Raw genomic sequence first — 288,358 nt, forward strand, 5'->3', positions numbered from 1 at the left:
CGACCTTAATCCTGACCTAGGTCAAGGATGAAATCAACCCTAACCTAGGTTAGGGTCGACCTCCTTTCCAACCCCAGGTTCAAATTTCAAGGTTCAATGATTTTCAAATGTCAGGTTTCAGAAAGATTTGTTTTCCCACTTTTGGGTTGACTATTTCGGGTTTTGAAATGGTACACTCTTAAATTACATTTAATCTAGTCCATTTCTAGGGGTTAGGGTTAATTTGGATTTAATGCTCCCATGTCGACCTTCTCTAGAAGTTTGTGCCTTAGATCTCTATATAAGGAAGCCTTGCTCCCTCACTTTATCTAACCATTATCTTGCACATCCGCTCACTATGAAGCTTTGAGGAGATATTATATTAGATGATCTATTATCAAGAATTCAAGTATTCAAGAATTCAAGCATTGAATTCATCAAGGAGATCCATTAGTATCCATTGAAGGATTCAAACTGAATGGAGCCCTCTTGTTGAAGATTCATCCATTTCTATTCAAGCTTCTTCCTAATTCGAGATCCATTCAAGATTGGTGTTGAAGATCTAAGACAATTGATTTGAGACATCCTACATCCTATTCTAAATTCATTTGGAGCATACCTACTTGTGGATTCAAGATTTTGAATCCTCCACAAGGATTTCAATATAAGCAAGGTGAATAGTTCTAGTTCCATTTACTTTGTTTATACATATTGGAATTTCAATTCAATTTCAAGGTTAATTCCAAATTGGGGTTTGACTAAGGAAAACCCCCCATCCAAAAAAAAAAAAAACCATTTTTCATGTAGGTATAGGTGTGGAACAATGAATATCAGTGCATATTTGAGTATCCTTTTCAGTGAACTTTCAAAATTTGCAAATAAAATTTTTGTTAGAGCAGTGCAGGTCAAGGTTGACTTTTTGGGGTAAGGTCAACTTTTTCATCCTGGATAAAGGTTGATCTACCCTCAAAAAAGAAAAACATTTCTAGGTTTTAAAGATCTCATAGTTTCAGTTTAGTAGTACAAAAATCAATAGTTTTTGAAATCATTTGACAGGGTTTTCAATAGGTTCTTTTCGAGATATAAGTACATTTATTTCTTCATTTCAATATTAGTCATCCAACTTTATTTTCCATCCTCTTACAATTCAAATGTATGTGTAAAATGTGGGTTTAGGGTAACGTTCATGTGCATTATTATAAACCCTATTCATCAACCATATTTTATCCTATTCAATACTATAACTTACCAATCATAGATCTATATTTTGTCTTATTCACCTCTCTGTTAGTGTAGTGTTTTTATTTTTCCTATTTTGCTAGGTTTTTCCTACACTTTTAATAATCTCGCCTAGGTTAATAAAGCATGTATTATTAGGTGAATGGTTGTGAGGTGTCACCTTCCTACATGTGAGCATCCATTAGCTATCTTGGGAAGATACTTTGCTATCTTTAGTCCGATAGATGGTTGCTCCTCATTGGTTGGTGTTGCCACCTCCTTGCTCTTCCTAGCCTACTTAAGCATGCTACCTGGCTTGTATTTGTATCTCTTGTTTTTGCATCCTCTTAATGCTATTTTGCTTCCAGCATTTGCATTACTCTCTTGGAGACTAACTCTATGATGCTATTTTGATTTTGTATCATTTGCATTCATAGTTTAGATATTTACTCTTTGCACTAGTTTTTTGGGTTATTAATCTTTTCAGATTCTAACACTCTCTAGTAGTGTCTTCTTTTGATAATTTTACTCTAGTCACAATAGGTGTCCTGACTGGCTTAGAGTCATCCATCTCAAATGTCTTCAAAATTTATTTCATATACTTATATTGAATCACTTATATACCTTTCCTTGTTTGATGAACTTGTAATCCAATAAAATATTTTATTTCACCAAACGTTAATCTGTCAAGTTATGTACACATTTGATCAATAAATGCCTTACATAACATGTCATTTCCTCCAAAAATAATGTCATCAACAAACATTCCAACAATCAAAACCATACTTTTACATTCACATTTCAAATATAAATTATTTTTCTCACTTGTTCTAGAAAATACAATCTTAATCAAATCTGAATGTAGCCTTTCATACCATGCTCTTGTTACTTGTTTTAGTCCATACAATGCCTTGTTTAGTTTACAAACCATATTTTTCTGATCAAACCTTACATTTTCACTTTCAATAATCTTTTCAGTAGCTTTGTTCAAAAATTTATAAGTTCTTCTCTTAGAAAAATAACCAAGGAATATACCTTCATCTCCTTTAAAATCAAATTTACCATTTCTTTCATCCTTGTGAATATAACACCCACTTCCAAAGATTTTGAAATAACTTACATTTGGCACATGACCATACCAAAGTTTGTAGGGTGTTTTATTTATTCCTTTCCTGAATTGAACTCAGTACAGAATATCTAAGAAACACATGTTTCAATCATCATTGTCCTTGCACAATCCATAATTTATGTATTCCTCCTTTCAACAATCTCATTTCATTGTGGTGTCCTTGGTGTAGATAATAGTCTTTTAATACCATTCTCAACACAAAATTTGTTGGAAATATAAGAGGAGTAACTTAGAGGGGAGGGGTGAATCCAAGATCCCTTAGATGTCAATACAAATCAAAACCAAACTTTGTTGAAACTAAAAATACTATTGTAACTCGGTTAGCACTAAGTCACTTGACAAACACTAAGAATTACTATCAATCGACAAATACTAAAATAAATGCTTCTTAATATGTTTAATTTTATTAACCACAATTAACTTACTTGCAGAATCATAAAGAAAATAATATGAACACATATGACACTAAGATTTAATGTGGAAACACAATTTGGGAAAAACCACCAATTGCAACTAGTTACTATCTTTCACTCTTATGAAGTGAGCCCTGTTAAGAGCTAACCTTGTTAAAGATTACAAAACATGTTATTAGGTGTGACTCTATTAAAGGATTTAATCACCCTAATAGGGGTGGCCTTGTTAGAGGTCTTGAGACACTTTAATCTAGAAATGCCACCTTGTTAGAGGATTTGGCAAATAGCTGTTAAGCTAACTCTATTAAGAGATTTGATACACTACTAAAATTATTATAGAGTGACAATGATACGACCTAATTGCTGATGCAACTATATTGCTAATTTTAGATCTCTATTATGGCTTGAATGCTTGATCCTCCTTGATTGGATAAAACTTTGTAGCTTAGCCAACTCAAGATACACTGTTATCCTTCCAATTCACTTCCTTTGCTTATCTTTTACAATTCCATGCTTCTCTCTTTCAATATCACAACTTGACCTTATACTTGTATGTTTTAACTTATCAAGTTGGCTTGAATACACTTACAACTATTCAATATCCATCCCTTAAGTCAGCTATACTTAACAAATAAATTCATCAAACTGATTCAAGAAAATCCTTTGTTAGCTGACCTAGCTCAGTCAACACTAACTCAAAAAAGACATTCTTTAGACTTCCTTTGTTAACCACATGAACTCGGTTAATATTAAATCCTAAACTCAATTCCCTTTAGTAACTAAATGAGCTCAGTTAACACTAGTTCTATGCCAATTTCTCTTTGGTGCTTGAGTGAACTTGAGAGACACTATCTTTCTGCAAACTTCCTTTGATGGCCGAGTAAACTCGACATAAATTGAATTTGAACTTGATTATCTTTGGAATGATCGACAAACATTAGAAACTATCTTCATTTACCAAGTGAGCTCGATAGACACTAACTGGTAAAGACTTGACATTTTGTGTAACATCAAAGACAATATAAAATTAAACAATTGTTTTCAACAATCTCCCTCTTTGGCATTGATGGCAACACAACATGTCATAATACAATGCAATTCTAGAGAAAAATAAAAGTAGGGATAATATCCTTAGTTTTATTCTGATTCTCATCTATGAGAATTCCCTCTATCTGTGTGAACTCCCTTTGTCATCAATCTTTGACTGCAATGACTACAATATTAGAATCTCCCTCAAGTTCATTCTTCCTCTTTGACATTTCTAACATATATAAAGAATATATCTGATATATGATAGCAAATAAACATAAAATTTCTCTAATGTATGACAAAAATCTCCCTTTTTGACATCTCATGTCAAACATAGCATAATTAACAGACTTCCCATGTACCTAATGTACCAATTCATATGCAATCTACCCTTTACAATACTTCATCAACTTGACTGATCTTCAACATGCTTGGTTGATGCATAACTAAAATATGATTAGTGAGCTTCATATAGGGGAATGACCCCTAGCTTACCTCTTAGATACAAAAATGAATCCTCAGTTAATGGTTTGATGAATATGTTTGTAATATTTTCTTTTGCATTCACATATTTCAATATTACCTCCTATCTTGCTCCAATTCTCTTAAGAAATGACACTTAATTGTAACGTGCTTGGTTTTGGTATGCATCACAGGATTCTTGGAAATGTTAATTGCACTAGGGTTATCACATAAAACAACGTGATCCTTGATTTATTCCTTCATACCTACCAATAGTTTTTTGAACCAAACAATATTTGAACAATTGACTACTACAACAACATATTATGCTTTTGCTATTGACTGAGAGATACAATTCTGCTTCTTACTTGTCTAAGATAGTAGCCTCTTTCCAAGAAAGAATGCTCCACCACTTGTGCTCTTTCTATCATCAATGCTTCCTACCCAATCAACATCAGTGAATTCTTTCAATTCAAAGTTACCTCATTTCTTATACCGCAAACCATAATCTTCAGTACCCCTTCGATACCTCATGATTCTTTTGATCTCCTCCATATGATTTTCTTTTGGATTAGAAGAGAATCTTGCCACCATTCCAATTGCTAATGTTATACCAAGTCTTGTATGTACCACATACTAAAGTTTTTGAATCATTGATATGTATGTAGTCTAATCTACCTCTTTTGAATCATCATCTTTGGAAAGATTATGTCTAGTAGACATAGTTGTTCCAATTGGTCTAGAATCCTCTATTCCAAACTTCTTCAGTATCTCCTTGATGTATTTTGATTGAGTAATATAGATACCATCCTTCTTATATTGAATATTCAAGACAATAAAGAATTTGATCTCTCCAAACATTGACATCTCAAATTCCTTACTCATTTCCTTTAAAAAAGATTTGTACAACTCATGATTTCCAATAAACAATGTATCATCCACAAAGATTTCTACCAACACAATCTTCTTACCTGGTCCTTCTTTAATGTATAGGTTGTTGTATCATTAGTTCTTTGAAAACCAACCTTAATGAGATAAATGTGTAATATTTCATACCATGCTCTGGGAGCTTTTTTGAGACCATACAATGCTTTGTGTAATTTGCAAACCATGTCCCTTTTGCTAGGATCAATGAAACCTTCTAGTTGCTCAATGTAGACATCCTCTACTAAGATTCCATTCAGGAATGCTGATTTCACATCCATCTAATACACTTTGAATCCTTTATGAGCTATATATGCAAGGATTGTTCTAACACCTTCAAGTCTAGCAACATGAGGAAATTTTTCTCTATAGTCAATACCTTCCTCTTGAGCATAGCCCTTGTAAACTAGCCTTGCCTTATTTCTTGAAACCTCTCCATTCTCATTCAACTTATTTCTAGATACTCATTTTGTGCCAATTACATACTTATCGTTGGGTCTAGGAACAAAAGTCTGGCTGTTAGTCCTTTCAATCTAATCAATTTATTCATTCATAGCTTCAATCCAACTTTCATTTCTAATGCATATTTTATAGATCTAGGTTAAAATTTAGTAAGGAAACATATTCCAACTAATTGATCCCCAATGATTTGTTTGGGTGCATGATGCCTTCTGACATATACAACAAGTTTGGGCTTCTTCTTTCTAAAATCACAAAGTTCACCATGATCTTCTGAATCATGCTCCGGTCCTACTATCTGTGACTTGGGTCCATCAAATTGTGACTTAGTTTCCACTTGTTGAAACTTGGGTCCTTGTGACTATGACTTGGATCCTTCTGATGACTTGGGTTGCACTTGCCGCAACTCCGGTTGAACTAGATATTTTGGGGACTTAGGTGGTGAAGGCTAAAAATTACCACTTGCTTGAATATTAGGAATAATATCAGGATCATAGTAACAAAGTTTTTGTAGTCTTCATGTTCCTTACTTCTTTGTTCTTTACTATTTTTAGAAAACTCATCAACCTTCACATGTGCACTTTTTATAACTTTATGAGTAGATAGATTTAGATATTTATATGCTTTATTGTTATTGAAATTTCCCAGAAATATGCCTTCATCACTTTTCACATAAAATTTTCCTTTTCTAGACTCCTTTAGAATATAACATTTACTACCAAATACTTTGAGGTAACACACATTAGGTTTATAGTCATACCATAATTCAAAAGGTGTTTGATTTGAATTTTTCATCAACTGAACTCAATTTAAGGTATGAACTGCAATGTTGATTGCTTCCTTCTAGTATTTGATAGAAACATTCTTCTCTATCATTAGGGTCCTTGCACAATCCATGATTGATCTATTCCTTCTTTCAGCAGCACCATTCTACTAAGGTGTACCAGGTTTAGACACTTGCCTTTTGATTCCTCTTTTATTGCAAAGTTTATTAAATTCATTAGAAATGAATTCTCCTCCTCTGTTTGATCTAAAACATTTCAGTTTCTTTCTTATTTATTTTTCCACTCTAGCTAGATATCATTTGAAATTTTGAAAAGATTCTTATTTATCTTTCAAATACATAATAGTCATCATTCTTGAATAATCATCAACAAATAAAATAAAGTACTTATCTCCTATATAGCTTTTTGTGCCAATAGGTCCACAAAGGTCTGTGTGAACCAGCTCTAACACTTCTTCAAAATGATAGTTTTTTCTTTTAAAACTTGTCTTTCCCATCTTACCAATTTTACAATTCTTGCACATGCCCATGTCAAGTTTCTTCAGGCTTGGAATGCCTCTTACCCTTTTTTTCTTTCCTATTTTTACCAGGTTATCAAAATTCACATGACATAACCTCTTACGCCATAACCAACTTTTTTCTACTTGAACAATGAAACATGAGCTTCCATTAAGATCTAGGTAGAATAGATTACCTTTTGTTTGCTTGCTAGTCCCAACCAACTTTCCTTTCCCATCTAGTAGACAAACATTTCCATTCATGAATTCTACCTTGAATCCGATGTTATTCAATTGAGCCACACTAAGTAGATTATGCTTAAGTCCTTGGTGCAGATAACAATCTTTTCATACCATTCTTAGCACAAAGGTTAGTGAATTCAATATACATAAACTCACCACCTCTATCAAATCTTAATCATTTCAAAGATTTACCAGTTTCTTTTTCAACTCTAGGTTTATACCATTTGAACATATCAAAAACATGTGGTTCACCTTCATAAAAATAACAATCATCACTCTAGAATAGTTATCCACAAATAATATGAAATATCTATCACCCTAGTATTGGTCAATACCTATTGGTCCACATAGATTAGTATGCACCAATTCTAGGATATCATTTCAAGTGTGTATTTTTCTTTTAAAAGCTAGATTTTGTCATCTTACCAATTTGACATTCTTCACACATAACATTTTGTATTTTTTAAAGATTTGGTAAGCCTCTTACTCTTGTATTTCTACTATCTTTCACCATGTTCTCAATGTTATATGACATAACCTCTAATTCCATAACCATACATCTTCAACTTTAGCAAATAAGCATGTCTCAATAGTAGGATCAAGATAAAATAAGTTACCTTTTGTTTTCATTCTATTCCAATTGGATTACCTTCATCATCAAATATCTTGACTTTTCTATTCTAAAACTCCAACTTATGACATGAATTATTCAACTGAATAACACTCAAGAGATTATACTTTAGTCCTTGTACCCAATATGCATAATCATATATTATCTTATCATTCAACATTAGTGATCCTTTACCTTTCACTGGACATGGAACATTGTTACCTAGCTCAATAGTTCCACCATTACCAATTTCTTCAAATTTATGAAACTTACTTAGTCACCATTCATGTGATGTGAGTATCCACTATCTATAATCCATTAAACATTTTTTCTAACATATAAAATAACGGCAACTTCACTTTCATACCTTTCTCCATTGGCATCTTCCTTGATATAAACATATACCATCTGAATTATTTCCTTTTATTCATCAATAATTGACTCATTGTGCTCTTCTTTAGAAATGTAGCATGATTTTTTTCCTTTGTCTTAATCCCTATTCTTTCTAAACTTGAAATATTTCTTGTCATTTCTATCACTCTTACTCCTATTAGAACATTTAGCAACAAATTGATTGACTTCATTACACTTGAAACAAATCAAGAGCAATTTAACTTTTCCTCTGGACAACCTTCTTGCAAGAATTGCTTCAGGTTCATCCTGATCATCCTCAGGTTTAGATTCACTTTCTTCCATACTTTTCTTTTTTTTCTTGGAACTTCCAATGGTTAGTGAAGATTTAAAAGAATTTCCAATTGTAACCATACTATTGTCATAATTTCTCAATTCAAATGTAGTGAACTAACCAACTAAACTATCAAGTGCCAATACATTACTAGACACAACTCTCACTTCTTAAATTATAGAGAGTTTGATAGCATAAAAAAAAAAAAGATTTTTGAGAACTTTACTTACAAATTTAGAACCACTAATAGCTCCTCCAGTAGCTTTGAATGTACTCACAACTTCTTTGATTCAATTTACATATTGTGCATCATTCTCACCTTCTTTCATTCTTATGCCATCATAATTTCCTCTAAGATTTTCAACTTTATCTCTTCTTACATGATCATCTCCTCCATGTACAAGTGTCAATTTATCCTACATCTTTTTGGCACTGATACAATCCTTGATATCATCTAACTCAACATCATTGAGTGCATAAGCAATCTAAATCATCAGGCTATTGTGATTCCTCTTCTCATTCATTTTCTCCATAGTTAGAGGACTAACATGGGTAGCATATTCATGTTCCAACCAATGTGTGGTATTATCTCTAATTCTAGATAGATGCAACTTCATTCTATCTTTTCATGATTAGTATTGGTACCTCTCTCTTATACATCTTTGATCTTTAACTCAAGTTTCTTAAAATGTCTTTCTCCAAGCACCGTTGCTCCAATACTAATTATTAGATAACTAAGAGGGGAAGGGGTGTATAAATTATGTTCAATTATCCTAAAGTCCCTTAAAATTTTTTTCATATCAAACAATATTCATAAACATCATAAGTAATCACCTAGTGTACTCATTCAACTTATCACTTTACTCCAAACTATTCATTCACTATTCTATAGTGATTGACTAACAGTAATATAACTTAGGTATTACTGACCATTAAATTAGTTGTTATGGAGTTGTCGTAAAATGAAAATAAAATGTAAATCAACTTACAATATAAAAATATTCACACTTTGGCACCAATATTTTTAATATGGAAACCTTGTAAAGGAAGAAAAACCCCTGGGACTAACAACCCAAATTTCTCACTCTTCTAAAGTGAGATTGGCTAAGAGAAAACCTTTTTAAAAGTTACATATACATTGTTAATGTCACCTTGTTGGAGGATTTTAACCAAAAGATCATCTAGACCTTATCACTTCTTAATCTTGTCTAAAAAGTGGCCTTCTCCAAAGGACATACAAACATCACTAATCGATGTTACCATATAAGATTTTACAAAATGTTTAGGTCCACTTGATTTACAAGATTTTTTTCTACAATTATTAGAAAGTAACAGTATAATAATGATCTATTAGGTATATCACTACCTTGCTTGTTTAGATCTCCTTTCTTCTTATTATATTTCTAATCTTTATCTTCCAATCTCTTTCTCTATTCTCTTGATTGGTTGATTCACTTCTTCAACTCTTTCACCTTCCTTCAACTCTGCTCGATTCACCTACATCAACTATCTTCTTTCAAATTCAACAAATTTTCATAATCACCACCTTAACAATCAACATCAACCAATGACCTCATCAACAACCAAAATTTGTCTTGAACATCTCCTTAAATAGTCATCTTTGTGCTTCCAAATTACTCCTTTTATTACTGCTTAATCACAATCATCGATCTCAAATTCAATGAATTCACCCACATAGAAAATATAACTTTAATAGAACTTTGTGCACATCCTTATCCTTGTTCAATATCCATCATCATACCCTCATTGAATTTTCTTAGTTGTTGATCCTGTTGACTTGCACCTTTGAACATATTGAACACTCCATTTGTGAACATAACATTTCACTCGAGTAATATAGTACTTGGTCAATACTATAATTTCTCAAGAAATACTAAACTTCTTCTTTAACCTTTCCAACCACTTGGTGAACACTATAGTCACTTGGTGAATATTGTCTTCCTTATTTAACCTTGTCACTTAGTTTAGCTTGTTGGAAACTACAATTGGAATAATTGTTATGTTGTCATTGGTATCAAACCTACTGGTAAGACATTATCTAACTTAATAGAGAGATATTTACCAATAGCTTAGAGTGTCATATATGTTGATTGATGAAGAGGATTTGAAAAGAAGTGATAGCAAGATGAGCTAGTGATGTTGTCGAGAAGAGAGAAGCTAAGTATCATGGAAATACAACGGGAACTTGGAGAGTTAGTCATTGACAAGATAATGTGTTGTGTAATCATTGCATTAGGTAAAGAAGACACATAAAATTTATGAATAAGTGAAATGACAAGAGTTGATTTAAATTCTAAAGTTGACTAAGTATCAGTGTTGGTTGGTCAATGAAGGAGCTGAAATCAAAGATTAAGGAACTTAAGAAGAAGTTGATCAAATAGTTTAACCCGAGAAAGATAATGAAGAAAATATTAGTATTGGCCAAGCGTAGTGATTGCTGATGAATGAGCAGAAGGATATAGTGATTGTTGAGTGACAACAAATGTTACACTTGGTAAAAGAATCAAATTTGAGGCCAACACAATTTATTTTTTGGATAAGTCAAATAATGTGGATGATAAGGACTAATGAGCTAGAGTATATAATGCATGAAGAGAGTTTGTTGTATGATAAAAGGCAAGGATTTGATTAGAAGTTTTTAGAAGTGTCAAGAAAGGAGAAGGAAAACAAAATGATGGAAGGATTTGATGAATTTGATGTTTAAGTGGCAAAATATTGAAATTACCTATTTAAGGAGGTATGAGAAATGTTTTCTAAGGTTTCTTCATTGTTGATTGGCAATCATAAGATGAACCTATGAAGAATAGAGTAGCAAAGGAGAAGTGTGAAGAGATTAATGAAGTGTGATTTCTTGAAGGGATGCCAAGAAGATCAGTGATGAAGATGATAATGGAGGCTAGTCAATGAACCAACAGATGAGTGAATGGAGATTTGAAATTGTAAAGTGAGTTGTATTTTACATATCAAAATTGTTGTTACATTCTAACCATTATGACAGTCAAAATCCTTTAATCAAGGTTCATCTAATATTCATTTTGTAAATCCTTTAACCAAGGTGACATTTTAATGGAATGATCCAAAGTCCTCTAACATGGCCACTTCTAATAGCGTGATTAAATCCTTTAATAGGGTCATATTTAATAGTGTGTTACAAAACCTTTAACATGGTTGAAGCTTAACTGAGCTCATGTTAGAAGAGTGAAAAATTGGTAGCATGTTACTTAGTGGGTTTTCCTGTAACACCTCGTCAAAGGATCCAAAAGAACTAACCTAAAGTTTTACTAAGTTTGCCAAACATTTTTTTATAGATATTAACATGTACAACAATCATAAAGTAGAAAAAACAATAACATACAATCATGTACAAGCAAACATAATAGATTACATTCCTTAAGGATCCCACAATGTTGAGTCACATTTAAATTTAAATAATACCAAGTCCAATAAATAACACATCCACATAAAAGAATAACTACAAGTCCAAATCCATTTAAATAATATACATTTTTTTTTCGAATGCCACTTGACAATAAATTTGGAAAGCACAATCATCCATTGTACATGTCACATGGTATGAAAGGCTAAAAGAATATACATTTATAAAATAGATTACATCATCCCTTTCAAATCCATGAAACAAGATACAATACAATAAGTAAAATCATCCATCAAATAAATATAAACATCCATCATAATACACAAAGATAGTAAGGAAATGCAGAACAAGCAACTCTGGCTATGACATCAACGAACAGATCTCAATGGTAAAAGTAAAAAGCACTACCACCCAACCTCATGGTAACCCAAAAAGGTCCACTCCCACCACACTAAGGAGATAGTCTCAAGTCCCACATAGGATAAAAATCGCAAATATCAAAAGCAATATCTAGGTCAAGGAATACCCTAAAAGTAATCTAACTTAAAGGTTCCAAGATAAATCAACATCTAAACCCAAAGGCAAAAAAAGACACGTAGGAAATCTATACTACTAGTGGGCAAGTGTCATTGCATGAACCAACTCTAGGGTTACTTGGCTAGTCTTTTAATCCTTCGACCCCCTAGTCACTCTATGCAAAACTAATATCCTTTCATACTAACAAGGCATGCTAATGATGCATGGTCGTAGTCCTCTCTATTCCCATCCTAGTCTATACTAGCACTCGAGGCATGGGTGAGGAAAGAAAAAGACTCTTATTAGGTTTATTTTACTCTCATTTAGTGTACTGTTTTCACTTATTAACTACTTACAATGGGTCACCCTGGTAGCCACTTTGGGCCTCGACCTCCATTACTTCCCAACATAAGATACATATTACCTACCCTAGGCTCATAAAAGCACAAATCAAAGAATCACAATTTTTACCTTAGTCCTATGCAAGTGACTAGAAAGCATCAAAAGATAATTCACAATAACCCCTTAGTACTTTATAAGAAACTAGAAAGGATCCAAAAAATAACTGATCAAAGACTCAAAGGTTAAGTTAAAAAGGTCACACCATTCACCTTAGTTTCACACAAGAACACTAAAAAGCAAGAACAAACAATAGATCCAAACTCATCATAGAGAATACTAGATACATTACCATGGTTGAGTTTAAAAGATCGAGATCAAATCATCATCATGACATCACAAAAAAAGAACTCTCGAGCCTCTGGTAACATCCTAAGATTGGTCAACACTCTAGTCAACCCAAACCCCAAAACATAAGACAACATATAGTTAACAGTGTAGTTTCGTAGTTTGGTTTGATTTTGAAAACACATAATTTGAGTTAATAGTAAGGTTTAAATTTTTGTTTCAAAGTAGGTTTTTTGAGTAGATGAGATTTACAGTTTTATCCTTACAACTTAACCCATTCTCGCATTTGAACATAATGCACAAATGCCCTTATCATAAGATTACAAATATTACAATTAAATATCCTAAAATAATTTAAAGATAATTATTTATTAAATTATTAAAATAATAATTATTGATTATCTAATAAAATAATTACCATTTTATTAAAAATCAAAATAATTAATAATAATAATAAAATAAATAAATTTAAAACTTTATTAATTAATATTTATTATTAATTAGACTTAATTAAACTAAATTTAATTTAATTAATTAATAATTAATAATGTTTGCTAATAAAATTATTAATAAATAATAATTAAATATAATATAAATTATAATTAATAAAATAATTTAAAAAGAACACATTTGGAATGGCATTTCAGGCCTGCATAACTAGCCTGCAAGGCTGCAATCATAGTGGTTGCTGCCATGGTAGTGTCGCCGTTGCAATAGCAGTCGCGTACTTCTATAAAGGCAGTTCCTGTTGCTACAATAGCAGTCGTAGCTACCATGCAACCTCACCATGAGCGACACGGGTGGCTACGGGTTTGGTGGCCCCACCCACCTTTTAAATTTTTTTTTAATAAAATTTGTTTTTAAAACAATTCCCTCCCCCCCTCGCCCCCCCCCCCCCCCCCCCCCCCCCCCCCCCCCACACACACACACACACACATATATATATTTATAAAAGTTCTAACAATACTCTATTAGTAAGAATACAAAAAACCAGTCAATTTTTCAATCTAAAATTTCCATTTCTTTTCAAAACCCTTCCCAATTTAATTAGCAACTTTTAAATCTATAGAATGAGAGTTTTCTACTGGCTCAATTCTCATAATACATACATAATTCAATATGAATATTAGTAATTCGCCATGAAAGATTCATCATAAATGAATTTTAGAAAACATATTCCACAAACACAATGTAGACATAAATATTAAATTACATAATTCATTAAGTGAACAAAGCACAAGCCCCTACTTGAATCTGATGCTAATACGCAACCACCCAAAGATTGTGAGAGAATTTTCTTTTCTCTCAAAACTTTCTCTCTAAAAATCCCTTCTCCAAAAATCTTGATCCTTGCGAAATGAACTCTCAATCTCTAATATGGAGTTCTCCCCTAAATTTGACGTATTGATTGTGAGATCACACGAGGGAACCCGTTCATCACAATCTTTTGACTCTTTAGTAACTTATTTTGAATATTCATGCACACTTTTTGTAATATAAAATATTTTTATTAAATTTATTTTCTTTCTCTTTTATAATTAATTTATTATATTTTAATCTCATGCATAAGCATTATGCAATTTAATTAAAATAAACTTTATTAAATAATTGCTTACTCTCTCTTATTAATTTTCAAAGTCTTTTTAATATAATATTTATTAGCTTAAGTAATAATAATATTTAGTATTTATTTAAAAAATATCTCTTAAATATATTATTATTAAATTAAATAAATATTATTACACTCTCAATAAGAACTATAGTTTTCTCTTTAAATTTAATTCTTATTATTTAATTAATTTCCCAATCAATTAAATATAATTAAATATTGAAATCATCTTAATAATTTTTTATTTAATTAAATCCTTAATTAATCTTTTAATTTGACTTAATTAATAGAAAAATCACCAAAGACCTAAAAGATGAAATATGAAAACCCATCATAAAATACCACATGCAAGATCAAACTGTACGGTTATAATCACAAATTTATGTCATACAAAAAATTCAAAAAGGTAATCATCTTAAATACTTGTCGTAATTTTCTAGGACAATTGGTTTAAAGGTTAGGATTTGGGCTCAAGAATTTATCTCCCCTCTTTTACCATTGAGATATTGCGATAGGGTATGCTCATCTTGGCAATTCAAGGAAGTCGATACCTAATACCTACAATCTATATAAAATTGACACATGTACAAACACATATTCTAAACTAAATAGGCAATGGCAAGAAGTGGTACATCGTGTAGATCTTGACTAGCAGGTGACTACAAATCCCTTCCTTAACCACATCAAAAATGTCATACATAAAGAAAACATACACGCACACCATACACATGAAAGAATGGGGTAAGTATCTATATAAATTACATACAGATAATTCATCTAACTAACATCATTAAATAACTAAAATCACTATAAATTATCGTCATCAAAGTATAACCATGCATAGATGAAGTATCTAGTACCAAAGTAGTCTCATCATATAATCAACTGAGTATGAAAATAACATCCAATAATTTGGAAAATAATGCTACTAATCATCAAGCATAAACATAAAATGGCCTAAAAGAGTTTGGCAGTAATAACTAAATGTAAACTAGGGGCAAGCACTACATCCACCCCCCTAGACTTAGGCTTACTCCTAGAAGCCTACAAGAATGGTAAAACTAAAAAACTCATTGTGTGGGTCCCATTGGACCCATTCCCCCTATAGGAGGATATGCCTCCACTGAGAACACGTCAATAATATCCAAGATAACAAGATGCTATAATAACCATGAAACATACTACTGTAAAGCATACATAGAAGACACATGTTTTGAAAATAGTATAAGTTCAATTTTCAAATTTTCCTAATTTAGGTTTAGGTATATTTCAATTTTGAAGTTTGAGTGTTTAAGTTTGAGAATATACAACTAATATTTTAATTTTTTTTTTAGTTCAACTAGTTCAAGTTTTTAGTTTGAAATAGACATACATAAAAGTTTAAATGTTCATTTTAGTTCAACTAGTTAGCAACTAGTAGTGTTCCAATATGCCCATAGCTCCCAGTGTAGAAACTTGGCTCTAATACCATATGTAATGCCCTGTCAAGGGATCCAAAAGAACTAACCTAAAGCTTTACTAAGTTTTCCAAACTTTTTTTTTTATAAAAAGAATAACATGTACAACAATCATAAAGTAGCAGAAGTAATAACATACAATCATACACAAGCAAACATAACATATTACATTCCTTAAGGATCCCAAGATGTTGAGTCACATTTAAATTTAAATAATACTAAGTCCAATAAATAACACATCCACATAAAATAATAACTACAAGTTTAAGTCTATTTAAATAATATACATTTGTTCTGAATGTCACTTGGCAATAAATTTAGAATGCACAACCATCCACTGTACATGTCACAGGGTATGAAAGGTTGAAAGAATATACATTTATAAAATAGATTACATCATCCCTTTTAGATCCATGAAACAAGATACAATACAATAAGTAAAATCATCCATCAAATAAATATAACCATCCATCATAATACATAAAGATAGTAAGTAAGGAAATGCAGAACAAGCAACTCCAAACATGGCATCAACAGATGGATCTCAATGGTAAAAGTAAAAAGCACTACCACCTAACTTCGTGGTAACCCAAAAAGGTTCACTCCCACTGCATTGAAGAGATAGTCTCAAGTCCCACATAGGATAACAATCCCAAAAATCAAAAGCAATATCTAGGTCAAGGAATACCCTTAAAGTAATCTAACTCAAAGGTTCCAAGATAAATCAATATCTAAACCCAAAGGAAAATAAAGACACGTAAGAAATCTATACTACTAGTGGGAAAGTGTCATTACATGAACCAACTCTAGGGTTATCTGACTAGTCTTTTAATCCTCTAGCACCCTATTGAATCTATGTGGCACTAGTATCCTTTTGTACTGACAAGGCATACTAACGATGCATGGTTACAACCAAGCATCCTCTCTACTCTCATCCTAGTCTGTATTAGCATTAGAGGCATGGGTGAGGAAAGACAAAGACTCTTATTAGGTTTATTTTACTCTCATTTAGTGTAGTGTTTTCACTTATTAACTACTTACAATGGGTTACCGTGGTAGCCACTTTGGCCCCCAGTCTCTATTGTAAGTCACTTCCCAACATAACATATAGATTACCTACCCTAGGCTCATAAAAGTACAAATCAAAGAATCACAATTTTCACCTCAGTCCTATACAAGTGATTGGAAAGCATCAAAAGATAATTCACAATAATCCCTCAGTCCTTTACAAGCAACTGTAAAGCATGCCAAAAATAACTGTTTGAAGACTCAAAGGTTAAGTCAAAAAGGTTACACCATTCACCTTAGTCTCACACAACAATACTAAAAAGCAAAAACAAACAATAGATCCAAACTCATCATAGAGCATACTAGATACATTACCATGGTTGAGTTTAAAAGATCGATATCAAATCATCATCATGACATCACAAACATAGAACTCCCAAGCCTCTGGTAAAATCTTAGGACTGGGCAACCCTCTAGTCAACCCAAACCCCAAAACATAATACACCATACAGTTAACAGTGTAGTTTCATAGTTTGGTTTGATTTTGAAAACACATAGTTTGAGTTAATGGTAAGATTTAAATTTTTGTTTCAAAGTAAGTTTTTGAGTAGATGAGATTTATAGTTTTAGCCTTACAACTTAACCCATTCTCATATTTGAACATAATGCACAAATGCCCTTGTCTTAAGATTACAAGGATTACAATTAAATATCCTAAAATAATTTAACGATAATTATTTAAATTAAATTATTAAAATAATAATTATTGATCATCTAATAAAATAATTACCATTTTATTAAAAATCAAAATCATTAATAATAATAAAATAAATAAATTTAAAACTTTATTAGTTAATATTTATTATTAATTATACTTAATTAAACTTAATTTAATTTAATTAATTAATAATTATTAAAAACCAAAACTATATTAATAATATATATAATTAATTAGGCAAGAGCCTACAACACAATGGTAAATTGTGAGCCTCTAATATAGGAGGTCTTGGGTTTTAATCTACACAAGTTTAATAAATACTAATAATTAAGCACAACGCACAATAATAATGAATCTTGGCTTCAGCCTCTTACCAATCCCCAAAAAAAAGAAAACTATATCATTAATTAATTTAATCATTAATAAAGTCTACTAATAAAATTATTAATAAATAATAATTAGATATAATATAAATTATAATTAATAAAATAATTTAAAAAGAACGTATTTGGAATGGCATTTGAGGCCTACATTATCGACCTTTAAGGTTGTGGTTGTAGTGGCTATTGCCATGGCAGCATCGCCACTACAGTAACAACACCGTATTGTTGTAAAGGCAGTACCTACTACTACAATAACAGTCGTAGCTATTGTGCAACCTCACCACAAGCACCGCAGGTGCGTGGGGGTTTGGTGGCCCTGCCCACCTTTTTAAAAAAAATTAATTTTTTAAAATTTTTCAATCTAAAATTTCCATTTCTTTTCAAAACCCTTCTTGATTTAATTAATAACTTTTAAATCTACAGAACGAGGGTTTTCTACTATCTTAATTCTATAATACACATAAAATTTGATATGAATATCAGTAATTCACCATGAAAGATTCATCATAAACAAATTTTGGAAAAAAAATTCCACAAACATGATGTAGATATGAATATTGAATTACATAATTCATTAAGCGAACAAAACACAAGCCCCTACCTGAATCTGATGCTAATACACAACCACTTGAAGATTGTGAGAGAATTTTCTTTTCTCTCAAAACCTTCTCTCTGAAAATCCCTTCTCCAAAAATATTAGTCCCTGCGAAATGAACTCTCAATCTCTGATATGGAGTTCTCCCCTAAATTCAGGGCATTGATTGTATGATTACGCGAGGGAACCCATTCATCACAATCTTTTAACTCTTTAGTAACTTCTTTTGAATATTCATGCACACTTTTTGCAATATTAAATATCTTTATTAAACTTATTTGCTTTCTTTTCTTTAATTTATTATATTTTAATCTCATGCATAAGCTTTATGCAATTTAATTAAAATAAACTTTATTAAATAATTGCTTACTCTCTCTTGTTAATTTTCAAAGCATTTTTAATATAATATTTATTAACTTAAGTAATAATAATATTTTTTATTTATTTAAAAATGATCTCCTAAATATATTATTATTAAATTAAATAAATATTATTAGGCTCTCAAATAAGAACTATAATTTTCTCTTTAAATTTAATTATTTGTATTTAATTAATTTCCCAATTAATTAAATATAACTATATATTGAAATTATCTTAATAATTTTCTATTTAATTAAATCCTTAATTAATCTTTTAATTTGACTTAATTAACAAAAAAATCAGCAAACACTTAAAAGACAAAATATGAAAACCCATTATAAAATACCACATGCAAGATCAAATTCAAGGGTTATTATCATGAATTTATGTCATCAGACAAATTTGAAAGGGTAATCATCTCAGATATTTGTCCTAATTTTCTAGGACAATTGATTTAAAGGTTAGGATTTGGACTCAATAATTTATCTCCCCTCTCTTACCATTGAGATATTGTGATAGGGTATACTCATCCTGGCAATTTAGGGAACTCGATACCGAGTACCTAAAATTTGCATAAAATCCACACATGTACAACCACATATATATTCTAAACTATATAGGCAATGGCAGGAAGTGGTTCATCGTGTAGATCCCAAATAGTAGGTGACTATGACTCCCTCCCTTAACCACATAAAAAATATCATACATAAATAAAACACACACACACACACCATACAAATGCAAGTATGGGGTAAGTATCCATATAAAACACATACAAATAATCCATCTAACTAACATCATTTAATATCTAAAATCACTATAAATCATCATCATCAAAGTATAATCATGCATACATGAAGTATGTAGTACTAGAGTAGTCTCATCATATAATCAACTGAGTATGAAAACAACATCCAATAATTTTGAAAATAATGCTACTAATCATCAAGCATAAACATAAACTAGCCTAAAAGAGTTTGGTAATAATAACTGAATGTAAACTAGGGGCAAGCACTACATCTCCCAAATTGGGTTTCCACATTAAATCATGGTGTCAAAGTGTTATTTACTTGTGTGGATATTACTTTATGCATGCTATTTTTATAGTTGTTTATTTTACTATTAGTTGGCACACACATAGACAAAACAAAAAGTTAAAGAATGTTAAATTGTTGATATGTTGATGTATGGACTGAGTTGTTGAATGAGATTATTTTGAAGTTGTTGAAAGTGGAATTGGTACATTTGGACTGTAGGATAACTTATTACCCCCGTACCCCCCTCTTAGTTATTCTAAATCATTCTAACATAGCTTGTGTAGCTCAATGAATTAAAATATTATGTGACTGTAAAACAATCAAACCAACATTACATTATAACTGTCCAATTCATTCAAGTGCCCATTGAATACCATACTTATCTACTTTGTCTTCAACATACTTTTCTCAAATCCTCTTCATCCTCTTCATCAATCAGATCATCTTCATCAATTAAATTATATGGCACTCTGGTGAATTAGCATAATGTCTAGCCCACTAAGACTTTGATATCAATGACAACATAACAACCGATATGACTCTTTTACATACATTCATATCATTACCAATTGTTGTAATTCTTTAGAATAACTAAGAGGGGGGTGAATCAATTATTCAAGGTCTAGATGTCCAAATAAAGCTTTTACAATTTAGTGAACACATAAAAATTTCTTTACCATGCATGTATTCATTATGAATTAACCACAAACTAATATGTTACTATTAAACTATCATGCATAAATGTAAAGCATAAAATATAACACATCCATCAGTACACATTACATAATGATTTAATGTGAAAACCCAATTTAGGAAAAATCTCCAATAACATGCTACTCCTTTCTCACTCTTCTGAAGTGATGCCCTGTTAAAGGCCAACCCTGTTAAAGGTTACAACACACACTATTAAATGTGACCCGATTAAGGGATTTCAATCACCCTATTAAAAGTGAGCCTTGTTAGAGGACTTTAGGCCATTCACTTGGAATGCCACCCTATTACAGGATTTTCCAATGACTTTTAAGTCAACCTTTCTCCAAAGGATTTACCCTAATCTAATACATTTGTTTGAGAGTAATAGTAGAATTTGATCTGATATAACTTACAACCTTACTTGCAAATTACAGATCACTGTTCAGTCCTCAAATCTGCTTGGCTTCTAATCTTTACAGTTCTGACAATTTGTTCACCCTTCAAGCATTCATCTTCATTAAGCCTTCTTGCTTAGTTCACCATTGCAGACTTCTTCACTTAGGTTACTTGATGAAGCAAACCCTTCTTCCTTCTCCTTGTTAGATTTTTTGCATCAAATTTTTTTTGGACCTCTCTCAACCTTTTCTTCATGACCAGACATCCCTAGATATAGCGAATTAGAACTCTTTTTCCTGCACAATATCCATCTCAAAAATTAGAGTTTTCAATGCATTAGGTAGGATACAATGAATCTACCCCATATCTTGTCTTTTCTAGAAACTTCTTTTAGAATCCATTTGAATTCGCCTCCAAAATAGTTTACATAAGATTTTGTGCCTCCATCTCATCAATCTTATCTTCCTCTTGATTCACAAGTTCCAAGAAAACAAACTTGTCAGCTTTTATTTGGTGAATCTTTGATCTTTTTCATAATGCAACAACTCAACATTATCAATTTACTAATGCTCGACACATACTGTGTTACTCGGCATCTACTATAAAATCACTCTGCATCAACTGGCTTTTACTGGTGCTTGATACATATTGAAAATCACTCGACATCTGCTAACTTGCTCGACACTTGTTAGTTTGCTCGGAATCCACTAGAAAATGCTTTCACTTAGCTCTAACTAACTTTTTGCTCGGCTTGCACTATCTTTACTTGGCACCTTCTATCAACTTGGTCAAGCTTAGCAAATGAACTTTGTTCAACCTCTTTCATCTGAACTTTCCAAGTGTAGCCAAACATTTTTTAACCCAAAGTAGATCATCAATAAATTATTTTATCACTATCTTAACTGATTTTTGCACTTCAATACATAATCATATCTCAACCTTTCCTCTAGGTACTTTTGTTATATCGTGTTGATCAAATCCTCTTTATCAATCAACTACGTGATAGTGCTTGAAACATATAACCAATTATCTTACCAACATATGGTAGGTTTGACATTAGTGACAAAATAATGATTGAAAACACTTCTTACAACAATGTTCTAACTCGAATGATCTTTTCAATCATATATCAACAATCTCCCTCTTTAGCATTAATGGAAAACTAAACTGATCAACCAATCAAACATCAAACTAACTAGGTTAAATAGTAAGGCAATACCAACACTTCTCCCTCTATCAACAACTCCTTCTTAGGTTACAAAATCTTCTCCCTCTTTTTTTTGATCTTCTGATGATGTCTTCTCACTTCATTGTTCCTCTTGTGCACTGACTAGTTCACTGTGCTTTCTCTCCCTTGGACTTGATTTTTTGCTTTCATCATGATCAATATGCACTTAATTAGTTTACTGAACATTCTCCCTCTTTGACAACAATTCCAAAGACATGTAATCAACACTTGGCATCTTAATGTATATGTAGATATAAGCTTTTGTAGGCTCTTCAATTTTCTCCTTCTCTCACCTTGCTTGTGGCTGATTTGAATTTCTAGCTCTATGATTACTTTAGGAAACTTCCTAAAGTAATATCCACTACACCAATTTGTATGAAATGCATGTTAGCTTGTTTGATGCAGGGTACTCCCTTTATCTTTTACATAGCCTTTGATAGGGGTATCACCCCTAATTTACTCCTTAGATACTCATAAGCATCCTTGGGTAATGCTTTGGTGAAGATATCACCAATTTTCTCTTTTGTGTTGATATATTCTATCTTCATCTCTTTATCTTGAACCAACTCTCTTACATAATGATACTTTATTGCAATGTGCTTTGTCTTTGTATGCATAACATGATTCTTTGATATATTTATAGCACTTGTATTATCATAATAAAGTGTCACTAGTTAAGTGATTTATTCCTTCATTCCTTTTAGTAGCTGCTTGATCCATACAATGTTTGTGCAACTGACAGCAGCAACAACATATTCTGCTTCAATAGTAGATTGTGAAGTACAACTCTACTTCTTGTTTTTCCATGTAACAAGTCTTCTTCCTAAGAAAAATGCTCCTCCACTGGTGCTCTTCCTGTCATTAATATTTCCAGCCCAATCAGCATCAGTGTAGGTTTTCAGTTCAAACTTTTCATTCTTCTTATAGTATAAGCCATACTCTTCAGTTCCCTTTAGGTATCTCATTATCCTTTTCACTACCATCAGGTGATTTTCTCTTGGGTTAGTAGAGAATCTAGCAACTATTCCCATAACTAATGCAATATCAAGTTTGCTATGTACTACATATTGCAATTTTCCAATCATGGATCTGTACAATGTTTGATTGACCTCAGCTGATTCATCATTCTTTGATAGCTTGAGTGTTGTTACCATATGTGTATTTAATGGTTTTGAGTCCTTGAGTCCAAATGTCTTCAAATCTCCTTGACATATTTTGACTGAGTAATGTATACACCATATTTCATTTGATATACTTGTAGTCCCACAAAGAATTTGATCTCACCCAACATTGATATCTCAAACTCTTGCTTCATTTGATTTGCAAAATCTTTACACAAAGCATCTTGTCCTCCAAATATAATGTCATCAACAAAAAAATTAGACAATAGTATATCTTTTTCTTCATCTTTCTTCATGTACAAATTGTTGTTATCATCTATTCTTTCAAATCCAGTCTTAACAAGATAAGTATGAAGTCTTTCATACCATGTTCTTGGTGCTTGTTTCAATCCATACAGGGTTTTGTGCAGCTTACATACCATGTTCTTATTCTTCTTATCCAAAAATCCTTCTGGCTGTTCTATGTAGACCTCTTCTTCTAATATTCCATTCAAAAATGTAGACTTGACATCAATGTGGTAAAATTTGTAACTTTTATAAGCAACATAAGCAAGTAGAATTCTTACTCCTTCCATTCTTGCAATAGGGGCAAATGTTTCACCATAGTCAATTCCTTCTTCTTTTGCATACCCTTTGCAAACTAGTCTTTCTTTATTTCATGTTACTTCACCATTCTCAGCGAGCTTGTTCCTAAATACCTATTTTATGCCAATCACATTCTTGTCCTTTGGTCTAGGAACTAGGCTCCAAGTCTTGTTTTTTTCTATCTACTGAATTTATTCTTCCATAGCCTTGTACTGATCATCATATTCCAATGCATCTTTTACTATCTTAGGTTCATTCATGCTTAGCAAACATGATTCACCTCTCAATCTATTTCTTGTCATTGGCCTTGCATCTTTGTCTCGAATGATTTAATTTGTAGGATGTTATCTTTTGACATATTTGGATAGTCTAGGCTCAGTTCTTGTGGCTACATTCTGTCTCTTAGCTTCAATATCACTATGTACATCTCTATCAGGTATTTCAACATCTCTTTCATGTGTGCTAATCTCAAAGTCAGTTTGTATATTCTCCTCATTCTACAACTCGGTATCTAAATGTGACTCGACATTCATAGGGTGTGATTTAGCAGTTGTTGAAACTTTCTATTGATTTGATACATGATTTGTGACATTTTCTTTAGTAGGCATTCCTTCATAGAAGTATGCAAATATCTTGTAATTTTTTGGTTTTTTTGTAGGTTCAGCTTCATGTGCTTCTATAAACTCATCAAAATTCACATTTGCACTTTCCACAATTTTTTTAGTGTTAGTAATTAAACACTTGTAGGCTTTACTTCTTATGGAGTAACTAAGGAATATACCTTCTTTGCTCTTTGCATCAAACTTTCCACTTCTAACATCTTTGAGAATATAATATTTGCTTCCAAATACCTTAAAATAGTTCACATTAGGTGGACGATCATACCATAAATCAAAAGGTGTTGAGTGAGTACCTTTCTTTACTTGCACACGGTTTAGAGTGTATACTACAGTACTTATAGCTTCTCTCCAGTACTTCAGGGAAACATATTTCTCCATCATTAGTGTTCTGACACAGTTCATTACAACTCTATTTCTTTTTTCAGCAACTCCATTTTTTTGGGGAGTCCTTGGTGCTGATATTTGTCTTCTAATTCCTCTGTCATTGCAGAACACTTCAAATTTATGTGAAGTGAATTCACCTCCTCTGTTTGATCTCAATAATTTCAAACTCTTACCTATTTCTTTCTCAACTCTTTCCAAGTACCATTTAAACATTTGAAAAGCATCTGATTTCTATTTTAAAAAATGACAGTCATCATTCTAGAGTAATCATCAACAAGAAAGATTATATACCTATCTCCTTTGTAGATTTGCACTTCAATAGGTCCACACAAGTCAGTATGAACAATTTCAAGTATTTCCTTAGAGGTATAAGCTTTACTTTTAAAGCTTGACTTTGTCATCTTGCCTAGCTAACATTGTTTGCACATTATGTTTTCTGGTTTCTTCAACTTAGGAAAACCTCTAACTCTTTTCATGTTACTTATACTAATCAGATTATCAAATTTAACATGATGTAATCTCTTGTGCCAAAGCCATACATCACCAAATTTTGCAATAAGAAAAATAGCATCTTCTATATCCAAATTGAACAGATTACTCCTAGATTGATCACCTTTTCCAATCAAATTTCCATTTGTATCATATATCTTGGCTGATTTGTTTTCAAACTCAACTTTGCACCCCAAATTGTTCAATTGTTACACACATAATTAATTATAATTCAATCCTTCAACATAATAAGCATTGTCACATGAAATCCTGTCTGTAAGTTTAATAGATCATTTTTCTTTTATTGAACATGGTGCATCATTACCGAATCTTATAGTATTTCCATCATAACAAGTTAAGGTAATGAACTTAGTTTTGTCTCCATTCATGTGATGTGAGCATCCACTGTCAATGATCCATTTTTAATTCTTGTTCACATGAGTCATAAGTGCAATAGCCTCATCCTCATCTGATTTATCCTTCATTGCAACATATACCACTTCATCATCATTTTCATCAGAGTTGTTTTCATTAGCAATATAGCATGACTTCTTGCCTTTATCTTTGTAGTCTCTTCCATCATCTTCTCTTCTATTTTTGTACTTATTCCCTTCCTTGGAGTTCTTCTTCTATGTACATCCTGCTGCAATATGACCAACTTTATTGCAATTAAAACAAATGATAGGAAACTTACCTTTGAATTTACCTTTTCCTTTATGGAATCTTCTTGCTAGCAATGCTTCCAATTGTTCAATGTCTTCCTCATATGTACTACTGTCACTAGATACATACTTTATCTTTCTTTTCTTCTTCTTGGGCTTTACTTCCTTAGAATCCTTCAGTAACAAATTGGCTTTGAAAACTGATTCAATACTCTCTAGTCTATAGTTGTCAAAATCAAATAGCTCAAATGCAGTGAGTCTACCAACTATACCTTCATGGGTTAGATCATTTCCTGGCATACATCTTAACTCTTAAATTGTAGACACTCTAATAGCATATATAAGCAACAATATTCTCAAGACTTTACTCATCATAGTTTCATCATCTATTTTACCAATTACACCTTTTATAGCACTAACAACTTCTTTTACTCTAGTAACATATTGAGCAATGTTTTTACCTTCTTCCATTCTCATGTCATCAAAATTACCTCTGAGGTTCTTTGACTTGGCTCTTTGAACATTTTTGTCTCCTCCATAGATGGTGTTCAAGGAATCCTACATCTGCTCCACACTTTTAAGGTCTTTGATATCATCAAACTTAGCATAACTAAGGGTAGAGGGAATCTCCAACATCTCTTGACTGTGATCTTTCTTTTTCTTCAAATATTCAGTAGTAAAGGCTCCTCCTGGATCAACATTAACTATTGTAATGCAAGTTTGTGCATAGTCTCCAAGTCCTCCAAGGTGAAACTTCATCAAACTTTTCCATGTAGGAAAGTTATCTCTATTTAGCTTGGGTACCTCTCTCTTTGACATCTTGATCTTTATGCTTTTAGTACCTTGGAACTAATCCTCTTAAGCAACTATGCTCTGATACCAATTGTTGAAATTCTTTAGAATACCTGAGGGGGGGAAGGGGGCGAATCAATTATTCAAGGTCTAGATGTCAAAATAAAACTTTTTTTTACCATGCATGTATTCATTGTGAGTTAACCAAAACTAATATGTTACTATTAAACTATCATGCATAAATGTAAAGCATAAAACATAACACATCCATTAATACACATGACACAATGATTTAATGTGGAAACCCAATTTGGGAAAAACCACCAATAACATGCTACTCCTTTCTCACTCTTTTGAAGTGATGCCCTATTAATCACCCTGTTAAAAGTGAGTCTTGTTAGGACTTTAGGATATTCACTTGGAATGCCACCTTGTTAAAAGGTTTTCCAATGATTGTTAAGTCAACCTTTCTCCAAGGGATTTACCCGAATCTAATACAATTGTTAGAGAGTAACATTAGAATATGATTTGATACAACTTACAACCTTACTTGTAGATTACATATCACTATTCAGTCCTTAACTCTACTTGACTTCCAATCTTTTCAGTTCTAATAGTTTGTTCACCCTTCAAGCATTCATCTTCATTAAGCCTTCTTACTTAGTTCGCCATTGTAGACTTCTTCACTTAGGTCACTTGATGAAGCAAACTCTTCTTCCTTCTCCTTGTCAGTTTTTTTGCATCAAAAACTTTTTGACCTCTCTCAACCTTTTCTCCATGACCAGACATCCCTAGATATAAGGAATTAGAACTCTTTTTCCTGCTCAATTTTTGGATACAATTGTCCAATTGTGTGTTATCTTTGATGTTACACGTCATCAGACAAAGTCTATTGAGCTCAGTTGGTCAACAAGGAAAAAGATAGAGTCTACCGAGCTTTCAAGGTTAGCAAAGGAAATTTAGTTGCTACCAAGCAAGCCCGATCATCAAGAGAAAATAGTGCAGGAAACAATTCTAGCCGAGCTTTCATGGATAGTGAAGGAAATTTAGTTCTTACTGAGTTAACTCGGCAACCAAAGGATTTTGCAGATGTTGCAATGTTAACCGAGTTAAGACGGTTAACTCAAGAAATTATTTTTGGAAGTAGTATTTATCGAGCAGGGTCAACCAGTGAAGGATTTCACTATTTTGTGAAATAAAGTTTATTTGTTTAAAGTAATATTTGTAGCCGACTGATGTATGGTTTATTGGTAAATGTAACTTATGAATGAGCCAACTTGATAGTCTAAATGGTATATATAAGAAGTCAAGTTGCGAATTCTAAGTGTAAGTGATGGATTTGATGTAATGTGAATAAGAAGGAAGATTGATTATTGTAAAAGTGAATTTTGAAAGATGATCAGAGATCATTGAGGAGCAGTAAAGATATATTTGATCAAAAAGGATCTAATAGTGTAGAATAAAGATCTGTAATCAACAAATTCAATTGCATCTTATTCAAATCAATTCATTGTTACTTTCTAACCATTGTAGTAGTGATTTCAAAATCTCTTAACATAGTTGATTTACCAACCATTTTTGTAAATCCTCTAGCAAGGTGACAGTGCAGTTGAATTCTTCTAAAGATCTCTAGCAAGGCCACTCCTAACAGGGTGATTAAATCCTCTAACAAGGTCACACCTAATAGTGTGTATTGTAACCTTTAACAAGGTTGGCTCCTAATAGGCCTCACTTCAGAAGAGTAAAAATTGGTAGCTAGTTACTTGGTGGTTTTTCCCATATTGGGTTTCCACATTAAATCTTGTGTCTCTCATGTTCATTTTATTTACCTTTGCATGTATGAATGCTTGAAGATCAGTAACAAGTTAATTTACCGAGTTACAACATTTTTTTAGTGTTTACCGAGTGTCAACAGTAACTAGTTATTAAAGACATCTAAGGGATCTATGGATTTGTTTTTGTAGTAACTGATTCACCCCTCCTCTCAATTGCTCCATATATAATCCCAACAATTGGTATCAGAGCTCTTGGTACTTTCAGGAAAAGATTTCAAGGATCTAAGCTAAAGGTCAAGATGTCTTACAAGACGAAAATTCCAAGACTTAACAGGGACAACTTCTCAGCATGGCAGGGATTGATGAGACTTCATCTTGCTTCTATTGGTGATTTAGGACTGAAGCACCTTGATGAAAAATATGCAGAGCCTGCTAGTACATTATCTATCAATGATATTGCTAAAAAGAAGACTTACAAAAACATGATGATAGATATAGCATTTGCTCTGAGTTATGAAGAATTTGATGACATCAAGAATTTCAAAACTTCCTTTGAAATGCGAAACAAGTTGAAAGAGATCTATGGAGGAGATGATAATGTGAGAAGAGCCAAAGCAGAAAGTTTGAGAGGACAGTTTGATCAAATGAAGATGAGAGAGGATGACAACATTGCAAAATATGTTGAAAGAGTTAAAGCATGTGTTAGTGAATTCAAAGCATCTAGAGGAGATATCAAGGAGGAGACAGTTATAAGTAAATTTCTTAGAACTCTACTTCTTATTTATGCAATCAGAGTCTCTGCAATTCAAAAAAGAAGATGTGAAGCAAATCATAAGATAAATTTAGAGGCCATAGTTGGAAGATTGACTGCATTCGAGCTAGAAAATTATGATAATTATGTTCTAGCTGCCAAGAATATTGAATCAACATTTGAAGCCAAGCTTTCACACAAAGAAAAAGGCAAGAAGATAAAGGATCCTCAGTTAGATAGTGATGAAGAATCAGAATAGAGTTCAGATAGTGATCTTGAGTTGGTTGAAGCTCTGCAAGCAAGGAAATATTCAAGAGCCAAAGAGAAATACAAGGATAAGGTTCCTCTAATCTATTTTTCTTGTGAAGAAATTGGACATATTGTTGCTAGGTGTCCAAATAAGCAGAACAAGGTTGAGAAGAAATGTCACAAGTGCAATGGTAAGAAATACTTCAAATCCTTCAAGGATAAAGGTAAGAAAACATTTTTCATGGCTAAAGATTCTAATGATTCTGATGATGAAGAAGAAGATGAAATTGTTTACATTGCTATAAAAGATGAGTCTAATAATGATGAAAAAATGGCACTCATTTCTCATATGAGTAGAAATGATACATGGATTATATATAGTGGTTGTTTTCATCACATGACTGGTGATAAAACTAAGTTTGAACATTTTGAAGACTATGATGGTGGCAGTGTAAGATTTGGTAACAATGAACCTTGTTGTATAAAAGGAAAAGGAAGAATCTCACTGACTAGGGAACTTGTATGTAATAATGCATATTGGGTAGAAGGACTAAAGCACAATCTATTGAGTGCAGCATAGCTACTCAATAATGGATTTAAAGTAGAATTCATGCATGGAAAAGCAAGAATGCTAGATGGCAAAGGTAAGCTGATTGGATCAGGCACTCAAACAAAAGGTAACTTGTTTTATCTTGAACTTGGTGAATTTTTATGTTTTATTGCTCAAGTTGAAGAAAGTTGGTGATGGAATAGGAGGTTATTTCATTTAAACATTGACAACTTGGTAAAAATAAGTAAATTCAGAAAAGTAAGAGGCATTCCTAATATAAAGAAACCTAAGGTTGGTTTATGCAAGAATTGTCAAATTGGCAAAATGGGAAAGACTAGCTTTAAAAGCAAGAACTATTAGTCTGAAGAAATTCTAAAAATTGTGCATACTGATTTATGTGGACCTATTGACATTGAAAGTTATACTGGTGAAAAAAAATTCATTCTTTTTGTTGATGATTATTCAAGAATGATGACTATCATGTACCTAAGAGAGAAATCAGAAGCATTTGAAAAGTTAAAATGGTATTTGGCTAGAGTAGAAAAAGAAATAGGCAAAAGACCAAAATGCTTGAGGTCTAACAGAGGTGGTGAATTTATTTCACATGTGTTCAATAACTTTTGCATTGAAAAGGGAATCAAAAGAAAGGTTTTAGCACTTAGAACTCTTGAACAAAATGGAATAGTAGAAAGAAGGAACAAATCTATCATGGACTGTGCAAGAACCTTAATGATTGAGAAGAGCATTGCTATCAAATACTAGAAGGAAGCTATTAGCACTACAGTTCATACCTTGAACCAAGTATAGATGAAAAAGGACTCATTCAAAACCCACTATGAGTTATGGTATGGCTACAAATCGAATGTAAGTTACATAAAAGTATTTGGAAGAAAATGTTACATTTTGAAAGAATCTAAAAAAGATAAATTTGATTTAAAGGTGATGAAGGATTATTTTTTAGATATTCTTGCAAAAGTAAAGCATATAGATGTTTGAATTTGTCAACTCACAAAGTCATAGAAAGTGTACATGTGAAAGTTGATGAGTTTGCAGAAAGAATTGAAGAAGAAAGAAAAAGGGAACTTGAAGATTACTGGAGATTTGTTCACATTGAACCTGATACAATGCCAAATACACCTGTCAATTAGGAATCTTCAACTCCTAAGTTTTTAGTAACCAAGTCACAAGAAGTTCAAACTGAGCTAATACCTACCAAGTTGCAAGAACCCGAGTTGCAAACAGAAGCTACCAAATTAACACCTATCGAGCCCAAGCAACTAGAACCAAAACCAGAAGTTGAAGCATAGAAGGATAACAATGCAAGTCATTTAAAAGGCAAGGAGCCTGTGTTAGCCAAGTATGTCAAGAAGCATCATGCACCAAATCATATCATTGGAGATAAATCAAAAGGAACAATGACAAAAAGTAAGTTGAAAGGCACTTGTTTACTTGCTAATTTTGAACCTAGAAATGTCAAAGATGTATTAGAAAATGAAAGTTGGATTGAAGCTATCAATAAAGAGATAGAACAGATAGAGAAAAACAAAACATGGACTCTTATACCTAGACCTAAAGACAAAAATGTGATTGGAACTAAGTGGGTATTCAGAAACAAGTTAAATGAAGATGGTAAGGTGTCAAGGAACAAAGCTAGACTAGTATGCAAAGGATACTCTCAAGAAGAAGTTGTAGACTATGGAGAAACTTTTTCTCCAGTTGCAAGATTGGAAGGTTTCATAACCTTACTTGCATATGCTGAATACAAAAGATTCAAAGTTTATCAGATGGATGTCAAGTCAACATTTCTCCATGGCATATTGGATGAAGAGGTTTACATTGAACAACTTGAAGGTTTTGTTGATCCAGACAAGAAGGACATGGTCTGAAAATTGCATAAAACATTGTATGGTCTAAAACAAGCACCTAGAGCATGGTATGAAAGATTGCATAACTATCTTATTCATATTGATTTTCAAAGAACTAATGATAACAATAGTTTGTACATAAAGGAAGGACTAAATACTAAGATTTTTTTTTCAGAAATATTTGTAGATGATACTTTGTTCACAGGAAATGATGATCTTTACAAAGAATTTTTAGAACAAATGAACAAAGAATTTGAAATGTCAATGTTTGGAGAAATCAAATTCTTTGTTGGTCTTCAAATTCATCAGAGTAAGAATGGTATTTACATCACTCAATCTAAATACATCAAGGAGATACTAAAAAAATTTGGTATAGAAGACTGCAAACCAATTGGAACTCCTATGTGTACTGGATTGAAACTTACCAAGGATGATGAATCAAAGGAAGTGGATCAAACATTGTATAGATCTATGATTGGAAAGTTGCAATATATAGTGCACACAAGACCAAACATTGCACTTGTAGTAGGAATTGTAGCAAGATTCTCAACAAAACCAAAAGAAAATCACATGATGGAAATCAAAAGGATCATGAGATATTTAAAAGGAACTAAAGATTATGGATTATGGTATAAACTTGGAGGAAATCTAGATTTAAAAGTGTTCATTGATGTAGATTGGGCAGGGAATGTTGATGACAGAAAGAGTACAAGTGGAGGAGCTTTCTTTCTTGGAAAGAGGTTGGTTTCTTGGACAAGTAAAAAGTAGAACTGTACATCCCAGTCCACAACAAAGGCTGAATATGTTGCAGCAGTAGTAAACTGCTCAAACATTGTATGGTTCAAACAATTATTAGAAGGTATGAAGCAAGAAATAAAAGAACCTATTGTTATGTTTTGTGACAACACAAGTGCAATTAACATATCCAAGAATCCAGTGATGCATTCAAAACTAAGCATATTGCTATAAAGTATCACTTTGTTAGAGAATTGGTACAAGAAAAGGAAATTAGATTGAAATATGTCCATACAAAGGAACAAATTGCTGACATATTCACAAAGCCTTTACCTAAGGATGCATTCTTGTATCTAAGAGGTAAGTTAGGGGTCATTCCCCTATCTGAAGCTCACTAAAATATAGTTTTAGTGATGCATCAACAAGAATAGAATTGAAGATCTATCGGTTGATGCAACAAAGTAATGAAGACATTGCATATGAATCAGTACATCAAGTACAATACTATTCATTTGATTTGTGTTGTCTTTGGCATGTGTTGTCAAAGAGGGAGTATACTATCATATCTTTCTGAAATTTGCAAGAAAATGAGAGTTTCTGTAAGAGGGAGAGATTATTATGAAAGAGGGAGATTACTGTATTTGAGGAAGATGATAACGTATTTTGTCAGTAAAGACTTGTTTTCAAATTTTATTTTTCTATGACATGTTGTGTTGCCATCAATGCCAAAGAGGGAGATTGTTGGATACAATTGTTCAATTGTGTGTTGTCTTTGATGTTACACAAATGTCATATTAGTCATTAGATAAAGTCTACCGAGCTTAGTTGATAAGCAAGGCAAAAGATAGAGTCTACCAAGCTTTCAAGGTTAGCAAAGGAAATTTAGTTGCTACTGAGAAAACTCAGTCATCAAGAGAAAATAGTGTAGGAAACAATTCTAACCAAGCTTTCATGGATAGTGAAGGAAATTTAGTTCTTACTGAGTTAACTCGGCAACCAAAGGATTTTGCAGATGTTGCAATGTTAACTGAGTTAAGACGGTTAACTTAGAAAATTATTTTTGGAAGTAGTATTTACTGAACAGGGTCGACTAGTGAAGGATTTCATTGTTTTGTGAAATAAAGTTTATTTGTTTAAAGTAATATTTGTAGCTAACTGATGTATGGTTTATTGGTAAATGTAACTTATGAATGAGCTGACTTGATAGTTTGAATGGTATATATAAGAAGCCAAGTTGTGAATTCTATGTGTAAGTGATGGATTTGATGTAATGTGAATGAGAAGGAAGACTAATGATTGTGAAAGAAAATTTTGAAGGATGATCAGAGATCATTGAGGAGCAGAAAAGATATATTTGATCAAAAAGGATCTAATAGTGCAGAATAGAGATCTATAATCAGAAAATTTAGTTGTATCTTATTCAAATTAATTCATTGTTACTTTCTAACCATTGTAGCAGTGATTTCAAAATCTCTTAACATAGTTGGTTTAACAACCATTTTTGTAAATCCTCTAACAAAGTGACAGTTTAGTTGAATTGTTCTAAAGACCTCTAGCAAGGCCACTCCTAACAGGGTGATTAAATCCTCTAACAGGGTCACACCTAACAGTGTGTATTGTAACCTTTAATAGGGTTGGCTCCTAATAGGGCTCACTTTAGAAGAGTGAAAATTGGTAGCTAGTTACTTGGTGGTTTTTCCCATATTGGGTTTCCATGTTAAATCTGGTGTCTCTCGTGTTCATTTTATTTACCTTTGCATAGATGCATGCTTGAAGATCAGTTACAAGTTAATTCACCGAGTTACAACATTTTTTTAGTGTTTACCAAGTATCAACAATAACTAGTTATTTAAGACATCTAAGGGATCTATGGATTTGTTTTTGTAGTAATTGATTCACCCCCCCCTCTTAGTTACTCCATCTATAATCCCAACACTCATTATCCATCTCAAAAATTAGAGTTTTCAATGGATTAGGTAGGATACAATGTATCTACCCCATATCTTGTCTTTTCTAGAAAATTCTTTTAGAATCCATTTGAATTCGCCTCCAAAATGGTTTACATAAAATTCTGTGCTTCTAGCTCATCAATCTTATCTTCCTCCTGATTCACAAGTTCCAAGAAAACAAACTTGTTAGCTTTTATTTGGCAAATCTTTGATCCTTTTCATAATACAACAACTCAACATTATCAATTTACTAATGCTCAGCACATACTGTGTTACTCGACATCTACTGCAAAATCACTTGGCATCAACTTGATTTTACTGGTGCTTGACAAATACTAAAAATCACTTGGCATCTACTAACTTGCTCAACACCTATTAGTTTGCTCAACATCCACTAGAAAATGCTTTCACTCGGCTCCAACTAACTTTTTTCTTGGCTTGCACTATCTTTACCCGACAACTTCTATCAATTTGGTCAAGCTTAGCAAATGAACTTTGTTCAACCTCTTCATCTGAACTTTCTAAGTGTAGCCAAACCTTTTGTAACTCAAAGTAGATCATCAATACATTATGTTATCACTATCTTAACTGATTCTTGCACTTTGATACATAATCATAACTCAACCTTTCCTCTAAGTACTTTTGTTACATCTTTTTGATCAAATCCTCTTCATCAACAAACTAAGTGATAGTGCTTGAAATATATAAGCAATTATCTTACCAACATATGGTAGGTTTGACATCAGTGATGAAACAATAATTGAAAACACTTCTTACAACAATGTTCTAACTCGAATGATCTTTTCAATCATATATCAACACCAATTACATTATTTGTAGGGAGTAACATTACTATCATATGATTATATCAACCCCAAAGTTGGTAGATCCCTTCATTTTCTCTTTTTTTGTTCTTATTTCCCTTGATATGTTCTTCTTCTTGGGGGCATCTCATAGTGGGAAAGCTTATGGTGGATGCATGTATACTTGAAAGCTTCAATGCTTGAACTCTTGAATACCTTGATTTTAAATTTTGGTTGTAGCTATTAGAAAGTATGGGATGAAAAATGAGGCCTCTGAGTCTGCTTATATACTAGATTTTAGGTGAGAAAATAATATAGGATAAATGGAAATAGAGTCTTGAAAAAATAATATAGAATAAATGGAAATAGAGTTAATAATTTGAAATCCTGAGGCCTTTCAGGTATTAATCCCTTTAATTATACAAACCTTTTAGAAGTAAGGGTTTGTATAATTGTTAAGTTATTTGTGTATGGCTAACACTATCTTGTACTTAAGTATGCACTGTCTCATAATATAATGCTTAACCCACACCATTTTAGTAAAGAAAAACCATTTTAATAATTTATTTGTTTTTTCTACCATTATAAATGGATTATTTTTCTAAATTTCTACTAAAACAAATTGGATCTTTTACATGTTATCATCTAGAGAGAGCTATGTATGATATATATAGTACTAGTTTAGTGGTGGTGTAACTTTAAATGAATATACTTAGAAAATATGCATGACCAAGAATTAATGTTTATTTGCATCACCGAATCAAATCTAGAAGTTAGAGACATGTACTTTCAATTCACTATGACCTTAACAAAGAGAAATCATTAAAAGTTGAGTATAGAGTCACATTTTAGAGAGTTGACTTAAGTTTACCTAGTTTTCTTGTCCTTAAAATATATGTTGTATAGCCAATGCAACACATACAATTTATTTTCTACAAAATAAGGTGTTGGTGTTTTAAAACTACCAAGCAACAAAATGCTTAATACCAAGATGATAATACTCACACAATCTAAAGATTATCCAATTCTTATCAGCAACTGTATGTGCAAAACCATTTGGGCCCAACTTCAACAAAACCAAGGGTGGTTTTCTACTCTTCTGGCTCTGCAAAACCAGGGTGGGTATACCCAAGGATGATTCAAGACTGTGAAAACTATATGAGGATTATTTTTAGTTTCATTCTGATTCTCATCTCAAATCCTCAAATACATACACAATTCTTGATAACTTGATAAACACATCCCATATAACAGATATGGCCAAAAATTCTTCTATAGATCTGTAGGTGTTCTCAGCAAAAGTGGCTAACTGAAGCTAAAATATTCCATGCAGACAAGTACTGGCCAATATAAACCTTTTTGGGAGCTTCATCAGTACCCAGGTTTATCTCTTCTAATTCCTGACGCTTAGGGTCCTTAACTCCTAGTTTTACTCTATCCTGGTTATCAAAAATATTTTTCAAGACCACTAACCCCTTAGGCACCTTATTGGTTTTCAATTGCATAATCTCCTGACCAAAAATGGTTTCCTTACCATCTATGGTTTCAATTAGTTCACTGCAATTCATTTCCTGACCATGGTACTTGTCCTCATTTAACAAAAAATTCGTAATGTCTTTCTTCAAAACTCCTATCCCAGAATGCACTTCTTTAGGATCGTCCAGATCTGTAAGATTGGGCTGCTCTGGGATTAAAAGGATTATCAAATGAACTCCTAAATCCTAGCCTATAGTTCATATCTGCTACAGGATCTGGCCTTGATGAAGCAATTCCTACCGTGGACACATCTTTTTCCTGAAAGAATCTCTCATCTGGTAATGGGGTACTAAAAATGCCTCCTAAGAGTCGTGTAGTTTTGGATTCAAAACTAAGTGAAGAAGACTCTCTTCCTAATACTGGTTGATACTAAGAATTGACAGATGCATTACCTCTAGGTTTCTAGGTAGGATTTGGACCTGTCCTTTTCTTATTTTGGTTCTTCCTACCACCTTGGGATAAATTAGTATACATTGGTACATCAGGATTGGCTCTCATCTAAGCTCTTGTGTTCTTTCTCTTGTCAACCATATTCACCTTTTGTTAAAATAAGCACTAGCTTCAAAACCTTGACTGAGTCGCCACCCTATTCTTGGGAAAATACACAATGACAATTATTCTTGATTCAAAGGAAACAACACACAAATAGAAACAAAAATATTTGGCACATGTAGACCAATCAATGATGTCGTAAGACTGCAACTCTTGCTTGTTAGATAAGACACTCGGATAGGCTAGATACGTTAGTCTGTAGGTGTGGTACTTGGGCTATTCTCTCTTTAAATTCTCAAGGTTTGTCACTAAAATATTCCCTTATACCCATGGGCAACACTTAGATAACCTAACACACACATACACATCAGGACCAAAGAAACTGCAGTACTTTTCTCTGATATGTTAGACAACTCCCCATCAAAGTCACCATTTTATTGGTGTTTTAAAACTACCAAGCAACAAAATGCTTAATACCAAGATGATAATACTCATACAATTTAAAGATTAGCCAATTCTCAGTAGCAATTATATGTGCAAAACCATTTGGGCCCAACTTCAACAAAACCAAGGGTGGTTTTCTACTCTTCTGGCTCTGCAAAACTAGGGTGGGTATACCTAAGGATGATTCAAGACTACGAAAAATGTATGAGGATTATTTTTAGTTTCATTCTGATTCTCATCTCAAATCCTCAAATACATACACAATTTTTGATAACTTGATAAACACATCCTATATAATAGATATGGCCAAAAATTCTTCTATAGATTTGCAGGTGTTCTCACCAAAAGTGGCTAACTGAAGCTAAAATATTCCATGCAGACAAGTACTAGCCAACTTTTAATATCTATACAAAATAAAGGTAAAATTGATTTAATTTTGCATTTTTGACAACCATTTTTGACATATTTCTCTTTCAGCTGGATCAAATTTGATCAATGCCTAATCCATTAGGGCTCAGAGTCTATTACAAATTTCTAGATCTAATTTGTTGCCTTACAAAAAATTTCATATGCAATTCTTATCAGAACTCATCATTCAAAATCCTTTCCCCTACTACAACAATCTTATCATATTCATCAGAGCTTTTACTTAATCCATTGAATTAACAACAGTTATAAATAGATATACAACCTAACTAGATTGCATTCAATTACACAAGCCTTTACCTATACAACATCAAGATAACCAAGTAATCAAAAGGAGACAAAGTTCAGAAAGAACTGATATGGGGACAGTTCATAATTTGTATTCATTTTCCTTGAAAATTGTATACATTTTACAATAGATTTAGAATGACCTTCAGAAGAAACACAACTCATTCTATATTCATGTATTCTCAAGATCTGATAGAGAAAATACACCACCAATTTGTTCAAAATAATGGACCAAAAACAAACTAAGTATATCACTTAGAAAAATAGAATTCAGACCTTTTCTCTAGCCCTAGAATCTCAATTATATAGTGTGAGATGCAACAAGCTTCAGGCTAAGAGAAAATGATAGGTGTCCTTTACAAGAGGAAGACACAGACATCTACCACAAAATGACAAAAATGTTGGTAACAGAAGATGTCTAAGTCGAAACATTCTTTTGGTGGGTCAACTTCTGTCACATGCTTTAATGTTGCTAAGTTGGCTACTATTTTGATCCTTCTTTGTATGCAACAACCAAATTAACCAATGATGAAGTTTTTTCTGATGTTGGCATGCCAACCTCCACCTGTGGGTCTTCACCACCTTTATCTTGGATGGTAGGAACAACATCTACCTTTTTCACTTCTTCAGTCGTATCAACATCATGTGGGCTCGGGCCTACAACCAAAGGTGATTGTTTATTTTTGTCTTCTTCTTCTAGTTGGGCTTGTGTAGTGACAGTGTAAATGGTTTGGATTTCTTCACTTGGCACCTCATCACTGCTAATTTCATCTTCATTAAATTGTTCACCAGGAGCCATTTTTGCCATCCACTTGTCAAATAATGTATCATCTGGCTAATTGAATTGCAAAATATCCCTCTGTCTTTTCAGCACATATTCAGCATCATTATTAATGGTAACGAATTCTTTTTAAAAAAAATCAAAGAATATTTGGGCCTTCACCATTTCTTCTATTGTGGTAGCCCACCATGCATGCCCTGATTCATTAATGACTTGATTCATTCTTAAACAAAATAAATCATCAAGTTCCTTTGCCCATTCATCTTTTCTTTTCAAATTATTCCTTTTATCTAGGGCATGAGGAAACAAACTGAATTTTTGGCTCTTGTATTTTTTCAAGTAGCCTACTACTATTTTTTGTAAATGAATCCTTTTATTATCAAAGTTAGCAAGATCAGGAACAATATCAAATGTTTTTTCAATTTGATCAAAATAATCATCTATAATAGAGAAACACAAAAATGTTATTTCTTTCTCCCTTCTTACCCATTTATTCACAATAGGCATCAGAGCCTCATCATTAGCTTTCAAATCCTCCCAGATATTGGTCACCCTGGCCAACTGATCATAAATTAGTGGCGATTCAACTTTGTCTCCCAAATACGTGAGAGCTTTTCTTAGTTTATTTTCATATTTGGATTCCAATTCTACATGTAAGGCCCATAGTTTGCCTTTTTCTTCTTCAAAATCCTTAGCAATGTAGTATTGTGGCTTTTGGGGTGTATCTGGTATTTCTATGAGGGGGGTGGATTTGAAAGGTTCAATTGGGGGGTGAGGGTATGTTATTCTTGGCCTAGTGGACCTTCCCAATAGCTTGTTCTCAAGCTCAATTCTCTTTTTTACCTCTTTATTGTAGGCATCCACCATTATTTGATATTTTTTCTATAGCTCAGTCATTTCCTTTTCTTCCTTTTTTGCAGTAGCCAAGGCAAATTGAGAATAATCCACATTCATGTGGGTTGCCTGTACATGTGAAGTATCAGCAACTCTCCTCACAATGATACTCCTTGTTAGTCCTGAATCATTAGGCTATGATGGAGTAGTCCTGGATCCTCTTCTTGATGACCACATAACAAGAGCAGCTTGTTCATTACTGAATGCAGTTCCCAAGAATTCCCTTTTATCTAGATCTTGCAATCCCAAATTATTTGACATAGAATTGAAAATCAAGGCATCAACAATGTCCCAATTGGGCAATAAAAAAATAGTTGTAGCCTTTACCATCTGTCTCCCCTCTTCAGGGATTATATTCTAGAATTCTTGTATCATTTGTTCCTTTTTTTGATCCTAAATGGAGGCTTCATCCATTTCTGGATGCTCTGCTTTCATATTTTTACATCTTTCCTCAAAAATGTGCATGTTTTCCCTCCAAGAAAACTGATGGAAAGCCCTAGATTTTACAAAACTATCATCAGACAAAAATTAATGACTGGCTTGTTCTAAAATAGGGTCTAATTCCCTTCCCCTGAAATATGCTATAGTTAACTCAAAACTTGGCACAGGAGGCTCCTGGGGTTTCCCTTCATCAATCTCTACCTGGGTAACAAAGACTCCCCCTTGTGATCCAATTTGTTCAATTTGCTCATCAATGAGCTGCTCCTCCTCAATTCTCATAAGGGTTTGGGAAGGTGAGTAACTTTCATAATGTGGTTGCTCTTCCCTTATTATCTTTCTTCTCTTAGGAGAGGATTCAGGTGGCCTTTCTTCAAAAACATCACTAGTAGATTCAACTATCTGTTTTCCTTTATTCACAATGGGCCTTTGATCCTGAATGATAGTATATCCTATCCTCCTTTGCACAACCAGTGGGCCTACCCCTATGTTGGGAGTGAAACCCAATTTTCTCATCATTTCCCTAGCTTTATCTGGAAAATAATCAATGAAATGTTGCTTCTTCTCATTCATTACCTCCATTATTTTGGGAAATGTACTCATAAGCTTATTCAATCCATCTGCAGTAGTCACAACATTACTAAGAGGGTTGTAATCTTTATCAAAACAATTAATAAAATTCAAAACTTTTGAATATACTCTCCACTTTTCTTTCTTTGTTTCTTGCTCCTACAAAGAGTATTCATTCCTTATTACATCTTTAGGGAAATAAAATTCATGTTGAACTGGACAAAGCTTGATTCTATGCCTAAGAGCAGAATTAAAGAAATCTTCTACATCACAAAAATGAGAGTGAGATACTACCATTTTATACTGATCCAAAAATTTGTAGAGGAAGACCCACCCCTCCTTGGTTATTACAAACTGGTGGGCTACTGTGCAAGCGGGAAAAATTGATCCTGATTCCCTTTTGTGCAAAAAGGCTTTTTCCACTCCTCCCAACTACCACAAAAATTCAGCCACTCCTACCTTTAAGGGCACTTGGTAAGGTAGTACATGGGGTGTCCCTTTGAATCCATAAACTCTGATGACAGTTGAAACTGAATAAGGGATGATATCTCCCCAATTATGTGAAAATTTTAGAATATGAAGTTTTTCCATAGGCCTAACAAGATGCATTAGTACCTTAGGAATTCTGGGATTGTCACTCAATATGAGGCATCTCAATTTGGAGGCGAAGTCCCTGTCAAATCTAACAAAACTAGCATTTTCTACCTCCCCAGTCATATCTGCACTCCATAATTGAACTGGCAGTGCTTCTCCCTCTTGTTCTCTGTTCATAACCATTTCTTTACCGAAGTATGTAGCCCCCTTAAACAAAAACATGTGCATCAATAGGGAATATTGACCCCAAACCTTTTCAACCTTACCATTTGCAATCCCTACCAATCCACTGTGAATCTCAATAGCTAGATAAGAAGAAAAATAAAAAATTATTTCCACACCAAATGAGGAGATTTGAGTGATCATATACATAAAACTCACAAGGATAAAGTCTTCTTCATCCTCTCCAAAAACTCTGCACAAGGTCCTATATATCTGTACTGCCTTGGCATTGAAGCATGATTTCTTAAAAGGTTCTTTAGAGGATGATGTTATTGCTGGTAGGGTTCCAATTCTACCAATGTGGTCCTTCAGTTCACCTTGTCTAACTACATCCTTCTTTGACATATATTCCTTTTCTAATTCTGTCAAATCGATGGGCACATGATACCTAGTGAGAGGTCCCAAACGAAAAACTTCTCTAATCTCTTCTGGGTTGATGGTGATTAGAATTTCACCATCTACTCTTCTCACACCCTAGTGGCTTGATCATAACTCTTCGCCACAGCCTCAAGGAGGTCATAATCCATAAACACACTGGGAACAACTAGCTTTCCCAGGTCAAAATTCCATATATTGGCATATGGGGCATACAATTTCCTTTCTGCAAACCACTTCTTGAACAAATTTAAACCAGTTTGCGAGTTTTGAACATCCTAGACCCAATTACCCTTGTCATACAATCCATCAGCTATTCTCAACCTAGGGTTTAATGAGGTCAACCTTTTAACTTCCACTATTTCTATAGTAGACTCAGGCAACAACTCAAGCAAATCATCATGTACATTTCTATCCAAATAATTTACTTGACCTAAAAATCCCTTCTTTGGAGGCATCTTTGATTATGCTTTGTAGAAATGAAACACCTATAGAGATTACAACATATTTACTTACTTGAATTGCATCCTCGTTTTCCTCTATATTCCTGCAAATTTTTTCTATGAACAAACTGCTTCACAAGTTTGCCAAACTTTAGCACAATTTTCTTCAGTAATTGCTTCTGGTCAGGAATATCTCAAAATCTTTGCTCGCGTAAGGTGAAACTGATGAAATCTTCTGTATTATACTCTATTTTTTCCTCACATGCGAAGCTTTCATGTCTAATTAATACACAAAGTGGCACCATATTCTGCATTTAAATCTACACCATCGATCTTTAAAAATCGTATGATCATGGGATATGGAGGAAGACAACTAGGCATTGCACTTGACAAGTTGGTCAATCGATCCAATGAGAATTACCCACGTACACAGCTCTTTCCTTGATGGTGCTTCTATTTGGACCCACTGGCAACTGAGGACATGTGTTAGCAGGTCACTACTTCGCTATACATAAAGAACGAGCACCTTGCTATAGAGAAGTAGCGACAACCATCAATCTGATCTTGATCTTGTAGACGATATGTTACTGTACTACTTAGAAAAATAGTGGTGGGCCCTCATTTTCTACCTCGCTATACGTATTGTTCGTGCAACTCTTTATGACGAGACAGTGATGGCCATTGATCTGAGATTGAATCAAAGGTGGAGAAACTGCATGAAGTTTCCTAAAAGGTGGTGGGTCCCATACTCGCTATGTCACTTAGCTTAAATAACTTGCAACTTTCCAAAGCGAGATAGCGAGGACTGTTGATTTTGCTTTGTTCTGACAATCAGGATCTCTTGTACATTTGATCAGTGGGGCATGGGTCTAGAGTATTGATGACATAGGAGATTCTGCACTGCCAGCACCCAACAAGACTTTACTTTAGTCCTAGTCATCATCCGCATTACTAGAAGTCCCACCGATAGTTGATTTTATAGTGCCTCGCTACTTCGCTAATGGTGAGACGCTAGAATTTTTTGATAGCAAGGTAGCAAGCTCTAGCAATTTTAATAAATCTCGGCACCATAAAATACCAGGACCCATCAAATTGTTATTGCTCCTACCAACTGCTTCCGACAATAGCAGTTATTACTGATCATGTCACCTAGACAAATCATGGTTACTGATAAATTTTGATACCATCGTGCTTTTTGATTTTGTGCCACCTCGCTACTTCGCTAACGTGAGATGTAAACTTTTTTAAATGGCAAGGTAGCGAGACATCAAAATAATCATCATTCTGGTGCTAACTTTTGACTGCTTCCATTGGGTTCATTTTTTCGTTTTGACAACATTTGCCAGGTGTCTGCGACTGAATGATCAATCAGAAAAAAAATCTCTGATTTCCATGTTTCATTCCGTGGTCTTGTTTTACAACTTTTTGGCACTCGCTACCTCGCTATACATAAAGAGTGCCCATGTTTTCATAGTGAGGAAATGACAATGGTTGATCTAATTAGATCGAACGGCTAGGGAATCTGTGAGGAAAAGTAGCTCAGGGGCACAGAGGATAAAAGACAATAGAATATTCATCTCTTTTGAAAATTCAAACATTTCGTGCTCGAAAAAAATACAAATGGACTAAAACGTAGGGTTATCACAAAATTTTCAAAGGCTAACAAAAGGATGACTTAGCTAGAAACCCATTTATCAATTTATGGAGACAAATCTAAATTTTCTATATCTAAGCAAAGGATTTCTACCATACAAAAATTTATACCAACATAAGGATCCCCTCTTTGGATTAGGAACTTACATCCTACACTATTAGAAAATTTACCAAGTCCTTATGTCTCAAAGTTTTCACCTTAATGGTCAACATTTTGGAAAAGTAAGTGCGTTAATGAATAAGTGTATATTCCTACAAAAGTTCTTCAAACTTCAAGCTTACATGTCATTTTTCTTGAGAAGTGTAATAGCAAGTGCTTTTTTCACAAAATTGAAGATGTGGTTCTAGTAGCACACTAAATTCTCACAAAATCATTGAATTTTGATGACCAAAATTTCATCATAAGTATAAAGAGTATCAAGAAGTAACCCAGGTTGTATTTGGAGTTCACCAAAATTCCTTGAAATATGCAAGTTTTTACTTGGATAAAATATAGTTGTAACTATAGTTGCAATAGCAACTGAAATCCCCATAATCATGTCATTGCAATAGCTAGTGAAATCCTTAAATGTGTTGTTGTGGTGGTTTATGAAATCCCTAAAATGTGTAGTTGTAATATTATGTGAAATCCTCTAAATGTGTAATCACAAGAGCAAGTGAAATCACAAAATGTGTGGTTGCAATAGCAAGTGAAAACTCAAAAATTTGTAGTACTATATGAAACCCCTAAATATACAATTGTGTTGGTAAATTGTTAGTATGAATTAACCTTCCAAAATGGACATTCTTTTCCCTATGATTTGTGATAATTGTGTAAAAAATTGGAGAAATTTCTATTGGATCGCCATTATATCACATCTTCCTTTGCATTCAAGTAGGATAGAATGTAAACTAAAGAAAATAGACAACAAAATTCCCAATAATAGATATATGAGTACTATTTGAGATTCTATACAAATGATGATTACAAAGGGGACCTTAGCAAATAATGCACACAATGAAAAAAGAGGGATAGAAAATCTTGAAATACAAAAAGATAAACTATACCATTACATTGAAATCAAGATACCAAAAAATGTGTGCATTTTGTCTCATCAATTGCATAAATTAGAAAAACAATTAGATTTCACAATTACCAAATGAGAATATTAACTTGATATATGAAAAATTAGCAATAACAACTCATGAATCCATTCAAGACATGTGATGACTAAATATACTCTTCATTAACTTTTGTAAAATATACAAGATCAAAAGCCCTTTTGTACATGGTGTAAATTCAAATGTCAGTTTTAGAATTTCTCCATAGTTTCCCCATCATTAAAAAGTCCTTTTAAATTACCCAAAGCCTTCAATGTATAGGATTCATAGCATAACTACCCTCCTTTCTAGATTTATTGTCCAAATTTTGTCAACTCAAATTTTAAAAAATACCATATCAATCTTGAAATAAGTATCTAAAAATCCTAGCATAACCTAACTACCATCCTTTCTAGATTTATTTCCCAAAATTTTGTCAACTCAAAATTTAAAAAATTTCATACTAATCTTGAAATTAAGTATCTAAAAATCCTAGTACAACTTGCGCATTTGTCAATTGTCCACATATATTTCTTTCCTTTCATTTTTTTTTTTTGAGTTTTGTTCAAGTCTTTCACCAAGGAATATTAGCATGAGTTTTGAATTTAGTATAAATAATTAAAGTTTTTATTTTAAAAATAATTTTAATATAACTTAAATTTCTACCTTTAAAAATGAGCCTTTTCCAAAAAAAATTGATGAAAAAGTTTTCTTATGTTCTCTTGTTTAAAATGTTTAGAATTGATCTAAATTATGATTTTGGGTTACAATACCTAGTGTGATGCCTACAATATTGTTAATTCTAATACTGATAGAACAATTTCAGTACAATAGATTATGCAAGATAAAAGTAGTTCATTTCATTCAAAACTCAAGTTTATACCATGTTTGATGAATCTAAAGGGCCACCAACATCCTGTCAAAAAGAAATGAACAATTCACATAATATTTATTACATAATAAAATATTAAAACTATGAAACCTATTTAAAAACTATTCCAAATTTTATGTCTACTTGTAGAAGTCATAACTTTTAACACAGCTAAAAAATGCACGTCTCTTACACCATTAGAAATGTAATCAAATTGTCTACCTCCAAATTTCAAGAGACACAACTCTTTGGAGCTTCCATAGCCCATAAATGCTCAAAATGCCTCCGAAAATGTAAAATGCTAAAGTATAGAAAATACTAGAAAAATAGATTTTTACATTTTCCCATTTCTATTTTTGTTAGCCTCCTCTAGATCATTATAGACTATGTTTTGATCAAGAATATTAAAAAGTATAACTTAAAGAATGAAGAATGGTAAACAATGAGCATTCACAACCAAACCAAATTCAAGATACTTAGAATTTACTAAGGTTGTATGCATAGGAGTTACATATGAGTGCACTGAAAACCTAAATTGGTTTTGAGTGCCCTCATAAATTGGGATTGCGCTTAGGAAGTGAGCATCTCAAACACATAAGATTATGAACATGGAAAATTTGAGCATTCTTAACCACACATAACTAATTTTCAAAAGAAGAAAAAGGAAATACTTAAATAGATATGGTGACTCTATGCCAAAAACAATAAGTTTCAAGCATATGTTATGTGGAGGTTGAAGTTCACTTAACTAAACTCGCATTGTAGTGAATACACAAGATCAATTTATTTGAAAGGCTTCATGAGATTCCAAGTTAGCAAGATGTGTAATTGTGGAGGTGATTGCCCAAGCTTTGAAGTGTGTTATGGAATTTGTACCAAAATGTTACAGTTTGCAAATTCTTTGGCAACCATACAAGCAAAAAGTGAAACCATAACAAAGCAACCAAATTGTTTAACATCAATCCTCTGAATCATAAGGCATCATCTTTACGACAATAACATATTTCAATTCAAGTATAAGATAGATTTCACAACTTGTACGATTGAGAAATCCAAATAAGGGCTCTGATGAACACATGCCCAATATATTATATTTATAAGAAAATACATATTAAATGATATCTATATTATAGTATAGAGTTAGTTAGAAAATTTATTTAAGTAGTTGAAATTAGCACATGTTTATCAAGGATTGCTAGTGTCTCCAGGGTGGCAAAGATGGTTCTAGATGGTCTTTTTTGACCCTATTCCCCCATAAATTAATTACTGATTTGTGTAGATATCCACCTATAATCTAGAAAGTATGGGTCTTGACCTAAAGTCTTGTTAGGTACCCATTTACAATCACTTATCAGACACTATCAATCATATTGTTTCCCCCATATCACAATCACTTTAGGTTTTTACAGATTACAACTAATTGATGCTTTGAAGTGGTTTCAAGATCCCCACAAACTCCACATACATCACACAAAGTGGTTTTGGCTGACCACAAACCCCAATCACACATGGTTTCAAGATCTTTATAAACCTTGCACTAAAGTGATTTTGGATTAACACAAACCAAGCACATATTGTGTTCAAACCATGACTATGGGGAAACCATCATCACTTTGGGATTTTCTCCTTCTATACTTGACAATTCTATAGCATTTATTTTCAGATACATGGTTCATCAATACATGAAACAACAAATATTTGGGGTGTTGGGGACAAAAGATAATGCACCCCATACAATAGTTTGGGTATAATACATTCACTAGATTTTCCTTTTAACAAAGGTGACATTCACTCTGTCATGCTCTCTCTTGCACAAAGGTGCTCCATAAGCCACTAATCTATGACTGGTAGCTTCACATAATGCTCTATGTTTTCCTAAACATCTCCAATATCTTAATATATTTCTATTATCGACAACCAAATTTCAACACCTCTCTATCAAAATATGAACTTATCATAGACCAAACCAACTCAACAACAATATGAACTTCTTCCAATGATTGTTAGTAATGAACTTATCACCCAAGATCTTTAAATTTCTGCAATTGTTCTTCTTTCTCTAGAAACAACTCCTTTTACAGATTTTTTCTTTTCACAACCAACAATCAACTTTGGTGTCTCCTCCTTTATATTGGACAAAAATCATAGTAGGCATTGATGCTCCAATCTCACCTTTAGGCTCTGATACCAAGTTGAAAAATCCAAATAAGGGCTCTACTAAACATAGGCCCAATCTATTATATTTATAGGCAAATACATATTAAATTTTATCTATACTGTAGCATAGAGTTAGCTAGAACATTTACTTAAGTAGTTGAAATTAACACATGTTTACTTGGGACCATTGGTGTCTATAGGGTAGAAGAGATGGTTTGTATTGGATGATTGGTCTTTGTCGACCCCATTGATGATAACTAATTATTTTCTAACATGTATAACATTCTCCTCACCCATGCCCAAATTGAAGACTTTGAACAAAGAAAATATATCAAATAACATTAAAAAAGTGTTTAGCATGAAGTACCCATGAGGATATAGAGGTTATTTTCACACATTACACTTGCATGGCAAGAAAATGCATGTTTATGAAATTTGGATATGAAAGGTGGAGACACAAACAATCTATTCAAGTTGTTTAGCATAGAGAAATTCCCGTGAGTTGTTTTGCATGTTGCCTCACAAAATTGTCATATCATAAAATTGAATGATTACTAGTTGTGGTAATGTGGTGGCAGAAATCCTATTAGTTGAAAAAGATTTAGAAAATTCCATGAAAATGCAATTGGTGAGAGTAAAATGGAAGAGCTTCGAAATAGGGTATGGACCTCCACAATGAGATTTGATGTTGTGATTTGGTTACTATATAAGTAACAACTGATCTATTCAATATATAAATATAAAAAGAGTCAAGAAGTGAAATAAAACATAAATGAAGAGGATGAAAAGAAACACGTGATAAATATTTATTGTGGTTCGATAAAGTTGTTTATGTCCACACTCAATTATTCAAATATCTGATACACATTACATATACTATATAAGTCATTTATAAAAAAATCTTTAAATATGAAGAGAAAAAAGAAAAAAGAACAGTCATGTGAATGTTAGACTTCATACATTTAATCAAATCGTGGAATCACAACCAATGTATATCAACTATTTGTTATAATGCATCAACTGATGTCATGTCAAGGAATCAAATGCAATAATCACAAATTATTGTGAGTGGAAGCTTTGAAATAGGTTGAAAAGAACTCAGAAACTTGCATAAAGTTAAACTGCATAACTTGTCTAGTGCAAATTCTTTTCTTGCACAAATCATTATTTAAAACAAATGGAAGTGTTGAAGAGGTATTAGAAACTTTCAAGCAAATGCATTTGGCTATTGTAAAATTGGAATTTCACAACCTTTGGGGCACCAGTTTGAATACATTATTGCATTAATCAAATCATATTAGTAAATGAGCTTTGGCCAAATTTTACAATTGTAAATATTTTGATAAACTTGCGATAACCCCAAAGCATTGACACATACTACTATTCTTATGCCAATATTAGCATTGTAATGGAGACATAAATATAAAGTGAGAGTATAAACAAGTGTCGCAAACTGTTTGACCAAATACCACAAAGACATGTCGTTCCATGTGTGTGTATAAGTTGAAAAGGTTTTAGAAATGTTAAAACAATAATGCAATTGGAAGGTACAAATCAAATACTCTGGCCTGCATGTTAGGACCTACCTTTTGCAACTTCTATTTTGTGGGAAATTGTGAGAAGTTGTCAACACATTTGACTCAGTCAACTTGGTCAGTGGACGTCGACACATGATTTGGACATCTAGAGTTGCATGTTTTGGACTATAGTCAATATGTATTCTACTTACCTTATGTTCCCATGAGGCTGCTTAAGTACATTTTTTGCTTAAATTTAATCTACAATAAAAGAGGAGAGGCTGAAAACAAGTAGTGGCTTCTTATTGCCAAAAATACCACGTGGCTCCACAATTTTTTTTTTCCTCCTTTTTAAAAGATTTTATTTCTAATTTCTTATTTGTAAAAGTATTATCCAATTAATTAATTCAGAATTCAAGTTTCCTACTAAAACATAAGTAGCAAAATAGATGTTCATGGGGCCACAAGCTCCACAATTATTTTCTAAAATTGTTGAGCAGCCACAGCTAGCCAAATAAGCTAAGAAGTGACATGGGAACATGCTCTTAGATCTTGATTGGAGTGTAGTTTGACTATGTTGATATGATTTTATGTTTCTTCTACTCAAACATATTTAGTCAATATGTTGCTCGACTTTGTGCCAATGTTTTCTCAATGTTTATGTTGGCTTGGTACATATGAATGATATTATAATTTGATGCACCTTGATCTTTTATATATTATTATTAATGCACTAGCTTAGATGCATAGAGATTCTGTATGTCATTTGATTACCATGATGATGTCATATATTTCATGATGTTTTAAAACAAACTGATGTTAAAATTGACAATGAAATAATAATGTAATGCTCTTGCATTGATGATTTCTTGATTACGATTTCATGGACACTAACCTATTGATGTGGTTTGCGAATGTCTGAGTGGATGGAGGTCGAAGGCAGGAGTATGGTTGAGGTAGAGGAGGCTAGCTCCTTGGTAGTGGTGAGTATGGATGGTGATCTCGTTATACACACCACAATGATATTACACACTCATATTAGATTAAAACTTTTGTCTCTTCTTTAATTCATGAAAATAAATGCAAAACTGAAATATCATTAATTTAGTTCACATTATTTAATATATCCTTGATATGTTTGTGAGTTATAAAATGCATTAAAAAAGAAATGTGAAATTGGAAAGCAAAGTAATATAAATGATCTTGATAATGTTTTTATATATTCCCTTTCATAATAAGTGTATATAAGTTTGGCACATCATCCTCATCTTAATTGGATTAAATAAAATAAATTAAGAGTTCGGTTATTGTAAAACAAAAGTTAATGCCTTGATTTGGATAGACCATGTGGATGAAAAACAATTAAAATTGAGGAGTGGGTTATTTAAATGGGGAGAACGAGCCCCAAGGGAGGCAACATGTAAGAGAGATGACTCGTTTCTTATCTTGGTGGAAAAAACTTTAAAAAGTTGGACTTTTGTCATTTTCAGGGAGCAATGCTCATAATATCAGGTTTCTTTGTGCTCTCATCTTGTTGCCGATATCTTTTACTTACAAAAAATGTGTGATTTTTAGTTTGAACATTCAATATAACTGTGAAGTAAGTTTAAAAGAAGCTTACTATGAATTATTGTGCTTTGTATTAGCCCAAAATAGAGTGACACATCAACTTTTGTTGAGAGAGAATGCATCAAAAGTCAAGCTTCTTTCTTTCTTACTTTTTTTTTCTTCAGATCTCTGAAAATATAGTGATTTTTTCTCAATGTTTTTGTTGTTTTAGATTACACCCCAAATTTTGAATTTTCATTTATGTCTTAACTACATTCTAGATGATTCTTTGAAACTATCTCCAAGTGACTGTATGTCATGACCCACCTTGTGCAACTCCTATTTGGTAGGAGGTTGTAGACATTTTTTCTGACTTAGTCAATTAGGTTGGTTGACCTCGACTAAATAATTTTATCTTTGCATCAATTTGTGTGAGCTAGACATTAATTCCTTATGTGTTGGACTTAAAACTATAGTTGATATGTTATGGTTGAAATGTGGTCTGACTATATATATATATAGTGGTTTTGGTTTCTTTATGTTATGTGATGAAAACCTTGTTCAATTATGAGCGTTGATTTACTATGTATGACTTGACTTAGTCAAATACATTATAGAATTATTTAAACTTTCATTATTAATATTTTAGATGGACAATTTTATTTAATTATTATTATGATAGTTGTAATACGTATAATTTTATGAGATGTTGACATGTTGGTTGACATTCTAATGGTATTTACATTAATCTCATGACGTATGATGAATGTTTAAAATGCGTATTATTTATATGTGAATAATGTTTTAAATTTTGATAAGATAAATCATATTTAAAATGTTATTTAATTTGTCATCATGTTGGCAATATTGATGCCTTGGTGTGTTTTAGGTTGTGAGTATGCAGGTAGGCAGAAGGGTGGTTAAGGTAGAGGAGTTTAGCTCCTCGATAGGGTTGGTTTGGAAATTGTATGGCGTATTTGCGGGCACACACATAATTTTATTTGAATTTAAATAATTTTCTTGAATTTTAAATGTTTATATATATATAAATCGATAGAGAGAGAGAGAAATGAACAAAATTTGTATCTTGTCTATTTTTTTTTTCTAATATTATAATTTAGTTTTTAAAATAAATATTATGTTTTCTAATTTCTTTTAAATTAGTAATTGATATGATCAAATTTGAAATGGTAAAGTTCATTGGAAAATTTATTAGTATTTAATAGTTTTAAAAACTTTAAATAGCAATTGAACCAGTCATGGGTAGTTAGAGATGAAAATGAATGTGACTAAAAGTTTTATTTACTTCTTTTGCCAAGTAAAACTTTTGATTAATGATTAACATGTTTGTTGCTAAAATTTGGGGAAAATAGAATTGTCTCAAGAGAGGGAAGGAGAGTGCTATTCATGAGGAAAAGCATTTAAATTGATTCAGAGAAGGAGATGTGTGGAGGGATGAGAAATTTAAATGAGAAGTAGGTAACGACATTGAGGGCGTGACTACAAGTAAGGGAGGACGTTATTCTTGAAAGGTAGCGGTTTTGGAGAAAGAGGAGGCTCACGTTTTATATTCTGATTCCCTTGTCTATTGTTTTAGAAGTGAGGGGGCACATTTTGTTGGTGGAAGAAACCATAGAAAAAGGAGTTCCTTCTAATAACCATAGAAAAGAGCAATTCATAAGGGAAGGGAATCCTTGCTGATTTGAGTTTGAAGACTGCTTGGTGGAGCGAGTCATCCCACATTTGTTTTTGCTTGCTCGATAGAAGCGATTTGAAAGAAAGGAGAACCAGGTTCCTCTCATTGTTATTTTTGCTATATTTTATATCACTCTTCCATGCTCTGCTTCTTTATTTTTATGGGAAGATTTTTGTTGTATGCATCGATATGTTATTAAGAGCATGATAATTTTATTTGTTTGAAATCTGCTATGAGTTGAGCAAACTGTTATAATAACAATAGAAGTCAAATTAATAAAAAATGTAGAGCCATTCCTCCCATTATTATTTGATGTTTGACAATAAGGATGATTTGGTATTATTATATAACTCTAAAGAAAGAGATTGTGCAGTTTCTTGTGTGATAAGTATGCAAGGAATTCATTGATAGCAACATAGTTTTATGATGGGGGCTTCTTTTTGGAAGAACATTTCTAGAGAAAAATTAGTTTTCTAAATATGCAGGGTGTCACTATTTGAGTTTTCTTCCAAATTCATAGTTTTAGTGTATTATTATTTTTATTTAAAGTGATATAATAAAGAGTCAAGACTGCAATACTAAATTGAAGTTGTACAAACTGAGCCGAAAGCAATGGTTAAGGACTTGTCTTACCTGCTGATTATCCCCGTTAATCCTTGTAATAACCTCGTGGATATCTTCCATTGTTTCTTCCTTTCCTTTCTGAGTAAAAAGCCACAATGATCCCCTTCAAATCTAATGCTTTCTTTCATTTACTGTTCCTTCTACGTTGCTGATAAATAAATCATTGCATATGTTGAAAGGATGACAAATGATTTTGAAGTGTCTAGGTGTGCTAGGCTATTTATTGAAAGTGTTTATTAAATTTTATTATTTTCAGTATGATTGTGAGACAGTTATCGATTTCTTTGACTACCATTGTTTTCATTTCAATTGTGAAGTTCATTTCTTCTCCTCATTGATGACACTCCCTTATATTTTGATACGTTTCTTATCCTTCACATCCCATTATTTTTTGTCATGTTGCTCCCAGGAAGAAATAATATTTTTAAGTAACTTTTGTATTGAAGAAACTCCTCCTGTAATATTGTATATGTCCAATAAAAACATTTCCTATGTGTAGAATCTCTGAGAGTGATGAACATTTAATTATTATTGTTTTTTTTTTCAAAAGAAGTTTGTTGTCTGAAATGCTTGGATTCCAATTAAGAGTAAGGGTGTATCTTATATTATTGCGAGTTGCATAAAAGGTTTGATCAAGGTTGTAACTTTGTTGATAAGAAACTGTGAATGATTCACAGTGTGCTTAGAAATTACAAATCTATATCATGCATTTGATTCCTGTTTGAAACAACGCCATGTAGTCCTTTGTGTTCTGTTTTAGTGCCACGAGATCATCCAATTTGATATAATTTTCAAAATAGAAAAGCTTTGTGAAATACTGAAATTTATATAGATTACACAGAATCCCAAAACTTGAACCATTGATTGTAAAATTTTACTGATTAGTAAAAGTTGAAAATTGTAGTTTATAACAGACATTGCTAGATTTATCTACTTGTAGATTTACATTTTTGTCTAGTTTTTGAGATAGATGTTTATTGGGTTACATGAAGTTGTAATTGGAAATAAAATTTGACTTTAGGGAAGGGTACTAAATGTGGGATCAAGGAAGAGAGTAATTATTGGAAACTTGTGTTAGTGTTCCTTATATATTACCTACTAGTCTTTTACACTAAATTGTTTCATGATGCTTGGCCAAGCTCGGTAAAAAAAATTAATTATATGTTTGAAATGTATTGGTTATGTTATGTTATTTTCCCTCTTCCACATCCTTGTGTATGTTTCTACTAGACATATGTGTATAAGTAGATTAGGCACAAAGGCTTCACTAGATCCTTCCGATCCAATTGTGCCCAATTGCTAGCCTTCTTGTGCTAGGGTCAAATAGTTCTTTTTCATTGAAGAACCTCGGGGAGCTAACCACTCCATGGTTGGGCGATAAAAGTGCTTGAACCACTCTTTCGTCTCATGATAGCGAATGGACAACATTTCGATAACTTGGAGATAGGACTACATGCAGATGTACATTAAGGTTTGGTGGCATATTAATTTATATGTTTTATGTTATCATATGATTTATACCATATGGTGTACTGATGCTATGCTTATGTTCAGCATGTAGGTTGACATAATTTGTGACATAAGATCGATGTCTTATATGTATATTTCAGTATCTTATGCTTTTGTAGTTCCAGCATGTGGTCGGCTTGTAATAGAAACAAACGACATTAATTATGATATTTATGACAACATGTTTCGTCTTTGTGACTCGTTTGAATGTCGCTGTAATTATTTTTCAACTTTGATAAAATGGAAATAAGTGCTTATCCAAATGTAGTGGACATTTGACTTTTCAATTTTAGTTTTCCACAATTTATGATTGTTTTGTGTATGTGGCAATGTTAGAGGAATCGGTTCTTACACTGTATATTGGATATCAAGATATTTGGTTGAAAAAAATGACATGCGGGGGTTGTATTTTCCTTTTTCTGTTAAGTAAAAACTTAGCAGACTGGTATGGAAAATTGTTCAAAAGACATAGCAGAGCTGGAGTAGAAGCCTTTGTTTGCCAGACTGCTGAAGCGGTACCCTAACTACTAGCAACATCCGCGTTTGTTTGTTTAAAGTTTAGATAATGAGTCCTTATAGCACATGTTATTTGATATAGTTGAAAATAGCAAAAACATAAACGTGCTGCTAAGACACTCGGAGGCATGTTATTTCAGACTGCTGTTATATTTATTAGAACATGGGATTATTATTCCACTGCTCTTTCTTTTGTGTTGATGAAATGTGAGGACATTTTATGACTGTGAACCACAAACTGATTAAGCAAACTGCTCGCAGTAAGAATCCTAGCGTCAATATTGATGAGAATGAAATTTAAAAGGTGTTTTCCTTCAACTATTAAGCAGCGACGAATAAATGTTTTGGTAAACTTATATACCAGTTATCGGAGTGATATGCAATGTGTATGTTGTAATCTTGACGTCTCTTCTTAAATCAATGAGACTCTGATATAATCTTGACTATTAATGCTCCGGCGAGCTTCCAATTATAGACCTCATCAAAATAGATTTGGAAATGTTTAGAGCTGAGAGGAAATTATTTCTTTTATAATTTTTAAGGCATAGTGGTGTGTATGTAGTGTGTGGCAACATGGATATTGAATTAAGTGGAATTATTAAATTCTTATACCTTTGGAGTATTTTTCGTAAGTAGAATAGATATGGATTTTGATTATAACCTCTCGGTTGAGGTAGAGAGTTGTAAGCCACGTTGCCATTGTGAGTTATATAAAAATGATTATTTTATTCATAAATGAAAGGGTGGTGAATGGTTTATTCATAAATGGAAGAGTGGTCAATGGGGATAGTTAGGGAAAGATAGTTGAATACCCGTTGCTTGCTAAATTACAATTTTTTATGAATTGTAATCTTAGTATATTATTTATTAATAGAAAGGGACTATTCATCAAAAAAATTCCTCCATGTTGTCTATGTATGGTTAATTGTTTCTTTTTTTTGCCACATCTATGATTAATTCTTGAGTTAGGCATAAATGTGTGGTAGATTAGTCATATGGTAGGATCAGATCCATCCAATCCACTAGTTCTGGGTTGCTAGACTTTTTGGGAAGGGTCAAGGAGTTCTTCGTATGAGGAAGAATTTGAGAGGAGTTAATCACTCCATGGTTGGATGGTAAAAGTGCTTGGGCCACACCATCGTCTCATAGCACAGATGGATGATGTATGATGGTCTCATATAACAGATGGATGATGTCTGATGGCTAAGAAGACATGGACATACAAACAGACATAGAGGTCTGATGGCATTGCATATATTCATGTATATGTTTTCTCTTTTATGATATGGTACTTGTATGCTGTACTTATTATTCATTTTTCAATGTACAAGTTGACATTATTTTATGATGCTCATTGATGTATGATACTTTAGATTATGCATGATGTATTCCTATCATTGAATGAAGTTTGATGTGTAGGTCAACTTTTGGATTATATTTATTAATTGTATCATCACCTAATGACACCAAGATTATGAAATGTAGGTCGAAATCTTATGTAAATTTATATAATTATTGAAAATAATTTATTTACTTATTGAACCGACTATGCCTATTGACTTTGACTAGACTTGATATTCCACAGTTGCATGCTATGACCTGCGTGGCAAGTGTATGAAGGGGCAATCCTTACACCACATGACAAGAAGAATGGGTATATGTTTTAAATAATGATTGTAAGAGATTCTTTGTTGAAATTTATATGATAGACATAGGCGTAAATTGTGGAGTGAAAGACAGCAGTCTCCAATTGTTTGACAAAAAGTTTTGAATGAGAACGTTGATGGATACATTCTGGGTGAGTTTACTGTTGAATCATTAGTGAAATAAATTAACAAACCACCATGTGAAGAGTTTCCAAATACGCATGCACCATTTGTGTCACAATCATTCGTATTCTCTATGATTCAGGTGGCAGAATCATTTGTGTGAGAATGGAAGTGCAGAGATGTATTGGATGAGGTTAACCATTTATTTTGTGGACGTCCTAGTGTAATAGACATTGATTTTTAAATCTCTTTCTTGTGACCACATGAATTTTAATGATAAGAGATAAGAGCAGTTGCCGATGGAGTTGAAAGTGACTACCATCTCCTATGATTTGTCGAATGGCGAAGTGTCATCAAACTATGTGGGAAGGCACAATGGGAAGCATTGTGTGGAAGGCTTAATGATCATTCATAGAATATAGCGTAAAAAACTCATGCTTAGAGCCCCTTTAATACGTTTCATTAATAGAAAGAATATTTCACAATGTCGATACATTCACGATAATGCTCTCTCCTTATGCATTGGATTTTGCTAGTTCCAACTTCCGACTTGTTGAAATAGGCCACAAAATAGTCTTTCTTAGCTGCGTAGATATTTGTTACTATGTTTAAGGATACTTTGCTGATAGAAGGTCAAAATTACGACCATATACATCCAGGTCTATAATTCAAACTTACTTGCACTTAAAGGATGGAACTATTTGCACATATGCATAACACTTATGTAAGGTGGATGTCACTTGGTAATCAACCTAATGGTACAAGAATGGTAGATAGAAAATTAGGGTGTTGGCTATCTCTATGTATTCAAAAGATAATATGATGAGACAATTTGCCTCGTGATATTGATCGAATCAATTGGAAAAATATTTAAGGATGGTGGGAATCATAGTCTATTGCAGTCATCTTTAAACATCACACACTAAGGAGAAAATTAAGTTTGGAAAATATAAGTCTACTTTGACTATCTAGCACTTTTAGTCTTAGAATAAAGTTTAGTGTGTGATGCTTAAGCCATCTGGTCCATTGCCATGATATCTCATTTTTATTCTATGATATACCTATGTTTCTAGATGTAAAGTTACATGGATTATGCTTGAGCTTTAAGCACATCATTTACATGTCACCTAAAGGGAATGTCTTTCGAGAAAAAGTTCTTTGGATATGACATAGTGAATAAAATTTCATATGATAGCACTAAAAAGATTGAAAGATATGAAATTTGAGGTGAATGAAGATGCAAGTTTACAATGTTAGATTGTGAGTTGGTTGAAAATGCAAACAAACCTAACAAAGATGAAGAAGTACATTTATGTAACTCATAAGTCAAGAGTTATAAGTTTTTAGATGTTATTATAGTAAATGGCAACTTTTGTCACTTTTAGTCAAAGTTATTAAGATGATTCTTTTTGCATAAAAGTCGTATGGTTAATAACTCGACTCAATTTGCATAAAAACCAGTTGGTTATTAACCCGAAAATAAAAGTAACTTTGCAAAGAAAAATCTATATAAAGGAATTTTGGAGTATTGTATTGGGGGATTTTTTTAAAGGAGAGACTTTGGAGAAATTCAGAGGGAAACTTTAAATTACTTTTAGTTTTTCATTATCTATAGAATGGTTTGAAATTGTACAATCTTATAAACATAATAAAGAAGACACTTGTTCATATATTTTGAATGTTCATCTGAGTTATTATTGCTAAATTTTTATATAATAAATTGGTGTTCCCTTTATTCATTTATATAACTTATGTGTAAAGTTGATGTAATAAACAAAATCATTTCATGGTATCTTGAGTTGGGAGTGTCAAAATAACCTATCTTCTCGTATATTGGGATATGTTTTGTCATTGCATATTCAAACTTGTTTTGTGCTTAAACCAACTTTCTAAACATTGTCCCTTGTGAATCTCAAATAGTATTTGTCTGTCTAATATTGGGGTTTCTAGTATTAATCTCTCTTTAGTTTTATCTTTTCTCCTTTATATACTTCTAGGTGAAAATTACACCGAAAACCTTAAATACCCCTCATTATACGAGGGAGCTATCCTCTCAAATGTAGAGGAAGATTGTGATTTATTTGTAATCGGATTTAAATCTCTCCAACTATTGGTGTGGTTGTCACTGCTCATTGGGAAAACATGGTTAGTTTGAGAGAAACAACTACAATGACAATCTTTTTTACCAACATGGTTTTGGTAATTAACTCATTTTCACACTAATTGGATTAAGTTAATAACTTTATAATTTTTGTGCAAAAAGGGTCAACTCCCAACTTTGACGAAAAATGACAAAAGTCACTATTTACAAAAAATATATATTGAAACTTAGACATGTAGATTCAATAACCGATCTTGATGAAGTTGCAAATAAATCTTCTCACGATCTACAAGTTATTGATTTTCCAAGAAATCTACTTTCAAGCACATACGATGCAATTTTTTTTGGTGACCATCTTTTTCTTTTTGTGAACTTTCCATCTTCCTAGGTAATCTAATTTGGAGATGATGAACTTATAACCACCTATAAGTAGTTTCACTACTTTAGTTTTCTTACTTGAATTCATTGGGTCTCACTATAAATCTTACTCAACCTATGATGGTTTTTTAGATTGCCTTCACAAATTGTAGATTCCTTGTTCCCTATCCAAGATTTCACATCTATTAAACTAATATCCTTTTCATATACAAAAAATGTTAATTAGTGTTGGGGTAAATAAGTATTTACTTATTACATTTTACTTAAGTTTACTTAGGTTAATGCATTATTTAATTATTTTCATTATTTTATTATTTATTTAGGTGAGACACTTAGGAGTTTGTGTACTCTCATGAGTTACACAACTCTAATCATGCACATGGTGTTTACAACATAGGAGTTTGCATCATTCACTGAGTTGTCATGTTGACAACACAATTACTCGCACTCCTAATTTAGCACATGTTGTCTACACCACTTATTTGCATGCTACACCATTGTAGGCTTATCCTCACATCATCACACTTAATTCTGTGCTTAATGGAGGATAACCTATATCTGGTGAACATGTGCTTGGTTGTATGACTTATCATGATGCTAACTTCTATGCATTCTAGAAGCTCTCTTGAGGCCTTTATATACATGCACTCCTAGTGTACTCTCAAGTTGGCATATTGAATGAATATCGTCATTCTAATCATACTCTCTCTATGTGGTCTACAATTGTGCTTGTGTTTGAGTTATTAGTTCTTGGGTGAATTCTAGCCTAAGCCAAATTCTTACATGGTATCAGAGTTGAGGGAGATTCTCTACACATAGTTGTTCGAGACCATTCATGCTTCATCACCTCAACCCGAATCTAGAGGATCCATAGAAATTGGGAGCATCTAGAGCTAGATCTAACCTCATCATTGTGTCCAGAGCATTGATTCGGTGAAGATCGACTATAAATTTTCCTATGCTGGGTGAAAGTTGATCGTGAAGCAAAAAAAAATTACAAATCGAAACCCAAATGCCCCAATTTGCAGTCCAGGTATGATCATTTGCAAATCTATTTAAATTATTTTTTGGATCTGTACTTAAATTCTTTATATTTTTGAATTTTATTTTTCATAATATATTCACACCTAGTTAGGCTATCAGAGAATTGTTTTTGGCAAAACTAGGCTATCAAATCCCAGCTCTGCAATTTTGAGTATTTATTTATTATAAGATATTATTTCATTAATCTGCGGACAACATAGTACTAATTCTATGAATAGATCCGTACTGTGCATCAAATTCCCAGCACACATCACCGGCCACAACTTTTTGGCCAACCAAAAATATCATCCAGTGGCCATTCCACCAAATCTCGATGAGGTAGCCTGCACTCACGGGATTTGTTTAAAACATTGTGTGCTAAGTCTTTTAAACAAGCCAAGCGCCACAATCCCATGCATGTGGGATTTATAAATAAAATCCTCGATGACTTTTGCATAAATTCAGTGACTATAAGGCGAGATCTTGATGAAAACTAAAGGTTTTCAACATCCTAAAAATTCATCATGCCCACTTTGCATTTCTTGCCTATAGTTCAACAGTCTGGCACCACTTAAAAGATATTCTGGCGAGTGCGAAAGTTTTGGCAGTGCAAATAGCTCCCAATGGCAAGAATATTCTAGATACTGTAGAAAATACCATTGTCAAAAATTTTAATCCTTCTAACTGTTGTAGCTAGACACGTGGCATTATTTTATTTGCCATAGCCCGCAGACATGTGTCACAATTTTACTTGCCCACGATAGCAGTGACTGGATTGACATATTAGCCACCACATAGCTTGAATAGTCAGCATATGGTTTTGCCACCTCACCTGTCCATACAGGCCATACAATGCTAATGTCATCATGATGTCATGCTAACATCATAAGAGGGGTGGGAGGAATTGACATCATCAATTCACTTGCCTAAATTTGACGGTCATTTGACCATCATTCTTGACCAAATTGAATTGTTGCAACGGCCGTATGACTGTCAAATTCAACCTCATTTTTTGCTGATGCAATCCCTCTCTAGATTAATTTTTGATTTTGTAATCTAACTTTGGGAGGCCATAACTTGGACATCCAAACTCCAAATGAGGTACAATTTTTTTTTGAAATTGGGTAGAATTTCCTAAAATTTTTAGTGGTGCAACTTTTTTCTAGTTTTGGTGCACGGATTGTTCAAAAATTACATTTTTTGGTGACTGTACCTGCATAATCCTACATTTTGCAACTTCAAATGCTCCGTACGGGTGCATCTGGAGTCAAAAACAGGTTCTATTTTTTTTGAAAGTGTGTTATTTTTTATCTACTTTCCAGATCTATAGTCAGATTGTACGGTTGTGTGGAAAAAGATGTCACTTTCAAAAATAGGGCCTTTCTTTGCTTTGTAATGCTTCAAAATTGTAGCACATTGTAAAGTTCTAGATTTGTAATCTATATAGAAGTTGTAACAAGCAAAATCAGAAGTCCATAAAGGCAAAAATTGGCAAGTGGCCCATTGTAATTGTACTATTGATAAAGTGCCCAAAGCATCTATTTTGGGGGGGGGTTTCTTGATTTGGTAAAAAGTGGGGGTGTTCTTGGTGTTGTGTTCTCTCTTTTCTACACTTTTCTTTTATTTTCTACATTAAGGGAAACTTTAAATTTCCTAAATTAACTCCTCATTACTATGCTACATGGTCCATCAAAATGTGGTATCACTTAATGCATAATGGAGTCTCACGATATGTAGATGGTACTCTTCCTAAACCACCAGGTGATAAACTATTAGAAAGTGATATTTCAACTTGGGTAGCAATGGATAGGAAAGCCCTAGGTGATATATGTTTGGGGGTTGGTGATAAGATCATGTATCAAATCAAGAAGTGTTCTACATCCAAGGAAGCTTGGGATACCATTGAAAACCTTTATCGGTAAAGAGTCTAAAGAGAATGTTTTCAAAATCTAAGATGAGCTTGTCTCCTTAGATCCTAAGTCATATGACTCAATACAAGATTTCATCAAGGTGAATGAACTAAGGACAAGGCTTACTGATTGTGGGAGTTCTATCAAAGATGACAGATTGATCTATCTTATACATAACAAGCTGCTATCAGAGTATTCCACATTTGTATCTTCTTTTAATACCTCAAAGACTACTTAGGGTCTACCTATAAGAAAGCCACTTTTGACGAATATGCTAAATTGTTGGATGATGAAGCAAAGAAGTTGAAATCAATGGGGATTCTCAAATCATCGAGTAGTCTAAAGCATTGGTGGCCAACAATGAGGGTTCTTCAAATTTAGCTAGACAGTCTTCAAATAAAGGAAAGGGTAAGAAGAAATGGAAGAACAAATCTGAGGATGCAAAAAAGGCAACACCACAATCCAATCAAAAAGGCAAGTCCTCAAATTCCAACAAGAAGGGGGACAACAATAAGGAGAAGAAGAAATGTGCTTATTGCAAGAAATCGGGTCATGAAGAGCATGAATGTTATCTTAAAAAGATTGATGAGTTGACCAACATCATGAAGAGACATAATGTTCCATTACCTAATGCTTACAAGGATAAAGGGTCTTCTTCAAATTCAAAGGGCAAAGGGCAAACACTCATGGCTAATTCAAATTCTTCAAAGGAATGGATATTTGACTCAGGTGCCTCATATCATATGGGTTCTTCAAAGGAGGATTTTTCTTCAATGAAGCAGTCCAAGGTACCGCATATCTTCATGGGAGATGATAGCAAAATGGAAGTTGAAGGGAAAGGAAATGTGGAAATGGAAAATGGAGAGTTTCAAGATGTTCTCTATGTTCCAAATCTAAGTTCAGATCTCCTATCAATCTATGAAATCACTCACCTCAGAGATGGACATAGAGTTGAGTTCCTTCTAGACTCAATAAAGGTGCACAGTCTTCAAGACGATTCTTTGGTTGCAGTGGGGAAAGTGAATCATAACAAAAGATTGTACTCTTTCTCTCATTTTGTGCTCAAGTCTCCTTCAAAGGCCTTGTTAACACAATCCAATTCAAACATGCAATTATGACATCAGTGGTTTGGCATCTTGACTTCTATTATCTTCAACAACTTTGCACAAACCAAATGGTTAAAGGTCTACCTCAAATCAACTTTTCTAAGGGTGAATGTTCAACAGATTCAGTGGATATGCATCTAGAGGGGAAGTTAAGGAAGTCTTTAAGAGCACCAGGTGTTCTATAGATGGTTCACATGGTATTAGAAAGTCCTTTTGCATTTAACCAAGGTTGCTACATACTTACCTTTGTTGATGACTTTTCAAGGTTCACTTGGGTCTATTTTCTTCATAATAAGAATGAAGTTTTGGAAAAGTTTCTAGACTTCAAGACTCATGTAGAACAGAAATCTAGAAAGGCCATCAAAGTTCTTTGAATGGACAATGGAAGCATGTATGTGAACAGAAGACTAAAAGACTTTTGCAAACTTGAGGGAATTGATCTTTAGACCCCTCCAGCATTTAGTCTGCATAAGAAAAATGTTGCAACACTGAGGATTAGGACTCTCAAATCTATGGAAAGTTGCATGACCCATGCCAAGTCTCTAGATCAATCATTAGAAGTCGAAGCAATCACTAGTGCCAATTACATTCTTAATTGATCTCCTCATCCAACCTTAGATGGAAAAACTCCTTTTGAGGCATGGTGCAGCAGAAAACCTATTGTGACACACTCCAAAGTCTTCAGTTGTCCTACATGGGAAAACACATCTTCCAAGGGATGCAAGGCATAGTCACCTTGGCCTTGTACCTTTATTGGTTATGAAGATAGTGTGAAGGCATATCGACTATTGGATCCAAAGACACATCAAATTTTTGTGGAAAAGGATGTATATTTTGAGAAAAATTCACCAACCATGTCCTCTACTCTTCTCTGCACATCATACAAAGTGAAAACTAATAGTGACACTAGCGATAGTGCTTCAATAGATTCAAACATGTGGGGTTCTAATCAACAGTTGTAGTGAGAGGTCACTATATTAGTTCAGTCCACATGCATACATCGCCATAGTGATAGGTCCAAAATAGTAGGGTACATCAAGTCTTCTAGGTATAGGTTTAGTGATAGATTTGGGGGATAACATTGATGATCTACCTCTTCTTCTTGATGTAGAAGCACCTTCTTTAGTTGTCATGAGGGCTCCATCTAACTCTCTTGTTCATTCTCTACATGATCAATCGTCACAGGTTGAAGTGATTGTGGATACTTATGATTAGCAGTTGCAACAGTGTTCTTCATCAATTGTAGAGACATATAGTTCTTTAAGATAGGTTCTTCAGTTAGTTGAGCAAGTTTCAAAGACATCACTTATCCATGGGATTCTTTCTTCCTAAGCATCTCAATTGTACCTTTGGCATTTTTTCTTCCTAAGGGGAGGAACACCATTCTGTAGTCCTGGTTCAGCTTCTTCATTAGAGCAGTCACTGTTCCACATTCTTCTTTGGGGGGGGGGGGAGCCTATCCTATCTCTCTTCCTCTTCTCATCATTCTCTTATGTATATATTGGATGTATGTCATAATGGGGGGTCTTGATTAATCCATCCATCCATGCATCCCTATTTATCTCTCTTGTTGGGGAGGGTTTTTTTCATTAGGTTTTCCCTCTTTCTCTGCTTTATGAGAGATTGCATATCATTATGTACATGGGTACCTAACATGGCCCAGTAGTCGGGACCCATATTGCATTTCATCCTAGATTTCGTAAGCTTAAGGGCATTCCCCTAAGTTGCACTTAAGGGGGGGTGTTGGTGTAAATAAGTATTTACTTATTACACTTTACTTAAGTTTACTTAGGTTAATGCATTATCTAATTATTTTGCATTATTTTATTATTTATTTAGGTGAGACACTTAGGAGTTTGTGTACTTTCATGAGTTACAAAACTCTAATTATGCACATGGTGTCTACAACATAGGAGTTTTCATTATTCATTGAGTTGTCATGTTGACAACACAATTACTCGCACTCCTAATTTAACACATGTTGTCTACACCATTGATTTGTGTGCTACACATTGTAGGCTTATCCTCACATCATCACACTTAATTCTGTGCTTAATGGAGGATAAACATATCCGGTGGACATGTGCCTGGTTGTATGACTTATCATGATGCTGACTTCTATGCATTCTAGAAGCTCTCCTGAGGCCTTTATATACAGGCACTCCTAGTGTACTCTCAAGTTGGCATATTGAATGAATATCGTCATTTTGATCATACTCTCTCTATGTGGTCTATAGTTGTGCTTGTGTTTGAGTTCTTAGTTCTTGGGTGAATTCTGGCCTAAGCCAAATTCTTACAATTAGAATCATCAAATTTGGATTGAAACTCTTTATATCTTTTATGTGAGTGCCTTAGTAATAATATGTCAACTGTTTCTTTGCTACTTTCAAGTTCTGATAAGAGCAAATAAGCTACTGCTTACTTCCCTAGAGATTTAAATTGAATCATTGCTTATGAATATTACTATGACACATTATAAAAACTATCACTTGCACCTTTGAAGGGTGCAAGGGTTACATTGATAGCATTATATATATATATGAAATAATGTCATCGTAGTGCTACGGTACAAAGTTTGCTCATAATATTTTGTGTGTAAGATATTTTTTGTCTTTATTATTTTCTTTTCTTGATAATCATGGAATAAATTATGTTAGACTTTTCCTTCTACAAGGTTCATATCTTTTTAAGAATATATCTTCTTAGCAAGTTCTATTTGTCTTTATTACTTTCATTTATTGATACTCATGCAACAAACTATGTTATACTTTTCCTTCTACAAGGTTCTTCTTGTCTTTTAAGAATTTATCTTCATGCATAATGAACTTTACATTCTCTTGGTCAGAATGACTTGTGCTTTTATTGTCCTCCAAAACAATGAAGCACAAACTATTGTAATGGTTTTTGTAAATAGTTTGCTATGCCTAGTCTTTTATAGGATGCTACAAAGTTGCAAATATTAACATAAAATAATCATCTATAATATAATTACCACAAGCATAAATATGCTATTTTCTTTTTCTTTAGTTGTACAAATTTAATTATGTGAATTTTTATATTCAAACAAATGATTCAAAATTGATTTATCAGAAAAAGGTTAATTTATAAGTATATTTCATTAAATAAAAATGGATATACTCCAATAGGTTTACAATATGTTTAATTTATGATAGGATTGCTGAAAAATAATTATTTTCTTTTTATGAAAAGTAAATGGATAAACATTCCCTACATAGAAAAATATTAAAGAAAGTCTTTCCTTTGTTCCATTGAAATGAAGTGAATGAAATATTAGATCTAGACTCCATTTTCAATGTTCATTGGGTTTAATACAATATTTTTTATATTTGAAATTTTCTATCACTTATTAACTTCAAATTCAAAACCTATTTATATTATTATAACAACATAAAGAATAAACATTTACACAAAAGAAAATAAAATTACCACTTTAATCTTTTAGAGTTACCAAGTTATAAAAGTAATTTCCACTATTTTATGTTCAAAATAGATTGAAAATATCATTGTTGAGAGAGATTGTTGAAACTAGATTGAAAGAGGGAGATTGTTGAAGAAGACTACGTGTTTCAATCATTGTTTTGTCACTAATGTCAAACCTGCTATTTGTTGGTAAGACAACTGCTTATAAGATTTAAGTACTATCACTTATTTGATTGATGAAGATGATTTGATCAAAAGATGTAACAATAGCACCTAGAGGAAAGGTTGAGTTTTGATTATGTAATGAAGTACAAGAATCAGTTAAGACAGTGATGACATGATGTATTGGTAATCTACTTCAAGTTACAAAGGTTGATTACACTAAGAAAGTTTAGAAGAACAAGTTACACAAAGTTTGTCTGCCAAGCTTCAAGACTGAGTGGATAGTAGGTGTCAAGCAAAGACAGAGCAAGCCGAGTAGAAAATTAGTTAGAGCTGAGTAAATACTTATTCTAGTGTATGCCAAGTAGAATAGTGGATTTTGAGTAAATTTTAGTTGAAGTCAAGCACTAGTAAACTTTAGTTTCTACCAAGTAATTTCATAGTGGATGCCCAAAAACACAGTATGTGCTAAGCATCAGAAGCTTGATAATGTCGAGTTGCTGCATTATTTAAAAGATCATGGATTTGATGGATTTGAGCTGACAAGTTTATTTTCTTGGATTGTGTGAACTAGGTGGAAGATAAGGTTGATGAGTTGGTGGCACAAAATTGAAGGTAAACTATTTTTGGGCAAATTTAAAGTGGATTCTAGGAGAAGTTTCTAGAAGAGATATGAGATATGGGGTAGATGCATTGTATCCTACCTAATCCATCCAAACCTTGAATTGGATGATGGAGAATGAGTGACAAAATATCTTAATTTCCTATTTATAGGAATGGTTGGTCATGAAGCAAGGTTGCCATGTGTGAGAACCTAAGGGAGATAAGGAGTCAAAGGTTTTTCTTCATCAAGTGACCTAAGAGAAGAGTTTGCAATGACATGTTAAGAAAGAAGGCTTAAGGAGATGAATTCTTGAAGGGTAGACAAGCTATCAGAGTTGCAAAGCATGAAGGCCAAGTAGAATTGAGGACTAAAAAATGATCTGTAACCTGCAAATGAAGTTGTAAGTTGTATCAGATCAAAGCTTTACTATTACTCTCTAACAATTGTATCAGTCTAGGGAAAATCCTTTGGATTAAGTTTGACCTAACAGTCATTTGTAAATCCTTTAACTAGGTGACATTCCAAGTGAATGGTCTAAAGTCCTCTAACAAGGCTCGCTCCTAATAGGGTGATTGAAATCCTTTAATAGGGCCACATTTAATAGTGTGTATTGTAACCTTTAATAGGGTTGGCCTTTCATAGAGAATCACTTTAGAAGAGTGAAAAGAATAGCATGTTACTGGTGGTTTTTCCCAAATTGGGTTTCCACATAAATCATTGTGTCAAATGTGTTGATGAATCGGTCATGTTTCATGCTTTACATTTTTGCAAGTTGATTTGACAGTAACCTACAAATTTTAAGTGATTACATAATCTAATAGATGCATTTATGAGTATAAATGTTTTATGGGTTCACTAAGCTGTGAAAAGTTTTATTTATACATGTGGACCTTGGATAACTTATTCATCCCCCACTCTCCTAGTTATTCTAAAGTATTACAACAATTGGTATCAGAGCCATCTGCTTAAGAGGACTAGTTTAAAGGTACTAGAAGCACAAAGATCAAGATGTCAAAAAGAGAAGTACCCAAGCTCAATAGAGATAACTTTCCTGCATAGAAACTTTTGATAAAGCTATACCTTGGAGGACTTGGAGATCATGCACAATCTACCATTTCTGTGGAGCATGTTGATCATGTTGGTGCCCCAACTACTGAGGATATGAAAAAGAAGAAAGAATGTTGGAGATTGCCTCTGCCCTAAGTTATGCTGAATTTGATGATATCAAAGTTCTTGATAGTGCAAAGAAAATGTGAGATTCCCTAACCACTATCTATGGAGGAGATGCCAATTTTCTAATAGCCAAAGTCAAAGTCTTAGAGGTAAGTTTGATGATATGAGAAGGTGAGAATATTTCTCAATATGTTGAAAGGATAAAAAAAGTTGTCAATGCAATAAGAGGAACTACTGGCAATATAGATGATGATACTTTACTAAGCAAATCTATAAGGAAATTATTTCCTATATATGCTATTAGAGTTTCTGCAATTCAAGAACTGAGATGTATTCCAAGGAATAAGCTATCACTTGAAGGTCTGGTAGGTAGAATCACTACTTTTGAGTTATCTAACTTTGATAATTACAAACCTAAAAAGATTGAATCTGCTTTCAAAGCTAAGGTATCATTGAAGGAACCTGATGAGAAGAAGAAGAAGGAAAAAATAAGTATGTGTCCAATGACAATGATACAGATGAGGAGGATGTCGAACAACTTGAAGCATTACTGGAAAGAAGATTCCACAAAGGTAAAGACAAGTTCAAACGTAAGTTACCCATCATTTTTTTCCATTGCAATGAGGTTGGTCATATTGTTGCTAGATGTATAGAGAAGAAGAACTATAGAGGTGGTGACAAGTACAAGGGTAGAAAAGACGAAGACAACAAAGATTACAAAGACAAAGGTAAAAAGTCTTGCAACATTGTTGAAGAGGAAATAAAGGATGAATTTGATGAACATGATAATGAGGTGGTGTATGTTGCAATGAAGGACGAATCTAATGAAGATGAGGAAAATGCACTTGTGACTTGTGTAAACAAGAATGATAGATGGATCATTGACAGTGGATGTTTACATCACATGACTGGAGACAAAAGTAAGTTCATGACCCTAAATTGTTATGATGGAAATAGTGTAAGATTTGGTAATAATGCACCATGTTTGATAAAAGGAAAAGGTTCTATCAAATTCACAGATAAGATTTTATGTGACAATGCTTACTATGTTGAAGGACTTAACTATATTTTGTTGAGAGTGTCACAACTGAATAATTTGAGATGTAAGTTTCAGTTTGAAAACAAGATTGCTAAGATATATGACACAAATGGGAAACTGATTAGAAAGGGTGATCAAACTAGAAGTAATCTATTCCATCTTGATAAAGAGGATGCTACTTGTCTTGTTGTAAAATTTGATGATGTATGACTATGGCACAAGAGGTTGTGGCATGTTAACTTTGATGACTTGGTTAGTATCAATAACATGAAGAAAGTTAGAGGTTTGCCTAAGTTGAAGAATCCTAATAATGTAATGTGCAAAAAAATTTAGTTAGGAAAAATGACAAAGTCAAGTTTTAAATGTAAAACTTATACCTCTAAAGGAATACTAGAGATTTTTCATACTGACTTGTGTGGACCACTTGATGTGAAAAGCTACAAAGGAGATAAATACATTATGTAATTTGTTGATGACTATTCTAGGATGATGATAGTTATGTTTCTGAAACATAAATCTAATGCTTTCCAAATGTTTAAGTGGTACTTAGCAAGAGTTGAAAAGGAAATAGGTAAAAGTCTGAAGTGTTTTAGATCTGATAGAGGAGGAGAATTCACATCAAATGAGTTTGAAATGTTCTATAATGACAAAGGAATTAAAGAACATACATCTGCCCCTAGAACACCTCCACAAAATGGAATAGCTAAAAGGAGGAACAAATCTATAATGGATTGTGCTAGAACACTCATGATGGAGAAGAATGTTACTCTAAATACTAGAGAGAAGTTGTAAGTATAGCTATCTATACCTTAAACCGTATGCAAATCAAGAAAGGTATTCATTCAACACATTTTGAACTATGGTATGGATACTCACCTAATGTGAAATACTTTAAGGTATTTGGAAGTAAATGTTACATTCTTAAAGATGTTAGGAATGGTAAACTTGATGCAAAAAGTGAAGAAGGTATATTCCTAGGATACTCCACAAGAAGTAAAGCTTATAAGTGTTTAAATACTGACACTAAAAAAATTGTGGAAAGTGCAAATGTGAACTTTGATGAATATGCAAAAGTTTATGAGGTTGAACCTATGAAAGAACTAGCCAAATAAAAATCATTTGTATACTTTTATAAAGGTATGCCTCCTTAAGAAGATGTTGCAAATCAAGATACAAATCAACAACAAGTTTTAGTGACTGTCGAGTCACACCCTATGAATGTCGAGTTGCATTCAAGAACCAAGCTACATTCAGATACTAAGTTACAGAATGAAGTGGATGCACTTTAAAACTATAGTGTTGGAAATAGGGAATAATGAGAGGGGGTGAGGTGAATCAATATTCTACAGACTTTAGCCCAAAATTGGATATTATTAATTGCCTTATAACTTGCATATGAAAGAAAATGAACAATGCTGAACATAAAACATAACCATGCAATAAGAGAAATAATAACACTATATTTGTTAACTAGGGAAACCTTGGCCAAGGGAAAACCCTGGTGGGGATGGTAGCCACAAAATGATCCACTAATCAAAAGTATCTAGTTAAAGATATTGACCATGTTAGGAGTCTATTTCATCTGTATAGTATTTTAGTCCTTGTTAGAAGCCTCAAACCTATTAGGTGTTTATACAAATACATGCACAAAATATGTACAAGTTGAGCTCACTACCCAAACATATAACTTACAAAGCAATTCCTTGATACAAAAACCTCTTGCTTGTTGTTGATATATTCAATATCTAATATGTTACTATTGCTCATCACAAAAATACACAATCCTTTGATTATACGTCATAATTTGCATCACATAAAGTTCACATGGTCTTCTAAAGAAGCACACAATACTTCACCTATATCTTACAACTTACACACAACTTCACATATTACAATCTTTCCTTTATATCCTTGCAATTTACAAATGATTGTCAGGTTGGATTTCAAGCTTTCACATGCTTCCAGAAAATACAAAACTAACTCTTAATAACTTAGGTTAACATCTAGGATGTCGTACCTAATTAGTTAAGTAATTATTTCATAAATAAAATAATTCCTTAACTTGTAATTGACCTTTTCCTGTCATGCTTAGTTTTGCCTGTATACTGCTGCAACTGGTAAAATTGTAATATCTTCTTCTGTATTGACCATACTAACTTGTGCACTTACACACATCATCTTGGCACTTTTTACTATATGTACCTAATTTTGCATGTGCCAATAATTCTTCTGTCATCCGTACATATCAAAACTGTCTCTAATTTGTCAGATAAACTATCTTGTACTTAGATAACTTTCAAGTCTAACAATAGAGTCTTCATCTGTACATAATGCCTTCTTTATAAAAAGTATATGTTCCCATAGATGACAACTCTAACTCTTTTAAAACTTATCTTACTTAGCCAAATTTCCAACAATCTTCTCCTTTGGCATTGATGTCAACATATGGGAAAATTGGCTAAGTCCCAAAATGTTGATAAAAAAACTTTACAAAAACTTGGCCTTTACAAAATCCAAAATTTGTGGATCATCATATTTTATAACTATCTTTCCTTATATCTCCTATAATGTCATGCAATTATTCTGTTAGTCCCCCTTACATTATACTTTTATACATTTTCCTTACATTACTCCCCCTTTGACATCAATGAAAAAGGTGTCAAAACTTATATACAATCAAAATTTTGAGTCTTATACCTCAATATCAGGTTAATAGGTGTGTGATACAATCATCAAAGCTTGTATTCAAACTTTTAAATTTCTTGTCCCATGAATCTTTGATTCCCTCTGATATGCCAAGTAGAGTGCATAACCCATAAGATGCTATTTCAACCACATTCAAGTCTGAGTAGACAATCTCACCAAAAGATGTCTTCACTTTCAGACATTCTTCCACTTGTTACTCAAGTGTACTTATTTTCAAAGAAAAATGTTCTCTCAAAGTTGAGAATCTCTTCATTATCCTTTCTTTATTCATTTCTAGAAGACTTATCTCATCATAAGTCTTCCCTATTTGTACCTCAATGTCTTCAATCTACTTATCTGGTTGTTGAAGCTAGCTTACTAGTACTTGTAACTCATCATGCTTCCTCATCAACTCATATTTACTATCCTTGGTGAACTTTAAGGACATTACACATTTGGTATATAATGCCTTGCCTTTTTTCTCACATCTTCGCATCTCCTTGATGTATTTATCAAGAGCTCCTAAGTGATTTCTGATGTTCTAACAAATGGTGTCAAACATCTATGCATCATGCTTTGTTTGAGCTTTTACTACTGCAACATCAGATAAACTTGTGAATTCAGAATCAAAGCATTTCACTAACTCTTTTTCCTTCAACTGTAAGTATTTCTCTTTCGACTTGGCCATGACTATTTTTTGCAATTTCTCAAGTAATCCTTCCAAAGTCTTCTCTAGATTTCTTAATTTCTTGTTTTTCTCTAATAGCTTGCTTAGTGATGATATAAGTCCTTTTTGATTATCATCATCATCATCTAATGCAATTGACAACTCTATTATCATAGGATATTTTCTTTTCTTAGGTGTGGCCAACAGAATATCAACCTCATGCTGGAACTCAACTTTGTCACATTTTGTTGTAACATGTTTAAGATGAGGTTTAAATGTCGATTCCTACATCACAACTTTCTAGTTGTGCTTTAATATTTCATCCTTCTCTTGTTCAACTTTCCTCCTCTTTTCTTCTTCCTTTTTTTTTTCTCTTCCTCTTCCTTTTTCTTCTTCTCTTCTTCTTCTTCTTCTATTCTATTCTTTTCTTCCTCTTATTTTCTCTTCTTCTCTTCCTCTCCTCTCTTCTTCTTCTTTTCATCTCCTTTCTTTTTCTTCTCTTCCTCTTCTTTCATTTTTCTTTGTTCCTCTTCTACCTTTTTCTTCCTATTCTCTTTAGGTTCTTTCTATGTTCTTCTTCTCTTTCTCTTTTTCTCTTCTTCCAACTTTTTCTTTTCTTGTTCTTTCTTTTCTTTCTCCTTTTTAATTTTCTTCATCTTCTTCCTTTGAACTAGTATATTTGGTAAGATTGCCAACAATATTTGTGCCATAATCCTTAAAAGGATCTTCAAATGTATCAACTATCACTTTAGTGCTATTTATATGTATAGATCTCGTGGTATATCTTTTTTTAATGTCTTCAAATCTCTTATTTGCCAAAATCATATGTCTAAATACAACATTCTCTAATTGCATTCTATTTATATTAATATACAAATGGTAAAACTTATTTAATTGTACAAAACTGCTATTATTAATGGTTTAAGTATTCAAATTATCCAATTTAGGTTTCCAAGAATTCTTACCCAAAGTCTTATTTACTTCATTTTCAACTTATCAATAGGTTTGTCCTCGAATTTTTCTGACTCCTCTTCTAATTCACCATATTCAGTGATTTGTAGTTTTTTCTCCTCTTGCCTAGTCTAATTGACTACTATTTTGTTATTTTCTTTGATGGCGACTCTTCTTTCTTTACCTTTTTAAGCCTTTCAAACTTCATTGTGCTAGGAGGAGTGATTTTTTGTTCTCCTATTTTTCTTACCTCCTCTTTGTCCTTCTCCTTTTGTGTAAGATGTACAATAGTAGGTTGTACCTGGGATATTATGGCATATGGTGCACTTGGGATTTGAGTGGATGGTCCCACCATTGTAACACCTTATGCTGCTCCAGTAATTGCTAGTGATGTAGCAGCCAAGACCTCTATTTGTCCACTTGCCTTCATTTCCATGGCTATACCCATTGCCTCTTTATATTCTTGTCTTGTCATTATGGGTTCTGTCAATATTTCATCAATCTTCTTTTCTACCTTCTTCTTGATGTCCTTGCTATAAAATTCATTGCGAACTTCCTTAATTTTCTCTTCATATGTTCCCCATCTAGGAAATCCCATATTTTTGTCAAATTCCAAGATTATCTTCAAATATCCTTCAATCAATTCTTCACTCATCTCACAACCCATAGGGTCTATGAACTTCACTCTTTGTTCCACTACCTCCATACATATAACATCTTTTTCTACCATGAAGCAAATGTCATCTTTATAATTCTCAACCAAAGTAGGTGGAGTTTTGAATCTATGTTTCATTTTAGACTAGAAGCTTTTCATCATCCTTGAAACATCCTCTATTATTCTTTCCTCAAATTTCTTTCTGTAATAATGAGTTATCCAATTCATTGCACACTAATAATTGTTCCATTCCTAGTTTGGCATACCAGGGAACCTTCTAATCACTTGGAAGAATAAATTTGTCAATAAGGATTCAAATTTGAATAGAACATTCTTTGTTTTGTTTAATCTCTCAATATTATGAAGCAATAATTGTTTCACAATTTCACATATGTTGACTTTTTCTATCTTTTCTGCCATATTGTAGGCTACATGTATGAATCTAGCAGACACAGAGTTCACTCCAAAACTGTAATTCATTTTGTATCCAATAATCTTACTAATAACCCTTACATACATTTCAATTATTAGGTCAATTCTCATGTTCCTACCATCAGACTTGGTTTTAGATTGGTTTCAACCAACATCTTCACATTCTTCTCATTTACATGATTACATCCTTCATTACTTAGACCAATAAGTTTGTGAATCATGTCATTATCAATCATTATAGAGTTATGTCCTACACAAAATATGCCTTCATGAATATGGCTAAGAATTATCCTTGTCCATTCATGGTTGTCAAACTCAGTATAAATAATATATTTGATAATTTTCATGTCATTTAGTTGCTCATAACCTTGTTTTAGAGATAAATAATTATTGTAAACCAAATTCAACTCCTTGTGGATATCATCATCACCAATACTCTCAATTTTATAGTGAATATAGGCTCTAGTGTCTTCTATGTGTAAAACATTATGTGAAACCTGTGAAAATGCTCCCAATGGGTCATCTTCTAAGGAAACATAAGGATGCTTCTTAAACTTGTATCTAGGTGGATCATTCACATCATAAACTATTGGAGTAGCCATTGATTTATATTAAAAGCTTTAAAATTTTGACTGTGCAGATGATAAATACCTCTATTTCACATAGCTAGGGCTTTCTTTTAGTTCCCACTTGAAAACACATCAATTCTCCTTCAATTCATAGTCACTTTTCTCTTAACTGCTTCTTAATTCTTCACATGATCAAATGGTACTCACAATATTGTTCACATGGCTTATAGCTTACCAAATTGATCTCCACATTAATTGCACAAGTACATAATTTGTAAAAAGCTATTTTTGATTATCGACAAATGTGTTTTTATTTGTGTAGTTAAATGCAATCTCTGAATGACATGCACTCTTAAACATAACTTTGACTCACCATGTGCTACCTCATACAAACTGTGCAACTCTTAACTTGATCTCTAACTTTAGCACTCAATCTTCAAATAAAGATGCTTAATTTAAATAGGATGAATCACATACAATAGCTGACTTCAATCTCTCATTAGGTGAATCAAAATATTGTTCTTCCAATACTACTTGCAAGCTTGATGGATTTTTTTCTTTGACAAATACCTCTTTGAATTCTTCCACATATTCTCTCAACTCATCTTTCTAATTGTTACTATTGCTATCATTCCTTCTGACATTCTATTGTTGTTCCTTTGGAAATTTGGATTCCTACTGATGTTCCTCATGTCCATTTTGCAAAATCTTGTTATATGAAGAATTTTTTAGCATAACTAACATACTGGTGTACTGCTTCTTTGATTAGGTCTAGACTAATTAAATAGTGCTCTATAATTTATGGAAATATATCCAAAGTTGTTACATTTGTAACACAAAATGTGATTCCTTTCTCTGTTTGTTCCTTCATTTGATCTCCTTCTACCACTAGATGTTCTCTCACTAGATCTCCCTCTTTCATTACCTACAGGGTTAGTATCTCTAAACATTCTACTATTGTTATTATTACTATCAAAATTAGATTTCTTAGAATCAATTGCTTTATGACCAAAACCATGAGAATTATAACAATAAAAATTATTAATAGGCTCAAATGACTTACTTGTACAATTTCTCTTCATATAAACAACTTCATTACATATAAAGCATCTACCTTTAAATTCATACCTTTCTTAGTTGATTCAACCTGCTCAGTTGCCTCTGGTTCATTGACTTTCTTAGGTTGACTTGGTTCCTCAACTTCTTTTGGTGCACCTTTGAGTGACTTGATTCAATATTATTCTATTCATCCTTCTAATGTTTAGGATGTTTAACAACTGGATCTGGTTCCTTGTTTTAGATTTCTTTGCCGGCTTTTCTCTAATAAGATATCCAAGACCGCTATTATCATAAGGTCTATGAAAATATAGTTGCTCATCAATTTTCTCACTGTCGGAATATAAATTTTCTAATTGTTGCTTAGTCTAGGTTAACTCTCCTTTCACAATAGTATTGTATTTCTCAAGTTTTGTGTGTTCTAACTTAATGGATTCAAGTCCAAATGTAACTTTTGCAAGATGGGATCTTAGATCTGCATTCTTAGATTTCATACCTAACTAAACTTTTCTATATCATCTTTCTTCAAACTTAGCTTCAGCTCAATGATCTTCAACTCATGTTTCAAAATCTTATTTTCTTTCTTCAATTTTGATACTTTATCACTATCTTTTTTCTGATCTTTAGGTTCCTTTTTGGATTTGAGATGATCAATCTTGTCTTTCAACTTCCCAATCTAGTCTTTTGGTAAGAATATCAATATACTCAAGAGCTTCTTCAAGGTTCTTTTGTAAATATTTCATATCCATAGAGATCTTACTCAATTTGTTAAGCCTCTTCTAAGTAATGGTGCTATGATACCAATTGTTAGAAATAGGGAATACTGAGAGGGATGAGGGGTGGGGGGGCAGGGGGTGTGAATTAGTATTCTAAAAACTTTAGCCCAAAACTTGATATTATTAATTGCATTATAACTTGCATATAAAAGTAAACTAACTATTGAACATAAAAACATTAGCATGCAATAAGAGAACTCACAACACCATATTTTGTTAACTAGAAAAACCTTGGCCAAGGGAAAACCCTAGTGGGGATGGTACCCACAAAATGATCCACTAATCAAAAGTATTTGGTTAAAGATATTGAACCTATTAGGAATCTATTACATCTGTATAGTGTCTCAATCCTTGCTAGAGGACTTAGGACTTGTTAGAAGCCTCAACCCTATTAGGAGTTGCTTCAAACCTATTAGGGGTTGGTACAAATACATATATAAAATATGTAGAAGCTGAGCTCACTGCCCAAACCTATGACTTACAATGTAGTTCCTTGATACAAAAAGATAGATACAAAAGCCTCTTGCTTGCTATTGATATCTTCAATATCTGATATGTCACTACTGCTCATCACAAAAAACTCACAATCCTCTAATCATACATCAGAATTCACATCACATAAAGTTCACATGGTCTTCCTAAGAAGCACACAATACTTCACATATTGCAATCTTTCCTTTCTACCCTTACAATTTACAAATTACTATCTAGTCGGCCTTCACACACTTGGAAAAATACAAAACTAACTCTTACTCACTTGGGGTTAACATCTAGGATGTCATCCCTAATTAGTTAAGTAATTATTTTATAAACAAAATAATTCCTAAAGTCATATTAACCTTTTTCTATCATGCTCTATTCTGCTTGTACATTGTCACAATTGGTAAAACTGTAATATCTTCTTTTGTACTAACTGTACTAACTTGTGCACTTGCAAATGTCATCCTAACACTTTGTATTATCCATACCTAATTGTGCACATGCCAATAATTCTTCTATCTTTTGTACATATCAAAACTATCTTTGTTCTATTAGATAGACTATCTTGTACTTAGACAATTTTCAAGTCTAATTGTAGAGTCTTCATCTATACATAATGCCTTCTTTTTACAAGGTATATGTTGCCATAAATGAAAACTCTAACTCTTTTACAACTTATTCTACTTAGCCAAATTTCCAACATATATATCTTATTGTAAATATTAAATAACAAAATTGTAGTTGCACTTTAAGTTCTTCAATAATGCTATCATTTTTTGGCACATTATCATTTCTTACCATATATATGAAAACAAAATAGAACCTTTGACTAGTCAAGTTATTAGTTCTCATTGCTACTAAAATCAACACTAAAATTGTAACCAACAGAGTATGCACTCATAAGATTCAATTATGTTATTTTGCTTCTGAATTTAAACACAAAAATACATTTAAACATAATAGATGATTTTTTTAAAAATGGAGAAGATGGTGATTGAAATCATTGAAAAGAAAATTTTGGTAGCTCCTATAGATTTCACTTGAAAATTTATCGTCATCCTCCAAATTTGCTTTTTATTTTGGTTTTTGTCCTGTTGTCTAAACTACTTTGTTAATTCTCATACTAAGAGACAAGACAATAATGTTAACCAATATTATGGCTTCGCAAAAATCAATTTACAGATTACTTTCAATTCTTATATACTAATTAACCTAAAAATAATTCTGAAATAGATGATTGAATATATATAATCACACTTAAGGTTTGGCCATACTTTATTATTTGATTCAATTATTTATTTATTTATTTTACAATTTAAATATTCATATTAATGAATTTTTTCTTTTAAATATAATTTTATAATGTTTTTTATCATTAAGATTTTAGATTACACTACAATCCTAAAAACCTATTATATAATTGTATAAAAAACAATATTTCATTAATATTAATTGTAGAAATTTGATATGAATTTCATAATGTTGTTATATAAAACTTTAATGCTATTCACTACATACAACACCCTTTAACCATTCAGATAAATAAGACAAATGGAAATTGTAAATGCAGGACACCCATGAGGATAGCTCACATGTTTAAGCTTGGGTGAACATTTGATCACATAAGTCTCGTTTTAGCAAGATTGTCATGAACAATGAATGAAAAGGATATTTGGTCACACCAGGTATGTGTTTTACTTATTGTACAAATTCCCAAGTACTTTATAAGTAGTTTAATCTTAACAATTAATTAAGATGATGCAACCAAAATTTTGTGGTACCTTCACAAAACTATTCTTGAATTAATTTAAACTTAACACTTAATAATGAAAAGAACACAAGAAGCATGAAGAGGGTTTGTAACTCCCAAAACATTAATTGGGAGAGGGTTTATAGCAGCCAAGTTGGAGAGGATTTTTTAGAATGCATTGAGCACATGACTAGGGTGAATACAATTACTTAAAGTGTGACAAGAAGATTATGGAATGAAAATACTAGATGAGGCAAATGAGTATGTATTCTATCTCGATATGAAGTGTTCCCCTAGAACATAGTGTGAGGAGCATGCAAAAAGAGTCCTGGTAGATGTAAAAGAAGAACAAGAAGATGCAACCACAATTTATTGTGACAACATTTCCTCAATAACTTTGAAAAAGAATTAGTGTTTCATAGAAGCATAAAATACATTGAAATAAGGTATCATTTCATTAGAGTGATGGTTATAAATGGTGAAATTAAAATCGAGTATTGTAAGTTTGAGCATCAACTAGCAGACATTTTTACCAGGCCATTAGGTATAGCTAATTTTGAGCGCCTCCAAAGAAGTTTGGGCATGTAGTGGTTCCATCATGATTTAAAACATGGAGTGTGGGAGAATATGTGCTATAAAATTGTAGATCTATGATACTTGGTCGTTCAAGTGGTGCACATGAATCTTAGTGTGAGTTGATATGGACATGACATAAATCTCACAATGGTTTTCTCTCATTCCATATTCTTCCAGTTTTTATAATAGTAGGGCACACATGTAGGGTGGATGGATATAGAAGATGGCAGGTTGATGCCATGAACATCAAGATTTTAGCTTCCTTAGAATAGTAGGGTCATGTTGATAGAACTTTGTTTCGTGCACTACCAAAAAAGTAACAATTGTCACCAGATTGGAATGTTTGACCAATATCACTTGAAAGAGAATAGAGAGGAACTCTCAACTCTCAAGCTCCTATAGACTAGTTCTTGATCATGCAAGAAATATGCAAAGTTGGATGAGGAGGTGACTGAATTTATAATAAGGCAAGTAGAGTCTTAAGCAATTCTTTGTGTTCATTGGATTTTGGAAATAGGTCACTTGAACTAAGTTGGGAAAATGTCATAGGATGGAACCAAATGGAGGTTACATAAAGAAAATAACAGGAAAGTAAAGAGCCTACAAAGTTAGAGATTTAATCTACCTATAGTTTACTTTTGCACTATTATTATCAACAATACATGCTTAAATAGTGGGACAACTTAAGTAAATGCTCAATCAATCAATCTAACATTACTAAGTGCTGCAAATTAAATAGTACCAAAGTAAACAAGATCATTTAGATTTATCCAAGATAAGGAAGATAACAATAACAAAATAGAAATATCTAACTTCTTTCGAAGAAAAATGAATCCCATAGCAAGCACTATAGGAATTCTCTATTCTAATAACAACTTAAAATACTAGCAAGCACTGGGCCAAACAATGCTTTGACAAGGAAGCCAAATTACAAAAGAAAAGGTGGTACTTCTTGAATTCATAACAATGGTGTTACAATTAAATGGAAGATAAAATCATCAATTTTACCGATCCTAGAACAGTCAACGATCTTCTTATTTATAGGTCACTATCCATAACTTTATGTGGAAAACTAACTTCACCCTAACCAATTCACCTACTGCCTTTATTCCCAAGATTTACAAACTCTATTGTCATCTTCATGCAAAACAACTGTGAAAGAGGAAATTACACTTGAAAAGCCATGAAAGGAGGATAGGAAGAAGAGAGGAATGAGGAAAGGGATTTCCCAAGGAAAACTTGATTCATAAGCATTGATCTTTACACACTTTTCCTATCACATCTCTATCAGTTATCTCCTCAAGAAACCCACAGATTGATAAGAGCACTCCACTTCTGTGGAAACCTTAAATGCATTGAGTACATGGGGAAACATGTAGTTTGACAAAAGAGGAATTCTTTATCTTCTAGCATTAACTACCCACTATGTCATTAATGAGTTTGTCAGCCACATCAGTGGTGGAAGGCCACATTTGGAAGGAATCTAAGCACATCCTTTTGTGCATTAGAAGGACTAGAGTTCCAAAACCTTTAAGCATAGAATGCTAATTGTCGGCTACCACAAAATCACTCACTCGACCAAGTCACAAGGAAAAATAATCTCCAAACCTAGATTTGTATTCCATAGAGTTGTGGTGACTCTGAAAGCATATAAAACTCTTACTAAGAAAGTATTAAAGCCAACCAAAAGGGTCCCTTTATGCAGACAATATTTCTTGTAGGGGGGTTCTTGTTATGCACTCTCCAACATCATCACACCAAAAGGGTCGAAAGTGGAAGGGGAAGCCTTATCGACCCCAGAAGATAAATGCTTCAGACCCACTCATGTGGACTACCAATTGTACAAGTACCCTTCCATTCACTAAATCATTGCATTCAAGGTTTTCAATCTTGGGAAGCCTTGCCTCTTGTGTTGACAACTGATTCTTCCATGGTTCAGATCTCAGGACCTAGTAGTGCAGGAGCACACATGGGATGAAGATTCAAGAAATATTTAATATTGTAAAGTCAATTAGAGTCTTATCATTCAAGCATAATTAAAATAATTATTATTAATGTAAACGGATTAATTTAATCCTACTTGATATGTAATATGTCCATTTATTACGTTTAGAGTCATATTGTCAAATATGTATATTATCAATAAATATTGACAATATGTAAAGATGATGTAAGGGAGAAGGTGAATGGTCATAAGGGGTAATTAGTTAGTTATAGAACTTGGAAATCCTTTACAATATGATGTATTGGACATTATTTTCATAAGGTAAGGGCTGAAGAAGCTAAAAGAAGAAGTGGAATAAAGAGAAGTTTGTATTTGTGAGTTTTATGATAAATTTATGGATTATTTTTCTAGTTCAATACAAATATTCTTTTTGTTAGTACATGTAAACATGAATAGAAAAATACCTTAAACTTATATTTCTGGAAAGGTACTTGAGTTATGTTTAATTTGGTTTTGGTTTGGCTGAATTTCATTATGATTTGAAGAAGTTATGATCATTTAAGTTCAGACTGGACTAAATCTTATTTTCATGATAGTGGTTTTGGAAAAAGTTTAATAACTTTTATTCAGCTAATTGGATTGAGATATAAATTGGGGAAAAATGTTTCTAACTCATTCCAAATCAATCTCATAAAAGGAATTTGTGATATCATTTCATTTGTAAAAGTTATGAGTAAACATGTAAAGAATTTTGTTTTGATGAATAGTCCTTTTCCATAAGCATTTTGATGTTTTCTAGCTCATCAATTTGGTTGAAAATGTTCATTATTGAAGCCTCTTGAGTTTTGCTCCCAAAAGAAGTTTAAAAAAGGTGTACCTCTGCATCACTTGACTAACCTAAACCCATTAGGGAATCATCTTCCCATCTTCTTTTTGGAGATACCCTTTTTATCAAGTGGCCTCCATCCTCTAGAAATTACATTAGTCTTTTTTTTACCAAAGATACATGAACAATTTTTCCAGTCCTCCAAAGCCAATACCTATTAGAACTTGTGAAAAATAGACACTCATTATTACCATGATTTTCTTTTCAACAATAATTAATTTATTAGATTTAATATTTCTTTAAAATTTTGGGGTTTCGTGCCTTCCCATCCTTATAGAGGATAAATGTGTCACATGGAGAGGGAACGAAAACTTGAAACCTTGAACAAATATAACAACTAACAAAAGATAAAAGAAAGGTAATTGAAAGCCATACCTTGGGATAATGAAAACTATCTCTCACTAGTAATGGGGTGAAAAATACCTAAATGTTGAGAACTTTCTATTTTAAACATCATGAGTGCAAAAATATATAGTTTCAAAATCTGAAATCATATTATTCACTCTATACCAAAAATGCATCGCCGAGAAAAAACTTTCGACAATGTGGCTCATGATGTTGAGTTATCCTTAAGTGATTGACAAGACTACTATTCAATATCCACTTGCGTAACATATGAGATTAATAAATGTTGAGTATGTTTGATGTAACAATTATATACCAAAAAATACATTGTCAATGTGAAATGTCCCTTTTCTGATTTTTCATGATATTTCAAGCCTCAAATCAGATCTTTAAAATCAAACAACTAATATCCCAAAGATCCACCAAATTCCTCAAGAAACCCCAAATCGGGTATGCTGAAAATAGTGCTAAAAGCTTCACAACTTCACAAATTATTAATAAATCTGAAAATGGAAATTTTTACAGAAATTTCAGCAACATAACAGCCTACAAATTGACATTTCCAGATCTGTATAGCCTTTACACAACAGCTCAAAAATGTAGGACATAAACTATGCTCATCAGGCTCTCGAAATAGCACAAAATATGCCCGAAAACACCACAAGAACACTAATAATCTATCTCAGAAGTTTAATCACATCCCAATACATATATTCAGCTCTATTTTAACACTTTAAAGTTTGATATACAGCAGCAACCCAAACTGATATGAAATACTCAACTGGAAACACCAAACTCATACCAAAAACACACCCGAAAACCCACAAATCTGCACTGTTCAGCACAAAGGCAAACTCTGTATGAGCATGCACATGGAATGGCTTCAAACTCCCATCCTTAGCCTTCTTGGAAACCTGCAAACTCCCGTTCTTGGGTCTCCCTGGAAACCTACAAACTCCCGTTCTTGGGTCTCCTTCTCCACAGGTTTGGCAGCCTCTGAAGAATAACAAAGAATGAGCAAAAATTAAGTTCTGGAATCAGCCCAAAATGCCTCCAAACCCCTTAAAAGAGGGCATAACTGTAACTCACGTCCAAGAGAGGTTAATAAAACATATTTTAATAATAATTTCATTTATTAGTCCAACGATTTCCAAAGATTAACCCCCTTTTTCCGAAACTTCACTTTCTTGGGCCTGCCTGCCTTAGCAAAGATTATTATTTTTTTATTATTTGAAAAGGGGACATGACAAGTCCTCCCCTCCCAAAAATTTCTTGTCCTCAAAAAATGGCTGAAAAATAAACCAATCAATCCACCTGGATCCCAAATGTAGTCATGAACTATACTACTACCAATTAACACAGGCTCCTGCAATATCCTTTGCAATATGACCAAGAGGAATCCATAATCAAACTGACAATTATAGCTCAACCAAACTCCAAAATCACCACTACCATAGTCAAAAACCCATGAGACACAAACTCTTTGAACATTAGAACCCAAGTAAAGTGGACAAATCAAACTACCAACACAGTAAATACCATCAACGCATCCCACTGGCCTATACGGAATGTACAATCCAACTTTGCAACAATGGTGAACGCTCTCGAATGAAACTGTACCAAGTATGGAGAATCCACACACTGTACAACTCCTGCAGTCAACACAACTCTGCAAATCACCAGCCACTATCTCATAACCATAACTCCCATGCACTGCTGATGGTGAAAAGACATTACAAGATAAAGAGTAAGATATGGAATCCAAACCAAATTTGCCTGCCATCAACTCCTCAAAACAAGGATCAAATGCTAACTGATGTACATACCCTGCAATATAATGTTGATTAAAAAAACCAACCTCAGTCAATAGCTCACCATGAACAAGTGATACAACCCACTGTGACTGATCACTAGCTAAGTCAAGAGATGTCATAGCCAAAGGAGTAGAATCAATAACAATACCCACTGAAGCATCACTCCCAAACTCCTGCTCTAAGTCACATATTATCAAGCTATCAACTGCAGAACCTATCACCATGTCATGTCCATCACAACTCTCATCTTGAGGCATCAAATTGTCCCATAACTGATGATAAGCACTAGGAACCAAAGTACATCTCTGTATCATTATCTCATCAACATGGTCATCAAAGGTAAATTGATGAGCGTACCTCACAGTGTAATGCCGATAGAATGCACCAATCTCAGTCAGTGGCTCAGACTGTAATCTAGATGAAACTAACTGCAATTGATCATTAACCATATTGGAACTGACTACTACCTCCGAAGATATCACCAAGGGAGTAGTATTACTAGCAGGAACCATGCCAACTGCCGACTCACGAACATCACACATGATCTTTGATACATCTCTAGTCTCTGTTCCATCAATACTAGAGGCCACCACCATGTCAGGCATACAACAATCTGCTACAACACCCAACTCAACTAAACCTGACTCTAGTGGGAATGAACCTGATATGCCAATGTTAGTATCAAGAATGGATGCATCCCCATCTCCACAGTCTCTAACAATCTCAGCCATGGACATCCTCGGATCACCAAACACCATAGCTTGTGACTGTATAAATCAGGTAAAGACTGTAGTTTCTCTAACTCCATGGTCACCTTAGTCAAATAAAACTGTGACTCCTTGAAAGCCAACTGTGTACTCTCAAGAATCTCAGAAGTCACTTCAAGCTGCTCAGTAAGCTCACTCACCTCATCTTCCTTGGCCAACAATGCATCATATGTTGTACTGCCCCACTTCATAAGATAATCTCTATCAGCTACCAACTGCATATAATCCTATCTCAGAATCTGGATAACCTCCCATAAAGAGTGGAACTCTATCAAGGAAAGATAACTGCCTCCCTGCTCATCACTAGTAGGAGAACCCCATCCATAAACTGCTAACAACTAACGAGCAGCATCAAAATGCTGGCAAGTGATAGCAATGTCTTAGTCACTAACTCTCAACTGATTAGACACATGATGGCACTAGCTTGACTGTCTCCTACAAACCTCCTCTAATGACCTGTCTAAAGGAGTATCCTCAAAGTTACTAGTCTCTAGAGTATTACCATCCATATCCTGTAAATCAAATCTAAAACTCATATCAACATACGGAGTATCAAAAACATTAGCGTTGCTGTCCAACTCCTCTATACCCAAGGAAACTAAGTCTTCAAAACTGCCCACTGCATCCTCCTGGATGTCATCAATGCCAATATGATCCTGGGACTCATCTATACACACTGCCAAATATGAAATATCATCAACACATTCCAGCAAGTATGGTTGATTGGATATATGAACAAAGCCCAACATCGGTGTATAAAAACTAATACCAACATCAGACAAGATACTGGCACAAGAAAAGACAACACCGTGTAATCTGCTAATCAAATCCATGATAGCACCCAAACAAACACTGCTACCAAAAAGTGTTAAAGATCTCTAGTCAACTGAATCCCAAATGCCAATATAACAATCTCGAGTCCATATCTGTAAACTAGAATCACCTGGTAACTCAAGCAAACTCCTCACCTGAGTAATATGACCAATACCAACTAACTCCACATACCTGTCATGATGAGATAATGAAGTCACAATACTATCTATGTTCACCTTCAGCTGGTTGGACAAATCATGTGAAGTACTACCAACCTCAACCTCATGTGATGAAGCATCTAACTGTGCCTAGTACTCTTTCTCAGCAAAGTCATGAATGCTCAATGTCTGCTCATCTCTACCAGGTATCTCACCATCCTGCACAACAACATCCTCATAATCATCATCTGAACCCACTACACTGTAGTCACTGCCTGTTGTAACTATACCATCCTGAATACCTATGGCATCACCCTTTGACGACCTGTAAACAATTGTCTCAATTTGAGTATCAAGTTGACTGTTACTATCAATCTATGTAATATCCTTTCCCACCACCTCTTGTGGCAGAGTAGAATCTGAGACCTCTACCTGGCTATCAGTTAGTTTCTCAAACTCCTCATGCAATTTCTTGGGAATTGTGTCATCTGTCCTGTGAGAAAATTTGCCAAATAGAAATCTAGTCAACTTATCCACCTTAGTTGGGTCGAACAACATGTCATTCATTATACGGTGGTGCTCAACCAATTATTCAGACATGTCATGGCTTATTTTAATAAGTTTATCTTGAATGTCTAAATAACCATCCTTTCTATGTTTTGACTCTGGATATCAATTGTCCAAGATTGTGTCCTCTGAGACTCTGTACTATACCTGTCCATTCTAGATAAAGTAGAGTGTAACCCCAATAGGATATAACTTCTTCAAACACCAAGAACTAACATGCAAATGATTAGAAGTAGCATGCAACCATAGATTTTGACATGCAACTGATTAGAAGCAACATGCAACCACCAAATTCACCAAGAAATAACATGCAAATGATTAGAAGTAGCATGCAGCCATAAATTTTGACATGCAGCTGATTAGAAGCAACATGCAATCATAAATTATGACATGCAAGATCTGGGTAGTTGTCAAAACTGACATGCAAGATCTGGGTAGTTGTCAAAACTGACATGCAAACTTCTACAACCACCAAATTCACCAAGAACTAACATGGAAATGATTAGAAGTAGCATGAAACCATAAATTTTGATATGCAGCTGATTAGAAGCAACATGCAACCATAAATTATGACATGCAAGATTTGGGTAGTTCTCAAAACTGAAATGCAAGATCTGGGTAGTTGTCAAAACTGACATGGAAACTTCTACAAACCCTCAGGCTGGCAAGATCATGTCTCTGATACCACTGAAATGTCCCTTTTCTAATTTTTCATGATATTTCAAGCCTCAAATCAGATCTTTAAAATCAAACAACTAATATCCCAAAGATCCACCAAATTCCTCAAGAAACCCCAAATCGGGTATGCTGAAAATAGTGCTAAAAGCTTCACAACTTCACAAATTATTAATAATTATGAAAATGGAAATTTTTATAGAAATTTCAGCAACATAACAGCCTACAAATTGACATTTCCAGATCCGTATAGCCTTTACACAACAACTCAAAAATGTAGGACAGAAACTATGCTCATCAGGCTCCCGAAATAGCACAAAATATGCCTGAAAACACCACAAGAACACTAATAATCTATCTCAGAAGTTTAATCACATCCCAATACATATATTCAGCTCTATTTTAACACCTTAAAGTCTAATATACAGCAGCAACCCAAACTGATATGAAATACTCAACTGGAAACACCAAACTCATACCAAAAACACACTCGAAAACCCACAAATCTGCACTGTTCAGCACAAAGGCAAACTCTGTATGAGCATGCACATGGAATGGCTTCAAACTCCCATCCTTAGCCTTCCTGGAAACCTACAAACTCCCGTTCTTGGGTCTCCTTGGAAACCTACAAACTCCCGTTCTTGGGTCTCCTTCTCCATAGGTTTGGCAGCCTCTGAAGAATAACAAAGAATGAGCAAAAATCAAGTTATGGAATCAGCCCAAAATGCCTCCAAACCCCTTAAAAGAGGGCATAACTGTAACTCACATCCAAGAGAGGTTAATGAAACATATTTTAATAATAATTTCATTTATTAGTCCAACGGTTTCCAAAGATTAACCCCCTTTTTCTGAAACTTCACTTTCTTGGGCCTGCCTGCCTTAGCAAAGATTATTATTTTTTTATTATTTGAAAAGGGGACATGACACAATGACACAAGGCACTCAACCTAAGGAGGAATGTTGTATATGGGTAGATGAAGCGACACAGTGCAAGGCAGGAAAATCCCCAAAGGAGATGTCCTAGCCCCCAAAAAATAACCACACAACGGAAACAAAACACATGATATAAGATCTGATACCAAACAAAACTACTCTTTATTCTTAAAATAACTAATTACATGCCATGTGTCGAGCTATAAGGCCTTCCCAATTATGACCAAATATGAAGAAATTAATAGTTCTACAAGATCCCTCAAGATCCAACCCAAATCCTAACTAGTCCATATCTACACTCTAGTAGAAACCTCCAAGAAGAATCTAAACTTGTGCTCGCAAGCCACCAAGCTATCTCCTTGTTTCCCAAGCTACAACTACTAACTCTTCTCAAACTTCACTCCTCTTCCACATCATCTTCTCCAAGTTGGATGATTATGACTTAAGACTCTCGAAGACCCCTGACTTATACCTAACTAAGACACAAGTCAGCCTCACAAGTTACAAATTAAATAACCCTTACATTAAATACACGTTGAGCCACAAGTTGGCCTGCAACAGATATTAAATACCAAATGCCTTAGAAGGCTTACAAAACTCATTAAATACACCTAAAAAAAATAACCAAGACCCAAATAGGTCCACACAAACTCCCACGATTGATCCATGTCATGATCTTAATCCTCACATAGTAAATGGACCAAGTCAGCCAAGAAAATCCATGAGAAATCCATTCTGCAAGTCACATTGTCGAGCATCAGCAAAAACCACAAGCATTACCAAGAAACATTGTACATGTTGAGAAATATTATATACCAAGCTCCTTCAGCGATTGAGCCCCTTTAGTGATCGAGCACCTGAGCCAACACTACTCCCAAAAATGACCGTGTACCACTCCTTTGGTGAACGAGACCTCAACTCTAAATCCAAAATACCTCCAACATGCAAGATTGCTAAGTACCTTAGGATGCTCCTACATCACAAAGAAAGTGGTAAATCAACACTCGTCGCCACCTAGAATACAAAGGAATCATCAATGCAATGCAAAAAATCCATCACTAATCCTACCAAGATTGAGGTCATACATGTGAAGGTAATAGTGAAAACATACACATACTTTTCATTTTCCAGAGCTAGAAACCACCACCCATACATCCATGTAGGTATTCATGCAACTTCTTAAGCTGGGAAAAAGAAGCTCACCCAATGAGATCCTACCTCATGCCAAAAACTAGGACCAAAATAGGGTACTGGAGAGTACTTGGATGATGAAGACCACCTCTTGGTAGAGAAATCACTCAAAAAAACTAGAAGAAATAGAGATCGCACCACCAAACCAAGAAACACACAAGGAAATGACTATGCCCTCCATTAATGAGATGAGTTTTGGACTACAAATTTTGGGCACCCTTTATAGGAACCCAAAGTCTAGAATGCCTAACTCAGGCTCAACTATGAACTGATTAAGAGAGTTTACTACAAATGCTTGACCAAATACATGAGTGAACCAATCAACTATTTGTATAAGGTGTAATTAACATCCTTCTCCCTAGATGTATTTGTTTTCCTCCAATTCATGATCATATGTGTAGACATAGCTTTGCCATCCTCCATCCTGAATCTTTTTAGGATTTCAATGTAATATTTCCCTTGACCAAGGAAAATATCTACATCTGTCTACTACACATCCATGCCTAGAAAGTAGTGCATAAGTCCCAAGTCCTTAATCTTGAACTCTTTTGCAAAGTCCCTCTTGTAATTTGCTACGAGTCTTAGTGAACCTATAAGAAATGGGTCATCCACATAAAGAACAAGAATAAGAACCTCACCCCTAGCCACCAAGTAGTAGAGGTTAGGATTTTCCTCACTCTTCACAAAGTCCACTTTCTACAAGTATGTATCAATGTGCTCATACCACGCTTTGAGAGCCTTCTTGAGTCTGTACAAGGCTCTCTTCAATTTTCAAACATGGGTTTCTTTGTTGTGTACTACAAAGCCTTTTGGTTGTTCTATATATACCTCCTCCTTCAGTTCACCATTAAGAAATGATGTCTTGACATCCATTTGATGGATTTTCCATCCCATCTTTGTTGCAAATGAGATCACAACTCATATAGAAGTATACTTGGCCACTGGAGAAAATGTCTCCTCATAGTCGATTCCCTCCTTCTGAGAGAACCCCTTTTTCACAACCCTTGCCTTCTGTTTCTCAATGCTACCATCTACACCATTCTTTATCTTATAGATCCAATAGGATCCAACAACTTCCCTATCTTTTTGTTTGGGAAATAGCTCCCACGCATCATTTTTCATTATTGAGGAATATTCCATAATCATAACATCTCGCTACACCTGATATTGTGTAGCTTACTGATGGTTGGAAGGCTCATTATCTACCAACTAACTAACTAATGACACATGGTAATTGAACTTGGCTAGTTGCCTCATACTCTTCCCAGGATCCCCCACAAACTCATGAGTATCCCTTTGTGTCTCTTGAACCTCATGGTTCCTACTGCCAAGTGTATAGGATGAAATATCAACTTCTATGTCTTCTTAATGCATTTAGTGTTGCACTAGATGCTCCACATTATGTGAATCTTCACCACCTAAGCATATGCTTGTACTAGTAATTGTACTTAATCTTTTCTTCCCTTGACTTGGCCTTGGAGCTTCTATTGGTTTCTCACTTTGATCATCTTTTGACAAATCTTTGAACCCTCTAAATGCCTTTTCCTCCATGAACTTGACATCACGTTTCACAATAATTCTTCCAGTCCTTGGAATAAAAATCCTTTATGCATTTGAGGTTTCACTATATGCAAAAAAACCCCCACTTTGTAGTCAGATCTAACTTGGTACATGTATCACTTGGAATATGAAAATATGCCAAACTCCCAAATATCCTGAAGTGACCAACATCTGGCTTCTTCCCTGTGAAAGATTCCTCTAGTGTCATCTTCCTGATTACCTTGTGTGGAACCTGGTTCTATATGTATACTGATGTACTATACACCCCTTCCTGTAAGTAGCGAGGCATTTTCTAGTCATGTAGCATATCCCTTGCTTCCTCTGATATAGAATGATTCTTCCTCTTAGTAGCTCCATTTCATTGTGGATTGTAAGGAATAGTCCACTCTCTCTTGATTGCTTCCTTGGTATAGAACTCCTAGAAGTCATTTCCTTTGTACTCACCTACATTTTCCAACCAAAGAGCCTTTATCTTCCATCCTATCAAGTTCTCCACAAGAGCCTTAAACTCTTGGTAGTGACTAAAAACCTCATCCTTGGTCTTCAAGAAGTATATCAAGAACTTCCTGGAGAAATCATCAATATAAGTAACATAGTACTTATATCCTTTAAGAGACTTCGTCAACATTGATCCACATACATTTGAATGTACTAGATCATGAACATCCTAAGATTTGGTGTCGCTCCTTAGAGAAGATGCTTTTGCAAACTACCTCAACACACATCCCTTACATACGTGATCATGCTCTATGCTCACCTTTGGAACACCTTTCACTATCTCAAGAAGTAATTTAAGTGCTCCATGATGAATATGGCACATCCTCCCATGTCATAGCTCTCCAAGATATTGAGGATTACTGCTTCTCATGAGTGCCTTAGGAGCATCAAATTGTAACCTATAAATGTAATCACTCCTAACTATAATAGTTTTGGGTGATTTCCAATTCTTATGCTTGATCAACACATGTGCCCCTCTAAAGAGTATATTATACCCCTTATCCTAAAGGACATACATGGAAATCAAATTCATACCTAAGCTTGACACATGAAAAACATCATGAAGTGGAATTATCTTTGCATTCTCCCTCTAAAATTGAACAATCCCTTTCCTAACTGAGTTGAGTGTGGACAAGTTTCTCATAGAAATCTAGATATTGGTGTTCTCCTCCTTATAACTAGAGAATTACTCTCTAACTCCTATCATATGAAATGATGCCCCACTATCTCTATACCAAACACATTGTGAGGTTGAGCTAACCATACAAACTATGAGTGTAAACTCATCTTCTATTCTACTAGAGAGCTCTATTGCACTTGTTGAAGTTGCAACTTGCTTCTTTCCCTTATTCATTTGTGGCTAATTATTGACACAATGACCATACTTGTGACAACCAAAGCACTTGATCTTAGATAGGTCCTTCTTCTTCTCACTCTGCGAATTCAATCCTTTGCTAGACCCCTTCTTTGCTTTCCCTTTTCCTGCTAGGGCAACATTTTCTTGTTCCACCTCACTTTGTTTTACTCTTGTGGGCCCCATTGACAAGACTTAATCTAAACTCCTCCCAAGTGAAATCACTCCGTCGTTGATCGCAACTCAGTAAGGTGTCTCATGCACTAACAACTTGAACAAAGATATCCCACTTCTTAGTAAACCCATTTAAAGAAATTTGTACTAGCTAATCATCACTAGGGCTATCTCTAATAGCTGCTAACTCTTCCTTGACAAGTCTAAGCTTGGTGAGGTAACTTATGATGTCTTCTCCCTGGTTCATGATTATTCAACTTTTCTTTGAGAATCATCTTCTTATTGATGGTAGCATTCTAGTATAGATTTAGAATGACATCTAACATTTTCTTGGTTGTGTCTAGCTCCAAAATATGTGGAACAATATGGTTCTTAACACCATCAAGGATTATCCTCCTTGCCTTGACATCATCCTTCTTGTATGCTACAAGTTGTGTTGCATCCTTGGGTATAGATACAACACTGGTGGTACCATTTTCTTCCAACAATAAAGAAAGTCCAACCTTCCAGACACCAAAATTTGAGGAACCATCCAATCTATCCTGATCTCTATAACAAGCTAAATCCATCCCAAGGGATAAAAACAATAATAAATCTAAAGAGATCAAACTAGGTTTTATAAACCCTTAATTTTTTTCATAGGGAAAAACTTTTCTACCCTCAACACTACTTTGATGCCATGTGAAAATTTACTAGTGCAATCACTATTTATTAATCTCCCATCTTACTAGATTATTAAACTGCTGAAAACTAATTCATCGTTAATATTGAAAAATAACACAACTACAAATTCACCAATAAAAAATATGGAAAGAAATTTACAACACAATAAACACAATATTTTTGGACAAATCATCCCTCGAAAAAACCCTAAGGGAAAACTAGTTCTACAAATGAGGAGATATATTAATCTTCAAGAAATCAAGAGATACATAAACTGCTCACCTCTTACTGGTAGAGCTCCGACAATGTCCCAATTTCTCCTTCTAGTTCCCTCACTCCTATCCCCAATGCTATTACTACACCCTTGTTAACATTGCAAGACTATTTTCTATAATTGCAAATTCATTTGCTAACATTGAAAATATTTTTCAAAAGTTGTGTTTTCCAAATACCCATTGACCCTCTTTTATACTACCCTTGTTGGAAAACCAACAACTGAGATTAATTTTCAATCGACGAATGACATTAAAAACATCACAATTTAGTTTTTTCTAAAAGGAGTTAAGAAATTACTAAATAATTGTCTTTCCTCTAACCAATTTGGAAACAATTATTAACTAAATTCTAGCAAGTTAGTAAATAATTATCTTTCATCTAAACAAATTGGAAACAATTATTTACTAAATTTTGGCAGGTGGACAAACATTTGTCCAAAATTCCATAATTAATACATTGGAGTCATAAGTTTTCTTATTGTGGTGGAAAAAATTGAAGATGGTTCACACTCTTATTTATGCCCCCTACTCCTGTACATGGGAACACTTTCAATGCATCAAACCTTTGGATATTTCAGTACAAAATAAAAGTTGTCAATTTTTACATGAACATTCCACAATTGTATGTTTTGTGAGGAGCCATGTCAAGGAACTACAAAGGTGTTTGGAATTGATAGAAAAAGGGCCAAAGGAATTTGTTGACAAGTCAGAAATGCCTAGCAAAGGTCATCACAATGGGTGTAAAATGTTGCAAGAAAGCTATCAAAATATATCAGAACTTGATTTAATAACTATGTGAGAACTGGTTAAGACAATTGGAAGTCTTAAAATTGTCCATAGAGAACTTCAATGCATGATCTCTCTAATGTTATACATATTGACATGTCTTCTTCTTGTTTAGGATTATTCCCATCTTATAGTAAAGCCCTTAATTATAGACACAATTTTATAGATCACATTTGATGAAATTATAAGGCACATGTTTATTTTACTTTGTTCCTATTCTTTTTTTATTACAAACAATCTTTTTTTCTTTTTTTGGCCCAAACAAACAAGAAGTCAATTTTTGAAATCCTTTTTAGATTGTCTTGAATTTCATCATTTTGTGGCAAAATTGTACTAGAGGACAAGTTATTGTTTGGATTCTTTGTTACTTATTTATATTAATGATAAGTCACATGGCGGTGAGAAATTTTATGGTCATTAAGGTTATTTAGTCTAAAGCTTGATATATAATGGTGAATAGTGAGAACATCTTCTATAATAGTCAACAGTAGAACATCTTCTACCATATGCATCTAGTGAAAATATATCATGAAACTGATCTTTCAAAGAGAGCTTTTTAAATAGTACCAGCATTTTTATTTTCTATTCAATATAGAGCTCTATCACTTTAGGACAAACATCTTTCATTTCATTTTGAGTCACATGATGGTTTTTATTGTCTAAAGCATTGGGGTCTTAACAGTTGGGCATCGACAAGCAATTTACTATTTTTCTCCCTTGCATATCACAAATAATTTTGGTGCTCTAGAAAATTGGAATACTTGAGACATAACATTGTGGTGCAGGAACACCTAGTTAGAGCATCTCATTCTTAGTTTGATTTGTAGTTGGGATTTTGGCTGGTACAGACCCTAGCCAAGTTAGGATTGTGAGTGATCTCTTTGTTTGAGTTGTTCCTAGGTGAAGTTTCCCTCCTAGGTGGTTTTGGTGTGTTTGTGAGTGTAGCTTGTGTTAGGGGTCATGGATCTAGGACCATGAAAGCATGAGGAAGGTATGGTTTGTAAGCCATCTTATCCTCCATTCTATTTTTATATCCTATTGCATGGATTGGAGCTCCTAACATGTCATTTGGAGCAAGAAAGGGAGAAGATGTCAATTGTGCTACAATTGTGCAAAAGTTGTCAATAAAGCAAAAAATGGAAAAAATCATGCAAATTGATGTCTTGGAGGCTAAATCATACCTAGACATCATAAATGGATCAAAGTAGATAGGTTTGGAAGTTCCCAAGAAAAGGAAAGCAAAATTGCTCAAGGATACAAAAAGTTGTCAAAGTTGTGCAATTTTTGGAAAAGTTGCTTGACAACTTTTTGACAAAAAGTTGCAAAATGCAAGAAAGAGATTGGTGGTTAATCCAACTATTTGCAACCTCTTTGGGGGATTATAAAAACATTAAATAAACACATCCCAAGGGTTGGGAGTTGTAATTAGAATTTTTGTGAGATTGGATCCACGATTTCTAGTTTAGTTTTAATAGTTTTTAGAGTTTTTGATTGCCTATACAGAATAATAAAATGAACCATTCATCCTAGTGTTGGATCTTTGTTGTTCATATTATTACAATGCTTTTTCATTCAGGTTGCAAGTTTCTAGGTGTTCATTTAAGTAGGTTGTGAAATTCATTTGTAAACTCCCTATGTGCTGGTCATGTTTTGACTCATCGTGCAATAATGGCTCCTCCATGAGTTCCTACCATGAGTTCTTCATGGCTTTAGGGGAAATGGGAATGGAGCCTGTGTACATAGTGTACATAGTTTTTGGGGCCTTGGAAAGTGTGTTAAGGGATTTAAATATGATGCCTTAGGAAAGTCTTTGATACTTGGTTAGGTGATCACAATAGAGAAAGGAAGGATTTGAGTTTTGAATGTGAGGAATACTTCAAACCAAGTGTTGTAGGAGGAGGAGGGGTGAGTCATGTCACTATATGAAAAATGAGAAGGCTTCATGACAAGTTTTGTTGAGGGAATGATTAGACCCTATTTAGCCCTGCCATACATGTTATTAAACCCCTTAAATATAGGCATAAAAGTTTCTTTTAGGTGTACCAATAGCTTGGAAACCTAAGACCCACAAAATCCTTTAGTTTTTCCAAAAGGGTACTCAAAACCATTTTTTTTTTTCTACCTTACTTAGAGAAAATTAGGATTGAAGTCCAAAAACTCAAGTTGGAGGGCTAATTCTAGTAGCCTTGTTTAAGGCAGTTTTGGAGTAGGAGTAAGGAACTTGAAGGAAACTTATGAAATTTGTGTTCAGAAGGCTAGGAAAATCCTAACATCACTTGTAAGAGCCACTCACTCTACAAGGTTGAGAAAAAATGATCGAGAAAGACTAAGGAAGGAAGTCAACAAATTAGCTTCAAAAGGCATTTGGAGAAGGAAGGAACTACAGCCATTGGTGTAACTAGGTATTGAGTAGTTAGCAGATAGGGTAGAGATTATCTAGAGATTAGGGCATCAAAGGAACCCTAATAGGCTAAGAGAAAGCTTGAGCAAGTCCTTGAGAAAGTGAGGACTAAAGGAGCAAACTACCCTAGCATTACATCACATTGCCACTACGCACAAGACGGTTTAGCCAAACACAGCTTAAGAGTGAAACTTACACATCCATCACATGAAACACATTCACCTTTTAGAAATTTTCATACTAAGACTTTAAATATTTATTTATTCAGAATCTAAAATCTACTAAAACAATTATATATACAATGGAACCCTAATGACCATTGAATGAAGAAGAAACCCTTCTGGATGAGTCAAAAACTATTTGAGTCTTTTTTATTGGTGTTTAGTATCTTAGAAAGATTTACATAGAGGAAGAGTAGAGGACTTTTTTGATTGAGAATTCATGGTGTACCTCTTGAGTAGCTTGACCAATCCAATTTCACATCATTAATATTTATAGAACTAACTATCGATATAACCCTTGCACTTGATCGGTACAAGTACTAGTTATAAAATGTTGTAAAGTTTTTTCCTTTTCTAGAAACTTATTTAAGATCAATATTAAAGATAGAGTAGAAGAATTACATCCATGAACAATATGTATGATGCATATACAATTAAAGAGCCTAAATAAGTATATGAGTATGAGGTTAGGTCATTTAGACCCGTGATACAATGTGATTAGATATTTAAAACCTCTTAGAAATGTACATTAACAAGGAATACTCCTATTTTAATTGTCAAATACTCAGCAACCCTGAGCAAAAACAGAAAAAAAATAAATAATATAGCAGATGTTGAAATAGGTGTTTAAGTGAATTTTGGCATGGGATTTTCTTTTTGACAGTAGATTTGTGAAAAATCAACTATTGCAGTCACTAATTATTAATCTCCTATCGTAAACGATTATTAAACTGCTGAAAATAAATTCCTAGCTAATATCAAAAAATAACACAACTGCAACTTCACTTAAATACGGAAAGAAATTCACAACACAATGAACACAATATTTTTGGACAAATTGTCCTTGGAAAAACACCTAAGGGAAAACCAGTTCTATAGATGAGGAATTATATTAAACTTTAGCAAATCAAGAGATACAAAATTCCTTGCCTCTGATTGGCAGAACTTCGACAACCTCCTAATTTCTCCTGCTGATATTGCCCACTGCTATTCCCACGCTAACACTGCACCCTTGCTAACATTGCAAGACTGTTTGCTAACACTACAAACTTACAAACTCATTTGATAGCACTACAAATGTTTCTCCAAACTTCTTGTTCTCCAAATGCCCCCTAGACCCCCTTTTATACTACTCTCGTTGGTAAACCAATGGCCAAGATCGATTTACAATCGATGGCTAAGATATAAAACAACTTACCAACCCTAAAAAATTGGTTTCTAGATGCTTCTAAAAGAAGTCAATTATTTAATAAATAATTGTCCTTACTCTAACCAATTTGTTAGCAAAAACAATTATATACTAAATAATAACATATGGACAAACATCTGTCCAAGCTACCAAAACTAACACTCCCTCTTAGCAAGGAAGTTGTTCTGCATGACACCCAAATTATCTCTGAAGAAGATGAATTTTGTCTTCCCCAATGCTTGAGTCAAAATCCTCTGTAGGTATGTACTATAGCTGAACAACTCCTTGTTGTACACAATCTCTGATGAAGTGATATCTGATGTCTATATGTTTAGACCTATCATGAAACATTGGCTTCTCAGACAACTTAATGCAACTCTGATTATCACATTGTATCATAGTAGTCTCAACCTTCTGACCAAACAAAGCTACTAACAACTTCCAAAGCCATATAGCTTCACATGTCGCCATGCTAGCTGCTATGTATTCTGCTTCTGCTGAACTTAGAGCCACAAACTTCTGCTTCCTACTAAACCAAGAAACAACTCCTGATCTTAAGCTAAAACAACACCCTAAAGTGCTCCTTTTGTCCATTGTACTTCCTGCCTAATCTGTGTCAATATAGCCTATCAACCTAATACCTTCATGTTGAACATATCTGATCCCATATTCAATTGTACCACACACGTAATGCAATACATGCTTGGCCGCTATCTAATGCATTCTCTTTGGTTCAACCATGAACTAACTAAGAGAGTTAACTGTAAATGCTATATCTGGCCTAGTGTTGACCAAATACATAATTGAACCAATCAACTATCTGTATAAAGTGGGATCTACATCCTTCTTCCTAGATGTATCTACCTTCCTCCAATTTGTGATCATGGGTGTAGACATGGCTTTGCAATCCTCCATCCTGAATTTCTTCAAGATTTCCATGTAGTATTTCCCTTGACCAAGGAAAATCTCCCCATCTGTTTGCGACACTTCCATGCCTAGAAAGTAGTGCATAAGTCCCAAATCCTTAATCTCGAACTCTTCTACAAGGCTCCTCTTGTAGTCCACTATGAGCCCTAGTGAACCTGTAAGAAATAGGTCATCCACATAAAGAAGAAGAATGAGAATCTCAACTCCAACCACCAAGTAGTAGAGGTTAGCATCCACTTCACTCTTCACAAAGCCAATTTTCTACAAGTATGTATCAATGCGCTCATACCACGCTCTAGGAGCTTGTTTGAGTTCGTACAAAACTTTCTTCAATCTGCACACATGGGTCTCTTTGCTATGTGTTGCAAAGCCTTTTGGTTGTTCTATGTATACCTCCTCCTTCAACTCACCATTAAGGAATGTTGTCTTGACATCCATTTGATGGATCTGCCATCCGATCTGTGCTGCAAGTGAGATTACAACTCGTATAGAAGTATACCTGACAACTAGAGAAAATGCCTCCTCATAGTCTATTCCCTCCTTCTGAGAGAACCCCTTTGCCACAAACCTTGCCTTATATTTCTCAATGCTACCATCTGCACTGTGCTTTATCTTATAGATCCAGCGTGATCCAACTACTGCCCTTTCTGTTGGTCTCGACATTATCTCCCACATATCATTCTGCATTATTGAGAAATATTCATCAACCATAGCATCTCGCCATACTTGATGTTCTATAGCTTCCTGATAGCTAGGAGGCTCACTATCTACCAACTGACTAACCAATGCCACATAGTCATTAAACTTGGTTGGTTGTCTCCGTTGTCTATTACTCTTCCTAGGAGCTCCCACAAACTCCTAAGTATCCCTTTGTGTATCCGGAACCTCATGGTTCCTACTGCCAACTATAGAGGATGAAATGTCAACCTCTAAGTCCTCTTGATGCATTTCCTATTGCACTTGTTGCTCCATATTCTATGAGTTTTCACACCCTGAGTCTACACTCGTACTGGTAATTGTACTTGAGCTTTGCTGCCCTTGACTTGGTCTTGGAGCTTCTATTGGCTGCTTACTCTGATCATCTACTAGCAAATCTCTGGATCTCCTAAATGCCTCGTCCTCCATGAACTTGACATCATGTCTAACAATAACTCTTTTAGTCCCTAGAATGAAAATCCTATATGCTTTTGAGGTCTCATTGTACCCAACAAAGTACCCCCTCTCTAGAGTCTAATCTAACTTTGTACGTGTATCTCCAAGAATATGACAATATGCCAAACTCCCTAATATCCTAAAGTGACCAACATCTGGCTTCTTCCCTATGAAAGCCTCCTCTAGTGTCATCTTTCCTAGCACCTTGTGTGGAACTCTATTCTGGATGTAGACTATTTTATTACACACCTCTGCCTATAAGTAACGAGGCATGTCTTGGTGATGTAGCATAGCTCTTGCTTCCTCTAATATGGAATGGTTCTTCCTCTCATCAACTCCATTCTGTTGTGGATTGTAAGGAACATTCCATTCTCTCTTGATTCCTTCTTTGGTACATAACTCCTAGAAGACATTTCCTTTGTACTTGCCTCCATTGTCTGACTGAAGAACCTTTATCTTCCTTCTTTTTGAATTCTCCACAAGAGCCTTGAACTCTTGGAATCGACTGAAAACCTCATCCTTAGTCTTCAAGAAGTATATCCAAGTCTTTTTGGAGAAATTATCAATAAAAGTAACATAGTACTCATATCCTTTGAGAGATTTCGTTGACATTGGTCCACAAACATCTGAATGTACTAGATCAAGAACACCCTAAAATCTAGTGTCACTTCTTGGAAAAGATGCTTTCGCAAATTTTCCCAACACACATCCCTTACATATATCATCATGCTCTATGCTTACCTCTGGAACACCTGTTACTGTCTCACAAAGCAATCTAAGCACTCCATGATGAATATGGCCCATCCTCCTATGCCATAGTTCTCCAAGATCTCTAGAATTATTGTTGCTCATGAGTGCCTTAGGAGTATCAAATTGCAATCTATAAAGGTGACCACTTCTAACTCTAATAGTTATGGGTGATTTCCAATCTTTGTGCTTAATCAACACATTTTTCCCTCTAAAGAGTACATTATACCCCCTATCCTGAAGAACAGATATAGAAATCAAATTCATACCTAAGTCTGGCACATACAACGCATCATGAAGTGAAATTATCTTTTCATTCTCCCTCTGAAATTGAATAGTCCCTTTCCCAACTGGGTTGAGTTTGGACAAGTTTCCCATAGAAATATGGATGTTGGTGTTCTCCTCCTTGTAACTGGAGAAGTACTCTCTAACTCCTGTCATATGAAATGATGCCTCACTATCTATATACCAAACACACTGTGAGGTTGAGCTAACCATACAAGCTATGAGTGCAAACTCATCTTCCATTCTACTAGAGAGTTCTTCCGCACTTGTTGAAGTTGCCACTTGCTTCTTACCCTTCTTCCTCTCTGGGAAATCACTGACGTAGTGGCCAAACTCGTGACATCCAAAGCACTTGACCTTAGAAAAGTCCTTCTTCTTCGTCTCACTTTGTGAATTTGATCCTTTACTAGATCCCTTCTTTGCTTTCCCTTTCCCTGCTAGGGAAATGTTCTCTTGTTCCACCTCATTTTTTAGACTCTTGTTGGCCCTATTCACAAGACTTAGTCTAAACTCCTCATGAGTGAAATCAGTCCATAATCAATCCCAACTCAGTAAAGTATCTCATCCATTGACAACTTGAACACAAACACTCCATTGTTTAGTAAACCCATTTAGGGCTATTCTCACTAGCTCGTCATCACTAGGGCTATCTCCAATAGCTGCTAACTTGTCCTTGACAAGTTTGAGCCTAGTGAGGTAACTTGTGACGTCTTCTCCTTGGCTCATCCGAGTATTCTTTAGCTTCTCTCTAAGAATCAACTTCTTGTTGGTGGTAGCATTCTGGTACAAATTCAGAATGGCGTCCCACATCTTCTTCACTATATTTAGCTCTACAATATGTGGAACAATATGATCCTTGACACTATCAAGGATAATCCTCCTCGCCTTGGCATCATCATTCTTATATGCTGCAAGTTGTGTTGCATCCGTTGGTATAGGTACATAACTAGTAGCATAATTCTTGATACCATTCTCTTCCAACAATAAAGAAATTTTGGCCTTCCAAACACCAAAATTTGAGGCACCATCCAATCTATCATGATCTCTCAAACTAGTTGAAGCCATCTCAAGGGATTAAAGTAATAATAAATCTAAAGAGATCAAAATTTCTTTCTTAGGGAAAAACTCTTCTACCCTTAACAATGCTCTGATACCATGTGAAAAATCAACTATTGCAGTCACTGATTATTAATCTCCTATTGCAAATGATTATTAAACTGCTGAAAATAAATTCCTAGCTAATATCAAAAAATAATACAACTGCAACTTCACTTAAATATAAAAATAAATTCACAACGCAATGAATACAATATTTTCGAACAAATTGTCCCTAGAAAAACCCCTAAGAGAAAACTAGTTCTATAGATGAGGAATTATATTAAACTTTAGCAAATTAAGAGATACAAAATTCCTTGCCTCTCACTAGCAGAACTCCGACAACCTCCTAATTTCTCCCGCTGATATTCTCCATTGTTATTCCCATGCTAACATTGCGCCCTTGCTAACACTGCAAACTTACAAACTCTTTTGCTAGCACTGCAAATGTTTCTCCAAACTTCTTGTTCTCCAAATGCCCCCTAGACCCCCTTTTATACTACTCTCATTGGTAAACCAATGGCCAAAGATCGATTTACAATCGACAATTGAGATATAAAACAACTTACCAACCCTAACAAAATTGGTTTCTATTTGCTTCTAAAAAAAGTCATTTATTTAATAAATAATAACAATTATATACTAAATAATAACATATGGACGAACAGTTGTCCAAGCTACCAAAACTAACAAGATTTTCATTGGATGCTTCTTGAATGCTCCGCCGAGCATCCACAGACTTAGGATGCACTTCCTGCGAGCATCCTAGCAACGCTTCTGAATGTATCAGCATCAACATCTGGCCAATTCTAGAGGGAATTGGCATCTTAGATATTATTATCCCCTTCAAAATACTGATTAGATTGCTGATGAACAAGAAATATTAGCTCAAAGTCTATTAATATCAAGTAGAAAATCAGTGAAATCTACGCAATGATGATTTCTATTTGAAATCACTTCAACGAATTGTGGGTTTTTGATCTCCAGGGATTTCATTCATTGCCAAAGTTCCAAACCCCAACAAGGAGTGAAACTAAAGCAACAGATTGCTTCACCAATATGCTTCCTCATTGCTTGGCCTCTCTTAAACAGAGCTTTCTTCTAGAAGACACCTGTTCAAATGCGCGTCGATTGAAAAGTAATCTTGAGTTGGAACTTTATGATATAATATCATGTGATGTCCACATCAAATTTAATGGGGACTTGTTATAGTACACAAGCAATGCTCATGTAATGGACAAATTTATTGGATTAACAAATGAATGATCGCTGAAGATAATAATGAATTCCTCTTAATACAACTTCATCAAGGAAAGTAATTCAGAAGGTCAACAACAAGAGATTCAAAACGTCAGGAAAAAGGATTAAACAATAATTGTTGTTAAAGAACAAGGCACTTGGCATAAACAATGAACTATAGATGGAGCATCAATCATATATAAGAGCGGCAACCACTCATAAGAAACTTAATGAATGCCACAGTCAGTGATCTATTAAATATTGCAGAGCAGTCAAATATCATCCATTGCACTACGTGATAGATTTATTAAAAGTAGAAATAGATAACCATGCATTCACAATTTTAACAAATAACAAATAGGCACCTTGATAGGCTAACAAAATTTAACGTAGATATAAACAATAGCAAATCAAACAACCATAGAGGTATGAATGATGGAATATCCAACATCCAGAATCCTAAAACATTTCATACTTCACACAAGCAAGAGGCTTGGTGAATATATCAGCACGTTGTTCCTGTGTTGGCGAACATGTTGTTGCATGAGTGACAGTCGACTTCAAAATGCCTGGTCTATTTGTGAAACATTAGATTATGAACAAGCTTGAGAACACTTTGATTGTCACAATAGAGGATTGCAGGCTGATTTTCTGGTATCCCCAATCCTTCTAATATTTGATGCAACCGAACTGCTTTACACACTGCTACAGTTTCTGCAGGATATTTTGACTCTGTTGAGGAAGGAGTAATTGTGGCTTGCTTCTTACTTCCCCAAGAAATATGCCCTTAACTTCGGAAGTAAACAAAGCCAGATGGGGATTTCCTATTGTCAACTGAACCCACATAGTCTGCACTGGTATACCATGTCAAGAAGAATTGGCCACTCCTTTTATATTCCAAACCATGATTCATTGTACCTTGGGTATACCTTATAACTTATTTTGCTGCTTTCCATTGACACATTTTTGGATCCTGCATGAATTTTGATAGATACTTTACAACAAAACTAATATTTAGGTTGGTATAAGTCAAGTAAATCAAACCTCCAATCATTAGTCAATAGAGTTGCATTCACTTGAGGAGATGTATCAGTGGTAGATAATTGCAGATCCAATTCCATAAGAGTATACATAGGATTGAAATCCATCATTCTGAACTTCTCGAGTAATGTCTTGGCATATTTTCTTTGTGATGCAAAGATATGGTGTTTTGTTTGCCACACTTCTAAACCTAGACAATAGTGCATTAGCTCGACATCTGTCACATCAAAAGCCTTCTCGTGATTAGTTTTGATTGTTTCAACCTATTGGTAAACATATTTCTCACTTTCAAAATCCTGTATATCTGGTCCATTGGAATAAGTATGACAAATCAATTCTCAACTCTTGGATAGGTCATTGAAATATGAGCCTTTTTTGTGTGTAGAGGGTCAGTTCCCTTGTATGATTTATTTTGGATTTTTCTAATAAAGTGTACAAATGAGCAAATATATATTTAAAAGCTACTGATAGTGAATATACAAATAGTTTTCAAAAGCTTAGTATTATATAGCTTAATATCACTAAGGGAAACTTAAAGTCTACGATTAATAGTTACTGTCAATGCAAACACGATTCAATATCAAATATACATTCACAAGAAACCATGAGAATATTCACTATAGATACCATGAGAGTGTTCACTATAATACGAACCAAGATCTTGACAATTGGTATTTATGAAAAAGAGCAAAACTTTGCATTCATTATCATATTCTCATACCAAGAATACAGTAAAATCACCTAAACATCAAAACAACATTGTATTTACTTTCTAAAACTTGTTTTGTATTGATTTATGAAGCTATAGCATAGATGCCCTTTAATTCATTAAGTGCCAAAAAGTCCTCTTTAGAATGCTATCACCTTCTTATATAGACTAGAGTCCCAATAACAACTTTCTTGAGGTTAATAACTAACTCTTATTTACGTAATTCAAACGAGGTTAATTAACCTCAAAATTTAATGCAAAAGAGATGAGTAAATTAACCTCCTAAAAACCAAATCTTAAGTACAAGCCAAAATTATCAAAAGAAATAGAATGTATAGGGTCACTAAGAAATCTAGGCACTTAGAAACTTAGTATTCACTCACTATGAACCAGCTGGTTTTCTTTTGAAGGCTCTATATGAGTTGAGAATTACTGCCATTGGTTCATAGCTGGGAATGAAAACATTGTCCAGCTTTAGCTTTGCAGTGTAATAAGTGTCTTGTATTTCATCCAGTTCGTGCTGATATGCTGAGATGTTGCAATCTCCCAAAGTGACTGAAACCATGCTGAGCTTCTTCACAGTCTCTGCATCAGATACTTTGTTGTCGATCTCCGAATGAATTCTAGTAGTGAACATGTCTACCAGAATTTGACAATTAATATGCTGAAGATCTGTCACTGTTTCTTCTCCTGAAATGATGGCGACAATTCCTTCTGACACTTTCATTCGTGCTTTCTCACATATGTTTTTTTCATACTCATTCATCCCTCTAGTGATGTTCAAAGTTTTCTAGGTTATACTTTTCTTCCACATGTTTGACTGTTTATCACTTGGATCAATCATGATTTTCTCAGAAATTAGAACGTTCACATCAATTTTAGATATCTCCTGTAGCTCATCTACTACCCCTTGCCATGCAATCTTGTGTTCTTTTGCCGCTTCAAGTTCTATAGTCATTTCTTGTTCGTGGATAAGATTCTTCTCATTAACTCCTTTTGCTCCGTTGACAAAATTGGAAGCATCTTTTCTCATTTGATCAATCCATGATTCCATCATTTTGCAGTGTAGATTTTGCTTTGTCATATTTTCAACCACTATCTTCTCAAGTATACCTTCCTGACCAGTTAGAGTAGATGTGGAAGCCATTGCCAAGGAGAAATTTGAAGAATTAGTTATGGAGGTAACTTATGCTACGAAAGTCTGCACTTGACTTTTGAGTTGTTCCTTTGATTGTTTCTCTTTTCAAGCCCCTGTAGCATTTGGGCTGCAGACACTTCAAAGATGGAAGTATCCTTCTGCTGTAGGTGGTCCAATATCCACTTTGCTTACGCTGAAATCTTCTACGTTTGCCTCCTCTATATTCTTTCCAGCGGTTGGCTTTGCTATTTCAATACAAAGGTTTCATAAAATTGCATCAACAGCAAGCCTAGAAATAGTCTTCGTTTTATTTACTTTGTCTGATTTTTGAAGCACGTTAGCTACTATGTCTATGGCTAGAGGAACCACCTGTATTAGTCTTTTCTTCTTCTGCAAATTTTTCTGTAACCATGAGGATAAAGAGGCTGCCAGTGATTCCTGTATGTTGACAAATTGCTGATTAGCTGACACTATCAAGTTGGATGTGGTTGGCACTAGATCATTTATTTGTGTGATATCAATCATTTGTATCTCCAAGAGCACATAAGCATGGGGGAAGATGCCACAATCATTGGTGGTGGGACAATTGGAATCGGTTGTTCAGTGTTGCCAGGGGGTTCTTGCAAAGGGGATGATTTCATTAGCAGTCCTCTTTGGCCGCAATACTAATTTTGTCCTTTGGCTTTTTTCTCTTCTTTCTCACTGTGAACTCAACTTCGAAAGCTTTGGATAACTCGCTTGCCCTGCTAGGATCCTCATCGCCATCATTACTCCCTGAATTGACTTGTTGAGTTTTCTTATTTGAAACCACTTCTGATGCCATCTTAGAAGATTTCCCTTCATTGCTATTTCCCTTGGTAGAATTACTTTACATGGAGGTGGAGGTGTAGCAGCTGTGTTTTCAAGCCTCTTTTGTCTTATCCATTCTTTGGCTCTATTGATCTCATAGACTCTGCTCTCCTTTAAATTCTTCAATTGAGAAATAGACCAATCTATAGGTGGAAGTATCTTTTCATAATAGAAGGGATCAATCAAGGAGCATTCATCAACTTCTATGCCTGTTATATCAATATCTTGTTAGAATGGTGGTTGTCGTTACACACATGAGGCTGCTAAACCATGTCATGAATCTTAAAGGAAGAATTTAGCGATTAGTCCAACAATCCCCTCCTCAGCATCACCTGAGAGGATTCGAACCAGGAACCAAGCTTTGATCCCACTTGTTAGAATGGTGGTTGTCATTACATCAAAAGATCGACCTGCTAGTGTTCAATACATCAAACAACCACTACACTTATAGAAGACACATAAGACTGTTAAACCATGTCATGAACCTCAAGAGAAGCGTTGGGCAATTAGTCCAACATATCCAACTTGAAATCTATTACTTGTTTCACGACAAGTATCATCCAGTCTCTTCTTTGACTTCAATATCATCCTGACAATCTTCCCAGAAGTCCTCTAGAGCTGGAAAATGATTAAAATCAGTACTCAACCTCAATTCATTTATTGCATAGCCTTTACTATCGAAAGGGAACCAATAATATATGGATATAGGTTGATCTTTGATAATATATATATATATAGGTTGATCTTTGCAATGGATCTTTCTCTGTTCTTAGCATTTGCAAATGTATCATACCTGTAAATTTGTAATGAGCAATGGCAATAGGAAAAAGAATGCCATCTAACCTCATGTTCCTGCATGGTCTGTTGATCTGGCTAATTTGTCTGCATATTTGAATTAACACCAGTTTATTGTCAACAAATCTTGGTAGCATAAGAGGGTAACCATCATAAGCTGCCAACTAGATGTAGGTGAACTTTGGAAATTGGATAAAATAACTCCCGTATTTTAGAATTACCACCGCCGCTTCTTTGGAGATCTTGAGTCCTATGTTTCGTATATGCGGGAGTGTGCTTTTCAGAATGGGAGCCTAATCCGATCTTTCATATTTGTACTCCATTGCACCTTATCGCTTTCTAATAGGCTGCAATCTAAATGTAGTTTGAAAATGCCCATGCTATCTTTAATTATTTCTCAAAATTGATGTAACTTGATATCACAACTACTGAGTATATTTGATATTGAATAAGCCTCAACCTGTATTTATGTGTTTAACTAGGAATATTCGCATAACTCAAATAAGAACACATTGACCACTTTAATTGAAGATACAACTTCATATTACTATGAATTAAACTATCATTGCTTAGATTAGATCTCCTGTCGCGGAGTTCAATAACAACTTTTTGAGGCTTTAACAGTAAGCATGTTTCTACTGACTTAAATCACCTTTAAAAAGATATTATTTGCAGAGAAATGCGTGCACCAACTTATCCTAGCAATTACAAGTCAAATCTCCTCTTGGTAGACAGAAATAATCATCCTACTGGCATTTTGAATGAGCACTTTTGCTTCTGTTTTTCTTTAATTTGCTCGAATTGATGACTAATTGCTTGCATTCTCAGAACTTCATTACAATACCGTGCGACTACTTCACATGACAAGAGGGCGTAGCTTCTCAAACATCTCATTTTGTTGTGGGAGGCTATAACAGATCAAGTCTATGCACGCCATTTTCGTAACCATTTCCCTTTTTTCGTGCTGATAAACAGGGCATTTTCCAAATAGTTAGTGTACTTTTTATAAATGAACAACCTTTATATTAAAGACCATGCACATCGTGTTGGAATATTAAATGCAGATGGTTGTTTCTCCCTGGAGCCAAACGCCCACCTACCACCTCTGACGGATTGCACAACAGCCAAAAAAATTATTACAGGTAGGTGAGTTTTCAAATTTGCAAATGAGGGGGAAAACTTTTTTGGCAGAAGACAAAAATGATTGTTCACATTTATTCGAGCAGTCAGAAGTAGACAGAGAGACAAAGTGAGAAGAAGAGCTCAGAAGCTGCAGAGAGCAGAGAAAGTGATTAGCAGATCCAGTTTGTTGCAGGGACAGAAGAAGTTCATTTAGTGCCTGTAGTTGCACGTGTTTCTTCTCTGATCATTCTGTAAGTTGAATGTTTTATTGTTTCATTCGTCCTGTTGAAGTAGTGATTGCTCCAGGCATTATTGTATGCAGCCATTAGAGCTGCAAGTTTAAAGTTTCTAAGTATTGAAGTTGTTCAAGTTTTACCAGTTTAGGGTTTTTCTGGTTGAAGCCGAATGCTCCCAGATTTTGTATTGATTTAATCCAAGTTGAATAGAAAGTAAGCAGGCATACTTGAATCCATTTGTCTCTTTCTATTCAATACATTTGATAAGTTTTATTTGGAAGCTTCAAGTTCTGGGTCTTTGATTTTAATGGTGAACATATTCACATCATAAGTCTGCACTTGGTATTGTCTTTGGTAGAAGTCATTTGCAGTTCAAACCGATCTCACTCGGTAACGTCTTCTACTGAGCTCCTCCCAGCAGTGGCTACCGACCTCACTCGGTCCCTTCTTCTACCGAGCTCCACCTTCTTGTGGTTACCGAGTTCACTCGGTAATCACACTACCGAGCTCACTCGGTATCCTTTGGTTACCGAGTTGTGTGTTTACCGAGCTCACTCGGTATCCTTTGGCTATCGAGTTGTTTGCCCTTCATTTACCAAGATCACTTGGTAAACTCTTTTGCCACTTGGTTTCTTATGTTACCGAGAAAATTTTTGGTACTCGGTAATAGTTGTTGCCGAACAGATTTTTAGGTTTAGCGTTGTTTTTGTGATTGAAATTTTAATATTTCTCACACATCGAAAGCCCATCTTCAAGGTGGCAGATTGCTGAAAGAGATCTATATAGAACTTCACCCTTCATTTCCTTATTGGTTGCACCTTCATTAGGGAATCTGCAAGATTGGTATTTTTCAACGCCTCGTTGTTGCTTATTTTGGTTTGACATTATGTCAAACAAGTCATGACCTCACGTTTATTACATAGCTAGGCTCGCACGTTTTGAACAAGTGATGGGATCTATGCCATGCGTTAATATAGAGGTGTGAGGTATGTGAGGCAAGGTGATGGTTTTGGCTTGAGGTGGCGGAGCTTCATTCATCGCTCAGTGCATTGTCAAAACAACCAGTGAGTTGGAAATGCACAAATTTTTTGTTCTTCTGCAAGTTAATCTATCAACACTTGCCCAATTGGCATGGCCAGTGTCGTTCCTTCTATAAGGACTGTGTGTCCTTTTTTTCATTTTTTCAAGCAATACACACTTAACATTATTAGATTTCACGAGACAATTTCCACACCAAAGTCAAATTGTGATATTGCTATCATGATTTAATGTGTAGTTTTGAGTTAGAGTGATTAATCCATGTTTCATGAGTAGTGATTCAATATGAATCCATCTCTCATGAGAATAAATGGAACACTTAACACTCATTAGATCTAGGTGATGCTAACAAAGGTGATGGAGATCACACATCCTAAGTACTACTCCAGCTTGAGTGTGCTTAAATATGGAGTTTCTGCCATGGTTAAACCCACTCTGCTTTCAACCCCATTTGCAAAACCTTCACCAAGTATTGTGCCTCATAAACCATTCATTAGAAAACCCCTTAAGCTCATCAATTGATAAGTAAAAGATAATTTTCAGAGCAAGTCAAATGAGTGCTGTGTTCCATTTATTCTCATGAGAAATGGATTCATGTTGAATCACTATTCATAAAATATAGCTCAATGAGTTTGACTCAAAAACTGTTAAATTCTGATAGCAATGCAGTTTTCTACGATCCATTTGCAATGCGTGAACTTTATTTCTAAATTCGATTTTTAAAATTTTTTTTATCAACATTTCGGTTCACACAGGATGATGGATCATAGAGTGATCCAAAACGTTGGTGCTAAAAAAAACTTACACAATCAAATCCAGAAATAAAATTCACACCTTAGATGCTTCCTCTAACATTCATTTCACATTCCCATCCACGTGTTGTTATGGTTGGACCAGTCTCATTTTACATGAGTCCCACATTTTTTATACCTGAGTGGCTATCCTCACTTATCGTAGGGACACGGGCAGTGGGAGTTTTGACTTGAGTCAGTATCCCATACATTTGTTCGAGGATACTAAAAGTTCCATCAACCTTCTCATGCTCTTATGCAAATTACAATAATTGCAAACCACGATCCGCATTCCTTTCTAGCTATCTTGTTCCTACTTCTGTTTTAATAGCTCCATTTTGTACCAACTGGGCAGATGCTGATAAAGATTGAAAATCTAGCTTCAACACTTTATTTTTTGTTTTTGAAAAAAAGTCTATCCTTCACAGATTTTGTGCTCATCTTCATTTTATTAAACAAGAAGAATTAGTTCATAGTTCGTTGATTCAATATCTTTTCAGCGAGTCATGTTTCTTGAATGCTTGGTTCAATCCTGGACTCCCAAACGGAGTTAATATTTCAATGGTTAATGAATCCATTCAAAACGCGCATTTTGGGTTGATTGCTAACCTCGATAGGTTAAGAAATCTTCTCAATTTACTTCGTTTTAGTACTTTTATTAAACTCATTTATATTTTTTATTTAGAAAAATAAGAGAGGTTAATGAATCAATGGAAAATGTACCTTTTTTTATTGATTCTTAACTTCATTAACTTTGAAGGTTAATGAATCAATGTGAAATACATATTTTGAAAGGTTTAATTAACGTTGTGTAAATTTTGATTTAAAAATCAGATTTTAAAAATTTGAAATGGTGAACAGAGAGGAACAAATCAGAGGCTTTGAAACTGTGCAATCGTCTAAAATTTAATAAATGATTCACCTTTCTATTGCTCAAACTTTGGCATGTTTTTACTCATTTTTTACTCAAAATGATGAAATTTTTGAAAATTTGACTTGACAAAGAACATGAAAAACTTGTGTAGCTAGATAATTACATTGATTCTATATGTGACCTTGATTATCCTTTGAATTTTTTATTTTTTTTTGCTAACGTAAAAATCATGGCAACACAGTTGTTGCTTTTGAACTACTTGTGATAGTTGGCTATCAACATATACATTAATGATCATAATATCCCTCCCTTGACCCTTGAGGTAGAGACTGAGATCATATGGATGCCTAGTGAAACAAATGTTCATCAATTTTTATATACCAAGATCTAGGAGCATGTTTGAGACCATATACAGACTTGACTAGTTAACATACCTTTTCTTCCTTTTCAAGCTCAATGTATCCCTCTAGTTGGGTCATATAGACATCTTCCTTAAGGTCTCCATTCAAACATTCATTTTTTACATCCATTGGTATCATTTGAAACAAAATTGTAAAAGTAAATCATTTCATAGTATGATACTTGATCATTGATCATAGCCAAATGCTTATGATAAATATTTAATACCAATTGATAGTTGAAAAATATTCAAATGATCCATCTCAATAATACAATATATGTCTATGTTCATGATTATAATGAAAATCATTACAATTATAGAATTACAAGTAGTTCATGAAAGATGATTCAACATTCATCAATCATTAAAGGGATTAAAAAAAAAATCATTGTCTATTGGATTTTCAACATATGCAAGTTTAAGATCATCATCATCATTTGAACCCAAAGTGGTTCCACTCACATTAGATGCACCATGTGGTATGCCATCATTGCCATAACCATCCACATCAACCATAGTGGCTCAAGCAATATCTTGAGTGGTTGAATCTAAGTTGGTAGACTCTGGTGCTACATCCCAAACCTTTTCTGCCCCATTTTTCTATTGGGGATCCTTACGTGACAAAAGACACAAATTGGAATGAATATATACCAAGTCTTTAGCTCTTTTTACAGTTGCCCAATGATGCTTCATTGAGTGGATATTATAGTATGTATTCCAATTCTGCTCAATGGTAGTAGGAGATCTTGCAACTTTGAGCGAAAACCAACAAAAAGTAAAACAAAAAATGTAACATAAATTGAAGAATGTCAAGTGTTGAATTTACAAGTGGCTAAAAAATAGAAAAAATTGTGAGAGGAGGTTAATGCAATTTTGACCATGGATGTACCACTATGCAATAACATCCATTTTGGATTGGCCTTTGACAATACAAGGGGTCTAATTACTTTGCGGAGACAAATAACCTAAATTATTGCTTAACATTTGACCCACTTATGGATCTTTAAAGAACCTTGCTCATTCTTATAGAATCTTAGTCAATGGTCATTTAGGCTTTATTTTTAGTTATCTTAATCAAGCCATTGTCTTTATTTAGACAACTTTACTTTTTAGTTAACACTTTTTATAGTGCCAACAAACTCAATTTAAGAGTGTGTATTGCTAATACAATTAATGTTGTTTTTAAAAGTTTCATGGTGTCAAAGTGGGAGTCAGTCTAGGTATGACTCCCTTATGAGAGGGTTGTCATAGCTTTTTCCCCAAAAATTATCTGCTGGGTTTTAATATTTATTTGCTTAAAAATTATATGTTGGGTATTCTCTAAGACATGTCTTGGATTTTGTGTTTGGTTTTGATCAAAATTTCACCCAAAAATTAGTGTTTGGTTTTGATTGATTTTTCCCTTAAAAATCATGTTTAGTTTTGTTTGATTTTTTCCTTAAGAATCATGTTTGTGTTTGATTAATTTTTCACCTTGAAAATTGTGTTTGGTTTGGTCATTTTTGACCTCAAAAATTGTGTTTGGTTTTGATCAAATTTTAACCTAAAAAATTGTGTTTGGTTTTGGTTGATTTTTTGCCTCAAAAATCATTTCCAATTGTTGTAATATGTGAAGTTCACGTGGGATGTTATACCGAGGATTTTGATTTTAGAGTAATCTTCAAATCATGGTATTTTGTTATCAATTTTGGGACATCCTACTTATATGCAATAGGTTGGAGGGTTTAGCAGTTGATTTCATTGTGTCTCTATCTATAAGAAAGGGCAACTCAGTTATCCCACATAAGATTGGATGCAAATGTGATAATTTCTGATGAAAAAGTTTGCTGATTTTCGAAGGGTCGATGGAAATCTCCTCTTAGTAGAAGAGTCTCTAGAAAACTCTTTGCTAATCTCAGATGTTTTTGACATATGAGTTTCTATACACTTAAGTCATTTATAATTTAGAACTCAGTTCATGTCGAACAAGTAATGCATGCCAAGCGTAACATGTCAGATAATGCATATTGAGTGAGATACTTAGTATGTGCCAAGTAAATAGTTAGTACCAAGTCACTCAAGTGCTAAATAGATAGATGATGCCAAGTGATTCAGATGTCAAGTATCCAACGGATGTTGAGTCATTCAAATGTTGAGTTACAACATTGAAGTTGTAGTTGATGCTAAGCATCACAGACTTCAAGTGGCGAGTAATACAACTTTGACATCATTGTTTGTAATGGCACAAACTACTATGTAAACCATTTTGGAGCCAACTTGAGGATTGCTTTGTGATCCTAGATGATAAGAATGAATCTTAATTAAGAATCCTCATGCAGTGCATGTAGCCAATTAGTTAAAGGGATGTTTTGAGCGGCTAGAGGGATGAGTTACAATCATTGAGTCACACCGTACCCTAAGTCAACTAGGTCTTCTTAAGGAGGACAAACCCTAAATATTTTATTGAGTGTGGAAGGAGAAAAGAGAGAAGTTTTCCATGCACAAATAGAGCATTCATAGTGACTAAGGTATTGTGAATTGAGATACATTGCAAAATTAGTTAGAGGAGAATAGAGAAAAGGAGTTAGAGGAAAATAGTGATACATCTGATCAAAGGAGGATCATAAATACATGCAAAGAGGTGATTTTTTATCTAGTAGTAGAGTGTTAACTGTAGGATCATTGCTGAGACATTTTAACAGGTGAATCAGTTAAATCTCTTAACAGAGTAGTCTTAATAAGCTATTGCAAATCCTTTAATAGGGTGCTCACTTCATTGTAAGTTGAAGTCCCTTTACTAGGCACACTTCTAATAGGGTGTTGTAATCCTTTAACAGGGTAAGATCTAATGATCTTGTAAGCTTTTAACAGGGTAGACCTTTCATAAGGTAGATCATGTTTCATGATAAAATATTGTAACCTTCACTGGATACAATTTACAACTATAGTAGTGAAGATTTGTGGGTGTCATCCCCACCCCAGTTTTACCTTCTCATTGGGGGATTTTTGGGTAATGAAATATCTTGTATCATACATGTGTTGAATGTTATTTGCTTTCATGCTATGGATGAATATGTTTAGCTAGCTATTCTAGTTTACATGCAAATTGTGAGATGAATGTGTGGTGAATAAATTTATGGTTAAAGTATTGAAGGATTGATTCACCCCCACCCTCTCAAAGTTTACTTTCCCTATTGTATTTCCAACAATTGGTATCAGAGCCTTACTTCTTTGGAAAGGAAAGCTTTACAACTTTGAGGAAAGATCTTGAAGATGTAAGTCTATAAGCTGGGAAAATCTATTAAGAACCAGAAGATTGAAATACAACTTGCCCTACATTAGCTAAATGAAGCAAGATATGAGTTGAAGCTATCATTAAAGAGAAGGAAAGATATATATATTGAAGAGAATGACACACATTACCAAGAGATTGACACTACTAAATTATTTGCAGATGGAAACACAAGTGAATCTGATACAACAATTGCAGATCTGATAGAAAAGAATGGAGCCCTAACTGAAGAGGTCATAAATCTCAAGGTAGAACAAGAAGTCCAATCAATATTTCTATGTGAGGTGGCCGAGCAAAAAAATAAAGTTGAAGAAGAAAAATTCATGATTGAAGATGACAAAAGAATATTGATCAACAAATTGGAAGAGAAGACATCAAAAGTGCAAAGGATTGCTAGCATGTAATTAGAGATAATGAATCAAGTCATGATTGCCAATCATGAATTTAATGGAGATGATATTGAAAGCACAACACTAAAGTTGTAGAATGAACAATTGAGAAATGATCTAAAAAGAAAAAAAGAATTTGCTGAAAGTTTCAATAGACCTAGTGAAGCCATGAAGTATTTTAAGCAATTGATGAGATTTCCTAGATCTAACAATGATACTACTAGATTGGGTTACACCAGTACTAAAGAAGGAGAATCATCTAAAAGTGGTGAACAGAGGAATGTCAATGGTAAGAACGCCAAACCTACTTGTCATAATTGTGGAAAATTAGGACATACTGCTAATGTTTGCAAAAGTAAGACTACAAATCAGTATCCTATGTAGAATTTCACGGGCCACTGCCACAAGTGCAAAAGCAAGGACATCATGCACAAGAATGTAGAACTAAGACCATAAGCACACAAAGATTTGAAGGATACTACTATAACTGTTAGAAGTATGGACATAAAGCATATGAGTGTATCCAAGCCCAAGTGGTCATCAAACAAGAAGACAAAGGTAAAGCATAATGACAACTCTTATAATTGGGATTATAATACTAGGTATAGTTGTCACTATTGTCAAGAATATGGACATGTTCCTGAGAACTACATAAGAACACATTTTGGAAGTGATTAGAATAGATGGTTAAGTTAGACTACATGTTTTAGCTACTTAAAGATTGGTCACATAAGGAAACATTGTCCAACAAAGTCAAAGGCACCAAGTAGTGAGTTCAAAAAAGTCAAAGGAAAGGAACATGTTGAAGAAGTAAAAGTGTAGATGAACAAGACATAGAAGAAGAAGGAAGATTACGACACATCAAGTTCAGATGGGATCACTTCATCCAATAGATCAGGTGATCACACCATCCCCAACTAGGCAATTGAGAGGTATGTGTGAGACTAATATTTAAATGATATACCATGCATTAGTTCTAAAGATTTAGTTTTTAAAAGATTACATATGCATGAAGAAAGATGCAAAGTGTTGTTTAGAATCTGGAAGAAATCTTTAAGTTTGGTCAATTTTCATGTTGCTGCCGAGCATGAAAAGTTTCACCTAAGGTGCCAAGTGAAATCTAGTTAATGCTGAGCTATAGTGTTGGATGAGCTCGTAGTGGTTGCCAAGCATGAATAAAACTATATGGGAGCAGAGTGAGTTAGAATTACTATTATAGTTGAGCTTATAGTTGTGTAAGAACTAAGCATTAATTGCAAAGTCTTGAGGGCTATATGGTTGATTTTTGACCCATTTGCAATCATTCAAATTTGGAGAAAGCACAAAGAGCTTAAGGAAAATTGGAGAGATTGTTCCAAGCATTTGCAAACTAAAATTTACTTATTCAACACCATTCACTAGATTTGAGAAGGTATTTATCATGTGTCGAGCTATGTTGTTTGAATTTGTGCAAACCCAAGGTATCAAATATGACGTCTAGTTCTTATGCTTCTAAGGTTAAAGAGTGAAAGGAATTTTTGAATATTCAATTAATTAGTAATGAGATCAAACAACCAAACTTGAAAGCAATTCCTGACATTGCATACAAACAAGACCTATCTGGTGCATTATCCATGATACCACCACAAGTTTTAATGATTCAAGATGTAAGATGTTGTTACTCATGTAAGGTGGGTAGCATCTAGGTGACATGGAGATAAGAGACGTTTATGGAAAATTGTGTGAGAATAGTGTATTAAAAGAAGAATTCAAGGTTGTAGAGAGAAAAGGGTTAACTTGTGCCCTAGATTTTCTAAACGTATTCAAAATAGAATGGATTTAAAGATTGTTCTTAGTAGAATTCATGACAATTCTATATGGTTGGAGGATGGCCCTATAAAAATCACTAAGAGGATTGTGCAGAGGGTAACAGGGTATCCAACCCTAGATAGACCTAAGACCATGAGAAGTGATGCAAAAGAGGCTATTGAGTAAAACACAGGGGCAATATGGAATAAGAGAGGAATGACAATTGACACCATCACAGATCCTCTAATTTCTTTTTTAGTAAGGATAATTCTTATGACCTTGTTGAGTTGTAGTTACAATAGTTATTAAAAAACTTGGGAGTCATAAGGAAAACCAACAGTGCATAGTGCAAGTTTGGTTCAATACTTGTATGTATATTTTTCTATGTGTAGAACACATTCCCTTCTTTTGGTAAAATTTCATGGAAGACAAATAGATCTATTGCAGTATAGATAGGAGAATATATTGAGAAACTTGGAGAAAACTTTGAGTCTATTATGACTAGCTATTTTGAAGACTTTAAGAAGTCAATGAATCAAAGACACAGGATTATAGTGTCACTAGTTGAGAATCATTTCAATGATGTTTACTTTCTAGTTGATACTAATTTCACATATGTATAGGCTATAGTTCCAAGGGTGAGATGGTTAAAGCCTCTAGGTTATGAGGTAAATATGGATGAGGCATCTGCAACAATTACCACTTTACTGACTGAAGAAGTAGATAAGGATGCTATAACTTTTGGTAATTATGATGTAGCCAAGTCAAAGATAACCATGGATTTGAAGACAACCTCTGTAATAAGGAAAAAGAACAAAATTATTAAGAAGCTCAAAGAAAAATTTGGTGAAGGTACAAAAGAAGAAGAAGAAGAAGAAAATGTTGATGATGATGAAGAAGGTGAAAATGCACCTACCTATGCACCACTAGCCATTACTCAAGGTCAAGGAGAAGACCAAGGTGAAGAGGAAGCTAAGCTTGATGAAGGTATTGAGGGAGAAGAAGCCAATGAAGAACCTATAGCCAAAGAAAAGAAGAAAAGAAAAGCTAAAGCTCCAGCAGTTAGCAAACCAAAGAAGGTTGTAAAACCTACACAACTTAAGCCTGCAGTTCCTGTCACCAGGGCCAACACAAGGGCTACTACTAGGAAGGTTCAAGAAGTGAAAATGCCAAAAGGAAAGAGAACTAGAAAAACTACACATGAAGATGAGTCTAAGAAGAGGCAAAGGAGAAAGTACATTGCTCCAGTTGTGTCAAATGAAGAGAGGATAGAATCTGATGATAGCAACCAATTTAAAGTGGCAAGTCATAGTCCTTCTAATTTGGAAAACTTGTGTGAAAATATAAAGAATAATTTTGACTTATCTAGATTCACACATGTTGGGTTTGAAAAACTTGGAAAGATTGAGATAAACCAAGTGGAAGAGTCAATATATGCCATGATGACAACATTCAAGAAGATTCCAATTGAGCTTGCCAACTATATACCTAAAATTTTATATGCAAGAGTTGAGAAAAAATGGCAATATAGTCTCACTATAGAAAGGAAAATCAGAGAGATTACACTTGCTCAAGTGATGCCAGAATTGGATAAGGCCACAATGTCAAAGGTCATTAACAAATATAAAGGGAAATTTTCTCCTGAATATAGAGAATTCAATATTTTGCAAAAGGGCATTGTGGGTGTTGTTCAAAAGTCCACTCAAATATGGAAGTCAATATATGGACTAAAAATACCTACGGAAATTGAGTAGACACTTTTTGAGGTAGGCGAAGAAAAAGGTGAACAAGAAGTAATTGAGGTTACTAAAGATGAAATTGAGAAAGATGCACATGTGGAAGGCATTGAGATAAATGTAGATACACAGGAAACAACTAAATATGAGCAAAAAACAAAATAAAGTATACCAAATATACAAATGCCAAGTGCCAATCCACAACATGTGACAGATGCCAACATAGATATAGTAAAGATCAAGGATTTTTATGATACTCTAGCTCAGAACATCAATCCAGATATTGTTAGACACCACCAACAAGGCATAATTAGACAACCATCCTATATTTTTGAGTATAGATGAAATTGAGAAGGATGAAAAGGAGGAAGGAAAATAAGACATAACTCAAACTCCTCAATTTATTGTGGTACAACCTACAATGCCCATTGTAGTGTACCAAAGGAAAGAGTCAACAATGACAAATATCGACACAATGGTACAAAATGTGTGAGTACAAGAAGTTTATTTAGAAGCATAGGAAGGGACATAAGCTCAAACAGGCCAAGAAGATACTTTTGTACCTACAACACAAACTCAAGGTACAATTGAGATTGATAAGCAAGAAAAGAATGGGACTGAAGAGTTAGTCTTGACTACCAATCCTAAGGAGCAATTAGCAATACAAACACTAGTTACCTTGCCAGGAACTTCTACTCCTCCAAGTCAAGCTCTTCACAAGCCAAGTGTAGAGCTTGACTTGGAGGAGCAGAAGGCCCAGTCCTATCACATCTAAGGGAGATGAAGTTACATCATATGGTGACATCAATTTGGATGAGGTGATTGCATTGCCAAAATTTGATCTTGCAATAATCACTATTGAACATATGAGCATACTTTAGGATGCTCTTGTGAGGAAAAAGCACCAAGAATTGCTCAGAAGGGAGCATAGGTAGAAGCAAACATTGCAATATATCAAGAAAATATTTCTTGATGTATTCAACCTGCCTACACCTATAGAAGACAAGCCTATCATGGAGCAGTTGGCAAATATAGTAGAGCAGGTAAATGATATAGACCTAGATTCAAATGTTAAACTACTTGAATGGTTTGAGAGAAAATTTCAAAACCAAGTCAATGAAAATATATCAATTTCCATTGCACTTAATCAGGTTGAGTTAGGAACCAAGATTGATAGTGTAAAGAAAGTTTTAGAGAATATTTTCTCACTTTACACCAAGTTGTGTGATACAACTCTATTCACACAAGAAGTACAATGCTATATTGCAAATCTAGAGGGAGATATGAAGATGAAAGGTACTACTCTACCCAATTCTCCAACTTAGAGTCAAAAGCACTTTAGGAATTTAATGAATTCCCAAGGTTAGTTGGCAGCCTTGCATACTCACGATGCAAATATTCAGGCTACACTGATAAGAATCCAATCCATGCTAACCCCACACATGGAAATATTACATAAGGAACTAGCCTTTGTAGAGATAGTGATGAAGAAAGATCCCCATCTTTCTACACATGAAGGCTTAGTTCTCCTTGCTATTGATTTAGCCATCCAAATCAAATCATTGGAGGTAGCTTGTGATAATTGGGATGCAGCTCTGAAGGTCATACTTGAGGTCCATAAACCTTTCTTGGAAAAACACACTATACATGTATAACCCTTTGACATTAGTGTCAAAAAGTGGGGGGGGGGGGGGGGGAAGTAATAAGTTTTTTTTGAGAGAGACAATGACTCCAAGGAAAGAATGAATATAGCTTTTGGGGGAGACCAAACAAAGGGGGAGTCAAAGATAGAAATAAAGTATAATACAATTCAACATATGCATATTTACTCAACAAGAGTATAGGTTTAGATTCAAAATAACAAATTCAAGTTAGGGGGAGTTATAAGATTTTGAGGTATGATTGTTAAGTCAAGGTTTGTAAAATTTTGAAAATTTGAAATTTTGTACATATGCCGAATAGAGATAGGAAGTATCTAAGTTATGCTCATAAGTTAAGATCATTCATGCATGACTAAGTGCTTTTTCCACTCATGTCAAAGGGGGATATTTTTAATCTTAGATTAGTTTTGACATATGAGTTTCTATACACTTAAGTCATTTACAATTGAGAACTTAATTCATGCCAAACAAGCAATGCATGCCGAGCATAACATATCAGATAGTGCATGCCGATAGAGATACTTAGTATGTGCCAAGTAAATAGTTAGTGCTAAGTAGATAAATGATGTCAAGTGTTTTAGATGCTAAGTAACCAATGGATGTTAAGTCATTTAGATTCCAAGTTACAACATTGAAGTTGCAATTGATGTCAAGCATTAGAGAATTCAAGTAACGAGTAATGTAGTTTTGAAATAGTTGTTTGTAATGGCACAAACTACTATGTAAACCATTTTGGAGCCAAATTGAAGATTTATTTGCAATCTTAGATGATAAGAACAAATCTTAATAGAGAATCCCTATGCAGTACATGTAACCAATCAGTTAAAGGGATGTTTTGAGTGGCTAGATGAATGAATTACAATCATTGATTCATACCTAACCCTAAGTTACCTAGGTCTTCTTAAGGAGGACAAACCCTAAAACATTTTATTAAGTGTGAAAGGAGAAACGAGAGAAGTTTTGCATGCACAAATAGAGCATTCATGGTGATGAAGGTATTTTGAATTGAGATACATTGTAGAATTAGTTAGAGGAGAAAAAAAGAATAGAGTTAGAGAACAGAAGTGGTATGATCAAAGGTGGATCAAGAATACATGAAAAGAGGTGATATGTTATCTAGTAGTAGAGTGCTAACCACATGATCATTGTTGAGACATTCTAATAGGTGAATCAATTAAATCTCTTAATAGAGAAATCTTAACAATCTATTGTAAATCATTTAACATGGTACTTACTTCATTGTAAGTTGAAGTCCTTTCACCAGGCACACTTCTAATGGGGTGTTGAAATCCTTTAATAGGTTAAGATCTAACAATCTTGTAAGCCTTTAATAGGGTAGATCATGCTTCATGATCAAACATTGTAACCTTCATTGGATACACTTTACAATTACAACAGTAAATATTTGTGGGTGTCATCTCGACCCTAGGTTTACCTTCTCATTGGAGGGTTTTTGGGTAACCAAATATCTTGTGTCATATATGTGTTGAATGCTATTTTATTTCATGCAATGGATGAATATGTTTAGCTAGCTATTTCAGTTTACATGAAATTGTGAGATGGATGTGTGGTGAATGAATTTATGGTTACAGTATTGAAGGACTAATTCACCTCCCCCCCTAGTTTACTTTCCCTATTGTATTTCCAACACTCTTGTCTCTTTTTGCATACCATTCTAAAAGAGATAACCTTCTTTGGTTTTTTGACTACTCTTGGTCATTGACATTCTTTAGATCTAGGGAGGGTCTTTGCAGCAATAGAACATTTTGAAGGATTTTTAACTATAATACATGTATTGTCTTCTATAGGATAGTTCATAGAATGATCATTAAGGGAGAGTATTAGATTATTTTTAGTATCTTAGGTTCTTGCTATGTTATTTTTAGTATCATAAATTATGGTAATTTAGGCTTTATTTAAGTTTTTTAGTTATCTTAATCTAGTCTATTTATAGATGCCTTTATTTAAATAATTTTTCTTATAGCATATCTATACTCCATTTAACAATACATTTCTAATACAATCAATTCTATTTTTTAAATTTCAAGGAGGTGAAATTACATCATGTTCATCTTATTCCAAAGATGAAGAACAACTGCTTCCCCCCTTTTGTAAAAGGTGCTTTCAGGATCATTCCCTATCTCTTTTGTATTCTCTCCAACATCATTTTCTTATTATAGATATCCACAAGAATGGTGCATCTATATCAATAAATTGAAACATAGACATGATAGGTTTGGTGAATTCTAATACATATTGCACACGAATCCATCAGTTCTCATCCAACATCTATGCATTGACCTTTTATGTTCGCTTTGAATTTGTTTGCTTCCATATACCCCATTGGTTTCTATTGACCATTTTAGCCAATGCCTCTTTCACCTTAACAAGTAATCTTCAAACAATTGCATGAGATGCAAACTAGGTCTTAACAACTTAAGAACATGTTAATATTAAGTCCCTAACACATTAAAAATATGTAAGTAATGTAAAAAAAACATTTTAATTCAATTAGGTTAAACATGACATAAATGAACTAAATTTACCTTCAACAAATTTTCTTCATGAAAAATTCTAAAAATTTCTTGTGACATATGCTGGTTTGTCACAAACATTTGGATCTCCTTAGTCTCTCGATATATTTCTTTCACCCACTCTATTTGAGTACCAATTGCTTGCATCATAAAATTGAGGAAGCATACGGTTTATGATGTCCAAAAGATGTGCTCATTTTTATTACCCACCATCTCTATGGAGTCAATGAGAATCTTGGAGATGAACTTTAAATCTTTGACTTCCCCTTGTTAACCATCCTCAAAAGCATTGTCCAATTGGGTGACACTACAATAACATTGATCAATGGACAATATTTTCGATATTTCCATTGATTGAAAATACTAGATACACCTATTTCAATCCAAAAATATCTATTTGGCTTTAGTTGGGCCTCTACAATTTTTTTTTTTTTTTTTTACAATAAGGTGGTATGCACATTTTCATACCTAGGATTTGTGAAACAAAGAGGTGCACTATTTATTGTTGACACCATGTCCCTCCAATATGATGATTTCAATAGGTTGAATGGAAGACCATTTTCATAGAGGCAACACATAGTTTTCTCGTCAGCAATATCTCTTTCCTCTAGTTTAAATGCCCTCTACAATGGAGCACTCTTGCTGGTGGGGATTTGTAGTTCATCATCTTCATCTTTTGTAGAGAGCATAGGCAACAAGAGATATTTGGAGGTTGCAACTGTCTGAGAGGGTAATCTCATTATTTTTTCTTTCTATCTAATTATAACTACTTTAGGAAAAATTTATTTAATTAATAAAATTATTCCCTTAAAAATCTTGAAATTAGCCTATGGGTATAAAATGGGTTGAAAGGAACAATTGTAATGACTCTGTTGAACAAGATAATGCGGGGTAGGAAAATGGAAGCAATTCATCCTACACACAATAAAGGGGGAAGATCAAGATCTACCCCTTGGATTAGATTTTATTGATACAAAAGGAAGTATCAATGCAAACCCTAATGAAAAGGGATGAATAACTTAGATTTATTTCCTCCCACCTCCACCTTAAGTTAGTTTAAGCAATAAGATATGCAATATAAAGCTAAGATATAAAGATATGACATAATGATAAAGTATATAGAAATTAAAGAGAGGAAGATGATATACCTTGTGAAATACAAACCTAAAAATGGGTTGTCAAATGACCTCTAAAAGTACTATTTCCAGTTGTAGGACTAAAAATTGCACTGCGAACAATTTACCTAGAAATCTTTTGATGATCTGTCAAGCGCACCCTAGGTAATAAGGGGTGCACTATAGCCCCAGTGAAATTTATGCAATGTTGATTCTAATTTTTTAGATTTGAAGAAAACTAAAAAGGGTATCCAGATCTACAACTCATTTTCCAATCTGAGATCCAAAACCTACAAAACAAAGGAGTCTTTTTTTTTTTTGGGGGGGGGGGGTGCGGGGGCGCACGTTGGATTGTCTTAGTCAAACCCCAATTTAGGAATTAACCTTGAATTGACATAAAGATAGAATGCAAGAAAGTAGCAATTATAGATCAAATATTAAAGCAATGTAAATATATGAATATGCTCTTGATTTCAGAATGAAATCAAGTATGTATATGTAAAAGATTTTACTCCACTTCAAAAACCTACAAAGGAAATCAAAGTGACATCAAAACCTTCATGAATGAATGTGATTTAAATATTCTATATGAATGCATGTAGATGAATGTAGATCTTGAGAGGATGAATATAGAAGATGAAACAAAGGATCTTGAATGTTGGTATGATAGATCTTGCATAAACTCCTTCAATGGCTTGAATGCATGAATCCTTAATCTTTAATGGATAAAAAACTTGAATTCCTTGAATGCTTGAAAAATTGAATGCTTGAGCATGATTTCTTGAAATTGTGAATGCGTGGATGAAAACTTAATGATTAGACATGGAGCAAGTGGATGGGTTTATATAGAGCTTGGAATTGACTAACTCCCGCAAGATGACCTTACTAGGAATTAACACCTCGAATGTATCTAGACATAGAGCTCAAATAGAGGACCCAAAGTAGGGCCCAATCATGGATGCACTACAACCCTTATTGGCCCACTAAGAGAACACTATTCCCCTAACAACCAGGGGATAGAACCTCTAGGATCCCTTTGAGATCCAAAATAGGTCTTGAATCCTAGAAATTAGGCACAAAGTCTAAGATATAGTTATTTCAATGTGGAGAATAGATTCCAAGTAGATAGATGAAGGGAAGGGAGGATCTAGGAGGATAGATCCTACCTCAAGTTAAATGCTATGAAAATAGGAGCTTTAAGGAGGATCTATTAGGTTTTACACTAATTCCACCTAGGAAAAAGGACAAAAAAGAGAATAAAGAAGGAAGGGTTCAAGGAGATTGATGATCTCACATTAAATAGGTACTAAACCTTCATTAAATTAGAGTGCATCTAATTTAAGATGGTACATTTTTCCCCCACTTTAGTAAGGGTGTGGGTCAACCCACACTTGTGGTAAAGTAGAAAGAAGAAGAAGAGAATAATCAAGAAAATCATAATGAGATAGAACATCATTCGATCAAAGGGAATAAGCCCCCAAGACCAAGGGTCCTAACTCCACATCCATGCACAAGGACATAGAGAAAAAAAAAAATATAACACTAAAAAGACACAAGAGGGGTTAGTACTAAATAAACCCAAATCAACTAGTGAAAGAGATCTCAGCTAAAGAAGTGTCTCACCTACTAATATCATATTTGGAAAGCTATTACAAGAGCATAAAAGATGACATAAGAAATTCAAGAGAAACATCACTAATCAACATATTTTTTGGATCTATCTCTACTAGCATAAAAGAAAAAGAGAGAGAAGGAAAAAAAAAGTGATTACCTCACCCAACAGAGTGCCAACCCTACTATGAATCACCAAGAGAGCTACTATAAAAGATGGTGTTGAATGATCTAATGGGGTGGTAATCTTCTAGTAAACCTGTTGAAGTTCCATCCATAGATCAAAATTCATTATATCACCACAATATGGTCTTGTGAAAATGCATTACCTATGTATGGGACTTAGCATGTTGTGCTTGAATGCTTTACTTATATTGGGACTTAGCAAGATGTTATGCATTACCCATATATAAGATTTAACATATATGTCTGGATGTGTTACCCATAAATATACTTACCATGTTTATGTGCATTACCATTATGAGATTTAGCATGTGTTTGTGCATGAAAAAGAGAGACGAAGTAACAATGCATAGATTTGAGAATAACTTAGAAAACATATAACATATTATCTTGGGCTAAAGTAATCTAATCTATGCTCAAAATCCATATTTTCTATCCCATGAGAGTAGATACTATGTGCAAGAAGGACATATATATGCCCCTATCCTTATCATATATATATATAATAGACATGAGAAGGAAGAGAAATATGACACCTACTTCATACAAGGAGGACATATACTTAAAGAACCAATGTAGACTACATTCAAAGAAAAGAGCCTAGACTCTTACAATCTAAGAACATAGGAAAATTGTGAAAAGGATATATTGCTTATGGAAATAAGATCCTCAAAAGTGAAAAATATTAATTACAAGAGGTCCACCTAAGAGGGGTGCTTAATTAAGATAACATCTCCAAGAAAAGAAGAGGGGAAAATGAACAAGAATGCACCTATTGAATCCCCTATATATAGGTGGAATAGAGATCCCTAGATGAAGGATAAGCAAGGGAAAGTTTTTATAATGGACATAGTTTCACATGATAAAGAGAAGGTGATGACTTAGGACATGCACCTCTTTCAAAAGAGAGAATCCAAGCCGAGATACAATTCTTCATAAATAAAGAATAATGTCACATAGTAAACAAGTTCCACATAAGCCAAGATAAAGTAGATATTTGAAAATAGAGATAAAGAATATACAAAGATTCTTGCCCCCCAAGTGTGAGACAAGAAGATGAAAATCTATGGTGAATTATATACCAAAATCTTGCAAGATATAAGGATTAATTGTAAGCAAAAAATGATAGCTATGCTCAAAACAAAAACACCCCATATCCAACAAGAAGTATATAATGCCTTACCATAGAAGGAATAAAAGAAAAAAACTCACAAGATAATCAATTCTAGGCAATAGAAGATGCTATAAAAGATATCAATTATGAAGTAAACTAAGATGATTATTGAATGGGAAGCATTAAAGTCTAAAGTATGAAAAACACTTGTTAAGAAAAAACCATGGCCATGCATGTAACAAAGAAATACATACCCACAGATAAGAATGTTCCATAAAATAATATAAATCTATGGAGAAATTAGATATAGAGATGAAATGATACCACATTATTCCTAGCTAGTTATCATGAAAACAACAACAAAGGGAAAATGGGTCCTAGAGAGAAGAGAGAAAGAAGACCAAATATAAGCCCTAAATGATAGATTCCTTATAATAGAATGCAAATTCATGAGGGATATTGGATTCTTTGAAAAAGGGAAGGAGGAAACATTATGCCTCCCTAAGTTGTTTCAATTTATAGTAGATATATAATTTCAAGCAAACATAAGAACACAAGAAAAAAAATCATCCTATAAAAGGAAAGCAAGTCAACAAAGGGAGATAATGGATCCTATGATATAGATAGAAATAAGACATAGGGCCCTTGTCCCCCAAGTGAAGAGACAAGGGAAATGAATATTATATTACTCATAAAGTAGGACAATGAGCCCCAAAATGACACACTAACAATGTAACAAACCTAGGAGAAACACAATAGGGATATAGAAGGGTCAAGTAAAGTGGTCATGAAAAAGATGCAATTCACAATTGAAAATCATATAAAACATAACATAAGAAATGCATTGAAAATAAGAATAAAACATAGAAAAGTAAGATCTCTTAGATATAATTAAATGGAAATGTAAAGAGAAGGAATTTTAATATGTGTATACTCATTAAATAGAGACATTGAATACATGAAGCCAAGGGTGTAGGACATTGATGTGAAATCTAAGGTTTCCCAATCTTGAAGAGTTGAGAAGCCACCTAAAGGGTAAATATGAATAGGATCCTTAAGATATAATGCTAGATTTGTGAAAAGAAGGTCATAATAATTATCATGTTCAACAAGATCTAAATTTATTTGAGATGTTTCTTGAAAGAAACAAGAAGAAGAATCAAGGATGTGATCCTCTATTACCAAGGAATTTTTAGGAGAAGGACAAACAAAACTCACAAAGGCCTCATGTATAGAAGGGATATCAATGAAATTCATATAAAGAGGTTGATCATGAGAATAAATAACCACAAAAACATCCAAATGTGCCTCATGAGGAAGAGAGTGATCTACATACTTGTCTCGGGGCTTTTCTCAAATAGTAGAATCATCCAAGGAGGGAAGAAAACACTCGTTAGAGGAACAATCACAAGTCAAAAAAGTTTCAAGGAGGAGAGAGTAATCAATATTCCTATCCAAGGGATCATCCCAAATGGTATCACTATAAAGGGTAGGAATTGTTGGCTCCTAAATTAGCAACTTTTGAATAACCCAATTATAGGAGCAAATATATCCAAGGGTAGCTAATTTCCATCTGCAACATACCTATTCAGACATCGAAGCCAACTATAAGGCTACACTCTCCTTCTTCTACTTCAGGCTCTACATGACATAGGTGGGTGGACCTCAAATTCTCTATATGGTACCGGTATCAAAGCATCCAACTAAATCTAAACAAAGCATATAAAACCCTTATTTCTCCTATACTTATGCACTGACAAAGATATGTAGTAGTAAATTTCATAACCTATGAAATCCACAAGTTGAGTGAGGGCACCCTTTCAGCTCCTAAATAGAAAGGGAAATGGATAATTGATTTAAGTTTGATTTCAATAGATCCCAAATATGCAACAATAAGAACATATTGATCCTATAGTTGATTAGTGCCTTATCTATTGGACAGTTCCATAAATCATATACATACATCCATGATACTAGTGACATATTCCCTACATCAAGATATTAGATCCATCCTATCACTTCATGAATCAGACATCACTGTTCATAAATACCTCATATTCAAGAAATATCATTCTCATGTAACCAAAAACCCTATCAAATATATCAAGCATTTACTTGGCTCTTTATTCCAATAACAAAACACATAAGACATACAACCTTAAAGAGTTGTAAAAGGGTTTAAGTTCTTTGTCCCTAAACCACAAAAAATTGCAAATTACAAAGATATGAGACAAGAATTCGAATAAAATGAAGAAGTTTTTTGTTCATTGTATTCATTTATTTGAAACTATACATTCAAGATGTAAGTAAATAACTCATAAAACCACTAAATAGATCAAAACTATCTATATTATCTTTACTATTGTTCATACAAGAAAGAAATTGCTAAAAAATGGTGGAAACCTGTTAGAATTAATAATCTTTCCTTGGTTGTATTTATTTATTTATTGGGATAAACCAAGGTATCCCTTATGTATTATTTATTTGTCCTCTAGTCCACATGTAAAGGACATGTCATTCTTGTCCTATTGTCCACTTGTGAGGACAACTCATTTTTGTATTTCCTTTAATAAGAAAAATAAATATTTCTCCTTAAGAGGAACTTGACACTTTGCACACACCTTTTATGAATGTGGCATTCATAGAAATGGGAGTTACACATGCAAAGACATTCAACTCCTTTCTCATCTATTTAAAAGAGGTGCTTCTCTCTCTCATTTTCATCTAGTCTCCATTATTCATATTAAGTTTTTGATGCTATTGTAAATGAGCTATTTTACTCCATTTCTTCTCTCTCTCTCTCTCTCTCTCTCTCTCTCTCTCTCTCTCTCTCTCTCTCTCTCATTCTTAGGCTTTTGCCTCATTCATAATACTCACAAAGGGTTTTCTTTGCTTTCCCCTTATCAAATCTTTGTCTCTTATGTTGGTTCCTCTTTGGTATTGCTCCATTGATCTTGTATCATTTTTATAGTAAAACTCTTCTTGCTCTCTTGGATTAAATCTATTATTTCATGCTATTTCATTTTATTATATTTTATCATTTCAATCACTTTTTCTTACATGGTTTTTTATTCAATCTTCAATTTTTTTTTCTAACCCTCTTTGGAAGGTTTACTGCCAAAGAGTTCTTCATTTTTTATTTTTCCTAACCTCCTTTGGAAGGCTTGCCACCAAAGGATTCTTTATTTTTAATTTTTTTATTAGATCTAACCCTATTTCTATTGCAGGCTTTTAAAGTTTTTGAAGTTCAAGTTTTTTTTTCTGTTTTTGTTTTAGAAAGGAAAGTACAGCAGTTCATATTTTTCTTATATCTCATAATCTATGATCTAGGTTTGGTTGAAATTTTAACAGCATTTAGAAAATATTAAAACGAAAAAACACTTTAAATTTTATTTGTATCAAAATAGTATTGCAAAAGTTATTGTACTATATGTGCAGTATTATTTATTTTTCAAGTTTTAAGACAATAGTTCGTATTTTTATGATATTTCTCAATCCGTGATCTGGGTTTGGCTGAAATTTGAACAGCATTTAGAAGACATAAAAATGAAAAAATATTTTAAATTTTATTGAAAATAGAGTTAAATTAAAAAAGTTATCACTCTCTGTGTGTAACACTTTTTTTCAGTTTTTCAAATTTTTATTTTTCCTGTTTCTTCAATCTGACTAGTGGTTTTGCAGGGAACATTTTAGTTTTTAATTTTTGACTCTCTAAATATTTTGTGGATAATAAGTCTCACTTTTTTATTTCAAATCTATTATTTAAATTTAAACGTAATTTTTAAATCATGTCGACTTTAATTCTAGAAATCAAGTTAAATAACTCAAAGTATCATGCTTGAAAAACTCATCTTTTGTTTATATTCCGTTTTAAGCATATTTTAGATGTTGCTATTGACCCTTCTGTAGTTCCTGGTACCTCGGCTACACAAGATGAAAAAAATGCATGGAATACTAAAAATGAGGAAGCCCTTGGCCTCATTGGTATATCTCTTAACCCAGATTTATATGTTCTAATTTCTCATTGCACTAATGCCCATGAAGCTTGGGATATTTTAAAGCAAACGTATGACAGACCATCTGAATCACGAAAAATTCAATTGCAAGACAATTTGGAAGACTTAAGGTATATTGATTTGAAATCTATGGATGAATTTTTATTTAAATTTGATTATATTAAAAGTCAACTAATTGGATTAGGTGTTACTCTCACTGATATTAGATTAATTACCATTATTTTAAAGAAATGTCTTCCTAGACAATTTCAACAATTTATTACTAATGTTCATTCTCAACTTGCTATTCCTACTTTGTCTACTCAACTAACTTATAGTATTTTCCAAAATTTGTTACGTCAAGAGGAAGCTAAGTTGTTACAATTTGGTACTCTTAGATCTAATGAACATGCTTTTGTGTCTAAAAATCAAAATTAGAATTTCAAATCTTCTAATAATAGTTCTTCTAATACTTATAATAATAATAATCACAATAATCATCCAAACACTCATCGTAATAATACTCATTCTAATCAATCTAATAAAAAACCCCACTGTACTTATTGTGGGAAAGATGGTCATGTAATTAATAATTATTTTAAAAAACAAAAAGATAAGCAACCTATCAATAACAATAATCAAAACTCTCATTCATCTCGTCATGCTTTTACTGTTAGTTACAATGTTCCTAAAAATTTAGAATGGATTATTGATACTAGTGCATCTCAACATGTTACTTTTCAGAAAGAAGTGTTTGATTCTTTAAAACCTGATCCTTCTAATATTTCAATTCAATTAGCTGATAATCATAGTTTCAAAGTTGAAGGATTTGGTAATGTTAGTATTCCAAATGAAAAATTACATGATGTCCTTTATGTTCCTGAGTTGAAATACAATCTTCTTTCTGTTGTAAAATTATGTCAAAATTACAAAGTTGAGTTTCATAGAGACATTTGCTCTGTTATTGATCCTAACACTAATGAAGTTGTTGCTAATGCTAAGTTAGGTGATGATAAGTTATTTAAATTTTTTGAGTTCACCTCTTCTAGACTCTCTTTGCACAAAGATATTGTTTTTAATATGGAGCATGAAAGACTCACTCATTTGGAAAATGAGCATATCTTATCTAATATGGTTGACAATTTACCTCCTATTGCTCCATCTAAGATTGCATGCACTAGGTGCATGAGTGAAAAAATGCAAAATACCAAAGGTTATCAAGCTTATAATCGTATTACTAACAAAGTGCACATAGCACGAAATGTTTGTCTTGTAGGAAATGGTGTGCATGATTCTTCTAATGCTCAAAATAAAGAAGTTCATGAAAGCAGAATTGTGTTAGTGGAGGACCAACCTCCTTCTCTAAACCCTACTCCTCATATATCTACCTTTATTCCTCTTATTCTTTCTTACAATGGTAATGGTAATGATGCATTTATAGATCATGGTAATAATGCTAATATTGATAATGGAAATAATGCTAATTTTGAAACAAATGATACATTCATACATCATGACTCTTCCTCTAGTGATAAATTTGTTAAGAGAAAAAATAAATGGTTTCAAAAAGTACTTAGTAAAAGAGATCAATTTTTAGAATGGGTGGACTTCAACCTAGGAGGATTAATTACTACAAATATTGTTTGATGTTAATATTTCTCTTTCATCATCTTTGGCATTTCTCTTTAGTATGTTGCCTAGAAATTATGTTCTATATATGATCTTAATTCTATTTGCATGATTTCATACCATGATAGTTTAGGTATATTTATTCATGTGTATATATGGGGGCCCACATATATATCCTAATAAATATACAAATTATTGTGTCTTTTGTGACTTATCAAATATGAGTGCATTCTTTATTTCACATAAGTAAATTTATTTTATTTCTTTTTATTTTTCCTTGGGATTATGAGTTATTATACACTATTGCCTTCGACATTTATTTTGTTCTACTGATTGACACATAAATGCAGTTTATGCTTTTCTAGCATCATTCTATTGCCATATTGGCACTTTATGGTTAATACCATTTATTATTGGAGTTTTTCTCCAATTTTAATTAATTGACCCATCTTGAAGGCATTTTACTCTTATTTGAAGGCAGTCAATTGTTAATACTCATACTCCTCCCCTTTGATATCTTTGAAAATATGCCATATAATATTATGTATACTTCTTTGCTTAAATCATGAGTCATGCAAGTTATGGATTGATCACCCATTAACTTGTAGTAAAATGACTTATTAGTGGAATTTCTATATCCACGTGATTGAAGCATTGTTGATGTTGGATTTATTAGCTAGCCTTTTCTATGGTCTTTTTTTGAAAGTTTTGATAACATATTTGTTCTTTGCAGGATATGATTTATCTTGATTTCTTTGCGGTACCAAGTTACACTTATATTTACTCTATGAGAATTTACTTATACATAAAAAGTTTCTAACTTGAATATAAGATGAAATTATCCTTGTGGATAGTTGCCTTTGTTTCTATGTTTCAGGTAATCCATCAAGGCACATATAAGATATCATTATTTGTTGTTCAGATCCTATGCCACATGAATCCACTTGAAGATGTAACACAATTGAAGAATTATCAACTTCTCTTGGCTCTCCAATGATGTACCCATGATAATAAGAGACCTCTTGCATAGTGAAGATATTTCAAAAAATCAAGTTGTAATATTGTAAATTGGTTTTGACAACATCTTCCCAAGTAAAGATTAAAGGGGGGTGTTAGAATTAATAATCTTTCCTTAGTTGTATTTATTTATTTATTGAGATAAACCAAGGTATCCCTTACGTATTATTTATTTGTCCTCTAGTCCACATGTAAAGGACATGTCATTCTTGTCCTATTGTCCACTTGTAAGGACAACTCATTTTTGTATTTTCTTTAATAAAGAAAATAGATATTCCTCCTTAAGAGGAACTTGACACTTTGCACACACCTTTTATGAATGTGGCATTCATAGAAATGGGAGTTACACATCCAAAGACATGCAACTCCTTTCTCATCTCTTTAAAAGAGGTGCTTCTCTCTCTCATTTTCATCTAGTCTCCATTATTCACATCAAGTTTTTCATGCTATTGTAAATGAGCTATTTTGCTCCATTTCTTCTCTCTCTCTCTCTCATTCTTAGGCTTTTGCCTCATTCATAATACTCACAAGGGGTTTTCTTTGCTTTTCCCTTATAAAATCCTTGTCTCTTGTGTTGCTTCCTCTTTGGTATTGCTCCATTGATCTTGTATCATTTGTATGGTAAAAATCTTCTTGCTCTCTTGGATTAAATCTATTATTTCATGCTATTTCATTTTATTATATTTTATCATTTCAATCACTTTTTCTTACAAAACCCAACTGAGCTTTCTTAGAGAACTTGGGGACAAACCATGTGGTATCATAGATTCCAAGAAACTAGAACCAACTAGGTGGTATCACAGACTAACTGGAAACTTGTCCAAGAAATTGGAAGTAACCCTTGAGAAAGAAAGAAAAGATAAAGATATAGGAGAAGAATGAAATCCCATATTTTATTTGGGAGTGACATGTGTCCACTTGAATCTCCATCCCCTACTACTAAAAAGTATCTCTCTTCTCTCTACAACCAAAATCTGAAAGAAATCTCATCATTAAGCCTCAACAAACTCAAAATATCTTCTCCAAGTGATGAGAAATCTTCATTCTGATAAACACATTAGGTAAGCATCTAAAATGCTGATAAATATTCTACTAAACTAATGTGAGAGTGAAAAAATTGTCACTAACTGCATCCTTACTACCTTTGGCACACCTCCAACTCACCATTTTGCCAAAAATCAAATCTAAACTGCTATAACAGAATGTGTCTGAAAAATGAGTACCTGGAACAAAACCATGAATAACTCAACATATGGCTTCTTGTACAAAAAAAAAATCCAAATATGGAAAGTTCATTTTGAGAGCTTTCAAACTGTATATGATTGTCCTATACCCTCTTATTAGAAACACCCAAAATCTCCATTTGAAAATCAAGTTCCTATCATGGCTATGAGGTCTGCACTTCATTACAAATGTTTAATTTTTGCCTAAGTTAAAACTTTAGGTTATAACCCCCTTTAACTTAAAATGACCCTTGTATGTGTTTTAAAAAAGGAAAATAATAAAAAATTAAGTTTTTCTCAATTTTGAATTTTTCCCTCTAATCTCTCAATCCAGGTCAACCTACTTTGACCAACTATGCCATATATCACCTTATGATTCATTAGTTTCTACATTGTCACTACCACCTTATCTGCCTTTTGGGTGCCCTGCCATGTCATCAGCCATGTGGAATCCTTTGATTTTCCAGAACTGCTTTGTGCTATGTCATTAGCCATCGGGAGCCCACTTCCATGTGGCAGCCTGATGCTTCCCTACTTTTCTTATCTACCTGGCATCTCCAATTTCTAGGGAAGCACCAACCATCAAATCTTGCCACATGTCAGCATCTAGTGAGTTGGTATGTTGGGTGCCACATCATTGTTGATCGCCATGTGTCACAATGACGCTTCCCCGCATACCTAGTCAACACACTTCCATGTCAATGTGGGAAAGTGAAATTCAACCTTAGCTTTCCATGTGTTGCCCCTGCTTGCAAATAGTTGAGGGCCACTCATCAATGCTTGCTTCACTCCCATGTCCCTAAAGTTTACGTGAGTAGTGGTACGCATTAGGAGTGGCATTCCCAACCAGATAAGGAAAATCAGAGATGCTAAAACAAAGGATTCTCCCTTCTCTCCTCAGTAGTGCTACATGAACAACTCTTGACAGCCATAAGTTACTGGTCAATCATCTTTACAACAACAACAAAAACACATTCCTCCCTACCTACTCTAGTATAGGTAACCGCCCAATTGCTTAGCTAGACTTCTCACTAAGATAAGACATCATAATGAACAAATCATCTATGCTTGTCAGAGTTTTGTGCAAAAAAAATGGAGAGCTATATGGGTAGGCTCCCCTAATTGAATAGATAATTCTCTTTTCCAGTCCATGAATATGCTCTTTCCAACACTGCTCTTCTTAACATATTCACTTCTAACAATACATTATCAATCTGATGAAATCAATTGGGCCCCACAGTGGGTCCGACTATTATTTTTAAAAATTTTCAAACAACTGAAATATTAAATTGATCCATTGAGCTCACCTCACAGATTGAAATCATTTTGGAAATTGATTCAACTCTCAAGACTCATTTTTGCCCTTTCATGTAAATTGCAAATTTTCTGCGAAGAGGTCCTTTGATTGGCTTTAAAAACTGATTGAAATAGATAATTGGGCTTTGAAAATTGATATGTTGATTCTCTATTCCAAATTCTCTTACCTTGTTAGATTTCATCTCATGGAAAAATTTGGGTCAAAAGATATTGACCATTGAGGTTGTTTAGTTGAAACTGTTTGCAAACAGACATGTCAGATACCATAAAATGCATTCAATTTTGGCTTCAAAAGTAGGTCAAACTAACACGTAGAAGCATGAAAATTGAGGCACTAGTTCATTGTCACGATGAGAAAATGAATCTATGATTTGGGCTCATTATGAATAACTGGATGAACTTGGAAAGTGTTCAAAGTAGGGTACTTGGATTTGTAGGACTGGGAATAAAGCTAAAAAAGTGATTTTTACAAATGGAATGGCCTTGGGAAAGTGCGAAGATGGATTCATCAAGATTTGAAAATTGGCACACTTAAAGTATTTTTAAAGTAGAACATAGTGGTACAATCCATTTGGTTCCATATATGACAGGTTCATATTTATGACATCCCAAGCAGGGCTACCGATTAATTTACATTTCTTAACACCAGTAAAACTTTACAAATTGCAAATGGAATTGCATTCAGAGACTAGTAAAAAAGATTTGTCATAAGATCAAATCTGAAACATAGCAAGTCTTTGACCTATAGAATGTAGTGCAAAAGGAAAATTATCATTTTGGTCAGCTGAGTCAAAGTTACAACTGGTCAAAAAGGGCTTCCCATAATTTTGAACAATTTACATCAACATGACAACAGTAAACAACCAACTTTGAGGGATTCAAAACCTAGTCAAAACATATTGAAATGACTTGAAAATTGAAACATACATTCTTTGATATGCATATTTAACACTCCCAAAGAATAATGTCATGAAACACAATTGAGTGCAAGATATTCAAATGCAAACTAGCCCTCCTATCACTATTTGACATGTAAAGATGTAGATATGAGCATTGCTCAAAATGAAACTTCACAAAATGAATCGGAATGACAATTTATCAATCCAAAAACATGGATATACTTAATGCAAGGTGTTAGAAACATAAAACACCTAATAGGCCTCATAAGGACAATTGGGTACAATGTGCTTATAGGGCTCAATTTTTAGAATGGTACTCAAATTGGGAACACAATTTTGAGTCCCAATAGGAACATCATGAATCACTAAAGGATCATCAAAATCATCTTTGAAAAGATCACTCTTTGAAGGGGAATGGGAACCAATGCAAGGAAAAACCAAAATTTCATCATAGACATGAAATGAAACATCTTGAATATCATGAATGAAACTTGAAAAGAAAGAGAACAACCCCATTGAAATGAGATGCAATCCCGAAATGAACAAATACAATTTCTTTGTATTTTTAAAATGAAAATATATGAAATGCAATCTATATGTGAAAAATGAAAAAGGAGATCTAAATACCACTAATTCAAACAATAGCATACAAAGTAGATCTAGATGCACCAAAAATTAATCTAACTCCTAAATCAAAGAAAGGAAATATCATAGGCTGGGTTCACCAAAAGAGAAGGTAAACACTCAATGCAAAGAATATAACTCCAATACGAAAAGTGCATAGGATGTTGGCTTCACCAATAAATGTAGGGTAGGAAAATGGAAGCAATCCAACCTACACACTATAAAGGGTGAAGACCAAGATCCACCCCTTGGATTAGATTCAATTGATACAAAAGGAAGTATCAATATTGCAAAAGGGATGAATAACTTGGATTTATTTCCCTCTCACCTCCACCTTAAGAGGGTTTAAGAAAGAAGACATGCAATATAAACTTAAGATATAAACTAGAAATGAAAACATGATAAAGTATATAGAAATGAAAGAGAAGAAGATGAAATACCTTGTGAAATACAAACCTAAAAATGAGATGCCAAATGACCTCTAAAAGGATTGATTTCCTATGAAATGGATTTAAAATTGCACTATGAACAAAACCCAGAAATCATTTGGCACTCTATCAAGGGTGACCTTGGTAATCAAAGGCAAACTAGAGCATCAAGGGTGTATTGAGACCCTAATGAAATGTGCACAATGTTGATTCTGGTTTTGCAATTTTGAAGAAAACTAAAAAGGGTATACATATCTACAACTTGTTCTCCTATCCAAAATTTGAAAGTTGCAAAACAAATTAGTTGTTTGTTTTTTGTTTGGTGGGGTGGGGGGTGTCTGTGTTGCATCGGCCAAACCCCAATTTAGAATTAACTTTAAATTGAAACAAAGATATAATGCAAGAAAGTAGTACTGATAGATCTTACATAAAATCAATGTAAATATATGAATATGCTCTTGAATTTGGAATGTAATCAAGTATGTAGATGCAATAGTTTTGAGTCCACTTGAAAACATTAGAAAGGAAATCAAAGTGACATCAAAACCTTCATGAACAAATAGGCTTGAAATCCTCTTTAGGAATGCATGTAGATGAATGTAGATCTTAAAAGGATGAATGTAGAAGATGCAACAAAGGATCTTGAATGTATGAAGAGAGATCATGAATGTTGGAATGATAGATTTTGCATAAACTACTTCAATAACTTTAATGCATTAATCCATGATCTTCAATGGAGAAATAGATTAAATACCTTGAATGCCTTGAATGCTTGAACACTTGAATTCTTGAGTGAAAATGCTTGAACTTGTGTTGTGAAATGTTGGATGCAAACTTGATGATGAGACATGGAGAAAGTGGAGGGGTTTATATAGAGCTCAAAATTGATTAACTCCTGCAAGCTAGCTTGCCTAGGAAATGGCACCTCGAAGGTATTCTTACATGGGACCCAAATAGAGGATTTGAAATAGGGCCTAATCAGGGGTGCACTACGCTCCTGACAACTAGGGTCCAAAACCTCTAGGATCCCAAAATAGGTCCCAAATCCCCAAAATTAGGCACAGAGTCTAAGACATAGTTGTTTAAGTGTGAAGAGTAGATTCCAAGTGGATAGAAGAAGGGAAGGGAGGATGTAGGAGGATATATCCTACCTCAATATTAACACTATGAAAATAGGAGCTTAAAATAGGATCTATTAGGTTAAATACCCCAATTCCACCTAGGAGATAGGACAAAAAAGGGAAGAAAGAAGGAAAGGCGCAAGGAGATTGATGGTCTCACATTAAATAGGTGCTAAACCTTCATTAAATTGGAGAGCCACCAACTTAAGACAATACATATAAAACACAAGTGAATAAGGACCACTAATTTTAGCGTAATCAATTAAATATGACAATCAAATGTTGATATATGTTGATTGTCTTGCAAGAGATTGAATCGGTAAATTTTAACTAGGAATACATATTTGGCCCAAGATTATTGTTATAGCTCGATGATGATCTTCGCATGAATTTTTTTTTGAAGTTTTAAATGCTTTTAATTTTAATTCTTAATCTTGCATTGTTTTTAGTCCCATCAAATTTTCATTCTACCTATTGCAGTCACCCAAAAATGGTCATCTAGACTATGAGGCCCTCTTTCTAGCATTTTTGCATAGTTTATTTATCTCTTATCTTTGATCAAATCCTCAAAAATCTATTTATTCAATTATAACATATGGTTTGACCACTTTTTCCTAAGTCTCTTATTTAATTAAAAGAACATGCTCCCTTTTAATTAAATAAAAATCCCCACTTCCCACTTAGCCTAATTGTTCACACATACAACATTATTCCTATTTTAAAAATAAGAGGAAAAGATATTTTTGTCTACACATGAATCCACATCTTTCTATGTGAGGGGAATCTTCTATTTTTAAAATAACTTTAATTCTCCTCCACATATTTCTTTCCCTCTGAGAAGTCAACTATTTATTGTTATTGGTGGAGATTCCTGTACACATGGATCACTCAAGATGTATTCTCCTTCCTTGATTAAACCTCTCTTAGCTTTTAATCTCAACCATCCATTTTTCTTTAAAAGAGATGGCTCTCTCCTCATTCTAAAATCTTGGTCTCTCGTGCTAATGTTATGTTGTAGGATTTTTAGGTACTTTTAGAGCTTTGAAGACTTGGAGCATTTGCATTCTCATACTATTATCCTCATACTTGCATCTTGGTTCACTTACATCATAGCTTCATGACATTTTTATTTTAGCTTTCTTTATGATCTAGATTATCTCCCATAGCTTAAGTAGAAGGCATTGTAATACTCTAATCTTACTTGTTAGCTTGCATTTTGCATCTCATTTAGTTTACTTTGCATTTTCATTGCATACCCATTTGAGGATTCTTGGATATTGGCACTCATTGCCTCTACTCTTTGAGTCTCTCGTTCTATGTTCCACCTTGCAGGGGTTTCATATCTTTGGTTCATTTGAGAGGCACCGTACCATACTTGCACCTTTGTTCAACATATATAGAGAGCTATAAGCCACCTATTGAGATGCTCTCTCTCATGGGTATTCTTAAGAATATTGGTTTATAGAAGTGTGTCCACATTTTTCACACACATTTTTTGCACTTATTGTGGGGCTAGAACCAAGTTTTTAGCTCCATTTTCTTGCTTTCATTTTAGTTGCATTCTTATTTATGGTTTTTTACTATAACTTATTGGAATCGATCAAGTGGTTTTGTAGGTTTCTCAATTTGGTTTTAAGGCTAACCCTTATGTAGATTGGTTTGATGGTCAAAACCCTAAGTTTTTAAAGATTTGATCATATCACTTAAACTACTTGGAGTTTGGATTAGAATGTTTTTTTGTACGTTGATTATGCACTCAAGATGTCTCAGTCCAGCTATTAGGTCATTTTTAGTTGATGTGTGTTAGTTATGATTTTTTCTTCTATTCTTTCATGAAAAAAAAATTTTTGATAAAAAATTAGTGAATTTTTTTTCGAAAAAATACATTTTCAAAAAGGTTTTCAAATTTTATAGGGTTTTTTCTTTATTTTTGGAATTTGGAACTCGTATTAAAGCTCAACAACTCAAGTTGCAAAAAATTGGTCTGTTTTTGGAAAATGGGTGCCTAGGGCACAAATTAAGAGATATTATTGAATTTTTTTGCATTTTTGGAAAGCTGTCTAGTTTTTAGAAGGGTTCTCTTCTTTTAATTTCTATTTTTGGAGCCAAAATATTAGCAAACAAATCAGATCTTATTGACTAGGTAAAAAAAAAAAAGTAAAAAAGAGAGCATTTGTGATTAGTTTGCACTTTTTTTACATATGCTTGATTGGAAGACAACTTTGATTTTTGAGGCAACTAACCACTTTGGGTTGGAGGTCTTACTTATTTTTTTATGTCCTAACTTTATTTTTTTGTAGGGTTTCACACTTGTTTTCAAAAAGAAAATAAAAGAATGCTTGTCAAAGATAAAAGGGCCACTAACATTTGTTTGTAGGGTTGCCCTAGCTAAAAAAAAAATTTAAGAAATTTCATTTCATGCTTTCATGTGTCTATTGTGTTTTCCTAGTTTAAGCTAGATTTCATTTTTCATAGGCACATAATTACTTTCTTTACTAAAGCTTGCCACTTGGTAGGAAAGTATGCTCTTCACCTTTAGGTAGAGTAAGGGGTAGATGAACTTTCTTGGTGTGTCTTGAAGAAGTATTAGGAGCTTGGATTGATTTGGTGCAAACCCTTGTATACAACCTTGGTTTTTGGTGTTACTCATCTTTTTTAGTCTAGAATCCTTTAGTGAGCCCATTCTTGAACATACACATGATGATAGTTCTAGGGTTTTCCTTTTTAGACCTCACATATGCTTACATCATGAAAGGTTTCTTTGTCCCTTTCTTGATTTTTTTAAGACTGCTCCACGTGTCATTATCTTTCTTGAAAAAATAATTCTTTTGAATGTAAAACTTGCTATGCTATCCATTATTGTCAAACATTTTTCTCCAAGTCAAAACATCAAGTCTATACATTTTTCTAACCAATTGGGAATGGGCTTAGAAATAGCGAAAAGGGAAGCTTGATTATCAAATGTGCGAGAAAGAGCATCTGCCACAATATTCTCCTTACCCTTCTTGTAGGTGATCTCATAATCATACCCCATGAGTTTGCTGACCCATTTCTGTTGTGTAGGAGAGGATACCCGTTGTTCCAGGAAGTATTTCAGACTTTGGTGATCGGTTCTGATGCAAAAATGACTCCCTAAGAGGTATGGCCGCCACTTCTGTACAGCATGCAAAATAGCCATCATTTCTTTTTCATAAGTAGAGAGGGCTAGATTCTTACCAGAGAGGGCTTTGCTAGTGAATGCAATAGGATGGTCATCTTGCAGGAGAACAGCACCCAATCCATTGCCGCAAGCATCACTCTCAATAGTGAAGGGTTTGGAAAAATCTGGCATCGCGAGAACAGGTGTACTGCACATGGCCTGTTTCAGTTGTTCAAATGCAGTCTCAGCAACAGGGGTCCAGGAGAAGGCATCCTTTTTTAACAGAGCTGTCAATGGTGCTGCAATTTTCCCGTAATCTTTGACAAACTTGCGGTAGTAGCCAGTCAACCCCAAAAAACCCCGAAGGCTCTTGAGAGTTTTAGGATGCGGCCAAGTTTTCATGGCATCTATTTTTGTAGGATCCACCCGCACTCCATGGTGTGCAACAATATGCCCGAGATACTCCACTTCCTCCTGGCCAAACACACATTTAGATAGTTTTGCACAGAGTTGATGATCAGAGAGAAGTTGCAAGACAAGCTCCAGATGATGGAGATGCTCAGCCCAAGTTTTGCTATATATGAGGATATCATCAAAGAAGACTAGAATGAATTTCCGGAGGTATGGTCGAAATATGTTATTCATCACTGCCTGAAATGTTGAAGGAGCATTCGTGAGGCCAAAGGGCATGACTAAAAATTCATAGTGACCATCATGTGTGCGGAAGGCAGTTTTAGGTATATCCTCCTCATTAACCCGAATTTGATGATACCCAGAACGAAGATCTAACTTGGAGAAAAAATGAGCCCCATGAAGTTCATCAAGAAGTTCATCAACAACTGGAATGGGAAACTTGTCCTTTATAGTGAGATGATTAAGTGCTCGGAAATCAATGCAGAGTCGCCATGACCCATCTTTTTTGCGAACAAGCAGAACTGGAGAAGAAAAGGAACTGGTACTAGGGCGAATAATACCTTGCTTCAGTAAGTCACGGACAAGTATCTCGATTTCGGTCTTCTGATGAAATGGGTAGCGGTAGGGCCTGATGTTGGGCGGAACACTGCCAGGAAGGAGCTGAATACGGTGGTCCTCTGGACGAGAAGGAGGTAATCCCACAGGTTCAGCAAATATACCAGAATACTTGTCCAAAATGTGTTGGAGATCGGCAGGAGTGCTAGAGACTGCTGATGGCTGCATCTGAATGGAATGGAGCTGAGCGATGACACCATGTGAATTCTTCTTAAGAAGTTTTTCCATACGGTGTGAACTGATGATGCTGAGAGACCCTGGTTGTAAGCCTTTCAAAGTGTGTTGGTGCCCCTCGGCTGAAAACTGCATCCAAAGTTCAGCAAAATCCCAGAGAATGGGGCCAAGAGTGCGTAACCATTGGGCACCCAAAACCACATCACAGCCACCTAAGGGTAAGGCAAACATGTCAGAGCGCATGTTATAATCTCCAATAGAGAGACGCACATTGCGACATTTCCCTTTACAAGGTAAAGTGCCCCCATTGGCAATCATGACTTCAAAGCTAGAGCAGGGATGGATAAAGCAATCAGCCTGTTTGGCTATTCGTGGATCAATGAAGTTATGAGTGCTACCAGAATCAATGAGTATAGTAAGAGGGATCTTCTTGAAGAAACCCTGGACCCGCATGGTGTGTGGAGTAGTGACTCCTGCCAAAGCATGGACAGATATCTCTGGTGGAGCTTCTGGGGAAGGAGGTTCAGGCTGGTGAGGCTCAACCTCAGCATCCACTGTTTCCTGAGCATCTACATATTCTTCCAGTTCCGGTGGAGAATCCACATCCAAGAGATAGAGCTTTTGCTGAACACATCTATGGCCCCGAGACCATTTCTCATCACAATTATAACAAAGCCCTTTGTCTCGCCTAACTCGCATCTCTGTTTCAGACAAGTGCTTGATCGGAGTAGTTCTGGGAGCTGGTATGACTGGAGGGTTGTGAGAACCTGTATTTCTGAATGGAACAAAATTAGATCTGGAGCGTTGTAGAGCACTAATCTTGTCTTCCGCTAACTTAGCCAACCCAAGGGCTTCCATCATTGTAGTAGGTCGAAACATTTTGACTTCTGAGCGAAGTGCATCCTTCAGACCACTGACAAAACAACTACGGAAGAATTCATCAGACAAGCCCTCTGTGTGATTAGCTAATTTTTCAAACTCTGTCTGGTATTCTCTTACAGTGCCTGTTTGACGCAGTTTAGTGAGTGCTCCTGTGAAATCATCAAAGGAACTAGGGCCAAAGCGCTCCAAAATGAGGGTGCACAATTCGCTCCACGTTGGGCCTACATTAGCCTTGATGTACCAACGGAACCATTGAAGAGCTTCATGTTCCAAATGAAAAGATGCAAGGGAGACTTTGTGGTTATCCAAAGTATTATGCAAACTGAAATACTGCTCTGCCCTATAGATCCATCCAGTCGGATCAGAACCATCGAAGCGTGGAAAATCAAGCTTTGGTCCACGGAAATTGCCAGAAGAGGACCCAGTATCTCCTGAATGGTTTCGGCTCATGGCTGACTGCTGAAAGTTAAGACCCAGAATTTTGTCATCCAGATCTTGAAGTCTGGTTTTGAGGGATGCAATTTCCTCTTCCATGATTTTTGCTCCTGTACGCGTAACAACCATAAAACAAGGTTGTTTTTTTTTTTTTTTTTTTTTTTGAAATGGGTAGAAGATGAGAAACAAAAACTTTTTTAGTTACGGCAAACTTGGATTTGGGTAAAACTCATATAGGAAATGGGTGTTCGACGGGTGGTGGGAGACTATCTGGGGACAAGGGAAGAAGAAAAATGAGGGTTTCAAGGGTAGGGAGGCGAAATGAGGCGAACAGTCCAAGAGGGATAAGGGAGCAAAATGAGGAATTGAATCTTGTGGCTCAGTTTGGTGGCGATTGGATGAGAGGTGAAAAAGATAGGGCAAACCCTAAAATTAGATAAATGAGGGATTTAGGGCGTTGATATGTAAAATTTGGGGTTGGGTCGCCAAGGAAGGAAGTATGCGAAATGATATTGCAGACGTTCTGCGGAAGTATGAGCAGAAACAGAAAGCAAACAAGGAAGCTACGACTAAAAAACAGAAAAAAATTTACTCTTTTTTTTTTTTTTTTTTTTTTTTTTTTTTTTTTTTTTTTTTGAACAGTCGACTTAGAAAAATTCACTCACAGACAGAACAACTGAAAAGAGTTATTGCAATAACAAGAGATATTAGAAGTGAGAGGAACCTGAAGGCCACGACAGAAAAAATTTGATGTAATTTCCACCCAGCGAGCCCAAGAGAGTGCTCTGATACCAGATGAGAAGAACCTCCTTATAGCAATATCGTGAGAATGCTCGAAATAACAGAATACAAAGTGATAGCAGAACTCAGAATAAATCTACTGATCGCAGGCCACTTCGAGGGGGTAACCTCCTTTGAGCAAGCTCAATACAATAAATTCGTCCGTGCCCATCAAGGGCCTCAACCTATTCTTATATACTGGGTACGATCTAGAAAAGTAATACTACCTATGCATGTGGGATAATAAAATAAACTCACGGGACGACTTACAAAGCATATGCGTCCAACAACTCTACTCTAACAAAATAAACAGAAGGAACACACAGGTTCCTAACACCTTTAGTGAGCCCATTCTTGAACATACACATGATGATAGTTCTAGGGTTTTCCTTTTTAGACCTCACATATGCTTACATCATGAAAGGTTTCTTTGTCCCTTTCTTGATTTTTTTAAGACTGCTCCACGTGTCATTATCTTTCTTGAAAAAATAATTCTTTTGAATGTAAAACTTGCTATGCTATCCATTATTGTCAAACATTTTTCTCCAAGTCAAAACATCAAGTCTATACATTTTTCTTGTGTTGCTAACTAGGGGGAAATTCATCATTTGACTTTTCTTTGCTATGTATCTAGTGCTTGAACATTCTTAAAGTGGCTCTTTGGCCTTAGAGCTCTTTTTCTTTTCCACTCTCTTGGTCTATGATAGCATAATAGGACCTTTTTTTTGCTGAAATGGTTACTTTGATCTATTGACTACACCCTTTGATTGGGGAATTTGTTCACTTGTCATCTCTCTTGCTTTATCTAATTTTCTTTTTGGGATTCTTGCCTAGCTCTTGACTTCAATCACTAGTATCATAAGATACTTAGACACTTTTCTTGACAATTCAATCCTGAATTGCTACCTCTCTTTGAAAAGTGAACATTGCACCTCTCTAGTTTGGACACCAAGTTATCTTGTGTCACCTTATTAGCTTCCTATTGTCTCCTTTATGCTTGATTTTCTATCTACTACTATAGGCTTCAAACCTTGTGCTACCAAACCTCAACCAAGTCTAGATGATCATGAGTACTTCCAAGCCACTCAAGAGTTTCAAGATCTACACACTCAATACAAAGGACTAGAAGAGACAAATGATCTTTCTGTTGGAAATATTCAAGATATAATGGGTTACTGAGAGGGGAGGGGTGAATCAATAACAATAAAACTTTTTAAGTCAACCATACACAACATTTACTCATCTATCATGTTGCATAAAAACTATTAAACATTTAAACCATATATGCACAGAGATTTGATGACCCAGAAACCTTCCAAAAATAGAAAGTAAAACTGGGGTGGGGATGATACCCACAAAGCTTCGTTACTGTAGTATGAAGTTGGCTGGTTAAGGCTTACAATGATCACTTCTGGTGATCTGCCCTGTTAGGAGCACAGAGGATTGCTAGATCCACCTTGTTAGAGGATTTACAAACATACTTTATAAGTATGCACTCTGTTAGGAGATTTGAATAAAGACGGTTAAGTCTACCCTGTTAAAGGATTTAGAAAAAATGATTCACCTGTTAGGATGAACCAACAGATCAAATTACAACTTGACTGAGTTCTTTATTGTAGATCACCTTCTGTGATTGATGAAATCATTTTTGCTCCTAGTAGACCTTGCTGAGTATTCTTTTCTGCTGATGAATTCGCACTATCATTATTCTAGATATCTTGTATGTCTGCTTGAATATCTATGTCACTTGAATGTCTATAATACATTACATATATATACCATTCCAATAATTATTCATGCAAGGTCAGCCAAACACAAGTAAACAAAATATAACTGAGTTGGCCAAATGGTAAAATAAACTCGGGTTCTTCAGACATACTTGATTACCTTCTAATACGCGTCATCCACTACGTTACTCAGCATCGTCATGCACTCGGTAGAGGTAGGGGCTCAGTTCATACTAGTCATACAATGTTGCCTGGAACTCGGTAACCATTGGTGACTTGGTAGATATAGTGTCACTCCGTAGAAACTAACTTCTTTGATAACCTCCTGAGCTAGGTTATCACTGAGTGCTTCCTCACTCAATCATCACTGAGTGCTTCCTCACTCGGTTAATACTAAGTGCATCTTCACTCGATCATCACTGAGTGCTTCCTCACTCAGTTAATACTAAATGCAACATTACTCGGTTGACACTAAGTGCAACTTTACTCGGTTGACACTAAGTGTAACTTCACTAGGTAAAAACTATGTCTTTGATGCTCGGTTGAATTGTGTCGCCAGTGCTTAGTTTGAATTGTGTTTCCATCATTCGGTCTACATTGTATTACTCGGTGTGAACTATATTACTTGGTTAAAACTGTATTACTCAGTGTGAACTGTAAGATGAGTGTTTTAACTAATGGCAAATAACTTTATGCCAACAATCTCCCCCTTTGGCATTAGTGACAAAAAATATTATGTGCAAAAATTGACATATAGTTCTGAATTTTCAAAATTAATCTTTGCAAGTCTTATTACACATATCTTTCTTACATGTATCTCCCCCATACAATATGCACAGTATTTACAAGTTATTACACATAATGATTTATCTCTTGGAGTGTGCTATCTCCCCCTTTTTGACAATAATGCCAGATTAAACAATATATATTTACACAGAGAGTCCAAAATGAGAGATAAACTCAGAATGTACCTTGAGAACAAGAGCCAATGTCTTATCACAATTTTCTTGAAAAAGTTTGCTAGTGGAGAGTGCTGTTTGAACTTCTACAGAGAGTTCAATCATATGATCTGCAATTGAGAAGTTTTTGTCATGAATCAATGTTTTGGAATGGGCAATATGCTTCTGCATTGTGTCCATGACAGGAAGGATCATATTTTGGATGTTAATCAGGGTACACCTGATCCTTGCTTCCTCTCTCAACAATTCTGCCTGTTTCTCTAACAAAAATCTTATTCTGAGATGATGGGATGAACTTGAACTGTGGTCAAGATGCAACATTTGTGCACTGACCTTCATATCCTCATCAATTTTATTCAACTTTTCTTTGATTTCCTTAGTATACTCGGTAACATCACAAATTTTGCCAAAAAGTGAAGTTACATTATTAAAAGAATGTTCAAAATTACTCAAAATTGTAGACAGTTCTACCTGTTTTAATGCAATATGCTAAGCAATGTGCTCAAGCACCTTATTGTCAAATTTCTTCTCTGCTTTTTCAATCAATTTTTCTTGGCCAGAGGTATCCTCATTGAATTTATATACAACCTCTTCTAACTAATTCAAAATGTGTTGAGTAGAATCTACTTCAACACCTATAGCCTCTGTTATAATATTCTTAGCACTTTCAATAATACTATATTCCTAGTCTCTCTCATGCCTCAGTTGTTTTTGCCTTGCCTTCTGATCTAATAGCTGACTAGCCATTCTCATTTCATCAACTGATGCATTATCTAGATCTATCTTAGGAATGATAATGTCCTTATCCAAGTCTATTTCCTCATCCACTGCCTTGCTGGAAATCATGTATCTTTTTGCTCTTCCTGCAGTGTCTTCACCTTTTCCCTTTGAGACTGAAACAATAGTTGATGAGGCTGGACTAGCTAGAGGAAAACTGAGAGAAGTGCTAACAGTATCAAAAATTGATGTTCCTCTCAAGATTTATGTATAGGTTGGAATGGGAGAACTAACAGATGCAAAAATTGGAGCAGATGAAGTTGTCAAAATTGAAGTACTAGTGGGTACACTTACTGAACACTCTGCAGTAGAAGTTGATATGCTTGATGAACTTACTGCTGGAGCTGATGATGCCTTGATTAATGAAGATGGCTGCAACTTGGCTAATGAAGTGGTAGACACTTGCATAGATGGTGCCCAGAGTTGAGAGGAGACAGGCAAAGATTGAGCAATTGATGAAGCTGTTGTGCACACAATCTCACTAGTTGAGGCTATCTCCATAGTTGATGTAGCTGCTTTAGGTGGAGAGTGAGGAAGAGATGCAATGACTTTGGCTGCAATTTTTACAGGATCATCTTCCTCCTTAGCTTGATCAACTTCTTCTTCCTCCATTTCATCTTCCTTGTCTTCTTCCTCCATTTCATCTTCCTTGAATTCTTCCTCAACATTTATCATCATTGAATGCAGATCCCCTGGAACATCTTCAATATCATCATCACTACTGTCATTGTCCTTGATTTCAACAATATCCTCATTGGGTTTATGTAGATGATAGACATGTTTCCACATGTTTGTTGCATCATTGACAACATGCTCAATTTCTTTGATTAATATAAAGCAAGTGTGGAATCTAATCATCATATTACCTTCATGATCTTTTAGTGATTTCTTTACTTCTGCATCAGTGAGACTTGGCAGGAGATTTTTCAGGGTTTTCTCAAAGATATCTTTGATAGTTTTGGTTGCAATTTCCCATCTTGGTTTCAACCTATCCAATAGCTCTGTAGGGATCTGAGAGGCAATCTCTTCAGGAGAGTATTTCCATCTTCCCATTTTATTCAATACCAATTCTTCAATCTGCATTTTCTCCTATTCTGTTCTTGTCTCAAACTTCAATGCTTTGAAGTTTGTGAAGCTAGTACCTTCTTCTAATTGCTTCAAACTTGCCTCAAATGTGAGTGGAGGCTTGAAAAATACAGGTTCCTTCTTCCCCTGTCTTGTTCTCCTGGAGAAGACTGCAGTAGTTTTCTTTTTAGGTTTGGTGATAATCACCTTACCTTTCTTCCGTTGAGGCTCCTCTTCTTTTTCTAACTCGGTTTCCTCTTCTTCTTCATCATCTTCTCCTTTCCCTTCAATAATCATCAGAGGACCAAGTTCTATTTTTAGCTTTTCAATCTTCCTCTTTCCTTTGCTAATGACCTGAGGGATTTTGATTGAAAGCTCAATTCTGGCTTTAGCTTCATCATAAGTTTCAAAGACTGGTTGCTTTGGGTCTACTAGTTCATTCACCAGTGCTTCTATGATGTCTTTGGTTTCATCAATATTAACCTCATAAGGAAGAGGTTTCACCCATGCAACTCAGGGCCTGACTGCCTGTATGTATACTTTGTCACAATCTACCATAAAGCATACATCTTCTTTATATTCCTCAACCAGTTTTGGTGGAACTCGGAACCTATTGTTCATTCTTTCCTTAAAATCTTCAAAGTAATTATCCAAAACACTGTCAAAATTTTCTCCTAACTCTGCAATAAACTCATTTATTTGATAGAGAACGGGAATATCCTTTCTCCATACTACTGATCCTTTTGATGGAAAAGACTTTTGAACATAGAAAAATAGACAAATCAAAAGTGAACCGAATTTGCAGGAATTGTTCTTTGAAGTCCTTATGCTTTCCATGTTTTTATTAAATTGAGACAAAAGCAATTCAGACAGATCAAACTCAACATTCTTCTTTACTATCTTATATGCTAAATCTACTGCTTCGCAAGGTACACTGTTTGGATGGCTGGAACTATAAATTTTATGAGAAATGATGTGAATACCAAATCTTAATTCAACGTCAGTTACTGTACTGAGCTTAAGTCCTCTACCATCCCATTCTGCTTGGGTTAGCCTTTGCAATTCTTCCTGACCTAGGGTTTTGGTAGTCTTAGCTTTGCTCAATATGGGAGGGCCAGTAATCTTGTTAATCATTTTCTTTGTGATAAGCACTGGTTGCTCTAACCACAATTTCCCGTTGTGAACCTGGTTGAGTACATACCTAACCCATTTAATTTGAAATTTTTTTGGCAAATGTGAAATGTGGGTTAACCCTTTTGTTTCAAGGTGTTTATGCTCGGGTTTCAAATTTCCATCTACGCTCATTTCTCCTAGGGCATTATCAATTTCTAGGTTTCCAAGCTCTTGAATGGAACATTTGAAATGAGAGCGAATGTCATTTACAAGGAGTACCTTTGGAGGAATTCGAGACTGAGCACTGTTAGGGTCAAGTGATTCTACAATTGTTGGTGCCAATTTGAAGTTCGGCGCCTTCCATTCCACACATTTAACCAGAATTTTTGAGCCTCTCTTTGCCTTGGAGTTGCTGCTATCGAATGCCATTTTTGCTCGGTAGGTGAAGAGAAATTTTGAACAAATTCTTCGCTCTTAAAAAAAAATTCGCTCGAAATTGCTTTAAGCTTGCTCTAGAATCGTAGAAGATAACTTAGCTCAAAGTTTGTAGTGAAGAATGAGATCAAATTTTTCCCTTTTTGATGAAACATTTGTCATAAATGCTTGGTACGATGGTAGATGAAATGACAGGTTGTCATCCACTTGCTTGGTAGATACTATCAAGTCGGTGATCAAAACAAAATATTGATGTACTGACCTAACTCAGTAAGGTCATGAACCAACCTCGCTCGGTAGATACAACTCGGTGAGTGAAACTTTGTTGCACCCGACCGAACTCGGTTGAGTCTTGAACCGATTTGGGATCAAAGTGTATCTACATACTAATTTGATCATTTTTCTTCCTTTGGAACTACTTAGGATGATTCTTGGAGGATGCAGTTCCATACTTTCTTTTATGAATATTAATTGGAAATGATGGAGTCACTCATTTCTTGAGTGACATTTCCATTGCTTGACTTATCTTGTTTAGTAGATTTAGGAATCCATTATTGCTTCATTTGCTTTCGGATGTTGTCTGCTTTGATTTTCTTTTCATCTTCAATTCTTTCTATATTCATACAATTTCTAGCTATATGACCAAGTTCTGTACATGTATAGCACCTTACAGTAGTGTCCTTCCTTAGGTGATGTCTTGCACAATTTATGCCAGTATGTCCATATTCTCCGCAATAGTGACATTTGCACCAGGTGTTGTAGTCCCATCAAAATATGGCTTTGACAAGTTGTTTAGCTGGATTGAATGATTTAGATCTGCATTGGAATGCCTTGTGACCATGTTTATTGTATTTGTGACAGTTGCCTTCAAATTTTGGTTTTTCTTTGCACTCATTTGCTTTGTGACCATGCTGATTGCAATTGAAACATTTACCATTGAATTTTTCTTTTCCATTGCTCCAGCATTTCTTTGATGTATGACCTAACTTTCCACAGTGATTGCAAGTAGGTTTTTGATTCTTTTGGGTACTTTTTTTTGAAGATTCACCTTCTTCATTGTATCCAAGACCAGCTTTACCTTTTTTTCTATGAAGATTCTGCTCATTTTTCAAATTCAATTGATCCATATCTGCTTGGGATTTCATCATTCTTTCATTGACTTGCCTTTCAGAGATTAGATCATTTTCCAAGCTTTCATTGATTTGTCTCTCAGTTCTTAGATCACTATGCAAACTTACATTGATTTGTCTCTCAGTGATTAAATCATTTCTCAAACTTTCATTCTCAGATCTTAGAATCATGATTTCTTCATTTGCATTAGATAGCTGTCCTATAAGATCTTCATGCTGAAGAGATAGATTATTCCTTACCTCTAAGTCTTCATTTGCTTTGTTTCTCTGTTCCAAACTTCACATAACCTGATGGATTGGACTTCTTGTTCTCTTTTGAGCTTTCTTACCTCTTCTTGCAGAGATCCATTCTTTTCTAGAAGTTCTTTGATTGCCTTGTCAGCTCCTTCTAAACTACTTGATGGTAACAAATCTTCAATCTTTTCTTCAACATAGTGATGGTCATTCATTTGTCTTGCAAGTTCCTTTCTTCTTTTTAGGGATTGAGAAAGATGCTCCTTTTCTTCTTTGAGTTGAACCATGGCCATTTCAAGATCTAACTTTTCATTTTCAATAACTTTCTCCAGTTTGAATATCTCCATAACTTAGATCTTTGCTCAAGCTGTCAAACTTTGTCTTGAGAACCAAAAAATCTCTGATACCAATTGTTGGAAATATTCAAGATATAATGGGTTACTGAGAGGGGAGGGGTGAATCAGTAACAATAAAACTTTTTAAGTCAACCATACACAACATTTACTCATCTATCCTACTGCATAAAAACTATTAAACATTTAAACCATATATGCACAGAGATTTGGTGACCCAGAAACCTTCCAAAAATAGAAAGTAAAACTGGGGTGGGATGATACCCACAAAGCTTCGTTATTGCAGTATGAAGTTGGCCGGTTAAGGCTTACAATGATCACTTCTAGTGATCTTCCCTGTTAGGAGCACAGAGGATTGCTAGATCCACCTTGTTAGAGGATTTACAAACATACTTTATAAGTATGCACTCTATTAGGAGATTTGAATAAAGACGGTTAAGTCTACCCTGTTAAAGGATTTACAAAAAATGATTCACCTATTAGGATGAATCAACAAATCAACTTACAACTTGACTGAGTTCTTTATTGTAGATCACCTTCTGTGATTGATGAAATCATTTCTGCTCTTGGTAGACCTTGCTGAGTATTCTTTTCTGTTGATGAATTCGCACTATCATTATTCCAGATATCTTGTATGTTTGCTTGAATATCTATGTCACTTGAATGTCTATAATACATTACATATATATACCATTCCAATAATTATTCATGCAAGGTCGGCCAAACACAAGTAAAAAAAATATAACTGAGTCAGCCAAATGGTAAAATAAACTTGGGTTCTTCAGACAGACTTGATGACCTTCTGATATGTGGCATCCACTACATTACTTGACATCATCATGCACTCGGTAGAGGTAGGGGCTCAGTTCATAATAGTCATACAATGTTTCCTGGAACTCGGTAACCATTGGTGACTCGGTAGATATAGTGTCACTTGGTAGAAACTAACTTCTTCGATAACCTCCTGAGCTCGGTTATCACTAAGTGCTTCCTCACTCGGTCATCATTGAGTGCTTCCTCACTCAGTTAATACTAAGTGCATCTTCACTCGGTCATCACTGAGTGCTTCCTCACTCGGTTAATACTAAGTACAACTTTACTCGGTTGACACTAAGTGCAACTTTACTCAGTTGACACTAAGTGTAACTTCACGCGGTAAAAACTGTGTCTTTGATGCTCGGTTGAACTGTGTCGGCAGTGCTCGGTTTGAACTGTGTTGCCATCATTCGGTCTGCACTGTATTACTCAGTGTGAACTGTAAGATGAGTGTTGTCACTAATGGAAAATAACTTTATGCCAACACTTTCTTACCTTCATCTCACTAGGCACATGAAAGAAACGAAGTCTAAAATTGAGAAAATGTTAGAGGAAAGAATGGAATCATTACATGAGCTTTCCTTAATCTCTCAATATACACATGGGTCATTTTATTTTAGGTCTACATGCTCTGCTCCAAGACATGAATTGTCTTCATCTACTAGATATAAAGACCTCTTTAGAGAGCTAGCAAGTAAAGCCTCATTGGATCATATGCCAAACTCTCATGAGAAGACTATCTTTTTCCAATATGATGAAGACATGGATACATGCTATTCACTTGAGAAATAACAAGAAGATCCTAGGAATACTCTTGAGAGAACTTTCACTCCCTTAGAAGATTCTTATGATGCCATCTTGCAAACACTTCTTGATAATGAGTTGTTCACATTACCAAATAACTCTAGACCTTATGAACCTAAAATAAAACCTCCATGGTGGAGAGATGATCACTTTTGTAATTATCATAGAAACAAAGGTCATAAAACCAAATATTGCATTGAGCTAAAACATAAAATCCAAGATCTTATTGATGAAGAGATTGTTGATACCTCTAATGATTCACATGGTAAGGATATTTCTCTTAAGAAAGATCATGTTGATGAACCTATGTCTAATGATGGTTTCCCTTATATCTCTACTTCTTACAACACTTATGCATATCCTAGAATTTCAAATCTTTCTAACATGCCTCCACCAAACAAAAAGCCTAATACTTTCCACATTGACTATGTGTATCCTCAAGGGTTGCCTATAAAAGAAACTCAAGTTGATATATACTTGGATGCAAACCTTTTCTATGGTATTAAGACTAAAGATCCTCAACATTCATGAAACATTATGCCTTCTATTCCTACAGTAGCTATTCCTTCATTGCCTCTTCAAAATTCTATCATGCAAACTCCACATACATTCTCTCTTTTCGTTAAAAGTGGCTCCATGTCAAGAGGACTCTCAAAAAGAAAAAAGCTATAAATTTCAAGAAAGATCAAGATCAAGCACCCCTTCATCTCCTTCAAGATGTCACTCCTCCATATCCTATGTCTTATCCACCTCCTAAGTATGGTGAAGAGACCACTTCCAATAGTTCCATTAAGCTTATTGAAAATCATGAGAAACTCAGTATGCCTATGCTATCCAAAGAAACTTGTCAAGATCAAAGTATCCCCTCTTGTTCTACTTCTCCATATCTAATTCAAAACTATGCTCAGGCTTTAAATTATTCTATCATAGATATTTCTCCTATCAAAGCTGAGTCTATTTATGTCCTTGGCTGTGTCACTCTCTCTAAAGATTTTGGTATCCCTACCGCTTATCCATTTTCATCTTCTAAGTCTATTCTTGGTCCTTGTTCATCAAAGCTAAAACCTTCCAACCTTCCATTCATATTGGGACCATAAGTTACTCCATATCCCACTTTCACTTCTAGCTCATCCTCTAGATCTCCTATCATACCTCAAGATCAACAAAGATACCCATCCTTGACGAATTTCCATCCATCTATCCATATAAACCATTTGTATCAGCCTTATTCATCCAAAAATCCCAAGTCTTTTGGAAGCAATTTGGATGATCAACTTAAGAACAAACACAAGAATCTACAAATGAAGATCACTATCTCCTATCTAATTGATATATGAATACAAAGAAAAAAAAATTATTCAAGAGACTCCAAAATTCCACTACCAAAAGAGCTAAATAAAAAAAAAAATGGTTTGTAAACCCATTATTGAAGAAATATGTTCTAAAGTATCCAAAGGAAAATCTAAATCTATATGGATTCCCAAGTCTCTCTTGAAAGACTTGAATCTTGAACATAAATCAAAGTTTACATTCAAGCTTTCAAAGGCTTACACTCCATTTTCTTCCAAACATCTTCCTAAAACTATTTCAAGGCCTTCCACTCCATCTTTCTCCAAGATTACTCTACCACTTCACACATATAAACCTTGTTAGGATTCATCATAGACAAAAATAAAAATTACATGAAAATATAACCAATATCAAAAAATAATATATCACATAGAAGAGAACACAAGGCACCAAGATTTAATGTGGTTCACCCAATCCCTAGGCTACGTCCACCAACAACAAGTTCAATATTATTACTATCCAGTGATTACAATCCATAATCCCTTACAAGTCAATACCACCACAAGAACCTATAATATTACCATACATTATGAAATCCCTAACCCTAAGCCATGTTATACAAGCTTTTTCCACTTAAAAAATTAGGGCTAGAAGAAGTCATCCAATAGAAAATAGAAGTCGATGCCTTGTACAATATAAGGTCTTTTTTTGGCTTAGGGGGTGCTGGCCCCAAATTTTTTTTTGGGGGTTTTGCCCCTTGAACCTACCCTTGACTACAATAGGGAGCACACTTGGGGCACTACCCCAAGACCCTACAAGGATGCTGCCCCTTGATCCCATCTTGGGGTGCTTCTCCCAAACCCCCATAGAAATAATCTGGGGAGAAACCATGCTAAATAAACCTCCAAGTCTGATTAGGCTCCACATCACAAAAAACCTCAAGTTATTTTGTCCATGACCCCTTTATGATTCCATTATCCTTCAAGGTATGTGACAATGTTAATCTTACCCACTTTCTCACCTACACTTATGCCATATTTTCAAGCCTACACTTACCTATTATCCATACTCCTTGCCTTTCAAGTCTTGAACTCTTATCCTCCATACACTTTTTTCACCATCTCCTCTCCATCACCTTATCAAAATCTTCAAACATACCTTTTTATGGTCTTGGCCTATCATGACTTATCCTTCCAATAGGAGCACTATCCAAATTCAAACAACTTGAGCTCTTAAAAAAAAAAAAATCCAAAAAAAAGAAAAAAAAGAAAAAAAAGTGTCTTGGTGAAAACCACTTCTTGTGGTACCTTGGTAGCAAAAGTAAAGAAAAATAAATTTATTTTATGGTGAAAACCACTTCTTTTGGCACCTTGGATAAGTACTATGATGAAAATTTGGTAAATAGATGTCATGCATAATTCTTCCATCATCCATATATTCCCTCTTCCTCTTTGATCTTGATAATGTTGAGCTATCCTTGTGTATTGGCTATATTATCCATGAGCTTACTTATTGTGTTTTCTCATTCACTCATAGCCTTCATATCCAACTTCATTCTTATTTCTCTAACCCATTGCTATCATATCCACTCAACCTCTTGGTCTTGATCACAATAAAGGAAAACATGGTTCTTAGGCCTCTTGACATGTCTATCCTTTTGGATTACATTATTTCATGCTATCTTGTTTATTGACTTCCATTTCTTATCCCATATGTTATCTCACTTATTTTCTTTAACTACTTATCCTACATGGTATCTCCTTTCATGGATTTCTTGACTTATCGCAAATGTGCTTCATATGGCTATTTTACAATTTCCCTAGCTTGGTTACTCTTGAGGAGTCAATCCTTGAGGATCACTTTCACTTTCTTTGTACAATTTTCTTATCCATCTCTACTTATCCAGTAGCTTTCTGCTCCATCATGTCCTACACCTTACTAGACACTACAAAAAAATGATGTGATCTTTCTTGAGAACTAGTAATCTCTAAATCATCCTAAAAAATCCTAAAATTAGAAAATGTCTTGAAAAAATGATCATCTTAGTGAAAACCTAGCAATAGGTGCTTTGATGCATCACCAAAAAAATCAAAAAAAACAAAAAAACAAAAAAACATAAAACATCCCAAGAAATGCTACCAAGTGCTGAAAACTTGGAAGCAAGCAATACTTGAGACCCTTGCACCCATGTCTATCAGTCTTTATTTGTGCTCATTCACTTCACTTTGCCTTGCCTAGCTTGGAATTGACTCTTGTCTAGGTCTAGGGGGTACAAACTGGTTAGTTTATTTGGGTCTCCTTGTGTGTTGGTCTTTCTTTGAAAACTTATCTAAATAGCATTGTTTTTTAACACTTCCCCTTGACATCAAGTGTTTCTCGACACTTTTTGGATACTTTAGCCATTGTCTAGGATGTTACGACACTTCTCATTAGGATACTTGAGTCCTACAAAGACTGTTATGTGACTTGCACACACACACACACACACACACACACACACACACACACACACACACACACACACACACACACACACACACACACACTTGAACATTAAACTTGCTAAGATTTGATTGATTTTATTTTCTTTGTGTGATGTTTATGATGATTTATTTTCTGAGTGTTCCCTCCCTAACAAACTCTCAAGAATGTCATGAACTAGAAGATTTGGGGCATAGGGCATGTTTTCTTTTTATTTTTGCTTGTGGGTATACCTTGTTGATCTTGGATGTCTTGAGCATCTTGCTTGTTCTACTTGGCACTTAGGATCTTTAAGGTATCATCCTTGACTAGTTTTTCTCAAGTACATGCTTGTGGCCATCTCAAAAGTTTGTGTCTCCATGCAAGCATAACATTGCTACACTAAACTTAGGAAATCTAAGTGCACTAATCATCTTGACCTTTATGTCTTTGATGCTTAGAATGGGTTCCCACATTCCTATCTGGTATAAATCATATTCATATCTTCATAGTAATACTAGTGATGATTGTATGATCTTCCATTATCCCTAATAAGGATCGATGATAAAAACAAGGACCTACTTATAAAACCCTTAAAATTTCACCTTTGTATACTAGTTTTCATTCTAGGGCTCATTCTAGTTTAGCTTTTTCATCTTGAATATTGAGAGAGTCTTCTTTATCTTTCATGGATGTGTCGGCTAACTATGTTCATTCTTCTATCGCTTCTCCTTGATCATATCGTGTCTTCTTTTGGTTTTTGTTCACCTTTTCACTATCTTGTCATCAAAAGGGTTAATCTTATCATCACATTTATTTGTCCTTTTGAACCTCTTACATTATTTTGACATTTTGGATCCATTTTTGGGGTCAAAATCAAAATTTGGGTTCATCTTGATGATCAAAACTATGCTTTAAAATATGATGATGCAATTAGAAAGGTATGCATTTATTTCCTTAGACAGAAATATGATGTATTTCAAAATTTTAAGAAATGGAAATGCTTGGTTGAAAACGAGACTGGTAAGAAATTAAAATGTCTCAGATCTAATAATGGTGGTGAGTATTATAGTCATGAATTTGAAGATTATTTCTCCACTAATGGTATTCATAGATAGAAAACTATTATAAGGACTCCACAGGAAAATGGAGTGGCTAAATGCATGAATAGGACTATAATGGAGCGTGCAAGGAGCTTGAGGTTGCATGCTAGGTTGCCCTTACACATTTGGGTAGAGATTGTTAATACTACTATATATTTGATTAATAGAGGTCCCTCTACTCCTTTGGGTTGTGGTATTCCAAAGGAAGCATGGACTAGTAAGACACTGAGTTATTATTTTCTCAAAACCTTTAGTTGTGAAGCATTTGCTCACATAGATTCTAAAAATAGAACCAAGTTGGAAGCTAAGTCAAATAAATGTGTATTTGTTGGATATGGCATTAATGAATTTGGTTATAGGCTTTGGTATTTTCAAAATAATGAAATTGTAAGAAGCGGGGATGTCATATTCAATGAGAAAGTGTTGTACAAAGATCTATTGCAACAACATGAAAAGAAAGAAGATGATTATATAGTGCTGGATGATACTCCAAATATGATGTTCTATCCATTCTTCATGATGTGCAATAGTTGCAACAAAAATTACCACACACATTAGTGATTGTTAGATGGTCAACGTGAAAAATTAGACCTCTAGAAAGATTTTCTCCTCTTTGTATTCTATTTTATTAAAAGATGCTAGTGAACCTAAATGTTATAATGAAGCTATGTAGGTGTATACTAAGATTCAATGGGAGTCTGCAATGAAAGATGAAATGGACTCTTTGCTATAGAATAAGACATGAGATTTATGCAAGGTGCCTGTAGGTAAAAGGGCTTTACATAATAAGTGGGTTTATAGGTTGAAAGAAGAGGAAGGAGGTAAGAAAATATTTAAAGCTAGGTTAGTTGTAAAAGGATTTGCACAGAAAAAAGGTATCAATTTTGATGAGATATTTTCTCTAGTTGTTAAAATTGTTAATGTTTAGCATCAGAAGAAGCAAAACATGAATCTTCTATGCTGCCACTATTTGCAATACATCTCAAAGATATAAGCATCTATATTTTGTTACTGATATCTACTATACATTATAGAGATATAAATATGCCACCACTATCTGATATGCATCACAAAGACATATGCATGATACGCACATATATTCATACTGATGTATGCATATATATACGTATCCATAAATCTCTATCATGCATATGAAATATTGACAGTAAAATGTGCATGATATTGACCAACTTATATTGGTCGGGCTTCATATTATCAGTGATAGATTCTATTACTTGTGTTGGGTTTCATACCTGTGCCTTGGTTTTGTTATGATTATTAGGCCCTTGTGTTGTTATCAAGCAATGGTATATACAACTAATACTAGATAGTTATCATGTTAACTAACATGCCTCCGAAGAGGCATGTCCCTGCGTGGCTTTTGGGCCATGTAGAGACATGACTCTTTGGAGTCATGTCTATCTCCATTTATATATATGTGCTCATTCTAACTACAGAGAAAAGTATCAATAAAAGGCATCTGAGTATCTGCGGATAAGTATCAATATTATTTATTGTTATCACCTTCACTTGTGTTATATAGTGATCAGGACTGTTTTCCATTGTTGAAGAAGGAAGAACTAATAAAGGTTTGCTGCAAGTCACTATACAGATAAGTACTTATTTTCTACATAGTTTGAATCAGAATTTATATACAAGCATTTTGTAATTATTTTTCTATCAGAGATCCACTATTCTCAACATGGTATTAGAGCCATATTGATAGAAAAACTATTCTAAAGTATCAAAGCTAGACTGTAAAATAAGAATTTGTATTTGGTGGTCAAAGGAGGATTTCCATTATAGCATGTTCATGTAATGGGTCCATCGACACATGTTGCAAATTGATATATATGGTCTTCAAAAGAACTTCCAGTACATAAAGCAAAGGAGAATGATATTTAACAAAAAAATAAACTTGAGCAAACTCCTTGGATGAATGAAGCCTGGAAAACAAAGGAACTCTACAAACAAGCATGTGCCTACTTGAGTCTACAGTAATGAGAAGTAGCTATAGTTGAATAAAACAAAGGGAAAGGTTTTGTTTAGAGATGTCACCATAAAATTTTGACTTAAAATCCTCAAACTTCTCTAGATGATATTTGTTACTAGTTTCGAGCTTGGAAAATGATCCAAGGAGCATCATGAATAAATATGGAGCATAAATTAATCACCAATAAACTATCACATTTATCCATTAAAAAATGCACCACCTACTTGATTTAAAAAGGTCACAACAGTCAAGGATTATAACTTGGTTGCTACAAAATAAATATCAGTCAATGCATTGATTAGACTTGACATTGGTGGCATCCATCATCCCTCAAGTACATATATGCTATTCTCATCTTTCATGAGCCTAAACATTAAATGCATGGTTGTCAAGCCAATAATGCTTTCCCAAAAATCAATGGCTCCTAAAATTTAAATATGATGATAAAACAACTATGTGCGATAGCATTTAAAGACAAGACTACAAAATAATAACAAAAAAGATACTCCTCATGCATCTCAAACTTGTGGTACCAAGACAATAATGGATATTGAACCCTAAGTATATCAGACAATCATAGCATAAATCATGACAACTGACAAATGCAACAATTAAGGGATTGAAGGAAGGGCATTGTCTCTATTAGCAATGTATTGAAATAAAGAATTAATATCCAGGTTTCCAATATTTACAAGAAATAAAAGTTCCTACCATGCATATTGATAGAGTCAGTACCAAGAGGATCGTAGATAAGAGGAGAATGACTTGGCATAGATAGATATTGTACTTTATAAAGGATGATACACAAAGAAATTGTTGCACGAGATGGAAGGAAACTCGACAAGCAACAACTGGGAGGATAATTGGAAAGAAAAAAAATGCTCCTAGTTGGAAATAAAATCTTGAAATAAAAGAATAATAAAGTGACCTTTCACTAAGGGTAATAGTGGCTAGTTAAGGAGCATCCAACCATTTATAGCATCAACATTCACTATGTCTTTTCTCAATAAAATGATAAATCTGTAAATTATAATGTGGGTTATGAATTTGTGGCAAGTCATGGAAGATCTTGGATGATATGTGAATTAACATGATCTTGATAGGAAGATAAGATCAAGAGGTTGGAGAAAATTATTAGTATTCAATGAGATTTTTGTGACGTAATCAAATACCAACTTGTAGTGCTCAATAGAGGTCCTGGGCATTGCATGATAATGGATTTTGTATGATATGGTTCTCTAAAATGTACATATGGAGATGAAGTAAATATTTGAATGATGACTGTATAAGAAAAATTATCAATTCTTTTAATTTCCATATATAATAAACAATAGATACTATGTTGATTAGAAATTAATATACAAGATCAATCAATGGGGTAGGTTAAGTTGTATCATGAAAAAGGGCTTGTCCATGCATAGAACAAATGGAACAATTATTGAAACCTATGAAGATATATTTATAGTTATCGAATGTCAGATCAACCAAAAAGGATGTCTATATTTGCAACACAAAAGTGCTGACTTGGGATGAGTCTAAAAAGTGGCTTCAATCAAGAAACATTTCTTTATCAAGCATATGAATTAGATGAGAGATCTATCTTTTAATACCATGAGATGTGTTCATACAAGATATAAGAAGGCATTACAATCTAAAAGGATGGAAATTATTGGAGGCACGACACATTATACTCTAGAAAGTGAACATGAAATTCATAATATGAGCACTTATTTAAAATTGGAATTTGAACTATAACATATTTGCCAAATTCATTAATATTTCATGATGCAAAATTATCATACTTGAATATGATGCAAAATTGTTTGATGATATAAGAATGGGAACTTCACATTGTTGGGGGGGGGGGGGGGGGGGGGATGATAAACAATGTTTCATTCCCACTTAAACCATCTTTAGAAGGGAAATGTTCAGAAATGTATTTCTTATCTTTGAGTTTGCATTTATCTACTCATTAAAATCTCTCTGTCATTTGTATTTTTTACATGCACTATATGAGTTATCATCCTTGATCTTTTCCTTTGTATCTGAAGTTCATCTTGCAGGAAAAGAGGCATTTTTATGATAGTAGCTTCAAAGAAGTTGTGACCAGGCTAGATAAAGTGAGACTCATGAAGCTAATATGTTTTTGATGATTGAGATTTGAGTATCCTTTCATATCAAGAAGGGCATCGATACTTTAAAGACAACCTTCTACAAGGAGCTCCAAAAATTAATACTTAGAGGGAGCTTGAGGAAACCTTGAAAGAGAGGGAGCAGATAGAGGATGTAGGTTACTCCCTGAAGATTTAGTGATATCAATCACCTATTAGTGATATAATCAACTGTCAGTAATATCGATCACATTGATTTAGAGGGAGTAAACTAATGTTGTGATGGAATCTTTAGTAATCGATAAATTTTAACAATCAAGAGGATTATAATTCATGCAACTATGTGAATTTGATGATTGAGTGAGACTCTTGAAGAAAATATCCTTGATGATTGAGATTATGAGATCATTAGGGAGTATGAAACTTCTTCTAAGGAAATGTAGGAACTTAGAAGTTTGATACTCAAAAGGAGTTTATAAATACATGTGGGTGATTGCATGATGTGATGGGCCTACTCCTATGTATAGGAAGTGATGAATTATCACTAGAAAATCAAACAATTGATTCAGAGTGAGTTTTACAATGCATCCTTGGGTAAAGAGAATTTATGAGGAAATAACTAGAGGACCTAACTTCTCTAGATCGATGTTTAGAGGGAGAAATTTTGAGATACAATCCCTTGTGGATGTTATCTTCTCTATGAGAGATAAAATTGAGGTGAAAGCCTTTGCACTACCCTTTGACTTGGTTCATGGTGATTATTGTGTCACATATGATATGTAATGAAAGGTGACGATTTTTCATGGACATATTCATTAGAAGGAAATTATTTACAAGGTGACGATCTTGTAAATAATAGACCTGAGTGTATTATGGGCATCTCTAGAAATTGCTTAAGTGCAAGTAGAGATTATATGAGCCAACTCTAGACATTGCTTAAGTGCAAGTAGAGACTATGTGTGCTATCTCTAGACATTGCTTAAGTGCAAATAGAGATTATTTTTGGGCTTCTCTAGACATTGCTTAAGTGCAAGTAGAGATTATTTCTGGGCTTCTCTAGACATTTCTTAAGTGCAAGTAGAGATTATTTCTGGGCTTCTCTAGACATTTCTTAAGTACAAGTAGAGATTATTTCTGGGCTTCTCTAGACATTGCTTAAGTGCAAGTAGAGATTATTCAGGGATTCTCTAGACATTTCTTAAGTGCAAGTAGAGATTATATGTGCTATCTCTAGACATTGCTTAAGTGCAAGTAGAGACTATGTGTGCTATCTCTAGACATTGCTTAAGTGCAAGTAGAGACTATGTTTGCTATCTCTAGACATTGCTTAAGTGCAAGTAGAGATCATTTACTATTTATGCAGTATTGCTTATTTGATGAATCTGATTAATGTTTTGCTTCTCCCTTGCTAAAGAGGGAGTGTTAATGTTTATTGTCAGAAGAAGCAAAACATGAATCTTCTATACTGCCACTATTTGCAATACATCTCAAAGATATAAGCATCTATATTTTCTCACTGATATCTACTATACATTACAGAGATATAAAAATGCTACCATTGTCTGATATGCATCACAAAGACATATGCATACATACATATATTGATATTGATGTATGCATACATATACGTATGCATATATCTCTATCATGCATATGAAATATTGACAGTAAAATGTGCATGATATTGACCAATTTATATTGGTCGGGCTTCATATTATGAGTGACAGATTCTATTACTTGTGTTGGGTTTCATACTCGTGCCTTGGCTTTGTTATGATCATTGGGCCCTTGTGTTCTTATCAAGTGATGGTATATAAAACTAATACTGGATAGTTATAATGTTAACTAACATGCCTCCGAAGAGGCATGTCCCTACATGGCTTTTGGGCCACATAGGGACATGATTCTTCAGAGTCATGTCTATCTCCATTTATATATATGTGCTCATTCTAACTGTAGAGAAAAGTATCGATAAAAGACATATAAGTATCTGCGGATAAGTATCAATATTATTTATTGTTATCACCTTCACTTGTGTTATATAGTGATCGGGAGTGTTTGCCATTGCTAAAGAAGGAAGAACTGATAAAGGTTTGCTGCAAGTCACTATATAGATAAGTACTTATTTTCTACATAGTTTGAATCATAATTTATATACAAGCATTTTGTAGTTGTTTGTCTATCAGAGATCCACTATTCTAAAAAAAAATCACTTCTATCTATATTGTTTTAAGTATTTTTGCTACTAAGGTTTGCATTTAGAGTAGTTTGATGTTAAAATAGCCTTCCTTCATGGTGATTTGGATGAAGAGATATATATGGCTCAACCACAAGGATTTGAGGTCAAAGGTAAGGAGAACTTAGTGTGCAAATTGAAAAAAAGTTTATATGGCTTGAAGCAAGAACCTTGGCAATTGTATCTAAAATTTGACAGTTTTATGCATGAGCATGGTTACAGTAGGTGTCATTTAGATCATTGTGTCTACTTTAAGAAGTTGGATGATGATAACTACATTATTTTATGTTTATATGTTGATGATATGCTTGTAGTTGGGTCTAACATGGATCACACATGCATTTGCTATGAAGGATTTGGGGGCAGCAAAAAAAATCCTTGGTATGAAGATTTGTAGAGATAGGAAGAACAAGAAATTGATGCTATGTCAGGCTGATTATGTCGAGAAGGTGTTGCAATGTTTCTCTATGGAGAATGCTAAAGCTGTTAGCACACCTTTACATGGTCATTTGAAGTTGACTAAGGAGATGTGTCCCAAGACACAAGAAGAGGAGGATAAGATGTCCAAGGTACCCTATGCTTCAGCTGTAGGAAGCTTGATGTATGCTATGGTATGTACTAGGCTAGATATTTCACATGTAGTGGGAGTCATTAGGAGGTATATGAGTCATCTAGGAATTGAGCATTGGAATGCAGTCAAATGGATTCTCAGATATTTGTAAGGAACATCCAATAAGTGTTTACATTTTGGGTGCTCTTCTACTAATTTATAGGGCTATGTTGACTTAGATTTGGTAGGGGATATTGATACTAGGTGGAGTACTATAGGTTGTCTTTACTATTGGTGGGTAGCTGTGAGCTGGGTTTCTAGGTTACAGAAGGTTAATGCTTTATCCACTACAGAGTTAGATTATGTTGTTGCTATAGAGGCAACCAAGGAGATGATATGACTTTAGTTCTTATTGGAAGAACTTGGACACCTTCAGAGGGATAATTATTTGTTTACAGATAGTCAAAGTGCCATTCATCTTGCAAAGAATTTAGCTTTGCATTCAAAGACAAAATACATATAATTCCAGTACCATTTCATTTGATCTTTTTTGGAGGATGGATAGTTAAAGTTGGACAAGATACATACAGATGACAATCTAGTAGATATGTTTACAAAGGTAGTAACAAGGGAGAAGTTGAACTTTGCTTCAACTTTGGTTGGTCTTCTAGACTGAACATGATTACAAGAACAATAGAGTCTAGTGTGGTTTGATCTAGTGGGAGCCCCATGTTGTAGTGGTATTGCTATAGGATTAATCTCCAAGTGGGAGATTGTTGACTAGTGTGGAGTCTGATTAGTCCCCAGGTGGAAGATTGTTAGTTTGTGGTGATTAATCAGGGTAGTACTGTACATACTTCATAAATTCTTTGAAATTTTTTTGGGCCGTGGCTTACATATGGCCAACATTTTGTAACCCTAAAGTGGCATAAAAATACTTTAATAAAAGGGCTTAGGGTTAGGGATTGTTTTAGTGTGGTGATGCAAAATTGGTTCTTACAGTAATATTGAGCTATAAGGGATTATGGATTGTAATAAGGTTGTAATCATTGGATTGTAATAATATCAGGCTTGTTGTTTGGTGGACGTAGCCCAGGGATTGGGTGAACTATGTTAAATCTTGATGTCTTTTATTTTTATTTTTATGTGTTCTATTATTTTCTATTATTGGTTATATTTGCATGTAATTGTTATTTCTATCCATGGTTGAATCGTATCAATTGCCACAAGTGCAACAAACAAGGTCATTAGGCACATAAATGTAGAACTATGACCATGCACACACAAATATTTGAAGGATATTGTTATAAATAATGTAGTGCAAGGTAGGATAATTCCTAGAGGAGATGTCCTAGCCCCCAGCTATATAACCACATAGTGAAAACACAACAACAAGAAATAATGATGAAAGATCTGATACCAAATTACAATAATTCATTGATAGAATATAACTGATTACATGCAATGTGCTGGGCTATAAGATCTTCTTGGTTATGGCCAATAAAAAGTAAGTAATAGTTCTACAAGATCCCTCAAGATCCAAATCAAACCCTAGCTAGTCTAGATCCACATTCTAGTAGAATCCCCCAAGGAAGATCTCAACTTGTGCTCGCAAGCCCACTAAGAAATCTCCTTGTTTTCCAAGCTGCAGCTATTAGCTCTTCTCCACTTCATCCAAGATCCAAGTGTAAATTGCCTCACATTTGGTGCTTTTTCCACACATTCAAAACTCCATCACAATCCTACTATAAACTGCCTCACATTCAGCTCTCTATTCACAGACTTACGAAAAAATTGCTCTTCAGTTACCTCCTCTTCTACAAGATGGATGAATAATGACTAATGACATCCCCTCAACCCCTAATTATACCAATCTAAGTCACAAGTTGGCCTAGAAGACAAATTAAATACAAATACATAAATTAAATGCCACAAGTCAGCCTGCAACAATAATTAAATGCCCAAAATTTATATCCAAGTAAAATCACGATATCTCCTAGATCCAAATGAATTGGAACTCATGCTTCAAACTGTAGTTAGAAATCTAGGTCCTCTAGAACCTCTAAAATTTTCATTATCTAACTCATTGTGGAAAATTAGTTACACAGCCTACAACAAGTGCCAAATTCTTAAGCAAGGGTGAGCTCCATAGACCATGTTGAGCAACCAAAGACCATGCCAAGCTCCAAAGACTAGGCCAAGCTCCATAGACCATGCTTAGTAACCAAAGAAAATTCCAAGCTCCAAGACCATGCCAAACTCCAAATACCATGCCAAGTCCCATAGATTATGCCAAGCAACCAAAGCATGCCAAGCACCAGTCCTTCTTTGATCGAGTACCAGTCCAAGCACCCACCAAAGCAACTATTGAGCCTCCTTCCATGAACTCCAAAGTAGTCACTAACCAAACCCAAGATCCTCTTGCATCAAACTCCCTAGGTTAATAGAAAAGTGTGTCCCACACTTTTATGCCCAAAGGAAGAGCAACAACCATCTTCATCTTCACCAAAGGCTTCCACTCCAACAGGGACAAGAAAACCAATCTACACATCCCATATTTGCATCATGCTATCAAACACTAGAATCTCAACCATCCAATTAGCATGCTCACACCCAAGAAAAAATTGAACACAATGCTTCATCAAAAAACCCTCATCCACATCAGCAACTAGTGAATCCACACTAGTAACAATAAACTCCACATCAACAACAACAAGTTCCATATCAATAGCAGTATGTAGAAATTCATCAACACATGCCAAACTCACCACACTAGCAATCTCATTATTTACAATAAGATGCTTTGCAATACACAACTCATCACCAAAAATAACCAAATTATCCATGACCAAGTGCTCTACAATTCCCATGTTAGATTCAGCCAACTGATCATGAAAACTAACCTCTGTGCCATCATCAACAAGGCTAGGAATATCTTTAGCAACGATCTCTAGCTGCTCTACAAGTTTTTTTATCAAACTCCACAATCTGATCAACAAAACCAACCTCTTCCACCTCGACCTTGCTATGCCATCTTCTCTCACAAACAAGTCTCTTAACTGGCCAAACAACTCTATTCTAGATCAGTAGACTCCAACTCCACAAACATCTACATAATTCCTTCTCACTGAAATGTCCCTTTTCTGATTTTTCATGATATTTCCAACCTCTAATCAGATCTTTAAAATCAAACAACTGCTATCACAAAGATCCACCAAATTCCTTAAGAAACCCCAAATCAGGTATGTTGAAAATAGTGCTAAAAGCTTCACAACTTCACAAATTATTAATGAATCTGAAAATGGAAATTTTTACAGAACTTTCAGCAGCATAACAGCCTACAAATTGATATTTCCAGATCCGTATAGCCTTTACACAACAGCTCGAAAATGTAGGACTAAAACTATGCTCATCGGGCTCCCGAAATAGCACAAAATATGCTCGGAAACACCACAAGAACACTAATAATCTATCTCAGAAGTTTAATCACGTCCCAATATATATATTCAGCTCTATTTTAACAGCTTAAAGTATAAAATACAGCAGCAACCAAAACTGATATGAAATACTCAACCGGAAACACCAAACTCTTACAAAAATACACCCGGAAACTCACAAATCTGCACTGTTCAGCACAAAGGCAAACTCTGTATGAGCATGCACATGGAATGGCTTCAAACTCCCATCCTTAGCCTTCCTGGAAACTTGCAAACTCCCGTTCTTGGGTCTCCCTGGAAACCTGCAAACTCCCGTTCTTGGGTCTCCTTCTCCACAGGTTTGGCAGCCTCTGAAGAATAACAAAGAATGAGTGAAAATCAAGTCTGGAATCCCCCCCAAAATGCCTCCAAACCTCTTTAAAAAGGGCATAACTGTAACTCACGTCCAAGAGAGGTTAATGAAACATATTTTAATAATAATTATCATTTATTAGTCCAACGGTTTCCAAAGATTAACTCCCTTTTTCCGAAACTTCACTTTCTTGGGCCTGCCTGTCTTAGCAAAGATTATTATTTTTTAATTATTTGAAAAGGGGACATGACAAGTCCTCCCCTCCCAAACATTGCTTGTCCTCAAGCAATGGCTGAACAATAAACCAATCAATCCTCCTGGATCCCAAATGTAGTCATGAACTATACTACTACCAATTAACACAGACTCCTGCAAGATCCTCTGCAATATGACCAAGAGGAATCCATAATCAAACTGGCAATTATAGCTCAACCAAACTCCAAAATCACCATTACCACAGTCAAAAACCCATGAGACACAAACTCTTAGAATATCAAAACCCAAGTAAAGTGGACTACCAACATAGTAAATACCATCAATGCATTCCACTGGCCTATATGGAATGTACAATCCAACTCTGCAACAATGGTGAATGCTCTCAAATGAAACTATACCAAGTATGGAGAATCCACACACTATACAACTCCTGTAGTCAACACAACTCTGTAGATCATTGGCCACTGTCTCATAACCATAACTCCCATGCACCCCTGATGGTGAAAAGCCATCACAAGATAAACAACAAGAAATGGAACCCAAACCAAATTTTCCTGCCATCAACTCCTCCGCATAAGGATCAATTGTTAACTGATGTACATACCTTGCAATATAATGTTGATTAAAAAAACCAACCTCAGTCAACAACTCACCATGAACAAGTGATACAACCCACTGTGACTGATCACTAGCTAAGTCAGGAGATGTCATAGCCAAAGGAGTAGAATCAATAACAACACTTGCTGAAGCATCACTCCAAAACTCCTGCTCTAAGTCATGTATTATCAAGCTATCAACTTCAAAACCTGTCGCCATGTCATGCCCATCACAACTCTCATCTCGAGGCATCAAACTATTCCATAATTGATGATAAGCACTAGGAACCAAAGTACATCTCTGTATCATAATCTCATCAACGTGGTCATCAAAGGTAAATTGATGAGCGTACCTCACAGTGTAATGCCGATAGAATGCACCAATCTCAGTCAGTGGCTCAGACTGTAATCCAGATGAAACTAACTGCAATTGATCATCAACCATGTTGGAACTGACTACTACCTCCAAAGATATCACCAAGGGAGTAGTATTACTATCAGGAACCATGCCAACTGTCGACTCACCAACATCACACATGACCTTTGATACATCTCTAGTCTCTGTGCCTTCAGTACTAGAGGCCACCACCCTGTCAGGCATACAATAATCTGCTACAATACCCAACTCAACTAAACCTGACTCTAGTGGGAATGAACCTGATATGCCAATGTTAGTATCAAGGATGGATGCATCCCCATCTCCATTGTCTCTGACAATCTCAGTCATGGACATCCTCGAATCACCAAACACCATAGCTTGTGACTGTATAGAATCAGATAAAGACTGTAGTCGCTCTAACTCCATGGTCACCTTAGCCAAATGAAACTGTGACTCTTTGAAAGCCAACTGTGTACTCTCAAGAATCTCAAAAGTCACCTCAAGCTGCTCAGTAAGCTCACTCACCTCATCTTCCTTGGCCAACAATGCATCATATGTTGTACTACCCCACTCCATAAGATAATCTCTATCAGCTACCAACTGCATATAATTCTGTCTCAAAATCTGAATAGCCTCCCATAAAGAGTGGATCTCTGTCAAGGAAAGATAACTTCCTTCCTGCTCATCACTAGTAGGAGAACCCCATCCATAAACTGCTAATAATTGACGAGCAGCATCAAAATGTTGGCAAGTGATAGCAATGTCTCGGTCACTAACTCTCAACTGATTAGACACATGATGGCATTGGCTTGACTGTCTCCTACAAACCTCCTTTGATGCACTGTCTAAAGGAGTATCCTCAAAGTTACTAGTCTCTAGAGTATTACCATCCATGTCCTGTGAATCAACTCTAAAGCTCATATCAACATACAGAGTATCAAAATTTGTAGCACTGCTGTCCAACTCCTCTGTACCCAAAGAAACTAAGTCTTCAAAATTGCCCACTACATCCTCCTGGATGTCATCGATGCCAATATGATCCTGGGACTCATCTGTACACACTGCCAAATATGAAAGACCATCAACACATTCCAGCAAGTATGGTCGACTGGATATATGAACAAAGCCCAACACCGGTGTATAAAAACTAATACCAACATCAGACAAGATACTAGCACAAGAAAAGACAACACCATGTAATCTGCTAATCAAATCCATGATAGCACCCAAACAAACACTGCGACCAAAAAGTGTTAAAGATCTCCAGTCAACTGAATCCCAAACACCAATATAACAATCTCGTGTCCATATCCGTAAACTAGAATCAACTGGTAACTCAAGCAAACTCCTCACCTGAGTAATATGACCAATACCAACTAACTCCACATACCTGTCATGATAAGGTAATGAAGTCACAATACTATCTTCACTCACCTTCAGCTGGCGGGATAAATCATGTGAAGTATTACCTGCCTCAACCTCATGTGATGAAGCATCTAACTGCGCCTGGTACTCTTTCTCAGCAAATTCATGAATGCTCAATGTCTGCTCATCTCTACTAGGTATCTCACCATCCTGCACAACAACATCCTCATAATAATCATCTGAACCCACTACACTGTAGTCACTGCCTGTTGTAACTATACCATCCTGAATACCTGTGGCATCACCCTTTGACAACCTGTAAACAATTGTCTCAATTTGAGTATCAAGTTGACTGTTACTATCAATCTGTGTAATATCCTTTCCCACCACCTCCTGTGGCAAAGTAGAATCTGAGACCACTACCTGACTATCAGCTAGTTTCTCAAACTCCTCATGCAAGTTCTTGGGAATTGTGTCATCTGTCCTGTGAGAAAATCTGCCAAATAGAAATCCAGTCAACTTATCCACCTTAGCTGGGTCAGATAACATGTCATTTATACGGTGGTGCTCAACCAACTGTTTAGACATGTCATGGCTTATTTTCATAAGTTTATCTCGAATGTCTAAATAACCATCCTTTCTACTATTTTGACTCTGGCTATCAATTGTCCAAGATCGTTCCCTCTGAGACTCTGTACTATACCTGTCCATTCTGGATAAAGTAGAGTGTAACCCCAATAGGATATAACTTCTTCAAGCACCAAGAACTAACATGCAAATGATTAGAAGTAGCATGCAACCATAGATTTGGACATGCAACTGATTAGAAGCAACATGCAACCACCAAATTATGACATGCAAGATCTGGGTAGTTGTCAAAATTGACATGCAAACTTCTACAACCGCCAAATTCACCAAGAACTAATAGGAAAATGATTAGAAGTAGCATGAAACCATAGATTTGGACATGCAACTGATTAGGAGCAACATGCAACCACCAAATTATGACATGCAAGATCTGGGTAGTTGTCAAAACTAACATGGAAGATCTGGGTACTTGTCAAAACTGAAATGCAAACTTCTACAACCACCAAATTCACCAAGAACTAACATGAAAATGATTAGAAGTAGCATGCAACCATAAATTTTTACATGCAGCTGATTAGAAGCAACATGCAATCATAAATTATGACATGCAAGATTTGGGTAGTTCTCAAAACTGAAATGCAATATCTGGGTAGTTGTCAAAACTGACCTGCAACTTCTACAAACCCTCAGGCTGGCAAGATCATGGCTCTGATACCACTGAAATGTCCCTTTTCTGATTTTTCATGATATTTTCAACCTCTAATCAGATCTTTAAAATCAAACAACTGCTATCACAAAGATCCACCAAATTCCTTAAGAAACCCCAAATCGGGTATGTTGAAAATAGTGCTAAAAGCTTCACAACTTCACAAATTATTAATGAATCTGAAAATGGAAATTTTTACAGAACTTTCAGCAGCATAACAGCCTACAAATTGATATTTCCAGATCCGTATAGCCTTTACACAACAGCTCGAAAATGTAGGACCAAAACTATGCTCATCGGGCTCCCGAAATAGCACAAAATATGCTCGGAAACACCACAAGAACACTAATAATCTATCTCAGAAGTTTAATCACGTCCCAATATATATATTCAGCTCTATTTTAACAGCTTAAAGTATAAAATACAGCAGCAACCAAAACTGATATGAAATACTCAACCGGAAACACCAAACTCTTACAAAAATACACCCGGAAACTCACAAATCTGCACTGTTCAGCACAAAGGCAAACTCTGTATGAGCATGCACATGGAATGGCTTCAAACTCCCGTCCTTAGCCTTCCTAGAAACCTGCAAACTCCCGTTCTTGGGTCTCCCTGGAAACCTGCAAACTCCCGTTCTTGGGTCTCCTTCTCCACAGGTTTGGCAGCCTCTGAAGAATAACAAAGAATGAGTGAAAATCAAGTCTGGAATCCCCCCCAAAATGCCTCCAAACCTCTTTAAAAAGGGCATAACTGTAACTCACGTCCAAGAGAGGTTAATGAAACATATTTTAATAATAATTATCATTTATTAGTCCAACGGTTTCCAAAGATTAACTCCCTTTTTCCGAAACTTCACTTTCTTGGGCCTGCCTGTCTTAGCAAAGATTATTATTTTTTAATTATTTGAAAAGGGGACATGACACTCACCCTATCCTTAACTCGATTAGCCAAGATAGCTTCAAATTGAGCAGACATCTTAGAAAACCTTCTCTCCACCACATCACAAAGATTCACAATCATCTCAAGGTCTAATTATTTCAGAGCCATCTCCCAAGATCTTTGTAAACCCTCTACAAGAAATCCTTCCCACACTCCTTGTGAAAACCTTGAATTGCTTACAAGTCAAATCGCAACCTACCACCTCGCATGAGCAATTAGGAACCACATCACAAGTCTAGGACCATGAATCTGCAATCCACAAACTCTCTAAAATCATGCCTCAACAAGATTAGACTTCCATCTTCACATCCATCAATCCATCTATAAGCCCTCTGTAATTAAAAGATAGAACCACGATCTACCACCTCACAACCAAGAGATTTAGGACTCCAAAAAGAACAATACACCACTAGATCAAGATCTACTTCTCCACCCAAGTCCTGGTGCAAACTACCTGAACTTTGGTGATCTATCTACACACTCAGGAACAACCTTCTCTTTGATACCATCTGATACAATGAAAGGTGAGAGAATCCCTAGAGGAGATGTCCTATCCCCTAGCTATATAACCACACAATGAAAACAAAACAACAAGAAACAATAATGAAAGATCTGATACCAAATTACAATAATTCATACATAGAATATAACTGATTACATGCAATGTGATGAGCTATAAGGCCTTCCCAGTTATGGCCAATATAAAACAAGTAATAGTTCTGCAAGATCCCTCAAGATCCAAATCAAACCCTAGCTAGTCAAGACCACATTCTAGTAGAATCCCCCAAGGAAGATCTCAACTTGTGCTCGCAAGCCCACCAAGTAATCTCCTTGTTTTCCAAGCCGCATCTACTAGCTCTACTCCACTTTATCCAAGATCCAAGTGTAAAATGCCTCACATTCAACACTCTATCCACACATTCACAACTCCATTACAATCTTGTTGTAAACTACCTCACATTCGATGCTCTATTCATAGACTTTGGAAAAACTCGCTCTTCAGCTACGTCCTCTTCTACAAGATGGATGAATAATGACTAATGACTTCCCCCCAACCCCTACTTATACCAATATAAGCCACAAGTTGGCCTAGAATACAAATTAAATACAAATACATAAATTAAATGCCACAAGTCGGCATGCAACAACAATTAAATGCCCAAAATTGATATCCAAGTAAAATCATGATATCTCCTAGCTCTGAATGAATTAGAACTTGTACTTTGAACCATAGGTAGATATCTAGGTCCTCTACAATCTCTTAAATTTTCATCCTCTAACTCATTGTGGAAAATTAGTTACACATCCTACAACAAGCACCAAATTCCTAAGCAAGGCTAAGCTCCATAGACCATGCTGACCAACTAAAGAAAATGCCAAGCTCCAAGACCATGCCAAGCTCCAAATACTAGGTTGAGATCCATAGACCATGCCAAGAAACCAAAGACCATGCTAAGCTCAAAGACCATGCTGATCTCCAAAGAGCATGCTGAGTCCCATAGCCTATGCCGAGCAACCAAACTATGCCGAGCTCCAAAGCATGCCGAGAACTAGTCCTTCTTTGACTGAGTACCAGTCCAAGGACCCACCAAAGAAATTACCAAGCCTCCTCCCATGAACTCCAAGGTATTCACTAACCAAACCCAAGATTCTCCTACATCAACAACTGTCAGAAGTATGGACATAGAGCTTTTGAGTGTAGATCCAAATCCATGTGATCGTCAAATAGACAAACAAAGGTAAGGAAAAATGACAACTCTTATAATTGGGATTATAATACAAGATATATTTGTCATTATTTTCAAGAGTATGGACATGTTCCTGAGAATTTTATTAGAACACACTTCAGAAGTGACTACAAAAGGTGGTTGAGTCAAACCACATATTTTAGTTTTTTGAAGACTGGTCATATCAACAGATATTGCCCAACAAGGTCAAAGGCACCAAGTTGTGAGTTTGATGAAGGCAAAGGCAAGGACGATATTGAAAATTTCAGAAATGAAATAAACAATACATGGAAGAAAAAGGATGGTTACAACACATCAAATGGAGAAGGGATCACTTCACTTAATGGATCAGGTGATCACACCTCATCAAACTAAGCAATCAAAAGGTATGTGGGACTAATATTTAAAAGTTATATCATACATAAGTTCCAAAGAATTTAGTACTTAAAATATTACATAAGCATGAACAAATATTCAAGATGTTATTAAGAATCTAAGAAAAATCTTTTAGTTTTTCATGTTACTACCGAGCATGAAAAGTTTCTTGTGATTTTCGAGTGGAATTATAGAGAATGTTGAGCTCATAATGGTTGCCTAACAAATGAAATTCTAATGGATGTCAAGTGAGCCTAAAATTGGTTGATTTTGAGCTTACAACTATGTAAACACTTAGCATTAATTGTAGTACTCCAAAGGGTATTTGATCAATTTTTAGCTCATTTCAAATCATTTCAAAATTGAGAAAGAACAAGAAGAGAAAGAGGTGATCTAGAAATTCATCCAAAGAAATTGCAGAAGATTTGAGCAATAATTCAACACCATTTTGTTAGATCTTGCAAGGTATTTACCAAGTGCTAAGTTACACTATTTATATTTTCATAAACCCTAGTTTCACAAAATGGCATCTAGTTCAAAGGGTGTAGAGAGTAAGGAAGTTTTGAATGTTCAACTAGTTAGTAATGAGGTCAAACAATTGATTTTTAATTCCATACCTAATATTGCATATAAAAAAGACCCCTTCGATGTGTTATCCATGATACCATCAAAAGTTTTAATGGTTCAAGATGTTAGGAAGTGTTACAACTATAAGATTGGAAGTATTGGAGATATGGAGATCAAGCAAGCATATGATAAACTTTGTGAGAATGGTGTGTTAAGGAAGAATTTAAAATTTTGGAAAAGTAAGGGTTAACTCATGCCCTAGATTTCCCAAATGTATTCAAAACTGAATGGATAAGAGTTGTATTGAGTAGAATTCATAATAGTTCACTTTGGTTAGACAATGGGCCTATCAAAATAACCAAAAGGATAATCAATAGGGTAATAGGGTATCCAACCCTAGATCGACCTAAGACTTTGAGGAGTGATTCAAAAGAGGTCATTGAAAAGAATATAGGAACATCATGTGATAAGAGATGAATGATAATTGACACTTTCATAGATCCATTGATAAATTTTGTAGTAGGGGTGATTTCACACAAGTTTTACCAATCAAGTAGGTTAAACAATGTGCCCTATATTGTAGTAGATGTTGGTTATAAGATTGTTAAGAAAGATCACACATATGATCTTGTTGAGCTATAATTACAACAATTGATTGAGAACCTAGGAGCAATAAGGAAGGAAAAACGTGCTTGGTACAAATTTGGTTCTACTTTGTTATGCATTTTCTTTTATGTTCAAAACACATTCCCTACATTTGGCACTATGGGATGGAAAACAAACAGGTCAGTAGCAGTACAAATAGGTGAGTTCATTGAACAATTGGGTGAGAACTTTGAGTTAGTTATGTTAATTTGAGGACTTTAAGTAGTCTATGAAGAAAAGATTAAGAATTCTAGTATCACTAGTGGAAAAACATTATGATGATGTTTGTTTTTGGTTGATGCTGACTATACATTTGTTAAAGTAGCAACTATAAGGGTAAGATTGCTAAGACCATTAGGATATGAAATAAATGTGCGTGAGGCCTCTACAACTATTACAACTTTACTGGTAGAAGCTATTGTTAAAGATGCCAAAGCACTTGGAAATTATGAGATGGCTAAATACAAGATTACCATGGAATTGAAGACTACCTCTATCATAAAGAAGAAGGAGAAGTTGATAAAGAAGTTAAAAGCTATATTTGGTGAAGGTGTCAAGAAGGAAGAGGATGAAGGGGAAGAGGTGTTGGATATAATTGTCTAATTGTGTGTTGTCTTTGATGTCACACAAATTTCATATCAGTTGCTAGTTAGTGCTTATTGAGCTCACTTGGTCAGCAAGATGATGTTCCTTGTCTACCGAGCATTCTTGAAGTTTACCCTGTGAAGTCAATGTCTATCGAGCTCACTTGGGCATAGAAGGAAATTATGGCAGAAAATAGTGTAAACCAAGTTCTCATGGTTAAAAAAGGAAAGTTGGACAGAGTTAGTGCTAACCGAGTTCACTCGATTACCAAAGGATTTTTGCAAGTTCGCAATGTTAATCAAGCTTCTATTGGTTAACACAGGAAATCATCTCAGAACCAGTGTTTAATGAGCAGGGTTAGCTAATAAAGGATTTTGTTGTCTTGGCATGAGAAGATTAATTATTTTAAGTATTGGTTCTAGCCGACTATGGTAATGACCAGTGGTCATTCTAATTTGTATTGAGCCAACTTGACAATCTAGAAGGTATAAATAAAAGGTCAAGATGAGATTTCTAATGTGTGTGCAAGTGTGTTGATTGAATTAAGAAGGAAAGAGTGAGAATGAACTTGAAGGATAAGTTGGTATCCTTGTGGAGTACAAAAGTAATATTTGATCAAGAAGGATCAAATTTTAAGCAAAACAAAGATCTGGATTCAGCAATTCAATTGCATCACAATCAGGTCATTTCATTGTTACTCTTTAACCATTGTAGCAGTGATCTAAAATCTCTTAACAAAGTTGGTTTAACAACTAGTTGTAAATCCTCTAACAAGGTGATAGTTCCATTGAATTATTTTAAGGCCTCTCACAAGGCCACTCCTAATACGGTGATTAAATCCTCTAACAAGGTCACACCTAACAATGTGTTTTGTAACCTTTAACAAGGTTGGCTCCTAATAGAGCTCACTTCATAAGAGTGAAAAATAGTAACTAGTTAAATTGGTGGTTTTTCCTATATTGGGTTTCCATGTTAAATATGGTGTCTCATGTGTTCATTTCCTTTCTCTCTCATATTTGCAAGATTAATTACTATTAATGTCTTAGGATCTACTAAAAGTAATTCACACTTTGCATTTACCGAGTTACACCATTTTTTGTGTTTTTATTGAGTAATAGCAACAATCAATTTTCTTAGTCTAAATTTTATTGTTGACATATAAGGGATCTGAGATTTATTTTACTGGTAACTAATTCACCCCCCTCTTAGTTACTCCTATATTTCCAACAATTGGTATCAAAGTGTTTGGTGCTTGCAACAAAGGTTTCAAGGACCTAAGCTAAAGATCACTATGTCTTATAAGAGAGAGATTCCAAAGCTAAACAAAGACAATTTTTCAACATGGCAAGGACTTATGAGACTTCATCTGGCCACCATTAGTAATTCAAGCTACAAATACCTTGATGAAGAATATAAAACTCCTACTGGTAAATTATCTATTGAAGATCTTGTTGAGAAAAAGAACCATAACATCATGATGATTGATATTGCATCTAATCTCACCTATGATGAATTTGATGAGATCAAAGACTATAAAACTACTTTTGATATGTGGAACAAGCTAAATGACATCTATGGTGGTGATGACAATGTAAGGAGAGCCAAAGCAGAAAGCCTTAGAGGAAAATTTGATCAGATGAGAATGAGAGAAGATCAAAATGTTGCCAAATATGTGGAAAGAATCAAAGCCAGTGTTAGTGCAATTAGAACATCTGGAGAAGAGATTGTTGGTGCTCAAAATTGGATTCTCATTTTGAGCGTCCATTTAAAATTCTGAGTCAAATTGATCCCTATAAATGCTTTTAACGAGGTTGTACCCAGCTATACCTTTGAACCCCATGAGGTGTTTAATGCTTCTAGCACCTTTCATTTAGTGTGTCTACCTATTCCATGAAGTTAAATTGAGACTCCGAGCCATTTTGTGAAGTCCCATTTTGAGCAATCGTCAAATTTGCATTTTACCCTAAGTGTCAAATAGCGATAGGAGGCTGTGTTTGCCAATGAATATCTCACACCCAGAAATGTTTCATGACTTGCTGCTTTGAGAATGTCTAGTGTCCATACCTAAGAACCTATATTTCAGATTTTGAGTCATTTTCAAATCCGTTTGACTAGGTTTTGAATCCCTCAAAGTTGGTAATTTACTGTTTTCATGCTTATGCACTTTGCACACAATTTTGGGAAGCCCTATTTGGCGTGTTATGACTTTGACCCAGTTGATCAAAATGTGAAAATTCCTTTTCCATTGTATTTTAGAGGTCAGAGACTTGTCATGTTCCAAGTTTCAGCTTATGACGAATCTATTTGATCAGTTTTCAAACACGATTCCAAATGCAATTTTTATCTTTTTACTGGTGTCAACATTTGCAAATTGATTAGGACCCCTGTTCGGGATGTTATAACTCCAAATATATGATAGGTGAAATCAAATGGATTGTACCACTATGTTGTCCTCCAAAAATAATTCAAGCGTGCCAATTTTCAAGTCGTGACAAATCCGTTTGCACACTTTTTGAGGTCAATTCCATTTGCAAAAAATGATTTTATGCCAGTGTTTCTAGTCTACTAATTTCGAGTAGCCTACTTTAATCACTTGCCAAACGTGTCTTGTTATTCATCATGAGCCCAAATCCCAGACTCATAATGTCCTCGTGACATTGAACCAACACCCCAGTTTTTGTTTCCCCAAGTGTCAGTTTGCCTAGTTTTCAAAGCCGATTCCGAACCTAATTTATTGTTTTCTGACATGTTTTCTTGTAGGTAATTCTGAGTAAGCAACTTTGATGGTCAATATCTTTTGACTGGAAATTTGTCATGAAATGAGATCTAACAGGGTAGAAGTATGCAGAGAAAAGATTCAGTGTGTCAGTTTTCAGATCCTGATCAGGTGTTCGGGTTAGTTTTTAAAGGTAGTCAATAGACCTCTTGACATTAGATTCACAGTTGGCAGAAAGTGACAAATTGAGTTTTTAACAATCAATCTATGATCAAAATTGTTTCCAATCAGTCTGAGAAGGTTAGTGGATTAGTTTGAAAGTTTAGTTGTTCGAAAACAAATTTTTTTTTTAGCCGGACCCACTTTGGGGTCTGACTGATTCCTTCAGACAGAGTAAGCCTAAGAATTGAAAATAATGAAGCTAGAGTGAATGCCTCAATTTTCAGAATGATGAAGAAAATTTGTTAACCACAAGGTCTAACACCCATGGTGATGAAAATGACACCCTTAAAATTCAAGCATCAAAGTATGACAATAGAACTGCCATATCAGCAAAGCATGAATTATGTAATGATGAATTACGAAGAAGACTTCTTGATCAGGTACATGATGAAGATTATTTAACTTCTAGAGCCATCATTGTATCACAAAATTCAGAAATTTCTGATGACAAAATGATTGGGAAACCTTCAAATGGATGTGTTTTTTTAAAATGGAGCAAATGCATATAGTCAAAGGTGAATTTGCAGAATAAGACTAGTTAACGCATGTTGTCAATTAAAAGGGGCAAGTGCAATTAAGATAAGGCAGAGAATGTCGATTTAAATCCTCATAGAATGGCCAAGCATCTAAAAGAGCCTTCAGCAATGAAAAAAAAGAGCCTTACATAGTTAAATAAAGGCTTAGCATTGTAAAAGGAAGCAAGGGGCAGAGTTAGTCAAAGAAAGCACTGACCATGTGATGTAGAGAAATAGGGGAGCAACTATGTTTGAAGAACTTCACGCTAAGGGAATAAGCTGTAGATTTGGAAAGAGGCCTGTGCAATCAAAAGATAAAAACATATCTCACTAGAGATCATGAGCAACCCACACATTTAGTAGAGGAAGCTGTCTATGCAAGTAGAATCCCACGCAAGAAAAAACATAGCCAACGCAACAAACAAAGCACCAGTTTCAGGGAAACACTACCAAACAAGTAGTTCCAACAGCCCACACATGACTCCCTGTGAGTTTGATAAGCTTTTGGGTAGAGTTGGGAGGTATTAAAGAGGAGGATACCCCACGTGAAGGCAAAGACAATCCATAACAATCAAAGAACCAGTGCCAAAGAAATGGAAATCAACTCAAGTATTAAAGAGAACTTCACACCATAAGCAAATGAATGCAAGTAGTCTAAGGAGATTTTAACAAAAGAAAACAACAAACTCAGCTAAAGAACAAATGAAGTAGTTCCACGCCAATAAGAAAATAGGACTACACAATGGGCATCAGGCAGCATGCCAAGCAGAAAACACAGTCAATAAATAAGAATCAACGCATTGAGTGAAGCTGTAGGGCAAGAGTTTTTATCCCATATTGATTATGTGGGAGTGTTTTTAACTCTTTAAATACAACTCCAAACAAAAGGTAAGTGTCTTTAAAGACATGACTTTCAAAGGAAGCGCACGGCCACATGGAGGGGCCCACAGGTCTTGAGTCAAACCATTTTGACCCGCAAAATGCTTGACCAAAGCCTAAAAGTGAAAACTAATTTGAAGAAGCTTCTAGTGTTACGCTAACGTATGAGCGGAGGTTGATAAATCGAGGCTTCCCAATGTTATGAAAAAGCAAGTGTCTCGTATGGACGTAAGCAAATTTTTAAAGACCTCTAACGATACGAGTGCTCGTATGGGCATAAAGGAAATTTGCCCCATATGAGCATGAAGGTAAAATGAGAAGGTCCCGATGCTATGAAAAATGATGAAAATGTATGCATGTAAATAAAATTCTTAGGATGCATGGTGATACAGGGAAGCTAATGATATGAATATTAAAAGGATTAATTAATTAAAAAAAAATTTCAAATGGTGATGATAGCTAATCAGATTCTGATAAGTGGCAAGGTGGGTAGAGAAAATAAAGGGAATATAAAATTTAGTGGTGATTTGAATGCATATGAAAAATTTGAATAAATTTTTATGTTTTATATAGTTCAAACTATATAAAATTTTAAATTTTTTGAATTTTAATGCCTGTTCTCTATCCAGACCTGATTTCTCAAATGACCATAACAGGGGCATTTTTTGTTCGAAATATGCCTTATAATATACCGTTGGAACCAAGAGAATCCAAATTTTCTAGATATGGAGTTAGATTATGGACAGGTATTTACCAGTTCAATCTATAATCAATTTTGTGTTTTCCAGGGCCTTCTCAATAAAAAGGACAGAATTCATCATGGAATGTTAGAATCAGTTGGGGAACATATGTTGATGTTTGTTGATGGTTAAAATGAATTATGGAAATGTTTTTACTCTTCTTGAGTTTATTTTTAACCAAAATTTGCCATTCCAAATCAAGCATCAAATCAATTACTTGTTCAATCAGATATTTTAGATGTTTTGTGCTTTTGGAGGCATAACTGATTGAGGATTTGATATGTAAGTTGAGGGGAAAGATTAAAAAGATGTTTTAACCTATTGAGAAGGTTTTCCAGCTAGACAGATGTCATGTTTAGATAAAATTCAAGAATGAACTCTTCTCCTATATCTTTCTCTCTTTCATCTTTTCTAAGGGTTCCATTTTTTTGTGACTGAGAAACCAGTAGGTTCCAGCCTTTGGAGAAAAACCACTCACTGCTGTGACACCTAGTTTTGGTTCCAGTTTTTGATGTGTTCCCATGACTGTGACACCATTCTTCAACATATTCTCTCTTGTATGAACAGTAGTAGGAATGTTAATATAGATAGTTCAGATCTGTTAGATTTTTTTGTGTTTTCATTTCATGCATATGATTGTATAATTTCAAGGAAATAATACAAAGAGCAATAGATGATTGAGTTTCAGTTGAATCTTGTCTTCATTCTCAGTGAGTTGTAATATTTTATGACCTTTGAACAAAGAGCCTAGGTCATAGTTGCAGTCACTTAAGGTTGTATGTTGTTTCATTGTTGCTGATAATTCAAGGAATTGTGTAAATGCTCCATAGAAATCAACAGGGTTATAGATTTATTAAGGAGGATATCAGGTAAGAATGAGAATTAAACTGAACATAGATGTTTATTTAGAAGTTGAATAGATAGATCAGATATCTGAATATATACATAAATATCAGATATCCATATGCACACATTTGATTCATGGATTTTCCCAATGGTTAAGGCACTGATCAGCTATAGGGTCACTTAGTTCTCGTGCTGCATATTAGGGGTTTTACTAAATTCAACAATTTTAATCAAACGTGTTTTACCCTTTCATGTTGAAGGACTTAAATAGAATACCCTCACTCATCTTATGAGATTCATAGCTTTGCATTTAGCTACCGCAGATCTGTGTCATTTCATAAGTTATTAGGAGATATAAGGGTTTTTATCTGCTTAATAGATTCAGGGATATGTTTTTGCACTAGTAAGGTATCAATTGAATCTTAGGTCTACCCACCTAGGTTTAGCAGAGCCTAAAGTAGAAGATGGGTCATGCCTTATATTTGGCCTATTGTCCGAAATGGAATGTTGAAAATGGGAGTTAGCTACCCTTAGATATGTCAGTTTCTTAGTGGGATAATTGAAAACCCTCTAGCATTTTCAAACACCATCAAGATGGCGACTCTGCTGGGGAATTGTGTTAAATCTATGTCATAGACAAACCTTGAGAATTTGAAAGGAGATTCAATATAGCAGGAGAAAGGCATGAAAAATTTACAACAGTAAGTTCTCTGATGTGTTTTTCTAGATTTCTTACTTAAGCTTCATGCACCAAGTATGTTTTATCCAGTTGTAGTAGTATTCTTCAAGATTGAATGCAGATTGTGTTGTTATTAAGTGTTACTTTCAATCAATTTAGTCGATTATGTTTTTCAGAATACTGTTGTAAGATCAGAGTCAAAATTGTTGAATAAAGGTTTCTCTCTTCTAAGTGTTTTAAAGATTTTCAAATTTTACAAGTTGGAATTTCAATTCAGGTTTGCCATGTTGTAAATCATTGTTTAAAATCTTTCTCACAACTTGTGAGTGGCGAATCTCTCTAAAGGATCTCTGAATCAATGTAGATTAGTTACCTATAAATGTTTTCAAGAGTTTTTAATTGAATTAGACAGATCTGGAAGTTATGTAAATTTGCAAGCAAGAAGAGAGATCTGTATAAGTTTCTGACAAATAAGTATCAAACTATTGTTTGATCTGTTGTCATAAGAATTTGTAATGATAAAGATGAATCATAGTTGTGATTTCATTTCTCTCTTCAAGGAGATGGTGAATCTATAAGGTTATGATCAGTGGTGTGAGGAATTCATGTAACACCAAGCCAATCAGCAGATCAGTGGTTTCATGCAACAACACTAAAGCTATTCTCATTTTCATGTATTTTCTTTTCATGAAAATTTATTGTGAAAAGTGTGTTCTCCATTCAGTGAAGTTTCAACACTAAGAAGAGGAGAATAGTTTAAAGTTTCAAACACTTCATTAGATTGAGTTTCAGCAGTTGTTTGTAAAAGTTTTTTGAAGTGTATTTGAAGAGGTGAAATTGGTAGAAGGGTATAGATCCACTACAAATTACAAATCAAAAGTTATTATACATGAATGAGGTTAAAATTTTTGAATAATGTCAAGATTCAGTTCACCTAGGATGTAGCCGATTAGTGAAGTTCCTAGATCTATTTCTACCAAGCGATATATGCCATTAAATTTTAATGGTATTCATGATTTCCCAAATACTATGCCTTATAACCTCAGAAAGTATTTGCCTAAGTTTGGTGGGAACCATGTGTTGGTAAGAAGATTGTCCTTTTAAATAAATTCTCCAAATGCCCAATTCTGAAAGAACAATTAGATGCCAACAGTTGGATAATCTATCATGCGATTGATAGATTTCCTCTGAATTGGAAGGTACAGCTCCCTTCTGAAATGATATGCAATGAATTTGTTTTATCTCTAATTCCTACTATGGCGTATGTTATTAATCGGAGAACAGCATAGGAAAATCGAGTTCCACCCAGGCAAGTGAAATCTCAGGCAGAATTTAGATGCAAAATGCTGTGCTGTGATCTTCACACTCTTATGAATTTCTCAATAAAGCGATCATGATTAATGCAAGCTTAACTATGCAGATGAAACAACTAACAGATACTTGTTGTGTTTGAACCCTCACAATCTTATGACTTTCGACGCACAACAGAATATCACAATGATTAAGAAGAAACAGGATGGAATGCATACAAACGAAACACTTAACGAAAATATCTCCAACAACTAGTTTCAACTCTCTGATTGATTTACCAGTTCCATTAAAATGAAATAACAAAATGAAACTCTGTTCACTTAATTACTTCAACTTAACCTTTATGGAAATATAACATACAAAAGAAGAAAGCGGACAGTAAGGAAATGGCACAAAACTTAGTTGTCTCTGCAACATGATTCGCACCAAAAATTTGCCGACCATTCATTAATCATTTAGCCCTATACATATAGAGATGAGAGATGACCGTTACAATAGGAATACCAATCAATTCATCTCTTCAGAAGACAAATGACAAGAAGTTAATTTGTCATTTATGAAATCAAAAGAAAATGAAAAAGAGACATTATTTTGACCTCTTCCCCTTTTCCATTTTCGCTCTATATGCCCTGGCAGCAATTATAATAGGAATTAGCTCATCATTGCTAGACACGTGTACATTGGTGAATCTTAAGAGCCATTTTGAATGCTCTTGAGCTAATTCTTTTATAGAATTCATCTGACTTTTTAATTCTTCAGCTGCCACATGTATGCATCTGCTCAATGTCTATAAATCTGTTATTCTGTTTTGATTATTAGGAGCGATGCTTGACAGGTTACTCAAATATACAGAGAAGTTATTTTTCATCACTTCTATTCCAATCAAAGCCTTTCCTTGACCACTAGTCTGTGGTTCAGAATGCAGTCCTTTCATCAACTCAAAAGCTCTGTCCTGGGTCTTCTTTACTTTATCTTCTGTTTCCTTCAACACCTTTTCTACTTCTTGAATCATCTCCTATTTGAATTGCATACCTTGAAGACATTCAAATAGGGGCTCATTACCTTTCTTCAGAATCTTCGCTTCAACTGCTTCTTTTGCCTTCATCTGAATAATCATCTTCAGAAGCGAAACACACTCTTCACATCTTCCTCTCTCTGTGGCCAGAGTATGTTGATTAGATATGAGGTTATCTTTCTCAGTCTCTAGTTGAATGATAACATTTCCAATTTGATCAATCAACATAACTCCATCCGAATTGAGCTTGTCAATCCATTCCTTCCCGATCTGACCGAAATGTTGATCTTTTTGCAGCTGGGAGATGAAGGCTTGTACTTCCTCTACCGTGGGATTTTCAGTGGCAGGTACGCCAGTAATAGTTGCCAATGGGACAACTAACTTCCTAATGAACCTCTTAAGCTCTTCTATCTCAAATTTCATTCTGATCTTTGACAACTTGAGATCCTCCAATTGATTTTCTATGATCTCATTACCCTATCTCCATAGGCCCACCTTTGTATCATGTCTGGCTTCTCCAAGATCAATAGAATGCAGAGTAAAATCTCCAGGAGTTAGGTCTTCAATTCGCCCTACCTTACTGGGTTTGGAAATCTCCATGGTCAGATGTCTTATTTTTGGATCTTGCCCCAGAATTGACAAAGTTTTCTGCTTCTTGACCTTCACCATGGCAGAACCAGAGCGAACTGCCTGGGATACAATGTCCTTTGCAGGAACATGTTCATATTTCCTTTTCCTTTTTCTTTCCAGTGAGTCTTCAAGCCAGGACTCTGTTCCAATTACCTTAGAAGCTGCTCCTAATGATTTGATGCTAAACATCTTCTTCTTCATTGGAGTCTTCACCATTGTTTCCGCGGAGAAAGGATTCTTTGAATCTCTAGAAAGAAGTCTAGATGAGCTTGGAGCTTTCTCCTCCTCTTGTGTTCCTCCTTCAGTCTTGTCCAATTCAGTGGATTCACTACTACTAGAGTCTCCATCTCCAATCTTTTCTACCTGAACTAGAGAACCAGGTGGCTACAAAATGGGAGTCTTCTTAGATAGAATAGGACTATGATGAGGAGATGGAAGTGGAGTAGTGTGAGGAGAAGGGGCAGGTGTATTCTGTGGAGATGGCGATGGGGAAACATGAGGAATGAAGATTGGAGGAGCACCACTATCTTTTTCCTTATCAGTCTCTTTTTCTTCAGCAGTAGACTGGGTCCCAATAATTGGCAGAGAGCCACCTTGACATGTCAGAGATATGGGAATGTTCTTCTCAAGTGGTTGATCTCCTCCTCCTATGGGCATAGCTGGTCCTCGAGTGGCTGATATTGATACATTGGGCATGGCACTATGAGAAGAAGTGGGAGTGGCAGCGGCTGGAGATTGTTGAGAAGCTTTTCCCTTACTTTGGCCCTTCTTGGCTGTCCACTCTACCCATTTTCTTGTTCTTTTGACAATCCTAGCCACCATAACATCGAGATCTTCATCTATATTTGTGTAGGCCTCTGAACTAACTGGGACATTTCTCAACCTTGTTAAATATGTATTGCTATACATATTCTGGCCATCATCCTCTAGCCCTTCTACATCCAAATTGATACCATAAGTTCTTACTTGATCCACCGTGAATCTAGCAAAGGCGCGATCTCTACTCTCCAGCTCATCTTTACAATTTGCCCAGTAGTCTTCTATGGTGGTGATATGTTTGATCATGCCTCCAATCTGAAGCACATCTCGAGCATACCCATTTGGGTCAAACATGGGTCTCAAAACTTCATACTCTTGTAATTTGAACCTTCCTTCAAACACTTTCACCATGTTCTTAGCATCTAACCTGGATTCGCAACTATAAGCTCTAACCTTCATAGGGAATTCATATCCCTTCTTTCGTAGTCCAGCACTTAACGCGTTCACCTGGAGAGCCTGTCTCACGATCTCCATCAACACGATCATGTCATTCGGGTATCTGGGCATCTTCAAGGGAAAACCATCGAATGTTGCAAGATGCAAATAGGAGAAGGATGAGAATTGTATAAAAAAGCAACCAAACTGACTGATTACTGCCATTGCTTCTGGGCTGAATCTCTGCTTCAGACACCCTTGGAGTTCCCTAAAAATTCTCATAGTGAATGCATCATTAACTCTGATAAAATCTGCATAGCTATTTTGTAGCTGCAAGCACGGATAAAATTCATAACTTTTAACATTTTCTGGTGCATCCTCAATTCTAGGGAGGCCTGGCCATAACTGTAAGGAAGCCAACATATATATCAGGAAGGAAGAAATATAAAATGAATTATAAAACTTGGCTACACTGAGAGCCCTAGATAATTGCTCATTGACCTCAAATGCCCAATCAATATACTGTGAATCCGAGCAAATAATTTGCACCAAGAAAAAATATTGCTGTACAAAATTAAAGGCATCTGCCTCACCTTTGAGTCGATGCAAAAGAACCATAATATCCACAATCTCTGGCTTGAGATCAGTGCCAAAAAGGGTTTTAGGGACCTTACTCTTGACTCCCCTTGGTTTCTGGAACCAAGACTTCATGATTTCTTTCCTCCATACCATCTTTTTCAAAGAGAATTCTGATATGGCTCCTCCAACTGTCAGTGTGGAGAACTCCTCACGTTCTGGGATTCACAGACAATTCACCACTACTTACCTATCAACTGAAATCAATACACTTTGATCAGGCAACAGAATCTTCTTAGTGTCTGGATTGTAATGATTGATACATTCGACAATCAACTCCTGAGCTTGAACTGCCATAGGAAATCTAGCTGCCTCCACCAATCCACTCCCGCGGAGCTTCTCAGTAATAGGATGAATTGGTTCAGTCCTTATCCTTCTCTGAAAATCTAGAATATCATAAAAGTGGAGTGAAGTATCTGTGATGTTCTGCCATGTTGATCGGACTCCACCCAAACCATCAAATCTAGAGAAACGAGCCATTTAATCAAACAGATGTAGACTATGAAACTTGAGAATGTAAATGATTGTGATAAATAGCTTTGCAAGTACTGTATTAGCAATGTTCAGCATAACAATTCAAAGCAAGAAAATGGTAATTTGAAAATCGGTTATACTGTTCTCTATATAGAAACCTCAATTTACCCGTTAAGTTTTCAGGATCTGCGCCACACAAGCGAAATAAATGATCAATCCGTTAGACTAATGATTGTAATGGGTTCCTCCATGTCTTTTCACCTTTTCGTTGGCTTAACGATAACTTCCTTTATTACTGACTTACTTTCCCGTTTTAACCCTATTTCGGAAAAACCAAAACGGAGTACTCCCTAGGGTGAAATCCACTCAGCTTGATTCTGCATTTAGAATCCCTTTCAAATGTGAGTATTCACTTCCCTTTTATCCTTTAGGATTCTTGTGATTAATTTTTTACATAACCAAGCCTACAAGATTAATTTTCTGGACAATGCAGAAAATTGCCTGTGAAGGTAGAAACTCCGCATAGGAGAAGGCAATTTCCAATTTTCTGCAAAGCCTTCGTTTAGTCTTTTCTATCTTAACTATTTCTCTTTAAGCCTTCAGAAAATAAAAAAAAGTACTTCGCCAACGAAAGTGGGGCCAACTGACTTCCTTTACTTTCTTTAGTTATGCTTGTTCGAAAAATTGACTTCTTGGTGTGAAAGCTTGTAAAAGGAGAAGCTATTTTTTAGTTTTTCGCAAATATTCCTTTTACTCATTTCAACAAGTTTTAAATCATCCATGTTATTGAAACATTCCAAACTTTAGATGATCTTAAGCCAAACATAACTCTTCTTTCTGAATTCATCCTTTAGACTGCATTTACACTTCTGGCGGAGTTTCACTTTCTGACTACGAAAGTCCGCAGGAGGAGAAGTCAGTTTTGAGTTTTCCGCCAATGCCTTTTCTGATCACTTTCGCAATTTCTGAATGATTCCCGTGCTAGAATATGATGATAATCAACTAAATTGTCTATAACTTCACTCACCTTTCTATCTTGAAATCTGCAAATCGTATTTAAAACTCATTGCGGAATTTTACCTTCAAGGTGTGAAAGTCCACAAAAGGAGAAGGCAAAACTGAAATTTCTGCCCCTTCATCTTTCTTCATATTCAGTTCATATAATCTGCAAGTAAATTTTTCTGAAGTAGTATCCTTTGAGAATCTCCATCAAGTAAGGATCTAGACTACCCAAATGAACTATGACCATAAGGAAAACCCACCTGGCTATGCAATGTGTGGGAAGGGGGAAAGATGGAAACTTGATGGAGACAATCATCACCTAAAGAGGAAAGACTTGTTGACTTGACAAGACCAAATATGACGAAACATCTACTTTGCCAAATTACTACGGGACTAAAAAGTGGGGCAACACCATGAAAGGTCAGCTAACCATCATGTTTAGTTATTCAATGACTTGGTTGGTGACTTTGAAATTTCTCATGAAGACATTTAGATGAAGTTGTTTGTTCAGACTTTAGAAGATGATGCTAGAGACTGGTTTCATTTTTACTAGCATGTTCAATTTCATCCTGGGATGAATTACTGTCAGCCTTCATGATGTAGTTCGGGGAAAGAGTAAGAATCTCTGATTATTTTGATAAGTTTTTGAATATCCAAGTCCAAAATGGTGAGTTAGTTCCTGAATTTAATATTAGATTTGCAAAAGTTTTAAATGAAATTCCTGAAAGTTACAAGCCGGGTGATCAAATGTGTTTAGTGGTTTATCTTGGTGCATTTGACAAGAAGATGAGCTATCTATTGAGAGATAAGGAACCTAAAACTTTGCATCAGGAATTCATGATAGCAATATAGATTGAGAATAACATAAAATATGGCTTAACCCGAAGTCACTTCTCTAGAAATGTTTGCCGGCAAGATGGGGTGCAAAGCACAACTCAATGTCATATAGAATGTTCATTTTCAGATCAGCAAATAAGTACCCCTGATGTTGCAAAATTTTTTGTTGAAGATTCAGAAGTAAAAACATGTGAACATGAAATCTCTTTGTTGCAAAGAAGAAATGAGTCCATTCTTGTTGAATTGAATGCACACGTTTATGGTATTACGATAGTAGAACATAAAGATAGTTCACTTGATGAATTGTACATGCAAGAAATGAATTCAATTGTTTGTCCTCCTATTGATAATATGCCTTTGGTTAAGAATGTCATAAACTTTGAAATTAAAGGATATTTATCTCAGTATGAGGAGGAAGAAACCCAAAGTGATCTATCAAGTTATAAAGGTGAAATTGCTGATCCGACATGCCATGGAGAGATGACACAAGATGAAGAATGTAAATCACATGTATCTCAGTCACAGTTAGAAGAACTAAGCTCATATGTCAATAATATTTCAGCAGTCGAGATCCATTTTCTTGATCAGCAAGATAGGCAAGAGATGAATTATCTTATTGAGAGATTGCATCATGTTGAGAACGTTATTAAATACGAAGTTGAAAGATAGTCATATCAATGTGAGTATGATAAAGCTGAAAGTCATCTTTCAAGTGATAATGAAGTTGCTGATCCAATATATTATCAAGAGGTGTCATATGAAGCTGATGATGAGAGTTGTTACTCGAGTCAAGAAGAGGACAATGCTAGTACATATTTGTCTTCATGTGAATCAGATGCTGATTGGGAAGAAGAAAGCAATGACAGAAGTTATAACTCTTATGCTAGTAGAGGAATGAGTTCTTTTCTTAAATCTGAAAGTGAATTTCCAGTTCAGAATTGTGCAAATCAATTTGAGATTGAAAGTTATGAAGAAGATGTGTCTACACAATATGAAGACAAAGAGGTTATCCATAAGGACATATTACCTAATTGTATAGAAGAATGTCTTGAGGATGCGTATAGTGATGATCAGTATATGAGTGATCCTAAGATTAATGCATCAACACCTATTAGTAAGATAAATGATGATTTTCTTGCAAGACATTTGAATCACCTACATGAAGACAATGAAAGTAACTTTGATTTATATTCTACATGCTTCATTGATGGAATTAATGATGTGTCTTCGAATGATGATTCTGATTTTGCTTCTTCATATGTTGAACGCGCCTATGATAGTGATGTTAGAAATGGCTTTAAAGTTTTCACTAATCTATTATATGGTGAGGAGTTTGATGTTGATCAACACATCACTTGTCCTAATGTCTACAAAGGTGCTTTGCATGGAATTATCATTCCTCTTTTTGAAGAACACATGGACAATTTAGATTTAGTTGAGAATGAGTTTGATGATGATACTTTGTCTTACTACTATAAGAGATCAGAATGTTCTTCTTCTGAGTTTGACAAAGAAAATGATTATGATGTTGCATTTGATGAGAGAGATGACAGGGTGTTTGACGAAGTTGTTCTTGAAAATAGCATGCACCTTGTACTAAGCTTTATGATGAATATTTTAATGCGAAGACTAATCTATTTGCTGATTGTGAAGAACCATCTGAAGATTATGTTGGGTGATGCAACACACTCCCCTGCCCATAGGTGGTTAATTATGTGGTGTTCCATGTTCACTAATAGTCATGGCTTTTGGTGCAACGGCAAATGGGCCCTACAATTGGTATCAGAGCCTAGTTTTGACCTGGTCATGGGTTCAAATCTCCCCGGTGCCTTCCCGACCCGCATAAGCACCTGGTATGTGCGTCGAGGGGGAGATTTTTGGGTGATGCGACGTGCTCCCCTGCCCATAGGTGGTTAATTATGTGGTGTTCCATGTTCACTAACAGTCACGGCTTTTGGTGCAATGGTAAATGGGCCCTACAATTGGTATTAGAGCCTGGTTTTGGCCTAGTCATGGGTTCAAATCTCCCCGGTGCCTTCCCGACCCGCGTAAGCACCTGGTATGCACGTCGAGGGGGAGATTGTTGGGTGATGCAACGTGCTCCCCTGCCCACAGGTGGTTAATTATGTGGTGTTCCATGTTCACTAATAGTCATGGCTTTTGGTGCAACGGAAAATGGGCCCTACAGATTATAGATTAGTTTTAGATTTTGATATGGATGACATATGTGAGTATCAGTCAAATTGTTCATTTGATTTCTATCCAGTTATGCAAAAGGATGCACATTTTCAAGGTATGAGTGATTCTTTTCCCCATGTTGAATATGATACATTCATATTTGAGATTGATAGCATGCATGATACATTGAATGAAGAGAGTTTTCAGTTTGAATCTGATAGTTATAAGCATGCTAATTAGAACTTTCATGGTGTGCGAGTTGTGGAGAGTGAATCAAATTTTTATATGCATTGTGGAAGTCAAGGTTTAGATTCAGTTTTGCGAAGTGGTGAGATTCAAGATATATATCTGATTGGTGAAACTGATATGAGTGATAATCCCAATTTATCTCATGCAAGTTTAGATGAGAATCATGTTTGTGACAAAGGTAAACAATTTTTTTTGAAGTTCGATGGCCCGAGGCCATTTTTTGTACATAATAGTGGTAGTTTTCCCTGTTTTCAATAAAGTTGTTCAAGAGAGTTTTTGAAGTGCAGGTGTGTGGTCTGCTTCTCCTAGAGATCTGAAATCTTGCCATGCCCGCAAGGGGCATGCATCCTTAGATAGAGCCACTGTTAGTGCTCAAAATTGCGTTCTCATTTTGAGCATCCATTTAAAATTCTGAGTCAAATTGAGCCCTATAAATGTTTTTAACGAGGTTGTACCCAGCTATACCTTTTAACCCCATGAGGTGTTTAATGCTTCTAGCACCTTTCATTTAGTGCATCTACCTATTCCATGAAGTTAAATTGAGACTCCGAGCCATTTCATGAAGTCCTATTTTGAGCAATCGTCAAATTTGCATTTTACCCTAAGTGTGAAACAACGACAGGAGGCTGTGTTTGCCAATGAATATCTCGCACCCAGAAATGTTTCATGACATGTCACTTTGAGAATGTCTAGTGTCCATACCTAAGAACCTATGTTTTAGATGTTGAGTCATTTTCAAATCCGTTTCACTAGGTTTTGAATCCCTCAAAGTTGGTAATTTACTGTTTTCATGCTTATGCACTTTGCACACAATTCTGGGAAGCCCTGTTTGACATGTTATAACTTTGACCCAGTTGATTGAAATGTGAAAATTCCTTTTGCATTGTATTGTAGAGATCAGAGACTTGTCATGTTTCAAGTTTCAGCTTATGACGAATCCATTTGATTAGTTTTCAAACATGATTCCAAATGCAATTTTTATCTTTTTCTTGGTGTCACCATTTGTAGATTGATTGGGACCCCTGTTCGGGATGTTATAACTCCAAATCTATGATAGGTGAAATCAAATGAATTGTACCACTGTGTTGTCCTCCAAAAATAATTCAAGCGTGCCAATTTGTAAGTCATGAAAAATCCGGTTCCACACTTTTTGAGGTCAATTCCATTTGCAAAAAATGATTTTATGCCAGTGTTTCCAGTCTGCTAATTCTGAGTAGCCTACTTTAACCACTTTCCAAACGTGTCTTGTTATTCGTCATGAGCCCAAATCCTAGACTCATAATGTCCTCATGACAATGAACCAACACCCCAGTTTTTGTTTCCCCAAGTGTCAGTTTGCCCAATTTTCAAAGCTGATTTTGAACCCAATTTATTGTTTTCTAACATGTTTTCTTGTAGGTACTTCTAAGTAAGAAACTTTGATGGTCAATATCTTTTGACTGGAAATTCGTTATGAGACAAGATCTGACAGGGTAGAAGTATGCAAAGAAAAGATTTAGTGTGTCAATTTTTAGATCCTGATCAGGTGTTCAGGTCAATTTTTAAAGGCAGTCAACAGACCTCTTTGCATTAGATTCACAGTTGGCAGAAAGTGACAAATTGAGTTTTTAACAATCAATCTGTGATCAAAATTGTTTCCAATCAATTTGAGAAGGTCAGTGGATCAGTTTGAAAGTTCAATTGTCCGGAAACAAAATTTTGTTTTTAGCCGGACCCACTTTGGGGTCCAACTGATTCCTTCAGACAGAGTAAGCCTAAGAATTGAAAATAATGAAGCTAGAGTGAATGCCTCAATTTTCAGAATGATGAAGCTAATTTTTTAACCACAAGGTCTAACACCCATGGTGATGAAAATGACACCCTTAAAATTCAAGCATCAAAGTATGACAATAGAACTGCCATATCAGTAAAGCATGAATTATGCAATGATGAATTAGGAAGAAGACTTCTTGATCAGGTACATGATGAAGATTATGCAACTTCTAGAGCCATCATTGTATCACAAAATTTAGAAATTTTTGATGATAGAATAATTGGGAAACCTTCAAATGGATTTGTTGTTTTAAAATGGAGCAAATGCATATAGTCAAAGGTGAATTTGCAGAATAAGACTAGTTAACGCATGTTGTTAATTAAAAGGGGCAACTGCAATTAAGATAAGGCAAAGAATGCCGATTTAAATCCTCATAGAGTGGCCAAGCATCTAAAAGAGCCTTTAACAAAGAAAAAGAAGAGCCTTATGCAGTTAAATAAAGGCTCAGCGTTGTAAAAGGAAGCAAGGGGTAGAGTTAGTCAAAGAAAGCACTGACCATGTGATGTAGAGAAACAGGGGAGTAGTTATGTCTGAAGAACTTCACGCTAAGGGAATAAGTTACAGATTTGAAAAGAAGCTTGCACAATCAAAAGATAAAAACATATCTCACCAGAGATCATGAGCAACCCACGCATTCAATAGAGGAAGCTTGCCTATGCAAGTAGAATCCCATGCAAGCAAAAACATAACCAACACAAGAAACAAAGCACCAGTTTCAGGGATACACTGCCAAACAAGCAGTTCCAACAACCCACGCATGACTCCCTGCGAGTTTGATAAGCTTTTGGGGCAGATTTGGGAGGTAATAAAGAGGAGAATACCCCATGTGAAGGCAAAGATAGTCCATAACAATCAAAGAACCAACGCCAAAGAAATGGAAATTAGGGCAAGTATTAAAGAGAACTTCACACCATAAGCAAATGAATGCAAGCAGTAAAAGGAGAGTTTAACAAAAGAAAGCAACAAACTCAACTAAAGAACAAATGAAGTAGTTCCATGCCAATAAGAAAATAGGACTATGCAATGGGCAACAGGGAGCATGCCAAGCAGAAAACACAGTCAATGAATAAGAATCAATGCATTGAGTGAAGCTGCAGGGTAAGAGTTTTTATCCCATATTGATTATGTGGGAGTGTTTTTAACTTTTTAAATACAACTCCAAACAAAAGGTAAGTGTCTTTAAAGACATGCCTTTCAAAGGCAGCGCACGGCCACATGGAGGGGCCCGCGGGTCTTGAGTCAAACCATTTTGACCCACAAAATGCTTAACCAAAGTGTAAAAATGAAAACCAATTTGAAGAGCCTTTCGATGTTATGCTAATGTATGAGCGGAGGTTGATATATCGAGGCTTCCCGATGTTACGAAAAAGCAAGTGCCCCATATGGACGTAAGCAAAATTTTAAAGACCTCCGGTGATACGAGTGCTCATATGGGCATAAAGGAAATTTGCCCCGTATGAGCATGAAGGTAAAATGAGAAGGTCCCAATGCTACGAGAAATGATGAAAACGTATGCATGTAAAGAAAATTCTTAGGATGCATGGTGATACGTGGAAGCTGATGATATGAATATTAAAAGGATTAATTAATTAATTAATTAAAAATATTTTTAAAATGGTGATGATAGCTAATCAGATTCTGATAAGTGGCAAGGTGGGTAGAGAAAATAAAAGGAATATAAAATTTAGTGGTGATTTGAACGCATATGAAAAAATTGAAATTTTTTTTAAGTTTTATATAGTTCAAACTATATAAAATTTTAAATTTTTTGAGTTTTAATGTCTGTTCTCTGTCCAAACCTGATTTCTCAAACGACCATAACAGGGGCATTTTTTGTTCAAAATATGCCTTATAATATACCGTTGGAATTGAGAGGATCCAAATTTTCCAGATATGGAGTCAGATTATGCATAGGTATTCACCAGTTCAGTCTGTAATCAGTTTTGTGTTTTCTAGTGCCTTCTTAGTAAAAAGGGCAGAATTCATCATGGAATGTCAGAATCAGTTGGGGAACATATGTTGATTTTTTTGATGCTTAAAATGAATTCTGGAAATGTTTTTACTCTTCTTGAGTTCATTTTTAACCAAAATTTGTCATTCCAGATCAACCATCAAATCGGTTACTTGTTCAATCAGATATTTTAGATGTTTTGTGCTTTTGGAGGCATAATTGATTGAGGATTTGATATGTAAGTTGAGGGGAAAGATTAAAAAGATGTTTTAACCTGTTGAGAAGGTTTTCCAGCTAGACAGATGTCATGTTCAGCTAAAATCTGAGAATGAACTCTTCTCCTATATCTTTCTCTCTTTCATCTTTTCTAAGGGTTCCATTTTTTTTATGACTGAGAAACTAGTAGGTTCTAGTCTTTGGAGAAAAACCACTCACTGTTGTGATACCTAGTTTTGGTTCTAGTTTTTGATGTGTTCCCGTGACTGTGACACCATTCTTTAGCATATTCTTTCTTGTATGAACAACAATAGGAATGTTAATATAGATAGTTCAGATCTATTAGGTTTTTCTGTGTTTTCATTTCATGCATATGATTGTATAATTTTAAGGAAATAATACAAAGAGCAGCAGATGATGAGTTTTAGTTGAATCTCGTCTCCATTCTCAGTGAGTTGTAATATTTTATGACCTTTGAACAAAGAGCCTAGGTCATAGTTGCAGTCCCTTAAGGTTGTATGTTGTTTCATTGTTGCTGATAATTCAAGGAATTGTGTAAATGCTTCATAGAAATCAACAGGGTTACAGATTTATTAAGGCGGATATCAGGTAAAAATGATAATTAAACTGAACATAGATGTCTATTTACAAGTTGAATAGACAGATCAAATATCCATATGCATGCATTTGATTCATGGATTTGCCCAATTTTTAAGGCACTGATCAGCTATAGGGTCACTTAGTTCTTGTTGCTACATATTAGGGGTTTTACTGAATTCAACATTATTAATCAAACGTGTTTTACCCTTTCATGTTGAAGGACTTAAATGGAATGCCCTCACTCAGCTTATGAGATTCATAGCTTTGCATTTAGCTATCACATATCTATGTCATTTCATGAGTTATTAGGAGATATAAGGGTTTTTATCTACTTAATAGATTCAAGGATATGTTTTTGCAATGGTACGGTATTAATTGAATCTCAGGTCTACCTGCCTAGGTTTAGCAGAGCCTAAAGTAGAAGAAGGGTCATGCCTTATAGTTGGCCTATTGTCAGAAATGGCATGTTGAAAATGGGAGTTAGTTTACCTTATATATGTCAATTTCTCAGTGGGATAATTGAAAACCCTCTAGCATTTTCAAACACCAACAGAGATCAAGGAAGAAACTATTGTAATTAAAGTTCTTAGAACATTGCTTCCTATCTATGCAATTAGAGTATCTTCTATTCAAGAAAAGTGGTGTGATCCAAATCACTAGTTAAGTTTGGATGCCTTGGCAGGAGGATTGATAGCTTTTGAGCTAGACAACTTCAACAATGATGTTCTAGCTTCCAAAAATGTTGAATTTGCATTTGAAGCCAAAATTTCACTCAAAGAAAAAGGCAAGAAGATAAAGGACATTTAGTCAAAAAGTGAAGAGGAAATAGAGTAAATTTTTGATAGTGATCTTGAAGTTGTTGAAGCTTTACTTGCAAAGAAATATTCTAGAGGTAGAGGAAATTACAAAGTTAAAGTTCCTATAATCTGCTTTTTATGTGAAGAGATTGGTCATATTGCTACCAGGTGCCCAAACAGAGAAAGAAAGGATGAAAAGAAGAGCCACAAGTACAAAAGCAAGAAGGAATCCAAAAGTCACAAACGATACAAGGACAAAGGTAAGAAACCTTGTTTTATGGGTAAAGATTTTGGTAACAGTGAAGATAAAATAGCATACATTGTTGTGAAAGATGAATCTAATGATGAAGGAGATAAGATGACATTTATCTCTCATGTTAGTAAAAATGATACATGGATTATAGATAGTGGATGTTCACATCTTATGACTAAAGATAAAATAAAATTTGAACATTTTAAACACTATGATGGAGGTAGTGTAAGGTTTGGAAATAATGAACCTTCTTGCATAAAAGGGAAAGGTCACATATCATTTACCAATGAACTTGTATGTGACAATGCCTATTGGTTTGAAGGACTAAAACATAATCTACTAAGTGTAGCACAGCTAATCAACATTGAATTCAAGGTAGAATTCATGCATGCTAAGACAAGATTGCTAGATGACAAACGAAATCTGATTGGATCAAGAAAACAAACAAGAGGTAACCTATTTTATCTTGATCTTGGTGATTGCTCATGTTTTATTGCTCAAATGGAAGAAAGTTGGTTATGGCACAGAAGACTATGTCATGTAAACTTTGATAATATGGTCAAGATAAGAAAATTTAGAAAAGTAAGAGGTATCCCTAGTTTGAAGAAACCAGATGTTGGATTATGCAAAAATTGTCAGATTGGCAAAATGGGAAAGACTAGTTTAAAGAGCAAAAACTATCAATTTGAAGATGTCTTGGAAATTGTGCATACTAACCTATGTGGACCCATTGGAATAGAAATTTATCAGTCCCTAGTACTCCTAAGTAGAATGGAATAGCTAATAGAATAAATAGGTCCATCATGGATTGTGTAAGGACTCTAGTGATTGAAAAGAACGTTGCTATCAAATACTAGAAGGAAGCCATCAGCACTGTAGTTCATACCTTGAACCAAGTTCAATTGAAGAAGGACTCACATAAAACTCCCTATGAATTATGGTATGGCTACAAACCCAATGTAAGTTACCTGAAAGTATTTAGTAGTAAATGTTATATCTTGAAAGAGTATAGAAAAGGAAAGTTTGATGTGAAAGGTGATGAAGGTATATTCTTAGGATATTCTTATAGAAGTAAGGCATATAAATGTTTGAATTTGTCTACTAAAAAAATCATAGAAATTGCACATGTAAGACTTTATGAGTTTATAGAAAATACTAAAGAAGAAAGAAAAAGGTAACCAAAAGATTACAAAAGATTTTTTTACTTTGAACTTGATACATTGCCAGGCACATCTAACAATAAGGAAACTTTATCTCCTAAGCCCACTATAGTTAACAAGTTGCAAGAAGTTCAAACCGAGTCACATTCTGAAGGTACCAAGCCAATGCCTACTGAGTTTGAATGACCCAAGCCAGAAGTTGAAATTCAAAATGAAGATAGTGCAATTCATTCAAAAAGAAAAGAACATGAATTGGCCAAGTGTGTCAGAAGGCATTATGCATTTGATTAGATTATTGGAAATAAATCAAAAAGTACTATGACAAGAAGCAAATTGAAATATACATGTTTACTTGCTGATTTTGAACCTAGAAGTGTTAAGGATGCTATAGAAAATGAAAGTTGGATTAAGGCTATGAATAAAGAAATAGAACAAATAGAGAAGAACAAAACTTGGACCCTTGTACCTAGACCTAAAGACAAAAATGTGATTGGAACAAAACAGGGATTACTTTAGCGGCGAATCTTCGACTTTTGGTGATCCCATCTGAAGGGTCAATCATCATTTGGAAAATATTTATCATATTTGGGTCCAACACCTAGGGTGGTCACCCATTAGTTATCACATGATTGGTCAAAAATATCGGTGCAATCACCAATGCAATATATAGTTTGGATACATTTATTTTAAACATATCGCTAGCCTTTGCATGATGTTTATTATTGTCCGACGTTATTCCGCCATTACTACAACCATATAAATTTTCCCTTGGGTTGGGTGTTTCCAACCATTTTACTAACGTGTGTCAATCACCCGCCTCGTTTAGCCAATTTTTTACTACTATGGGCTTGCATAGGAAGGTGCATTTCACTTGCATTTGACATTCATGCTTGTTAATCCTACCTAATTTTCCAACCTAGATTGGACTATAAGAAATTATTATTCTAAACAATTCACTATTTTTTGGTCTAGAGACTGGCATTTCTTATTGCTGCCAAACTTTCAGAGTGTTGAGTGCATTGGCCATTGACTCGTGGACCCTAGTTTTTGTAAAAGGCATTTTAAATTATTTTGTAAGTGGTACTAGTTATTTTTTTAGTTTTACTATCCAATGTCCGCTGGTGACTGGACATTTCACATGCTAAGATAGCCTATAGGTATTAGGTTTGCAAATTATATTGGGTAGTACCGTAGACTGTAGTATTGTAGCAGTAGTACCCTTTTTTTAGAATGAATCATATTATTGTTATTATATGTAGTCTAAGTAGTTAAGTCTTTTGTTCAACAACTAAGTTGATTTTTTTTCAGCCTTTATTGGTTTTCCATGTCAAACAAGAGGGGTAGGATCCCTAAAATCCAAGAGAGGCCACCATTACCAAAATGTAGAACCATAGCAGCATATTTTGGTGGTGGAAATGTTGGCAACTTACAAGATTCACAATTTAGATCTCCAATGGTTACTGAAAAAGGAGATTCATCACAAGTTGGACCCTCAGATAGTATTGAAGTTCAAGTTGGTGAACCTGATATCTCAATCAAGGACAAACTTGAACAAGATCTAGAGGAACTTCCCTTGAGTAGGGAGTCACACACTAAGATTATAGAGTTGGAGTTGGTCTCGGACCAGTCAGTTGAGAAAACCAAAATTGATTCCATAAATCAGGTTCATGCACAAAAGGGGAAAAGAAAATTGGAATTGAAGAAAGATTGATCTCGTTGGGATCTGTTCAAAAGAAATTTTTAGTTAGAATGGGTGGAAAAGTATTGGTTCATTAAACTAGTGCCCAATCCAAATGATGGTGAGCCTCCTATAGAATGTAGATGTAAGATTTCCATAGAGATAACAAAGAAGGAGAAGAGGCTGCAGTGTAAAATCGATACCATAGAAAAGCATGTTGGTAAAGTTTACAAGAAGGAAATTATAGATGGAGTCAAAAAATCTGTGCTACCTTGGAAAACAAAGGAGAACTGTCTACATATCAGGAATGCTGAAATATACGAGTTACACCAGCAAATACGGGAGAAGCGTTCTGCAGTAAAAGGTTCCATTGAAGATTTCATTAGAAAAGCAATGAAAGTGCAAAATATGGGAAAAGTAGTTCAATTAGGTGTGGTATTTTATATATTGAGTAGAGGATTCCCTATGATGGACTACCCTTCAATGACTACATTATTGTATTTTTTGAAAACTTGAAACTATCCTAACAGTCACTGGTCAGTAAACAACGGGTAGGAATGGGCTAAATATCTTACACAGGTTGAAATAGAAGATATGAAGGAATCTATAAAAAACTCAAATTTCATTTCATTGTCTCTAGATGAAGTTATAGAAATTGATAGTACTTCTTGGGTGTGGATGCATGTTCATACTATAAACAATCTTTTTCGTCAACCATTTCTACTATCTATTGTTAAATTGAATCCTAGTGCGACAGCTAAAAACTTATATGAATTATTAAAAACTACTCTAATTGAATCTAGAGGTTTGGATAGCATGGAGATTGCCAAAAATTTGGTGTGTGTTGGAGCAGATGGTGCTTCAGTTATGCAAAGTCATAAAGGTGGTCTTTGCAAAAAGATCAAGAATGATTTGGCACCCTATGCTAATCCCATTCATTGCATGGCCCATCGAATGAATCTAGCTTTTGGAATTGTCAGTGATTTTGGTTGTGTAAGTAAAGTGGAATCTTTGATCAAAGAGATTCACCAATACTTCTATCGAAGTTCAAAACAAGTTCGAGAATTTCAACACTTTGTTGCAGGACTTACTAATGGGAAGAAGCTTCTTAAAGACAATGATACCAAATGGATCTCTTTGGATGGACCAACACATTGAGTAATGTTTGAATACCCATCATTTCTTGGACTAATCCACTCTATACGAGATAGATTCCCTCAGCTATATTCAAGCCTAACTAATGTTAAGGTACTCTTAACTTTAGCAGCTATTCTCCCCATGCTACAGGACATGAGAAATATTATAAAAAAGGTTTAACAAAGAGCTATGTACATTGCAAAATATAGTAAGCTATGTAAAATGACATGTAGTAGCCTAGATACTCCACACCGATTATTACCATAAGATGAAACAAAGTTTGCAAAGTGGTTAGAAATCTCAGATTTGAACAATCTTGGGAACTTTTTACATATTGGTGCAAACGATGAGGTATATGCTAGGGTACGTGGAGTTGACATACCAATGCAATACTATGCTTGCGTCAACCCCAACTCCAACCCCAACGAAGCAGGATGTAAAGTTGAATTAGAACCAGAGAAGGTACTTTCACGTGTTAGAAGTGAAGCCTTCAAGAAGATCAAAGACTCTATGCTTGACTCTGTCAAGTGAGTTTGCTACAATCTGTCATTAGAAATCAGATTTAGATTCCCTTCAGAGGAACTACTAGAAGCAATGTCAATTGTTTTTCCACAATATTGGTCTCTAAATAGTCCAACTAATTTTTGAAGAAGGATGACAATTCTGATTCAACATTTTTGTACACCTAAAGTAATCAACAGAGTCACCATAAATGAAATTTTAGATGAAACTCGACTGAGAGATCAATCATACTCTTTTGCAAACATAATAGGGAACAATATGCTATTATGGAGAACCCAAATGAAGAGGGAGCAGTAAAAAAGCTTTGGAAAAACCTTGGTGAGAGCAATCAGTTGAGAGAGGCAATATCAGAATATTTCAAGCTTACCAATTTATGTTTGACAATGATATTGGGTTCAGTGGAGGATGAAAGAGTTTTCAGTACTTTGGGCTTCCTTAAGTCAAAGGTTAGAAACAATTTAGACAAAAATTTGGATAATTGTCTGAGGCTCTATAATTCTAGGTATGAGGTAGAAAGTTTCCCTTATGATAGGGCTGCCAGCATTTGGAGAAAACAATGTCAAAGAAGAGGGATTGCCAACATTTCAAACACAAGTGGCAGTGGTAGTGGCGGTGGTAGTGGTTCATATCTTGATATTGAAAGTCAAAGCAATGAAGATGATGTTGAATTTGGCATGCATAGTGAGTCTGACACTGATAGTGAATTTGAAGAAAACACAACAAAAAATGAAATTTTATATGCAATAAATGAGGAGGATTCTGATGATAGTGATGCTGAGCCGGTCTAGGTAGAATGGCAACTATAAAAGCTTCTCAACCTTCTGTGTGAGTCAAGTAGTAGGCTAGTAGCTCTAATCTAAGACTCTACCTACTAATTAATTATGTAACATGTTTGTAGAAGTTAATTTATAGCCTTCATTCACTGTCCCTCTATAGATTCTTTATTTTTTTAGTTTTTTTTTTAACATGTTGATCTTGCAAACTTAGTACTTACATGTGGAGATTTTCATTGATTGTATTTTTTTAACATGTTGAGATTTTCATTGATTCTAGTTTCTTTAAGAAATTGTAACATAATGCATTTAATAGAATAAGCTCCATTTAAAAAAAGTTGTATTATAATTTATAATTACAAATCAACCTATAACATAATACATTTAACGATTGTCAGTTACAAACAATTACAACGCTTTGCAAATGACTCAATGTCAAATTACAATGACCATGAATTTCCTTTTGCAAATACAAGGGAGCAACAATAGTTGTAGGTTAGTTTGTAATTATATATATGATTAGATATGTTGGCTCTTGATTTCTGTAACAATTAACATTAAACAAAGTTGAAATTAAATCCAAAATTTGATATTAAAGAGCAACAACTAATAATAATATTATAGTTCTATCACTTACTAAGTTGTTACAGTGTTACTACTTAGTGCTATCAGCTATGACTACCACTGATAGCAATAGTAACAGTTTGAGAAGATGACCTAGCTTCACTGAATTTCTTTACGGCGTTCCATTCTGCATCATTTGGAAGCCCCATTTTTTTGAGGTTGTAGCTAATTAGTTGCAGTCTCATCAACACAAAATACTTCTAAGAGATAGAATCATATGATAGGAGGAATCTATCTATAACATCACTCATTGTTGACAGCAGTTTGATGCAACTTGCAATTCCCTCTGGAGTGAATTCATCAGGCAATTTCCCTAAATCAGAATTCATCCTGTCCTGCAACTTTTTCATGTAATTTTCATTTCCAATGAATGTGCCTTCTGAGTTAGCTGGATTTGGTAATCCAACATTCAACAAGTTCACTATGGTGTTATTCATCTTCATCAATTCTTTAGAAGCAGAATTGAGCAATTCACCAATTTGTGTTACTTCTTCACAATGTTGAGAGACATTAATGGCCATTAAATAGGCATCCAAGTGGTTGTCACTGGATCTCTTTAATTTATTGAGAACTTGGTCAGAAAGATCTTTTAAGGAATTGGTGAATATTTGTCTTTTAGCCTAAAAATCAATTTTTACATTTTCAAAGACAACTCTGAGATTGCTATTTAAATCAAGCCATTCAACCAAACCATCACTGATCGTCATTATTTTGTCCCAAATTTCTTTTTTGATAAGCTTAACCATGTTTATTATAGTATCCTTCACATGATGGTCTTGGGAAGAGGTTGTTCTGTTTTCTACCATTACATTCTCCACCTTTTTCTTCATTTTAGACATCTCTTTTTCACTCTTTTTCTGTATTTCCTCTAGTTACCTTTGCCAATTAGTTGCTCTCTTCCTCTCATCCTCCAATTTCTTCTTCAAATCTTGGATTTTATTTGCAGTATTTATCTCTTTTTTCTTCTTTTCCTTAAGTTCCCTTTTCAAATCATGGATTGTCTTTGAAGTGGACTCCTATTTTTTCTTCGCACTGTCCAATTCCTTCTTCAAATCATGGAGACTTTGAGTAGACTTCTCTTTCTCTACGTTCTCCAATTCCTTTCTCAAATTGAGATTTTTCTTTGTAGATGACTCCTCTTTTTTCTTTGCATTCTCCAATTCCCTCCTCAATTTTTGGATTGTGTTAGTGCTTGCAGTAACACTAGACTCTATTTTCTTTGCATTCTCCAATTCCTCTTTCAAATCACTGATAGTTTTTGCAGTTGACAACTCTTTTTGTTTCATATTCTCCAATTGCTTATTCAAATTGTGGATTGTGTCTGCACTAGACTCTTCTTTTTTCTTCTCATTCCCCAATTCCTTTTGCAAATTAAAAATCATACTTGCCCTAGACTCTGCTTTTTTCTTTTCCTTCTCCCATTCATCCTTCAAAATTTTATTTTCCTTGGCAGTAGATTCCAACTCAATTTTCAATTGATTGATGACTTGTGCACTACTCTCTATAGACTTGAATAACTTTACAGTAGACGCTTGTTCATTCTGAAGTCTTTTTTGGCACTCATCCAATTCTTTAGTCAAATGTTGCACTTGTTCATTCATCTTTTCTTGTTGGACAATTGCCTCTGAAGGAGAAGATTTCTTTATCATATTTTGCAATTCTTTGAGCCTATTGTTTGGTATTTTCTCCTTCACCTTCACATTATAAGGGTCTTCCTGTAACTTTTCTATTTTCTTTGTAAGCCTCTTTTTTTCCCTCTCTACTTTCAGAAGTCTAGAGTAGACCATTTTGTTGCTCTCTTTTGATATATTGATTTTGTCAATATTTTTCACTTTTGACAAATCCATTCGAAGACTAGTAACTTGTATATCATTACAATTTATTAAATCCATTCTGTTAGTAGATCCCTGACATTCGGCAATTGTATCACTTTTCAAAGTCTTCATAATTTTCCTATTTCTTTTGCTTGTCTGTTCAAACTTTGATGCAAACTCCTTCAAACTAAAATTTGAGTTTTCTAACACAATTGAGTGTTTGAAAGGTGAATTATAAACTATATCATTGAATTTTGATGCTCCTCCATCTCCAACTAAACTTACTCCACCTACAATTATATTTTGAGGATTGCCAAAATACTGAAGATGGCCCATTCCAAATCCTGGTGTTTTAGGACTATTTTTAGGGTTTTGTACAGAAGCCACTCGTGCATAGATTGCTAAAGTAACCATTGACATTTATTGTGGTTTAATTGTCATAAGTTTTTTCTTTTTTGCACAAGGTTCATCCATGCTAGTGCTAGTGTCAGTGCTAGTGCCAGTGGGATCAACTACAATTGGATTTGAAGATTTAACAAATAATGTGTTGGGATGACCTTCAGAAGTAGAAGTATAATATTTTTTTCCCTTTTTAGATGAATCATCTTCAATCTCGGAGCTTCCAATGATTGGTTTGCTTCCTCTTTTGGGTGGATCTAGTACTAGAACTATATTTCAAATCCCATCACCACTTGCACCAATGGGCCCTATACCTGCATAGCCCATTTTTTTTTATCATAGTTGCTCCTTTACCATATGTTTGTTTAGTAGAATCACTCATTTGAAGTTTAATAATATCTCTACCCTTGGTTGACTCAAAATCCTCAATACCTTGAATGTTAGCATTGGACTGGAGGTCCTTCTGTCTTTGAATATCACTATCAGTGCAACTGCCAAGTTGATATAGTAGAGTTGCATGCTCTTTATCCCAATAAGTGTTGAAAAGGTCATGCTCATCAATTTCCTCAAAATCTACTAATGTCTTTGGTTCACCCAAATTTTGCCTCATTTTCCAAAACTTAGTTATCTTGGTTTGACAACACATTTCAGATATGCATGCCTCTTTAATTACTTTCAGCATGGACTTCTTAGAAGGTTCAGATGCTTTCTCATAGAAATTTAAGTATTTCAGAGGCCCTGATTTTTGTGACTCTGATATGTGCAATGTCATAATTTGGGATGATAGTTGTTGCATTGAAATATTATTCTCTGTTGCATGTTTCTCCATCTCTTTCTTAACCTCATCCCATGAATCCTTGTTTTTTAACTTTTCTATCAATGGCATCTATTGGTGTTGATATTTAAGTCTTATTTTTATTATGTTCAGTGGATCATAATTCCAGTGACTAACAAAATGAAAGCTAAAAAAAAGTTACCAATTCATTTGCCACTTTGAAAGCCTTTCTCTCAAATGTGAGGCCTCCAATTGTGAAAGGCAAGCAAGAAAATATCATTTTCTTTTATTGTCCACTAAAAAGGTCATATGCACTCTCCATCTTCCTTACATATTCTATTGCAAAAACTCTTTTTATAACATGCATTGGAAGTTTGCAGGGTTCAACCGCTGAACCATAAAACCTTAAGACAATGTACTCTTCCATGAAGAACCAGTCAGCCAATTGAATCTGACTTCCCAGTTGAATGCAATCTTTACAAGACACAGGCAATCTAGGCATTGTAGTGCCTATGATTTTTTGGTAAATAGGTGCCAAAAAAAAGTCTACAAAATGGTTGTAGTTTTTATTGTTAGCAGTCATCCTAATCTTATGTGTCCACTCATATACTGGACTTGGTGTCTCTAATTTCTTCTGGGTTTTCTCATCAAACTTATATACCTCAATATCAAGCTTGTTGTTCTCTGTCTCAAATATTGGGCGATGCTTTGCTAAAAAAAGGTAGCACATGTAACTTGTGAACCTAAATGTCTTTGTCTTGCCTATAGTTGTACTTTGTTTAATCATTAGTAATTGTTGTTGCATAGATTCAACAATGTACTAAACAAAATCATATCTTACTACTACATTGTCAACTAATTGACCTCGACAATGGATATTATAAATCATTTCAAGAACACTGGCCCCCACTTCCTTGTTACTGTCCAACCCCAGGAAAAATAATAACAAATAAATAGTATTCTGAACCCATGACACAAAAATATCATACTGATAAGGAGGCTTATGGTCTTTGTCTAGTGTAACACTAGTAGTGGACTCTAAGGGTATTAAACCCTTAATATATGAATCTTGAAAACTTCTTTCTAGCTTGTCATAAGCTTGAGCTAGTTTATCCAAGTCAATGTGCTCCTTAAAGCTTTTTGTTCTAAACCCTAACACTAGGTCATACAGAGTGAAAAATTCACTCTCAGTTATTGATAAAATTTCCTCCTGAGTGTTTTGGTTTACAATTGTCTTTCTATTTTCATCATAATTTTGAGCACATAGCATTACAATTTTAGGGCAAGGGAATACTTCGAGTACAATGAGGTTTGCAAATCTAGTAACCAGAGCAGCTAGTTTATTTGTATATGCACCAATACTACTGTTATATTTGTAATAAATTCTACCCTTCTATGGATCTTTCCACTTACTAAACAATGAATGTCTAATTGCCATGATTCTAGAATCTCCATGGATAATAGGATAAAAAATATCACAACATTCATTGGTGAAACATGGGGTTTGTAGCACTTGTTTGAGCTCTATAATGGTGTTCTTTTCCTTTATGGGTGCACTCGTTTGGGAGATTTTTGACTATGTTTTGCCCATGCCTGGCTGCTACTGGTTATTAGGCTTCAAGCCCTATTTAAAATAATTGTAAAGTGTACACCTAAGACAATTAAAATCAAGATTTCTATTGCTGCAAATTGTAATGGAATTTTTTTGAAAAAAATTAAATACCTGGAATTGAGTTTGGATAATTGGTGTTGTCGTCTGATACCCAAATTTCACACTTTCAGTCTTCAGAAATCAGAACACAAAATAGAATTTTGCCAGTCTTTGAAAATTTAAAATTTGAAAACCCTATGTCTATCGTATCGGACTCTAGTCTTATAGTTCCAAAACTCTCAACTTCATACTCTAAAAAGGTAATACTTGAAGTTTAATAGTTAAAATGAAAGTAATAAGTAATTAATGGTTTTAACTTTTATGTACAATGTACATCTAACTGTAATAAATTGTCAAGACTCAATATTAAATAATGTAGTGATGTACATAAGGTACACGTGTCACGATTCTGGATGAATCTTGGCAGATGGGAAAGCATTCCCCAAATCGGCCCGAAATTCATCTCGAGCCGTCGATCTATAGACTATCAAATGGTTATTAAATTTATTATTATTATTATTATATTATATTATTTAATATTATTTATATAATATAAAATAATATTACATAAATAATATAATATAATAATAATAATGACCATCTCAATCTGATAGATCGATGGCCTGGGATGAATTTCGAGCTGATTTGGGGAATCTTTTCCCATCTACCCGAATGAATTTGGGCAGATGGGAAAAGATTCCCCAAATCGGCCCGAAATTCATCCCAGGTTGTCAATGGCTCAATGGTCATTATTATTATTATTATTATATTATATAAATATTATATGGTTATAATTATATTATATTATATGGTTATGATTATATTATAGTATAAATAATTATATTATATGTATATGATATGGTTATAATTAAAATTTAAAAATATAATTGCAAATGCTCTATTTTTATTCATATGTATTATTTAGTTTCAAAATTAAAATATAATATAGTTATAATATCTATAAATTATTAAAATTTAACATATATTGAAAATTGTGATAATTGTTTATAAACTATTCTTCATCATTTAAAATATTTCATAATGAAAAAAAAGTTAGGAATAGGTGACAGATAGGTACGAAATAAAAATTTGACACAAATTATCAAAGTTATATTTAACTTTGTTAAAGTTATAATCTATTAATCTTTAATTTTCCTTGAAGCTCCATTTGTTAACTTTTAACCAATCAGATTAAAAGAAAAATAGTTAATAATTAATAGTTCACTATTTTTAACTAAGTCGTAGACTAACAATAACATTTCAATAGTGCATAATTTGAGAAACAAGATGTTAGCTTATAGAATAAATTTGACAACTAAGTGTCAATACACTTAACCAAGATCAAGAGTAAGTGTCGAGTAAGATAAAGTGCTGAGTGATAACAAGTGCTGAGTGCAACAAGTGCCAACTGATAACAAATGTCGAGTGATAACAAGTGCCGAGTGATAACAAGTGTCGAGTACAACAAAAGCTGAGTGGTAACAGGTGCTGAGTGATAACAAGTGACGAGTACAACATGTGCCGAGTGATATAGTTTTGTTCAAGTGCCGAGCTATCCAAGAATAGCATATGCCGAGTATCAGAAATACTTTAGGAGCCGAGTAATTTAGTAGATCAGCATAAAAGTTTGGAATTGCACAAACTATGATGCAAACAGTTTTTGCAGCTGACAGAAGGTAAACTTCGAGGGATTTAATGATAAAATCGAATCTTTTATTTTTCCCGTGTAACTCACATGTAGCCAATAAGAAAAATGATAAAGGCATGCAACCAATCAGTAAAAAAAACAAGTATTGAGTGGGAAATTGAAATTCAATATGGATCGTAGATCCAAATCAAACCCTAAGTCTTTGCAGTCTTTATAAGGAAGATGAAATTTCATTGTAAACATATATATGAAAGGACATACAAGGGTGCATAAGAAAATCTATTTTTAGAAGCAAGAGTTATCAGATCACAAAGGATCAAGATCAGGAGAAGGCGGGAGAGGAGCCTGCATTCAGCAATCAAGGATTGTAATCTATCAGGTTTATTGTATCTAATACTCTCTAGCAATTGTATTAGAATGAAAATCCTATGGTGATAGGTTAGCTTTACAGCTATTTTGTAAGATCCTTTAATTGGGTGACACTTCATGTTAAGTGTTTGTAAATCCTCTAACCAGGTCACTATTAATATAGTGTAAAGCCTTTAACAGGGTAGGCCTTTAACAAGGCAAACCATCAGAAGTGGTTGAACAATATTGCTACAGTAAATTTTGTGGGTATCATCCCCACCCTAGTTTTACCTTCTTATTCTTGGAGGGTTTCTGGGTTACCAAATTCCAGTGGTATGAGTTATTGATGCATGAGTTTTGTTACATGTTTATTTGATGTATTTACATGCATGCAATTTACTTTAAGTTAGAAATTTTATTGACTAAAGTGTGATACTTATGATTCAACCCCCCCCCCCCCCCCACTTCTCATAAGTACTCTTTCCATATTTGAATATTCCAACAATTGGGTATTAGAGCTATCCAAGTTCTCACAAGGAAAAGCCTAACAGCTTGGAGGAAAAGATCTAAAGATGGAAGCCTTCAAACTTGGAAAGATCATTGAAAATCAAGTGATAGATGTGCAACTTGCTTTGCATAGCTTGGAGGAATTCAGAAACAAATTGAGAAACTCATTAAAAAAGAGGAAGGATCTAGCCATAGCTAAAAATGATATACACTACAAGGAGATTGATACCACCAACATATTTTCCAGTGGAGACACTAAAGAGTTTGATGCAGCAATAGCAAAACTGATGGAGAAAAATAAAATTCAAGCAGATGAGATAAGATCTCTCAAGATCAACCCATGATACAACAGGGCTTGGATATAACAGCACTAAAGTTAGAGAATCATCAAAGAGTGTAGAACAAAGAAGTGAAAAAGGTAAAGATGTTAAACTTTCATGTCATTTCTGTGGAAAGAAAGGACATACATCTAATGTCTGTAGAAGCAAGAATGCCCATCAGCATGACAAACCCAAAAGCATAAATCATTGTCATAAATGCAAGAAGCAAGGTCATCAAGCATATGAATGCAGAACCCAAACTATCAAGACATCAAGATTTGATGGACATTGTTATAATTGCAAAAAGTATGGACATAGAGCTTTTGAATGTAGATCAAAGTCTATGTGGATAGTAAATCAACCAGTAAAGACATCAAACCATGAATTTTGGGATTACAACACCAGGTACAGCTGTCACTATTGTCAAGAATATGGACATATCCCACAGAACTACATAAGAACACATTTTAGAGGGAACTACAAAAGATGGTTGAGTCAAACCACATGTTTTAGTTGCTTAAAAATTGGTTATGTCAGCAGGAATTGCCCAACAAGGTCAAAGGCATCAAGTTCTAAGTTCAGCAATGGAAAGGAAAAGATAGATGTTGGACATATCAGAAGTGAAAGGAATAAGACATGGAGGAAGAAAGATGAGTCTAGCACATCAAGTACAAAGATCACTTCACCTAATAGGTCAAGTGATCACACTTCATCAAATTAAGCAAAGAACAAGTGTGTGGGATTGATAAACCAAGTTACATCATAAATCAGTCCCAAGACATATAAGAACTGCAAAAAAAGAAATCAGCATAAACAGAGATGCTAAGTCAAAATTGAGAACTTTTGTGAAAATCTGTCAAATTTGCCTTCAGGAGCCGAGTTGCTAACAATGACCGAGTTGATAGTTGATGTCGAGCTATGAAATATCAATAGGAGCCGAGTAAAGTAAAACACAATGGGAGCCGAGTCATGATGAAACTTTTCAAGTGCCAAGTAGACAGTTGGTAGTGTACTAAGCATTTATTACTCTATTTTGAAGGTTACATAAATCCAATTTTTGATCATTTTCCCACCATTCGAACAAGAAGCAAAGCCAGAAAAAAGTAGAGAAGATCAAGATCAGCTCAGAAGCCATTCGTGAAGATTTCAACAGCGATTCAAGACAAGTTTCATCGATTTAAGGTATTTTACTTAAGTGTCGAGCTACGTAGGACTTATAAACTTGTTTAAATCTTAAACCCTAGTTTGGCAAACAATGGCATCTGGGTCAAGAACCACTAAGGTTATAGAGAGTCATGAAGTTCAGTTGGTCAGCAATGAAGTTAAACAACCTGAATTTAAGCCCATTCCAGAAGTAGCATACAAGAATGATCCTGTAGGTGCATTATTAGTTATTTCGGATAAAGTTGTTATGGTCGAAGATGTTCATAGATGTTATAATTGCAAAATTGGTGCCATAGGAGACTTAGAAATCTATAATGCATATGATAAACTATGTGAAAACAAAGTACTGAAAAATGAGTTTTCACTAATTGAAAGAAAAGGATTGACCAAAACCCTAGCATTTCTGACTGTTTTCAAAACTGAATGGGTACGGATAGTTTTGAGCCTAATACATGATGGAGCTTTTTGGTTAGAGTTAGGGCCAATAAAATTTACCAAGAAAATTGTTCATAGGGTTACTGGTATTCCAACCCTAGATCGGCCAATGACCTTGCGAAGTGACAAAAGGGAAGTAATAGAGAAAAATACAGGTGCCAAATGGAACAATAGAGGAATGACTATCGACACAGTCACAGATCCCCTACTAGATTTTTCTGTGAGAATCATTTCACATAAATTCTATCAATCAAGTAGGTTAAACAGTGTACCTTGTATAGCAATTGATGTTGCATACAAGATAATCAAAAGGGATCACATTTAGGATTTGGCAGAGCTCATGTTTCAACAAATTAATGAAAATCTAGGAGCTATAAGGAAAAGCAAGGGAGCTCAATGCAAATTTGGATCAATTTTGATGTGCATGTTTTTCTATTTGATGAAAGAATTTCCTTCTATGGGTAAGGTAAGATGGAATCCAGATAAAACAATTGTTGAACAAATTAATGGATACATTGAACAGATGGGTGAAAATTTTGATGCCCAAATGACTGGTTATTTTGAGGACTTCAAAAGGTCCATGAAACAAAGAATGAGAATTCCAGTCTCATTGACTGAGAAATATGAAAAAGATATTTGTTTTCTTGTAGATATAGATTATACTTACATACAAGCAGTTATACCTAGAGTAAGATGGCTTAGGCCACTAGGTTATGAACTCGATGTTGATCAAGCCTCTGCAGCAATAACAACCCTACTTGTAGAAGAAGCTGATAAAAATACAAAAAATTTTGGAACTTATGATGTTGTCAAATCAAAGGTGATAACATATTTGAAGATTGCTTCAACAGTAAAGAAGAAAGAGAAAATGGTGAGACAAATCAAGAGAAAATTTTGCGTGGAAGAAGAAGAAGGAATAGCAGAAGAAGAGGGAGAAGACATTGAAGAAGAAGGAGATAAATTTCAAGGTTAGACTGAAGGGTTAGGAGAACACAAAGAGGAAAGTGTTGAGGTAGAAGAAGCCAAGGAAGCACCAGTTAAGAGAAAGACCACAACTCCTTCTGCTCCTAAATCCAAGGGGAGGAAAGTAGCTGCCCCTGCACCAAAGAGACCTACCACAAGGGCTACAGCACAAAAAGCCCAAGAAGAGGCAAAAGGAAAGAAGAAAGACTCAAAGAAGATTGCTACTGAGTCAAAGAAAAGAAAATTTATTTCCTAGCCTGAAACAAATGAGGAGAAAATAGAGTCAGAGGACAATAGTCAAATTCAAGTGGTAAGACACAAACCCCAGACTGCTATTGATAAATTATGTTCAAAAATTAGAAATAATGATTTAAAAGGTTTAAAGAACCTGAATTTTTCTAAGCTCACCAAAGAAGAGCAAAATAAATTAGAGGAATCTGTGTATGCTATGATGGTTGAATATAAGCACACACCTCTAGAATTAGATGAATCTATGCCAAGAAAATTGTATAAAATTGTAGAGGATAAATGGCATTTTTGTTTACAAATGGAAAAAGAAATAAGGGAGTCAACATTAGCCAGATTGTTGCCTAATTTGACTAAATATCAAATAATAAATGCAGTAAAAAGGCATAATAACAGATTCACTCCCAAGTATAGAGCATTTAGTTTATTGCAGAATAAAATTGAAGAGGTAGTTACCAAATCCACAAGATTGTGGAAAATTGTTTATAAGAAAATAGAAGATGTATATAATGAAGAATATCAGGCAGAAGCAAGTGCCAAGACAAAGGAAAAGAAAGTATCAGAAACCAAAGAAAAAGAGAAGAAACTAGTGGAGGAAAGTAAAGAAGAAAAGGAAGAAGAGGCACATAATGAGGAGAAAGAGGGAGAGAAAGATATAGCTGAGCCACAAGATCAAAGTATGCAAGACGTATAGGTATCTCCTCCTAGTTCTCCTCATGCCACCATCACACCTGTAGATATCATAAAAATAAAGGATGTTACAGACACTTCAAATCTAAACATCAATCCATTAACTGTAGAGGATTTGGAAATCCTTGACCAATCATCACTAGTAGCAAAATTAAGTTGAAATCCTGTATTGGTCAGTGTTGATGAATTACAGAATCCAAAAGTTAAAATAGAGATAATCAAGGTAAAAGCACTAGTGCCATCCTCGACCATACAAACTACTGGTATTCTATATCTTCCACCACCACCTCCACCAAGTATAGTCACTTATACACTCCAAGTGCCGAGTACAACAGCAAGGGAAATAAAAGAAACATCTGAACAACCAACAAGTTCAACCCCACCTAGAAATCATGAAAGGGATATTCAAGCTGAAGAAAAGGATGAGACAAAGAAGAAGGAGGAGATTGTAATACAAACATTGGTTGCATTACCAAAATCTAGTACTCCAACACAAACTCTTTAGCAGCCGAGCACAGATGGATTATAGCTGCAAATCAGGACACCAGGCTCAAACTCATCAAAGGTAGTTAGGAAAATTCACTATGGAGTTCTTGAGCTTGATGAAGAAATAAAGATCCCATATTATGAATCTAGCACTCTTATTGAAGAAAAGATTACTGAAATTTAGAGTGCATTGGACAAAAGAAGGAGACAAGAAGCACTAAGAAAGGAATACAAGCATAAGCTTACATTGAATGAAATTAAAGATATATTCACAAAAGCTTTTTTCTTACAATCTCCAGATGAGTCAAGACCAATTACGGAACAACTATCTGATATAGTTGACCAGGTGACTAATGAAGACCAGGAAACAAATGGCAGATTGCTTGAATGGTCAGCAAAGAAGTTTCAAGGTAAGGTAAATAGTAAAATATCCGGTGATATAGCACTGTCTAAAGAAGAATTGGAAAAGAAAATTAAAACAATTAAAATTGTACTAGGAAACATCTTTTCCCTGTACAACAAGTTGTGTGATTTTTCCACATTCACACAGGACACTAGCCAGAAAATACTGAGCTTGGAAAATAATCTGAAAATTTCTAGCATGCAACTCCCCACAAATCTAGCTCAGAGTGAGAAGCATTTTGTCCAATCACTTCACACACAAAGAGAGTTAGTTGTCTTAGTAGCAGAGGAGGCAACCACAAAAGCAAAATTGATACAAATTCAATCATCAATTACTCCTCATTTGGAACTACTTCACAGGGAGTAGATAAATGTAGAGACAGTCCTCAGGAAAGACACCAATCTTTCTTCATCTGATGGACTTGTACACCTAGCAGCAGAGATTGCCATCCAGCATAAGACATTGGATGTCGCATTAGCAAATTGGGATGCAGCTCTGAAGGTACTCCTTGAAGTAAATAGCACATTTTTGGCTAAGTATGGCATTTCATTGTAAGACCCTTGACATAAGTGTCAAAAAGGGGGAGAATAAGTAATAAGAGTTAAGTACAGGAATGAAATGATATGTATAATAAAAGGGGGAGATAGCAAATTTTGAATGTAGGATAAATTCATGAGTCACATGGATCTTAATTAAGTGTTTTTGCCACTCATGTCAAAGGGGGAGATTGTTAGCTTATAGAATAAATTTGACAACTGAGTGTCAATACACTTAACCAAGATCAAGAGGAAGTGTCGAGTAAGATAAAGTGCCAAGTGATAACAAGTGCCGAGTGATAACAAGTGCCGAGTGCAACAAGTGCCGAGTGATAACAGATGCTGAGTGATAACAAGTGCCGAGTACAACATGTGTCGAGTGATACAGTTTTGTTCAAGTGCCGAGCTATCCAAGAACAACATATGCCGAGTATCAAAAATACTTCAGGAGCTGAGTAACTCAGTAGATCATCATAAAAGTTTGGAATTGCACAAACTATGATGCAAACAGTTTTTGCAGCTGACAGAAGGTAAACTTCGAGGGATTTAATGATAAAATTGAATCTTTTATTTTTCCCATGCAACTCACATGCAGCCAATAAGAAAAATGATAAAGGCATGCAACCAATCAGTTAAAAAAAAAGTATTGAGCGAAAAATTGAAATTCAATATGGATCGTAGATCCAAATCAAACCCTAAGTATTTGCAGTCTTTATAAGGAAGATGAAATTTCATTGTAAACATATATATGAAAGGACATACAAGGGTGCATAAGCAAATCTATTTTCAGAAGCAAGAGTTATTAGATCACAAAGGATCAAGATCGGGAGAAGGCGAAAAAGGAGCCTGCATTCAGCAATCAAGGATTGTAATCTATCAGGTTTATTGTATCTAATACTCTCTAGCAATTGTATTAGAATGAAAATCCTATGGTGATAGGTTAGCTTTACAGCTATTTTGTAAGATCCTTTTGATTAGGTGATTAAAATCCTTTAATCGGGTGACACTTCATGTTAAGTGTTTGTAAATCCTCTAACCAAGTCACTATTAATATAGTGTAAAGCCTTTAACAGGGCAGGCCTTTAATAGGGCAAACCATCAGAAGTGGTTGAACAATATTGTTGTAGTAAATTTTGTGGGTATCATCCCCACCCCAGTTTTACCTTCTTATTTCTAGAGGGTTTCTAGGTTACCAAATTTCAGTGTTATGAGTTATTGATGCATGAGTTTTGTTACATGTTTATTTGATGTATTTACATGCATGCAATTTACTTTAAGTTAGAAGTTTTATTGACTAAAGTGTGATACTTATGATTCACCCCCCCCCCCCCCCCCCCCCCCCCCCCATCTCATAAGTACTCTTTCCATATTTGAATATTCCAACACAAGATCCCAAAACAAACTTACAAAGTTATAGACTAAGAAGAACAATGATTTGAGAAGCCAAAAACTATTGTTTTCATTGATAATATTTTAGACTGTACAATGTACATAATATTGATTCATAGCTTACATATTCAAAATAGCTGATTAAATCACTAATCAACCTAGTTTTACTATTTCATAATTTACAAAAAAGGGCAGGGCCCAATCCAAAGAAAAATACAAATAACTTGAAAACATTTTTTTAGTAAACTTTTGCCCTAATCAAAACATTTTTTTTCCCTAAAAGGCCAAGGGAATAGGGAACACTGAACAAGGAACCACAGAACTAGGGAGGCTAGAAGCATGAGCGAGCTGAGGGGCCGAGGGATTGAAGCCTTAAATCAGAAAGGTCTTCAATTCCATTCGCAAGGAATCTATTAGAGAAGATGATGTCACTAAACTCATCTAGCCATGTGAAGTCCATCTTGCTGACATCATCATCCAACAACAACCATTTTTGCAAAAAATCCCTTCTGATCCGCACCCACTTCTAATGGTGAGTCAGTTGCCATTCATTCATACAGAGCAAGAAATGATGCTTATGTATAATGCACCCTATGCCTTCCTCCCAACACTTGTCTGCTACATCTGAAAAAGGGATGCCAATACCTGGCCCCGGTAACTACTCGGCCAATACAATAATTTTGATATTTTCTAAAAAAATTTCTTTAAAAACATTATGCAAAAGCATCAGGATGTCTATTTGTCTACCTCCAAGGTCGAGAAGAGACACGAGGAAGCAAGAGGTAATATTCATGGACACACGGTACCTCTTATCATTTCTCAAGAATTCATGGCTGAGTACCATGCATATAACATGGTGGATAAAAGGACTTCGGCCATCTACCTTGTAAACCATGGTGTAGACAAAATCAGTAATTTTTCCCAGAAAGAGATTTTGTAGATCCATATTAGTGCATTTTAGGTGAATTGGCGTATCCATGTCTACGATTCAAGAAACTGAAAACTTTGCAAAGTGCAACTAGAAACCAAATTCAGATTAAAGAAATTAGACTATGAGAAATGATATTGAAAGATGAATTGAAGAGCCTATTTAATGGTAGACTGTAGTTGCATCTAATCCTTTAGCATTCACGATCTTCCATATCTTATTTTTTTGTATTCCTATATATTTTTAAGTGTGTGAAATGCCAAAATGTGCTGACATTAGTGTCAGACAGTCAATAGTGCCTGACATGATTAATGATTTCCATGCAAAATTTTCCACATGTCTACATTCTGGAGAGTTACGTACAACTCCATGTCTTTTCAAGCGAGTGGCCCCGAGATGCATCTACTATCGTTGATCTATAATTAATCAACGATCAATAAAACTATTGTATTTAATATTAATATAACAAAAATGATGATAGTCGACTTGGTAATTGTGACACTGACGTAATGATGTTACAACATTATTAATAACACATCTAAAACAATACACAAGTTGAAACTAGAAAGTGACTACTTAGCAGTCAGTACAGTCACTAGCCAATACATGTGCAAATTTAACTTTCAGATTAAACAATTTTTTAGTTTACCTCTAAAGATTAGCCAAGACCATTATTATTCATTTTCCTACAAAACAAGTAATTCACCATGTCACATTATTAATTCATTTTTGGTAAGGGAAAAAATAGCTATCATTTATATATCCGTCAGTGAAAAAAAACATTAATTCGCCACATTTGAAATGGATTTTGCTAGGGCAAGAAAATAATTGCCAACATATAATATTTTATTTCCCTATATGGAAAAAAAAAATTACCCTCGATATTAAAATTTTTCTACCCACAAGATGTTGGATTCGCCAGCATTTTAGACTTTGTTTTCAGAAGGGGTTTCTTAAAGTTATCCCTAGAACAAAATGGGTATTCAGGAATAAGTTGAATGAAAATGGTAAAGTATCAAGAAACAAAGCAAGCTAGTATGTAAAGGCTACTCTCAAGAAGAAGGCATTGATTATGGTGAAACTTTCACCCCTGTTGCAAGACTAGAAAGTGTTAGGAACCTACTTGCATATGTAGCACACAAAGGATTCAAATTATATTAGATGGATGTTAAATCTACATTTCTCAATAGAATTATTGATGAAGAAGTCTACGTTGAACAACCAAAAGGTTTTGTTGATCCAGACAAAAGGGACATGGTCTCAAAGTACACAAAGCACTATATGGTCTGAAACAAGCTCCTAGAGCATGGTATGAAAGGTTACACAACTACCTTATATAGATTGGTTTTCAAGAACTAATGATAATAGTAGTTTGTATATCAAAGAAGGATCAGATAACAAGGTTGTATTGGCAGAGATATTTGTGGATGATACTCTATTTATAGGGAATGATGATTTATGCAAAGAATTTTCAGAACAAATGAACAAAGAGTTTGAAATGTCCATGTTTGGTGAGATAAAATTCTTTGTTGGATTGCAAATACAATAGAACAAGAATGGTATCTATATCACCCAATCCAAGTATGTAAAAGAGATACTCAAGAAGTTTGGTACAGAAGATTCTAAACTAGTTGGTACCCCAATGTGTACTAGACTAAAGGTTACCAAAGATGATGATTCCAAAGAGGTAGATCAGACTTTATATAGATCAATGATTGGGAAATTACAATATGTAGTTCAGACAAGGCTTGATATTGCCTTAATAGTTGGGATAGTGGCAAGATTCTTAGCCAAACCTAGAGAAAATCACATGATGGCAATCAAAAGAATCTTGAGATATTTGAAAGGCACTAAAGACTATGGTTTATGGTACAAACTTAGAGGAAACTTAGACCTAAAGGTATTCACTAATGTTGATTGGGCAGGAAATCTTGATGATAGAAAAAGCCCAAGTGGTGGAGCATTCTTTCCATGTAAAAGGTTCGTATCTTGGACAAGCAAGAAACAAAACTGCACATCCCAATCTACAACAAAAGCAGAGTATGTAGCAACAGTAGTGAATTTTTCTAACATTGTTTGGTTCAAGAAATTGTTGGAAGGCATGAAGGTTGAGATTAAAAAAATAGTTGTCATGTTTTATGATAACACCATCACAATTAACATATCAAAGAACCCATTGATGCCTTCCAAAACTAAGCACATTGCTATAAAATATCACTTTGTTAGAGAACTGGTGCTTGGAATATGTTCATACAAAAGAACAAATTGCAGACATATTTACCAAGTCATTACCTAAAAATGCACTCTTGTATCTAAGAGGTAAGTTAGGGGTCATTCCCCAATTTAAAGTTCACTAAATGAAGTTCTAGTAATACATCAACAGGAACCAAGTTGAAGATCAATCAATTGATGCAGCAGAGTCAAGAGAATATTGCATATGAATCAATACTCAAGGTACATTGATACTAATTTGGCATGTTTTATCTTTGGCATGTGTTGTTAAAGAGGGAGAATATTATTGTCATATCTTTCTAAAATTTTTTTTTGTCATCTCAAGAGGGAGAAGTTATGTAGTTCCTTCATAGAGGGATATTACTACATGAAAGAAGAAGTTTTTTTGTGAAAAATCTAAGAGGGAGAAAATTTCTATAAGAGAAAGTCTTGTTCTCAAATTTCATTGTGCTATGACATGTTGTGTTGCCATCAATGCCAAAGAGGGAGATTGTTGGATACAATTTTCTAATTGTGTGTTGTCTTTGATGTCACAAAAATACCATATCAGTTGCTAGTTAGTGCTTACCAAGCTCACTTGGTTAGCAAGACAATTTTTCTTGTTTATCGAGTGTTCCTAAAGTTTACTCTATGAAGTTAGTGTCTACCGAGCTCACTCGAGCATCGAAGGAAATTATGGTAAAAAATAGTGTCAACCAAGTTCTCATGGTTAACAAAGGAAAGTTGGACAGAGTTAGTGCTAACCTAGTTCACTCGGTTACCAAGGGATTTTTGCAAGTTCATTGTGTTAACCGAGCTTCTATTGGTTAATACAAGAAATCATCTTAGAACCAGTGTTTATCAAGCAGGGTCGTCTAATAAAGGATTTTGTTGTCTTGGCATGAGAAGCTTAATTATTGTAACTATTGGTTCTAGCCAGCTATGGTAATGATTAATGGTCATTATAATTTGTATTGAGCCAACTTGACAATCTAGAAGGTATAAATAAAAGGTCAAGATGAGATTTCTAGTGTGTGTGCAAGTGTGTTGATTGGATTAAGAAGGAAAGAGTGAGAGCAAACTTGACGGATAAGCAAGTATCCTTGTGGAGCAAAAAAGTAATATTAGATCAGGAAGGATCAAATTTTAAGCAAAACAAAGATATAGATTTAGCAATTCAGTTGCATCAAAATTAGATCATTTAATTGTTACTCTTTAACCATTGTAGCAGTGATCTAAAATCTCTTAATAGAGTTGGTTTAATAGGCATTTGTAAATCCTCTAACAAGGTGACAGTTCCATTAAATTTTTTTAAGACCTCTCACAAGGCCACTCCTAACAGGGCAATTAAATCTTCTAAAAAGGTCACATCTAACAGTGTGTTTTGTAACCTTTAACAAAGTTGGCTCCTAACAGGGCTCACTTTAGAAGAGTGAAAAACAATAACTAGTTACATTGGTGGTTTTTCTCATATTGGGTTTCCATGTTAAATCTAGTGTCTCATGTGTTCATTCTCTCTCTCTCTCTCTCTCTCTCTCTCTCTCTCTCTCTCTCTCTCTCTCTCTCTCTCATGTTTGCAAGATTAATTACTGTTAATGTCTTAAGATAGGCTAAAAGTAATTCATACTCTGCATTTACTAAGTTGCAACATTTTCTTTGTGTTTACCGAGTAACAATAGAAATCAATTTTCTCAATCTAAATTTTATTGTTGACATCTAAGGGATCTAGGATTTATTTTAGAGGTAACTAATTCACCCCCTTCTTGGTTACTCCTTCTATATTTCCAACAAGCAAGCATCACTTGCATTAACACAATGAATGGGAGAATATTAGCTAGAGGAAGAGACATAAGTTGCTGAAGGTGTTGAGGAAGAAGAAGCCAAGGAATCACCTACTTATAATGATCAAAACAAGAGAAATTCTAAGGCTCAACCAATGACAAGGTCTAAGAAAACTGTCAAACCAAGCAGCCCAAACCTACAACACCTACTACAAGGGCTAGTGCACATATCACTACACAAAAGAAAAAAGAGAAGACCAAACCTATAGAGCAGGAAGGAATACATAAAAGACTAAGGAGGAAATACATTGCACAAGCTAAATCTGACGAGGAGAGAACAAAATCAAATGACAATAGCCAATTCAAAGTGGCCAGTCACAATCCATTATTAGATCTAGATAACCTATGTGAAAATGTTAAGAATAGTGCAGATTTGTCAAGATTTTCTCATATTGATTTTGATAATCTTGGTAAATTTGAAAAGAATCAAGTGGAGGAGGTTATATATGCCATGATGGAAAATTTTAAGAAATCCCCACTAGAAATTGTAAACTCCATGCCTAAAAGTTTATATGAGAGAGTGGACAAAAAATGACATTATTGTTTAAATTTAGAAAGACAAATAAGGGAGACATCACTTGCACAAGTCATGCCTAAACTCAGTAAGGCACAAATTGATAAGGCTATGAAGAAATATGTAGTTAGATTTATTCCAAAATATAGAGCCTTTAGCATATTGCAAAATAATATTGAAGATGTTGTGAAGAAGTCCACATAGATGTGGAAGGTCACTTATGGGCTTGCTATAGTAAAAGAAGGAGAACAAGAGCCCATTGAGGTAAAAGATGATGAAGAAGATGATAACAATGAAGACACTATTGAGGGAGATATAGAAATGAAAGTAGATTACTAGGCAATAGCTAAGGCAGAGCAGCAAAAAGAACAAAGTGTACAAGATATGCAATTGCCTAATGTCAGCCCTCAACATGTAACAAGTGTAAATACGGAAAAAATTATAGTAAAGGATGTTTCTAATCTCATAGCTTAGAACATTAACCCCATAACAAAGGAATATCTAAAAAAGATACTTGATCAATCTACATTGTAGGAAAAATTGTGTGATAATCTTATATTGGTGAGTGTAGATGAACTAAAGAAATTAGTGACTGAAACTGCAAGGGAAGAGGTGAATACACAAGAATCACATGCCATCATTCCTCAAGTCACTAATGTACAAACTTTAGAAAAAAACACCAGAAGTTACATCAACAAAGGTTGGTACAATTGAAAAGGATACAATGGAAACTCAAGCCACTACTGATACACAGAGTGAAACAGGTTATATAAATCTGTTTGCACATCTAGCACAAGTACAAGGTGCATCAAAAGGCATTGTGAAAAATAAGGGCACGCCTAAAGAGATTGAGTTGACACCAAAGATGAAGGAGCAAGAAACCATTCAAGAATTGGTAACTTTACCATAACTTGGCACTCCTTCTAGTCACACTCTTCAGAAGTCAAGCACAGATGCAACACCATTACAAATCTTAGTGTCGAGTCCAAGTACATCAAAAGCTGAAGAAGTGATACAATATGGAGATGCAAGCCTTGATGAAGAGATTGTGTTACCAAAGTATGATTTTGACACAATGAAAATTGATGGGCATGTACTACAAGAAGCCATAGCTAGAAAGAAGCATTAGGTTCTACTCAGAAGGGAGCATAGGTAGAAGCAGACATTGCTTGATATCAAAGACATCTTTCTAGATGCATTCAGTCTACCTACTCCAGATGAGACCAAGCCACTCATTGAACAACTGACAACTATAGTGGAAAAGGTTAGTGATGCAAACCTTGATACAAATGCTAAATTATTATCATGGTCTAAAAAGAAGTTCCAAAACAAAGTGAATGAGAAAATATCAAGTGATATAGCACTCACACAAGTTGCATTGGCAACTAAGGTAGAAAGTGTGAAGAAGGTACTGGAGAATATTTTCTCACTGTACACCAAACTGTGCAACCCCACACTCATCACACAAGAGACAAGAAGTCATATTTTGAGTTTGGAAAGTAAGGTTAATTCATTAGGTACAAAATTGCCTATGGATCTAGCTCAAAATGAGAAGCACTTCAGGACATTATTGCAAACCCAGAGTCAGTTAGCAACATTGTCTATAGATGAAACCAATATAAGGGCCAAATGGATTAGAATCCAAACAAAATTAACCCCACACATGGAGATTTTGCACAAGGAATTAGGTTATACTGAAACTTTTATAAAGAAAGACCACAATCTTTCAACATTAGATGACCTAGTCCACCTTGCTACCAAGCTAGCCATCCAAATTAAGCCTTTGGATGCAGCATGTGAAAATTTGGATGCAACTCTCAGAATTATACTAGAGATCCATAAATATTTTTTGGACAAACACACTATCAATGTATAGCCCATTGACATTAGTGTCAAAAAATAGGGAGAGTAAGAAAAGGGGGAGATAGAGAAAAGGAAGAATAAGAGTAGAGGGAGCAAACAAAGCACAACATTAAGTCAAAAATAGCAGTTGAGATACTTTACTCAGCAGGAGTCCAGAATTAATTTTGAGTACAGAACCAGAACTATCAACTTAGGGGGAGTTATTAGATTTTGAGGTATATATAAGTTGTTGCTAAATTTTGAAACTTTTTAAATTCTGTATATAAGCTGAATAAGAGATCTGTTATGCTCATAAGAATAAGGATATCAATGCATGACCAAGTGTTTTTGACACTCATGTCAAAGGGGGAGATTATTGATCTCAGATTGGTTTTGACTAGTGAGTGTCTACACACTTAAGTCATTTACTTATTTCATGTTGAACAAGTAGTACATTCTGAGAACATGTATCTAGTAGAGCATGTTGATCCATTTATGTGCTATGTCACTCAAGTGCCAAGAAGTCAGTGTATGCTGAGTGATACAGGAGTCAACTAGTTAGTGCATGCCAAGTAATATAGATGCTGAGACATAGTAAAGAAAATAACATATGCCAAGCATCAAAGACTTTAGATGCTTAGTGAGACAGTTTTGTCATAATTGTTTGTAATGGCACAAATAACTATTTAAACCATTTTTGAGCTGACTTAAAGATTGAATTATGATATTTTGGAGATAAGGACAAATCTTAAGTTGGATTCCCAATGCATTACATGCATCTAATTAGCTAAAGGAAAGATTTAAGTGGCAAAATGGATGAATCACAATCATTGATTCATGCCCAACCCTAAGTCACCTAAGTCTTCTTAAGGAGGAAAAACCCTAAACTTTCCAAGGTGCATGAAAGAGTGAAGAGAGAAGTTTGCATGCACAAAACATAGCATTCATGATGGCTAAGGAGTTATGATTTGAGATTACATTGCATAATAGTTAAAGGAGAATGGAGGAAAGGAGATAGTATACAACAAAGAGACATCTGATCAAGAAGGATTAAGAATGCATCAGTTTAGAGGTGATTTATCATCAAGAAACCAAATGTTAACTGCAAAATCATTGTTGAATCATTCTAATAGGTGAATTAATCAAATCTCTTAATAGAGTAGTCCTAACACGCTGTATTGAAATCCTCTAACAAGGTGCTTACTTAATTGTGATTTGAAGTCCTTTAGCAAGGCACACTTTTAACAGGGTGAGACCTAATAATCTTTGTAAGCCTTTAATAGGGAAAACCTTTCATAGGGTAGATCATGTCTCATGATAAAACATTGTAACCTTCATTGGATACACTTTATTACTACAATAGTGAAGATTTGTGGGTGTCATCCCCACCCCAATTTTACCTTTTCATTGGAGGTTTTCTGGGTAATCATATATGGTGTTATATATGTGTGAATGTTTACTTGTTTACATGATTTAGATGTACATGCTTTACATGGTATTTTAGTTTACTTATTGAATGTATGAGATGGATGTGTGGTGAATGTTTTAATGGGTCAAAGTTCAAACTACTGATTCACCCCACCCCCCTCTCAGAAGCTTACCTTTCTTATTGTAATTCCAACAATATCATCTCTCTCCTAGTGTTCAAAAATATCACTACAAGGCTATAAATTCAAGATTTTCTATCTTGCTCTACATTTCATTCTTCAGAATTAGATCTCTCTATCTATTGATGTCTACTTGGCTTCTTCATTTTTTGATGTAATGTGTTCTCAAATTAATCACACATTAGTGAAAGAGGGGCAAATGTAATCACCTGGAAAATGGTCATCTAGACTATGAGGCCCCCTTTCTAGAATTTTTGCATAATTTACTTATCACTTATCTTTGATTAAATCTTCAAAAATCTATTTATTCAATTATAACCTATAGTTTGACCACTTTATCCTAAGTCTCTTATTTAATTAAAAAACATAATCCCTTTTAATTAAATAAAAATCCTCACTTCCCACTTATCCTAAATGTGCACACATAAAGCATTATTCCTATTTTAAAAATAAGAGGAAAGGACATTTTTGTCTACCTATGAATGCACAAGTTTCTGTGTGAGGGTGATCTTCTATTTTAAAATAACTTTAATTCTTCTCCACACATTTCTTTCCCTCTCAAAATTCAACTATTGATTGTTATTGGTGGATATGCTTGTGCACATGGATCACTCAAGATGCATTCTCCTCCCTTGATTAAACCTCTCTTGGCTTTTAATCTGAATCATCTATTTTTCTTTAAAAGAAATGGCTCTCTCCTCATTCTAAAATCTTGGTCTCTCATGCTAATGTTATGCTTCAAGATTTCTAGGTACTTTTGGAGCTTTGTAGACTTGGATCATTTGCATTCTCATGCTAGTTTCCTCATACTTACATCTTGGTTCAATTGCATCATAGCTTCATGGCATTTTTAGTTTATCTTTCTTTATGCTCTAGATTAGCTCACATAGCTTAAGTAGGAAGGTTTTGTAATACTCTCATCTTGCTTGTTAGCTTGAATTTTTATTGCATACCCATTTAAGGATTCTTGTATATTGTTGCTCATTTCCTCTACTCTTTGAATCTCCCATTCTATGGTGCACCTTGCAAGGGTTGCATATCTTTGGTTCATTTGAGAGCTAACATACTATACTTGCACCTTTACACATCGTAGATAGAGAGGTATAAGCCAACTCTTGAGATTCTCTCTTTCATGGGTATTCTAAAGAATAATGGTTTATAGAAGTGTGTCCACATTTTTCACACACAACTATAAGTTCATAATAAATCACAAGGAAGATGCAATAAAACATAACACAACTAAAGTCTACAAGCTATAGATGGAGGAAATTTAAGAGTGAGAAAATATGTTTTCACTAGTTTTTTTCAATCATTTCATGTCATACAAGGTCATAATGGGTGTATGTTGGACTATTGTGATATGTCTATATGGTGTCGAGTTTAAAACTAAAATCTATTCTTTCCTATTGGTTAACAGTTTGTCCTCCTATTAGATTTTATAACCTGACTCTTTGATACCCAATGTTTTGGAGAGACAAAAAGATGTTTACCAACAAATGGGTCAGTGTATGTATTCTATCATTTCCCTCACAACTCCCTATGATTTGCAATGAATCTATTTTTATGAGATCAGAAGCTTTGACATTATAAGCTCTTAACCTGAGAGTAGTATAGGATAACCAAATTTTTTGTAGGCACAAACAATTTAGGAAAGATGAATTTGAATAACCTATCACACTCAATGGAATGACTGTAGTAGATTATCTTGATATTTCTAACCCTTACTTCTATTTGAAATGAAAATTAACCATCTAAATGTTGAAGAGGAATGAAGAAGATATGTGCATGAGGGAAAATGGAATTGCTTTCCCTATCAACCTTGAATGAAATGAAATCCAACCAATAACTAATAGATTCGTACACATTTATCTTTCATTTCCCAATAAAACTATCTAATATGTTATTAAACTAACAAGAGAAGAAACATAAGCATATATGAAGAAAGTAAATGGAATCACTATACTACAAACATCAAACTAAAATGGAACTCATCTAATTATTCACAGAATTATACATGATTGTCTTTCAGCTCTTAATGCAAAACTACTCTATGCATGGGCAAAAAAACAAGACAAGAAAATAGGGTAAATGGAATTATAGACCAATTCACCATCAAGTTTATTGACCCTTGTATTTTCAGATGAGATTACATTTATAGTTTTCTATCATCCCTTAGTTCAATAGAGCAATTGACATAGAATAGAAAAGAGAATAAAATAAGAAATTACCCAGTGATATGAACATGTGGCATCTTTTCTATCGATGATTTTGGATCCATGGTACTTTTGAAAAAATACAATGACTTTTTATATTCTTGCGACTTCATAGAATCCTGTAGAAATCTTCAATTCTTCATATGCTATTGTTTGGCACTAAGTCTGTATAATTCATATTATAATAGTCACTATATTTTTGAATTTTGACTATCGATCTTAAACCAATGATCGTGATTAAAACATTATAAACCTTTTTGTTTCTTTTTTTTCATTTCCCTCCATGGGTCCCTTCATGTACATGCATTGAATCATAATTATGTTGCTATAATTAACATTCATGCAACATTTTATAGCGACTTAATGATGAGCATTGATCTCTATTTGATCTGATGCTGGCGATAAAAGATCTTAACCCTTTGTTTACTTTGCACATCATAGTAGATGGGTGGCACCATTTTATTGCTTAGAGCATCTGACATTGGACTTCTTTTCTTCATAGAATTTTGTGGAATATAATGGCCCCATCAAGACACGTGTTGAATTGTCATTATGTCACTTTATTTATCTTTGATGCAACTTTTTATAGTGATATAGAGACAACCATAGATTAGTTTGGAGATCAATGATGAAAAGACTTTCTTAACAACCTGGCTCTATTTTGTATCAAACCAATCAAATGCCTTTCTTCTGATAGTAGTATTAACTGCAAAAGGAAATGGCCCATAGTGACACATTTCATTCTATCGCTTTGTCATTATCATTAACAATCAAGAATATTTCAAAAGTGGCATAATGACAATAATGGATCTTCTTTTGATCCGATGGTTTATAAATAGGTAACCTTTTCTTACAATCAAACACTCTAACCAACTTGAGTGTGCCATCTAGACAACTTAATCTGATGCATTCCTTTTTGTAGCTTGTAGTTGAATTAAGTCCCACCATCTTCATGTGTCATGCTATTGTTATGTCCCTTTGGTTATCTTCACACAACTCTCCATAGCGATATAATGATAAGCATTGATTTCAAGTCTAATCTACGGTGGTAATTATTTTGGTGATCTCACCTTTAATTGGGTTCCACAGAAAGATATCAACTTGTTGCTATGTTGCCATGATTATTCTTCACAAAACCTTGGAAAATGACATAGTGATGACCATGAATCTTTGTGAGGTTTGACAATTGAGCAGATGCATCATTGAATTCTTATAATTTCAACTTAGAACACCATCCATCAATTTTATCTTTATCTAATGATCATGGAAAATGACATCTCTAAGGTTAGTTTCACTTGTCAACTTTGCAACATAGATAGTCGGATCAAATATGATTCATCAATTCAATTTCAACTTAATTCTTCAACACCTTTGACCATGTTCTTCATCATTTCTGCATCTTCCAATGTTCACTCTACATCATAATTCCACTAATATTGTTTTTGGTTTGTTCTCATGATCTGTATATCTTCTTTAACCTTGATCCTCATATTCTTTGCTAAAATTTGTTCTAAATATGTCTATGATCTTCTTTTTTGATGCATCATGTCTTCACCACGAACACTTGATCAAAGCATTAGGGTTTCAAAATAACTTTCTTCTCATGTAGGAAACACATAACAAACGCTCAAAAACCTAATCACCTAGCCATTGGACTAGTTCATTAATCATATGATTTCCAAATTAGGTTAGCTCAAAGGAATGATTGGAAGAAAAGCCATCCTATGGGTAATCTAGACTCAGACTATTGATACTTGACTTGGCTCAAAACCCTAGAGAAAAATTATATGTACTGAAAATTGGGCAACATTTCCCTAGGCTCAAGTTATGTTTCAGGTCTTGAGTCTTGTATTATTCATTATCCTTTTTTCTAATGGCCATAGCACATTGAATGAAATTCTTCATGGAATTTGGTTTAGAAAAGAAAGAGAAATCATTAAAGAGATATGCTAGGTCTAAAGATTAGCATGTGGTTGTATGAAGAAGGGGACATACAAATATTAGAGAAATAACTAAGCAAGAAGGTGAGGCATATTTAGAAATACATGCATATAAATGCATAAAACAAACACAAAGATCAAAGACATGCCACAAGATTACACAAGATACACCCTAGGAAAATCCTCATGTGGGAATAACCTAACTTTCTAAAACATATTTTTCAGCAATAAAACATTGCAATACACTTTTATTTTTAATACTATTAAAATATCAATCTTCTCTAGTGCATCCTCTTTGTGCCTAGGCATGTAAACACATACCCCATGCTATGCTTCATATATGTACTCAACAAGAGAAATGAATACAAATCAACCAGCCAACTACAACCCATAAATATGTATTGAATCCAAACACACGAGACAAGTGACAATGTCACAATGGGTGTATGTTGTCGAAACCATGTGAAATTTTTGCATAGCATCATTTAAAACTAAAATTGATGGTTTCCTTAGGTGCAAGTCATATTTTATCTCAATTATTTTGATATGTCTTGTTTTCTTCATTATCCATTTTTCAAATGGTCATGTTGGTGAGTATTTTATGACACCCCACAACATAGAATAAAATACCAAAGGGCACTCTATTGTCTCTTGAATAAGATCCTTACAATGCTAAACTAAGTAATTGCAAAGCCGACTTCAAGATTCCTAATGTGGGTAGTTTTCTTTATAGGATAGACTCAATTCAACTAGTTGTAATGTTGGTTTACAATGGGGACTAACATAATTTTTCTAGGATTTTATTCTAATTCCAATTCCAATTTTTGGCAATTTCCTTCAACACTTTTGGATAATGTATTTTTTCTTGAATTCTCTAGATTGACCTTTACAAAGGCTTTTAAAAATAAAATGAAAAAGAGGTGGGTTTTAGAAGAGAATCCTAAATCTAGACTAACGTTAGGAACTCATCCTATGAATTCAAGAGGTAAGTACTGCAAAGGTGAAATTAAATGTATCTTTGCTTTATTTATTTATTTCTACAACTTTGTAAAGATGATGCATTATTTTAAGGTATTTATTTGATTTTCAGATTACTCACTTCCACTGACATTGTGAATAATGAACAACGTAATTGAAATTCAACTTGTTATAAAAATTTACAATGTAACCTTATACTATGATTAATCAATCCTTCATTCATTTGAGACTAACTTTGTTAAAAAAAATCTATTCTAGTGAGAAATAAGAAACTATGTTAACTCGCAAAAAAAACAAATATCCATGAAACCTCAATGAAATTTGTTTATTCTTAAGAATAATTTTTGCATCGATTTCTATGTAATCCCCTTTAAAAAATGAAATGGGAAGGATATATTTATACACCCAAAAACAAATAAATGGTCTAGATTGATTCAAGATCAATGCCCAAGATTACACAATATAGAGCCCTAATCAAGATTTATTACTAAGGCATGCCTAACTAATGACTAGTTGGTTGATTTGAGTCCCTTCTAGAAAATTATTCTTCAATGCTCTTTGAATTCACTTCAAAATAGTTTACCATGAATTCTGTGCAACAAACTCATCATAGTTATATTCTAGATGTTTCAAAAAATTCAAGAAAACAAAATAGTTGGCTCAGATTTATCAAATCTATGATTCAAAATGAATATTGGCACTTGGCATCAATATGCTATCACTCAACTTCAAAACTGTTCTTCCACTCATCTTCAACTAGATCACTTGGAAAACAATAAAGTTTACTGGTGCTTGACATCAACTAAGCTTTACTTGGCTTATATTGTATCACTCGACATACACTGAACTTTCACTTTTCTCAGCTCCAACTAATTTTATACTTGGCTTGCATAACTTTTCTTGGCACCTACTATCCACTCGGTCAAGCTTGGTAGACTCAATTTTTTTTACTTGTTCTTCTAGACTTAGTAAGTGTATCCAACCTTTGCAACCTTAAGTAGATAATCAATACACTATAATATAATTGTCTTAAATGATCTTTTTACTCCTTTTTCTTACCATAACTCAACCTTTTTCTAGGTTCTTTTGTTATCTCATTTAATAAAAAAATGATAATACTCAAATCAACCAAGCGGGTGTCTTACCAGCAAGTAGCAAGTTTGACATCACTGACAAAATAATGATTGAAACACATTCTCTTACTTATGTCAATCTATTTTCAACAATCTCCCTCTTTGGCATTGATGGCATTCCAATACCAGCAACAATACCAAAAAGAAAATAATTCCTTGTATTGAAATCTCTCCCTCTATCAGCAACTTTCATCTTCTGTATAGGCTACAAAGTTATGTTCTAATCCACAAACAATCAACTCATCCTTACGACTCCATCTTTATCACTCCCTCTTTTTAATATTCAAGTATCTTTGTACTATTCTATTCTTATATCTACCTCAACACTATCTCCCTCTTACCAGGTAGATGTATTTTTTTTAGTCATTTCTCCATCTGTATTAATCATTAGGTACACTAGCTCCTATTTGAGTAGATATTCCATGTTTCTTCCTTGTTCTCACTATGTTTGGTATTTTTTATTTCTCCCTCTCTCTATTTCCCCCTCTTTGACAACAATGCCAAAGACTTGTTATCTTAATATGTAGATATGAACATTTTCAATTTCTCCCTCTATCACCTAGCTTGTGACTGATCTGCAACTCCAACTCTTTGATTACTTTAGGAAGCTCCTAAAGTAAGATCCACTACATCAATGTGTAACATATGCCAATCATCTTAATTTATGCAGGACACTACTCAGGCTTCTTAAATAGCCTTAGATAGGGATATCACCCTTAGTTTACCTCTTAGATACTCATGATCATCCTTAGGTAATGCTTTTGTGAAGATATCAACTATTTTCTCTTTTGTATTCATATATTCCATCTTCACCTCTATGTCTTGAACTAACTCTCTCAATTAATGATACTTGATTTCAATGTGCTTAGTCTTTGTATGCATTACATGGTTTTTTGATATATTTATAGCACTTGTATTATCACAATAAAGTATCACATGTTGAGTGATTTCCTCTTTCATACCTTTTAGTAGCTATTTGATCCACACAATGTTTGTACAATTCACTATAGCAATAACATATTCAGCTTCAACAGTAGATTGAGATATGCAATTTTATTTCATACTAGTCCATGTAACCAACCTTTTTCCTAAGAAAAATTCTCCTCCACTACTGCTCTTTCTGTTATCAATATTTCTAGCCCAATCAACATTAGTATAGGTTCTCAATTCAAACTTCTCATTTTTCATGTAGTATAGACTATAGTCTTATGTTCCTTTTAGATATGTCATTATTCTCTTAATAACCATCAAATGATTCTCCCTAGGATTAGTAGATAATATTGCAACTATCCCAATAGATAATGCAATATTAGGTCTACTATGTACTACATATTGTAATTTGTTAATCATAGACCTATACAATGTTTGATTCACCTCTGGTGAATCATCATTCTTTGACAACTTGTGTCCTATCACCATAGGTGTGCTTACTAGCTTGGAATCTTCCAATCAAAAAGTTCTTAGTATTTCACAAACCCACAAAGAACTTGATCTCTAAAAACATAGACATCTCAAATTATTTCTATATTTCATTTGCAAAGGCTTTACATAAAGTATCTTGACCTCCAACTATGACATCATCAACAAAAATTTTAGATAGTAGAATACCTTTTCCTTTTACTATCTTCAAGTAAAGATTTTTGTTATCACCAGTCCTCCCAAATCCAATCTTCAGAAGATAATTGTGAATCCTTTCATACCATGGTCTTGGTGCTTACTTTAAACCATATAAAGCTTTGTGTAGTCTACATACCATGCTTTTGTTGTTAGCATCAACAAATCCTTTTGGTTGTTCTATATAGACCTCTACTTCCAATATACCATTCAAAAATATAGATTTAACATCCATTTGATAAAATTTGAAACCTTTGTATGTAGAGTAAGTAAGTAGAATTCTTACTACTTCCAATCTTACAACATGAGCAAATGTTTCTCCATAGTCTATCCCTTCTTCTTGTTCATACCCTCTGCAAACTAAACTTGCCTTATTCCTTGCGACTTCACCATTTTATTTTAACTATTTTTTGTACACCCACTTGGTTCTAATCAAATCTTTATCTTCTAGTCTAGGAACTAGAGTCCATGTCTTGTTCTTCTCAATATGTTCAATCTCTTCTTTCATTACTTTACTCCAGTGCTCATCTGCTAAGGTATCTTTCACTATTTTAGGTTCATGCACGCTAAACAAAAAATTATCACTTCCCAACTTGTTTCTTGTCATTGGTCTTGCATCTTTATCTCCAATAATTTGTGTAGCAGGATGATGTCTTTTGACATACTTTGAAAATCTTGGTTCTGCTCTATTTTTCTCACTAGGCCTATCAACTTTTGAATCACTATGTACTTCTCTATTAGGTAATTCAACACCTCTTTCATGTACACTAATCTTAGAATTAGAATGTGCCTCAACTTCACTCTACAACTCAACACTTGACTGTAGCTTGATTCTTGAATTTAAATCAACATTCATTGTATGTAATTTGAGAGTTACTAAAACTTGCAGTTAATTTGTAACTTGATTTACAACATCTTTTTTAGTAGGAATACATTCACAAAAGCATACAAAATATTTGTATTCCTCTAGTTCCTTCACAAGTTTAGCCTCATGTACCTCTGTATATTCATCAAATTTCACATATGCACTTTCCTCAACTTTTTTAGTGTTAGTATTTAAACACTTATAACCTTTACATCTTGTGGAATATCCAAGGAATATAACTTCTTCACTTTTTGCATCTAATTTACCATTCCTCATATCTTTGAGAATATAACATTTGCTTCCAAATACTTTAAAATATTTTACATTGGGTGAGTATCCATACCATAGTTTAAAGGTGTTGAATGAGTACCTTTCTTGACTTGTACATGGTTCAAGGTAGAGACAGCTGCACTGACAGCCTCTCTCTAGTATTTCAAAGCAACATTCTTCTCCATCATGAGTGTCCTAGCATAGTCCATTAGATATATGTTCCTTTTTTCAGCAATTCCATTTTGTGGAGGGCTCCTAGGTGCTGACGTCTGCCTTTTGATTCCTGTATCATTACATAACATCTCAAAATAATTTGATGTAAATTCTCCTCCTCTATCAAATCTTAGACATTTCAGCCTTTTACCTATTTCCTTTTCAACTCTTGCTAATGATGCAGGAGCATCCTGGGCTTGCTTGCAATCCTGAAGTGTTGAGGAGAATCAAGCTTGGATTTTGATGGAGTTATGATTTCATGGTTATTGATGTGTTGGAGACTCATTGGGGAACCTTTCCTCATGATTTCATAGAGATTGGATGGATTGAGTTGAAGTTTGAACTATTTTTACCTTATTGCTAGAACTGTGTTTTTCTAGTTTCTAGGTGCCTGTTGCAAGACATATAACTAATTTTTCACAATGAATGAGAGGATCTACACTTTAGATATTGAAGAGGGCCTAGATTAATATCTATGATCCAAGGTACAAGTTTCAATTCATTATCAGTTGGGAGATATGGTAATTCTCCTAGAGTATCAATCTCTAGTAGTTTTACACAATAGTTTATTGTGCTTGATGTTCCAGATGGATGTGCACTTATCCTTAATGAATCAGCCTTTTACTATTTAAGGGGTTGTATAGGACCTAAAGAAATACCTAAAATTTTAAGAATGAGTTATAATTCAATTGGAGCTAGGAAATATCATGATTTTTCTTAGATATCAATTTCTGGACATTTAATTGTTGCTGTAGGGCAACTTGTGGCACTTCAAGTATTTAATTTTAGTTTTTAGAATTTTGGGCTGACTTGTGGCTTACATTAGTATAATTAGGGGTCTTGTGGAGTATTTTAGTCATTATTGAGTTGGGATGGAATGAAGGATAGATGCAAATTTGAAGAGCTAGAGCTGCAGCTTAGGATCTAGAGTATCTCTTGGTGGACCTATGGGTACAAGTGTGGATTCTTCTTAGTGTTCTTATCTAGTTGTGTATCTGGACTAGCTAAGATTGGTTTGTAAGTTTGACCTTGTTGGATATTTTAGAACTTATTTTTTAATTTCTATTTTTATTTGTCCCTAACTCAGAAGGCCTTATAGCTAGGCATATTGCATGTAATCAATTTTATTTATGAACAAATTATTGTGAGTTGGTATTAGATCTTGCATTATTGTTTCTTGTTGTTATGTTTCCGCTATGTGGTTATATTGTTGGGGCTAGAACATCTCATTTGGGGATTCTCCTACCTTGCATTGCATTAGCTAAGCACCACTTAAACATTTGGAAAGCATTAGATTTTTGTTTTAGAAACATAAATTTCATCATCCTAGAATAATCATCAAAAAATAGCATAATGTACTTGTCACCTTTGTAGCTTTGTACATCAATTGGTCCACACAAGTCAATATGAAAAATCTCCAAAATTCCTTTAGAGGTGTGAGTCTTGCTCTTAAAACTATACTTTTTCATTTTCCTAACTGACATTGGTTGCAAATTATATTGTCAGGTTTGTTCAACTTAGGCAAACCTATGACTCTTCTCATGTTATTGATATTAACCAAGTAATCAAAATTAACATGACATAAACTCTTGTACCATAACCACACATCATCAAAATTCTACAACTAGACAAGTAGCATCATTCATATCAAGGTAGAATAGATTACTTGTAGTTTGATCACTTTTTCTAATTAGTTTTCCATCAGTATCATATATCTTAGCTATCTTGTTCTCAAATTGAACCTTGCAACCTGAACTATTCAGTTGTGACACTATCAACAAATTATAGTAAAGTCCTTCAACATAATAAGCATTGTCACATAAAATACTTTCTGTGAGTTTCATAGAGGATTTTCCTTTTATTAGACAGAGTACATCATTACCAAACCTTATACTATTTTCATCATAATAATTCAAGATAATGAACTTACTTTTGTCTTTAATCATGTGATGTGAACACCTAATATCAATGACCCATCTGTCATTTTTTCTTAAACAAGACACTAATGTAGTTGCCTCATCCTCATTAGAATCATCCTTCATTTCAACATACATCACTTCATCATCATGATAGTCAAATGCATCTTTGGTTTCCTATTTTGCAATGTAGCAAGACTTCTTGCCTTTATCTTTGTAATCTTTTTTGTCCTCGTCTCTTCTACTTTTGTATTTGTCTCCACTTCTACTATTCTTTTCTGGACATTTAGCAATGATATGACTAACCTAATTGTAATTAAAACACATGATAGGTAACTTACCTTTGAATTTTCCTATGCCTCTATGAAATCTCTGTGCTAGTAGTGCTTCAATCTGTCCTACATCCTCCTCATTTGTATCACTATCACTAGAAACATATTTGACCTTTTTCTTCTTCTTCTCATTAGGTTCATTCAATGATAGCTTAGCTTTGAAAGAAGATTCAATATTGTTAGATTTGAAGTTGTCAAAATTAGATAGCTCAAAAGTAGTGAGCCTACCTACCAAACCCTCAAGAGTTAGATTAGAACCTGGTATACATCTTAGTTCTTGTATTGTAGAAGGTCTACTAACATAGATGGGTAATAGTGTTGTTAGTACTTTACTTAATATATTATCATCATATATATTACCAGTAGCTCCTCTTATAGAATTAACAATATGTTTTATTCTAGATCAATATTGATCAACATTCTCACCTTCTTGCATCCTCATATCATCAAATTTACCTCTAAGGCTTTCAGATTTGGCTCTCAAAACATTTGTGTCTCCTCCATAAATGTTGTGAAGAACATCCCACATATTATTTTCACTATCACAACCCTTTATTTCATCAAACTTAGAATAAATTAGGACCTAGGCAATCTCCAACATTTTCTGGTTGTGTTATTTCTTCTTTTTCAAATTTTCAGCAGTTAGGGCTCCAACATGATCAACATGCTCAGTGATGATGCTAGATTATGCATGGTCCCCAAGACCTCCTAGGTGTAGCTTCATTAGACTCTACCATGTAGGGACATTGTCCTTATTAAGCTTAGGTTCCTCTCTTTTTGACATCTTGATGTTTTGCTTCTAGTACCTTCAAACTAGTCCTCTTAAGCAGATGGGTCTAATACAAATTGTTGGAATTCTTTAGAATAATTGAGAGGGGGTGAATTTGTTATCCAAGGTCTAGGTGTACAAATAAATATTTTCATAGATTAATGAACCCATATCCATAAAACATATTCATGCATGCATCCTTTAGATCATATAATCACTTAAACTTGTAGATTATTGTCCTAAGTGAAAACTTGAAACATAACATATTCAATAACACATTTAACACAAGGATTTTATGTCAAAACCCAATTAGGAAAAAACCACCAGTAGCATGCTACTCATTCTCACTCTTTTGTAGTGATGCCTTGTTAAAGGTTACAATACAAACTATTAAATATGACCTAGTTAGAGTATTTCAATCACCCTACTAGGAGTGAACCTTGTTAGAGGAATTTATATCATTCACTTGGAATGTCACTCAGTTAAAGGATTTATAAATGACTGTTAGGTCAAACTTAATCGAAAGGATTTACCCTAGACTAGTAAAATGATTAGAAAGTAATAGTAAGGATTGATTTTATAACAAATTAAAACTCACTTGTAGATTTTAAACCTCTATTTCAGTCCTCTATTCTACTTGGCTTTCACACACTTCAGCTCTGATAGCTTGTTCACTCTTTAAGCATCCATACTCTTGAGCCTTCTTGTTTTATGTGCTAATAGTAGTCTCTTTTGTTTAGGCACTGAATGAATCAATACCTTAGAACTGTTGTCTAAATTAGGTTCTCAAACATGACCCACCTTACTTTTGACTAGTTATCTCTATAAATAGAAAATTAAGATTTCTTGTCATTCAACCTCTATCATCCATTTTAGGGTTAGGTAGGATTAGGTAGGATTCAATGAATCTACCCATCTTTTCAAATGAGTCCCTTCCAAAAATTTCTTCTTCAATCCTCTTTAAATTCACATCAAAATGGTCTACCATGAATTCTGTGCCACCAAATCATCATAGTTATCTTCTACATGCTTCACAAAATTCAAGAAAACAAAATAGTTGGCTCATATTTGTCAAATATATGATTTAAAATGAATATTGGCACTCAAATTCAAAAATTTTCTTCCACTTGTCTTCAACTACATCACTCAACAAACACTAAAGTTTACTGGTGCTCAGCATCAATTAAACTTTACTCGACTTGCATTGTATCACTTGGCATACATTAAACTTTCATTTTGCTTGGCTCCAACTAATTTTTTGCATAGCTTGCACTAAATTTTCTTAGCACCTACTGTCCACTTAGACAAGCTTAGTAGACTAAATTATTCTTACCCTTTCTTTGAGACTTAGTCAATGCATCCAATCTTTCCAACCTTAAGTAGATAATCAATACACTATAACATCAATCTTAACTAATCTTTGTACTTCTTTTTCTTATGATAACTCAACCTTTCCTCTAGGTGCTTTTGTTATCTCATTTGATCAAAACCTCCTCATTAGTCAAACAAATTATAGTACTTAAATCAACTATGAAATTGTCTTACTAGCAAGTAACAGGTTTGACATCAGTGAAAAAATAATGATTGAAACACATTCTCATAATTATGTCAATCTGTTTCAACACTTTGCACATCATAGATAGAGAGCTATAAGCCACCTCTTGAGATACTCTCTTTCATTGGTATTATCAAGAATAATGGTTTATAGAACCATTTAAAAAAATTTCACACACACCTATAATTTCATAATAAATCGAAAGGAAGATGCAATAAAACATAACACAACTGAAATCTTCAATCTATAGCTAGCAGAAACTTAAGGCATAGAAGAAAAATATATGAAGAGTGAGAAAATCTATTTCCATCACTTTTTTCAGTCTTTTCATGTGGTACAAGGTCACAATGGGTGTATGTTGGACTATTGTGAAATTTCTATATAGTGTTGAGTTTAAAACAAAAATCTATTGTTTTCCCTAGGCTCAGGTTATGTTTTAGGTCTTGATTAGTTAAATTTGTCCTATAATATTTATTATCCTTTTTTCTAATGGTCATATCACTTTGAATGAAATTCTTGATGAAATTTGGTTTGGCAAAGAAAGAGAAATTGTTGAAGCAATATGCTAGGTCCAAAGATTAGCATGTAGTTGTACGAAGAAGGGGACATACAAAGATTAGAGAAGTAACTAAAAAAGAAGGTGAGGCATGTTCAAAAATGCATGCATATAAATGTACAAAATGACCATAACACAAAGATCAAAGACATGCCACAAGATTACACAAGACATACCCTAGGGAAACCCTCATGTAGGAAAAACCTAACTTCCTAAAACATCTTTTTAGTAACAAAACATTGCAATACACTTGTCTTTTTAATATTATTATAATATCAAGCTTCTCTAGTGCACCCTCTTTGTGCATAAGCATGTAATCACACATCCCATGTTATGCTTCATATATGAACTCAACAAAAGAAGCCAATACAAACCAACTAACCAATTGCAACCCATAAGCATGTATTGAATCCAAACACACAAGCCAAGTGGTAATGTTACAATGGGTGTATGTTGTTGGAAAAATGTAAAATTTTTGCATAGCATTGTTTAAAACTAAAATGTATGGTTTCCTTAGGTGCAAGTCATGTTTTGTCAATTAGTTTGATTTGTCTTGTTTTCTTCATTATCAATTTTTGAAATGGTCAATGTTGGTGAGTACTTTGTGACATCCCACAACATAGAATAAAACACCAAAGGGCACTTTATTATCTCTTGAGTAAGATTTTTACAGTGCTAAACTAAGTAATTGTAAAGCCGATTCCAAGATTCTTAATGTGGATAATTTTCTTTATAGGATAGACTCAATTTAGCTAGTTGTGGTGTTCGTTTGCAAGGGGGACTAACATAATTGTTATAGGATGTCATCCTAATTCCAATTCTGAAGTTTTTCCAATTTTCTTCAACCACTTTGGATAATGTATTTTTTCTTGAATTCTCTGGATTGACCTTTACAAAGGCTTTTAAAAATAAAATAAAAATGAGGTGGGTTCTAGAAGAGAATCCCAAATCTAGACAAACCTTAGGAACTCATCCTATGAATTCAAGAGGTGGGTACTACAAAGGTGAAATTAAATGTATCCTTTCTTTTTTGATTTCTACAACTTTGTAAAGAAACTGCAATCTTTTAAGGTATTTAATTGATTTTCATATTACTCACATCCATTGACATTGTGAACAATGAACATGGTAATTGAAGTTCAACTTAATATCCAAATATACAAGCTAAGCTTATAGTACAATTGATCAATCCTTCATTCATTTATGACTAAATTTGTTAAAACAAATCTATTCTAGTGAGAGACAAGAAACTATGTTAGCTTGACAAAAAAAACAAAAAATTGAACAAATATCCACCAAACTTCAATGAAATTTGTTTATTCCTAAGAAGAATTACTACATCAATTTCTGTGGAATCCCCTTTAACAAATGAAATGGGAAGGGTATATATATGCACACCCAAACCAAATAAATGGTCCAAATTGACCCAAGGTCAATGACAAGGATTACAAGGTAGAGCTGTAATTAGGGTTTATTACTAAGGTATACCTAACTATTGAATGGTTGGTTTCTTTATATTGAAAAGTGGCACAAGGAGTAAGAATAATTTGGAATGCAAATAAGTTTGACACCTAGAAAGCTAATACATAGAACTAGACTCCAAAAATAGGTCCCAATCAGGGGTGCATTATGCCCCTAACAACTAGGGTCTAGAACCTTTGGGATCCCAAAATAGGTCCCAAATCCTAGAAATCAGGCACAGAGTTAGAGACATAGTTGTTTCAATGTGGAGAGTAGATTCCAAGTGGATAGATGAAGGGAATGGAGGATGTAGGAGGATATATCCTACCTCAAGCTTAACACTATGAAAATAAGAGCTTACAAGAGGATCTATTAGGTTAAATACCCCAATTCCACCTAGGAGATAGTACATCAAAATGAAGAAAGAAGGAAGGGTGCAAGGAGATTGATGGCCTCACATTAAATAGTTGTAAACCTTTACTAAATTGGAGTAATACCAATTTAAGACAATATAGACAAAACACGAGTAAATAAGGACCATTTATTTTAGTGTAATCAATTAAATATGACAATCAAACATTGATATATGTTGATGGTCTTGCAAGAGATTGAATTACTAATTTTAAACTAGGGCTACATTTTTGGGCCAAGATTGTTGTTATAGCCGATGATGATCTTCATATGACAATTTTTTTGAAGCTTTAAAATAATTCTAATTCTAATTGTTAATCTCACATTAGTTTTAGTTCCATCAGATTTCCATTCTACCTATTGTAATTGTTACCTAAATTTTCACTTCTTGTTAAAATTTAGGTAGAGCAATAGTTATGCCAATCAAAGGTATATTTTTTTTGTTTTTTCAAGTAAAAAAGATTTGATTTCATGTAAAATGTGAAGCTGAAACATTACATTTGATGAAGAAAGAACATCATATAATACTGAATTTTACATGCTTTTCTAAAAATGTAATACTTTATTGATCAATATGTTCAAATGTTTCACACAAGCTATGAAACTAGCTAAAGAAAATTTAGAGTTTGAATTTGAAAAAATGAATACATGTGTAAAAGAAAGAAAGGGCATAAAAATTCATAGGGGTCAGCCATTGCCTAAATGACTTGCGATGTTGCTACTCACTTTGACCATGCATGTTCTTTGTGCCATGTTGTTCTTGTTCTCCCACATTCTAATGCCAAATCCTACAATCACATGAAAAGATGCAGTTAAATCTAATGGATCTAAGAAATTCCTAGCCTATCTCATCATTATACCCCACACATCCATCTATATTGCAAAACCCAAGCCCTATTTTTATCTCTAACATGTTTGTCTGATATGTAGCAACAAAATATCTCAGTTTGTTAAAAGGAGACATAAATACATTTTGAAATGATCAAGTACTGAAGATCAACATTAGAAAGAAAAAAATTATATGTTGCATCTTTATAATGAAGCTAGATAAACAATATACATGGATAACATCACATTAAATCAAAAGAGATACTAGGATTAACATGTGATCAACAACCAACTAAAACAATACAATTATATGAGCAAAGGATAAGAAAGAGCATGTTATCAAATTTCCATAGAAGAGAACTATAATCAATATGACTCATGCTTGAGAAGGCATTAAAACCTGATATCTAATTGAAATGTATAGAAAATGCAACAGACAAGTCCATGAAGCAATCTTGTGGATAGCATTTGAAGCATTCATCAAGGATGTTGATAATTGAAGCTACACGATTACATCACATGTAATAGATGAAACTACAATAGTAGGGCTATGCCATAGTTATGAAGTAGCTACAATACATATAAGACATGGTATAATTCATGATGCTAGGGTTCTTGAATAATATGTAGCTATCATACCATCAAAACATAACTAATTCATGAAAGCAAGAATCATGGTAGGACTTGAAATAGAGGAAGAGCGATGTTGTATGCCTGTGTATCTTTATTCCTAATATTAAATGTGTAGATAATAACATATTGAAAACTACAAGGAATATGAACATCAAAGATAGGTATATCACATACCTATAGAGTTTTGTGTTAAAATATGGGAAGATGAATGAGAATAGATCAATATTCAGGTACCAATAAAGAATGAAGGCGATACCTTTTTTTTTACATAGATGAGGCATATAAGGGAATCAATAGAGAAGTCTTTTTTTTATAGAAAAAAGATCATGTCACATGGTGTATCAAAGTAGAAAGTACATAATGAGATGAACATGTGAGTGAAGCAATGAAGATCTTATTTTTTGAAGCAACAACAACAAGATAGAGAACAATGTTGTCAACAAAAGTTTATCTTACCAACAAATCTACAAACAAAAAATGTGCCTAGAAAGCTCTAATTTTGAGCCACAAATAGCTTCAAAATGTCATCAAAACCCTTTTATTTTCTTTCATGGAAGATAGAAAAAGCTAAAACCCCCAAATCTAAAGGAAAATATATGCATCTTTCATTACAATCATGCCCAAAAATACCTTGATTCAATCCACAAAATGTTCTCAAAGGCTTCAACACCTAGCCCAAAATATAGGAGCATGAAATCACAAAGATGTCATTAAAAAAAATATAGATATAGAGGTGCAGATTGAACCAAGAAAAATACTATTGTTTAAACAACTACAAAGCACCCAAATTTTACCATTTCGAGCCAAAAATGGTGGCCAGTATGCATCATGAGCTTCAACAAGAGAAATATCAAGCAAGAAATGCCCAAAAAAGAATTGAAAATACAAGCAAAATTCTAGTAGACCTTTGTTATTTCTTCTCCAAACCCTCATCCTTTCCATGGCCACTAAAGCTCACACAAGAGCAAAAGAGGAATTTTGAAAAAAAAAATGTTTTAGGGTTAAAAGCCCTAATATCTTCCTCATATATTCACATGAATAGGGAAAGGCATTTTTCCTTTATTTTGCTTCATAAATATTTGCCAAGTCTACAAGTAATGTGGGTGGAGAAAGAAGGTTTTATACCTTCCATTTTATTTTGTTTTGCTAAATTCTTAAAGCAGAGTGCCAAAAGTGGTATTTTTTCCCACTTTAAATGTAAGCAATATTAATCAAAGTGGTGAGGTTATAAATCACTTTATTAATGTTTGGCTTTAAGACTCAAAAATATTAATTTTTATTTTTATTATATAGGGTGAGCCCACAATAGTGGGTGCCACTTTTGTGGCATGAACAAAGTTGGTAACACTAAAAAAAATTCAAATTTTGGGGGTTCACATGAACAATTATGTTCGCACAAACCCTATTTCATTATATGTAAAATTAATGTTATATGCATGATTTAATAATAATTTAAAATAAAATCAATATATTTAGTATAAGTTATTATAATTTCTCAAATAAATATTAAAATATATTGAAAGTAAATATCTTTTTTTATTTTTAAAAATTGATAGATGATTTTGGCAAGAATGAAAGGTGATGTGGTGAAAGTCAGTTGAAGAGTTATTGTATTTCAGAGACTTTGGGGGTCTTTTTGGAGATATGATTACATTTATGAGGAACCTTTATGGTGATATTATTAGGCCATGCTTTTTGAGGACACTTGTACACTTTTTGAAGACTTCTGAGGGGCTCAAAATTGGCCTTGAAGGCTCAATTCGATCAAAGAGGGGTTGTTTACATTTATGATGTAGCTGGGTGTGAAAATGCATAAGTATTAGCCTCAGGTTCATTTCTAGGGGGTTCTAGTTTTAGTAGATTGGGAACTATTTATTTTTTCTGTCCTTCTCCTCATTCCTTCCTATTTCTCGTAACTCAGATTATGATAGTAGGAAAGACAACCTTGGACACCATTTTATCAATTATTTTTATCTTCTTATGTTTGCAGAACTATGTATTAGTCTGATTGATGAACTTGTTAGTAAAAGGACTAATTTTCCTTCAAATTTGTATCACCATGTCATTACTATTTATATTATAGGTGTAATGTGCAGGTTACAGATCATGTCAAGCAGGTGCTATAGGCTCTTTATTGTAAATTTTTGGTTCCTTTATAGAGAAATTAAGCACTTAGACCTTTCTATAAATTATTTATGTGCATGCCTAGAAAGGACAAGTTGTGTGAGTTTAGACTTTTTATTCTGGTGTTCAAGTGATACAATTTTCTGAGTATAATAGGTAATTTCCAGTGCATCACCTTAATCTCAAATTTTAATTCTATTATCCTTCTATCTCTTTCCCTCCCAAGATTAGTTATGTTTGAAGAAAAAATAGGTGAAAGCATCTCATAGGAGCTAGCCTAGACCCCATAGGTTTACTCAATCTTTGGGTAACCCAAAGACCCAAGATTATTTTCATGTGTCTCGAAGTGACTGAGTTTTAGAAATCATTCAAGGATTCAACTTTTAAAGATAACAATAATCACCCCAAAATGGCCATCTAGACTATGAGGCCCCCTTTCTAGCATTTTTGTATAATTTATTTATCACTTATTCTAGGTCCACAGATTAGCATGTAGTTGTTTGAAGAAGGGGACATACAAAGATTAGAGAAGTAACTAAACAAGAAGGTGAGGCATGTTCAAAAATACATGCATATAAATGTACAAAACAACCATAAAACAAAGATCAAAGACATGCTACAAGATTACACAAGATATACCCTAGGAAAACCCTCATGTGGGAAAAACCTAACTTCCTAAAATGTCTTTTTCAACATTAAAGCATTGCAATACACTCGTCTTTTTAATAGCATTAAAATACCAACTTTCTCGAGTGCATCCTCTTTGTGCCTAAGCATGTAATCACACATCCCATGCTATGCTTCATATATGCATTCAATAAGAGAAGCCAATACAAACCAACCAACCAATTGTAACCCATAAACATGTATTGAATCCAAACACACAAGACAAGTGAAAATATCACAATGGGTGTATATTGTTGTAACCATGTGAAATTTTTGCATTGCATTGTTTAAAACTAAAACCTATAGTTTCTTTAGGTGCAAGTCATGTTTTGTCTCAATTAGTTTGATTTGTCATGTTTTCTTCATTATCAATTTTTCAAATGGTCATGTTAGTGAGTGTTTTTTGACAACCCACAACATAGAATAAAACACCAAAGGGAACTCTATTATTTCTTGAATGAGATCTTTGCAGTGCTAAACTAAGTAATTGTAAAGTTGACTCCAAGATTCCTAATGTGGGTAGTTTTCTTTATAGGATAGACTCAATTTGGCCATTTGTAATGTTGGTTTGAAAGGGGGACTAACATAATTGTTCTCGGATGTCATCCTAATTTTGATTCCAAATTTTTCCAATTTCCTTCAACACTTTTTGATAATGTATTTTTTCTTGAATTCTCTAGATTGACCTTTATAAAGGCTTTTAAAAATAAAATGAAAAAGAGGTGGGCTCTAGAAGAGAATTCTAAATCTAGACTAACCTTACAAAATCATACTATGAATTCAAGAGGTGAGTACTAAAAAGATGAAATTAAATGTATTCTTACTTTTTTTATTTCTACAACTTTGTAAAGATGGTGCAATCTTTTAAGATATTTTCATATTACTCACATCCACTAACATTGTGAACAATGAACAGTGTAATTAAAGTTCAACTTATTATCCAAATATATAAGCTAACCTTATACTACAATTGATCAATCCTTCATTCATTTGTGACTAACCTTGTTAAAAAATCTATTCTAGTGAGAGACAAGAAACTATGTTAACTTGCCAAAAAAAAAAAAAGAACAAATATCCACCAAACCTCAATGAAATTTGCATCGATTTCTCTAGAATCTCCTTTAAAAAATAAAATAGAGAGGGTATATATATGTATATATGTTATAATTCTTTAGAATAACTAAGAGGGGGGGGGGGGGTGGGGGGGTGAATCAGTTATCCAAGGTCCAATGCCACTTCTTCTCCAAATCCTTAATAGCACATAACTCAAACTATCATGCATGTAATTTGAACATTTAAACAACTATGAAAAGTAAACATGCATCACACCATAACACTAAGAATTTGATAACCCAGAAACCCTCCAAGAATAAGAAGGTAAAACTGGAGTGGGGATGATACCCACAAAAATAACTACACAATTGATTTCAACCACTTCTTATGGTCTGCCCTGTTAAAGCCCTTACTTGTTAAAGGCTACAACACATTGTTAAATGTGACCTTGTTAGAGGATTTCACCATACTATTAGGAATGGGCCTGGTTAAAGGACTTTGGAACATTCACTTGGAATGTCACCCTGTTAAAGGATTTACAACATGGCTATTAAACCAACCTAAGTCCATAAGATTTATTTTAACTATTACAATTGCTAGAGAGTAACAATAATGACTTTTGATCTGATACAACTTACAACATATCTTGCAGATTACAGATCACATTTTAGTTCAATCCTTTGCTTAGCTTTAATCACTGCAGCTCTGTAAGCTTGTCATCTCAAGCTTCATCACCTTGAGTCTTCTTACTCATCATACCAATGCAATAATATCTATGGTCACCTATCAAAGTAGAGTATCTATGCTCTCTTCAACCTTAGCACCTTCTTTAGCACTTCATGATTTCATGCTTGACCACCACATTTTTCTTTGTGACCTTATGAATCCTTAAATAGAAATCTAGAATACCTTTCCTTCTTGATTCTACTTCTCCAACTTTAGGGTTTCAATAGGTTAGGTAAGATACAATGTATCTATCCCATATTTTTCTCTTATCTAGAAATGTCATCTAGAATCCAATTGTATTTGTCAAAAACAATTTACATAGTGTTCTGTGCCACCAGCTCATCATTCTTATCTTCTATCCGATTCACAAAATTCTAGATAACAACCATGTCAGCTTAGATCTAGTGAATCTTTGATTTTCAAAATAATGCAACAACTCAAAATTATTGATTTACTGATGCTCAGCACCTGAAGAAATTCTATGAAACTTGGCTCTTGAAATTCACTCGGCACTTATATCTTGCTCGGCACTTGAAAACTTACTTGAAACCTATTTCTTTTCTACTACTCGGCACCTGATCTTCACTCGGTACCTGAAGACTGCTTGGCACCTGAAGACCACTCGGTACACACTAAGTTGTACTTTGCTCGGCTTCAATTGAGAATCTGTTTGACACTAACTAGCTTGTTCAACTCTTGATCTTTGATATATCTTGGTGTGTCCATCCTCTGTGTCTTAGAGTATGTCATCAATACACTATTTCATCAATGGCTTAGTTGTTCCTTATAATTCATTACAACATCATAACTTCAACCTTTCTCTAGGTACTCTAGTTACATCTAGTACTCTAGTTACATCTTATTGATTGTCACCTCCTTGTCAATCAACCAACTTATAGTATTTGGATCACTAAATAAATTATCATTCCTGCAAGTAGCAAGTTTGACATCAATGACAAAACAATGATTGAAAATATTCTTTACCAGTTCCATTACTCCTCAATCATTTCCAACAATATATATATATATATATATATATATATATATATATGCACCCAAAACAAATCAATGTTCCAGATTGATCCAAGATCAATGACAAAGATTGCAATTAGGAGATTTCCACAATCCATGAATTATGCAACTATTTTTCTGGGCCAAGATTGTGTATAATTTTTTTTTTTATACACAATCTTGGGCCAAAAAAATAGTCACATAATGACCAATACTAAAAGATAAAGCCCTAATTAGGGTTTATTACTAAGGCATGCCTAACTATTGAATGGTTGGTTTCTTTATATTGACAAGTGGCACAAGGAGCAAGAACCATTTGGAATACAGATAAATTTGACACCTAGTGAGCTAATCCTTAGAACCATACTCCAAGATGCATTCCTTTTGCATTGAATCTAACTATTAACCTTATCATTTCTATTTAGGGTTAAGTATCCATTTACACTCCCATCATGTCCAAGGCTTCAATGTATTGGCTAAAAACATTTTCCCTCTTGTTCTATCACCTATGAAAATTGTTTCTATAGGTAATAAGGGAAAACATGTTACCTAACTGGGCAACTTGGATAGCTTTGATTTAATTGAGACAAGTTTTTCACATTCTTCTTCAATTGTTCCAGATAATTCTTCAAGTGACAAAGGGATCATGAGTTATCTCCTTTCGAGTGAATTTTTCATATCCATAAAATCTTCCTCTATCCTATAAAACACTCTAGGTGCTATAGGACTATATTATGAGGTATGGATATGATTCTAGGTGCTACAAGACCATGTCGTAGAGATCTATAATAACCTCTCTTGCTTTTTGGAGATCTAATTTCGTTTTGATTTTGCAGCCCCATCTTGGGTGATGTCGAAACTTGTAGTGTTGGCCAGTATAAAGTTGTCAATTGTCAAATCTCTCTCACTATTCATCATGGGATGTTAGCTCTTGGTGGATGGGTAAACCCTAGCCCCAAGATCATCCCATCCCATTGAGCACTTAAACATTCTTGGGCATGGCAAACTGAATCGACCCTAAGAGTCACTACATGAAATAGGGCAATAATCTTTGACAGGGCATATCTGAGAGCTAATATGAGGTATGGATGTGATTCTGATTTCTACAGGACCACTTTGTAGAGACCTACAATAACCTTTTTCTCTTTTTTGAGATCTAATTCTATTTTGATTTTGCAGTCCCATCTTGGGTGATGTTAAAACTTGTAGTGTTGGCTAGTATAAAGTTGCCAATTGTCAAATCTCTCTCACCGTTCATTGTGGCATCAAACTATCTATTATGTTAGCTCTAGGTGGTTGGGTAAATCCTAAAACCAAGATCATCCCATCCTACTGAGTGCTTGAACATTCTCAAGCATGCCAAACTGAATCGACCCTAAGAGTCACTAAATGCCATAGGGCAAGGATCTTTGATGGGACATATATCAAAGCTTGTGTGAGGTATGGATGCAATTATGGGTGCTACAAGACCTTGTTTTAGAGACCTACAATAACCTCTCTCACTTTTTAGAGACCCAATTCTATTTTGATTTTGTGGCCCCATCTCGGGTGATGCTGAAACTTATAGTGTTGGCTAGTACAAAGTTGCCAACTATTGAATCTCTCTCACCATTTATCATGGGATCAAACTGTCTATTATGTTAGCTTTGGCTGGCTGGGTAAACCCTATCCCCAAGATTTTCCTATCCCATTGAGCACTCAAATGTTCTCGGGCATGCCAAATTGAATTGACCCTAAGAGTCACTAGATGTCATAGGGTAGCAATCTTTGATGGAGCATATCTCAGAGTTCATGCAAGGTATGGATACGATTCTAGGTGCTACAGGACCATGTTGCAAAGACCTATAATAACCTCTCTCTCTTTTTGGAGATCCAATTCTATTTTGATTTTGTGGCCCCATCTTGGGTGATGCTAAAACTTGTAGTGTTGGCCAATATAAAGTTTCCACTACCGAATCTCTCACCGTTCATCATGGGATCAAACTATCTATTCCATTAGCTCCAAGTGACTGGGTAAAACCTATCTCCAAGCTCATCCCATCCCATTAAGTGCTTGAATGTTCTCGGGCATGCCAAACTAAATTGACCCTTAGAGTCACTAAATGCCATAGGGTAGTGATCTTTGACAGGGCATATCTTGGAGCTTGTATGAGGTATGGATGCAATTCTAGGTGCTATAGGACTGTGTTGCAAAAACCTACAATAAACTCTCTCAATTTTTGGAGATTTGATTCCATTTTGATTTTGTGGCCCCATTTTGGTGATGTTGAAACTTGTAGTGTTGGCTAGTACAAAGTTACCAACTACCAAATCTCTCTCACCATTTTTCATGGGTTCAAATTGTCTATTTTGTTAGCTCTAGGTGGCTAGGGAAACCCTAGCCCCAAGCTCATCCTATCCCACTGAGCGCTCAAACATTCTTAGGCATGCTAAACTAAATCAACCCTAAGAGTCACTAAATGCCATAGGGTAGTGATCTTTGACGGGACATATCTTGGAGCTTGTGCAGGGTATGGATGTGATTCTAGGTGCTATAGGACCATGTTGCAAAGACCTAAAACAACCTTTCTCTCTCTTTTTAGAGTTCTGATTCCATTTTGATTTTGTGGCCCCATCTCAGGTGATACTGAAACTTGTAGTATTGGCCACTACAAAGTTGCCAACTGTTGAATCTCTCTCACCATTTGTTGTGGGATCAAATTGTCTATTCTAATAGCTCTGGTGGCCAGCTAAATGCTAGCCCTAAGGTCCTCCCATCCTATTGAGTTCTTGAACGTTCTCAGGCATGCCAAATCAGATTGACCCTAAGAGTCACTAAATGCCATAGGGAATTGATCTTTGACGAGGCATATCTCGAAGCCCGTGTGAGGCATGAATTCCATTTTGGGTGCTACAAGCTCATGTTTCTGACACCAACAATAACCTCTCTCTCTTTTTGGAGATTGGATTCCATTTTGGTTTTGCAGCCCCATCTTGGTGATGCTAAAATTTGTGGTGCAGGGCACCTAGGTGACAACTGGATATTTCATCTCATCTAATTATGGAGACTCATGATAGAAGGTAAATATTTGATCATACACCTCATTTTTAACATGTTTTTTTTTATGGTAATAAGGTAATCTTTGTTTGTAAGGTCAAGAAACTTGAGGTCACCTATAAACCCAAGTTGCCTTAGTCCTAAGGATTTTTGTTTTTATTGTTGTTTTTGGTAATAAGCTGACTCAATAAGTGTTTTGAGAGTCATTACACCTTATATAGGTCCTATGTGTTACCAAAAACACTTGGTTAAGTTCTAGGAAGAGTTAGTGCAAAAATTGCATTTTGCAATAAAAGTTGCTAACAACTTTTTGACAATTTTAGCAATTTTTTAGAAATGTTAAAATTAACCTTGTAACCAATCAAACCAACTAGTAATTGGTTGGAATGGATGTCAAATGATGAAAATACCCTCTATGAAGTTAGAGGAGGCATAAGGTGTTAAACTTGTATATAAGATCATCGAGTTATTGTCAAATATTATTACTTCATATTTAGAACAACAAACCCATATTTTGTTAGAATGGAACACCACTTTAGGTGCATGTTATCATGGAATGGAGTTAGTGGAAGATGTTAAGGATCTTCTTGGTTGTCTTAATAGCCATTGCATGGGTTTGAAACATAATCACTTCCCTTTGTGAAGAGTTGGCTGAAAATCAGTAAATTACATTTTGTTGCAAAGAAAATATAGTCATAGGATGTTGAAGAATCTCTTGGAAGGAAGGAATAGATGATAGAATAAAGTTTTTGAGATAGTTATTAGGTGTTCCTTGAAGTGTCTAAGGTGTTAGTTTGAAGCAAGATGTTGATTACGATCCATTTCTCAAATTTTCTCATTTTTCCCTTATTGCTTCCCAAGTCTTGAATAGGGAAAGTGATCGAGTAGTTTTGTGAAGTTGGGTAGAAGTTTGTTCAGTGTTGTAACCAAGTTGGAAAGAACCTTTGAATAAACTTAGGAAGGTGGGAAAGGTAGTTTTCCTTACAAATGTTCTTGTTGGGAATCCACTAGCTTTTGGTGTGAGCACTCTGCATCATTTTGGATGCAAATTACATTAAAATGAAATACATGAAATGTACTTAAAACATAAACAAGAAAAAAAAGATATATATTATGATAACCAATAAATTCATACATGAGCAGACATATAATATATTATGATAACCAATAATTTCATACATGAATGAACATATAATATATTATGATAACCAATAATGTGATACATGAACAAAAATATAATATATTATGATAATCAATAATGTCATACATGAAAAAACATGCAATATATTATGATAACCAATAATGTCATACATGAACAAACATATCATATATTAACAAATAATTTCATAAGTCTAATAATTTCATGCATCAAATATATGTCATGCATCAAATATAAAATTTCATATATATACATCAAATGTATATCGAATATGTCCACTAATGCCTATACATGTGTTTCTATCCCTATATCTTCTCCTTCCCACAAGGGGAAGGAAACAAATCCATAGAGATCTTTGGTCATTGTGTGGAGGGAGATGATGGGGATGATGGGGTCTTCCTCACACGCTCGCTCATCCTCTTGTTTAGGCTCTTCTCTAACTAGAGCTGATACAAACAAAGTAGATATGAATTAATAGTTATTATACATTTAAATCAAACATATGTACACACATAATTAATTATTTTCTTTCCTCCATCAAATAGTCACTTTGTATGTCCACCTCAAAGGCTTGGGGATGATTGGGTGTAATAAGGCCCTATGACAATTCAATAAATATAATCATTTATAAATAACATTTGAAATTTCAATACTAAATATTATAAACAACAACTAAAACTAAGAAAATTCTTTCATACCTTGGTCAATGGCTCTGAACTAGCCATCGTGGCAGCAACTCCATGTTTGATAGACTAGTGACGATGAGGAGGAGTCTTAGATGTCAACAAATGCATGTCATATAATAAAATTTACATGCAACATGAAACATGAAACAAATATAATCAAATGAGTTAAATTAACATGAAATAAATGTACCTCTACAAAGCTTGTATCATGCCTAGGCTTAGAGTCCCTTGTGAATGTTGATGGTCCAGTAGAGAACTGATGCACATGGATAATTTTTTTTTTGTCAATCCTTCATATGATTAATTAATAAATATGTGTATTATTTTAAATGATAAATTGATACATACCTCTCAACTCATTGATGGGATGAAAAATGGGGCTGGGGAATCTGTACTAGAGTCAGCAACACTATTACACTAAATTTTGAACAATGTCAATACATGATAATTAATTAGGCAATCACTGTACATACAAAATGTGATCAAATTAGTTTATTATAATTGTAATTTACTTGTGTGTCAATGCCAAATGTGTCACTCAAAAACTTATCAGTGACTCTCCCATCATCCATACTATCTCTAACATGACTACAAAATGTGCATAAGGATCGACATGATGTGCACATGTGACCATGACATAAAGAAGGATCCTCCTCAACTAATGGATTGGTGAAATAAATGAGAGTATACATCAAAGCATTGATAGTCCCTAGAGTACTAGTCTTTACATGTTCCTTCATAGCTGAAGGAATAATCACATGCTCACCTTGTGGCTTGACAACAGGCACCCTAACTACATTAGGGTCATGATGTGCCCTCGACTTCTTAAATGATGACCCCCCACCTATACCCTAAGATTATAACATATCAAAATGATTGGGGATCTCCCCAAGGACAAATTCACAATTCAAATTCTTTAAGAAATACATTGGAACCTCATCATTATTGTAGGGAGGGGCATCAAATACCATCTATCATCTATCCCAAAAGTTATTTCTAATATCATTATATATACACCAATGGATGGGGAACCTTTTAGTTGTATGTTTAATAGTGTCTTGTTCTCTAAGATTTTTTAAAAATGCACAAATGTTATCTTTTTCTATTTCCTTTTTTCTTACATCTTTACAGGATTATTTCTTTGCATAATATCTTCTTTGTTCTTCCCTCTTAACATGCCAAATATCCAACTGACCACTAACATAAGCTACATGGGTCATAATGGACTCAAGGGAGGATGCCAATTGTGCTCTCATAGGATTGATTTTTCCACAAGCTTTCAACCTACCAATGATTTCTTCTAATTGAATTTTCCCTCTTTCTATTTCATTCATTATGTTGTCTTGCGTGCCAAGAGGAGGTCTTTCAATTGGTGGAGGTTGCAGAATTTCTTACTCTTCTTGTGGAGGGTTTTCATTTTTATTTTTTTTATCAAGCTAGGGATTTGGTAGTTCACTATTCACATTTCCTAATAAGAAACCAATTGCATTTTAAATAAATAAAAAAATTTAAAGAAAACCTGAAAAAACCTACAAAACAAGGTAAAAACTTATAAAACAATGCAAAAACATATTAAACAATGCAAAAAAGAGTAGAAAACATACTATGTGATCCCAATCTTGATTTCTAGTGATGAGGAGGCATTTTGAGGAGGCGGGTGAGAAAATTCTTCAAGTTTTACAACCTACATACACGCTATTGAGGAAAAAGAATGCAACAACAAAAACAAATGAAATGGGTCGTAGGTTTATAGCCCATATATTAAAACTTGGGATTTTAAAAAGCATGTGCACACTTTTAGAATTTAAAAAATTCATTTTGTGTGCCATGTTTTTGGCACCACAACTTGGTGCATTTATCCTAAGGCTTGATTTGATAAAAAATTACAACTCAATTTGAGATTACAGATCTCTATTTTAGTCCCCCATTCTGCTTGGCTATCACACACTTTAGATTTGATAGCTTGTTCATCCTTCAAGAATTCATACTCTTAATCCATCTTGCTTTTCTTTCCAATAGTAGTCTCTTCTATTTGGTTGCTGAATGAAGCAATACCTTAGACCTCTTGTCTAACTTAGGTTCAAAAACATGACCCACCTTGCATCTAACCAACCATCTCTATAAATTGAAAATTAAGATCTTTTGTTGTTCAACCTCTATCATCCATTTTAGGGTTAGGTAGGATAAGGTAGGATTCAATGAATCTACCCATCTTTTTATTTGAGTCCCTTCTAGAAACTTCTTCTTCAATCCTCTTTGAATTTGTCTCAAAATAGTTTACCATGAATTATGTGCCACCAACTCATCATAGTTATCTTCTGCACACTTTACATAATTCAAGAAAACAAAATAGTTGGCTCAAATTCATCAAATCTATGATTTAACATGAATACTGGCACTTGACATCAATATGTTGTCACTCAGCTTCCAAATTGTTCTTCCACTTGTCTTCAACTAGATCACTCATCAAACACTAAAGTTTACTAGTGCTTGGCATCAACTAAACTTTACTCAGCTTATACTATATCACTTGGCATACATTGAATTTTCACTTTGCTCAGCTCCAACTAATTTTCTGCTCAACTTGTGCTAACTTTGCTCGACACCTACTGTCCACTCAATTAAGCTTGGTAGACTCAATTCTTCTTACTTGTTCTTCTAGACTTAGTCAGTGTATCCAATCTTTGCAACCTTAAGTAGATAATTAATACACTATAAAACAATGTCTTAACTGATCTTTGTACTCCTTTTTCTTACCATAACTCAACCTTTCCTCTAGCTGCTTTTGTTATCTCATTTGATCAAAACCTCTTCATCAATCAAACAAATGATAGTACTCAAATCAACTACATAGTTGTCTTACTAAAAAGTAGCGGGTTTGACATCAACGACAAAACAATGACTGAAACACATTCTAATACTTATGTCAATCTATTTCAACACTTTGCACATCATAGATAGAGAGCTATAAGTTGCCTCTTGATATGCTCTCTTTCATTGGTATTACCAAGAATAATTGTTTATAGAAGTGTATCAACATTTTTCACACACACCTATAAGTTCATAATAAATCAAAAGGAAGATGCAATAAAACATAACACAACCAAAATCTTCAAGCTATAGCTAGGCATAGAAGAAAAATCTATTAAGAGTGAGAAAATATGTTTCCACCACTCTTTTAGTCTTTTCATGTGGTACAAGGTCACAATGGGTGTATGTATGTATGTATGTATGTATGTATGTATGTATATATGTATGTATATGGATAGCTTTAGTTAGTGGTTAGTTAGATGTTTGGCAGGTTAAGAAGGATGAACAAAAAAGATTTTATGCAAATAAGTTGTCATACCAAGATCTTAAAAAAAAGGAAATACCAAAAGGTAGAATATGTGCATTATTTAGAAAACTCGATGAAAAAATTACTGTTAGAGAGGGTACTAAATGGTTCCCCATCCATTGGTACATACACGATGCTATTAGAAATAATTTTTGGGATAGATGGTGGATGGTTTTTGATGCCCCTCCTTGCAACAATCACAAGGTCCCCATGTATTTTTTAAAGAAATTATATTGTGAGTTTGTCCTTGGGGAGATCCCCAATTATTTTGATATATTAGACTCCCAAGGTAGAGGTGGGGGGTCATCATTTGAGAGGCCAAGGGCACATCATGACCCTAATGTAGTTAGGGCACCTGTGGTCAAGCCACAAGGTGAGCATGTGACTATTCCATCAGTTGTGAAGGAACATGTAGAGGCCAGCACTTTATGAACCACTAATGCTTTAACACGGAACCTCATCCATTGCACAAGTCCATTAGTTGAGGGGAAGCCTTCAGTGCACTGCGGTCACATGTGCACATCATGCATATCCTTATGCACATTTGGCACTCATGCTAGAGATGGTGCAGATGATGGGCTCGTTACTGATCAATTATTGAATGACACATTTGACATTGACAAATAGGCAAATTAAAATTATAATTTACTAATTTGATCATATTTCATATGTATAGTGAATGATTAATTAATTAGCATCTATTGACATTGTTCAAAATTTAGGGTCAGAGTCTTAGTGGGCCTAGTAGTGATCCCCTGGCCCCATTTTTTGCCCCATCCATGAGTCTAAAGGTATGTATCAATTTAATCATTTAAATTAATACATATATTCATTAAGTAATCATATTAAGCATTGACAAAAAAATTATGCATGTGCATCAGTTCTCTATAGGACCATCGATATTTACTACGGACTCGGAGCATAGACATCATATGAGCTTTGTAGAGGTACATTTGTTTCATGTTAATTTAATTCATTTGATTATATTTGTTTCATGTTTCATGTTACATGTAACATGTATTGTATGACATGCAGCTCATGACATCAGACACTCCTCCTCATCTTCGATAGTCTGTCAATTGTGGAATGGCTGCAGCTATGGCTAGTTCACAGCCATTGACTGAGGTATGAAAGAGTTTTCTTGGTTTTAGTTATTGTTTATAATAGTTAGTATCAAAATTTCTAATGTTATTTATAAGTGATTATATTGATTCAATTGTTGTAGGGTCTTGTCACACCTGATCGTCCACGAGCATTCGAGGTGGACTTGCAAAACGACTATATGATGGCGGTAAGAAAATAATTAATTTTGTGTGTACATGTATTTGATTTCAATGTATAATAATTATTCATTCATTTCTACTTTGTTTGTATCAGCTCAAGTTAGAGAAGAGCCTCAACAAGAGGACAAGCGAGCATGTGAGGAGGACCCCATCATTGCCACCGTCTCCCTCCACATGATGACCGAAGGCCTCTAGAGATTTATTTCCTTCCCCTTGTGGGAAGGAGAAGATATAGTTGATAGACATGTACATGTATAGGCATCATCGGACATATATGTTGGATTTTATGTCAGTGGACATATTTGATATACATTTGATGTATATATGACATTTTATATTTGATGTATGACATTTATTTGATGCTTGACATTATTAGACTTATGAAATTATTGGTTAATATATGATATTTTTGTTCATGTATGACATTATTGGTTATCATAATATATTATGTGTTTTTTAATGTACATGACATTATTGGTTATCATTTTATATTATATGTTTGTTCATGTATGACATTAAATTAGATATGTTCGTGTATGACATTAAATTAGATATGTTCATGTATGACATTAAATTAGATATGTTCATGTATGACAATAAATTCAATACCTAATCAGTTCAAAACTTTGATAAAATATTAATTAACAATAAACTTTATCAATTTTTAAGCATAAGTTTGTCATTTCCAATATGTCATTGTCATATGATTTATGATCTTGTTCATGTTTAAAGTTTTCCTTCTCTTTCATTTATTTATCAAGTTTAATTCAATACCTAATCAGTTTGAACTTTTGATACAATATTGATTAGTAATAAACTTTATCAGTATTAAAATAGCTATTTTATCCCCTTGCTTATGTTTGAACTTGGTGTGGGGCCTTGTGTTATCTCCTAGCTTAGGGGAGTGGGGTAGTAAGGTTCCATGGTTGGGTGGAAATTCTATTATCCATTGAGTATTTTTCTAGAGTTTTTCAAGAGCCTTGGATGATCTTTCTTCACACATTCCAATTTGCATCTTTTTTTATGTGTGACTAAATGTTGCAACATCATATTTTTATATCATGACTATGATATAATACTTATGTATCAATTTTGTATAGATATCATGTTGGAGGAGAAAAATGTTAGAAGTATATGAAAACATGATATATAATGATTACTTGCTCCTTGTAATATGTATATGTACACATGCTTAGTTGCAATAAAGAAGAATGGGTATATTAAGATGATTGTCCTTGGTATGCTTATATGATTTTTATGCTATCTAATTGTAATAATGGATTCAATTATTTATAATGAAATCTTGTTCATATATTTATGATGGTTTTTACCTATGGGAACTTATGTTTGTGTTTCTAGTAGTGATGTTTGGGAACCTATAAAAACTTGGTTGTTGAGTTAATATAGAATATTCATATATTTAATCAATGAGATATATCAAAATATTTAATGTTAGAAGACTTGAAAATGAAATGTATGTGCTTCAATTTTTTGTTAAAAATAGAATATAATTTATTCCACTTTTACCCTTATTAGTTATGTGATCTCTTAGGTTCCTTGTCAGGGGGATACAAGGAAGAATTACTCTCTAGATCTCTTAGATTACTGGATAGATTTTTTCTAATATTGTGGTTATTGAAATTGAGACTTGTGATGCCTTTGATTCTTTAGGTGTAGATAGGCCACAAAACTTACAAGCAAGTTAAATTTACTACTAGTCTATTTTACCTTTTAAATAACTTATATATATATATATGTGTGTGTGTGTGTGTGTGTGTGTGTGTATGTGTGTGTGTGTGTGTGTGTGTGTGTGTGTGTGTGTGTGTGTGTGTGTATATATATATATATATTGTATACATGTATATATATGTACATACACACATACATACATACATACATATGTATGTATGTATGTATGTATGTATGTGTGTATGTATGTATATATACATGTATACATACATATACATATATATATATATATATATGTATATGTATATATATATGTATACATGTATATATATATTATGTATACATCTATATATATAATATATATATATATATATACATGTATACATATATACATATATATATACATACATATATATGTATACATGTATGTGTGTGTATATATATATATATATATGTATACATGTATATATATATATATATCTATATATATATATATATGTATACATGTATATATATATATATATATATATATATATATATATATATATATATATATATATATATATATATATATATATACATGTATACATCTATATATATATATAGATGTATACATATATATATACATATATATATATACATACATATATACATATATATACATACATACATATATATGTATACATGTATATATATGTATATATATGTATACATGTATATATATATATATATATATATATATATGTATGTATACATGTATATATATGCGTATACATATGTGTGTGTGTGTGTGTGTGTATGTATATGTATATGTATATATATGTATATATATGGTGTAGGGTACTCAAGGCACTCAAGGTCTTCATGAAGAATTTTCAAGGACTATGCATCATACCACCTTTCTAGGTGTCTCTTGAACAAGTTGATAAGGTATTTAGGTATTAGGAATAAGATCATGTCATAACAAGCTCATTTGTAAAGGCTCAAGGTTCATTTGGTGTTTATATAAACCATGAATCCTTAGAGACCTATAAAGGAAAAAATAGGTTTAGAATAAGGAATATACTCCAAAGAAGGTTGAAAAGACCTTAGAATAGGTTTAGGTAAGTCTTAGGTAGGTTTGAAAATTGCAAAAATGCAATAAAAGTTGCTATGCAACTTCTATACGGCTCCGACCAGGCCATGGACCAAGGAATAAAGTTAGGGTGATGGCAGCTAAGCTTGCCCTATATATCTATCTCGAGGAAGGGGAATACGAGACAATTGGAGCGCCCTACTCTAGATGGTTGGGGCATTAACCGCAAAAAAGGTCTTATGACCCAGAAGAGGGGGCAGAATTGCCTATATTTGAGGGAGCGAAGCGAGCTACCGGTGCAGACGGCCGAGGGAAGCTGAGGCTGGGTTTAATGCCTCAACCGGATAGAGGTTTCAATGATGAAGCTGCTGATCCTGTGTGTGGTTGCCAAGCATGCAAGAAAAAAAAGGGCAGAAGGGAAGAGAGAATCAACACTTTGAAGACAGAAGCCCGGTCTTCTGGAGCAGTAGCAAGTAAGCAAGCAAGTGGTTGAAGCATTCATTCTTGGGCAAGGCTCTAAGGGCCCCTCCATGGCCATTTGGTTGGTCCCCGATAGGCGAGCTTAGCAGCTAAACTTCTCTATGTCTTAGTTGCTTGGCCGGAGCAGGCGGGAAAAGAGGATTAAAAACCATCACTTCTCCCCAGGGCTCTCCTTAACAGTCGAGTGCCCTCCGGGCCATATATAAGCATAGGTGCCTTCCCAACAAGAATCAATGGCTCAAAATGAAGAACCTTTTAGTTCTGACCGGCACTGTCTTAAGACTGAGAATAGCAAGGGGAAAAGGAATAGGGTTCAGCTGCCTCTGCTCGTGTACTTGGGACTTCTCTTTTGGCTAGGGTTTATTCCTATCTTTCTTTATGTTGGCCCTAGGTTCACTGGTTCGTTTCGAACCTGCATCATCCCAAATCCTACCAATCGTCAGCTCTGCCTATCAATTCTATGAATTTAGCAATGTTTGGAGGCTCAATTATAGTTCCCCATAGAACCATAACATACCATACCATACCATAAAATGGCTAGGGCTAGCCCATCAAATTATAGGGCAATAATCTGCCCATACCATACCTACCATACCATACCTCAAAATGGCTAGGGCTAGCCCATCAAATTATAGGGGGGGCTAGCCCATACCCATAAAATTTTAGGCGGGGCCTCTCCATAAAATGGCTAGGGCTAGCCCATAAAATGATAGGGGGGGCTAGCCCATAAAATGATAGGGGGGGGGCAATAATCTCCCATACCATACCTCTCCATACCAGAAAATTCTAGGGCTAGGGCTAGCAATAATCTGTTTAGGGGGCCTCACCATCTATTATAGGGCTAGCCCATAAAATGATAGGGGGGGCAATAATCTGTTTAGGGGGCCTCTTTATTCTAGGGCTAGCAGGGGCCCATAAAAGCCTTTTAGGCTAGGGCAATAATTTGCCCATTTTTTTCTAGGCGGGGCCTAACCTACCATAAAATTCTAGGACTAGCAATAATCTGCCCCTGCCCATAAAATAACCTCTAGGGGGGCCCATAAAATTTTTGGCTAGGGGGCTAGGGGGGGCCCATAGAATAGTAGGGCATCTGCGAGGTCTACCACATTTGGATCCGCTGCTGGTTCTGGAGAAACTGGATCCCCTTAGATATAGTAGGGCTTAGCTATCCAATTTTTCGGATAGCCTCCCACAACTTAGCCACAACTATCTCTGCTCCATCCGGGGGTGGAAGGCAATACCCTCTAGTCGGGCCCTACTATTTGAAGGGGTCGTTGCTAACCCCTCCATCCTGAACCCCCGATGCGGGATAGCCTATAGAATAATGGGCCAATTCTAGGATAAAGAAGTTAGGCTAGGGTGAGTACACTTGCACTTGCCCACACCCCCGACCCTACTATTCGGGGGAAGTCGAGCTCAACCATGGGTGGAGGACAGGAGCAATTAACGAGGATCGGTGGGAGGCAGCAATAGAGCCTGAAGACGAGGATCGGCCATCCGGAAATACAGTTTTCAATGACTAGAGCCCTAGCCCTTACCCTTATAATAGTAGGGGGACTAGATTCTCAACTATCCTTCAATCAGAGCTGGACATCGTTTCTTGATCCTGAACCGGGCTAGCCTGGAGTTCTCACTCGTGAGGGGAGTAAACTCCATCCCATCCTTCGTTTCTATCCGACCCAACATCTCCTTCATTGCCACTGCTTTCTTGCCTCACAGAAGCATTGTTGGCCCTGGGGGTTTAGGGTGGCCTACACTAGGCAGATTCCACCATTCGGGGGTTCAATAGTCTTAACCGGGGGTCGGGCCTCAGCATAATGAACAAAGGGACTAACATAGAAAGAAGGATTGAACTAAAATAAGGCCCTTTATCTATATTGTTCAACCGGACCATGGGCCAGCCTAAACCCCCAGGCAAGGTTGAGATCCCCTCTACCATCCTTCCCACAGGGGGTGTAACAGGCCGATAGGCAATAGGATAGGAGGGAATGTGCTGCCGGCTATAATGAGAATTCTCGGCCAGAAGGGCCCTACTATTCTAAGGCGATGCTGAGATAGTATTATAGGACTATAGAGTAAAGGGCAACTGGTTCAATCAGCAGGAAGGTCAGAAGGAAGGTCTATTGCTCGCCCTAAACAGATTATTCTACCCCCCCCCCAATATAGTTGTCTCATTATATTGCTTGAGAATTCTATGGGCCAAAGCTAGATGCCTGCCGTTAGGGAGGGAGTAGACAACTCAACTCTATTCCAGTTTAATCAGAGGTGAAATCAGCAGGAAGGACTTCTATATCCTCCACGACAACCGGACCATCGGTAGCTCCAGTAGTGAACAATTCAACTAGAAAGGAAGTCCAACGCCAATAGCAAAGGAAGGCCCTACCATTCTATAGGCGGATGGATGTTTGGATGGAGTTGAAAGCAAAGGCAGGACCGGGGGTGTAGGCGGGCCATAGAATTGTAGAGCATTTCCATCTGCTCCAACAACTAATAGTCATCCCACCCAACCTAGGAAGCAGCTATCTGTAGTTCGCAGTCGAGAGCTCCTCTCCCGCGATCCTTCGGCCCTTCTATATTATTACATCGCCCTCAAAATTATATGGCCTGGTGGTCCCATAAAATTATAGGCTTCTAGCAGATTTATTTAAAATTCATTCTATTCCTATTATTTAGTAGGCGTAGGCCTATTCATATTACGTATAGAATATGGAAATATAGATAATTAGCAGGTTGCCCCGCCCCCATTAATTAATGAATGGTTATTGTAGGGCCCATAGACTCGGTCGGGCCCTAAGAAACCATTGAACCCCTTTCGCCTGCCTATTGCCATGGTAGGGGGTCTGGCTCATAGGACTGGCAAAGTTACCCGGGGTGGGGGGGGAATAATAAATCGAACCATCTCTCCATTGATCCCCTTCCCTTCCCTTACAATAATCTGCCCACCCATAAAATGGCTAGGGCCCATAAAATGGCTAGGGGTGGGAAATAATCTATTTTAGGGCGCAATAAAATAATAGGCAATTATCTATTTGGGGGCCCTTACCCTTCCCTTACCTTACCTTACCTTACCTTACCTTAAAATAGTGGGGTGGGGTGGGGTGGGGTGGGGTGGGCCCCTGTAGCCTATTATTGTGGGGTAGGGGCCCCAATAGCTTATTATTGTAGGGGTTATGGCATTAGCCTGCTAATGAAGGTGAGGTGAGGTGAGGTAACCCCACTATAATGTTAGGGTATCCTCCCGAACCCCATGAATAATCCCTCACCTTCCCGCCCATAGAATAGTAGGGATCTTATAAGGGGCACCCTGCTAGTTCACCAATGGGTCAGTCCCCAGCCGAATAGTAGGCACAGTCATATGAACCAGCCCTACCATTCTATAGCTGATCAATGGAGAGATGGGTTATTAGGGTATAGGCTCAAGGTCACCCCCTATAGAATTGTAGGCAGTCATATCACCCAGACTGGCAGAGGGAAAGATGCCCCGCTTGCAAAGGTTAGGGCCCCTATTATCTATAGTTCCCTACCTGGCTATTAATGTGGGGAGGCACCCCCTGCACCACTAGACTAGAATTCCAACCCTGCATACACATGCCCCAACTATTATTCGCTCCCCATGTTACGTATAGAATTCCGGAAGAACCCTGCTGGCGCATGCAAATGCACCCTACTATTCTATAGCTACCCCAACAACCATAAGTTATTGGTCAATCGTCTTTACAACAGCAGCAGTGCATTCCTCCCTACCTACTCTAGTATAGGTAACCACCCAATTGCTTAGCTAGTCTTCTCACTACGAAAGGGCGTCATAATGAACAAGTCATCCGCGCTTGTCGGAGTTCCGAGCGGGAAAGATGGAGAGCTAGCTCTATAGGCAGGCTCTCCTGATCGAATAGATAGTTCACTTCGCCAGTCCATGAATATGCCGCACCCAGGCCGGCCCACCCAATGAAGAATTTAGTCACTGCTAGGTCCTATGCCGGGTTCTAGCATCTAGTCACTACCACTTCCCCGGCAGGGGAGCTGTGGGGGAGCCTATAGAATGGTAGGGGCATGACAGGCATATCGCAGGGGCATTCCCCTACCCATCATCTCTCGATCGGAGTTGTGGATGTAGATAGATATTCATAAGGACCGATTACATGGAGCTCCCCTGTGGGATTCCCCCCGAGGCGTTGGCATAGTTCTTTCCATCCCGAGGTGGAAAGTAAAGTTCCTATCCCAATTCGACCGCGGATATGCGAGGGGGGCCCCATAGCAATAATCTGTTTAGGGGGCCCATAGCCATAGCCTATAGAACTTTAGAGTAGGGTAGGTAGGTGCTCCAGATGGCATGCATGTTAAGGCTAAGATATGTCCTGCATAGAATAGTAGGCCCATACTCAATTAAAATTCTATGGCCTGGTGCCCTACCATTCTATAGGAGGAGTTGCCCTCCTTATTCTAGCCTATAGATAGTAGGGTTTCATTCGAGAAGAATATAGAATAGGGGAATAATAGAATAGTAGGGTCGGATACTAAAATGCCACAAGGTATGCCGAGGGAATCGAGTAGTAGGGGCGCCCCTTATTTTTATGGTAGGGTTCACCAGGGGCCCACTGCATGTGCATTCACATGCACCATGTTACAGAGAGATGCGGCCCTACGACACTAAGCTATCTCCTCGCATCGGCACCCTAGAATGGCAATAGGGGCCGCAGCCGCCCGGCCCTACAATATATTATTCGGATACTGCAGCGGACCCTACTGCAGACGTGTAAGGGTTCAGCAGACCCTACCCCGCCCTACTATTCTATGGCATGTGGAAGGGTTGGGCCCCTACTATTCTATTTTCTATGGCCCCGGATCGGCCAGATTCCCTATATATATAAATTGTGGGGGTCCTATAAAATTGTAGGGGCCAACGAAGGCATGCATGCAGAGTGGTGCGTGTAGAGGGCGGCCTGCATATGAACAGGGGCGAAAGAATAGCCCCACCCTACCCTTGTAGGCCCTACAATTTATATGGGCTAGTGCGTGGCCTACAATTCTATGAGGTGGGGCCCCCCCACCTTGGCCTTGTCCTTTAGCCCTTATAAATATAGGGTAGGGCCCTAAACAGATCCTACCCTTACCTTACCTTACCTTAAAATAGTAGGGCCCTAAACAGATTATTGCCCCGCCTCTAAAATAAGATTATTGTAGGGGGGGCCATAGAATAGTAGGGCATTCCCCATGCCATAGAATAGTAGGGTCTGTTTAAGGGTGTAATAAAATAATAGGCAATAGTAAGGGTAGGGGCCTGCATGCAGGGTGGGAAACTATGCCCCCTGCTATAATTTGGGGTGTGCATTCATAGGGAGCTATAGTTCCGGGAACATTAATCTCCCTATAGCCCACCATAAAATTCTAGGGCCATACAATAATTTGCCCATTTTTTCTAGGCGGGGCCCAAACAATAATCTGTTTAGGGGCAATAATGTGCCCATTTGAATCTAGGCGGGCCCCCCCATAGAATTGTAGGGCAAAAAATGATAGGCTAGGCTAGGCCTCGCCCCTACCTCCCCTACCCTACAATAATCTGTTTAGGGCCCCCCTACAAATATGATTGATTGATTATTCGACCATCTGCAATAATCTATTTTAGGTAGGGGCCTACAATAATATGAAGGGGGGTCCCTCAAAAGATTATTCTAGGCGGGCCCCGGCTGATAATCTAGTTATAGCTGGGGTAGATTATTGTAGGGGCGGGCCCTACTATTCTATTATTCCCGGCCTGGGTGGGCGGAGGATATAAAGTATGGGTCATATGACTGTCCCCCAACTATAGGAGGAGGGCTAGCAGGCTTCAACATGGCAAAGTTAGATTATTGTGACCCGCCCTACAATAATCTATTTGGGGCCCTACCCATAAAATTCTAGGGCTATGGCTATGGGTGCGGATCGGGCCAGCAAATCTATAGCCTCCCACCCGGGCATGTTATGTATATAATCTGGCATCAACTAACATTTATTCCATAGGCTCATGCTTTCTTTAACGAGGGCCAGGGCGAGTTCTTGGACCAGTTCTCCTTCTTGCCCCCTTCGGCCGGGGGGGCGGATGCGTAGTTGATTTGATCAACGGTGCGCCCGTCGGTCGATTGTTTCGCTCATTCCTCCCGTTGCTTCTCCCAACTGGCCCCCCCACCGCCCCTATCTCTAGCCCCTAGTATAGAGACAGAGGTAGGGGCCTACCTCTATCTTGGCGGTAGGGCTATAGTTGATAGTAGGGCTATACGAACGATGCCTCCTAGCTGAATGCAGAGGTCTGTTGAATCTCATTACCCCGGGTCGCCTCCGTTCTTGAATTGAGCCCCCAACACAGAAAAGAATTGCCGGGAATAGAATATAATAATAGCCTCTTCAATGTGTGCCCACCCCCATTACTGTTCCAGCTAGGGCCCCATAGAATAGTAGGCCCCCAAACGGACAAAAGAAAGCTTTCGGAGTGCGCTGCAGGCCCTACTATTCTATGGGGTCATAGATATAGCGCTCGACAAGGGATTCTCGATCGAATCGACATGCATGCAAAGGATCCTCGATCATGGGATTATCGATCAGATCAACGGAGGAGAGAGGGATCAATCAGATCCCCGGGCCCTACTCTATAATGGCGGGCGGGGGGGGGGGGGGGTGGAGTGGAACGGAAAAGAGATTCTAGAGGGAATTGGATTGGCCACCATTTATCGGACTATGGCACACCCCCCATCCCTTACTATAGATTTTGGTCACCGCGGCGACCCGAACGGATAACTAGTATGTGTGGAGATAGCGAAGCGATTGATGGAAACTTCAACGCCCAGCCGCCCTATGGGCCACCGAGTTCTGATCGGCCGGTTTACCAGCATATATAATCTGGCCGGTGCATAAGAAAGAGTCTTGGTGGGATGGGTAGGGGGGGAATGGCTAGCTTTTATAACCTCCCAAGCCTCGCTCACTGAGGGAAGAGGGAGAGTGCGCCTGTCCACCTCCTCTTTTCCACAACCTTCTTTCTACCCTCCCGAGAATTATGGGGTTGAAGATCGATGTGAGCGAGCTTCCTAACCCATTTCTCTCAAACGTCAGTGCATTGGAGACCCAACCACCACCCCCTTGTAATAGCTATAGATAGGCGAGCCGAGTTTAGATTTAGTCCTGGGCGATTGCCAACGAGATAGGCCTACCTAAAATTTTATCCCTATAATTTGATGGGGCCTCAAATTTTATGGGCTATGGTGTAACATTCAGAATCCTCCCCCCTACTTGCGAGTGCTTTTGGTGCAGTTTGATATGACGTAAAGAAGAGATCGATCACCCGTCTCCTCCCACCCCCACATGTTACGTATAGAATCGAGCCCTATTATTCGTGTAGGCAGATTCTATACGTAACATGGTGCGTGCAGTGGGGGGAGGCCCCTACTATTCTATGCACGGCCCCCCTGCATGCAGGGTGCGTGCAGAGGTATATAATTGTTGGGTGGGGCCCCTACCCCCGGCTATTGAAAGGTATGGTGGCTGCCTACTCTTCTATGGGCATGTTAATTGGTCAAGCAAGCATATAAATTTAACACCCAACCTTCCCAAAAGAATAGGTTGGTCTGATGTATATATTTTTGCAAGTTTTAATAAAATTTATTGGTTTTTTGGCTCAGAATTGCTGTATTCTCACTTCCAAACGTGTTGTATGGATTGGGATAGGAGGTTGAATGGTCAAAAGAGAAACTTTATTGAGTCCTCTATCCTATGCACTTGATTTGAGGTTTATTGGTGATTTCTAAGCAAAGTTCGAGCATTTTTTCTAAAATCAGTCCATAAACCCTAGGTTTAGGAGGGTTTTGTGCAAATGGACCTATAGCTTTAAACTGTATGGTTCAAATGACACAAAACCCAATGGAAATGAAAGCCCTAGGAGTGTTCTTATAGATTCAAAAATTTGGAGTTTAAAAACCAAGGGAAGGTAATTTTACTTGCAAGCCCTAGGCCAAATATTTGCATGTGTTTGGTCCTAAATTGTAGGAATTTGAGTTGTTAGAGTTGTAGGTGAAGGAAATAAACTAATTAAAGTTGGATTTGGTGTTTAAATAGTCCCTAGAAGATATCCTAAGCCATGCACCTGATGCAAAGCCTCCCACTATTCCCCTAGGAATCACAACTCAACTCTAGGATTCTTTTGTACTCTTGGAATCTACCCAAGGAATCTAACTCTACTAGAGTTCAAGAGGAGGTATCTAACTTGGTAATACCTTTCCACAACCATATCTAAGTGGTTATAACTCAGTTCTTCAGTTTGTCTTCAAAACACCCACATTGCTACCTATGCACCTAGTGTACCCTAGTGCCTCCAATGTACCAAACCCCATCCTAGGCTTCACACCATGATCCCAACACCTTGGGTTATCTCAATACATCCCATATAACATGTTCCAACTCCTTTCAACCTCTCAGCAAATTGTCTCTTACATTTTCCCAATTTTGTCTATTCTAGGCTTGACTCAACTAGCCCTTGCCAGACAGTAATTCTCAATTTTATCCAAAATTTTCCATTGACCTTCCCAAACCATTTGGTGATCCAAATAACCTTTATCCCCTTCTAAAATATACCAAAATTTAAACTATAGTTGTTTTGGAAAGTATCTCTCAAATCTTGATATCTCAGTTACACAGCTAGGCCTAATTAGTGGCCATTTACAAAGCAACTCATATCCCCTTATTTGTTGGAACCTCAAAAACCTCAAAAAATCTTGTAATATGACTCAAATGAAATTATTTAGAAGTTTTTTTGGTCACTTTAGCATTTCTACATCCCCTTTCACCAAACCCTCACTTCTAGGCCCTTTACCTTAGGGCTTTCCCAAAAACTCATCTCCCAATCTTTCTAGATCTTGTAAATGGATCAAACATACTTAAAATCATCCCAATAGATGATATCAAATGTAAAGCTTATCTTTTTTTGGAGAAAACTCGTACTTCTCTACTTGGGGCAGTCACCCATGCCCATGCTCTTCACTGCCCAGCTAGTCTTTGGTTCTTTCTCTCTGTGAAAACCATACCCTACACACAAAATCACCATATATACATTCATTAAAAATTTAATACCCTCTCCTAAGAGTTACATCTACATCACAGATAGTGGGAGAGGTAAATCCATTACATCTACATATATTGAATTCTACACAACTTGTGCATTCTTGAATTGAGATGTGCAATTGTCTAACCAAATAATGTGCTCACAATATGTGATGCCCCTGTTAGCCAAATCTCCATAAAATAGTTGAAAAAAACCCTATACAGACTCCATAGAATGTGATCGATCATCGCTAATGTAAAAATGGTATTCCCTCAAAATCTTCCTGTCATCCTCTATACTTGTAGGTGAATGCATGAATATTATGTGAACAAATATGGAAACCTGTTGAGAAGTATAATACTTTGCTTGCACCTCATTTTGTGATTTTAGTGTGTAGTTATTTGCGAAGTTTACAACCGAAACAATGGTATCTAGTGGAAACTTATCCTTGCACAACTTGAATTGCAAATCTAGCCATCGAACTCTATGTGTATGCCTTGCATACTCATAAATAATCTTTTCACAAAAAATATTCATGAACTCATACACTGGAACCTTTTCAATGACTAAATCACATTTTTGCCCTATTTCCTATCTTTTAGAGCATATGTCACTGTCTTAAATTTTCTGTGATCTACTATTTCATTTTCAATTGCTTGTGTACTATCCATATGTTGACAAGTTGATAAAAGTTGCAAAGAACCACAAAATAAGCATGTACCAACCAAGCATGATGTCTTGTAAAATTGTTGGCCATCCCCTATTTCACATAAAATATTGGATATGAATTCCCTTGAAGATCTTGGTGGCTCATTCATGTCACAATCCTGCAAAACAAACTCAGAATACAAAAACATAAATATATGCCTAAAATATCAAAATGGTTAGAAAATTCAATATGTATCTTACAACAACAAGTTGTGTGTGTGTGATTTATCTTGACATAAAAAGGTTTACCCATCTTAAAAAATCTTTGACTTATTCAAATTTGAGAATACATATCAATAAATTTTGCAAAAAATTGTGTCTAAGTTTATTGTAAAAAATGTTTAATGTTTTCCTTGTCTTTCTCATGAGTTGAGCTTTCTTCATTTAGCTACTTACTATTGTCAATGTAAGTACTCTTCTTGTGATATTACTATCTGTGGTGCATGATTTAGAACCCACTTTTTCATAAGCACTCATTAGATTCTTTACAATGCTTTTTTTATTTGAATCATCCATAGTTCTTAGCCCAAGAATCTTCATGATAGGCCTAAATTTCAAATTTCTCATCATTTCAAGAAATAATTGGCATTGACCTATAATATTTAATTCTTCAAAAAATAATCTCCACATACAATTAACTTTTCTTTGACAAGTACACTTGCTAATCTTGTTAGACATTGATTTCAAAATGTTAGTATCAATATCAATCAAATATTTTGGTCTTCTAAAAAAATTTTTAGAAGGTGTTATAATCTCTTCCATTCTCTCAACATTTTTAACATCAACATAAGGTTGAGTGTATTGCATACCTTGAACCAAAGATGATGTGCCTTGGCAATAAGATGCAAAAGATGGAATATCACCTACTTGATGTGTTGATGATGTGTCTTCAACATGACATGATGGAGTGTGTACATCGTCTGATCTAGAAATTAGTGTCTCTTCAACATGAGAGGATGATATGACTCCAAGATTGGAAGATGGTGTAGCTTCACAATTCAATTGTCTTCTTGAGCGTAACAATCTCATTCATTCTCTTTGTCTTTCCAATTCTTTCTCTTTGTTTATTTGTATCAGTGGTTCTTGATCCTCTTCAAAAGTCAATTCTTCATTATTGCTTTGTAATTTTCTTTGTTCACATAGTAGTTTCATCTTATCTCTTTTAATTTCCAAATCTCTCTCCCTATCTTCATTTGTTTGAGTTTTTGGTTTCTTCCTTGGCATGATGATGATTTCTACATGTCAAATTATTCAAACATTTGAATTACTTACAATGTGTAAATTACAAATTATTCAAATACATATAAAAATTATAATTATTTGAATGAATACACAATATATATCAAACAACTTGTCAAACTTCTAACCATTTTGAAATAACATTTCATTCAAACATACAAATTTCAATGAATTCACTATATATTAAATGACATGTCAAATTATAATCAAATTAGTATCTATATATCAACAAACAATATTGAAAATGGATTGCACTAACCTTTTCTATACAAGGAATATTCAAAAAGTCTTCAAATCACGTATCCAATGATTGAATTTTGTGTTTACTAGCTTCAAAAAGTCTTGAAATAGTGTTTTCTATGTTGAAACCCGTGATTTATGTCAGAATAATAGAAAGCACAATAGACTAAAAGTAGAGAATGGATGAAATGGGTCCCAAAGTTTCTTTTTGACTATTTTTGGGTGATTTCACATAGTGTGTATGCACTATAGCGTGTACACACTATAAAGTGCATACGCACTATAGTGCATATGCATTATGTCAAAACACATCACTCTCTATCCTCCCTACTCTCTCTCCTCTCCCATCCCCTACTCTCTCTCTCACTCTCCTTGTCCCATCGCCTACTCTCTCTCACTCTCACTCTCCCTCGCCTACTCCCTCTCCCATCACCTACTCTCTCCCATACCCTACTCTCTCTCTCACTCTCCCTCTCCCATCACCTACTCTCTCTCACTCTCCCTCTTGTACTCCCTCTCCCATCACCTACTCTCTCCCATCCCCTATTCTCTCCCTACTCTCTCTCCCCTCTCCCATCCCCTATTCTTCCTCTCTCAACCTCTCTCCTGTCCCATCCCCTACTCTTTAGATCTCTCACACACACTCCCATCCTCCCACTCCTACTGCCTACTATCTCTCTCTCTCTCCCCCATCCCCCTACTCTCTCTCAAACTCTCTCCCATCCCCTACTCTCACTCTCGCTCTCCCATCTCATTCTCTCTCTCTGCCACCTCCTACTCTCTCTCACACTCTCTCCCATCCCTTACTCTCTCTTACACACACTCCCATCCCCCCCTCTCTCTCTCTCCCTCTCCCACCACCTAGCCTCTCTCCCATCTGCTACTCTCTCTCTCTCTCTCTCTCTCTCTCTCTCTCTCTCTCTCTCTCTCTCTCTCTCTCTCAGGCTACTCTCTCTCTCCCCTCTCCCATCCCCTACTCTTTATCTTTCATAGACACACACACTCTTATCCCCCCACTCTCTTCTCTCCCATCCCCTACTCTTTAGATCTCTCACACACATTCCCATCCCCCCTCTCTCTCCCCCTCTACCACTCCCTCTCGCACCACCTACTATCTCTCTCTCTCTACTCTCTCTCTCCCATCCCCTACTCTTACTCTCTCTCTCTCATCCCTAACTCTCTCTCACACTCTCTCCCATCCCCTACTCTCTCTCACACTCTCTCCCATCCTTTCACTCTATCTCTCCCATCCCATACTCTCTCTCTGCCACCCTCCTCTCTCTCTCACTCTCGCCCATCCTTTCACTCTATCTTTCCCATCTTGTACTCTCTCTCTGGCACCCCCTACTCTCTCTCTCTCACTCTCTCCCATCCTTTCACTATGTCTCTCCCATATTGTACTCTCTCTCTCTCTACCACCTGCTACTCTCTCACACTCTCACACTCTCTCCCATCCCCTACTCTCTCTCTTTCTTAGACACACACACACTCCCATCCCCCCTCTCTCTCTTCTTCCCATCCCCTACTCTCTAGATCTATCACACACACTCTCATCCCCCTCTCTCTATCTCCCTCTCCCTACTCTCTCTCATTCTCTCCCATCCCCTACTCTCTCTCACACTCTCTCCCATCCTTTACTCTCACTCTCTCCCTCTCCCACCACCTACTCTCTATCCTCCATCCCCTACTCTCTCTCTTTTATAGACACACACTCTCTTATCCCCCACTCTCTTCTCTCCCATCCCCTACTCTCTAGATCACACACACTCCCATCCCCCTATCTCTCTCCCTCTCTCTCTCTCCCTCTCCCTCTCCTACTGCCTACTATCTCTCTCTCAATTTTTCTCTCTCCCTCTCTACTCTCTCTCTCTCCCATCCCTTACTCCCACTCTCTCTCTCTCCCATCCCCTACTCTCTCACACTTTTCCATCTCCTACTCTCACTCTCTCTCTCTCTCCCAGACTATATGAGCTCTCTTTGCCACCACTTACTCTCTCTCAAACTCTCTCTCATCCCCTACTCTATCTCTTTTACACACATTCCCATTCCCCCTCTCTCTCCCTCTTGTACTGCTTACTCTCTCTCCCCCATCCCCTACTCTCTCTCCCCTCTCCCATCCCCTACTCTCTCTCTTTCACAAACACACACACTCCCTCCCCCCTCTCTCTCCTCTCCCATCCCCTACTCTCTCTCTTTCACAAACACACACACTCCCTCCCCCCTCTCTCTCCCTCTCCCACTCCCTCTTGCACTACCTACTATATCTCTCTCTCTCTCTCAAGTACTCTCTCTCCCTCTCTACTTTCTCTCTCCCATCCCCTACTCACTCTCTCTCTTCCATCTCCTACTATCTCTCACACTCTCTCCCATCCCCTACTCTCTCTCTCTCCCCCATCTCGTACGAGCCCTCTCTACCACCCCCTACTCTCTCTCAAACTCTCACACTCTCTCCCATCCCCTACTCTGTCTCTCTTACACACATTCCCATTCCCCCTCTCTCTCTCTCTTGCACTCCCTCTCCAACCTTCCTACTCTCTCCCATCCCCTACTCTATCTCTCTTACACACTCCCATTCCCCCTCTCTCTCCCTCCCACTCCCTCTCCCACTGCCTACTATCTCTCTCTCACTCTCTCCCTCTCTACTCTCTCTCTCCCATCCCCTACTCTCACTCTCTCTCTACCACCCCTACTCTCTTTCACACTCTCACACTCTCTCCCATCCCCTACTCTCTCTTACACACACTCCCATCCCCCCTCTCTCTCCCTCTCCCACTCCCTCTCCCATTGCCTACTCTCTTTCTATCCCATCCCCTACTCTCTCTCTATCTCTCTCTCTCCCCTCTCCCATTCCCTACTCTCTCTCTTTCACACACACACCCATCCCCTATTTTGTCTCTCTCACTCTCTCTCTCTCTTACTCTCACTCTCTCTCTCTCTCTCTCACTCTCACTCTCTCCACCTCTACTCTCTCTTTTCTACCCCCTACTCTCTCACATATTTTCACACTCTCTCCTATCCCCTACTCTCTCTCTCTCTCTCTCTCTCTCTCTCTCACACACACACACACACACACACACACACACACACACACACACACACACACAAACACACACACACACACACACACACACACATTTCCATCCCCCCTCTCTCTCCCTCTCCCACTCCCTCTCCCATTGCCTACTCTCTCTTGCATCCCCTACTCTCTCTCGAGCTACTCTATCTCCCCCCTCTCTCATTCCCTACTCTCTCTCTTTCACACACATGCACTCCCATCCTCCTCTCTCTCTCTCTCCCTCTCCCACTCTTTCTCCCACCACCTAATCTCTCTCTCCCCCATCCCCTACTCTCAATCTCTCTCCCAGCCTATACTCTCTCTCTGCTACCCCTACTCTCTCTCACACTTCCTCTCTCCCATCCCCTACTTTCAATCTCTCTCCCCCAACTAGTACTCTCTCTTTGCCACCCCTACTTTCTCTCACACTTCCTCTCTCTCCCATCCCCTACTCTCTCCCCTCTCCCATACCCTACTTTCTCTCTATCTCTCTCACAGACACATAGCCATCCCCCCCGCTCTCTCTTTCTCTTGCTTTGCATCTTCTATGTATTATTTAGGTCTCAATAGTGTGTGCATATTATAGCGTGCACACGCTATTGAGACTGAAATTCAAATGCTTTAAATAGTGCATGTGCACTATATGGTGTATGCACTATTGAAAGCTTTACATTAAAACCAAGCCTAAGGCTTGGTTTTTCATTGGAGATCCAACCCAAAGGTTTGGAGTTTATAAACAAGTCTAAGACATGTTTTCCAACAAACATACAAAAAAAGAATGATTTTTCTTGTGTGGTCTCCTTCAAGATTCCTTATGGTTGGGCATCAATAAGATCAGGTTACATGACATTGTAGGTCTCTGTGTTAGCTATATAACCATATAATTTATTTTTAATTTGAACTATTTCAAGCCTTTCATCTATAATTTTTTTTTGAATGTATGTTCATTTTTGGTCAAAAACCACCATGTACTAATTGGGCTATAGATTTTAGCTCGTTCATTGAATTTTATAACAACTTAGTTTTTTAGAAACTAGACTCCATTCTACACACTTTAAAAAAAAAGTTTTGATTTTAGATTAGTTTTTAATTATTTCTATTAGAGTAATTAGTTGTTTTCACTTATTAATTAAATCCTTTGATTTAATTAATTAAGTTGTCTATTACTTTAGTTTGCTCAAGCTATCTTGTAGGTACATATAATTAATATTTTATTAATTATAATGTGCAACCCTAGCTTTTTTAGGCTTTAGGTTTCCCTTTTCGAGTTTTGATCTCCTTTATAAGGATTGATCTGTTTGCAAATTCATTGAATCCGTTGAATAATATTTTTTCTTCTTCGTTTGAGTTTTTCAGATCAAACCCTTGCCTCTTCTTGTCTTTTTCTTCTCTGTGACAGGTTTTCTTAGGCTTTGTGGATTTGTTATGCACTTTTGCTCAAATCCTACATGGTATCAGAGCCAGATCTGCTATAGCTTGTTCGATGTTTCAAGAAAAAGGGAGAACAAGGGTTTCGCAGATCATATTTGGTGTTTTTTTGAGTTTTCTCTGAGAAAATAGGGGGGCTCACTGATATTTAGAATAGTTTGAGGCCAAACAAACCTCACGAATGGATTCAGAAGGCATCAAAACCCCCATTTTGATATAAAATGTGTCTATTTGGACAACGTTGATCTAGGAGGCAAAAAAAAATTTGTCGCGCAGGGCCGTACAGCCTCTACACACAATCTAAAGCACTGCGAAATCCAAAAAATAGCAATTTTTTTTTTAAATGGCATTTTTTTTCTCCAGCAGTTTTTAAAACCACCTGCAGTCACCTTGACCAGTAGCAGTTAGCGATAACTACCTAAGGTAAATTGCCGGTTGTCCACTAACTGCAATGGCTCTGGTGACCGTCACCACTTAGCAACCTCGTCATCAATGGTGCCTCCCACCCACCACTGCGGCCACTGATGGCTCTGCCACATTCCTTAGCTCTACCTCCACCCAAGTGGTGGCACAATTTTTTGTGGAGTTTTTTGTTTTTTAAATTATTTTTTTATTAAAATTTTTTTTTTTATGCATCTACAGAGGCCCTGGAGGTTTTTTTTCCATAACTTGAGCATACAGATGTATTTTTTCAATCCAAAAAATATGCCAAAAAGTTGGCCAGTGGTTCGCTGACTGCAGCAGCTCTGGTGACTGCCACCACTCAGAAGCCTCGCAACCGATGGTGCGTCCCACCCACCACCGCGGCCATCGATGGCTCTACCACATTCCTTAGCTCTACCTCCACCCAAGTGGTGGCACAATTTTTTGTGGAGTTTTTTGTTTTTTAATTATTTTTTTATTAAAAAATTAATTTGTCATGCATCTACAGAGGCCCTGCAGTTTTTTTTTTCGTAACTCGAGCATACAAATGTATTTTTTCAATTCGAAAAATACAGCAAAAAGTTGGTTCCGAGACAGAGAAATTTGTGCAAGGTTTTTTGAGTTTTGTTGTAGTTTGGTTGCTTGTTTTGGCAGTCAAAGCCCGATGTTCTGACTTGCACTCCAGGAGGCGTATCTTGAGCATTTGATCTCCAATTTTGGACTTTTTTATATTGTTGGAAAGCTCTTTCTATGCTCTTTTTAATGATGATGGTTGTTGTTCCAGATTCTACTCTAAAAAAAATTTATTCACTCTTCTGCATTTTTGCATGTTGGTGGATATCCTAGTTGTTTCAGGTCCAAGGATTGATTTTGTTGCTTTAGATGCTTCATTTTGGCTTGTACTTTCTATTGTACCAGCCTTATGCTTGTTTTGATCATTGTTGATATTCAGTGTAAGAATATTTATGAAAATGCACTAAGGTAAAGTGCCACTCTTGTGTTTGAAGATCCTTTTCATCATTGTGATTTTTTGTACTTGCACTATTTTATAAAGGGCCATGGGAGGGATAGTTGATTGCCATTTAGGCCCTGTTCCTTTGTCAAGTGAGTGTCCCTTCCACAATATTAGCCCCATGATGTGTCGATGACATATGCCTTTATAGGTGTATGTAACTCACTCTTGATGTGTTTGGTTCCTATGTTGTAGGATATTTTTGGCCCAATATTTTAGTGTCCTATCACCTCACCATGTCTGCATTAAGGGGGGTTATATTGTCAGTTCTAATGCTTCCTTGGTTTGATGGTTCGTTAGTGTGAGCTATGTATTTAGTACCTAATCCTACATACTAGGTGATTGCAGTGGCTGACTACTTATGTATTTCGGTGAGATGGATCATCTACCATATAGACATGCTTAGTTCATGCCTTCTATTTCTATGGAGGTTCTTCAGATCAGCACCTTTTGATAGAGTTTTGCATCTTTTCATGCTTCAGTGGTTCTCTTCATGATCTCTCTTTGTTCGTTCTTCTGGAACATTCTTTGGTATCTCTTTTTGAATTAGGGTTTTTCCCATGTGGTTTTCTCTATTTCTTTAGTTTACAGAGATTTCCTTATATTGGGTATCTGATCAGGCTTTGTTGTCGGGACCCATTTTTTTGCTTTCATAGCTGTGCTAGGTTAGCTTACCTCCTGACCTTCGCTTAAGGGGGGGTGTTAGAGTAATTAGTTGTTTTCACTTATTAATTAAACCACTTTGATTTAATTAGTTAAGTTTCTTATTACTCTAGTTTGCTTAAGCTATCTTGTAGGTATATATAATTAATATTTTATTAATTATAATGTGCAACCCTAGCTTTTTTAGGCTTTAGGTTTTCCTTTTCGAGTTTCGATCTCCTTTATAAGGATTGATCTCTTTGTAAATTTATTGAATCCATTGAATAATATTTTTTCTTCTTTGTCTAAGTTTTTCAGATCAAACCCTTGCCTCTTCTTATCTTTTTCTTCTCTATGACAGATTTTTTGCATGCAAGTTTTCTTGGGCTTCATGGATTTGTTATGTGCTTTTTCTCAAATCCTACAATTTCTAGGGGGAGCACAAAGATATTTCACATTTTTGGGATGTGTCTAGTTATAAAATTTATTTTAAAAAAATACACAAAATTGAGATAAACTACATAGTGTTAAGTAACTTTTGACTAAAGTTATTAAAGAATTTCAAAAGAAAAGTTAAAATTTTAGTGGGGCCACACTTTGTATTGTGTTATATTTTTTTGGAATAAAAAATACCACTTTTTATGGGCCCCTTTTTTGAGGACCTAAAACTAAACCATTTTGAAAAAAAATTAGTAGTTTAGAAACTAGATTCAAAGGACCATGACTTTTGTTTTTGTCATATCTTAAAATTTTGAGCGTAACTATCTTCAAATTCTTGTTGAATTTTAGAAATTGTTGATTTCAGGAAAAAGGTGTCCACTTATACCCCCTTTTGGCACCACAACTTGGTGCACTTACCCATATACACACCCAAAACAAATCAATGGTCCAGATTGATCCAAGATCAATGACCAAGATTGCAGTTACGAGATTTCCACAATCCATGAATTATGCAATTGTTTTTCTGGGCCAAGATTGTGTATAAAAAAAAATTTATGCACAATCTTGGCCTAGAAAAAGTGTTGTATAATGACCAAGATTACAAGATAGAGCCATAATTAGGTTTTATTACTAAGGCATGCCTAACTATTTGGTTTCTTTATATTGACATGTGGCACAAGGAGCAAGAACCATAAATTTGACATGTAGCAAGCTAATCCTTAGAACTGTACTCCAAGATGCATTCCCTTTGCACTAAATTTGACTATGATCAAATTAACCTTATCCATTTCTATTCAAGGTTAGGTATTCATTTGCACTCCCATCATTTCCAAGGCTTCAATGTATTGGCTGAAAACATTTCCCCTCTTATTCTATCGCCTATGAAAATTGTTTCTATAGGTAATAACAGAAAGCATGTCACCTAGTTGGCCAACCTAGACAGCTTTGATTTAATTGAGACAAGTTATTCACGTTCTCCTTCAATTGTTCTAGATAATTCTTCAAGTGACAAGAGGATCATGAGTTA

Source organism: Cupressus sempervirens, chromosome 10 (assembly GCF_028749045.1).
Source record: "Cupressus sempervirens isolate cs-2001-9-10 chromosome 10, ASM2874904v1, whole genome shotgun sequence".
In the NCBI taxonomy this organism is placed as follows: Eukaryota; Viridiplantae; Streptophyta; class Pinopsida; order Cupressales; family Cupressaceae; genus Cupressus; species Cupressus sempervirens.